Here is a 252,308-nt window from a genome sequence, read left to right as displayed (position 1 = left end):
ATCTCTCTCTCTCTCTTTCTTTCTCTCTCTCTCTCTCTGTTGCTATACCTTTCAAATAAATAAAAGTAAATAAATAAACTTTTAAAAAGAAAAAATATGTTCAAAAAAGAAGATATTTTAAAAATTAAAAATTTATCTATATAAACATGTTGTCTAAGAGAAGTATTAGAGAATTATAGAAAGAACTTTAATCAAAATAAAATTTTATTTAATAAAAATATTAAAATAAAATTTTAAATAAAAATAAATTTAATGAAAATAAAATTTTGTGCAACAATTCAAGGAGATGATAAATAAATAATAGAAATTTTCTATTAAGGAGGAGCTCATTTACATATTTTCTAAATTGATGATGTTAGATATCAAATTACTACAATACTTAGATTTCACCAGTTATATTTATTAGGTAAGATGTTTATTTTTAAATGTCAATATTAGCAATATACTACAAATTGTTTCCTCTGCAATATGTTTTATATCAAACTTAAAATGTGTAAGGAAGTAAGGATTTTATTAAAATTATTTTAGGAGATTTCAAAGCTAAAGTTTTTGAAAACCAGTGTCCTAAAGCTTCTAAAGTATTTCATTGTTTTATCATTGAGAATATATAATGAAGATAGGTGTCCTGAGGCTAGAGGGAAAATTGTTTGGAGTCACCCATCAAGAATAGGAATTTCACATCTCCACTCAAGGTCTCTTCCTCCCTCCATTCAGTACCTCCATATTTAGAAGGTGTATTTCCAAGGCCAAGGTTCTAGCATAGCAGGTAAAGGTGCAACCTGCAAAGCCAGCATCCCATATGGGCAGCGGTTCATGTCCTGGTCACCCCACTTCTGATCCAGTTCCCTGCTAATGGCCTGGGAAAAGCAGCGGAAGATGGCTCAAGTGTTTGGACTCCGGCACCCACGTGGGAGACCTGGATACAGTGCCTGGCTACTAGATCCTGGCTTTGGCCTGGGCCAACCATAACCCTCTGGAGAGGGCCATCTGGAGAGTGAACCAGCAGATGAAGTTTCTCTTCTCTCTCTCTCTCTTTCTCTCTCCCCTCTCTCTGTAACTCGAAATTTGAAATAAAAAAATAATAATTCTTAAGAAAAGAAAAGAAGCCGTATTTCCAATGATAAGTGGAATACAAAGCCTCTTCTGTGGAGAAATTGGAAACTTCATCAGGCACAATCCGAGCTTCTAGATCTCCCATCACCATTAGAAGCCCCAAAGACCTTTAATTTCATTCTCTGGATTTCAAGTTTATACATTTTCAAAGTTATCAAAATATTCTTTACCTGTCAATTTGTAGCAAGGACCATTAAAAACTAAAGGTAGAAAATGGATGCTCAAGGATAACGGAGAAAGGTGGGTGAATTTAGGAGAAGAAAATTCATACATTCATTAGTACTTGTACATACACAAACTTCAATAGGCATTACAGACTCCGATTGAATTGCATTCTGAAAGGGAAGGTTTGAGGGCCCAAATTGAACTTCACAACATGCACATTTTGCTAGGTGTTATTCTAGATATCATGTGAAAGTAAAAAAAAAAATCCTTTGGACAATTAAAGGAGATGGTTTTATTCTATTGCAATAGATATGAAGTACTTTACTAAGAAACATTTTAAAGAACAAAAAGGAGACCTGAGGTTTTGTAGAGATAGATAGGAGAGCCTTGAGGAAGGGTGGGTATTGAGTCTTATCTGAAGGGTAGAGGTTGTTAGCTCTCAAAACATACAAGGGAAGGAAACAAAACCATTGGGCAGAATTTTTGAGTTGATTTCCCAGAGCACAGGACTCAGACAAAATTTAACATGTCAATCCTCCTTCTGCTCAAGACAAATGAAAATAATTGTCACTAAACAATTCAGAGACGATCTTAAACTTCTTGAATCGGGTGAATCAGGGTATACAGTCTCTCAAAGACTTTTATTGGCAATATTCCTGAAAAACTGGTTGAATCATCTATTGAGAGGAAGTGGGAAAGATCAGTTGTTTTAAGATCCCGAAGTTCAGGCAGCTTAAAAAGAAGGATGACTAACATCCAATTCAATTTGCAGGTATGTACTAAAATTATTTTTCTAGGAGGAGAGGAAGAGTTGGGAAGAATTCATTACATCTCTACTAGACAAGACAGAATTCACATATCTCTGAATTACTCTCAACTTCAAAAATATATAAAATAGCTCAAAGACAAAGAAAAAGGGAAAGAATCTGAAACCCCCAGGAGGTGTGCTACAGATGATGCATAATGTTCTACTGAAACATAAAATTCCTCTCTATAGTCATCCTCCTCTTAATTTTTTAAAGATTTATTTATTTATTTGAACAGCAGAGCCACACAGAGAGGGAGAAAGGGACAGATAGAGATACTGTATCTGCTGGCCCACCGCCCAAATGACAGAAATGGCTGGAGCTGGGCCAATCTGAAGCCAGGAGCCAGGAGCCTCCTCCAGGTCCTCTACATGGAGTCAGGGGCCCAAACACCCAGACCATCCTCTGCTGCTTCCCCAGGCACATTAGCAGGGAACCGATTGGAAGTGGAGCAGCCAGGACCTGAATTGGTGCCCACATGGGATGCTGGCACCACAAGCAGTGGCTCCACCTGCCACAACACAGCGCTGGCCCAGTCATTCTCGTTTTGATCAAACATAACCTCAAAAATTATTCTTGAGGGGCCAGCACTGTGACACAGTGGATTTAGCCATGGCCTGCAAGCTGGCATCCCATATGGGTGCCAGTTCAAATCCCAGCTGCTCCACTTCCAATCCAGCTCCCTGGTAATGCACCTGGGAAAGCAGCAGAGGATAGCTCAAGTCCTTGGGCCCTTGCACCCATGTGGGAGACCTGGAAGAAGCTCCTGTCTTCTGGCTTGGCCTGGCCCAGCCCTGGTCATTGTGGCCATTTGGTGAGTGAACCAGCAGATGGAAAATCTCTTTCTCTCTCTCTCTCTCTCGCTCGCTCGCTTGCTTTTTAATTCTGCTTTAAACTAAATAAATAAAAATCTTTAAAAAAATTATTGCCCACAAAACAAAGCTGGTCTCTTTAAATTTGAGGCAAGTCTCAAATCTGTTTATTTGCCAGTTGATCTTGCACTAAAGCCCTTCTTTTCTCAAAAGTCAGTGCCATGATATTGTCTTCTGTGCACACCCAACAGAGAACCCTTGTTTGGTAACACATAGATATAGGAGGAATGCTAATTTATCAATAGAACTTTTTAAGGTTTTACTTTGCTAATAGTTTTATGAGACATCTGATTAGACCTTCTAAAATGGTTTTCTTTTGTTGTGTTAAGATATACATAACATAACATTTATCATTTTAAGCACACAAGTCATGGGAATTAAGTAAACTTACAACATTGTGCAACCATCACCCACCGTTATCCATTTCCATAATTTTTGTCATTCCAAACAGGAACCTTGTATCTGTTAAGCAGTAACTTCCAATTCCCTTCTCTCCCCAGCCCCTGGTAATCTCTATTTTACTTTTTGCCTCTAAGAATTTGCCTATGCTAGCCTTAGGAGATAGCAGTTAATCAGGCTCCCTTGCTGTCACAGCAACCAGGTAGGCCAAGTAGCTGACACATTTCCTGCTAATCAGTGACCCTGGGAAGATGATACATTTCTCTGTTAGGTAACTCCTTGGGCGGCTGTTGTCTGTAAGCATGTAAAAGAAACAGAGGGAAGAGCTGTTTGTCAGCTGCCACAAGCAAAGTGGATGTGTTTCATGTGTACTTTCACTGCTGCTATGAATACAAAGAGGTGTGAATCTCCAGAAGCATCCAAAGTTTTTCTTTGGCCTGTCTGAATCTGAAATTGTTCTTCCTGGAGCTGAGCTCTGGACTCATACTTGCCATAGCTGGCAGGATTTGACTCAGGCCAAAATGATGGGACCTTCTTCCCCCTTGGAGGGTGAGGTTCAGGGGTGGTTAGTCACAAGTATGTAGTCCTTGGTGGCTGCAGCCTTGTTGGCCGGGATATCCCCCCAGGAGTGGGCTGCAGTGGACAACTCACAAAACTAGTATAGAGAAGGCATTGCATGCACTTGCAGAGGTATGTAAGCAGGGAGATGCCCAGACAGCAGCAGGGGTCGTGAAGTGGGTCTTTCTAACGGCCTTGTAGGCAGCAGGTAATACAGATGGCAGACAGAGACCCAAGAACAGGGCCTTCAATGTATCTTAGAGGAGGCAAGAGAGGAATAAGAGGATGCCCAAATAATGGCTGGTGGCATGGGGTGGGTCCTTCTCACTGCCTGTGGGCAGGGGACCGTGTTAAATTGCAAACGGAGACTCAAGAACCAGGTTTGCAATGCACCTTAGAGGAAAAATGCAGAGAGAAGCCATGATGAACTCCAGCCCAAAGTCATGCCCCCTGCACAGAGCCTGGCCAGGCACCCCACTTCCCACTTCTACCCCTCTGAGAAAGGGGTGCTTCAGGAGGAGGAACAGCTCTGGAAGCTGCTGGGGCAGCATGTGGCCACAGTGCAGCATGGCTGGGGGCAGAAGTGACTGAACCAATAACAGGATCAGATGGAGAGTCTTTGCCAAGGGCTGCAGGAGGCCCAAGGACAGTTAAAGGACCTCCTCCAGGTGATAAAGCGGTCAGTGTTCCTCACGTATACTCAGACAGAACTGTAGGTCTCAGATCTAAGTTTAATGTGTACAGGTAGATGAGACTTTGCTTTTAGGGCTAAAAGTGAAACAATTGATGCTTCTGTCTGTGTGCCCCACCTTGTAGCAATAGCTGCAGACTGCCTGTCATATAGTAAAAGATGAATCCCTTGCAACCTGTGACTCTCTTGCAGGTTTTTTTTTTATTTGACAGGTAGAGTTATAGATAGTGAGAGAGAGAAAGAGACATAGAGAAAGGTCGTCCTTCCGTTGGTTCACTCCCCAAATGGCCGCTACGGCCGGAGCTGCGCCGATTTGAAGCCAGGAGCCAGGTGCCTCCTCCTGGTCTCCCATGCAGGTGCAGGGCCCAACCACTTGGGCCATCCTCCACTGCCCTCCCGGGCCACAGCAGAGAGCTGGACTGGAAGAGGAGCAACCAGGGCTAGAACCCAGTGCCCCATATGGGATGCCGGTGCCGCAGGCGGAGGATTAACCAAGTGAGCCACAGCGCCGGCCCCCTCTCTTGCAGATTTAAAAGCAGTTATACCCACTTTGCTGAGCCATTTAAAGTCATGTGGCTGAATGGTCCAAAATGCAGGCACCAAGATCCTCTGTCAAATTCTTGGGAGTTGTATGGTCAGGTAAATCAAAAGTCATCCCAAGGCTGTCATAGATAGAATACATGCCTTTCCCAGCCCCAAAACTATAAAGCACTTACAAGAGTTTGAAGGATTGTTGGGATATTGGCACGTGTTTATCCCATATCTGGCACAGTTTCTGAAGCTCTTTGCCATTTGGTGACAGGTGGGAATGGGATGAACAAGAATAAGGGGTTCACAGCAGCTAAGCAAAATGTACAAGCTGCTCAGGACCTTCACATGCTTTACCCAGCCCACAGTATGAGCTTGATGTGCACGTCACAGTGACATTACAAAGTAACACAGTCTATTGGGTTTTGGTGGGGCCTAACTGTCTGGATAGTGACATGGCAAGTGGAGAATTGTACGGTTGTACTCCAGCCCTAGTGAGGCCAATCCATGTGGCAAGACTTGTGGGAGATGGGACACCAGAAGAAAATCACTGGGTACCGTGTGACAGGTCACATGCCCCTTGCCCATCTGGAAAATGATGAGGCTGAGGTACGTTGATTGGAAAAGGCCCCAGAAAAAGATGTTGCTCAGGGGTTATATCGGTGGCTGCTGCACACAGGACAAAAGATTATATAGGCTACAATAAAAGACTGGAACTTCTTGTAATCTACCAGGAGGTTCCAGACAATTACAAAGGCTGTACTTACTCAAGAACATCCCTGCAGAGTGCCAATGGACATCAAAACTGTGATGTGGGGGCAGGTGCCCCTTAAAAGTTGGCAAATAAACTTTATCGGATCTTTGCCCCAATCAGATGGATGTACAGGTATGCTGTTACCTGTGCAGACCCTACTACATGACTGATTCTTGCCACTCCAATCAGGCAACCTGACCAGCCAGCAGTTCTTCATGCCTTGGAAAGACTATGTGCTATATATGGAAGACTGCAAGTTACCTGGAGTTACCTAGAGCTCCATTTTATGGGCTCTGAAGTGCAGAGTTGGGATGAGTGCCTAGGCATTAAATAAAAACTACACACACCATATCATCCCCAAGGGGCTGGAATGATTAAACAATATAATGTCCCATTGAAGGAAGGCCTCAAAAAGAAGCTGACTCAGGCATGCTGGTGCAATGGACCAAGAGACTATGTGCTATGTTACAATTGTTATAGAAATGGGCTCTGACAGGAGCACTGGCTCCTCTGGAGGCTTTGCTACATTATTCAGCAGTGGCTATTCAACTGCAAGTGCAAAACACTGACTCTGTTGAAACCAGATCTTTTTTGTTAAAGATTTATTTTATTTATTTGAAAGGCACAGTTACTGAGAGAGAGAGAGAGAGAATCTTCCAAGTGCTGGTTCACTCCCCCAGATGGCCAGATGAGAGCCAGAAGCTTCTTCTGGGTATCCTACATGGGTGCAGGAGTCCAAGGACTTGAGTCATCTTCCACTGCTTTCCCAGGTGCATCAGCAGGGAGCAGGATCAGAAGTGGAGCAGCAGGGACTTGAACCAGCGGCCATAAAGGATGTGGGCATTGCAGACAGTGGCTTTACCTGCCATGCCACAATGCTGGCCCCTGAAGCCAGATCTTAAATGAGAAAACAACGTGATCTTACCTGTTCCCACAATCCTTAAGCTGGGGAAATGTGTCACCTAACAGTGGCCATAAAATATGCAAAAAGGTAGCGAGTCATGGTCTGCCTTGCTGTCTCCATAGGGAGTAGAAATAGAACATGACCTAAGGGTGATACCACAGGTATCATTTGACCCCCTGTGCTCAAGGCACGTTGCCCATGAAAGGAAGGGGCAACTACCTTGCTCAATGGCACATTGGTCTTAGCTTTATGGTCAGTGCTAGCCTCTCCAGCATTCCTACATGTAGAGAAGTACCCAGTAAAAGCTATGCCCCCACTGAGTCTGGTGTAACAGGCTAGGGCAACACTTTTTGTGTAATCTCAAGATTAATCCCTTGCTTATATCTTACTCGATGGTTGGGATTTGCCATTATTGACGTCATTCATTTTGTTATATTATTGCCATTAGCCTGGTAGATGCTAACATCCTGGGGGACTGGGCACACTCTTTCACCACAGTAGCCAACTATTCAGCTTGTTGGGTGTGCACTGAGTTGCCTATCAGGTCTGCAAGTGTACTGCCTTAAAAGGTAGCCACAGACCAAAACTGGGCTTCTTTCAAAGGATGGAGTTCTTCTGACTTGTTATGGGATAACAACTGGGCCCATATGAAGATTTTAGTCTGGGAGCAGTATAATAAAACCCAGTGAGGGTTGGGTTATTCTGTGTGGGACATTTTGGGTTGATTTTCCATAGAGTTATCCCCATAAGTGCAAAAGTGTGTAGAATGAGCAGGGAATGTGTCCCAAGTGAAATGGAGTCCTGTACCTTTATGTGTAACTATATTAAAAATGACTAAAGACAACAAATGGGAGAGAAAAAAATCCCAAAATCATAGTGGCTGTCTATTCTGTACCAGTGGGTGCCTTATGGCCTCGTGAATTCTATGAATGGCCTTAATTTGCCTTATGGTTGGGTGGGACACTGTGGGGATGGCCCCATCTACCCAGGTGATGGACCTCTGAGCTTCCAGAGTTACCTTCCAATTGGGAAGCTTTTAAGACCCAACACAGTGTAAAAATGTAAGCATGTGTGTATGGTGGGATTATCCACTTGCTCTGTTCTCCCTGAATGAAATCACCATAATCAGTCAAACTGAATTTACTGTGTTGACCCTACATACTACCTGGGCCTTTAACACAAGTAACAATGCACTAAGCCTTTTAAATGAAGAATACTAAATGACAAAAGATGTTTTACAGAATTGCATGGCATTAGACATCCATCCTTACAGCAGCCCAAGGCAACCTGTATGCCTTGCTAAAAACTGAGTGCCCTGTATATATATACACCAGATGCCCATGATAACGTATCCCAACTCTTGCCACTTTAAACAAGAAACATCCAACATCAAGCAGCTGACTGGTGATCCCCTCTGAGACAGGCAGGTATCCCTAACAGATGGGTGGTGGACAGCCCTGCTCATTATATTTGGTTTTGCATGCTGCCTCATAGCTTACTGCTGTAGTATATATTGTTGTTGTGGAATTTGGATGCAATGTTCTACACTCCTCCCACAGGGGACCTTCTCAGAAGCTAATATACACATAGACTGTGAAGTGGTAAACCCTAAAGGAGTGGAGTGTTGGAAGAATGCAGTTAATGGGCTGCCCTCACTGTCATGGCAACTGGGCAGGCCTGGGAAACTGATACATTTTCTGCTATGTAACTCCTTGGCTGTCTGCCGCTGTTGTGTATAAGCATATATAAGAAACTGAGAGGTCTGGTGCCACGGCTCACTTGGTTAATCCTCCGCCTGCAGCGCCGGCACCCCGGGTTCTAGTCCCGGTCGGGGCGCCAGATTCTGTCCCAGTTGCTCCTCTTCCAGTCCAGCTCTCTGCTGTGGCCAGGGAGTGCAGTGGAGGATGGCCCAGTTCCTTGGGCCCTGCACCCGCGTGGGAGACCAGGAGGAAGCACCTCGCTCCTGGCTTTGGATCAGCGTAACACACCGGCCGCAACGTGCCGGCCATAGCGGCCACTTGGGGGGTGAACCAACGGAAAAAGGAAGACCTTTCTCTCTGTCTCTCTGTCTTTCTCTCACTGTCTAACTCTGCCTGTCAAAAAAAAAAAAAAAAAAAAAAAAAACTGAGAGAAGAGCTGGGCCGCCACAAACAAAACAGATATGTTTCCTGTGTACTTTTGCCACCACTTCAAATATAAAGAGTTATGAATCTGTAGAAGGCTCTGAAGTTTTTCATTGGCCTGTCCAAATCTGAACCTGTTCTTCCTAGAGCTCTGGACTCATACCTAGGTACCTCATATCTGACCTTTTGGATTTGACTTATTTCTTCCAACATGAAGTTTTCAAGATTCATACTGCTTGTTGCTTTTATCAGAATTTCATTCCTTTTTAAAATCTGAATAATATATATCTCACCAATTCATCTACCATAAGGAAGGGTGGACAGTGAATTTTATCTGAAGGGTGGAAGTAGTTCTAAGAATATACCTGCGCAAGGTGATCCTTTCTAGTCAGTTGTTCAGGACACAACAAGGTGGTGGAGTGTGGGGATTCTCAAGAGCCCTTGCTCTCTGGAATCACAGGGCTTGGATAAAGTTCAGCACTGTCACATGATACACCACCTTCCTCTGTTTTGGTGAGGATGGACAGGGAACTCAATCTCACGGTGCATTAAAAAAAAGAGACTCAGTAACAAACAACATGGATGCCCAGCAATGTCACAGAAAGAGATAAAGCTAGTTAACATTTTCAAAATGTGTTCTTAATATTTCTTTCTCCAGAAGCTTCCAGAATTACCTGGAATGAGTATAAATTCAATTAAAGATGAAACTCGACAGTTATTTACTCACTCTTGCCTCCTCATTTTCTAAGGAATCCACTATGAACTCTATATTCTCCAAGAAAGCATGTGAAATTCAACATTATGTTTCCCCTAATTAAACCTATTGAACTATGTTCCCTCAAGCAGCCAATACCTCATACAACCCTTAAAGAATGTGGCTTGTCCTGTAGAAAAGTGAAGACATTTTCACTTGGTAGTATATTGTCAATCACACTTCTCAGTTCTGTGCACATGTTCACGCTGTCTTCCTGCCAAATATTCTGCTAATTTGATCCCTTATATTGTCCAAATATCTGTAGGGTAATTAAGTTTGTTGAAACAGAATATAAAAACTTTAAACATTTTCTCCTGGCTGGAAGAATTCCCAGATCATATGACAGGAGAAAGTGGACATACAAGAAATTAAACAGATGCAATCATTACTCGGGCTCAAAATTCTTGACTTTTTTTTTTTTAAAGAACACTTTTATTTTCATCTCAGATTTGAAACATCATGAAAACAGATTCTGCATGAATGGAAAACATTTGCTCATATGGTTGCATGTTCTGAAATATTTTGTGGTTTTTACTAAGGACAAAACATTAGAGGAAAGGAGCAGAGTGCCTTCACAAAAAAAATACCATTCTTAAACAAAAGCCATATGTAGTGTTCAAGGCATATCAAACTCTAAGTTTATTAAAATTTATACCTTGTACAGTGGCTGGAACAACGTGTACACTGTTAATGTCCCTAATTTGTTTTCTTCCCGGCAGTGACATTACCTTCTACCAGGGTGACCTTTCCTAGACAAAGTAGTTTGTCACAGAATTCCAAAGGAGACTTGAACTTAGACTCGCAGGTCCAGAAATTCTAACTCAACTCTGGTTAATGCTTCTCTACTTTTATCAGCTCTTTGGTTAGTCAACTCACTTGCTTTAGAAACATGTGTGTGTGCATGTATGTGTGTGTACACATACACACATAAAGGTGTATCAAATAGTTTAAAGACAACAAATTAATAGTTTTTATTTCAGTGCAAAAAAAAATTTTGAAACCCATGCATACTGGGGGTCTTCAAAAAGTTAATGGAAATACATAATATGAAAAAATTACGTGTAGATTTCAAAAATTTTTGAACCAAAATGAATTCCCTTTAATTTCATTGTCCACAAACTGTTTGAAGTACCCTTGGGTATTCTGGAAGTGTATTTATTGACATATGCTCACTTGTTAAAAATTTTTGAAAAAGAGGTGTGTGTTAAATACTGGCTATTATTACACTCTGAATGACTGGCATCATATACCATAAAGGTATGGGTATCAGTATAAATAATATGATGTTTTGATTATAAAGTAAGTTGAAATCATGCTATTGCAAAAATTAAAGGAAAAAAGAATGGAAGGAAGAAATGGGATTTAGGGAGGGGGAGAAGAAGGGAGGGAAGTATGGTTTTCTTCTTAGAATTGTATCTGTGAAAGGCTGGCGCTGTGGCATAGCAGGTAAAGCCACCGCCTGCAGTGCTGGCATCCCATATGGGTGCCAGTTCAAGTCCCAGCTGCTCCTCTTCTGATCCAGCTCTCTGCTATGGCCTGGGAAAGCAGTAGAAGATGGCCCAAGTCCTTGGGCCCCTGCACCCATGTGGGAGACCTGGAAGAAGCTCTTGGCTCCTGGCTTTGGATCCACGCAGCTCCAGTCATTGCGGCCATCTGGGGAGTGAACCAGCAGATGGAAGACCTCTCTCTCTCTCTCTCTCTCTCTCTCTGTGTGTGTGTGTGTAACTCTGACTTTCAAGTAAATAAATCTTAAAAAAAAGAATTGTCTGTGAAATACATGAAATCTGTTCTCTGTATTAACAAAAAATAAAAATAATGTGATGTTGGATTTACTATTTCAGCTAAAGTATATTTAATGGTACTTTACAGGAAAGGTCATTATACCATTCAGTGAATGGGGAGAAGGGATTGTCTATCCAGTATGGATCCTGTTGGGGGGGCTCAGAAAATGATACCCTAGAATCAGCTCAGAAGGAAAGTTACTCTTGGATCTTCTCCTGCCCTCCTATCGTCTGCTCTCCTTTATCTCCCCAAGGCAAGACAAAAAAAATTAATTTTTCTTCCACAAGGTGGGATATAGAAACTCAAATCACTTTTCCCACAAGCAAGCCATAAAACCTGAAAACATTAATCTTCCAGACCTTTCTGTCTTGAAGCTGGCCATAAAGAAACCCTCTGACCTACTTTGTCTGATAGCAGATCATAAGATCCACATTTTAGAAGGGGCCCTGCCCCCTATCTAGAAGGGAAAATGCTGTGCATAAAAGTCAAGAGGAATCTGAAGACAGGCCTTGCTGAATTTCCCCACTCAGTCTTTTACTAGTAGTTTATACCCTTTAAATCCAATCGTATTTCCATGGGCTGTCCATGCTTTCTTCAAACTTAAGTGTAAAAACTGACAATTTGGCCGGCGGCCGCAGCTCACTAGGCTAATCCTCCGCCTTGCGGCGCCGGCACACCGGGTTCTAGTCCCGGTCAGGGCACTGGATTCTGTCCCGGTCACCCCTCTTCCAGGCCAGCTCTCTGCTGTGGCCCGGGAGTGCAGTGGAGGATGGCCCAAGTGCTTGGGCCCTGCACCCTATGGGATACCAGGAGAAGCACCTGGCTCCTGCCTTCAGATCAGCGCAATGCGCGGGCCGCAGGCGTGCCAGCCGTGGCGGCCATTGGAGGGTGAACCAACAGCAAAGGAAGACCTTTCTCTCTCTCTCTCTCTCTCTCTCTCTCTCTCACTATCCACTCTGCCTGTCAAAAAAAAAAAAAAAAAAAACTGACAATTTGCCCTGAGTCTTTTGTTCCTAATCTGAAGGTTCTCATATTCCATAAAAGCACAATCAAATAAATTTGATAAGTTTTTCTGTTGTTAACCTGCCTCTTGTTATAGGGGTATCACCATGATCTTTTATGATGGACAAGGACTACCCTTTTTCTGCCCCTAGAATCACTATCAGGAAGTGACACCTCCCACTCACAAAAGAAGAATAAATGGAATATAGAACAATCTCTTTTGACTCCAGACCTCTTCTATTTCCATTTCATTTTAACAGGAGAGATAAAACAACACTGTTTGAAAGAAACTTAGAATGGTAGGGGTACCCAGGTTAGACAGCTGTGAAACCAACGAAGACCAGAGCTATTTTCCTAGTTTAAAGAAAGAAAGATGGTAAGACAGAAAAGGAGCAAAGAAAGAAACAGAAGAAAGAAAAATATGGAAAGAAGGAAAAAAGAAAGAGGGGAGGGAGAAAAAGAAGGAAAAGGAGAGGGGGAGAGGGAATATCATTGTAGTCTTAGAACTGTGTCTATGAGCTACACTGAATCTGTTCTCTTTGTATTACTATCATATCAACATGAAGAAATAAAGAAAAGAAAGGACGTAACAGGATTTTGCAGAAGATATTGATGGGAAAGAATCTTATGGAAAACTACTAATTAAAAGATGTACTGGCCGGTGCCGCAGCTCACTAGGCTAATCCTCCGCCTGCGGCACCGGCACACCGGGTTCTAGTCCCGGTCAGGGCGCCGGATTCTGTCCCGGTTGCCCCTCTTCCAGGCCAGCTCTCTGCTGTGGCCCGGGAGTGCAGTGGAGGATGGCCCAAGTGCTTGGGTCCTGCACCCCATGGGAGACCAGGAGAAGCACCTGGCTCCTGCCTTCGGATTAGCGCGGTGTGCCGGCTGCGGCAGCCATTGGAGGGTGAACCAACGGCAAAGGAAGACCTTTCTCTGTCTCTCTCTCTCACTGTCCACTCTGCCTGTCAAAAAAAAAAAAAAAATGTACTGAAAAGGAACTCTGAAGAAGCACCTGATTCTGAGAATAAGCTATAAATGATCTGACCAATTCTAACACAAACCTGTAAGGAACCTGAAATTCGTGGACTTTTAAAAGAAGTTCAAAATGATCAGGATCAAAGTTTCCTGGCTGGTCCAAACTAGTATTTTTATCTCAATCAGAGGACTTAAATTCTCACCAGATCTCTAGTGAGAAAGAACCAGAAGCTTCAGTGTCTTCATAATAATTACAATTTTTAATCTTTAGTTGGAATAAATTGCTCAGTCAGTATTCTCACTTGAGAGAGTTTGTAAGAAATTCTTTGCATTATTTTGTGGTTTTCATAAAGTCCCAAAGAACTCCTTCACTCATTATTATATATAGGTACCTGGCACATATATAGTTGGCTCCAGCCTGATTATATAAGGGAAAGTTATAATATGCGAGCAGGGCAAAAACTGGTAAGTAGTCCCTGGTCAAACCCATCTCCATCATCCCTTCCAGGATACTTTCTTAAAAAGACTAATTTCTTACCTAGATGTCCTCTGGATTGTCCACGCTCTTCATATTACAATCATCCTCTTCATAAATTTTCCTTTCATGGGTCTGGTATTGTGCACAGTGGATTACGCTACCACCTGCAATGCCAAAATCCCATATGAGTGCTGGTTCATGTCCTGGTTGCTCCACTTCTGATCCAGCTCCCTGCAAATGGGCCTGGGAAAGCAACAGAAGATGGTCCAAGCACTTAGTCCCTTGCACTCATGTGAGAGAACTGGATGGAGTTCCAGGCTCCTGGCTTCACCCTGGCCCACCCCCAGATGTTGGGGCCATTTGGGGAATGAACCAAAAGATGGAAGATCTCTCTCTCTCTCGCCATCTCCCTTTTCTTTATCTGTTTGTCTCTGCCTTTGAAACAGAATAGATAAATCTTTAAAACAAATTTCCTTACACATCAGTTTTTGTGCTCCTACCCACTCAGAATCTGTTTTTGAAAAGCCGTGGTAGTACTCTGATAAGATAGGATACCTGTGACAAGTGAGGAGCACTGTCTTTCCAGGAATATTCTTTCTCCTTCACATCATCATCTGCATATTTAATATAGTGTTTTTTTCCTTCTGCTTTAAGTGTTCTGGTCAATTACTTCCTCCTCTGGCAATTCTGTGCCTGTTTTTCCATACTAATCCCTTGTAGCCACCTAGCATCGTGTTCGTCACAGCGTATGCGCTTCAAAACTAAGTTTCTTTCCCTTTTCCTTCTCTTTTCCACATTTTTCTCAGTTACTGCTTTAAGAAATCCTTTCCCTCTCTCGTCTTTCATCGTTTCATTTGTAGGTTTATAAGATCTAAATCAGATATTATAAGTGTAAGAGAATTATAAGTTATGCATAAAGAAAAACTACGCATTTTGAAATAAAAGTAGATGTTATAATTTATCCTAAGGCACTTAAATGTGACCAGAAAGACCTCTACAGAATTTCAGCCACAGGATCTCAGGCCTCATTCATGCTCCTCTAATTAAATCTGCTTTTCTTCAAACATCAAAGTTAAAATAATTTGCCTGTTGTGTGTGTGAGAGGAGGAGGTTCTTCTGTTTTATTTCATCTGTGCATTCTAAGATTTTGGGTTTATATTCTTTTCCACTGCAAACGCTTTTTTCAGGTACTTAATGTGTTAAATCCACCTGATGGGCTAATAGAGAAATCTCCCCATCATTTGCAGCACTGTTTCTATTAGAAAATAATTTCAAGACATGCTTGAAGCTATTTGAAAGTGAACTTTTTGAAAAATACAATGCATTAATAAATTCAACATGACATTCTGAGATTTATAATAATCAAGCATACAAATATTAAACACTTTTAGTTAAAAAATTTTGCAATTTAGAAATTATTCATTATTTTCCTTCAATCAGTTTTTCTTAATCAGGGGCATACATTTAAAACAGAAAACATAGGGTATTTCAGAAAGTTTGTGGAGATATGGAATTAAAAGGTAAGTTTATTTTGATGTAAACATTTTGGAGGTGTGGGCCTTTAATAGAGAAGTTAAGTTCCCACTTGGATGCCTGGATCCCATATTGGAGTACCTGGGTTTGGACCTCAGCTCAGCTCTACTCTCCATTTCAGTGTCCTGCTAATGTGCAACCATTGAGGCAGCAGGTGATGGCTCAACTACCGGGGTCCTTGCCACCAATGTGGGAGACCTAGATTGAGTTTCTGGCTCCTGGCTTCAGCCTGGTCTAGCCCTGACAGTTGAAAGCATTTGGAGAGTGAATCATCAGATGAGAGGTGTCTCTCTGTCTCTCTTTCTGTCTGCCTTTCTTTTTTTTAAAGATTTATTTTATTTATTTGAAAGACAGATTTACAGAGAGAGGTCTTCCATCCTCTGGTTCACTCCCCAGATGGCCGCAACGGCTGGAGCTGCGTGGATCCGAAGCCAGGAGCCAGGAGCCAGGAGCCAGGAGCTTCTTCCAGGTCTCCCACATAGGTGCAGGGGCCCAAGGACTTGGGCCATCTTCTACTGCTTTCCCAGGCCATAGCAGAGAGCTGGATTGGAAGAGGAGCAGCCGGATCTCGAACCGGCACCCATATGGGATGCCGGTGCCACAGGCCAGGGCTTTAACCCGCTGCACCACAGTGCTGACCCCTCTGCTTTTCAAATAAATAAAATAAAGAAATCCAGGCAAAGTTTTGCATAACAACAGATTTTCAAAAACTTTTTGAAATACTCATGAATAAGGAATGGGCAGTAGCAAACAAGTGAGATACAGTTCTCCAGGTGATTCTAATGTGTAAGTCCTCTCCTAAACACTGTTGTGAATATTTGTTTCCTGCTACACATTTATACTGCCTCTTAGAGTATGTGCAACCATGGTTCCCAAAAGCAGTTTCCTGGTAAATAACTCTACCTATAGCACACCTCAAGGCAAACAGGTGAATATACTCCCCATACTTGCTTAATAACACCTGTTGCTAGTTACTACTTAGGTCTACCCCACTCATAAACATTTCTCTGATTCTCACTCACTCTTCCTCAGTATCCTAGTCTCTTCTTAAAAGCAAGCATATTATTTATTTGTTTAAGAACCCCATACTCTAGACACCAACACAAACATGAAATCAGGAACTCATTATTCTTTATCATTATTATTATTATTCGAAAGGCAAAGTGAGAAAGAGAGAGACGGAGACAGAGACAGAGACAGAGACAGAGACAGAGAGAGAGAGAGAGAGAAATCTTCCACCTGCTGGTTCACTCTCCCAAATAGCTGCAATGGCCAGAGCTGGGCCAGATTGATGCCAGGAGCCAGGAGCTTCTTCTGGGTCTCCCATATGGATGCAGAGGCCCAAGAACTTGGACCATCCTCCATTGATTTCCCAGAAGAATTAGCAGGTAGCTGGATCAGAAGTGGAACAGCCAGGACTTGAACTGGCACCCATATGACTTAACCTGCTATGGCATAGCACCAGGCCCTCATTAATTTTTTATAGATTTATTCATTTATTTGAAAGGCAGAGTGACAGAAAGAGTGGTGGAAAGACAAAAAGAGATCATCCATCTGCTGGTTCACTCCCTAAATGGCCAAGACAGTCAGGGTTGGGTCAGGCCAAAGCCTGGAGCCAGGAACTTCACCCAGGTCTCTCATGTGACTGACAAGGGCCTATGCACTTGGTTCATCTTCTGCTGAATTCCCAGACACGTTAGCAGGATTGCAAGTGGAGCAGCCAGGACTCGAACTTCTGTTTATACAGGATGATGGCTTAACCTGTTGCATCACAACACTAGCCCCAGGAATTCGTTATTCTTGGAAGGAAAAAGGTTAGAATCTGAGGACAGAATTGAGAAACTCCGTGGATTAAAGGGGCCATAGAAAGTCAAGCACTCATTCAACATTAAGTACTCTGCTTGTGGAATGGACTCTCAAGGGTCCAAATGATCATTGAGGAAGTGAAAATTAGTTTGGACTTGAAAAACCTACAGGTGCCATTCAAAAAGTTAATAGGAAACAATATTTTTCCCAAAGACACATTGCAGCTGTGCAAAGTGTCGTAACAATCCCTTTTTTCTCTCAAAATCATAGACTATCAAGAAACATTGCTACTTGAAATGTTATCAGGAAGCATAAAATATCCCATGCTTGGAGGATCTAAGTCACTTTGACCCGGATACGCAACTTTGATTTCTAACCAAGGTACAAAGATTAAGATAAGGGATTTCTGAATATAACATTCCAGGTCTATATCACCTTTATTTCTCCAAGGAAACAAGGTCATAAGTTGACTTTGATGTCCAGACCAAATGTTAATCCCTTTACACACAGCTCTGTTTTGCTTATGAAAACAATTTTTTTATTTGAATCGCACCTAAACTCCATTGCCCCCTCAAATCCTACAATAATTCTATTTATTATTTTTTGTGGAAATGCCCCATGATGCTTCTGGTGTTTGAATATTGCTTATTGCGAAGGCTCAGTAAACCTGTATTTCAGGTGGTCTTAGGCTGATAGATCCAGAACATCATCCACTCAGCTATTTTCTCCATTACAGGCAAAAGAGTGTCCTTTCCCAACTTCTAAGAACACTAAATGAGTGATTTCATAGCTACAAAGTGGCACCTATTTCCCCCTGTGTTCTAAATTATTGAAGACCAAATTTAGCTTGGTCTCACTGTGGAACTGTGTTCACAGCAATCAAACTTGAGATGCTGATAAAATGTCAAAGATCAGCCCCAATCTAAACAATTTAATCAGAGTTCAATGGGTTGTATTTGACAGAAAAATTCAGCCCTTCAGAGACAAGGGTTTAGAAACAGAACAAGAGAAGACACAGTAAGAAATAATTGCTTTTCATCTTTAGAATTTTTGCCTTGATGAAGGTTGTCTGACCTTGGGAAATTTTCATGCCCCAAATTCCCCTCACTCACCTCACTAATACTGAAACTTCTCTCAAATCCCCTTTGACCTCTAGTCCCTAATCTTCCATGTTTCCTAAATCCAAATAATGTATTTAGAATGTTCCATAGTTTTTAAAGAATTATTTATTTATTTGAAAGGTGGAGTTACAAAAGCAAAGGCAGAAAGAGGAAGAGAGGTCTTCCATCCGCTGGTTCACTCTGTAAATGGCCACAATGGCTGGAGGTGGGCCAATCCAAAGGTAGGATCCTAGAGCTTCTTCCAGATCTCCCGACGTGGGTGCAGAGGCCCAAGGACTTGAACCATCTTCCACTGCTTTCCTAGGCACATTAGCAGGGAGCTGGATCAGAAATGGAGCAGCTGGGACTCGAACTGGTGTCCATATGAGTTGCCGGCACTGCAGGCTGTGGCTTTACCTGCTATGTCACAGTGCCAGCCATAGTTCCATAGTTTTTAAATCACAAATACAATGCAGTTATTTCAATTTATTTTAAAACTCTCTTTGAGCATATACTTTGTTCCTGGTACCATGCCTGGAAGTGTTGGGGGGAGGTAGGATATGAATAATCATAACAGCTTATATTTTTGACCATTTACTATTCATATGTATACATATATAGATGCCTCTCAAATAAATACTTTTGAAAGTCAAGGGTTTGATATTTCTGTTTAGATTATAGGAGTTTATAATGTAACTTCAAAACTCACACAAACACACATGGATTAAATAATATACAGGATGAGCCTGTATATAATTATGCACAAATTATGCATACTAATTATAGCCTTTGGATTCTTTTCAGACTGGGGGAAGTGAGTATGGCCTGAAAGAAGTAGCTGGGCTAATAAGGAACATTGAGAGAGTATGAAAGGAAGCTGAACCTGAGAAACATTTTTACTTAACGCTAAAACTTTTTTTCATTTTCACTTTATTTGAAAGTAGAGACAGACACACACACACACAAACACACACACACGCACACACACAGAGAGAGAGAGAGAGACAGAGACAGAGACAGAGAAACAGAGAGAGAGAGAGAGAGAGAGAGAGAGAGTGAGAAGAGAGATCTTCTACCTGCTGGTTCACTCCCCCAAATACCTGCAACAGCCAGGGATGGGTCAGGAGCTCTGAACACAATACAGGTCTCTCCCATGGGTTGCAGGGATCCAAATACTTGAGCCATCTGTTGCTGCTTCCCAGGCGCATTAATAGGAAACTGAGTCAGAAGCGGAGGAGCCACATTCAAACCAGACAGTCTGATATGTGATGTGGGCGTTCCAAGTGACATGTTAACCACGGCACCAAAATACCACCCATTGTTAAAGCTGGAAATTTCCTTAAAAGCCGTCTGCTCCTTTACCAAGAATCCACCAACAAAGGATGCAGCTCACACCAAAACCATGAAAGTAGCAACTTGGATCGTCATTGAGAAGTGTTACATGAGCCTGGGCACTTCCACAAGAAGAAACACACATGTGAGGAGATCACCATTATTTCCAGCAAGAAGCTAGACCAAACACAGCAGGCTATGTCACATAGCTGACAAAGCAAGTTTAGAAACGCTTCTTTAGAGGTAGCTCCATCAAACTGCAAGAGGAGAGAGAAAGGTGAGATTTTTATCTTCATGAAACCGCAGTTCTGGATCAGAAGATGAGTGAATCAGAGGTTGACACTAAGGAAATGCTGAAGCTTTTGGACTTTGGCAGTTTGTATAACCTGCAGGTCACTCGGCATTCATTTGGGATGAATTTCAAAACACCACCTGGAAGCATATGAATCTTTCTCCTATGCTGTAATGTTTTCAATACACCTGGGAAAACACAACAAAAAAGAAGCAGTCACAACTAGGGTTGAGATTTAATTTACCTATGGCTCCATTGCCCATGTTACTCTTACTGTTAACAATTTCAATCGAGCCATTAATATATTTTCATAAATTTCATTTCATGCAATTTAGTACTCAAAACATTGTGTAACATGTAACGATATCATTATCATGATCATTTCACAAATGGGGTGTCTTGGGCTCAAATAGGGCAAATGATTTTTTCCAAGAGCATGTGGTTAGGAAGTTTGGGAACTAAGATCTGAAGCTGAGTCATTTAACCATTTTCATTAGTCCACCAATTCAAGTCCTAGAATATTAAAATTCTACTTTTGGGCATGAGTATTTAGCCTGCTGTTGAAAATACCATCTGGGACACTGTTTCCCTGATTGGGTAGCCTGTGTTTTATTTCTGGCTTTGATTACCGACTTTCGTTTCCTGCTAATGTGGGCCCTGGGACGCAGCAGGGATGGCTCAAGTACTGCTCACAAGCAGTGCCTAGATTGAGTTCCCAGCTCCTGGTTTTGGTCTGGCCCACCACTGGCCTTTGTAAGTATTTGAGATGTAAACCAGTGGATGAAAGCTCTCTGTGTTTCTGCCCCTGTCTTTCTCTCAAAAGTCTCCTTTTGTCCTAAGAATGAACTTTTACTTATTCATTCTTCTATGAAATAGTATCTAAAACTTGAAAAGAAAGTAAGTGTGTGTAGGCCGTCTTTCCAGTGTCATACAGAGGCAAGGTCCATGCAAGTATTATTTCTAAGAATGGCCTGAGTTTCATTCACTATATCTTATGGATTGAAAGTCTCAGACTTAGTGACGTTACATGCTTCCTTATAGATTTTTGTTTAGTGGAGATTCAAATAATTTTTGCATTTTGGAGAAGTTAATCCCAGAGTTTAGTTTATGATCTTATAAAAGTTTTGTATCTAACCTAGAAATCAAAACATTTCTTTATTCAATTGCCTATATGTAATTGGTTTCTAGAATGAAGAGGTTTTAACACATTTCTGACTCCTTCATTAATTAATAAGTTGACTAAAACTCTTCACATGTGTTTGTATTATATTTATGTGAAAGCAGTAATTGTACGTTTCTGAAAATTATACTGTAACAGCTTATTACATAAGTAAACATATAAATATGCAAATATCTTTTGTAGAGATTTTAAAATTATTTTTAAATTTTTATTTATTTAATTGTTATATGAGCAACAATTATATATTTATGGTGTACAAAATGATGTTTTTATATATATGGAATGATTAAATAATTCTAATTAACATGTCCAACATCTTACACACTTATTGTTTACTAATATATTTATCATTTCTGACCTTTGTTTCCTGGAGTAGATCAAAATTTACATCTGAAATCCTTTTTCTTCTTCTCATAGAATTTGTCTTAACATTTCTTGTAATGCAAGTCTGCTGGTAGTGAATACTTTCAATCTTTGTTCTTCTGCCAATTTCATTTTACTTTCATTTCTAAAAGACATTTTCACTGGATATAGTACTCCAGGTTGATTTTTTTTTCTTTTGTAATTTTACCTTGCTTTGATCAGGGCATATTGTCTACATGTATTGAAATACCACAGTGAAATCCATAAATATATACAGTTTTTGTTAATAAAACATTTTAAAGTAGGTTCACCTGAAAAAATAAGACAAATAGAAATATTAGTATATTTTATCTTATTTTCTATATTGTTTCTAATCTCATGAAAGTCAACAATATATGAAATACTATAGAAATATTAGAGGCAAAATTAAAATGACTATTTTTAAAAAGATGTCAGTCTATTACCTTCTGGCTTGTGTAGCTTCTAATGGAAGACTTCTGTAATTTTTATTTTGTTCTCTTAATGCATGTTTTGTTCTGGCTGCTTTTAAGATTTTTGTCTTTATTGATGCTGTTTTCAATTTAGGTACTTTGGTGTGGATTTCTTATTGTTTCTTCTGCCAGCAGTTTGTTTAGCTTCTTGAATCTGTGGGTTTGTAGCTTGATTTAACTTTGGAAAAAAAAGGCCATTTTATTTATATATGTGTGTATAACAAGTATACGTACAATAATGTTCAGTACAACTTTATTCATCATAGCTGAAACAAGAAACAAACAATATATTCATCAGCAGTTAAGGTTAGCATACTTTATATATTTTCTACCATATATTAATTTTGCCAAATACCCAACTTATATTTGCTATGTTAACCAAAACTTTTTTTTTTAACACTCTTCAATTATGGGCAAGTGTTCATTTTCTGTCTTTGGCATCCAGTTAACAAGATAGGCTGTCATATAAACAAGTTATTCAAATGTATTCCCTGGAGCCCTAGAAGAGTATATTTCTTTTCCTTGCTTATTTAGTGATTGTTCTCAGAGAGGAATAAGAGAATTAAAATGCCTTCACTACACCCAACCAAACCCACAAAAAACATGGATATGAACTCAGCAGCAGAGTAGAAACAACCCAGCAGGATCATGTTTGCTGTAGTAGGATCCATCAGCAACCATTTATTACCTTTTACTTTCTTTATTTTCATCTTCTCCCTCTAATTACATTATGTTGAATAAACATCATATCTTTCCACTCCCAAGTGAATAAGATCATAGTCAAAGTTCAGATTATACACAGGTGGAAAAGGTAACTGCTTCCAATAAATTGAGGGACTTTGATATGAATTTTGTACAAAATTATTTCCCTTTCAATCTTTGACAAAAATGGAATTATTCCTTCCAGATTAATTCTTTTGACTATATATTCTCTATTATTGAATCCACTTGTTAAAGTACAATTCCCACTTATCTCTCCAGGGGTAACATGCTAAGCCATTGTCACCCACCAATACATTGTTGTGAGTCAATGCTTAAGGTTAGGGCCCATGTTGTGGTATAGTGGGTCAAGCCATTGCCTACAGTGCCGGCATCCTATGTGGGTGCCAGTACAAGTCCAGGCTTCTCTACTTCCAATCCTATTCACTGCCATTGTGCCTGAGAAAGCAGCAGAGAATGACCCTATACTTGGATCCCTGACACCCATGTAGGAGACCCAAATGGTGTGCCTGGCTCTTGGCTTTGGCCTGGCACAGCCCCAGCCATTGCAGCCATCTGGAGAATGAATCAGTGGATGGAAGATCTCTCTTTCTCCTATTCTCTCTATGTAACTCTGCCTTTCAGAGAAACAAATCTATTTTTAAAAATCCTTAATGGCCGGCGCCGCAGCTTGCTAGGCTAATCCTCCGCCTTGCAGCACCAGCACACCGGGTTCTACTCCCGGTCGGGGCACCGGATTCTGTCCTGGTTGCCCCTCTTCCAGTACAGCTCTCTGCTGTGGCCAGGGAGTGCAGTGGAGGATGGCCCAAGTGCTTGGGCCCTGCACCCCATGGGAGACCAGGAGAAGCACCTGGCTCCTGCCTTCGGATCAGCGCGGTGCGCCGGCCGCAGTGCACCGGCCACAGTGCGCCGGCCGCGGCGGCCATTGGAGGGTGAACCAATGGCAAAGGAAGACCTTTCTCTCTGTCTCTCTCTCTCACTGTCCACTCTGCCTGTCAAAAATAAAAATAAAATAAAATAAAAATCCTTAAGATTAATCAGTTGTTTGCTGGAATTGAGTAATGGGATAACATATGGGTAGACTTTGATGGAATGGTGGCAGGTTCAGATGAAGAAGCTATGGAAAGTCAGGTTGGGTGGATAATAGAGCCTTGGGTCCCTGAAAAAGAGGTGAAAGAGGACAGGCAATGTCATAGTATTTTCATGGATTGAGACTGGGAATAGCAACCCCTTCTATCTTTACCACTAGGTTCTGAATCAACTGATCTGGAGAAGGGCCCAGCCACCTGTAGTTCTTTACACTCTCCGGGCAATTCAAGTGTAGTCAGATTTGAGAATCATTGCTGTAATCTGCACAGCAGAGGTAAAACTCAGAGGATATTGAGACTACAAGCAAATCCTTCTCCTTTTTGGGGTTTTAGTGTATTAATGTGGAAATGGTCTGCAAAAAACTATTCAATATTGTTCAATCTGCAACTTTGTACAGGACACAGGGGTGTTATGCATTCTGTTCTCTTTTTATAAAATGTATTTATTTGAAAGTCAGAGTTACACAGAGAGAGAAGGAGAGGCAGAGAGAGAGAGAGAGAGAGAGAGAGAGAGAGAGAGAGAGAGTCTTCCATCCGCTGGCTCACTCCCCAATTGGCCACAACAGCCAGAGCTGCACCGATCCGAAGCCAGGAGCCAGGAGCTTCTTCTGGGTCCTCCCATGCGGGTGCAGGGGCCCAAGGACCTGGACCATCCTCCACTGCACTCCCGGGCCACAGCAGAGAGCTGGATCGGAAGTGAGCAGCCGGGTCAGGAACCGGCACCCATATGCGATGCCAGAACTGCAGATGGTGACTTTATCCACTACGCCACAGCGCCGGCCCCTGCATTCTGTTCTTATTTGCTGAGCTCTGTGTAGTGAACCAGTTTTAGGTCACTGATGGTTATCCAGATGTTCCAAAGTAGTGAGCACCTTTTATGCCAGTTAAAAATGATGATAAAGCCAGTGGAGATTTACCACTTATAAACTAGGAAGTTTTATTGTCCCCCAAACTACATTGACCTGCTAGAGTCCAACAGTGTTTAGCTTTCAAATTTTCTGGAGTCTGATAATCTAATTTTTTCTGTTCCTGTTTTAAAATGTGTGTACTCTATTTTTATTAAATACCCTTGAAATTTTATTATGTATACCTAAGTTAAAATGTCTAAAAATAACATCATAACCTGCTTCTCAAATCATAAATGGACCTTAAAACACTTTCACTCTGATTGCATGATTTCTAAATGATTTCTAAATGATTGGGGCTCATGTTGTGGCACAGCAGGTTTAGCTGCTGCTTGAAACACTGGATTCCCATATCAAGACATCAGCCCAGCCTGTTCGAGTCCCAGCTGCTCCAGTTCCAATTTAGTAACATGCTAATGCACCTGGAAAAGCAGCAGAAGATGGCCCAAGTATTTGGGACCCTGCCACCATATGAGAGACCAGATGGAGTTCCAGGTTCCTGGCTTTGGCCTGGCCCAACCTGACCATTGCAGCCATTTGGGGAGTGAACCAGCAGATAGAAGATTTTGCACTCGGTCTCTTCTCTCTCTGTAACTCTGCCTTTCAAATAAATAAATCATTTTTTAAAAAAGCCTGTTTACTTATATTTATCTAACTATTTTCCAATTTCCACGATGCTCATTCCCTCTTGTATCACTGACTTTCCTTCTGGAAATTACTTTATTTCCATCTGAGTGATAATATTTTTTAAAAAATTATTTATGTATTTATTTCAAAGGCAGAGAGAGAGGAGAGAGAGAGAGAGAGAGAGAGAGAAAGAGAGAGAGAGAGAATCTTCCTTCTGCTGGTTCACTCCCCAGATGGCTGGGGCTGGGCCAGGATGAAGCCAGGAGCCAGGAGCTTCCTCCAGGTCTCCCACACAGGTGCAGGGGCCCAAGGACTTGGGCCATCTTCTGGTTTCCCAGGGCATGAGCAGGAAACTGGATCACAAGTTGAGCAGCTGGGACTTGAACTGGCGCCCATATGGGATTCTGGTATCACAGGAGGTAGCTTAACCCAGTGCACTACAAGGCAAGCCATAACTATATTCTTCAGAGGGTTTCTTGTTTTTATGTAAAGGTCTTAGGGAAAATTATCCAGAGGTCTGTATTTCACACTTGCTCTTAAAAAATTTGTTGATTACATAATTTGACATTGGAATATATCTTCTCTCAGTATTTCCAATACTTAATTAACTTCTGTCTTCCACTGTTGCTTTAAAATGTTGGCTGCTAGTTTCTATTTGTTTTCCATTTGACACAAACCATTATTCCTCTAGCTTCTTTTAAAAGTTTCTCTTCGCTTTGAGTGTGTCACCAAATGGCTATCCATGCATTTCTTCTATGTCTCATGCTTTGTATATGTTTCACTTCCAGTGTCATAGATATATGAGTTTTATGAATTTGGGGAATTTCTTAGTCATTATTTTCCAAATATTACCTCTCTTCTATTCTCTCCATTCTTTTGTTCTGAGACATAAATTATACTCCTCATTTGCTCATTAATACCAATAAACTCCTTCATAATTTGCATTTTCCTTCTTCTATTAGATTATGTGTCATTTTCTCAGATTTATGTCATTTGCTAACATTTTTACTCCATCTAATCTGTTATTTTAGCATTTATATTTTTTCAGTGCTGTAACTTCCATTAGGTTTAATATGTAAATATGTACTTATAATTGTGTTTATTACTCATTTTTGGATTGATTTTTATATTTCATAAGACAGTTTATGCCTTGCTATTTCATAATGTGTATCTGATTATTCCAATATCTGAAAGAAGTCCATAGGAATTTAAATCCATTGTTTGAGAAAAAAAAGAATGTGACAGGCATCTTGTAGATTTTCACATGACAGCAAGAATATTTAAGGAAAAAAATAAAAGCCTTAACTGAAAAAAATCCATTGTTTGTTTTTATCTTTTGACATTCACTCATAATGTGTGTGTTTTGTAACATTTTATTGTGAGCTCATATTTTCTTCTCTTTTTCTGTGGGACTGCATTGGGGTTTAAACTTAAGAATTCTTCCCTGCACAGAATATTTGTTTTTTGCCTCTGTGTCTGTTAGGGTGTATTACTAACCTGGATTCATTCTCACTCCTTTATGGATGAATCTTGGCTTAGAGCTCACAGTCTCAACTTCAGTTTCCCCACTTGATGATGGCCCAAAGTTATTTTTCATATCCAGTTCTGTGATAATGACATTGGCCCTCATATCTAGACCACCTTTCTACTTACTTGCTGCTAGCTGCATTGTTTTCATCTTACCTCTTTTTGCCTAGCAGGGAGGGTACTTCAAATTTTTCTCTTACTTTATTAGCCCAGTAGTACATTAAACATGTCTTTTATTCAGGATATAGTTAAAGCATTGCAAGAGAGCCCCTAAATGTATCTAGCCCACTATACTGCTGGAAGTTCTTATCAAATATTACTTCATTTCATTAGAATCTGGCTTTCTGCTCTCACCTTTTATGTGAAATTACCATTGCCAGTATCATCTAAGACTAATAATAGCAAATTTAACAGATATTTCCATCCTTGTCACACTTGACTGTTCCATGATTTCCTTGGTAAGCTCTTCTTGTATCATCTGCCCCTTAAATACTTATGTTCCTTGGGAATCCTAATATTAACCCCTTCCTTTTAAATTCAGTCTTGTGGTTCCAGCTACACTCTATATATCGATGGCTCCCGACACCATGTCTCCATCTCAGGGAACACCTATCTCACTGCCAGGTCTACTTGACTGTTGCATAGTTTCTTTATATTCAACATGTCCAAAACTGAATTTCTCACCATGATGTCATACTCCCAGGTACTTACTTATTTCTCTTATATTCTTTATCTAATCTGCACAACCCAGAAACCAGGTTTTCATTCTTAATGCTTCCCTTTCTCAAAAGTTACACACGTTATAAACTACCAAATCTGACTGTTTTTATGTCTCTGAATGCATCTACTTTTCCTCAGCCTCAATGAAAGTGCTCTGGTACAGACAAGTGACTTTTGTCTCTTGTTTAGAGAATGGTGACAAGCTCGGAACTGGTTTCTCTCTGCCTGTCTTCTTGAATACCCTCCTCCCCTCCATACTGCAATGAGGAATCTTTCTAAAATCTTATGTCACTAGGATACTTACACAACAACTAGCCATTGTTTGCAGGATAAAGTTGGAATTCTTTACTCAAGGTCCTTTAGGTTCTGGCTTCTGCCTATCGTACGGCCTCATCTCCCTGTCACACCACATTCCCTTTCCCTGGCTGCCAGAGTACTCAAGGAATATTGGGTTACTTGCAGTTTCCCAAACATGCTCTCTTAACTCGAAGTCCCTTTGAACTTACTCCTCTCTCCACGTAAAACCTCGTTTTTTTTCTCCCTTTAGATTGGGGAGGTGCTCCCATAACATCCTCCATTTACCTTTACTTCTGTATATTATGACATTGTAAATATCTTCTTTCTCCATTAGGTTGTGAGGTCCTTGTGGATGGTCTACGTCCTATTTCAGCACCTGACCATACTACTACACATTCAGGAAATGTTTGCAGAAAGAAAATAGAATAAAGTTGACCTGAAATTTTACCTTTATTTGTAAAAATTTGTTGTATACTGTATTGAGAAAGAGGTAAAAGAATGTACAAGTAGTTCAGATCCTTCTGGCCAACTATCAGTTCTACTTCTAACTTGAATGCGTATACTAGTATACAGTTAATATTAGGCTCAGTACATTGCTGCTTTCTAATTAGCTACAGAGAGTTAAATTAACTTGGATTTCAAGTGCCAAAAATACCAAAGGTATGGTGATATGGACTTTATCAAGCTTTTATCAGTACTGGAGAGTAACAAAGTGTTGACAGCTGTTTAGTTAAGGGCTTCTGGCTCTCTTAGTTTCTCCTTTCATTTGTTTCTTCTGATCATAAAATGAAACAGGGTTATTAGTTTTGCATAAATATGAACATTTTTAGATTAACAATTAAGTTAATGTATTTTTAATAATGAATATTATTTTGTTGTGAAAATAAGGTGAAAGTTTGTACCTTAAGGAAGGAAGGAGTGGTCAAGGGCATGTAGCCCTCTTGTTCTTGCTTTTCAATCTATTTCTGCTGCTGCCATCTAGTGTTCCATCGGACCTGTTTGCATTTGCTTGCATCCCTCTATCTCTAAATGTCACTGCAAGAATACATGTGAATATATTGGTTTCTCTGTCCAATGTTCTTTCCAGTTTATCACATTTAGGATCAAATAGGACATAATCATAACAACTATACTATGCAATGGTCCTTGCAGTTTACAATGTAGATTCACACACTTGTTAACCAAGAAGATTATCACCTAAAAGGAGCATTTCAATGATCCAGTAACTACAAATTCTCTAAGCAAATAGTCATAGAATGTCAAAGCTAAAAAAGTTATTAAAGCACAGCTAGGTCTGTGGCATTCAAACCATGTTACTTTCTGTCCTGAAGAGTACTGGGAAAGTGACTTGTGGGTAGGGGTAACCGGAATTCCTTGATACCGACTACTCCCCCCCATCCCCATCTATCACCTGCTGATGCAGCATTTACACACACTTATCTCTTCTGCCTAGACATTGTTTTATTGCTTTTATATGTTTTTACCCTTTGGTGTTCTATGTGAGTTTTTTTCTGTATAATTTTTTGCTAGAGTAAGGATTCTGCTCCTTAAAAGTCTGTAATTTATTGGTTATTGTTTGTCATAGAATGAATTGTGTTCTCCTCTAAGTTTATAGTATATGTTGAAGCCCTAACCTTTAAGCATATTTGCGATTACAGCCCTTTAAGGAGTTAACTGAGCTTAAATGAAGTCACAAGAGTGGGTCCCTAATCCAATATAACTGGTGTCCTTATAAGAAGAAAAAGGAACACTAGGTATCTTTATCTCTCCCCGAATAGTGAAAAGGCCCTGTGAGAATACAGCAAGAAGGTGGTTATTTGCAAGGCAAGGAGAAGGGCTTCAGGACAAATTAACCCTGTCAATACCTTAATCTTGGATATCTAGCTTCAAGAACTATGAGCAAATGGACTTTTATGGTTTAAACCACTAAGTCTGTAATATGGTGCTATGGCAGTCCTATCAAACTAATACAATGTTGCTCATAATATTGCCCAATAATCAGTTATATTTCTGTAAGGTAGGTAACAACGTCTATTTACTTTCTGGATTTTAATTATTTGAGTCTCTTTCATTGATGAAACCAAAATTTTGTCAATTTTGTTGATCTTTTCATAGAGCCAATTTTTGTTTCATTAACATCTATGGCATTTATGTTCTTTATTTCTGCACTCCTCTTTATGTTCTCCCTTCTACTTGTTTTCTTTTTCCAATACCCTATGCTGGAAAGTCATATTATTGGTTTGATAATGTTTTTATATATATCGGTATTTTAGACTATAAATTTTACTCAGAACAGCTTTTTCTGTCCTATAACTCTTGGCATAATTTTACTTTATTAATCTCAATGTATTTTTTATTTTCCCTTATGATTTCTTCTTGGATCTATTGATTATTAAGAATTGTATTATTTAACTTCCATGTATTTGCAAATTTTCCAAGTTCCTCCTGATGTTGGTTTTGAATTTCATTCCACTGTGGTGGGAAAATATGCAATCCTTTTAAATATTATAAAAGCTTGCTTTATAGCCTTGCATATAGTATAATCCAGAGAATAAACCATGTGTGCTTGAGAATAATGTGTAGTCTGTTACTGGGTTAAGTGTTCTATATATGTTTATTAACACTAGTTGGATTAAGCCTCTTCTATCCTTACTGAGTCTATCCTTTATCCTGAGTCCCCAGAATTATTGCTGAACTCTATTTATCCCTTGCCATTTTTTACTGTATATTTCAAGAGCTCTGTTATTTGTGTGTGTTCATAATTGTTTTATATCACTGAGGGATTCGCCCTTTATAAAGCTCTCTGTAATTAATAACCATTCTTCAAGTATACTTTTGCTTATTTTACTATACCCTTTTCAACATTCTTACAGTTGCCATCTTTGTACTTTTCACCTTTTTGTATCTCTGAATCTAAATTTCTCTTGTAGATGTAATATATTTGGATTTTGTGTTTTTTAATTTTTATTTATTTAGAAGGGGAAGGGAGGGAGAGGGAGAAGCAGAGAGAGAGAATCTCATTCACTGCTTCACTCCCAAAATTCCCACAACAGCAAAGCTGGGCCAAGTTGATTCATGGAGTCAGGAACTCAAACCAGGTGTCCCACATGAGTGGCAGGAACTCAACTACTTGTAGCATCAGCACTACCTCCCTGGTGCATGGCAGGAAGCTGGAATCAGGAGCAGAGCCATGACTGGAACTCAGGCACTCTGATATATGATGCAGGCATCCAAAAAACATCATAACAACTGTACCAAATACCTGTCCTAAGATTTTTTAAAAATGTATTAAAATTTGCCTTTTGATTACTTAACCCATTCACATTTGATGTTATTTACAAGGTTTGATTTGCTTCTGTTATTTTTGCTTTTAATTTTCTGTATGTCATGTCCTGTCTCTTGGTGGAAACTGGGCCTTTAGGTAATATGTTGTAGTAACTCTGGGTACTGATACCTCCACCCATCCCCGGGCTTGACATTCTTTCCTTTTTTATGTGTTTAATAACCAGGTAGATTATTTTACTCAAGTCTACTTTTCCCTCCCTGCTGTTAAGAGTCTAATGGAAGGCCCAGCTTCCGAGTAGGGGTCTCTTTATCTGACCATTCTTAGCTATTAGAATCCATTAATTACAAGGTGATTTTTTTTTCAATTCTTTTCAACAATGTCTTGCAGCATAAATTGTGCTAATCTAATCAAATTATGGATCTTTTGAAACCAGTGTTTGATATTTATCTTAACCCCAGATCTCTCAACTGTCTTATTTCCTGGTCCTCTCCTGCCAACTAGCTTATCTACAGTTTAATTTGGCATCTTGACTTTTCTCACTTGCCTTTCCCCACAATCTCCACTATTCTTAACGGTATTCTTAGACTTATTTCAAGCAAAGTCAGTTCCTTGGGGGAACAGATTAGAAACTGCTTTATGACTTGCTTCACCTCCAGGCAAAATCTCTGACTCAGGGCTAAGTAATAAGGTAAAAGAGGAAACTTCTAAGCGACACCCCTCCTCTAGGAATTGAGCTTTTAGCAGGGACAAGATAGTAGCCCAAGATTTTCTGGCATGGAACCACCATCTCATCAGCTGGCACAAGGGTGACTGGGGCTTGTCTGAGCCTGTAGCTCCCAGGCAGAACCTCCATTCCATGAGAAGGGGCTGGCCAGAAGGGAGCTTCCACCTTTTTGTGAGCCTCAATCACTGGGTCACAGCCTCAGCAACACAAGCTGGAGACTGGATGAGGAAGACTGACGTCCTCTCCCACCAGTAAGAAAGTCCTTGGTATGGGCGTTGGGGTGAGGGGGAACCCTGTGCTCTTGGCTGCAGCGGTCTACAGTGGGATCTAGGATGGGATTGGGGAAAGATTGCGGACTTGGCTCAAATACCAGACTCTCGCTCTTCTTATTGAACTTTCATAGTTTTTGAATAAATGTTCCTTCTACTAGCTAATTGTCTTTCAGACTATTTCCAGAGGCTGTAAGTGGTTTTAAAAAGTAGTTTGAACCAGTATCATGGAGGAACAACTCCTCAGAACTATACATACTACCATATCAGAAGTCAATCGTTCCAATTACTGCTTTACACTTTGTAAACTGCATTTGATAAGACTTCCCTTATGAAAACTGAAACCTCCTAAAGCAATCCAGATGGGATATTTGCCTCTAAATCAATAACTTCAGCCAGTAGGAAACAGTTTGTGAAAAATCAAGAGTCTGTGAAAACCAAGCCTTCCACGGAAAGATGGTTTGGAGAGCAGGAAGACGAATAAATAAAGAAGCAGCAAGAAATTTGAAAGAACATAACAATCAGGACCTTAAAAATAATTTGGCTTTCAACTTCAGTCTTATACAGCTAAAGACAACCAAAACCAAGTAAAATGAGGGTCTTGGCCAAAGCCATTCTGTAAATCTGACAGAATTGGGACTAACAGTCCAGTGGGAAACGGTATGTGCTAGCTTTGGAAACAGATCCTAGTATAAATCCTGCCATTTATTAACAGTATAACGTTCAGAAAATTTAATTTCTATACCTCATTTTCTTCATCTGTAAAGTGGGGGTAAAATAATACCTCTCAAATAGAGTTGAGACCTCAAGAAATGTAGCTATCATAACTAATACAATACTCCTGACATAAAAATGTCACCATTGGTACCGGCGCTGTGGCGTAGTGAGTAAAGCTGCCACCTGCAGTGCCGGCATCCCGTTTGAGTGCCAGTTTGCATCCCAGCTACTCCACTTCTTATCCAGCTCCCTGCTAATGCACCTAGGAAAGCAGTGGAAGTCAATCTTTCCAATCTTTTGCACGTGGCACCCACATGGGAGTCCCAGAAGTAGCTCCAGGCTCCTGGCTTCGGATCGGCACAGCTCTGGCCCTTGCAGCCATGTGGGGAATGAACCAACGGATGGAAGATCTCTCTCTCCCTCTCTCTCTGCTGTTCTGTAACTCTGCCTTTTTCTAAAAAGTCACCACCACCACCACCAATTAGCCCTCTGCAAACCCTCCTCTCCATCTGTATACACACACACACACACACACAGTCTCAGATGAAGTTTTCTCGAAGCTTGTTTCAGGTGATCTGAGGCTGCTGTGCTTGAAAGCATTGATGTTCATTGGCCGGCGTTGCGGCGCCAGCACACCGGGTTCTAGTCCCAGTCGGGGCACCGGATTCTGTCCCGGTTGCCCCTCTTCCAGTACAGCTCTCTGCTGTGGCCAGGGAGTGCAGTGGAGGATGGCCCAAGTGCTTGGGCCCTGCACCCCATGGGAGACCAGGAGAAGAACCTGGCTCCTGGCTCCTGCCTTCAGATAGGCGCGGTGTGCCGGCCGCAGCGGCCATTGGAGGGTGAACCAACGGCAAAAGGAAGACCTTTCTCTCTCTGTCTCTCTCTCTCTCTCACTGTCCACTCTGCCTGTTAAAAAAAAAAAAAAAAACACACACACACATTGCTGTTCAAACCCAAAACACTAGATTTTCCTTGCTCATGAACTCTCCAAACCCATTCCCCTCTCTCCTGTAGTTAAGATGGATCTTAGAAAGATCTCAAAGGTTTCTTTAGCTTTTCTTTGTACCTTGATCCCTGACCAAAACTACTGTACCTGACTCCAGGTTAGGCTACTTCCATCTCAACACATTGTCAAGCATGTAAACTAGGCCACAGAATGATGTCTAACAGCACACAACTCTGACCTACATTTCTAGGTTATATTCTAACACAAGCAAATATTAGTATAGGAATAATCAGACAGCCAAACCTACTGTATCCTATCCAGCTAGAAAAATAAACCTCCTTATTCTGAGGTCTCAAATAAATCAGGACTCACTAAAAATGATGCAGTGAGTCCAGAGAAAATTAATACACCCTATTTTCTAGTCCCTGTTTAATTTTTACAGCAATCTTTGAGAGAATAGTCTATTGTCTAAAAACTAACACTCGGATGAAGATCAGAATGAGTAGGTGTTTAAAACAAGAAAAATGGTGGCAATGTGAAATGTAAATGAAACAAATGTGATCGCCATGAATCAAATGCAACTTGAGCAGGCCTCACAGCTTCTCAAAACGCATTACAAGTTCTCATTCCTTAAGAATAGAGAGCAAATTCATAAGTCCAGAGTTAAATTACTTAAAACATTATCCCCCAATAATCACACAATCTTTGACAAAATTGTTACAAGATTCACATAAGCACAAGGGTTCAAATTCATTTTACTGTTCTTTATAAGGTTACTCAAGCCCTCACCAAACACCATCTCTTCTCCGAAGTCTTAGGAAAAAAACCACAACCGAAGTTATTAAAATGATACCAGAAAGGGAATGATATATAAAAGTTGAGAGAGTAAACGCTTTCTTTTAGAAATATTCTTTTTTGCTTTGGACATTCTGGACTTGGCACATTTTAAAAAAAATAGAGTGAAAAGGAGAACTGACACATAATAAATAATGAGTAAAAATCAGACATAGTTCAAAGAAGGTAAGAACCAAAAACATCACAAAATAAAAAGCCTAATTTAAACATAGGAGTTAGGCCATGGACTCTTGATATATTCTCTTGAGAACTATAACTGAACACCATTTGAACACAAATGGGGAAAAGAAGTTTCGGATTTTGCCATGGCAAGGATGGATATAGTATGGACTGTAGCAGTAACCGATTGTGTACCTAAGCATAAATAATCCTAATAGCAAGATCAGAGTAAATTCTCCACATTTTTCTTGGGCATTTACTCCTGTGCAAGTTTGTTAAGATACATGCTTTAGCTGCATTCACCCCCTCTACTGCTAAACTTCAAATCTTATCTTTTAAAATTTGAGCCCCTAACCACCACCTCCACAAATTACTAAGATGCTTAAAGACCTACATCTTTATTGAATGATCTGAATCAGAAGCAAAAGGAAATATGATCTTGCAGATACATGTGTATGATTTAGTAGTCTCCAGTTCACAGCGACTGAGAAGAAAATGGAAGCAAACGTTATTCCCATAAGATAGAAAAGCTAAGACTAGAAACCTGGAAGCAGTATCCTGGATGAATTAGGGTTTTTCTATTTACCAGCCATAAGGTCTTACTTGAAATTGCTTGATTTCAATCAAACTCATTTTTCTGATCTAAGAAATCCAATTTACTGATGTGTCATTCTGGTGATTGAGAATCTGAGAGATGGATTTTGTAAACTGTTAAGCTCGTTATAAAATCACAGAGCCTAGAACACAGAAGTTAATCAGGAAATGGTGAATAAATTACAAATAAATGAACAAGTCTGGTAAGAAATAGTCTTAGCTTTCTTTAGCTGTTTCTTAATCATTAATATATAAAGCCTACAAATTACCACTGGTAAAAGAAAATGAAGATCATCACAAGAATCTAAAGAACCTAATTCATTATTTTAGATAGTTCTCTAACAACTTATGCTTGAAAATTATAAACAGCAATAAATGGTTTCCATTTCTAGCGTTTTGAAAACTTGTCATTTCATTCACGTCTTAAGTTTTTGAAGCAACTGGAAAGCAAGTGTATCTACCAAAGCTAACTATTGTTTTGCCTTAACTAGTTTTTCCTTTGTCAAAAGAATTACCAACCACATTTAGAATAAAATGAACATGTTCCTCCAGAACTGAATTACTTCGTAACTTAGTAACTATGAGAACATCAAAGGCGTGACATTTTCTGTTCCATAGGATCAGACCAGACAAAACTAACACTTAGGTTTGTATATACCAGATTGACTCTACTTCATAAAATTTAACATATGTAAACAATAGAGACCTACTAGGAATTCATTATTAAGATTTTAGATAAACAATAACCCAAGGGTAACAAAAGAACCCTCTAACAATTATTATATAATTTGGGATGCACATCTCCCTTACAATGATATTGTAGGATTTTTAAAAAGCCAAGGGAGGAGGGGACACCTTAAGACAGTTTTAGGTCTTAAATTACTTGACAGACTACACTGAATTGCTAACATAAATTAACATGTTGCTATACAAATTCTAATTAGAATTTCAACAAAAGTCAACCCAGGAGACGCCAATGAATAAACAAACTCCACCAATATTTGTTACCTCTACTAAGCAACTTGAAATGTTTACTTCTTCATATATTCATCCTACAAAACTTGTCTAATTTGAAAGAACCTTAAGGATGCTGAACAAGCTGAGGCAAGGATGGGGAACGGTTGATTAACAGGCACTAAGTTAAATCTGGATAAGGGTAGTTAAGTTCTGGTGTTCTACTGAACACAGGGTAACTACACATAATGTTAATGCACTATATACTGCTCTAGAAAAAAAAACCCTTAGAATATAGGATTTCAAATATTTTTACCATAAAGAAATGTTAATTGTTTGAGATAGATGTATTTACCCTGATTGGACTACTCAATGTGTACATGTACCAAAACATCACATGGTACTCCATAACTGTACAATATTATGTTTGTTAACTTTTTTTAGAGATGAAAAATTTACAAGTGAAATTATAAAGCCCCCAATATCAAATTAAAGGTGAATAACTTTGTTAAAATCATCTATTAGGTATTTAGAATTTTCAAGTGAGAAGAAACTTTATTAAGGCAATTGCCACAGCTGGCAAAGGAAAATCTACTGAAGTTACAAAGAAAGGAATGGAAAAGCATCCCCAAAACTCTGGGGGAAAAAATTGACAACATAAAGGCTTCATTTTATTTAAGGTTATATTTGGTCTACCAGCATAATGTAAATTTTTTTAAAAAAACATTCCTTAAGTATTTATGTAGAAGAATTGAGATAGCGACTGTAATTACATGGGCTTAACTATCCCACCAAAAACCCCATTAAAAGTCAACTTACATATTTGGTTTCAGTTTATTTTGTGCATTTTTGGAAAGTAGCTTAAAATTGTCAGAAGCACATAATTTAGAGAGAAGGAAAAGATCATTTTTCTCTTGAGCTCAATGAAAAATGCAAAATCTTCTGAATACTGCTATAATGCTTGTTTTTAAGAACTGTTTTTCTTATTTATAAAATCTAGCAGTTAAAAAAACCATAGTCTAGTACTAACAAAGAATTTTAAATATAATACTCTTACATCTCTAAAGAGGTCTAAGATTAACCAATTAAGTAACTAAACAAAAGTACCGAATAACTTATCTCTACCTCAGTCTTTGTCACTTTGAGAACCTGGGCTACTTTCATAGCTAATTTGGATACGATGTCAGATGATAAAGGTGGTGTTTTTCTAAATTCCCTATTTCTTGAATTAATAAAAGTAAATGCATGAAAAACCCAGTCCAGTCTTGAGCAAACATACTTATCTTGAACCTAGTGGAATTCTTGCCATTGGGAGAAAAATTCCAGGTTCAGAACTAGGATGAATGTTCCTGTTAAGGCATGCAGATCCTGGCTCAAAATTCACCTTGCCTCACTTCTCTCCTTCCTATGCTTATACTGAGTTAAAACACCATTTACAGTACAGTTAAGCTTCGTAGGCAATTCGGCTACAAATAAAAAATGTGAGGGATTCATAGCTCAGCTGTTAAAATTTATAAGCCACAAATACATTAGAAATCTATTCATTTCGAAAAGCTCTGCAAAACAAAGTGCTGACCAGCCTTTGCAGGTTATTTATCAAAACACATTTAACGTGTTAATATCATATCATTACCTGAAAGTGACCAAAGAATATTTGCAATGAGTAAGGCAAAAGATAAATCAAAGCAAAAATACTTTCGATAGGCAGAAACTAGTTTTCCAGATTAAAAAATAATCGTTAACACAATATCCTATGACAAATGAACAAAGACCCAATAGTCACTTATTACAATTATCCAAAGCTGGATAATAAAAAGGTTAACTCCATATTTCTTTCTTCTTGTTAATTTAACTCTGATACATGAGTTAAGGCATAAAGCAGCAAGAGTGCAACTGATTCCAAACAACTTGGAATTTTATTGTAAACATCCCATAAAGAATGGTAACAAATTAGTCCAGTTTTTGTCTTTGAAGATAATTGCTTATAATGACTGACAACTGTAAAATAAAACATATTTTATAAGCCAAGCCAGTTTAGTTTACCTTTTTACTGAATTTTAGTTTAACAGGCATATTGCCCATATACAACATCACATCAACTATTAACTGAATGATTTTCCATCTTAAAAATGTATGGATACTAAGAACAAACATAAGGTACAGTTTTGTTAATACTGTGTAAGGGATTACAAAAGACAAGGATGATAAGTTACAGGACAAAAAAATAAATTACTGATTGCCATCACCACAGTATTGTTTAAAGAATTAACATTTGTAGCACTGCCTAATATGTATCTGGTGACATATGTAAAAACACATTTCCCAACTGGATTTCTAAATATTTTTGTATGTAATTTTAAAAGTCAATTACCAATGGCAATTTCAATAAGTATCAATAGTTTTTTTTTTTTAGAAAATACTTATCATGCTTTTATATGTCAAAGTCTCATATTCTAGATTTAATTAAGATAGGTATAAGAATAACAAATGGGCATACATATAAAAAAAAAAAAACAAAACAAACACACCTTAACTCTAAACTGCCAGGCCTTTCTACTGTACTTATCCCATCAATGAATCAGAAATCTCTAGTCTTGTTGAAGTGTGCTAAGTTAGGAGTTAGGTGCTGTCTTCATTGCAGAAAGAGAGGTGAGGATAAAAGCAAGCAGGACAAGATGAAAAGGGAAATAATCAAGGATAAGGCTATGCAAGAAATAAATATCAAGAAACCTGAGTGCTATTCAACAAAATACAGCACCATGAGAAAATTAACTTTATATTGGAATTTAATAAAAACTTGGTAAAGAAACTTTACTAGGAGAAACACACACACACGCACACAATGAAATATTCTTATACTAATTTTTAAAACAAACTTTAAAAGTGACCTTATAATATTCTATTTTTAAGAAAACTTTCATAAAGCCTCATCTACCTCAAAAATGTTGGGGATAGGGTTAGGATTTAAGACAATGGACTTCAAACATCAAAAGCTCATTCCCTTCTTCCAGAGCTATTCACCTCAGAACTCAAAATGTTACTCTAATTGTTTAAAAGGCTGGACATCAAAATATCCTGAAAACTATACATGATGCAAGTCTTCTTTTGTGGATGTGAAAATTCCAACTTTGAAGAAAAATACCAATTGGTAAATGTGCATAAAATGATTCCAAAGATATATAACTGAGTAATAAGGTATTTAATTTCTCATTACCACAAACATACAAATTTTGAAAAATGCTCAAAAAGTTTTATCAAAAAGTTAGAAGTGGCATTCACATCTTTCTCTTGCAATCACTCTATTATTGTCTGATAACAATCTATGGGAATAAAACAAAAACAACAAAAGGTAAATCAAATTTACTTCAAAATATTGGAAGGGTGACTTAGATATCTGAGCACAAAGTTATGCAGAATGAGATTTATGAATTTTACAGTTTCATTGCCTCTAGATAAAATAAAATGCTGTGCAGAAGAATTCTAGGACAAGCCTGATCTCTGAGGAGGGAAACAGAAAAATAAACAAATAAAAGAAGGGCAAATTAAATTAAAAGACTGCAGGGGCACAGGTACATGACAAAACGTAGATTGGTCATCTAGAAGGCATAATGAAAAGAATTAAGCAGTAAATACACAAGCTAAGAGCTGCACAGAGGCAACGAACTGGTACAGTGTCCTCCATATAAAATATTCTTTTAAAATGTCTGAGATAAAGGTACACCAAGTTGGAGAAACATACATACATATAAGCGCACGCACACATATATAAAAACAAATTTAGTCTTTAGGCTAGTCAATGTTTTGGAGAGCATCCTATCGCTGGATGAGATACACACAGCAAGCCATAGAAGAAACATACAGTTCTGTTTTTATAAATATATACACATGCTAAGATCTTAAAGCTGGGAATTTAAACATTAGCATTTATGAGAAATATTACAGCTCACTGACTATTCATATCTAGTACACGAATAGGCTTATACATGTGTATGCTCTCATGGACCTAAATATAACAGTGGTTTTTCTAACTTTTCCTTTATGATTTAAACATTTCTTCAAAATTCTTAGCTCATTTCCTACTTGTTTTGCTATGGCTGATTTAGATCTAAAGGGCCTCTAAAATTAAAATAATAAAGTATTCAATGTGATACAAATCATGACATTCACAGGAGGTGGTGTTACAAAAAAAAAAAAAAAAAAGGAAAGTATAAATTGGGGGGAAAAGTCCAGATACAAAAGTAAAAATACTATCTCCCAAACTTTTATTTTCACACTTATTAAAATAATTTGCATGCAAACAGAAAATAATCTGTTTGTTTAATAATAAATGATAACTATGCTAATCTAACATACCCTGGTAACTAACTCTTTAAATCCTAATAACTGAAATTAACATCACAGCAAAATGCTGTTCACTAGTATTTTCACAGTATTTTACTATATATAAAATATGCTTAAAAATGTCTTCAGCCTTATTCTAATTATCTAAACCTAGAAAATCTTGACATTTGGGGAATAAATGTGGCATTTTTATTTTTCAAAATAAATTATAAATAAAGCTCCAGATAGCTAAAATCACACAAATGGCAATTCTTCTACATGTCAAGAGGTCAGCTCTTCATAGAAGAATGTCAACAAAAAATTTCACACTAAAATGATATACATGATACACATTTGGGAATATCCAGGAATTTAAGTAACTGTGTTACTCTGATTAGGGTAGGCCAACGTGTTATTGATTCCAGGACAACACAGGCACAATTTAGTTAAAATGCCCAGAGATGAGTAACTGAAATAGTATATTTTAGCAAAAATCAAATGGAGAATTACAAACAGGAACATTTTAAGTCTATAGTATGGTTAAAAGTGGCAGCTGAGTTATAACCAGAAATAGTAGTTTTGGTTTCGTGGAAAAAGGCTATCACCAAAAAAAAAAAAAATCAGCTTGGTCTACTGTATAGTAACAGAAGTTAGTGCCATTAACAATTCACAACAATACGTTCTTAAAGCCTGAACATCATTTCTACTGCAAGTGAAAACTGCTTAAAGATGTTAGTCCAAGAATAAGTCCCACCCCAACCCTACTAAAAAAGCAAAGTTATGTGTGTACTCCTTCCTCTGCACTTAAGGATTTTCAGATGCATGAAATGATTGAAAGCATGAAATAAATACGTTAGCTTAAGAAATATCCTGGGATAATTACACATACATTAAGAAGTCTGTTGGACCACACAAATCTGATCTAAGTGCAACAAATCTGCTGTCACAAAAAGAGATCAATATTATCCCTCTCACCTTAAAAAATTTCCGAGTGTAACAAATTAGCAAATCTGCAGTCTCAAATCTGAGGAGTAAAATTGATCTTGGAACTCAAGCTCACTTATGGAACCATGTGCACTCTACTGCTGTAAACAAGACCTTAAGGGTTTTAAAGAATTTTTTCATCTATAAAATGATTCAAAGTATCAGTATGCAGTGCAATGAGGTTCTTTTCTGAAAGACTAGACAGAAGAACCCTTTGGAATGATAAGAACAAAACCTATTAAACTTGATTCAAAATATAGCTAGGCAAAACATTCCAACTCAAACTAGGTGCTTCGCTAAATTTTAAGATTCAAATGAAAACCAGTAACTCACAGCTGTTAAATAGTAAGTGGTAGAACAGATATATAAGCAGTAGCCCAAGTCTACTTACACAAGTATGTTCTAAGAAAGCCTAAGGTAGACCATATAATACTTATGAAAGTTTGTTAATTACAACTATTAGTTTGAGAGCCAATACAATTATTAACCTCTCAGCTTATAACTTATGAATATTCATTCCTACCAAGCTTGTTCTATTTCTCTTTATTAATGAATAACAACAGTATCTATTTTCCTTAACATTTCCAGTAGTTGTAGTTAATAGAGGTAGCTGAGCTACTATTCAAAAGTTATTCTTTGTGGATGAGGATTTTTCAAATGTTTAAGTTATTCTTTAAGCTACACAAGTTCTACTAATGCAATAAAACATAAGAGGAAAAAGAAAATGGATGCAAGAAACTTTTGCATTTGGCACCTTGTCTAGATTGATACCTCAAGTATTCTTTTTTAATAAAGTTAATGCACACATCAGGACACACCACAAAGATTTGCTACATATTTACAAGGCACCAACCCTTTCTCACCTTTAACGTGAATTAAGCAAATCAATGAAAAGCATATCAAGATTCCCCCCACCCCCCAAAAAACTGTAGTATAAATATATACTTCAGTTCAGTACAATTCAAGAAAGTTTGGCCTGGGAAGAGTAAAATAATCCAGATCGTTCTTACAATATAGAAACTGTAAACATTTAATAGCTGCCTTTAGGATTGGTGTATTGTGCAAAAGTTATTATTACTGGGTATAGGAATCAAAATGGCAAAAACAAACTATATAAAACTCTGTAAGAAGGTGCTATACTTCTGTGATATAAAAGCAAAGAGAGGGATATTCCATTGAGATAAAAACATCATGCTACTCTTAAGAAGCAGAATGCTCCTTTAATGTAGTAAATCTGTAGTGTGTCTGTGGTGTGTGTGTGTGTGTGTATGTGTGTGTGTATGTGTGTGTGCATGCGCACACATGTGCACGTGCAGACACGGGCATGTGCATGTATGTGTACGTGGGAAGAATTTCCTTTAATTTAAGGCCTAATGAGTAAGGCTTGTTTGAACAAATGAAGTGTGGAGATTAAAAGTCTTGAAACAAATATATACTGGCATAATGGAAAAGCACCAATGTGAAAGGAAGCAGAAGTCCCCACACAACTTGCTTTGTAGATTTCCTGGTAGATTCCCTGCAGTAGAAGGCCATTGAATTTTTAAAATTATTCTAAATTTATTAACTGTTAATAATTCCATCCCATGAGATGGCTAACCCTGGCTTTTTCTGTCATTTTACGCACTCTGCCTGATCTGGATGTACCAAGATTCAGAGGATCCTCAGTGGACACAAAATTGTCATTATCAGAATCATCATTATATAAAACAGTTCTCCTGCCCTGGTTCCTTGTTTTAATTCGAGGCAGTCTACTGAAACGTCCTGAAAACATTGTATCAAATTCATCATCTGCAACACGTGCTCGTTTGGCTCTGGTGGCTCCTCTAGAAGCACCTCTTCCTCTTCTCCCTCTCCCTCGCCCCCTAGTGCCTCCTCCACCTCTTCCTCGACCCCCTCGTCCCCTGCCTCCTCTCCCTCTGCCTCCTCTACTCCATCTACCCCATCTTCCCCATCTGCCTCTTCCTCCAGTGCCTCTTGTTTTCCAGTTTCTTTTTCCATTGGCGTGCTGCTTTCTGAGTTTTCTTTTAGGTCTGGTTTGTATGAATTTGCTATAGTCATGGTCTCCATCTACATAATCTTGATCTGTTCTGGAAGTTGATTCGGAGTCAGAATCAGAACCACAGGTACTTTCGGAACTTAAACTGGATCCCAACTCTCCACTCTCTGAGGAGGACAAGTGTGATTTTTCTTTTGTTTCTTTTTTCTCTTTCTCTTCTCCTCCCGCACTTTCATCTTCTTCTGATGCACTGAGTAGTTTTCTCTTGATTCCTGTCCGGGGCTCTCTGCCATCACCGTTTGTAAGGGGTCCATCAAGGGAGTGATCTAAATCAAAATGAATGAATTTTTAAAAGTTAAGTCCTGACATCAATAAAATGATTAGTTATAAAAGTAAAATAAGCAGTGTATCAAAAAATTTTACTGTCCAAAGATAGATGGGCTAAATGCATGGAGAATGTCAGAGTAAGAACTTACACGAGACAAAGTTCTTGCTCTTAGAATTCGTATTTTAACGGGGACAGCTTGACAGATAAAGAACAGATTTTAAAGTATACTTTACTTTTATACATGCTATAAATAAAAATAAAAAAGAGAGAGTGTGTGTGTGTGTGTGTGTGTGTTAGGGGTATTTTACACATGAATATTCCTGTATAGAGGTAGTATTTGAATAAGAACTGAATGAAGTTGAGATCTGAGGAAAGAACACTGCAGTAGAGGGAACACAAAGCCAATATAACTAGAGTGAAACACAGAATCAGAGGAAATGATGGCGATGACTGCCAGCAGAGTTTTAAGCAAGAAAAAGAAAGGATCTGATATGAAATACATTTTAAAAGGCTTATTTATTTTGAAAGTCATAGTTACAGAGAGAGGGGGAAAGACAGAGAAGATCTTAAATCCATGGTTCACTCCATAGATGGCTGTAATAGCCAGTGCTGGGACAGGCCAACGCCAGGAGCTTCATCCAGGTCTCCCACATGGGTGGCAGGGACCCAAACACTTGGGCCATCTTGCACTGCTTTTCTCAGGCCATTAGCACGGAGCTGGATTAGAAGTAAAGTAGCTGACACATGGACTGGCACCCACATGGGATGCTGGCTTCACAGGTGGCAACTTTACCTGCTACACCACAATGCTGGTACCTAGATAAAGAGTACCATCGTTGGTACCTAGAGAACAGATTATACAGGGGGCAAGATTGAAAGCAGAGTCCATTGCCATAGCCTTGGCATGACATGATAAAAGATATACCAATAGAGGTGATGATAATTAATTAGATTTGGAGAAATTCCTTCTACAAGAGTCATGAGAATGAACCTTTAATTTTAGAGGTTGAACTAATGGGACTTGCTAACAGAATGACTGTCAAGTGTTAAACACAGAACGAAAGTAGACTCCTGGAAATCATGGCTTGAGCAATGGGTGAACGCTGAAGGAGAAACCAGTTTGGGAAGAGTATTGAAAAAAGTCAAGATTTTAGTTTACAATGTTCCAAGGAAATATATTTATTAAAAGAAGACAATTTAAAAAGCAGGTGGATATACCAGTCTGAATTTCAGAGGATGGAGCTGGAGACATCATTTTGGAAATTTTCAGTAAAGCGATGATATTTAGTATCTTGAGAACTAGGCAAGTTCACTGAGAGCAATTAAAGTGAGAGAAAGTGCCTGAGGTCAGAGATCTGGGATGTTCCAACACTGAAAGAAGAATCAGCAAAGATAATCGAGAAGGACTATCCAATGAGGTGGGAGAATAGACTAGAATGCTTAGAAGGAGGAAAGATAGTATTGGATCATGACTATCATAAGTGAGGTCATAGATACGTAGCCATAATCCAAATGTTCTCTCCTCACAGAGAAAAGAACAGTCAGAAAGTAGCCAAGTGCCAGGTGAAAAATCCCTTACATAATAAGCATTATGGCATGACACTGTGATCTTGGACTTAAGAGTGTCTAACTGTGAGGAAATAAATGCCCGTTGTTTAAACTGTTCACTCTGTGGTATCTTATCTTGGCGTCCTGAGCTGAATAATGTGCTAGGCTAGAGTCTAAGGTGATAGCAACAGAAAATGTAGACAAGAGAGTTATGGTATTAAAGAACTACAAAATTTGCACAACTGAAGGGATATGAGGAGTAAATGGAAAGTCAAAGAACACTGTAAGCTTTTAAGATAGGTGACTAGGAAGATGGTAGTACCATGAACTACAATAGAGAGCACAGAAAAAGGAAGCTAGCTTGAGTGCAAAGATGATAAGCACCCAAGGGAATTTTTTAGGAAGCAATTAGAAATCAGACTAGTAGAATATAAGATGCTTGGGCTTGGTATATGCATTTGGAGAGTCATCAGCATCAGGATGATTGATGTAGTCATCACATTATTCATAGAAGCCAAAAACAGAGAAAAACAGTGGAAAACCCTGCAAATGAAGAATAATGCCACAGAAAATAAAAAGGAAATACAGAAGCTGAAATATAGGAGAAACAGAGAGAATAGAAGAATCAATATAGAAGCCAGGAAAGAGAGTTCATACAGGAGGTAGTAAAAAAGCATGTAATGATAAAGACATCAAGGATATAGGGACTAAGGACACTGGTTGGCCACTGAAGACTACTGGTAATTCTTGGGAGAACAGCTCTTAGAGAATGGTAAGGGCAGAAGCCAGACTGCAAAGAATAAAGGAATATGTGGACGGAAAGAAAATAGAGGGAGGAATCACAGGCACTCTTTGTAAAAGCTTGGCAATAAAGGGGAGGGCAAAGTCAGAGAAGGCAGTGGTATGAGTATGCAATGTACAGCGGGATCAGAGGAGAGAGTGAAGATAAAAAATAATAGTACTAATCACTTAACCAGATATGTTTTGGTATTTCTCAAGTAACATAAAATTACTCTTTGGAAAGTCTATTCTTAAAAAAATATTTATTTATTGAAGGGAGGTGGGGAGGGAGCAAGAGAGGAGGAGGATGGAATGGTAGGAGGAGGAAGAGAGAGAGAGAGAGAGAAAGAAAAGAAAAGGAAAGACAGAAAGACACTCTCCCTAATATGGTGGTTCACTCCCAAAATGCCCATAATGGTGAGGTAGAGGGGGAACGGGGGCCTATACAAAGCCAGGTGCCTGGAACTCAGTCAAGGAGTCCCCTGTCATTGGTGGGAACTCAACAACTTTAGCCATCACCATGGCCTTTCAGGGTCTACTTTGGCGGGAAGCTGGAGTCACCAATACATAAAGTAAATCACCAAATCTTATTTTGGCAAATATACTACAGTTGCATTGAGATATAATAGATGTTAAAAATCATAGTCACAGAATTTTAAAACTAGGAGACTTTAAAATTCATGTAGTCAAACAACATCATGTGTTCTCATAACTTATCAAGAGCCACACAGCTAGGGAGCAGAGATGGAAATGAAACACAACTTTTCTAAATCTACATTCATTGCTCTTTGTACTACAAACCATGATGTATCTTCTACATGCTTAGTAGCAGTGTTAAACTGAGATGCCGAATCTCCAAAACAAAGGTGTTTTTACTGGGAGATGAGAAAGGAGAGCTATGCCAAACATAAGAGCCAGAGCTAGAGCTGGGAACCGAATCTAGGCACTACAATATGGAAAGCAGGCATACCATTTGGCAACTTAATGCTAGGCCAAATGCCCACATCTAGAAATTCTATTTTTAAGTAACTTGATTCTGATATAAAAATGGACATACTGATTAATATTTCATTAAACATGTGTATAAAATCTATATTCCAATACAAAATATTTGTAAAAGCCTATTAACCATTCTTCAAAAACTTCAAATAGCTGAACATACTAGAACTTTCTTTGAACATGTTCAGGGTCTATAATATAGAACTAAGTATAAGAAGAAAATATGAATAACAAAAGCCTTCAAATATTTGTCATAACTGATCACTGACATCTTGGTCCAAGACAAATGCAAATGATAATGAATTAAAACACTGAGTACTTTTAAGAACTTTTAAGAACTTCTTTTAAGAACTGAAAATTTTTCTTTAAATAAAGTTACATGGAAGCTAATTCTATGAAATAAAAAAAAACAATGCTCTCATTGAATGGGGAAAAGTCTTTTGAAAATTTCTGAAGCATTTTGTGAATCTCCCAGAAATAGGCAGCATACAATCTGAAAACCACTGACTTGATGATAGAGCAGGAGATGCCTAGGGAAGAGAATATGTGAATTATATAACTGGAAAAACATAGGGAAGTTATAGACATTGGGGACTGAATGAAAGCAAGGTTTTTTCCAGCCCAAATCCCATCCCAACCCCTTCCCTTCCTTCTCTCTTCCTTCCCTCTCTCCTTCTCTTCCTTCCTCCTTTCTCTCTCTCTCTCTCTAACTGCAGTAACCACAAAAATGAGACCTATTTAAAGAGGGTTTAGGAAATGCTTTCCTTTCTTAATACAGTTTACCATATGAGAAATGCTATATCCAACAATCTACTTCTTATGTGCCTGGGGAAAGAATTTTTCATTTAATTTTCTCTCCCTTCTTCATTTTATATTTTATATTAAATGGCTAAAATATGTGGGGCAGGTGTTGTGGCATGGTGGGTTAAGCCACCACTTGGGAAGCTTCTGGCCCAGGTCTGTGCTAATGCCTGGGAAGCACCAGATTATGGCTTAAGTATTTGAGCTCCTGAATGGATCCTGGCTTCAACTGGCCCAGTTCCAGCTGTTACAACAATCTGGGGGAGTGAATCAGCTGTTAGAAGACCTCTCTCTCTCTCTCTCCCTTTCAGATAAATAAATATTTTTAAAAACTAAAATATGTTTGAAAATAGCTATTGAAAATCTGCTAGTGGTCTGTTCCTAGCTGTGGATATAACAGACATGCTGTCCAACTCAAATTTGACAGCATTAAAATTTTCATTAACTATAAGGACATACTATTTCTACTACTTTAATACGTTAGCTATTAAATGATTCATCTTCCTTCATAAAGAAATTAAAAGATAAGTGCTTAACCCCGTATTTATTTCCTACCTTGTTTAACTGGCAAAACTCTATTTCGAAATGATTTGGCTTTCCCTTGGTCATGGCTATTTCCACTTCGGCTATGTCCACCAAAACTTGATGAAGAAAATGGCCCATCTGTTTCATCATCAATTAGATACAGTGAAAGCCCTTCAGCAGCATCTGAAACTTGCATTTTAAAAGACTGTTAACATAGGCAACATGTTTCAGGAAAATTAAACAGGCTGCTTTTAAAACTGCACTTCAGTTATTTTATTCTAACATCAAAATTGTGAGATGCTCTATGAAGTAAGTAAAAACATTTTGAGAACAAATGGTTTACCATCACTAAACATTTAAGGATAAAATATCAGAAAAACATGTCCAAGGAATGTACCAACATGTATAATGCATACTCAAATCTTTTACTTTAGCAAATAGATTGCAGATGAGTGCACTGAGATATAATAGATATTAAACATCATAGTCACAGAATTTTAAAACTAAGCGATTTAAAAATTCATATAGTCAAACAAAATCATGTGGCCTTATAACTTACCCAGGGCCACATAGTTAGACAGCAGAATTGGGATTAAAACACAACTTTTCTAAATGTAAATCCACTGCTCTTTGTACTATAAACCATGTTGCTTCTTTGATATAAATAACCCCAAAAACAAAAGGTATATTTACCAGGAGATGAGAAAGGAGAGCTATTCCTGGCATAAGACACTGAGGTATTCTGGTCATGTTTAGGCTGCAACTTCATTTGTTTCTGCTTCCCTTTTGGACTACAGGTAAAAATATATAACAATAAGGAATTTTTCCATTAGCAATACATCATTGTAGATGGTATACGCAATGCTTAAGCTGACCAAAGAGGAAATACTCTAAAATTCAACTAAAATGTTTCAAATTGATAATCTGAAAAGTTAAACTTCAATCACTATAATAAAAGTTTCCTGTATAGTAAAATCCACATGAGTACAAGGGTTCTGAAAAGAAATCTTGACTGTTGAGAAATTTTCAGATATGAGGCAAAACATACAAAATGCTTTGAAAACATAAGATGCTGCATCAATATATTATACCTAGGATCTCTGCTACTAGACAATGAACTGCTGCTGCTGCGTAGACGTTTTCTGTACCGTGGCCTTCTCCGCTTCTGACTCTGGATTGCTGACTTATATTCAGAGATGATATTTTTAATATGACTTTCAAATAAGGCAGATAATCGCAGTGTCATGCTATAGATCTGAAAAGGTAGAAATTATAGTCTTGTTTTAACAACTGCTTTAATTATAAAGAATTAAAAGGGACAAATATGCCAGGACCAATATCAGCATCGTAATCCCAGACAAATCAAATGCATTATGTAGTTACTTGAGAAATTCTTCTGGAAGAATTAAGATACTATTTCACCCCAAAATTAATAAATATTTATAAAAACATAATTTAATATTATAAAGGGTAAAGAAATGATTCTTATATGCTGTCAGAGGGAATTTTAAATGGAACAACATTATAAAGGACAATTTGCAATCTGTACCAAAAATCTTAAAGATATGCATATCCGTTAGCTAATATTTTACTTTTGGGAATTTGCCCCAAGGCAGTTATCAGAGAATTGCACAGACACAAAAATTATGATAAAGAATGTTAAAGATGCTTGCCACAGCACTATTTATTCATGTAAAATGAAAAACTGGAAAAAACCTAAATTTCTAGCAAGAGGACAATGGTCAACTCACATAAAATAATCAAATACTGTAAAACCTTGTTTGCAAAGAGTTATAATTATATGGGATAATTTTTATAATGCATAAGCAACAAAGATATGAAACTTACTATTTCAAGGAATAAACATATCCTAGAGGTATATACACTGATTATTAACTATAAATAAAAATAGGTGATGGGCTTTACAAGTGACTTTTGTTTTCTTTATACTTCTCTGTATTTCCCAAACTTTATGGAGAAAATAGATCTTTTATAACATTCAAGAACAAGGGTGGGGGAAGCAAATGGGAAAAATTATGACTACAGAAATTAGTAAAAATACATTTTCTAGGAGTTGAAGTAGGCAAGTATATAACTATTGTGCAACTGATTTCAAAGTTAAGCAGATTTGAGTGATTCTGATAGACAAAAATTATTATTGTAAATGCTAACAAAACAGAGAAAATATTAAATGTGAGTATGAATAATTACAATTTCCCAATAAGGGGAGCATAAATATTCAGGGATAATCAAAATATTTCATGTAAACTAATATTATCAACCATATTTTTATTCACCAAGTCATTTACTGGATATATTAAAAGATACTCAAATTACTACTTATCCTTTCCTTGTTTTCACTCTGGCAGATATAATATTATTAAAGAGCAAGGATAGGTAAGAGAAAGCAAGAAAAAGGTACTTATGCTGGATGTGTATTTAAATAAACCATATTTCAGAGAAGATACTGAGAACTGAACTTCAGTAACTATGTCAGAATTGTAATGCACACTAATTTAGCAATTTCAAAAGTGCTGAAAGAAAACTGCCTGATACAGATTACTAGCACTTAGATAATTAAACCGTCTAACATTATTTTTCATACCCTTGACTTTTTATTAGAGGTATAAGCTTTGGAGTTGCTGAATATTTGGCGAACATCCTTATAAAATTCCAGAGGACTACCATAGTTTCCTGCTTCCAAATTTTCTCTCACAGTGCTGAAATCCATAGGAGTATCAATAATATCTTGAAAATCCTGCAAAGAAGAATGTTATTAGATACTAAAGATTCATAACAATATTTATACTAAATAATACAATGGCACTGACAGTTGCATCCCTAAATACATATTGCTTTTCAATCTGCCAACTGCCTCTCCCCAACTTCAAGCGATCTTCTGGTGGTTCATGAAAAAAGCAGGAGTCTGTGGGAGAGACTTAGTCTTCATAGTGTAGTTAGTAGTCAACCATAAAAACTCTGAAAGGGAGGATTCCAAGACAGTGGAATAGGGAGGGAGTTTTACTGCTCTAGTCTAGAGGAAGAGAGTTAAATGGAGAGAGTGCAATCTCAGGGAAGAGTTAGGGAGAAAGTTGCAGAGGAAATTCCACACAAATTAGAGGGACACTGTGGATCTATGTGGAGGGTGTGGATGAGCACAACTCAGGACCCCAGCAATTGAGAGCCTCAGCACCAGCTTTGGGGAGTCAGGTGAGACTGGACTGCAGCAGTCCAAGCCACTGGCAATAAAGCTGCAAGAAAAGCCTGGCATGAGTCTGGCCAAGAGCCTTGTGGGGACAGTGTACCTGCCAACCTAGAGAAAAAAAGGGGGTCACGTTTCTCTCTCCCAGACCACCAAGCATTCTATAACTGGCCGAGAAGGGGTGGGCGCCATTTGGGACATATGTAACACTCATGCCAGCTGTGTCTGCATGCCCAGCAACCAGCTGAGAGGAGATGCATGAGTCTGGTGGGGAGAACTGACAAGGGGGTGAGTGCTTGTGACTACGGGAGCCTCGTGTGCTGGGACTGGGGAAACACTGTGGCTGCATGGTAGGGTGCAGGATGTGGCTGGGTCTTTGGGCAGTCACTGTGGGCAGCTCCACATGCTTGGGGCTCCCAGATTCCCTGGTGAGGGTCATTGCTGTGGGATCTGTGCTCACACCGAGGACTATACAGATCCTTTATGTGGTTCTTGTGGTAGTACAGATGAAAACTATACCCACTGGGGCTACTGACCAGGCACTGGTCTCCTTGGAGGAGAGGAGGTAAGCATGACACTATGCCAACAGAGCTGACTAAATCTCCCCTCTGATTAAAAAAAGAGATTTGCCACACCCAATTTGGATGTCACCTTGGATACTCCCTTCACCCCAGAGCACTGAACAGAGCTCCCTGGCCAGATTCAGCACATGCCTCTGGGTATTCACTGAAAGAGTAGACACTCCACTAAGCCACAGAAGCATAGCCCAAAGATAAAAGCCATCACAGGAGAAACCAACAACTATCTCTACAAATGTCTAAAAATAAATAGAGCAATGCAAGAAACATACATAAGGAAGAAAACATGATGCCCCCAAAGGAACAGAACAACACTTAAATACTAGAATGTAAAGATGAAAAGATTGAAGAGATGCTGGAAATGGGATTCAAAAATTGATCATAGGATTACTTAGATGTAATCAGAAGCAAATCCAAAAATTAAACAAATCCATACATAACATAAATGAAAATTTTCCCATGAAATTGAGATTCTAAACAGAAATCAAAATGAAATATTGGGAATGAAGAATTCAAATAAAAATGGAGTGGAAAGCCTTAACAACAGACTCGGTGAGGCAGAAGAAAGAAAAGAATTAATTAGAAAACTAATAAACGGTATTGGAGATTTGGGGAATACTATCAGCTCAACATATGGGTCTTAGGAGTACCTGGAGGTATGGAAAGAGAGAATGGATTAGGTGGCCTTTTTAGTGAAATAATTACAGAAAACTTCCACAATTTGGAGAAAGAAAGGCACGTCCAAGCATAGGAAGCACATAGACTCCTAATAGACATGACCAGAAAAGATCCTCATCATGACACATTGTAGTCAAACTCTCAATAGTAAAACATAAAGAAAAGATTCTAAAATGTGCACGAGAGAAACACCAAATTACTTTCAGGGGATCACCAATTAGATTCACAGCTGACTTCTCATCAGAAACCATAAAGGCTAGGAGAGAAAGTTGAGATATAGTCCAAGCCTTAAGAAAAGAAACTGTCAACCCAGAATACTATACCCTGCAAAACTATCATTTATGAATGAAGGTGAAATAAATACCTTCAATAACAGAAATTGAAAGTATTTGTCACTATTTGTCCAGTCTTACAAAAGATGCTTAAGGATATGCTACACACAAAAACATAGAAACATGTTAATCACTATGAAAGAAGGTTAAGGCAGAAAATCTCCCAGTAAAAGTACAGAGAAATTCCAAAGTAAACACTAAGAACATTGATGGGAAAATGGCAGGGCCAAGTTGTTATTTATCAATAGTCACCTTGAATGGCTTTAACTCTCCAGTTAAAAGATACAGACTGGCTGAATGGATTAAAAAACAAAACCCATCTATTTACTGCCTACAAGAAACACATCTCACCAACAAAGATGCATGCAGACTGAGAGTGAAAGGATGGAAAAAGATATTCCATGCTAACAAACCAAAAAAGAGCTGGTGTAGCCATCGTAATATCAGACAAAATAAACTTCAACACAAAAACTATTAAAAGAGACAAAAAAGAGCACTAGGTAATGATTAAGGGATCAATTCAACAGGAAGATGTGACTATAACAAACATATATGCACCCAATTACAGGGCTCCTGGCTATTTAAAAGAAATATTAATAGATCTAAAGGGAGACATAGATCCCATACAATAGTAACAGAGGACTTCAATACACCACTTTCAGAAAGGAATAGATTAACCTGATAGAAAAATCAGCAAGGAAATAAGAGTTAATTGACATTATAGATCAAATGGACCTAACAGATATCTACAGAACTTTTCATCCTACAGTTACAGAATACACATTCTTCTCACCAGAGCATGGAACTTTCTCTAGGATAGACCATGTGCTTGGTCATAAAGCAAGTCTCAACAAATTCAAAAGCAGCAAAATCATACCATGCATCTTTGACCACAATTGAATGAAGCTGAAAATCAACAACTTAAGAATCTCTAGATCATATGCAAATACATGGAGACTAAACAACATGCTCCTGAATGAATAGTGGGTCATTGAAGAAATCAAAAGAGAAATTAAAATATGTCTTGAAATGAATAAAGATGACAGTACAACATATCAAAGCTTATGGGGAGGTTAGCACTGTGGCATAGCAGGTAAAGCTGCCGCCTGCAGTGCCGGCATCCCATAAGGGCACCAGTTCGAGTCCTGGCTGCTCCACTTCTGATCTAGCTCTCTGCTATGGCCTGGGAAAGCAGTAGAAGATGACCCAAACCCTTGGGACCCTGCACCTGTGTGGGAGACCTGGAAGAAGCTCCTGGCTCCTGGTTTCAGATCAGCACAGCTCTGGCCATTGCAACCATTTGGGGAGTGAGCCAGCAGATGGAAGACCACCCCCACCCCGCCTCTGCTTCTCTGTAACTCTGCCTTTCAAATAAATAAATAAATCTTTAAAAAAGCTTATGGGATACAGCAAAAGCAATGTTAAAAGGAAAGTTTATAGAAATTGTTGCCTATATCAAGAAATTGGAAAAGGCACCAAATAAATGAGCTATCAGTGCACCTCAAGGCCCTAGAAAAACAGCAAACCAAATGCAAAATTAGAAGGAGAAAAGAAATAATTAAAATTAAAGAAAAATAGGGGGCCGGCACTGTGGCACAGTAGGTTAATCCTCCGCCTGCAGTGCTGGCATCCCATATGGGCACTGGTTCTAGTCCCAGCTGCTCCTTTTCCAATCTAGCTCTCTGCTATGGCCTGGGAAAGCAGTAGAAGATGGCCCAAGTCTTTGGGCCCCTGCACCCATGTGGGAGACCCGGAGGAAGCTCCTGGCTCCTGGCTTCGGATTGGCCCAACTCTGGCAGTTGCAGCCATTTAGCGAGTGAACCAGCAGACTCTCCCTTTCACTGTCTATAACTCTACCTCTCAAATAAAGAAACAAAAATCTTGAAAAAAAATTAAAGAAAAATAAACAAAATTGAAACCAAAAATAACATGGGAAAATATCAGTGAAACCAAGAGCTGGTTTTTCAGAAAAAATAAACGAAATTGACACACCATTGGCTCAACTAACCAAAAAAATGAGGGAGAATATCCAATCAATAAAATTAGAGATGTGAAATTAGAGAAAAAGGAGATATAACAACAGATACCACAGAAATAAAAAGAATCATCAGAAAGTACTACAAAGAGCTGTATGCCAACAAATCAGGAAACTTAGAAAAATGGATAGATTCCTGGACACACACAATCTACCAAAATTGAGCCATGAAGATATAGAAAGCCTAAACAGACCAATAACCAAGACAGAATCACTATGTTCTTAAATTGTATTTATGAAATGCATGAATTTTGTATACCTTAAATAAAAGGATTCTGGGGAAAATTAATTAATTTAAAAAAACCCGCTGAACGGACAGAACAGATAACCTATAGTCTCTGGTTTTATCTCTACAGAGTACATAATATGCAATTGCATTTCTTATTGAAAGCTCATGATACTTCTACATGCTGGCAGACTGTTTAATGATAGTAGAAAATGGGATTATTCACACATAATTACATAATTCTACTCTACAAATTAGCTATAGATAAGGGTACTTCAGAAAGTTCATGGAAATTTAATAAAGGTTTACCTTTGTGCAAAAAACACTGAAATCCATGAAGTTTTTTCATAATACATATTTTCCATGAAGTTTTCGAAGTCTCCTCATATTTTCAAGATTACCAACTCTGAGAATATTTTACTTAAAGTATCACTAGTTGAATGTCAATATAAAATTGGCCATGTTTGTTCATCTCTGCTTTTTATTTTTTTAATCAATGTGATAGTTTTGCTTCATCTAAGGACTTCTAATTCACAGGCTCAAAATTATTTTGATTTTGATTAAGGAAAAAGAAAGATTCCATTTTAATCTAAGGATTATCATATGGAATTACATCTAAAATTTGTATATATATATATGCAACAGCCCTCAAGAAATAAGTTTCAGAGTGAAAAATATAATCAGTGTTAGATCCTCTATCCTATTCAGAATCATTACAAAGTAAAATCACATTTCCCTCAAAAAGTAAACCAAAAAAGCCAGAAGAAGGGACTGAGATATTATAAAAGAGAAAATATTTTCAAAGCAGGAGAAAACACAATTGTTATAAATGTATCTTATTTTGTTAAAGCACAAAAAAATCAGAAATGCATCCCAACACAGTATGCCTTATGACACATTAAGTTTTTCATAGAAGAAAAACTGTTAGAACTTTTGTAATATGATGACAAAAACTTAAAAATGCAGACTGCCTGCTGAATGAAGTCCCAGTGGGAATAATCGGTTGCAATACACACAATTATATTATGTAACTGAGATTTTCTACTGTGCCACAGTAGCTTTAGATCTACATAAACAAGTAAACATTCACATGGATGCTACAAAGAATAATCTTGAGAACACATGTTAACTTTAAAAAACAAATAAACAATGACCAAAACAACTGAACAAAGGTAAAAGTGAGCAGAGTTAGAAGGTATTCTTAACAAATTATAAAAGGTTCATGTACAATATTGAGATGTTTAAAGTTAAAAACACAAAACCAACAAGTCTATGTCTTGTAAGAAACTACTAGGCATACCTCAGAAAGAGAGGGGTCTTGTCTTTCTGGAACAACTGATCCTGAGGATTCTCCCTCTTGCTCTTGATGGATCTTTTAAGGGTAAAGAGTAAACATTATGTTTCCAGACTACCTCAACAAAATGACCAAGAATTGCAATTCAATTATGGCTTAAGACTCAATGATCATTCAATAGTAATTATGCTTTTATTGACCATACTTTAAAGTGAAAAAATTCTACATGCACCACTCTCTTCAGCTATAAAATACAAGAATAATTTTTCTACCCAAAGCTCTATGAACAAGCAAAAGAAGCTTTTTTTTATTTGAATCTTGTTCTTTACTTGAATATTTTTCCGAAGACTTGTGTATACAGAAAACAACACTGATGTGTACTAAGCTCAGAAGACGGTCTGAGGTATTTCTGAAATACTGTTCTAATTTTTCTCTAAAAAAGTAAAAGAGATGGCTGGTGCTGTGGTATAATGGGTAAAGCTGCCAATTACAGCACTAGCATCCCATATGGGCACTGGTTTGAATCCTGGCTGCTCCACTTCCAATACAGCTCCCTGCTAGTGTGTCTAGGAAAGAAGCAGAAGATGGCCCAAGTACTTGGGCCTTTGCACCCATGTGGGAGACCTACAAGAGGCTCCTGGCTCCTGGGTTCAGATTGGCCTAGCTCTAGCAGTTGCAGCCATTTAAGGAGTGAACCAGAGGATGGAAGACTTCGGTCTCTCCCACTCTCTGTAACTCTGCTTTTCAAATAAATAAGTAAATCCTTTTTAAAAATGAGATTTGCTATCTATACTAAAAAAGAAGTCAATGTGTAGGTATACTCTTAGAAAAGAAATCCACCTGTAAGTAGTAGCTCAGCTCTGCCCACTGACCTCCTCTCAGGACCCTTATCCCACACCAAGCTATCTAAGACCCAGCCTGCTGGAGGGCTATGCTTTCTGCTACATGTTTGCTCTGCGAGCACAGCGGCAGTTAGCCACCTCTGTGAATTTATTTTCCCTTGAATAAATTTGTTTTGGCTATGAAAAAATAAAGAAATCCTACAATCTAAGTTTTCATGCTTATGTTATTGTTCAAAGAAAATTAATATATCAGTTACTCTAAATGACCATACTGATAACATGTTTAGTATAAATGAAACAGGACTGTCATGTCACCAAGAATCTAAAGTGTATATAAGTGCACTGGAGGTTAGTAAAATATATTAGACAAATACTTGAAATAAAACAGAAAGCAAAGGTTTGATTCAAATTTCATTTACAACCCACTAAGTGCAAGACAAGCATTTTAGAAGGTCATAACTAATCATACTACACCAAAGGAAGGAAGGAAAGGAGGGAAGGAGACTGAGGGAAAGAGGCAGGGAGAGAAGTCTGTTCTCCACTAGATTTTAGCATGGACATTTAAGGGAAATTATCGCATTGGCAGTTATTTAAATATTATATGCTTACTGGGTAAGAAGGAGGTTCAGCAGGCTGTCGAAATGGCTCTGAGTCTTCACGTTCATAAATGAGGCTCAACAGTTCTTTGCACTGTTTTTTCCAAGCATCAGGATTATACTTTAAAGACTGTCTTCTGCCTCGGCATTTGACCTATAGATTTTAATGGAATTACTATATATATATATATATATGCCCTTAAATTGTTCATTGTTTTTCTCATGCATCACTAATGTTAATATATTTGTATAAGATACAGCAGCTGCTATTTAAAAGTTTCTTAGTTTAAAACAGACATCAGGAGTAGGCATCTGGCATAACAGCTAAGTCACTGCTTAGAACGCTCACATCCCATTATCTTAGTGCCTGGGCTCAAGTCCCAGCTGTGCCTGATTCCAGCTTTCTGCTAATGCATACCCTGGAAGGCAGCAGGTAATGGCTCAAATAGTAGGGTCCCTATAACTCACACAGGAGACTTTAACTGAGTTCCTGGCTCCTGGTTTTGGCCTGGCCCAGCCTTAGTTATTGTGAGCATTTGAGGAGTAAACCAGCAGAGAGATCTCTCTTTGACTCCCTCTCTCTCTGCCTCCCTATCTTTCAAATAAAATAATAAACTTTCTATATGATCCAGCAATCCCACTACTGAGTATATACCCAAAAGACACGAACTCACTGTATCAAGGAGGTATCTATTCCACCATATTTATGAGAGTACTATTTGCAATAGCCAAAATATGGAATTAACCAAGGAGTCCATCATCAGCTGAATGGATAAAGGAAATGCCATGTGTATGTACACACACACACACAATGGAATATTATTCAGCTATAAAACAATGTGGTTCTATCATTTGCAGCAAAATGGCTGGAATTGGGAGGATATCATATTGAGTGAAAAATATCAAACACACAAAGACAAATGCTTCATGTTCTCCTTTACATATGGCAGCTAAAATTAAAAGAAGCCCCTGAGTGTACCAGTATTGCTGCAAATAAAGTGTTTGTCCAAGTTTGTTTTAATATTTGTCAAACAAATTGATAGGAATCACATATCACTAGTTTTAATTTACTTTATATGAATGAATTTGAGCATCTTTCCTTGATTACTGTGCTTAGTCACTGCCTCCTGCTGAACTATTGTCTTTTCATTTTTCATTTGTTGAATTCTTTATGTCAAGGAGCCAATAAGCCTTTGACTGTAATGTAAATTAAAATATTATCTCAAAAATAAAATATTTTTAAAATAAAATAAAAATTAGACATCATTATCCATGGGGAAATAAACAAAAATAGACATTACATTTACAGAAATGTTAAGAATTGTGATATTCTGAATTTTCATTTAAAAAAAAACCCTCCCATAAAGTACAGAGAAACAAATGTTTTTTTCCTCTACAAACTTAATAGATATATTACCTTAACATTTGCTGACAGCTAAGTATACTTGACAAGGGCACCATACTTTTCCTAAAACATTTAATTTTTTCTAGTAAATTCTTTGTGATGATTATCAAAAATTACAGCTTTACAACTTGATGACTTTTGTCATGATCACTTTCAATATTTCCAATGATACTCTTTCTTTTACGAAAACAACTACATATCTGCTTACCATAGAGGGGAAGTATGCAAAAAAAAAAAAGGTTAACACAGCTGGCCAGAGTCAGTTATCTTTATCGGGGCTTGCTTACAAGTTTGGATCTTGGTTGGAATTTGGGAACTTAGCATTTTAACTGTTTCCTAAATTGTAAAAGTGTTTTACTGTACTTAGCACAAACAATGTAATTTGTTTTGAATATCTGCTTTTCCTTCTGGAAGTCTGGAATCTTGGAATGTGCTAATCAGAAAGTGGCAATGCAACTTGCCCCTAGTAAATTCCTTGGGGACAGAGTTTCTACTAATATTTATGTTGCTCTATTTTCTTTGCTGGGGAAAGAGTGTGCTGTGTGACACTTTCTAGAAGAGAGAATATGAAGCAGCAAGCAGCATGTACATAGATTCCTCCAGATTTTGTGTTTCTTCCTATGATTCAGCTGTGTATCTTTACTGTATCACTGTAACAAATCTTAGCCATGAGTAACTCTATATATATTAGTTCCAACAGACCTTTGAGGAACTCTCCAGATTTGGGCTTATTCTTGGGGATCCCTGACAGAGGAAGCCTGGAAATATTTCTTCTCAGCAGTTCACTTATTTACTTACCCTTCTTCCAGACGAAGTCCCTGGGCCATCAGAATCTAAATCAACCAGTTCTGTATCCTAAATTAAAAGCAGGAGAATGGGAGAAGATGTTCAGTTACATTCAAAGTCTTACAAATTAGATGGATATTTACAAATATATGGAGAACATAATCACATTTATTTACAAATAAATGACAAAAATAACCACAATTAACTGTCACTGGAATAGAGCAAAAGCAGGAAGGAAATTTACTCCAAACTTTGCCAAGATGCTGTTTATTCAATGAACAATACACCGGGAGAAAAGCTGAACAAGTTTTCTTGTTAAATCAGAATAGGAAAATAAGGAACAAGTGTACTGACTGGTATCTGGTAAAATTTGTATCTAAGTGATAGTATGTTTTTAAAAAAATCTTATTATGTATGGCATGCCCATTTAATACAACTATGAAATATTCAAATATTCAAATCCTTTGCTACTTCAACAAATAGATCTCTTTTCTACAGGGAAAATATAAGTACCACAAACTAAGATTCAGTTCAGTATCTCTCTGAGAGATAGATTTATAATACAAAGATCCAAGGTCCAGGCACCACTGATGATGAAGAACCTAGGCAGTGCCTAGTGAGGGGGAAATTAGCTCTGGAGTTATTGAAACTCTTTTCTAATAAAATAAAGCTGTTGAATTACATTTTCCATTCTAACCCAGAGAGTTCTGCTTTGGGGAAAAATTCTTGTTACACTAAATTCTCAGTTAAAAATATATGTAAGGGGGCCAGCACTGTGGCATAGCAGGTAGGGCCACCACCTGTAGTACCGGTAACCCATATGGCTGCCAGTTCAGGTCCCAGCTGCTCCACATTCGAACAAGCTCTCTGCTATAGCCTGGAAAAGCAGAAGATGGCCCAAGTCCTTGGGTCCCTGCACCCATGTTGGAGACCTGGAGAAGGCTCCTAGCTCCTGGCTTCAGATCCGCACAGCTCCAGCCGTTGTGGCCACTTGGGGAGTGAACCAGCAGATGGAAGACCTCTCTCTCTCCCTGCCTCTCTGTAATGCTACCTCTCAAATACATAAATAAATACATAAAAATGCATTTAGGTCAGAAAAGCCAAAGAATATGTGAAGAGTCTTCAAAAATTTCGTGGAAATGCCTATTACGAAAAAGCTATACATGGGTTTCAAAATTTGTTTGCAACAGAATCTTTTAATTCCAATTTTTCACAACCTTTTTCAAGTAGTCTCATATAAAAATGTTAAGGAATACAAATGTTAAATTTTTCTTGGGCTTTCAGAGGTAAGAACTAATAGGCATATCATATATTAACAACACTGATGATACAAATTTGCAAAACATTACATGCCACTACAATAGAATCTAGCATATGTGAGTCACTCATACATGGGATGACTTATTTTCTAATAAATAGTTTTGAATTATCACATTCCACTATTGTCCCAGCCTTCTATCTTGTTTTTTCGTTTCTTACTACTGTAGTTTGGTATTGAATATGGCTTAATGTAAGTTAGTGACATGGATGGGTTGGGAGATCAAAAATGTGAAGGGCTGCTGAGTACTAATTCCATTTCATTCAGAAAAAACTGGTTTATGTTTTCAATTTTCCTTAAAGGAAATAAAGTGGTTATTTAATAAAATTATAAAAAATTCAGACTTTCAAACCTATACTTTAAAAGTATGTGTACAGAAAATAAAATCCCTACTGAAATTTCCACGATTCTTCTAAAATAATAAGTGCTTTGTTTTATCTTTAAGGGTCACAAAATAAAGTGTTGATTTTTCCTCATTGAAACCTACTGAGTCAAAAAGGCTGACTGGCCACCTGTCTCTGACTAAACTCTGAAGCACTGTTACATTTTTGGTATATGTCATCTGAGTACAAGTTAAGTTAAAGAGTTTAATATAAAAAGGTGCAGGTGTTCAGCCACTTTTCAAATATTTGCTTTACTGCTCACAGTCGGTTATAACATTTACACATTAATTCTTACTCTACTTCAAATAACAGAAAAGGAATTTATTCTTCCTGATCATCCTGTGATTCTTACCTCCTCTGCATCAGTACTATTTAGTTCTTCTGCTTTAACTTTATTATAAGTGTCCAGTATATCAGTACAGCTCTGATCCCTAAGAAACAAGGTAAGTCAAAATACATTTCAATATATTTTTTTAAAAAATCAGATGTTCACTTTTATGGAAGATGAAGCTGCTTCTTACCCAATAAATCGAAGTAAGACATCAGTCACAATTTTGGCTGCTTTAACTATAGGACTGTCTGGCTCATTGAAAGTCCTAGCATTGTGCTCAATATAGCGTACCTCCCACATTAATGCTGATATTCTCCTAGGAGAGAAAAAAAATACCCTTTGTTAGTCTTGATTGATAAATTTAAAGAATATTCTAGGAACATACAAAATAAACAACCAAGAACTAAATCATGATGTCAAGTGTTTGAATATATGAATTTGACTCAATATATATGTGGGACTGGTATGCACTAAAAAAAGGACAAATATAGTTGCAGTATTTGAAGCACAGGCAGGAAGTTTGAATCCCTTAACTTGAAATAGAACTGACCCAGGACATTACAAGTAAGAATGATTTGACAAAGAAACAAAAAGTGTATTCTTTTAGGGAGTCAAGAATACCAAGAAAAAAGATTGCAGAAAATGACAGACAGGGGCCAGCGCCCTGGTGTAGCAGGTAAAGCTGCCGCCTGCAGTGCCGGCATCCCATATGGGTACCAGTTTGAGTCCCAGCTGTTCCACTTCTGATCCAGCTCTCTGCTATGGCCTGGGAAAGCAGCAGAAGATGGCCTAAGCCCTTGGACCCCTGTACCTACGTAGGAGACCTGGAAGAAGCTCCTGGCTCCTGGCTTTGGATCAGCGCAGCTCCAGCCGTTTCGGCCAATTGGAGGGGTGAACCAGCGGATGGAAGACCTCTCTCTCTCTCTGCCTCTCTGTGTAACTTCGGCCAACTGGGGAGTGACCAGCGGATGGAAGACATCTCTCTCTCTCTCTCTCTCTGCCTCTCCTCTCTAGTTACTTTTTGAAAAGATTTAGTTATTGGGGCCAGCATCACTTAGCAGGTAAAGCTGCTACCTGTGACACCGGCATCTCATATGGGTGCAGGTGCTTGTCTAGGCTGCTTCACTTCTGATCCAGCTCCCTGCTAATGGCCTGGGAAAAGCAGTGCAAGATGGCCAAGTGTTTGGTCTAGCCCAGAGCTGACCATTTGGAGAGAGAAGCAGTGGATGGAAGATCTCTCTCTCTCTGTGTCTCTCCCTCTCTTTCTGTAACTTATTTATTTTTAAAGTCAGAGCTACAGAGAGAGAGAGAGAGAGAGAGAGAAAGAGATCTTCCACCTACTGCTTCACTCCCCTAATGCCTGCCACAGCCAGGGCTGGACCATGCTGAAGTTAGGAGCCATGAACTACATGAGTGTCAGGGATCCAAGCACTTGAGCCATCACCTGCTGCTTTCCCAGGCATATTAGCAGGAAACTGGATTGGAAGCAGGGCAGTCAGGACTGGAACTGGCACTCCGACACGGGATGCCACATCACAAGTGGTGGTGCAACTCATTGCACCACAATGCTGGCCCCTATCAAGTTACTTTTATGATGTATAGTATCAAATGAAATACATCCAATTTTCAAAAAAAGAAAAATGAACTAACTCTTGGAATACTGTGGTTAGGTGTAACAGACTTGGATGAGAGGGACCAGGATGCTCTATAGCCCTTCCATAATCATTCCCACTCGTAAACAAAACCAAGGAAAAAAGATAACTTTGTCTATATATTTGAGGGCTCATCAAAAATTTATGGACAACGTTTATTGTGAAAAACTTACATATGGTTTTCAAAAAAGTCTCACATCAAAATAAACTTATCTTTTAATTCCATTTTTTCCATCTTAGGGCACTGGTGTTCTGTTATCTGTGTATATTAAGGTATTAATCATTTCCTGGTCAATGTTTTTTCCTTTTGTTTATGTAGCCCAAATCTCTGCTCTGATAAGGAAAGACATGAGGGGAAGGCATCAACCATTTATGGGACTTTTTAAAAAAAGAACAGCCAGTAAAAATATAAATATTGGAGGCAAACAAATTTAGGCGTAGCCCCGGCTTCACCACTTTTTAGGTCTGTGCTGTGGGTTTAGTTATTAAACCTTAGTGAGCTTCAGTCACTTCATCTATAAAATGAAGAGGACATCATTTCATGTGTGTGAGTAAACAAACATACAAGGGTACATTGAAAGGTTTGTTGAAAAATGGAATTAAAAGACAAGTTAATTCTGGTACAAAAAAGTTTTTGAAATTATGCATACCTTTTTCATAATATGCATTTTCTATGAACATTTTGCAGACATCTATTTCAATTAAATCTAATTAAATGTTTCCTAATTGCCTGACAGAGAATTTCAACATATTCCATCCAAATCTCTGTAGCATCTTAATCATAATGAATCCACAAATCACTTAATCTGCCTTTAATAAACTAAAATTAACTATATTTTTGTTTTGTACATTTGTCATACCTATATTCTCTTCTTTCTTTCCTAACCCCCCCCCCCACCCCGGAAGAGTCTATTAAATAGAAAGAAATCATTGCTCTGAATTTTTAGAAGAAATTATGGACTAAATCTTTCAGATGATCATTTTATACTACGAAAACAGATTTCAAAAGGGAAAATGAAAGTCACATAGCCATGAATTCTCTAACAAATGAGAAAACTAAATAGACCTGTAAAAACGATTTTCAAGTCTTCGTCTGATGGTATTGAGGTCAGTTGGATAAGCAACTACAGTACAGTACAAGGGGTAGGCACTGAGATCCACTGGAACAGCAAAAGGGCTGGCAAAATCTACAAAACAACAAGTCCAAAAAAGGTAGCTATAAAGGGAAATAACAATTCATGTTAACAAACAAAAATTCACATATAAACAAGAAATAAAGGTGATATACTACATTTGTAAAACAATAAGTCAAATATAATGTTACTGTTTTTATCTGGACATACTATTTATGAATTGATCATGATACACTGGTTGAAATTAGGTAAAATCAAGAAACTTTAAAGAAACATTGTGTTTAACTTCAGATTTCTTCATCTTTCCCAGATGAATGCAAAAACTTCTCTAGTGATATGTTTTAGAAAATAATCCAGTGAGTAAAATATGTTAGTCGTCCACCATCTTTATCAAGGTATCCATCCAAAGTCAGGCTCAAGGAATAGCTAGAGAGCCAAAATGACTCAAGAAAGGAAAAATATTTATATGCTGGTACTCACTATTTGCTACCCAAGAGCTGAAAAAACTTATCATTATTTTGGTCAAGCATATAAAACTGGTAATATTAAAACGAGAACCTCTCTGCATCTTGAGTTAAAAGTAATATGTACAGTGAGAAACTATATTTACTTTTGTAAAAACTAAAACCTTGCTGGTTCTCATAACTTCTAATATTTTGCATTCACCATACCCAGGGAAAGAAGGTGGTTGATGCCCTGAATAACCCGTTCACATTCCTCATCTCTGGAGTGAGCCCCCCACTCTCCTTCCTGGGGTTTGTATAGCAAAGCAGTCAGTTCCTCCTGGGACACAGGAACACCAGCACCAACTTCATCTGGAAAGGCAGCTAGGCATAAGAGGAAAAATCAGAAATAATCAGTTTCCAATATCATGCTATTGCTGATTTACTTTAAAAGAATTATGACTCACTTAAAAAATATACTTACTTCCTTCTGGAATCGGCTCCATATCCCAGGGGCTCATCTTTTCTCTCTCATTATTGTCCCAGCTATTAAAAGATAACAAGATACAAATCAAATTCACACATACTTATTTCAAAGATACTAGCATAATTTGCATGACTGCTCGGGGGTGAAATTTGGAAAAGAGCAGTATAGTTTTCTTATAAATATAACTTTGCTTGCATAAAGATAATAATAAACATCTAGTAGAGAAAATATGGCCCACTAATACGAAACTTAGCATTAAGATGACTCTTAAGTTTACTTGCTTTTTACTTCAAAACAGCATATAGTCAATATTAAGTTGGGGAAAAGAACAAAAAGATCTCTTTGGAAAGAAATCTTTCAGGTTAAAAGAGTTATGTGACATTTTTTCCTGTGAAGTAATATACTTTATCCTTATAGCTTAAGTGTAATAGTACCTCCAAAATTTTATTATTCCCTTTTGATCTGCAACATGCAGACTAAAAGTCAATTTCTGTAGAATAAGCATTTCTTCTATCATTCTTGAGTTGCTTCATTTGTGAGGAATCTTAACAACTCTTGGATTTCAATTAAAGGAAATAACTAAACAAACAGTACCTACAAATATAAAGCAATCACCTCTGCCTAGAATTCTTACTATTAAATAAAAGGTTGGGTACTACTCCTCACTGCTTTATTCCAGCTTTACCAATTACGTTAAACAGTATTCTTGCATAAAATAGAACTGCTTAGGAGAAAATATAGAAAATGAAAGAAACAGCCACTGTCTTCATTCTTGTTTTGTTTTAGCAAGCATATTGGGCCAAAAGGTTTACCATCCAATTCCTTCCTTACAGCTACTATGATAGCTTCCTTACAGGTACAGGTATTGTGAAGACAAGATAAGTCAGATAAAAAGGTATTATTACTGGTAGAGTGTGTTAAAAGTCCATGAGACTACAGTTAATATATTAGACAGAAAAGACCATAACCATACTTACTGAACACTGTAACACTGGAAAGAACTATCAGGATACTCTGGTTGAAAAGGCTGCTGACTCTCCACAGTTCCAAACCACCAGGCGTCATCTATTATACTGCGGAATCTATCACCTATAATGTTTTTTATAAAGGTTTAAAAGGGTGCTCAAGAACATTATCTCTGTTTCCACTCTAAATTGCTGTTTTTGTTGAATATAGAAGCAGCATTACACCTAACATTATCAGAGGTTTCAATTTTAACTTTCCAGATAAGTGAATTTTATATTTTACCCTCTTCAACTATTATTTCTAACTGGGAAAAAAATACTTCTGAAATAAATCATAGTATGTCCATGTCTTCCTAAATAAATGCCACCAAATATAATTTGCTTTCTATAAGTTACTTGGTATCATCATTAAGCATGCCACTTATTGTACTATCAATAGGTTAATATAGTTGTCTCATCATCTCCTTTTTTTATATACCTTTGCCGTTTCACCTTTAAAATCTTTTCATGCAGACCGAGTATCCCTTATCCAAAATGCTTGCGATCAGAACTGTTTCCAATTGCAAAGTTTTTTTTTTAATTTGAAATACTTTAATTATTTTAAATACTGGCCCTCAAAATATTTTGGATTTTGACCCTTCTTACAATGATGTGAGATGATACGATGCCTACATAATGAGATGAAGTGAGGTGAATGATGCAGGCATTGTGATGAAGCATTAGGTACTACATATGATTTAACTGAGCATAAGCACTACAATACTAGGACAGTAGACTAAAGATAGCTAAGCAAATAACAGGGCTAAGTGACTAATGGGCATGTAGCACATACTGCATGGACATATTTGACTAAGGGACGATTCACGTCCCAGGTGGGTAGGATGGAGCTAGACAGGTGAGATTTCATCATATGTCTCAAATTAGCATGCAATCTGAACTGTATGAATTGCTTTATTTCTGCAACTTGCCATTTACTATTTTCAGACTGTAGTTGACAACAGGTTACTGATATCATGGAAAGCAAACCTGGAGATAAAGATGAACTCTATATATGCTACACACAATGTGCATATAAAGTTACATAAACATAATAGAAAAGGATATTTTAGTTTTTTCTAGTTTGGCTGACACTTTTTCCTGTTAAATGTTAAGCTAGTTTTTTCTGATCAATCAATTAAAAAAGAGTACTTGCTCTACTCAAGCTTAATAGTTATTAAAAGAGAATTCTATGCTTACCAATCTGCCAGTTCCTTTCTTTGGCTTCATTATAAAACTGATGCAATACTAGAAAATCAATGACATCAGGCATGTCATGATACCTGTACAGAAGGTAAAACATATGTGAATGCAGAGATATAATAATATGTGTAACTTACTAAAGATCCAAGGATAGATGTTTAATCTAGAGCTCAAGTAAAAATTTGCAAACCTCATGGTTCCTAGAAATGCCTTTAGTTATATTAAATCTCATCTCCTTTGATCTATCTGGGAGAGCCCTGCCTACTGTTGCATTACTTTAAATAATATAAAGATGCCAATAAACATTTTTACAGCTTAATATGAGGAATTTTATATTAAAGACACTTAAAGGAGACTATGAGCTGGTGTTCTTTGATCTCCTCATATTTTAAATTCAACTTCAAAAAATAACCAATTGACTTCTTATTCCTATTACTAATGAATAGAAATAAAGGCAACTACCGTGTGTCAAGCACACTTTTAGGCACTTATAAAAGTTTATCTGATTCCTCAGAAGAATGTTGAGGAAGACATTAACATTTTCATTTTACAAATGAAAGCATAAATTCAGAGAGCTTAAATGCCTTGCTCATGGAGAGATCGATCTACCATACATGTAGCCATTAAATGACCAAACAAACCAAGAATTAAACCCTGGTATTTTTAAGTCTAAATACTGTACTGGTAATTGTAGTGTTTCTTTTGTCACTGAGCCCTGCACTCTGCAGAATATATAATAGGTATGAAACACATACATCACACACCCCAGAGATACTCACTTAATAGAGAAAGATTCTCCAGTCATTTTGCCTGAAATGGGGTCCAGAAATGCAAGCTTCAAGCAGCATAGTGTAGGTGGTCCAACCTCATATTTGATTCCTACAATCTTAACAAACTCTTGCTCCTATTCATGAGAATATCCAGATATTATTACTACTTTCAATATAAATAACCACCTAACATTCACATAATATTTCATTATTACTTGAAAAATTTAAGAATGATCTGAATACCCACCAAATGCTGAGCACTACCCTGAGTATTACAGGTAATATGACAAGGCTCTTGGCCCTTAGTAGCAGATTGGAGTCTAGTGCAGGGCTCTAAGTCAAGGATAAACAATAGAATTTCCTGTGAAAACTTCAAAATCATGTTCCTGAATGCTACCCCTAGAGAATCCGATACTCTTAGTCTGGGGGACATTTAGTAATATACTTTGGAAAAATTCCTCAGGGGTCCTGGGTTTTTCCTGGTTAAAAATCATTCCCTAGGTCTGGTGGTGTGATGCAGCAGGTTTAAACAACCGCCTGCGATGCTGGCATCCCATATGATTGCTGGTTCAAGTCTCAGCTGCTCCACTTCCATTCCATTTCCCTACTAATGCACCTGGGAAAGCAGCAGAGGATGCCACCCTTGAGGGAGACGCAGATGAAGTTCCTGGATCCTGGCTTCTGCCTGGCCCAACTCAGGCTCAGCCATTGTGGTCATCTGGGGAATGAACCAGCAGATGGTCTCTCTCTCTCTCTCTCACTTTCTCTCCCTCTCTCTTTCTCTTTCTCTGCATAATGCTGTCTCTCTCTGTCTCTCTTTGCATAACACTGTCTTTCAAATAAAAAAATTTCTAAAAACTGATTCCCTAGTAAAAACACAGTAATGTAAGTAAGTACACATGTAAACAATTGTATGTATTTGTTTTAGAGTGGACTTATAGTTCTGAATGCCTACAATATTAATTTACAGCAACCTTTTTTTAAATTTTTTTTTATTTGACAGAGTTAGACAGTGAGAGAGAGAGAGAGACAGATAGAAAGGTCTTCCTTCCATTGGTTCACCCACTAAATGGCCGCTACGGCCGGAGCTACGCCAGTCTGAAGCCAGGAGCCAGGTGCCTCCTCCTGGTCTCCCATGCGGGTACAGGGCCCAAGCACTTGGGCCATCCTCCACTGCCCTCCCGGGCCACAGCAGAGAGCTGGACAGGAAGAGGAGCAACCGGGACCAGAACCCAGCGCCCATATGGGATGCCGGCGCTGCAGGCGGTGGATCAACCAAGTGAGCCACAGTGCTGGCCCCTACAGCAACCTTACACATGAATTTATTACTAGTCACATTTAACATATGGGAAAACTAATCCTCATAGGTAGAGTAACTTGTTTAAAGTTATATACCACTAGCATATTGCAGAACTAGGATTGAAGTCCAAGTATTTTTCCAAAGCACAGGCTCTTATAACACATACATGTGGCCTCTTTTAATTTCCTAGAACCACAGGGTCAGTATTAAAAATTACATATCATGAATTTTATTTAATCTCCTGATTCAAAGAAAAAACTCAACTTTTACCAAATTCAAAAAAGATGGTAGCCATCTCAATCTTTCAGGAGACGATTAAATATAACTCACTTGACAAGATACTTTTTAGCAATTTACAGAATTAATAATTTTTACAGATATCTTAACTAAATCTTTATTTTAATAAATATTCAGATTCTCTCTTAAATCCTTCCTGCTAAGCATCATCACACAACAACCCTTCATTTACCTGGAAAACCAATAGAGAACTTCCCTGTTAGTTATTTGTTCTCTATGTTGGAAAAACAAAAGAAAACAAAACACAAATGAACCTAAGTAGAAATGATGTTATATGTATACCTAAGTCAGTAAATCTGTATATATGTATGTACGAATGAATGAAAGGTTACTGACAGAAAATCCTTTTCCATAAAATACATAGATCTATTTTATTGAATGACATGTGTCTATGTATTCTATTGAGAAATATCTCATGCAGAACATATTTCTAAGCTTCCTATAATTTAAGATATCTAATATATCCTAAGCTAGAATGGCTGCAGTCTGCCCATTGAGTCAGTTTACTGAGTCTCTAGAATGTAGAAAGTTGCTGATAGGGAAAAATATCCATGCCAGGGAATTCCTACTTCACTATAATCATGGACTGTTGTAAACTAAAATATACGATGCTTGAAGGAAATAAGGCAAAATAATCAAGACAATAGCAGCATACAAAGTTCAGGAAATATAAAATGTGAGCCCTACTACTCAGTTCCACAAGAGTATTGTATTTCAGTTTCCTTCAGATATACTGTCAACAGTGGAAAATGCATAAAACTGAGAAAAAAGTCTATGGTAAAGAACTTAATTTCAGAGTTCCTCCAATTGCATAGATTATGAATTCAGCAAACTTACCCTGAGATCCATTTTGTTCCATGGCTGTTTTTGTAAATTAACGCTGTATATTTTTGATTTCCTTACAGCTCTCACATAAGCTTCATGTCCTTGCCTAAAATAAATAAGCTAAAACCAAAAACAAAGTATTAAATAGCAGCCAGCATCTTATTTAACAACTCTATACATCCCTATACCCATTTCTCCAAACTTCTTTGGTTTGAAAAAAAAAAAAAAAAACAAATAATTACATAATTTTGAAACATTTTATACAATAAAGGTATTTTCCCCATATAATGATAGTCACTCAGTACAAGTCTACATAAGCCTGTGCTAAGTACCTCATCATATAAACATTTTAGATATAGTCCTTTTCTTTTACCCATCAAGTAGCTCCCTAAAACTGCTGAGAAACACTTGTAACAAATATACACAAAATTGGACACTACTCAAAGTACTATATTTCAAATTCTAATTGATGTTCTAAATATCAAAATTATAACACACTTCAGAACTGGCACAGTATAGAAGGAAAATGAATTCAAATGCTTGGTAACACTGTTTAGCTTTTTTATAAAGGCTTAGCCAAGCCTTTTTCAAATATATATTTATTTTTATCTACTTAAGGCAGAGTGACAGCAAGAGCAAAAGCAAGAGAGAGAGAGAGAGAGAGAGAGAGAGAGAGAGAATAATCTTCAATCCTCTAGTTCACTCCCCAAATGCCCATAAGAGAATAACTCTGAAGTCAAGAGTTCAGAAACCAACTGGGTGTCTCCTGTGAGTGGCATTGGCCCAAGTACCTGAGCCATTATATGCTGCATTCGCAGGGAACTGGATTGGAAGTGAAGTAGAAGAGGCCAGCGCCGTGGCACAGTAGGTTAATCCTTCGCCTGCAGCTCCAGCATCCCATATGGGCGCCCATTCTATTCCCAGCTGCCCCTCTTCCAATCCAGCTCTCTGCTATGGCCTGCGAAAGCAGTAGAAGATGGCCCAAGTGCTTAGGCCCCTGCACCCGCATGGCAGACCGGGAAGAAGCACTTGGCTCCTGGCTTTGGATTGGCATAGCTCTGGCAGTTGCAGCCATCTGGGGAGTGAACCAACGGAAGGAAGACCTTTCTCTGTCTCTCTCTCTCTCTCTCACTGTCTGTAAGGAAGTGAAGTAGCCAGGATTCAAACCAGCACTTTGATATGGGATGCAGACATCCCAAGCAGCAGTTAAATCCACTGCACCACAATGCCCACCTTTTAGCTTTTTAAGACAGGACTTACTACCATATTCTATTTCATTCATTAAAAAAAAAAGTTTCTGAACACAGTGATTATTAGAGGCTAGGAAGGGTAGGAGGGATAGAAGAATTCTGGATTAAAAAAAAATGGGGAGTTAGGTGTGCTGCATTACTTGTGAAAAATATACTAATGTAAGATGTTAATTTAAAAATAAGAGGGGCCGGTACTGTAGTGTAGCAGGTAAAGCTGCTGCCTGCAGTGCTGGCAGCCCATATCAGTGCCAGTTTGAGTCCCAGCTGCTCCACTTCCAATCTAGCTCTCTGCTATGGCCTAGGAAAGCAACAGAAGATGGTCCAAGTCCTTGGGTCCTGCACCTGCATGGGAGACCCAGAAGAAGCTCCTGGCTCCTGGCTTCAGATCGGCACAGCTCCGGCCATTGCAGCCAATTGAGTAGTAAACCATTGGATGGAAAACTCTCTCTCTCTCTGCCTCTCCTTCTCTCTCTGTGTAACTCTGACTTTCAAATAAATAAAATAAATCTTAAAAAATAAAAAAAAAGAAGATAAAAAAATGTTTCTGGGGCAGACATTTGGTGTAGCTATTATACACCGTTTGAGATACTCATATCCCATGCTTATGTTCAAGTAAGAATTCTGATCCTGATTCCAGGTTCCTGCCAAATGTGCATCTTAGGTGGTAGCAGGTGATGACTCAAATTGTTGGTTGGGTTCCGGCCATCCTCTTGGGAGACCAGAATTGAGTTCTCAGCTCCCAGGAATTCAGAAAGTGAACCAGCAGATGAGATTTTCTCTCTCTCTTTCTTATTCACGTAAAATAAATTTTTTTAAGTTTTTTTCCCTCTAGAGTTTATAAGTAGTGATAGAGATAAGTATGAAGTAACATGAAAATGCTATATTAACTATCAGCATTGTCTAAATCAGAATTTTTAATAGTTAAAAATATAAGTAGAAAATGAAAAAGATTTAAATATTAGTAAATACTCATAAAATAATTAAAGTAGTTAAAAAGGAAATGATAAACATGCTATTAAGATATCCCTTATTATAAATTCATTCCTATGCTCAACACATATTGATGGAATCTATGCACAAGGTACTGAATGCTGTGATAAGGCATAAAATATAATCCATTCCCTTAAGGATACAAATACACATATAGATATTTAGCTATAACAAAAGGGAGAATATACCATACTTCAAAAGAATAAAATAATTTAGGAGGGGCAGGCAAATGGAAAACAAGGATAACATACAGAAGAAGTTGGCATTTGAGTTAGACCTTGAAGAATGAACATTTTGGGAGGCAATGATTTGTGTTTAGGGGTATTATAGGCAAAATAATAAAGGCTTACTGTTACCATGAAATAAAAAGCAAGCTTTCATCAAGAAATTGATTACATTAAAAGTTCATTCATTTAGGAGTTCCTTAAACATTTTCTCCAGAGGACATATTTCATAGTCTGATTAGATTATATATACATCTTCCTCATTACCTGAGGAACTGTCATCTAATATGTGAATCCTGAGGCAATAAGGATATAAGTTTAATAAAATATAGGGAAAATGATTCCATTAAAATTGAGTAAAGAGATCCTACAGAACAGGAAGAAGTCTTGTCAGATCTTAGTATATACAGATCCTCATTTTGTTCTATAATATCTTCTAATATTAACTCAACAGTATTCCTCTTGTGGCTCTATAAAATCAGGCAATCAATAAAAAATTGTGATTCTGGGTATGCTAAAAATTTTTTAAAGTTCTCTATGTATTAAAATACAGCATTTATCAGAATATACTTACTAATCATGTAAATAAGTATTACTGGAAAGCTCAGTATCTATACACTTATGAAAGAAACATCTTAATAATATCTAAAGATAATCAACAAGTAAGAGCTATTCATAAGGCCATTTGATAGTTATCTGTGATATCTGCAACAAAAAATTACAGAATATTTTGGTAATTTTTATATTGGTGCCAAGATTTTTTTTTTGACAGGCAGAGAGAGAGAGATGGAGAGAAAGGTCTTCCTTTGCCGTTGGTTCACCCTCCAATGGCTGCCACGGCCGGCCACTGCTGCCAAAAAGCAGGAGCCAGGTGCTTCTCCTGGTCTCCCATGGGGTGCAGGGCCCAAGCACTTGGGCCATCCTCCACTGCACTCCCGGGCCATAGCAGAGAGCTGTACTGGAAGAGGGGCAACCAGGACAGAATCCGGCGCCCCGACCAGGACTAGAACCCGGTGTGCCGGCGCTGCAAGGAGGAGGATTAGCCTATTGAGCCGCGGCGCCGGCCGGTGCCAAGATTTTTATAACTCATTTACAAGGTTTCGCCTCTTCTTTTACTGTGATGACAATATCATATCACATTCCTAAAATAAAGTAAGAAAACAAAAAAATTCTGAGCAAATATTTAGTCAATTAAAAATTAATGATTGGTCAATATCTAAGAGATTAGACTAGCCAAATAGTCTTCTAACAATCCATAATAAATACAATTTTCATAAGAAAATATTTTTTCACTTGGTAGAATTTTAATTAATCTGTGGCTGACCAATCATAAATATGGCATGTTACTTAACCACAGGCTCAGTAGTAGCCAACTCATTGAAAGGGGGAAATTATGCTGCATTATATTTTCTAACAGGTTGAATATTTTTAAAATAATATAAAAATCTGAATGAGGGTTCAAAATACGTCTCAATTCTATCAAATGACGATATAAACATTAAAAGAATTATTTTCATGACTTCATGAATCAATCACATTATCTCAATTTTCATTGAGCATCCACTATATTGAAGACACTATGCCAGACCCTACAAAGGATAAAGATTATTAGGATTCAGTCACTGTCCACAATATATATACAAGTGAGCAGAGCAGATAAGACAGTGTATCTATATATAACAGAAATAAGAATATAAAAATACAAATATCCTAAGAAAGATTAGCATTAGTGTTCTTGAGGATCCAAGAAAAAAAGGTTGTAACAGGTAAAATTTACCTCATCTCCCATCTGTGGAACAAATGGGGAACGTCGAGGTATGGTATCTAAGATCCACTGAGGGGCAAACCATTCTTCATTGGGCTCACCTGCCATAGAAACCAGTCCTCCTTTCTAAAATACAAATACATGAACAGTAGGTGTATAAAAATAGGTCAAAATATGTAAGTACATGAACAGTGCTACGAAAAATTGCAGGCATATAAATTTGTTATGAAAAGGCCTAAAATATACACATTTCAAACAGTTTCCTTTAACAATTAATTAAAGCAATTATTATACCGATAAAAAACCCAAGCGCTCACTATTTGCTGACTAGAGCATGATAGTATACATACATATACACTATCTAAACTCGCAACTTTTACCCTTCATGTCCCTAGAATGCTACACTAATTCAATGCTACTAACACAATAACTTTTTCCCAATAAAACATTAACAATTGGAGTGGGCATTTGGCCTAGTAATTAAGAATCCCACAGCATGTGCTGGAGTGCCTGGGATGCTTTGGCCCCCATTCCACCTTCTTGTGAATGCAGAACCTGAGAGACAGGAGGTGATGGCTCAAGTGGTTGGGTTGCTGCCACCCTTATGGGAGACCCAAACTTGGTTCTCAGCTCCTGGCTTCAACCCAGCCCAACTCTGGCTGTTGTGGCCATTTGAGGAGTGAACCAGCAGATAGGAGTTTGGTTGGTCTATCATTCTGCCTCTCAAAAAAATATGAAAAATTAAAAAACAGTGATAATCAAGAAAATAATTGTACAACCTAAAGCAATAGACTACGGAACATGTAGATAACAAAATTTCAAACTAAGATTAGTAAAGAACTATGTGGACTAATTCTTTATATCACCTACAAGAAATTAATACTGGGGAAAAAAATCATAGTTGGAATGAAGTCAAAACATAAAGGAATGAATGAAGAGCCCTAGATAATTTACTTTTTAAAATTATTATTATTTTTTTAATTTTAAGATTTAACAGCTTGGCTGGCGCCGCGGCTCAATAGGCTAATCCTCCACCTAGCGGCGCCGGCACACCGGGTTCTAGTCCCGGTGGCCGTGCCGGATTCTTTCCCGGTTGCCCCTCTTCCAGGCCAACTCTCTGCTGTGGCCCGGGAAGGCAGTGGAGGATGGTCCAAGTGCTTGGGCCCTGCACCCCATGGGAGACCAGGAGAAGCACCTGGCTCCTGCCTTCGGATCAGCACGGTGCGCTGGCCGCAGCGCGCCATCCGTGGCTGCCATTGGAGGGTGAACCAATGGCAAAGGAAAACCTTTCTCTCTGTCTCTCTCTCTCACTATCCACTCTGCCTGTCAAAAAAAAAAAAAAAAAAAAAAGATTTAACAGCTTGTAACATTTTGCTATATTTACATCATATACATTCTAAACATATACATATAATGTTTTTCTTGAAAAAACATTAATATCACAAAATATGGGATTCATGACAATAGTCATAAAATGGGGAATGAATAGTATCTTGTCATGTACATGGTATAATTTAGTGAAGCAATAACTATGTACCAAATCATATGATATCCACACCATTTTTAGACTATATATTTTAATTTTCACAAATAGCAGAAAACACGTTATATTTTATCCCTTTTACAAGTCAAAAATGTGTATAGAAATTTATGTTTGGCAACATAACAAGAACAATATTTTTCTTTATTTTATTTTTTTTTTGACAGGCAGAGTGGACAGTGAGAGAGAGAGAGACAGAGAGAAAGGTCTTCCTTTGCTGTTGGTTCACCCTCCAATGGCCACCACAGCCAGCCGCTGCTGCCGGCGCACCGTGCTGATCGAAAAGCAGGAGCCAGGTGCTTCTCCTGGTCTCCCATGGGGTGCAGGGCCCAAGCACTTGGGCCATCCTCCACTGCACTCCCTGGCCACAGCAGAGAGCTGTACTGGAAGAGGGGCAACCAGGACAGAATCCGGCGCCCTGACCGGGACTAGAACCTGGTGTGTTGGCACCGCAAGGCGGAGGATTAGCCTATTGAGCCGCGGCGCCGGCCAAGAACAATATTTTTCTATATGTAGTGGATTATTTTAGAATTGTGCTACATTTTAAGAAACAAATGTCAGTTCATCTTAATTCAATGACAAATTATAATGATGAAGATATTCTAGCCTCTACCCTTAAATAACAGAACATTTTTTGAAGAATTCTTCATATTTTAAAAGTCAATTTAACTACATACACTTAGTTTATCAAATGGAATTTTATTTTTAGAGAAAAGTGCCAAAAACTTTTAAAAAAACACAAAAACAAAACCACCTATATAGTTACAAACCTTTTTTCGAGTCTGTTTAGGTTTCTTCTGTCTTTCATCTACTGACTTCAAATTTTCTTCCTCAGAACTGCTGCAAAATTTCCGCGTTGCCTGTCTGGTTTGTCTTTTTGGAGGTTGCAAATTTATACCAGCATCTGCTGTCCAATCAGAATATTCACTTGATGAATCACTGTAAATAAATCAAAATTATGAATAACTATGTATATAAAAAGAATAGTTTCACTTCAAAATTAAAAGGTAATAACTTTATATCAACATAATAACTGACATGGTTTGATTTTATTCTAACTCAAGAGGAAAAAAATGTATCAATACAGAATTTTGACCATTATCTAAATTATTTTAATGAAATGTTTTTCTGGATAATATAAAATGCTTAGTTTTCCATAACAGGGTTTAAAATTTTTGTCTACATCACAAAAGATCCTTTAAAAGAAAGATTTACCTTACTCTTGGAAATAGTGAAATGAGTTTTTTTTTTTAACAAATAAATATATATAGTTGCTAAGATGTAGCATCTTGATTTAACAAAAAGACATTTCACAGATGAAGAAACTTAGAAAGTCCATAGTAACATCAAAAATCTATTGGAGGGACTGGCATTGTGACAAAGGGAGTTAAGCTACCAACCGCATCATCAGCATTCCATATGAGCACCAGTTGGAGTCCCAGCTGCTCCTCTTTCAATTTAGCTCCCTGCTAATGTGCTTGGGAACGCAGCAGAAGACTTCCCAAGTGATTGGGGCTCTGTCACTCATGTGGGAGACCAGGATGGAGTTCCTGGCTTCAGCCTGGCCCAGCCCTGGCTGTTGTGTCCATTTGAAGAGCAAACCAGCTGATGGAAGATCTCTGTTTTTTTTTTTTTTTTTTTTTGTAACTGCCCTTCAACTAAAATAAAGTAAATCTTTAATCTATTGGAAAAGTGAGTATAAAACAACACGTTTCTAGGCTTCTAGCCCAGTATTATTTCTATTATACATTATTATTTGAGAGAAAGAGAGACAGAGAGAAACGCACAAACACCCCCACACAGAGACTGACAGAGCTCTCATCTACTTTTCATTCCCCAAATGCCCACAAGGACCAGAACTGGGCCAGGATGAAGCCATAAAACTCAACCCAGGTCTCCAGAGTGGATGACAGGGATCTAACAATTTGATCTGCTACCTCTCAGAGGCTGCACTGACAGGAAGCTGGAACTGGGAGCCAGAGCTGGAAATCAAACTGAGGTACTCAATATAGAAAAGGGATGTCTTAAATACTAGGCAAAACATTCACTCCATAAAATATTTTTAAAACTAAAAATTCCAGTCAAGCCTAATTTTACATTATAACAGTTGAATAATTTTGAGCAAGTCAAAACCATTAAACCTACGTTGAAGAACTTTCACTTTGCCATTCATTAACAGGATCTTCAACAGAAGCATCACTAGAGCCAACAGTTTCATCTTCCTAAAACAAAGAATCAATAATTGAGATAACAGGTTTATTATTAGCTAGAATATTATTAATTGGCAAGCCAGTACCTATTTTACAATACTTTCTATTCCCCAACAAAAAGTTCTAGTGAAAATGTACCCAATTATTTTTTTACTTCTTTTTTTTTGGACAGGCAGAGTTATACAGTGAGAGAGAGAGACAGAGAGAAAGGTCTTCCTTTCCATTGGTTCACCCCCAAAATGGCCGCTGCGGCCGGCGCGCTGTGCCGATCCGAAGCCAGGAGCCAGGTGCTTCCTCCTGGTCTCCCATGTGGGTGCAGGGCCCAAGCACTTGGGCCATCCTCCACTGCCTTCCCGGGCTACAGAAGAGAGCTGGACTGGAAGAGGAGCAACCAAGACAGAACCGGCACCCCAACTGGGACTAGAACCCGGGGTGCCAGCGCTGCAGGCGGAGGATTAGCCTAGTGAGCTGCAGCGCCAGCTTCCCAATTATTTTTCAACATGTATTTATATTTCACAATTAAGACTACCAGTTATTTTTTTTGACAGGCAGAGTTAAACAGTGAGAGAGACAGAGAGAAATACTAGTTATATTTTTAAATTGCTGACATAATACTAACTTATCAACATGAGACATCTTTATTATTTCAAAGACTGAATAGGTTTCTCAAATCCAAAGATACAATAACCCTCCAAATGCTAACAACATTGTTTTTAAAATACTGCACAGAATTATTGTTTTAAGGTCAAGATTTCCATAAGAGAGAATAGTGGACATTTTTTGATAAGAAAATTTAAGAATTATGTATGGCAGATGAATGGGAATACCCTGCATTGTCCATGCATGATTAACCCCTCATCATATACTTAACAGAGTTGTTAAAGAAACAAAATGAAAGTATTGGAAAACAAAACAAGAAGAAAATAATTACTATATTCTATAGTCATTATCATAAAAAAGGTACATCTAAGGAAAATCAACACTTGGCAAACTCCAAACTCCATGACTGGTGACATGGACAACAGAAAATGTGTATATTATGCTGATTACACAGACAATAGGTTCTGGGTGTGTTTCATTTATTACCATTGTTTGTATTCCACTTCTTTTCATTTCCAGGCAGATTTACTCTTTCTTCTCTCACTATCAAAAGCCAAACTTTGCTGCCATGTTTGATATCCTCACCAAGGAATCTTATGTACATACTATTTAGAGAAGACATCTAAAGGAATTCAGTATGTTGCCCAAAATTGTCTATTAAATGCCATATTAATGAATAAACCTCTTACAAGATAATCATTAAAATAATTTTCTATTAAAGAAGTGAGTCTTGCAAGTAATCAAAATGTATGATACAAACCAGTAAACAAAATTTCACACTGAATAAATAACAGCGGATATCTAACCTCTGAGGAACTGTTTGAATCTTCCTGTACACCTGAATTTCGACATGATGCTTGTGAATTATGTTCCATGTTGGAACGTGTTTGATAAGTATGCTGACGCTTGCGCTGTGTCCTTCGTAAAGATCGTCCACAACTAGGCTGATAATCATTCTGTAAATGAGACAGAAAAGGAATTTTTTAAAAAGAAAAGCTCAGTGTACATGTAAAAATGGAAATATATAAAGCAAATCAATTACACGGAGGAAGAGAAGGATAGAAGGATAAGTTCTCAAAAAGAAAACCAATATATAACTATATTTGTATATATTTAACTATCTTCCACTAATATTAGTCACCTTCCCATTTTGAAAGCTTTGTGATCAAATTAAAGACAGCAATGAAAGTCTAAGCTACAAGAATGTTCCTACAGAGTTTATATTATTCATAAAGGATGAAGCAGGACATCACTTGAGTGCTTATGTACATGTAACTCTTGGGGTCGGCACTGTGGTGTAGCGGGTAGGGCCGCCACCTGCGGTGCTGGAGTCCCATATGGGCGATGGTTGGGGTCTTGGCTGCTCCACTTCCAATCTGGCTCTCTGCTTTGGCCTGGGAAGGCAGTGGAGGATGGCCCAAGTACTTGGGCCCCTGTGCCCGCATGGGAGACCCAGAGGAGGCTCCTGGCTCCTGGCTTCGGACTGGCCCAGCTCCGACTACTGCAGCCATTTGGGGAGTAAATCAGCAGATGGACGACCTTTTTCCTTCTGCTTCTGCCTCTCTGTAACTCTGCCTTTGCAAATAATTAAAAAAATAAATATATTTTTTAAAAAAGACTGATGATGGCCAGTGCCGCGGCTCACTAGGCCAATCCTCCGCCTGCAGCACCGGCACCCCGGGTTCTAGTCCCAGTTGGGGTGCCGGTTCTGTCTCGGTTGCTCCTCTTCCAGTCCAGCTCTCTTCTGTAGCCCGGGAAGGCAGTGGAGGATGGCCCAAGTGCTTGGGCCCTGCACCCACATGGGAGACCAGGAGGAAGCACCTGGCTCCTGACTTCGGATCAGCGCAGCACACTGGCCGTAGCAGCCTTTTGGGGGATGAACCAATGGAAAGGAAGACCTTTCTCTCTGTCTCTCTCTAACTCTGCCTGTCAAAAAAAAATGTACATGTAACTCTTAGTTTTTTAAAAACTAACAAAACTTGCTAAAGTGTTTAATACATAACTAGATTTAAGTATTTATACTTTTACTCACTGTAGACCAGCATTTATAAGAATCTAAAAAGCTGAGAAAGATCTTTAGAATTAATTCAGTCTAATTCTCCACACAGAAAAACATCATGAGATAGTGGTTAAAAATGAAGAAGTGAAATAATAGAATACATTTTAGATTACTTATACCAATAGCAGGGAAAACACTCAAAGTAATCCCTTTAAATGTTTTACAATTTCACTTTTGGAACATAGAAAGGTACACCAATATGCATATACAAACAAAAGCCATGTTCAATCTCTCACACACCATTGAGATTTAGTCCTACCATTTGGGAACAATGTAGGAGAAAAGAAATTGAGTCATCATGATTAATACCACGAGCTGACAGCATATTCATGTAGTAAACAGGTCAAAATAAACATTTTAGCAACTAAAATTTAAAGCAAAGACTATTTTATTCTCACTTTTATAAGTATAAAGCATTATTACTAAAATACCATATGGCAAGGCTGTAACCCTAATACGTAATAAGGAATAAACAGGTTTAAAAGTCTTATAAATTACTATCAAGGGCCAGGTTCTTGGGGCTGGCTTCGTGGCTGAGAGGGTTAAGCCGGTATCCTATCTGAGCACAAATGAATCCCCGATGCTCCACTTCCAATCCAGCTCCTGGCTAATGTGTTTGGAAAAACAGCAGAAGATGGCCCAAGTGGTTGGGCCCCCACCACCTATGTAGGAGACTCGGAGGGAGTTCGAGTTTCTGGCTTTGGCGTGGCCCCACCCTGATCATTGCAGCCACTTGGAGAATGAACCAGCGGATGGAAGATCTCTGTCTTCTCCATCAGTAACTCTGCCTTTCAAATAAATAAATCTTTTCCCAAAAGGTCAGATTCTTATATGTAATGTTTCTTTTTTTTTTAAAAAAATATTTATTTGAAAGCGGAAGTTAGAGAGAGAGAGACAGAGACAGAGAGAGGAGAGAGAGATAAAGAAAAGTCTTCCAACCACTGGTTCACTCCCCAAATGGCCACAATGACCAGGGCTGGGCCAGGCAGAAGCCAGGAACCAGGAGCTTCATCCAGGTCTCCCATGTGGTTGCAGGGGTGCAAGCACTTAGGCTACCTTTTGCTGCTTTCTCAGACACATTAGCCAGAAGCTGGATCAGAAGTGGAGCAGCCAGGACTCGAACCATATGGGATGCCGGCATTGCAGGCAGCAGCTTCACCTGCTATGCCACAGTGCAATGTTTCTTATTTTCAAAATAAAAATGTCTTCAAAATTCAGTATTTTATTAGTTGTAGACAAATCTGATGTTTGATAAATCAACTTAGCAGGGAAAAAGAACAAAAATCATGAACCTGAGCCATTCAAAATCTGTTTAAGAAGCAAAACAAAAACAAAAACAAAACAACATAAAAAAAAACAGGGGCTATCTCTGTGGTGTAGTGGGCTAAGCCACCACCTGCAGCATCAGCATACCATATGGGAGCCAGTTCATGTCCTGGCTGCTCCTTTTTCGATTCAGCTCTCTGCTTGTGGTCTGAGAAAGCAGTGAAGATGGCCCAGGTGCTTGGGTCCCTGCACCCACATGGAAGACCAAGAGGATGCTCCTGGCTCCTGGCTTCAGATCAGCCCAGCTCCGGCCATTGTGGCCATTGGGGGAATGAACCAGTAGATGGAAGACCTATCTGTCTCTCCCTCTGTAACTTTGTCTCTCAAATAAAAACAAACAAACCTCAAAAGGCCAGCCTTGTGGCTCAACATTTTAAGCTACCACCTATGACACCTGATTGCATACTGGAGCACTGGCTCTTCTGCTTCTGATCCAGCACCTAGGAAGGCAGCAGAAGATGGATCCCCAAACCCTACTTGAAGACCTGGATGAGTTCCTGGCTGCTGGCTTTGATCTGGCCCAACCCTAAGCATCATGGCCATTTGGGGAATCAACCAAAGGATGGAAGATCTCTTTCTCTCTATCTCTCTCTCTCTCTGTCACTCTGCCTTTCAAATAAATAAAATCCTTTTTTTAAAAATTCCAAAATAAACTTACTAGAGAAAATCAAATAAGCTAAAAAAAAAACAAACCAGAAATTAAGAAGCAGAATTCAAAATGATCTAAGAATATCTGAAGATATTCCTCTTGATAATAACCTAACCTTGAGGCCAGCATTGTGGCATAACTGGTTAAGCTATTACCTGTGATGGGCATCCCATATGGGTACCAGTTAGAGTCTGAGCTGCTCTACTTCTGATCCAGCTCCCTGCTAGCGTGCCTGGAAAAGCAGTAGAAGATGGCCCAAGTGCTTAGGCCCCTGCCACCCACATGGGAGACCCAGATGAAGCTCTTAGATTCAGCCTGGCCCAGCCCTAGCTGTTGTTACCATTTTGGGAGTGGGCCAGCAGATAGAAAATTGATATCTATCTCTCTCTCTCTGCCTTTCAAATAAATAAATTAATGTTTTAAAAAATAACCTAACCATGTGATTATCAATACTGATAAAACATTTGAAAGTCAGGGTATAGGGGCTGGCATTATAGCACAGTGAGCTAAGCTACTGCCTGCAATGACAGCATTCTGTATAGGAGCACTAGTTCAAGTCCCAGCTGCTTCGCTTCCAATCTACCCCCCTGTTAATGTGGCTAGGAAGTCAACAGAGGACGGCTTAAGTACTTGGCTCTCTGCCACCTATGTAGAAGACCAGGATGGAGCTCCAAGCTTGTGGCTTCAGCCTGGACCAGCCCCAGCTGCTATGGGCATTTGGGGAGTGAACCAGCAGATGGAATCTCACTCTCTCAACGCAACCCCTCCCCCCACCATCACTCTGTCATTAAATAAATACTTAAAATTAAAAAATAAAAGTAAAATACAATGGATAAATATCTAAAAAATGTGAAAATCATCCTAGACTGTAAATTCTACAGAATTTATGGTTAGATCTAGAAATAAAACTATACATTCCTTTGCTGCTAGTATGGTGAACATAATAGCACTAATAAGAAGCTAACACTACGTATTTAATGGAGTACGGAAATCCTACTCACTGCTTAGCAGTTTCTACTGGGAATATGAATCCAGCACTTTCCAATGTATAGATCAGTTTGCTCCTATATGATTAAGTAGGACAGGAATGGGTCTATGGCAGAGGTAGCAATGTTCTGTAAATGCTGAGTATAAATAATTTTGGCTCTGCAGTTCATCCAATCTCTGCTGCAACTACTGAACTTTCTGTATAACATGAAAGCAGCCACAGATAAGATAAAAATGAATAAGTGTGACCAGGTTCTAATAAATCTTAATTAACAGAAACAGGATATAGGCTGGATTTAGTCCCTGGGCCATAACTTTCAACCTCAGGCCTATAGTATCTGATCACTTGTTTTTTATTGTGATTACTGATCAAGTGATATTTTTAAGGCTCTACTTTAACCATATGGAAATAGCATTTCTTTTCTTTTTTTTTTTTTTTACAGGCAGAGTGGACAGTGAGAGAGACAGAGACAGAGAGAAAGGTCTTCTTTTAGCCGTTGGTTCACCCTCCAATGGCCGCCGCGGCCGGCGCACTGCGCTGATCCAAAAGCAGGAGCCAGGTGCTTATCCTGGTCTCCCATGCGGGTGCAGGGCCCAAGGACTTGGGCCATCCTCCACTGCACTCCTGGGCCACAGCAGAGAGCTGGCCTGGAAGAGGGACAACCGGGACAGAATCCGGCACCCCGACCGGGACTAGAACCCGGTGTGCCGGCGCCGCTAGGTGGAGGATTAGCCTAGTGAGCCGCAGCGCTGGCCCTGGAAATAGCATTTCAATACAAGAGTCTATACATACAATGACCACATGTCCTAGATTTGGGGGATGGAAAGATAATAGTGAGTTTGTATAACATTATTCACCATTTCAATTTGGGTCCAAAAGACTAGGTTCCCTATATTGAGATACCTATTAAAACTGTCTCTGAATGTATAACTGCTGCCTTTCAAAAATCTGGTATCTGAAAATACTTTCAAGTGGTATATTCTAAAGTACTGTAAAAGTAAACTTACCCTTTGAGTAGTATAAGATGGCTTTTTCTTCTTTTCTACTGTATACAGACTAACTTCTATGTCACCTTTTGTAGTTCGACATTCTTCTTGTACCCTAATAACAAAACAAAAGTCAAAGTAACAGAAAGTTATTAGAAAGCAAACCAACCTTTTAAGAGTCAAATAACATAAATATTTTAAATGAAAACTTTGCCATTTTAACTACCTTACTTCAACATTCAAAATGTTGGAAACCAATCATTACCACTATCTATATTCAAAACTTTTTAACCACTTCTACAATAAACTCAGTAACCAATAAGCAGTAGCTCCCCATTTTCCCCTTCTTCAGCCCATGACAACTTCTGATATACTTCATGTTTCCGTTAATTTACATAGTCTAGATATTTCATGTAAATAGAATCATACAACATTTGTATTTTTATCTGGCTTTTCACTTAGCATGTTTACCATGTTTATACATGTTGTGGCAGGTAACAGATTTTCATTCTTTTTTATGGGTGGATAAAATTACACTATACAGATATACCACATATTTTTATCCATTCATCTGCTAATGGACATCTGAGTTATTTCCACCCTTTTCTTATTATGAACAATGCTGAAATAAACACTGATGTACCAGCATCCATTTACGAAGTTTGGAATTACTCTACCTCCAGAATTTAGCATTCAATAAATAAATTAGTGGGGCCAGCGCTGTGGTGTAGCAGGTAAAGCCACTACCTGCAGTGCCAGCATCCCATATGGGCGCTGGTTCAAGTCCTGGCTGCTCCACTTCTGATCCAGCTCCCTGTTATGGCCTGGAAAGCAGTGGAAGATGATCCAAGTCCTTGGGCCCCTGCACCCATATGGGAGACCTGGAAAAAGCTCCTGGCTCCTGGCTTCAGATCAGCCCAGCTCCGGCCATTGTAGCCATTTGGGGAGTGAACAAATGGATGGAAGACCTCTCTCTCTCTCTCTCTCTCTCTCTCCCTCTGACTCTCTATAACTCTGCCTTTCCAATAAATAAATAAATCTTTAAAAATAAATAAATTAGTTATATATTCATTTTTCTTATTGCTGCCACCTAATTATAAGAGGAAGCAAAAAGAGAAAAAGTGGATTCAAATTGATTGTGTTACTCTGGTTCATTTGGTAAAAGCTTTCATTAGGGAGATATATGATTAAAATGAAACATGTTCTCTGTCAGTATAGTTTTTGTCTTTTCTAAATCTATAAGGGTATTTCAAAAAAATCATGGAAAAAATATAACTAAGAATTTTATTTTTGGTGTAAAAATTTTTGAAAATCATACATAGATTTTTCATAATATGTATTTTCACTAACTTTTTGAAGACCTCTTGTATTTCCAGTTGCTATAAGGATAGTGACTGCATGTGTGAAGTTCATCCTAATGAAATCCTTTCATCAATGTATTCTACCTAAATGACATTTCTAAACATACTCTAAGTACTAGAGTCCAGGAGGTATCTACACTGGTCTCCTCAGTTGCTATAATATTCAGCTGATGACCTTCTCCTCGGGACCACCATTGAATTTAAGATCACATATACTTAATCACATATGACTTCTATGATTTCTAACTTACTATTTGTATTATGAACTCATAGAATGATCATGCTTTGCATTTTCAGTATTCCCCAAAGCATTTATCACAAAGCTTTAAAACAAATTAAAGATACTTATCAAAATATTTGCTATGGACTAGTTAACTAAGTGGGATAATACAGAAAAAATACATAACTAGATTAAAAAATACCTCCGTCACTAGACTAAGAAAGTACACTTCATTTACTTAAAAAATGCTTTAAAGTTTCTTCAGAATGTTATGCTCATGACTCACCTACTAATCCCATTATTTAATTCATTGACCACCACTCTCCTGCTCCATGCCATGAGATCTCTTTCAGTGGCCATCTGGCTCCGAGGAGCATTATTATGCATTTGCCGGACACCTTCAATTTGACCACTACGTCGGAGCCCAATATTTGAGGAAGAAGATATGTCTATATTTGGACTTCTCAGAGCTAAAACAAAAACAAGTAAAGTATTGCTTTTTGAAGAAAAGATACCATACTTTTTAAGTCAATAATATAAATAAAATAGGAAATTCAGAGATAGTACTGCTAGAAGTTTTGTTACCCCTTTGTTTATATTGTTTATACTGTTATGAATAAAGTAGGCACTGAAAAAGTGTTTAGAATTTGTATACATCTTATGGTTTGTTTCAAAGAAGTTTCATACCTAGTATCTAACTAAGTATTCATTAAATACAAATACATATTCAATGTGACTCGGGAGAGCTAAAAATATTATGAGTTCTAGTCCAGGAATCAGGTTTTTAATATAAATTCTAATTTTTTTACTTCATTAAAATATTTCTGAATAATAGTTCAACAAAGCTTTCAAAAATAGGCACCAGCATTGTGGTGTAGTAGGTATAGCTGATGCACATGATGCCAGGATCCCATACGGGCACTGGTACGAGTCCTGGCTGCTCCACTTCTGATCCAACTCCCTGCTAATGGCCTGGGAAAGCAGTGGAAGATGGCCCAAGTGTTTGGGCCCCTGCCACCCATGTGGGAGACCTGGATGAAGCTCCTGGCTCCTGGCCATTGGGGCCATCTGGAGTGAACCAGTGAATTGAAAATCTCTATCCCTGTCTCTCTGTAACTGACTTTCAAATAAATAAATAACTATTTTTAAAAACCTTTTAAAATTAATAATATAAACTATGTAAATGAAGAAAATCAACATTAATTTCATTTGTGGGGCCAGTGCTATGGTGTAGCCACTATCTGCAGTGCCAGCATTCCATAATAGGTGCCGATTCGAGTCCCAGTTGCTCTACTTCTGATCTAGCTCCCCGCTAACGTGCCTGAGAGTGCAGCAGAGGATGGTCCAAGTCCTTGGGCCATTGCACCCACATGGGAGACCCAGATGAAGTTCCTGGCTCCTGGCTTAAGCCAGCCCAGCCCCAGCCATTGCAGCCATCTGGGGAGTAAACCAGTAGATGGAAGACCTCTCTCTCTCTCTCTTTGTCTCCCCCTCTCTCCATCTCTCTGTCGCTCTCTCTCTCTCTAACTCTACCTTTCAAATAAATAAAATAAATCTTTAAAAAATGTTTTCATTTGCAAGACTGATGAGCAATGACAGAATTAAAAAAGTTAAAAATTCTTCCATCAGGGTTTCTGCTATTTTTTCTTTTATACTTGCAAAGAAAACACAAATGGAAACTGAAATACTCAACTGTGAAAATAAACACCAGAAAAAAATTAAATGACCACTGCAAATTGAAGTGTGGGACCCCTTTGACTAATGGCATTTCAAATCTATTCACAGAAACCTAGATTTAAGGAAGAGCTGAATATTGATTTTATTAATGGATGTCTACATTAGGGACCTAAGAAACTTTTATGTCTTAGAAACAAAAGACCTGGATATGTAAGACTATCAGCCCACTTATCATGTTCCAAGTTCAGTAAAATTCATCTCAGTTAGGTCTTCCAAGTGACCCAAATGAAGAAATGTATTTATTTTGATTTTATGGGAGGCTGAAAAAACTCCATAAAGCAGTATAATACTCTGTGAACCATCTCAAATTTAAATCATGTTATTAATTTATGTGGAACCCAAATTTCCATCTTGCCCAAATAAATTATCCCATTTAAATATAAAGAGCCAAATCTGCATAAATTCCCATAAAATGACTGCATTTTGAAGTAAGACTAGTGGCTCTTGATAAGGGTAAAACTAACACAAGTTTTACATAAAAGACATAGGCACATTTCATAAAGCAAAGGAAAAGATATAATAGGAATATTCATTTTAAGATAAGTAAATGTGCAGTAACTTCTTATAGTATTTAAGATCAAACTGTTGTAAAAGTTATTTCAGAAGTTATATCTGTATTCTTTAAGAGTGCTTCCTGTCTTAAGGTGTATTTTTATAAATTCAGGAGAAGAGAGTGGTAAGCTGTTTTTCTCTCAATAAAAGAGGATCAGGTTTTGGGGTAGTAATCTCTAAACTTAAGGTGATTTTAATTTTGAAAACTTTACAGGTCAGTCCCCATAAAAACTCACTGCAGTACCTCACTTCTTAAAACAAAAATGAAGAGGCCGGCGCTGTGGCATAGTGGGTAAAGCCACTGCCTGCAGTGCCAGCATCCCATATGGGTGCTGGTTCGAGTCCCGGCTGCTCCACTTCCAATCAGCTCCCTGATGTGGCCTGGGAAAACAGTCTAAGATGGTCCAATTCCTTGGGCCCCTGCACCCACGTGGGAGACTGGAGGAAGCTCCTGGCTCCTGGCTTTGGCTCGGCACAGCTCCGGCTGTTGCGGCCTACTGCGGAGTGAACCAGCAGATGGAAGACTTCTCTCTCTCTGCCTCTCTGTCTCTCTCTCTGTGTAACTCTGACTTTCACATAAATAAATAAATCTTTAAAAAAAAAACAGTGGAAACGAATTGACAAAAAACAACAGTTAAAAAAATTGAATAGTGCAAATAAATCACTGAGAGAAAGAAAACAATATATTAAAACACACCAGCTATATTTCTCGGAAGACAATAAGTCATTTTTCATCACAAATGATAATGAAATTTTGGCAATTTCGTATACACAATATCACAAGTGTAAATTAAGAATAATGCTATTTTATTTCTAAACACATTTTTCACATGTAATTATCTGGTACAAGGAAAATACTTAAAATGTATGCAAGATACCTTTTATAAATATATAAATACTTACCACCATTAACAGGGTATGATCTATTAACTGGAAAATGTGGAACATCTCCTTCATTAATTAGTCTCAGATCTTGTTCTCTCTGTAGCTCCCTTATTATTCCATCAAGAATGCTTTCATCTTGGTCAGTAGTTTGCTGTCCAATTACCTGTTCTACAACCTCACCATCACCTTAATGAGACCAAAGATATAAAGTCACAAAATTACTTACATTTTAGCATCACAAACTTAATCTACAAATTTTTATGCAATTAAAATAGGATAAACATGAAAATAATGTATCAAATAAAACATTTACTAAATTGTTGATATGACAGCTTATATGTTTCATTTTACCAAATGTTTTCAAATTAGTATTATGAGGACCTTATCACCTTAAAAACAATTATTAAAGTTAAATCATTCATTTTAAAATATATTTCTGCATAGTATATTCCAAGCCAGCTGGGAATAAAAATTAAAGTAAGGTTTCAACAAGTTCAACCACAAATAACTAAAATGTGAATGTTTTCTTTCTCAAAGAAGCCAAAATTAGTCTTTCAAATATTGCCTTCTGTAAGCATCTCAGAGCCTTGATAAGTAGAAAAATTAATTTATTATACAAAATTGCTTTTGAATGAAAACCTTAAATCTTTTCCTTTCTTAAATACATCATAGCCCTGTTTTTCCAGTTGCATAACAAGTGATTAGATCCCTATGGCATGTGATAAATTACTGATTATTTTGTTCAAATATTTTCAGTTTTATCTCCCATTTAATATTTAATTTTTTCTTCTTTTTGGTTAATAAATTTAACACCATGAGAGTAACTACTGGCAGATCTGCAATATCATTTCATTGTTCTACAAACCTTTATGACAAAGGGCATAAAAAAGGCATGTAGTATTTCACTATAAAAGTCAATTCAAGCCTTAATTCCCCAGGAAGAAAATAAAATTCCATTTGCAAATCAATAACTCACTACCTTAGAACTGAAAAAAAGAAAACAACTAAAAGTACCCAATTGAGATAGGAAAGTATTCTACAGGGTAGAGAGGCAGGAGGGGTTGGGGGTTGGAAATGGCAATATGAATAGTGGAAATATGCCAATGAAAAAAGAACAAATTGTTTTGCTAGAGAATAGCTTACTCCAATGTTTTATTCTATTGTCCATCTCCAATCAAGCACCATTCCAATAAATTTGCATTTCAAACATGAAAATAGGTAAATAGGTACTTTCTAGCTTATGGTTTTTGAAGTTTGCTCTACTTCAGTTCATTAAGTATGGACTCGCAACTAAAATATCAGCACAATGGAATACAATTTCACCATTTGTAAACATTCGATGCATTACGTTAGTGCACTTAGTCATTACTAGAAGTCAATACCACATATATTATGTTTTTAACTGGATCTGGCTCCTCAATCTCATGCAGATGTTTAAACTTCGATGTCCCATGTTAATAGTTACTGGACAAATGGTTTATGTATTAATAATGGGACTTAATCCAATTTTGGTATCTAAAGATGGGGCCTTAGAAAGTGATTGGATTGGATTAGGTAGATAGGGTAGAGCCCCATGAGAGTATCATGATGATGGCATTACAAGGAGAGACCACACAGAGTGTACTGCCAGTGTCTCCCTGTTTCCTGGCTTGCCCATATGATACTCCCTCCACCATCTTCCAGCCTTACCAGATACCTAAGCCAATGGGGCCACCTGCTTTTGCACTGTGAACCTCCAAAACTGTAAGCCAAAAATAAATAAACTTCCTTCTTTCTTAAGTAGATCCTCTGATGTATTTTAGTTAATGTAACACAGAGGCCAGTGCTGTGGTACAGTAAGCTAGGCCTTTGCCTGCAGAGCCGGCATCTCATAGGGGCGCCGGTTTGTGTCCCGGCTGCTCCATTTCTGATCCAGTTCTCTGCTGTGGCTGGGAAAGCAGTGGAAGATCGCCCAGGTATTTAGCCCCCTGCACCCACATGGAAGACCCAGAAGAAGCTCCTGGCTCCTGGCTTTGGATCGGCCCAGCTCTGGCTGTTGTGGCCATTTGAGGAGTGACCTGGCAGATGGGAGACCTTTCTCTCTGTCTCTGTCTCTGTCTCTGTCTCTGTCTCTCTCTCTCTGTAACTCTACCTCTCAAATAAATAAAATCTTAAAAAATAAAGTAACAAAAAGCTGACATAACATGGAACAACAGGGTCATATATATTTAGGGTTTCTAAGGAGGTAGGTCAATGTATTCTCTGCTTGAGCATCTTCTTGTATTTGTCCGAACCTACTTATCTGTGTTCAGGTAAGATAAAGAAAAAGTACTCTGATAAGGTAAAAAGTATAATGCAACTGAAAATTAATAGAAGTAGTAGATGAAACATTATAATCTACTCCAGAGTATAGCGGTGTGTACATTATCACAAAGGTAACAACAGCAAATATATAATTTTGCATGTTTTAAAATTAAATGTTAAATTTAAATATATTTTAAATGTTTTAAATGGACTTTTGGAAATAACATACCATTAGCCACATATCCCAGCTGTGGTATAAGTTGCTCATCTTTACAATTTTCTCGTCCCGGTACTAGCCGTTGAAATTTTGTAGGATGAGGATTTCCATCAACATCCACCAGGAATGGGGGAGGCATAAGGTGAGGAGCTTGTTGGGTCTGTTCATCCAATACATAGTTATTGGCATCACGGATAAGAGGTCGATAATCCGTGTGGAAGAACATCTGATCTGGAATCTTCAAGAGATTTTTAGTATTACACACCAAGAATTTATAGACAAGCACTTACTTTCATTCCTAGAGCAAATGCATTTTTCACATCAGACAATTCTTACATTCTCTGGTAGCCTTTGTGCCATAAAAGCACATTACCTGGATGGTAATTCACTAATTTCTTCCTTAAATTCTAAAATCTGCATTACTTTTTGGCCCTAGATTATATTTTTCAAACCATAATAGGAAGAAATATACCAGTAAATAGTTATTTTTATCAAAGTTGCAAAAATCATGTCCTTGCTTATTTTTATTCAAATGAAGACAGATGAAATATACACAGTGAGATAGGAGAATATCAATCAAATTAAAAACACACTCAAAAGCAATAAAAGTACTAAACCAATTTCAATGTTTCTGAGTTTTCTTCCAACTCTAAAATCAGATAATCTATCCTAAATTCACAACTAACAAAATAAAATGAACCAATTAAATGAGCCTCTAACCTATTTTAACAATATCAACAATAGGTAAAATAGCCAACCAAGAAAATTAACATAATTAGTCACTTGCTGTTTATTCCCAATTCCCAATTTACATGTAGAGGGTACAATCTGCTAGAATTACTCTGCCATTACACTTATAAAGCAGTAGAAAATATGTTCTAATCAAAAGGATTTCCTAATGAATTTTTATATACACATTACCCTGTATCTCAGAAGCCATTTACACTGCCACATCTGATGTTCTGGCAATGATGAGAAGCTTTACCAAGAAAAACAACTTTCCTATTTTAGATCTACTGACACACAACAATCCATATGAACTGGAAGACTTTGAATAAAACTTGTAAATGATAGATTCTCAAATTTTAGTCAATAACAAAAATTAAATATACTAACCTTTTCATAATATTTACTGCATCCAAAACCAAAAAGCAGCAAATGCCCATGAGAATCTGTGCAGGCAAAATGGTTTCCATCTGGTGAAAATTTACAATCAAACACTGCACCATGACCTTGGCCTTCAATCTGAAATTCAGAGGAGTCACAATAAGAGTAATTTTCACACAAGATAGATAACCATTCTAAAATTAAAGCACAGAGTTCAATTTTAGCAACAACAAATAGAGAGTATTATTAATGCTCTGGATTGTATAGTCTATAAAAATGAGTTTCAGGCCAAACAACAATATAGAAATGTTTAATTAGAACTGTACTTGAGAAGAGAATATTAAATATGGAGGATATGAGTAATCATATCACCAAAGAAAGGTGTTCTAGTGGGAGAAGAGACAGCTTACCATACTTTTCCATGATTTGTAAGGAATATATCTTAACAGCATCCATATACCCAAATCTGTTTGCCAAATCACTTTCTGAGTAGAAACTAAGCGATATAGGTTTTACCAGAGGCAAATATAAGTATTACAATAATTATCGTAATTCACAAATTAAGATTATATTTTAAATATTAATCTTCTTGTGGTTTTGGATAGGTGTTAACGCAAAAGTTTAATGCATCTGAGGGGCCGGCGCTGTGGCATAGTAGGCTCAGCCTCAGCCTCAGTGCAGCATATGGACTCTAGTTCGTGTCCTAGCTGCTCTTCTTCCAATCCAGCTCTCTGCCTATGGCCTGGGAAAGCAGTCAAAGATAGCCAAAAGCTTTGGGCCCCTGCACCTACGTGGAAGACCCAGAAGCTCCTGGTCCTGGATTAGGTCTGGCCCAGCCCCAGCCTTTGTGGCCATTTGGGGAGTAAGCCAGTGGATGGAAAACCGTCCTCTCTGTCTCTATGTTTGTCTGTAGCTCTACCTCTCAAATAAATAAATAAGATCTTTAAAAAAAACACATCAGAGTTTCTAGAGTTCTGAGCTAGGGACCAGAATTTGGAAAACGCTAACACCAGGATTACACAGTTATTCTGAAAGGCCTAATTTTCAATTGGCCTTACTCTCAGGTCTTGAGTCATTCTCTAAATTATTAGAGAGCTAAAAATAGATAACAAGAGGCTCTTTTGTACTGACTGGGTATGCTTTAACTACCAAGTTATCATATAAGAGAAGTCAGTTATAATATGAACTTGGATTTTCCTTACCATGTTAAAATAATTCCGAATTTTGGTCCCTCTGTCAAGGTCCCAAATAAAAATGTTCCCATCATGACCTGCTGAAAGTATGATCCTTTGATCAAATGGATGTGCTTCCAAAACAAATACTTCATCATCATGTCCCTATGATAAAAATCAATATTAAAAATGAAAGGCAATACTGAGGATACTGTTTATTTGGCCAAAAGTTCTTGGCAGCACTATCAATATGATATACATAAATTAATAGACACAAATTCAATAGCATTTACTACATGGACACTAGAAGAATAATATAATTCAGCTAGAGTTCTATAATATATAATTTCTGATTTAATAAAGTATTTAATAAGAGAACAAGAAAGATGTTAAAATAAAGATAGTCCAAAATTTATAGCTCATTAACCAGGTCCCAGAAGTGGAATGTGGCTATCTAGGACTCTACTATTTAAAAGACCAGAGAAAATGTGACAAACAGTATCGTTCATTAACACCCTATCCTGACACAGTGATAAGAGACAAACCTGCATTGTTCTTCAGCCAGCACTATCTCTGATATTCAAATTGTATTTTGAGAGGAGGCCCAATGATTAAAAGTACAAAACATAATGGCTCTGCTCTATACCTACTTTATACTTGGGGATTCCATTAAAATGTTATCTGACAAACAGATTGACTACTAAACAGTTTGAAAATCAATGTTCTGTGTTGTTTCCCTTTCAGTAAAATAATCAGCATATAGAGATCTTAGATTAGGAGGAGTAGTCAAAAGTCAAGAATCTCTAGAACATATGCAAATGCATTGAGACTGAACAACATGCTCCTGAGTGAACAATGGGTCATAGAATAAACCAAAAGAAAAATCATAAAATTTCTGGAAATGAATAAAGACAATACAACTTATCAAAACTTATGGGAGGGGCTGGCACTGCCCGCATCCCATTTGGGTGCCAGTTCGAGTCCTAGCTGCTCCACTTCCCATCCAGCTCTCTGCTACGGCCTGGAAAGACAGTAGAAGATGGTCCAAGTCTTATGGCCCCTTCACCAGCATGGGAGACCTCGAAGAAGCTCCTGGCTCCTGGCTTTGGATTGGCACAGTTCTGGCCATTTTGCGGCTATCTGAGGAGGGAACCAGCAGATGGAAGACCTCGCTCTCTCTCGCGCGCACTCTCTCTCTCTCTGTGACTCTCTGTAACTCTGCCTTTCAAATAAATAAATTTTAAGAAAAAATTTATGGGATACAGCAAAAGTAGTGTTAAGAGGAAAGTTTATAGCAGTTGGTGCCTACATCAAGAAATTGCAAAGACACCAAATAAATGAGCTATCAATGCATCTCCTAGACCTAGAAAAATAATAGCAAACCAAACTCAAAACTAGTAGGAGAAAAGAAATAATGAAAATTAGAAGAAATAAACAAAATTAACCCCCCCAAAATACAAAAGATCAATGAAACAAAGAACCATTTTATTGAAAAAATAAACGAAATTGATATATCATTGGCCCAACAAACCAAAAAACAGGGAGAGAAGTCCCAAATCAACAAAACTAGAGATAAAAAGGAAATACAACAATAGACACCACAGAAATAAAAAGAATCAATAGAAATTATTACAAAGAGTTGTATGCCAAGAAATTGGAAAACCTACAAGAAATGGATAGATTCCTATAAACCTATCTAAATTGAGCCATGAAGACATAGAAAACCTAAACAGACCAACAACCAAGATGGAAATTGAATCAGTAATAAATACCCTCCCAACAAAGAAAAGCCCAGGACCAGATGGCTTCATTGCTGAATTCTACCAGACATTTAAAGAACTAACTCTAATTCTTCTCAAGCTATTCAAAATAACTGAAAGGGAGGGAATCTTCCCAAATTCTTCCTATGAAGCCAGCATCATCTTAATTCCTAAGCATGAAAAAGATGCAGCAGAGAAAGAGAATTACAGACCAATTTCTCTGATGAACATAGATGTAAAAATCCTCAACAAAATACTAGTCAATAGAATCCAACAACACATCAGAAAGATCATCCACCCAAACCAAGTGGGATTTATCCCTGGTATGCAGGGATAGTTAAACATGTGTAAATCAATCAATGTGATATATCACATTAACATGCTGAAGAACAAAAACCATATGATTATCTCAATAGATGAAGAGAAAGCATTTAATCAAATACAACATCACTTCATGATGAAAACCTTAAGCAAATTGGTTATAGAAGGAACATTCTTCAACACAATCAAGGCAAGTTATGACAAACCACAGCCAGCATCTTACTGAATGGGGAAAAGTTGAAAGCATTTCCACTAACATCCAGAACCAGACAAGAAGGCCCACTCTTACCTTTGCTATTCAATATAGTCCTGGAAGTTTTAACCAGAGCTGTTACGCAAGAAAAAAAATCAAAGGGAAACAAATTGGGAAGGAGGAAGTTAAACTATCCCTCTTTGCAGATGACATGATTCTATATATAGCAGATACAAAAGTTCTAAGAGACTACTGGAACTCATAAAAGAGTTTGGAAAAGAGGCAGGATATACAATTAACACACAGAAATCAATAGCCTTTGTATACACGGACAATATCATGGTTGAGAAAGAACTTCAAGATCAGTACCATTCACACTAGCACACTAGCTACAAAAAAAATTAAATATCTTGGAAAAAATTAGTTAATGACATCAAAGATCTCTACAATGAAAATTACAAAACATTAAAGAAAGAAGACACAAAAAAATGGACAAATCTTCCATGTTCATGAATTAGAAGAATCCATATCATCAAAACGTCTGTAATACCAAAAGCACTAATATATTTCCCAGATGGGTTTGCACACACAGCCTATAAGCTAAGAATGGCTTTTAAATTTTTATGGTTGTAAAAAAAAAAACTCACAAAACACAAAAGAAAATAAAACAGAGCAAAGAACATGCAACAGAGACTATATGTTTAAAGTCTAAAATATTTACAATCTGGCCTTGCAAAGAAGTTTGCCAACACCTGATTAAGATCACTGTTGATTTTTTTTTTGGCTTAACAGCTGGCTAAAGACTGTATGATTAACAACAGGCTCCAAGTCTTAGAAAAGCATAGAGAACAACGTGAATCTACATTTCACTTACAGACATTACCAGAACATTATACATCAGGAGCTTCTAGAAATGAAGATCATTCTGTGAACCTCAAAATTGCTTTTTATCTCAAATCACGCTGGAAAAAAGTGTCCTAATATATTACCATTATGAAAAAAAATAAATTTTATCAAAAAATAAATGCAGGGCCAACATTGTGGCATAGCAGGTAAAGCTGCTGCCAGAGATGTAGGCATCCCATAAGGGTGCTGGTTCGAGTCCTGGCTGATCCACTTCCAATCCACCTCCCTGCTAATGTGCCTGGGAAAGCAACGAAGGATGGCCAAAGTGCTTGGGCCCCTGCACCCACATGGGAGACCCAGAAGAACCTCCTCGATTCTGGCTTCAGCCTGGCCCAGCTCTAGCCATTGTGGCTATTTGGGAAGAGAACGAACAGATGGAAGATCTCTCACTCTTTCTGTCTCACTCTCTTGCTCTCTTTCTCTAACTCTGCCTTCAAATAAATAAATAAATCTTTTTAAAAATGTAGTGTTGGGGCTGGTTCTGTGGCATATTGGGTAAAGCAGCCACCTGTAGTGCTGGCATCCCACATGGGTACCAGTTCAAGTCCTGGCTGCTTCATTTCTGATCCAGCTCCCTGCTATGGCATGGGAAAGCAGTGGAAGACGGTCCAAGTGCTTGGGCCCCTTCACCTACGTGGGAGACCCAGAAGATACTTCTGGCTCCTGGTTTCAGATCAGCCTAGCTCCAGCCATTGTGGTCGTTTGGGGAGTGAACCAGTGGATGGAAGACTTTTCTCTCTGCATCTGCCTCTCTATAACTGCATTTTTCAAATAAATAAATCTTAAAAAAAAAGTGTAGAGTGTTAGATGAATAGACTTAATTCCATTACAATACCATCACTGCTGAAAATTTACCCAAGCTCTTCCCACTAACTACTGAGGAGGTTCCTTCCTTTCTATAACAAAATTCCATGCTCTACAATCACTCTGACATATCAAATATTATCTCATGTCCCTAATCAGTTAATAATAAAGGTGCTTTATTAAACTCAAATGATAATGAGACAACTATTTCAGTACATTGTGGGAAAGAGTCTTTTAAACAGAAATGTTGTTTTTGGTCATATGACTTAGGGCATAGGCATTGGATCATGGGCTATAACACCTGGTCCAAATCAGTAATGTTTTAAGATTTATCATCTGCCAAATTTGTCTTTATTGATCACAGTTCTATTTCCAACGCCCCACAAAAGCCTAAATTATCATCATGCCTCATTCTGGCTACTAGTATCATCTGGCTGACTGTAGACTCCTACAATCTATCTGCACTCCTACAATCACTCTTATCCCATACCAATCTATTTGTTCTACAGCAGTCAGAATTACAAGGTATTTTTCAAAAGCAAAACTCATGCCATTCCATAAAATCCTTCAATCGTTTCCTATTGATCTTAGAATAGATCCTACACCACCTTGAATATTCTTGTCCCTGTTAACTTCTTCACACTTATCTGGACAGACTGTTTTCTTCTCTCTGTGCTCTACCTCAGGACATTTGTACATGCAGTTCCAGATTTCTAGAAGGAATTCCAAACCTCCTTACCTAAAAGTATTTACTGATCTCCTACCATGTAGGGACAACAAATAAACTTAACAAGAAAATATCAGGTAGTGATAAACACTGATAAAAAATAAAGCAAGGTGATCTAACAAGACAAAGACTGGAAGATAAGTTGAAATATTTGATGAGGGAAGGCCTAATCCAAGGAGTGACATTCAAACTGAAATCTAGGTAATTCCTACTTATCTTTGAAATCATAAGCAAAACTTTACTTTCTTGGGAAGCTTTCTCTGATCCTCCTCCAGATTTCGTCACCTTGGTAGAAGCTGGCATAGCATCTTGTACTTTCCTTTCCTAACATTATTTGATTAAAAGTTCTTCTCACTTAATAGACTGTTAACCCCAGAAGGAAAAGAACTCTGTTTAATTTACCATTTATTCCTAACATCTAATCCAGTGCCTTGTACAGAGTGGATGGTCAAAAAGCATTTGCTGAATAGAACTTTAAGCCCCACCGAGACCCTAATGTGAAAACTGCTGTAACTGAAAAATTAAGTACTGTATCAAAATTAAGTAGACTTGACTGTTACAAGGATGTGTATTCTAAAATTCCTTCAGTAAAATTCACTGAAAACAGATGTTAAGACCATGGAAACAGAGCCACAAAACAAGACTCTAAATTAAGGTACTTATTAAGACAGAATTTTACATGAACCTATAAAACCAATGACTACAGCAAAGCTTTTGAAATTCTGATTTTAGAGATACAGGCTTGAACTGTTTAATACTGTAGCTGCTAGCCACATATGGCTATTAAGTATTTGAAATGCAGCTAGTCCAAACTGAGATATTCTTTAAGTTGAAACACACACTAAATTTCAAAGGTTTAGCATGGAAAAAAATATATAATAACATTTCAGTTATAATTTCTATATTAATTGCATGTTAGAATGCTACTATTTGGAAAATATTTTTAAATTGTTTTTACCTGCTATAGTTTACTTTTTTAATTGTAGTTACCAGAAAAATTAATAATGCATATATGGTCTATATTATATTCCCACTGGAGCAAACAATACAAGCTTTTCTAGACACACCAATAGATAAATGTATCAGGGAATAGAGAAAGCCAAAATGAATTAAGCATTGACTCAAAGATAAAAGGAAAAACTAAAACTCAATAACAAAGTACCAACTTTTTAATTAGGAAAAATGATTGGGAAGTATATGAAGATAAACTCCAACTCCTCCCACAATCAAACAAATCTTTAGAACCTCAGAGGCCTTGGGCTGATTATCTTACACATGAGTCAAATAAGGATCATGTATGGTACACAACAAAAGGTGAGTTGAGTTGTTAGTCTAAACCCTGTTACTTATCACTGTATAAACTATATGGCAATCGTTAGGCCTTCTCTCATTAAAACACTTAAAAATTGATCACTGAAGCAGATGTGAAACAAGGCTTTTAAATGGAATTTGAATTCAATCACACAAAACTGTCAAACATCAACTGCACCCATGTTCTTTCTCCTATTACTTCTATCAGCTTTTCCTATCACAAACACCTGTATTGCAGCATTTTACTATGAAAACTGTATTTTTAAAAAGAAAAATGAACATGTAACCCTTTTCTGCTATTTCTTTCTTTAACCTATACTTCTTGAATAAACTATTCATATAACATAGAATAAACAGGATACCTCTAAAATAGTAACAATGAAAAACCTCAGACCCTCCTAAAAATACTTACAGATAATGTATGAAGAAGCTGCCCTGTAAAAGAATTCCATACTTTCAAAAGGAAATTGTTCACTGCAGTAATAACTGTGGTGTCATAGCGATCCCAGGCCACCATAGTCACCTTAAGTTTAGTGACCTTGTCTTCTGCAGATGGCATATTATTCCTAAACAACAGAAATTAGCAATATTCATAATTTGTTTTTAACAAAGGTGTATGCGAAATAGCAAATTATGACATTATTTCTCCAACAGCATGAACCTGTTTCAATGAAAAGATCCTTACTATACTTTTAAGTGCCTACAAAAGAAAAAAATACATGGACCTGACCAAACATTGCCCATAAACTTATTTCAGGGGGAAAAAAGACTCAACACTGACCAAAAAGTTACTTGAGAACAAAACAAAAAAGAAACTAGAGGGGCCAGCACTGTGGCGCAGTAGGTAATCCTCCACCTGTGGCACTGGCATCCCATGTGGGCACCAGTTCTAATTCTGGCTGTTCCTCTTCTGATCCAGCCCTCTGCTGTGGCCTGGGAAAGCAGCAGAAAAGGGCCCAAGCACTTGGGCCCCCACACCTGCATGGGAGACCAGGAAGAAGCTCCTGGCTCCTGGCTTCAGATTGGCCCAGCTATTTGGGGAGTGAATCAGTGGATGGAAGACCTTTCTCTTTGTCTCTCCCTATGTCTATAACTCTGCCTCTCAAATAAATAACATTTTTTAAAAAAAGAAACTAGAAAAAAAATCTACAATTACCCTAAAAATAACAAAGTTATAAGTGGCTACCACAAAGTATGAAAACATATAGTGGCCATTTTATTCCTTTAAATATTATTTTCTTAAAAACTAAAGGACTTGTAAAGAAGCAATAGGAGATTAACTTTTTTGTTTGTCTATGAGCACAGTCAGTTCTATTTTTTTATTAATGGGGAATTAATTAATTTCAGAATCACACCGTAATGAAATTATAGTGTCCCAATGAAGTAATTATTTATCTTCCAACAAACCATGAAGAAAATAAAACAGAAAGCTAAGTGTACATACAACATTGGTTAGAAATGGGAATGCTAACAGTAAGAAATACTATAAAAATATCCTCAGTAAATTAGAAAAATGGCAAATGTATCATATTTAATAGAGACAATCTCCAAAATAGAAAGTAATACAGGCAAGGGCAGGCAACTGGCTTATCAGTAAACACACTGCTTGGGATGCCTGCATCCCATATTGGAAAACCTGCTTTTGAAGCTCAGTTCCATTCCCAATTCTAGCTTCCTTCTAATACACACCATGGTAGGCAGCAGGTGCAGCTCAAGTAGTTGGGCCCCTACCACAAATATGGAAGACCTGATTTGAGTTATGGCTCCTGGCTTTAGCCTCAGCCCAGACCCAGTCATTATGAGCATTTAAGGAGTGAACCAATGGATGGGAGCTTTTGCTCTTTCTCTGTCTCTCAAATTAAATACACACACACACACACACACACACAGGCTTATAGAACATTAAGGCAGAGAATGATTCTGTGGGCATCAGTATAGCACAATACACCAGAATTCTGAACTAGTCACCAATGCTCCAATCTATCAACAGCAAGAGGCAATTAGAGACATGCAAGTTTCATGTCTACCAATTAACTTCAAACTCTTTGCTATTGTAAAAAGATATTCATGTTCATTATAACATATGTAATGTAAAATAATGTATAACAGATAATATGTAATAAAAAATATACCACATATAACCAGTGAAATATCTAATATCCATTCTTACCCAGTCATTTTAGTAGCCATATCTAGCACTATACTCTTCCATTCTTGCTGTTGATATTGCCAAATTCTTGCTGTTCCATCTCTACTTCCACTAACAAATCTTAAACTAGAAAGAAAGAGTTAAAATAACTTTGTTACTTTTCTCCAAAATGGACATCACTTTTTTTCTTTGTATAAAGGTATTATGTTCAAACACATACACTACCAGGAGAAATGTAAAATGCTGCAAACCACTTTGAGAAAATAGTTTGGCAGTTCCTCAGAATGCTAAACATAAGAATTACCACTGACCCACTCCCAGGTATATATCTAAGAGAAATGAAAACATAAGTCCACACAAAAATGTATATACTAATATTCATGGCAGCCTTAGTTAGAATATGCCAAATGTCTATCAGCAAATAAATGGATAAAGAAAATATGGTATGTTTATGCAATGGGCTATTATTCAGCAATAAAGAGGAATGAAATAATGACAGGTGCTGCAACATGGATGAATCTTGAAGGGGCAAAGGTATAAAGACAAAGAGTAGCTTAATAGCAGCCCAGAGCTATGATGGAGAGAGAGGATTAGGAGTTTGCAAGTAAAAGGATTGGGCTTTCCTGATGGGGAGATAAAAATGTTCTAAAATTGACTGTGGTGACAATTGCACAAACTTATAAACATATTAAAAACCATTCCATTTTGTGTTATCCGAATTATGTACAATGAAGATGTTATTTTAAAATAATAAATTCATTGACCTACAACTTTGTCACTATTAACGTTAGTTTCTGTTTCTTTCAGACACTGTAAAATACATGTGTATATACTTATACATTTTCCCCTATAGGAAATAGAATAGCACTACATATAACTTTTTTTCTAGCTTAACTGTATTTTGTCTATCTATTTCTATGTTTACAAGTATAAAGCTATCTTCAGTTTTATTAAATGTTTAAGTATGAATGCACTAAAATGCCTTAATGGTCAATATTTACATTGTTTTCCGTCTCCACTATTATAATGTTGTGATGAACATCTCTATACATATTTGTACAACCTTATACATATCTTTGTTGAGTCAAAGAGTAGGTACATTTTTAAAGCTTTTGATGTATATAGCCAAATTGCTTCCCTGAAAATCTCTCCCAAAAAACAATTTATAATCTAATCAAAAGTTGTAGGAGCGAGTCTGCTTTCTCAAAACCTTTGGATATATTGGGCATTATCATTTTTCTTTATCTTGTCATTCTGAAAGAAAAAAATGTTACTGTTATTTTAATTTTAACTTATATGTCCTTAGTTATTATTAAAATTGTCTATTTTTGATGTGTTTATTGCCCAATAAGATAATGTATTTAATTCTTAAAGGAAAAAGGCAACAAATTAAAAATTCAGATTATTCTAGTATGAAAGAATAGTAGCTATTCAAATTTTCTAGTATGTAACTCACTATAGTGCAAATAAGTCAACCTGAAAATTGGAGATTTTGTCATTCCTAATAGACACTACTCTTTGTGGTCTATTATTATTTATTTCCACATATAACAAAGTGAACAAATTCATCATTATAATCAGCCACTGACCCACAAATATTTAAAAATATTTTAAAATATTTAAAAATAAAATATTTTAAAATTTTGAAAAATTATAAACACCCACATAAAGTCCCTACAGACATACATGGATACAAATTTATGCTAACTAGTTATAGCTGTAAATCCATTCTAGGTCAATTTTTAGAACAGGGCAGATTATCATCTTGGGAAGAGACATTTTACAGGGTACACAGATATCTATATACGATTTCTGAGTTAACACACATAGGGGATATGTATCATATGACTAGTAGAGATAATAAGAAGATGTTCAGAAGAAGTCAAGATAGCTAAAAGCTAGAACACTCAGGAAACATTTCAGTTAGGGCATGAACCTTAAAAAGAAGTTAAGAATTAGATAAGAATAGAAAAGAGAAAGGGAGAGAGAAGAAAGGAAAATGGAGGGAAAATGAGAGGGGGGATGTAGGAAGAAAAGAAAAAAGAGATTAGGAGAAGGTAGGGAATGGCATTTCCAGTTAGAAATGATATGAGGAAAAGTATAAGAAAAGGAATGATGAGATAATATATACAAGATGACAGGAACAAAATAGTAAATGAATTAGGCCAGGTCTAAGGATTTATAAGGGAAATAACAGAGAAGAAAAGAATGTAGTTCAAAGTCAAGTTGTAGGGAACCCTGAATGCTAGGCTGCCAAAAGAAAATTCTGAATTCTATTCCATAGAGAGAGCAGGAAAACTGAAGATTTCTGAACAGAACAATATTGATCTGGTAGAGACTGACAGGTCAAATAACAGAAACCTTGACTAAGGTGGGTAGTAACAGAAATGGAATGGAAAGAGCAAAATAAACCAAAAAGGAAAGCATTCAGAAAGAACTGAAAGACAATGGCTACTACTTAGATTGAGTTGGAAAGGTAAGGATATCATCCAAGACAGACAACAGCTTTCAACCTATGTGACTCGATAGAGTAAGATGTCCACAGTAGAGGTAGCTACTTCTGAGAAATTAGTAATAAAACATATCAAACATCTGTTTACCCACATATGTACTAAATAATTACCTGTCTCCATTGTTACAGAACTGAACAGCAACAACTTTATCCTAAGATATAAAACAATAGATTTTTAGTTAAAATGAACTTATTTATAAAATGGATAAAGTGTTCTTCCCCTGAAATTCACATATACAAGCATCATGGAACAAATTTTTAATGTAATTTTAAGAAAGAAACGGTTGGACGGAGACAAAGTGAAGGAGGGAGGGAATATTATATTCTCAGAACTGTATCTATGAAATATATTGAACCTGTTAAAAACTGAAAAAAATTTAAAAGAAATAAAAATAAAATTAAGAAGGAATAAAACCACTTTAATTTCCAAAAAAAATAATGAAGCTTGAAAACAATGTATTAGCTAGGGAGGAATACTTACTGGAAGTAATTTGAAATAAACCAGACATAAACAGTCCTGACTTATACACCATATCTCAAAAGAAACATAATTCTAGGGATCAGCACTGTGGTACAGAAGGTAAAGCCACTGCTTGCAGTGCTGGCATCCCATATGGGTGCTGGTTTGAATACCAGCTGCTCCACATCTGATACAGCTCTCTGCTAATGTGCTTGGGAAAGCAGAAGATGGCCCAAGTGCTTGGGCCCCTGCACCCATGTGGGAGACCTGGAAGAAGCTTCCTAGCTCCTGGCTTTGCCTGGCCCAGCTCTGACCACTGTAGCCATTTGGGGAGTAAACCAGCAGATGGAAGATCTCTGTCTCTTCCTCTCTCTCTTTCTCTTTCTCTCCCTCTCCCCCTCCCTCTGCCTTTCAAATAAATCAATAAATCTTTTAAAAAATATAATTCTAAAGAGGTATTAGCCTGTTTTGTCCCTCATAATAAGACAGCATAGTAATCTATGGCACTACCTTAAAATACTGCTTTGTAACAGTTGAATTAAATTTCCCACTTTTCTGAAATTCAGAAAACAAATCAATCATATCCCATTTCCTATGTGGTTTATTTATCTTATAATGGATTCAGGTAATAGTCTAAAGGTATTACATTTTAGACACCACTGTTTAATCTTTATATAATATTATGGCAAGGTTAAAGTATTTGTCAAAGTTTTCAACTTCCTTCAGTTTATTCCTTGTTAATAAAGCTAAAGTCCACCCATTCAAATGTTGGACATGATTTCTCAAACTCACTTACTAAATTGAACATGAAATTCACTTTTAATGAGTAGCTAAAACTAAATATTTTTATATTCAATTATTTTGTAAACTGTTTTCATATATTCAGAGGTATCTTCAATTCTTACTATTTAATGATTTCACTGTGATATTTATCTGAGAGATTCTGGATTCTGCCAGTTGCAGTAACTGATTTTATATGTTTTAAAAGAACATCTTATTTTTAGTCACTGACCGCCACCACTGATTAAAACAGGAAATTTTATTTTTCAGACTTTTTCTTCTTAAATGTGTCCCTGCAAATAAAGCTCTACTAAACCAAGTTCTCTTCGTTTTTTCACACCTCAATTATTTCCCATTCAAGTGTTCCCTCTTTCTCAAAAAACCTGACTACACGTGTATATACACCCTACTTGGGCGGCAACTGTAAAGTTATCTCCTTGGCGTGCTCTAGCAAAAATGGGAGTTCCTCCACATAATGTCTCAGACTTAAATTTTTAAATGCATTTTTCCTAAGTTTTTTTTTTTCTTTCACAATCTAAACAACACTCCAGGATTTTAGTATCTAGGAATTAAATAACAGCATGGCGAAAGCTTCAATGGTTCAGTAAGCTTTCAAAAGGAGACCCTTCAATTATATTTGCATACTAGGACAAAAAGGAAGAGACTGTTTCCAAAAGTTCCAGGAGATTTCTAACAGGAGTCTGTTTGCTTTACCACAAACGTCAGGAACACAACTGATTTGGTAACTTGCAAAATATATTTTAAAAAATGATCTTTCAGGGAAATTTTATGTTATTGATGCATAGCAATACTATTCCAAGTTAAGTATCAATAATAATAATAACAGTAACATTAAGACTTGCAAAGCTCAGTGTTTTAAATTACTGACTATATAGCTTTACAATGAGGCACATAAAAGATATACAGTGAACAGAAACAGAATACTTCCATATCCCACAGTAAATAATTATTAAATGACAAAAGAAAGGAAGAAAACATCCATGAAAGGTACAAAGGGATATAACCAAACAACAGTGCTCTCATCTTCCTGAAAAAGCCACAGGATACTAGGGACAGACCAAAAGGACAAGTGTCAGCCAACAATGGCTTTCACCCCAGACATAAACCTATTCCCTGTATATAAGATTGTTATCAATAACTAGGAGGAAATAGACTTTACAAGGCTTCACTGAATCAAACAATCATAATAAGTTCAATAAGTTATATTCAGTAAAAGAAACTTTGGGGGCCAGCAACGTAGCATAGTGGGTTAAGTAACCACCTGCAAAGCCATAAAGGCGCTGGTTCTTGTCCCAACTGCTCGACTTTCATCCACCTCTCTGCTAATGTGCCTGGGAAAAGCTGCAGAAGATGGCTCAAGTGCTTGGGCCCCTGTCACTCACATGAGAGACCTTAAGAAGCTCCTGGCCTTGCTCTGGCCCAGCCCTGGCTGTTGTGGATACTTGGGGAGCAAACCAGTGGATAGAAGCGCTCTCTCTCTCTCTCTCTCTCGCTCTCTCTCTCTGTAATGCTGTCTTTCAAATAAATAAATCTTTAAAAGAAAAAAAACTAAGACACTTCTTCTCCAAGACATACTCAATATCTTTTTTAAACTGTATAGATTTTAAGTGATGCGCAGTTCATATAACTAATAAAATACAGCAGGCTAAACACAGGACTTTCAAAAACTATTACTACAATGCATGTCTACAGATATATAAAACATTTATGTGTATATATACATATTCATTTTCCAATAATCAAAAGAATACATCTTAAAGATTTTAAATGCAGTAAATCCAGGATTTCACACTATTTTCATTACTAAAAAGACATCTTGCCATAAAATTTTAGGACTAATCTGTATTAAAGTAGGGTACAGAAAAACATAAATAAAACCAACTTTCCAAGGGTATTAACATATTTAGGTTTCTCAGTTTGTTCTTACCGTATGTGATTCTAGTTCAGCAATTTTCTCAGGGATGTCAGAACCCAAATAATATATTCTAATCACATGGTCAGTGCTACCTGTTGTAATGAACATACCACCTGGAAGATTAAAACAAACAAGCATAGTACCATAGAACTTTAAAAAACCTGATTGCTTCATTAGTCATGCTAACCAATGAGTAAAAAGGCTTCAAAAACCACAAAGTTTTCTTCTCTTAAATATACACCAACATTTCAGAGAAAAAGAAGCGAAATTTAAGTAAAGAGAATATTTCGGATAGATATTATCTTTTACCTAACAAAATCCACCAAATATATGGTAAATACAGGCTTATGGACCATAAATATTAAAGGTCACAACCTTGAGAGATTCATTCTTCATATTTTGTGTACAAAACAAAATTTCAAAATTATTTATCAGTTGATTTTTTCTCCTTACTACCATGGTGGTCAAAGAGTAAAAACTCAATGACTTCCGGGATGATAAAAAAGTTTAGAAACAAAGGGTGATGATGTATACAAACCAATGTAAATATTATGCCACAGAACTGGATCCTTAAATATGGTTGAAATGGATAATATTTACGCTATATATATTTTACCACAATAAAAAATAAGAAAAGAAAGGTTACCTAGTATAGGATTCTTAGCAGTAGAAAAGTCTATGTAAACACACATTGTAAAAGTGTCTTCTATATGCAACCAAAGCATATGTTTTCTGTAAAATCAAGACAGGACTTTTTGTTGAATTGGGGAAGGGAGTGCTGTACATTTTTATTAGTGGGTCTCTGGGGTCAAGGAGATTTGTTTTTTACCAGGTAAAATCTACATTATATAAAAAATTAATTAGTGAGTAAAAAAATTCAACTGCTTTTACATGTGAATTAGAGCCCAAAAAGGTTCATCTATTATAACATGTGGTTCACATTTTGGGTACACTCCCATTCACACTCAGATATATGTCTTTCCTCATAAAAACTGGATCACTTAATATTTTGGGAACTCAAAACATTCAATTTTTACACATACCAGAGCTGAAAGATGAACAAGATATCTGAACTCCAGGTCTGGATCTCTCAGTAAATTTTACTGGGCGATCTCTAAAGAGAAAGGATGTTTTTATTTTCCATCATGCTCATGTAATAGACAAGAATCTTAGTACATTTCAGGATACTGGTTGGTTTATCATAAATACTATAGAGAAAACTAAAATAAAGTGGCCAGTAAGTACTATAGTCATAATTCAGATTAAAAAATCCTTTATTCCTTGAAATATAATTTATGCTATCAGTTTTATTGCTACAGCTTTATAAGCATATTACTGTTACTACTACTTATATAATCAAAGTCTTAACAAAATAAGATATGAAACTCCTTATAAAATTTTGTATAAATTAGATAATCTTTTCCATATTGATTTCATAATAATTTTATTCTAAAATCTCTAACAACCAATTAAAATAGGTATAGAGACTATATTATACTTAAATATATGGCCTAATAAAGAATCAAGGTAATAAAATGCTTGATTTTTTTCAAAATTTCAAAACCACTTCTAAACTTACCTAAATTTCATTGTTTTTACATGCCACTGCCAGAAACAAATTGTTCCATCAGCACCAGTAGAAGTGAGGTATCTGGTTGTGCCTTTAGTTGATGGACAAAACTTAAACAAAAAAAATCTGATTCAAATACAAAGTTTTCATTTTCAAACTAACTTCAAACACAGCATGTTTTCAGTACATATAATTGAAATAAATTCACTTAAGAATTTTAATTTCAATGGATTAAATTTCCTAGATAAATATCCTATAAAAATTTAAGATATAAAAAACCTGAAGAAAAATAGTATTTAAATCTGGAATAAAATATTTCAGTCCTGTGGCCAGTATTGTGGCATAGAGGATAAAGGCTCCAGCAGCAACTCCTGTATCCCATTTGGGCACCAGTTTGTGTCCTGGCTGATCCACTTCTGATCCAGCAAAAGATGGCCCAAGTATCTGGGCCCATGCTACCCATGTGGGAGACCTGGAAGAAGCTCCTGTCTTCGGCCAGGCCCAGCCCTGGACATTGCAGCCACCTAGGGAGTGAACCAGCAGATGCAAGATCTCTCTCTGTCTTTCTGTCTCTCTCTCTCTTTGTAACTGCCTTTCAACTAATTAACTAAATATTTTCCAAATAAATTCATTCCTACATAATTATTTTTAACTTATTTAACATTACTTAACATTTAAAATTAATGTTTTTAATCATGTTAATGGAGAATAAACTTACAAACTCATTACCAACAACACCAATACAAATTTGTTAAATATACATTTATATAGCAACAATTGTATAGTTCACAGGCATAAGTATATCTGAGAAGAAATGATTAGGAAATAAAGTATTTGGTCTCTCATATTTTACTTTAAAGTTCAACTTTAATTAAGTGTGATATCAATGTTTTCCTTTTAAAGTGTAAGACAATTTCATTTGTCTTCATGGATAATGTAAAATAGGTCAAATCTTTGTTGATGTAATTTTGGAAGAAAAAGCATATACTTAAGTTGCTCATGTAAATGCCCACCATTGCAGATAACATCATGGCCCTTTATCATGTAGGCTTTCCAGGCTCTGACTTTTAGCATTTTTAGTATTTTAAATGTCCTCAGGAAGCAATAACAGAGAATCTAAGAGCTCCTGAGCTCCTGATGCCTGGACACAGGAAAAAGTTGAAAATCAAATGAGAATCCCTAGCATGCCCATGAGTTTTTAAAATGCCAAGTGGAGATAATAAACAATTTCATTGAGATAATGATTAAGGATCAAAATATATAGGATTGGAGCATACTTTGAACTCCAACACAAGATGATCATATAAGTATTAGAGCTTATTCACTTCATTTTTTTGTTTGGATACACAGAACCTCAAAAGACTATAGAATTGAATTCAAATAAAAGTTATCAATTAACATTATAAATTAATAACTTAATATACAGTAAATAAATCTAGATTCAGCATGCCTATACTTTTTTTCTTCTGAAATAGAAAAGCTCACATTAGAAAGCTTAATCACCAATCTATAGCAAAGTCCACAAATTTTGGCCTACACATCAAATCCAGCTTTCCATCTGTTTTTATAAATGAAAATTTATTAGTACAGTCATTTTATACTATGATTGTTTCTGTACTACAAGACCATAATTGAGGAGTTGTGACAGATTATATGGCTGGCAAAGAATAAGGTATTTTCTATTTGGCCTGTAAACTTGCCCATATCTTACCTATAATAATGAGAAAATTAACCATGAAATTGTGTATTTTATTAAGTTCTATGAAGCACTGAAACCTTTATTATCCCTATTACATTAGATTTCATTCATCAATCATAAAAATCATGTTAGAGATTGTTTTTTAAAAATGTGTATTTCTAATATACAATTAATACATATCTGCTATGAAAAATTCAGGCAGTATAGAAAACCAGAATAAAAGCAACTTATACCACTCAGAAATAACCAATATTAAGTTATAATTTTATTTCAAATTTGTTAAAAATGAGAAAAAGAAACTAGAAGGATAATACACCACAATATTAGTAGAAACAGTCAGTGAATAAATAATAAGCAAAGCATCTAAAATGCCAAATAATGACCACTACTATGGACAAAAATGAAACTGAAAAGGAGAGATACAGAGCACTAGGGATAATTTATAATTTTAAATAGAGTGGTAAGGTTGTCACAAAAGGTCTCCCTGTGAAGGTGGTATTTGTACAAACCATTTAGAAAATGAGAGAGTAAATCATGGGAATATTCAGGGAAGATCATTCCAGAAACAATAAACAGTAAGACCAAAGGTAGCAGTATACCTAGAGTGTTCAAAAAAAAAAAAAAGCAGAAACCAATAGCTAAAGCAAAATAAGAAAGAGAAACAAGAATGAACAGATGTTGTCAAAGAGGCTGAGCATACAGTCTTATGAGTACTTTAAATATTGGAGGTTTAACTCGTTTAACTCTATGATTGGAAGCTATTCAGAGTTCTGAGCACCAGTTAGTTATGTGACTTAACTTTCATTTTAAAACCACTCTGGTTGCTATGCAGAGACTAGACTAAGGCAGGGGTTAGGGAAAGGAAGAAGCAGAAGATCAATTAGAAGTCTGTTTCAATAATGTAGGCCACAGATGATGGTGGCTTAAAAGAGGACAGTAATAATGAAGTCATGGTAATTTGTCAGATTCTGAATACATTTTGAAGGCAGAACCAAAATGATTGGATGGAAGGTTAGACATGGAGTATAAAAGACAAAAGCTAGGGATGACTACCCTGAGCAACAGGAGTCATGAAATTATAATTTGTTTAGCTGGGGAAAGCTTTGAAAGGAGATCTTAGGAAGCAAGATGAGTTCAATTTTGAGTATGTTAAGTTTGAGATGCCTAGGACACATCCTTACATTCTTATGATGATGCAAAGTAGGCAGCTGAATAAACAAGTATAGAGATAAAAAGAGAGGTCCAAGACGTGTAAATAAGTTTGAGAATTATCATTCTATAGATGATATTCAAAACACACAGCTTAATGAGATCATTAAAGGAAAGAGTGTAATAGAGAAGAGGTTCATAGATCTCTAGGGCATCTAAAAATATAAACGAAAGAAAAAACCTGTAAGTAAAACTATGAAAAGAACCAAACAATATCATAAACATTTTTCAGTACAATATTGTTATTATTTTGTTATTTGACAGTATCTTCAAATTCCAGAAATAATTAGTAAGATACAGTAGGAACGCAAGTTATAATTGCACAAAAACAAATCCATGAAATAATTTCAACTGATCAAAGTCTTGACATGAACTTCCTTAAATAAAATATACATTAAACTCAATTATTAGTAGATCCCCATAGACAAGTGATATATTATTAAAATAACACCCCCAGAATTGACTGACATATTAGTAAATACAAGAAACAAAGAGAAGTAAGTGAGGGTAATTTACTCCTCCAATAGCTGTCTCCCCGACCACAGTATGCAGGTTTCAGGATTCCTGTTTTGTTCTCACAAATAAGAGGACAAAAGTTCAGCTTAGTTTTTTAAAATAAAAGGTCTTTGGGGGTATCCAGGATTTTCACTACCAATATCTGATAAAAATATTTGAATAAAAATTTAAAAGATATACAAATGTTTTATGTCAAATATCAAATTGAAAAATCACTAAAGCTAAGAATAGGAATTTCCTTAATGCTAAACCACACACAAAGACACACACATACTAAATTTGATTGAAACCTCTTGCATTAAATATTAACAGAAAGTATGCCAATATTCAAGTCAGAACCTGTTTCTATCCTGATTAACAGGTACTAGGGTGCTCTAAAGGCATTTACAAGCTTTCTCCCTTCTTCACAAACACAAATGAATCTCTCACACTGAACCTGAAGAAATGTTTAAATCATCTTTTTTTACTTATTTCTAAAGAGAATATATTTCAATGAAAATAGAGTTAAAAAAAAAAAAAACTTGTTTGCAGGATAGGAGCAAAGCTCCTAAGACAGCATGTTTCTGTAGCCATTCTTTGTGATATTATCCACACAATGAAACAAAAAAAGGGGATAATCCTCACCTTTGTTCTACACATTAATGATATGTTATCATTTTTCTTACCTGTATGGAAGTAATAGAAGCTGAATGTCCCTGAAGGACTGCAACTGGTGCACAAGTTCGGAGACACCATACTCTTACAACCTTATCACAGCTGCCTGCAGCAATGAGAGTGTTTTCATAGTTAACAGCCATGTCAGAAATTTCAGCGGAGTGCCCTCGAAGTGTAGCAAGAAGGCGTCCATCATCTGTAGCCCAAATTTTCACCAAACAGTCATCTGAACCCTATAATAACACAAAAGAACAAAAAGACTTATAATGAAGAAAAAATTCACCAACTCTGCCACTCCCCCTAAAGCCAAGAAGACAAAGGAAATATTTTTACTAATAATCTAAGCCTTCCCCTTTTAATAATCTCTTTATATACAATAAGGATTCAGTAGCAAATACAAATGATGTCCAAAAGATAGCACTGATAAAGCACTGTTCCAAACTGGTGATGGTACTCGTAAAGAACTCCTTAAAAACACTACTAATCCTGAGAACTCAAAATATATTAAACTCAGCTTCAAGTGATTTGCTAATAAGCAATTATGCTATTTAGGCCTAACAGCCTCTTTTTTTCTTAATTGCTTCAATATTTTTTCTACAAATACTTAAAAATTTAACCTAAAGTCTACCTACATTTCTTTCTCAATAAAGATGAGGCTATTAACAATCTTTAGTGAAAATATTAATTGAACTTCCTACTGAGAATTTCAAAAGAGTTTTAAAAACAGTAAATATCATTCCACTTTAATGTGGTAAGTTATTTAATAATTACTTGTTTATTAAAAGACTGCATTCATTATCATCATAATCATCAACACCAAATACTTGGTGATTCATTTAGAGGCATGGAGTCATCAATGGAAGTCTGTAATGAACTCTAAGGAGTCATAACATCTCAAACTACAACCACTTATTCTGTTGACACATGTAAACATAAAAAGGGAATCATGCAATTACACATACTTCTAATGTAATTTAGTACTAAAACAATGAAATATTTTTTAGAAATGTAAGTATGCTGTAATTTTGTTCTCCAAAGCACATGATCTGGTTAATAAAAAATCAATTTCAAAAACAACCAGTACTAAAATCAAAGAAAGATACAGAAAATAACTATAATCTTTATTATTACCTGTGCAGTAAAAACATCTAATCATAACAATGATATAATCATTAATTAAGCAAAACTGGCAGCAATTATGCTAAGTGACACATGGAAAATACATTTTAATAAATGTTTTCTAAAAACAGAAAGAAAAAACATTGAGTATACTTGTTTCACATAAATTAACCACCTTTATAATATAAGGCCATCTGAAGACTTAATTTTTCAAATTAAATTTCTCAAAAGAAATTAGGAATTACATTTAATCCATTTACTTATTTAAATGAGAAAAAATTTTCAATTTCCACTTAACTTTCCTTACATTCTTATGTCCAGAATGAATGAATTGCTTATAAAACATAATGCAAAACCATGAAATCTAGCTTTAATTGTAAATCTATAATGTGTTATCATAAATTTTAAACTCACTGTAAAAATTCTTCTCCCACTTCGGTCAAATGCTACACAGTATACAGATGACAAGTGCCCCAGAATTCTCTTATGCATCTTAATGTGCTGGTAAGCAGATGAAGGAAAAATATGGCTGAAGCGACTACATCCGGTTAATTGCCTGGCAGAGGTGATATTCACTGGAAAAAAATGAGAGATTGATTTTTTAAACCTACAAATAAAACCTAATTCAAGAAACTAAATCAGGAATATTAAGATGGGACTAAACAGAGTACACACAACACAGCAATTCTACCCAGTGAGAAACCTAAATTTCCTTACAAAATGCATGATTTTATGAACTCACATCGACTATAACACTATGAATACCCTTCTGTTAAATCCCAAATGCCTGATATTCTGCTTTGGCATATTGCGATTTCTCAAGCACGTTACCAATTAGCCTTTATTGGTACATTATAGTCAAAGACACTGCCTCTTTAAATATAGGTGAATATTTCTACAACATGAAGAAATTTTAGAGTAAAATTATATGTGGTTAATTAAAAACATCTTGAAAATTATACAGGGAATTTTACGAACTGCTGTCCTATCTGCTTGTACCTATCCATCCCATGTATAACTTCCTTTAAAATTTTAAGAGCAATACAAGAGACCCATGCAGTTAAAAGAGAAAGAACACTATGACTCGACCCAAGTCTTAAGTAGCAAACAATCCTTTCTAGGTTTGTTAATGGGTTCTATTTTGTTTGGCTTCTGAATCTGGAGGTTCTTTCTCTAGTTACCAATAAATTTTTGAGGCTTCATCTCTTATTAAATTATTTTAATATTGTCTTTTTCCTTTGTTTTGCGGCTTTCTTAGTTTCCTTAAAAACAGTCAGAATAAAGCATAAGTCTGCACAGTTCTCTTCCAAATACCATCTGGATTCTAATGGAGATCTTGATTCCCATGAACAGATTTATACCTCTACCCACTTGCCCTATGAAATTCTCCCTTGTACACTGAAATAGTTCACATTAAATCAAAGCAGAATCTCTGTAAGTTCAACGTCACCTTGCTTCAAGGTGACATTTCACTACACTACATTAATACACTACAAGTGATAATAGTTTTATGTTTAAGCAAAGCAAGATTAAGGCAAGAACTGAAATTTAGCTAAATTAGTATAATTAGAACCATGCTCCCCCCCAAAATGAAAGTTTTCAACATTTTGCAGGTAAAGGCTGATCTACTGGCCATTTTAAAATATGAAAATAGCAAAGGATGAATGATGAATAGCAAAATCAGAGAACTTTTGAATGTAAATCATAAGATCACATAAGAGAACTGGATATTTATATAATACTATAAGATGCAGTACTCCAAAAATAATTATAGAAAATGCATAAGCAGGCCGGCGCCGTGGCTCAATAGGCTAATCCTCCGCCTTGCGGCACCGGCACACCGGGTTCTAGTCCCGGTCGGGGCGCCGGATTCTGTCCCGGTTGCCCCTCTTCCAGGCCAGCTCTCTGCTATGGCCAGGGAGTGCAGTGGAGGATGGCCCGAGTACTTGGGCCCTGCACCCCATGGGAGACCAGGAGAAGCACCTGGCTCCTGGCTTCGGATCAGCGCGATGTGCCGGCCGCGGCAGCCATTGGAGGGTGAACCAATGGCAAAAAGGAAGACCTTTCTCTCTGTCTCTCTCTCTCACTATCCACTCTGGCTGTCAAAAATAAAAAAAAAAAAAAAGAAAATGCATAAGCATCAGTATCATGTAAGATTATTTCTTTTTGACAGCAGTTTCATAACCCAAGCACTAAAATGTCCACAAACTTAAGATGGAAAGACTAGTCCCGCCAGCTGTGGGACTTTGGTAATTTTCCTTCTCTTGCCAAACATTTCTTATTACTCTGAGTTCCTTGAAACAATCAACCACTGCTTCTGCTTTGCTTTGCTTCATCTGTACCGTACAGTTAGATGGAGGAAAAGGTATGCTACTTTAAGGTAGAGTTTCTTAACCTAAACTACTGATACCTGGGATTGATGATTCTTAATCATGGGGGACTCTCTGTCCACTGTAGGGTATTAAGCAACATCCGGGGCCTCTACCCTCTAGATGAGAGTAGCACCCCCAGAAATAAGTAGTAATAAGAAAAAAAAGCACCTCAGGCACTGCCAAATACTCCTAGGAAAAAACTGCCCCTGGTTGAAAAATCACTGCTTGAATATGTAAAAAATTTATCAATAACAGGAAGAAAACAAACAGAAAAGCAACTTTGAGAAAGGAACCAGAGGAGATAGAGTCAATTGATGAAGCTGGAAAATCTTTCCATTTATTTTAGTCTTCAATTCCTTTCATCAATGTTTTATAGTTATCTGTGTTAAGATCTTTTACCTCCTTGGTTAAATCTACCCCAAAGTATTCTATCTTTTGATGTTACTGCAAATGGTATAATTTCTTAATTTATTTTTTGGATGATTTGTTGTTATAGTATCAGTTCTAACAGTTTTTAGAGGAGTTTTTGGGTTTTCTATATATAAGAACATGCCATCAGCAAACAGACACTTTCACTTCTTTTCTATATAGAATTCTCTTGCTCAATTTCTCTTACTATGACTTCTAGTGCTATTTTATAGAGTGGTGAGATTTGTCTTGTTTCTTATCTTAAAGGAAACACTTTCACATTTTCAACATTGAGTATGATATTAGCTATGGGCTTGTCATATATGTGTAGGGGAACTTTCCTTCTATACTCATTTTGTTGAATGCTTGTTTACCATAAATGGTAGATGCTTTTTCTGTATCTATTGAGATGTTTATGTCATTTTTCCCTTTCATTTTGTTAATATGTTGTATCACATTGCTTGATTCATGTATGCTGAATCATCCTTATTTCCCTGGAATAAATCCTACTTGATTATGATGAATGTGCTGTCAAATTCACTTTGCCAGTATTCTGTGGAGGATTTATGCATCTGTGTACATCAGGGGCATTGGCATGTAGTTTTCTTTTAGTTTCTTTGTCTGGCTCTTACTATCAGGATAATGCTGGCCTGATAGAGAGCTTGAAAAAAATTACCTCTTCTTGAGTATTTGTAAGAATTTGAGAACAACTGGTATTAGTTCTTTAACTGGCAGGTATCAGCAGTGAAGCCATTAGGTTATGAGTTTTTTGGGAGATTTTTATTACTGATTCAATCTTCTTGTTATTGATGTGCTTGTATTATCTATTTCTTCCTCTTTCAGTCTTGGTAGGCTGCTTATTTCCAGGAATTCATCCATTTCTTCTAGGTTATCCAATTTGTGTGCATATGGTTGCTCACAACACTACCTTATGGTCTTCTGTATCTCATCAATTGTGATATCTCCTTTTCATCTCTAATTTTGTTCCAAGTTTTCTCTCTTCTTCTTTGGTAGTCTAGTTAAAAACTTTGTCAATTTTGTTTAATTTTCCAAAAACCCAGCTTTTAGATCCACTCCATTGTAATTCTACTCTATATTTTGTTTCTTCTGTGATCTTCATTATTTTCTTCCTTCTGCTAACATTGGGCTTACTTTGTCCTAGAGATGGCTTAACTTCCTTCTGAGGGAAGAATCTGACGTATCTCCCAAGGTTTTTTTATGTTTTCATTCTCATTTGTGTTATGATATGCACAGGATCAAAACTGTTTTGAATGTCAGTTGTGTTCAGATTTTGGAATACTTGCATATGCATAATGAGACATCCTGGGGATGGAGCCAAAGTATAAAGACAACATTTATGTCTGATATACACCTTATAAACTTGAGAGTCCAGTGTTGTGGTGCAGCAGGTTAAGCTGCCACCTGTGACACTGGCATCCCATATGAGCACTGGTTTGAGTCCTGGCTGTTCCACTTCCAATCCAGCTTCCTGCTAATGTACCTGGGAAAGCAGCAGAAAATGGCCCAATGTGCTTGGGCCCCTATCACCTATGTGGGAAACTTGGATGGAGTCCCATGATCCTGGCTTCATTCAGTATGGCCCAGTCTCAGCTATTGCAGCCATTGGGAAGTAAACCTGTAAATGGAAGATCTGTCTCTCCCTCTCTCTGTAACTACGCCTTTCAAATAAATCTTTTTAAACAAACATAACTTGAATATAATTTCATATAATATTTTAATGTACATGTTTTTTGACTATAAATCATCACATAAGGTCAAATGTGGAATTTTCCACTTGAGACATGTTGCAACTCAGAAATTTTATATTTTTGATTTTATATTTTTGGACAAAGGACACTCAACTTGTATTAAGTTCCACATTCATGTCATCATGGTTGATAAAAATATTCAATATGATTTCAATCTTTTAAAATTTGTTGGAGCCGGCGCTGTGGTGCAGCGGGTTAAAGCCCTATCCTGAAGCACCGGCATCCCATATGGGTGCCGGTTCTAGTCCCAGCTGTTCCTCTTCCCATCCAGCTCTCTGCTATAGCCTGGGATAGCAGTAGAAGATGGCCCAAGTCCTTGGGCCCCTGCACCCACGTGGGAGACCCAGAAGAAGCTCCTGGTTCCTGGCTTCGGATCAGAGCAGTTCCGGCCATTGCAGTCATCTGGAGAGTGAACCAGTGAATGGAAGACCCCTTTCTCTGTCTCTACCTCTCTCTGTAAGTCTGTCTTTCAAATAAATAAAATAAATCTTTAAAAAAATTTGTTAAGACTTGTTTTGTGGCCTAACAATGATCAATCCTGAAAAATTTTCCATGCACACTTGAAAAGAGCATATATTCTGCTGTTGTTCAAGAGAATGTTCTGTAATATCTGTTAAGTCCAACTGTTCTAAAGTGTGGTTCAAATCTGTTTCCTTATTTATTTTCAATCTAGGTTATTTGTCCAGTGTTGAAAAGGGGATATTGAAGGCTCCTGCTATTACTGTATTATAGCCTCTCTCCTCTCAAATGCAATATTTGCTTTCTATATTTAGGTGCTCTAAAGTTTAAGTTGTTACAGTTTAAGTAGTTACAGCTGTCATATTTTCTTGATGAATTTCTTGATGAATGTATCATTATATGATGACTATTTTTACAGTTCTTCACTTCCAGTCTATTTTGTCCAATATAAGTAACTGACCCTGATCTCTTGGTTTCCATTTGCATTGAATATCTTTTTCTATTCCTTCAGTTTCAGTCTATGTACATCCTTGAAGATGAAGTGAATCACATTTAGGCAATATATAGTTGGGTCATTTTTGTAATCTATTCAGCCAATTTATAAAATGTCAATACTATCCAAAGCAATCTACAGATTCAATGCAATCCATAACAGAATTCCAATGACTCTTTCACAGAAAGAGGAAAAAAATCTCAAAATTCATACAAACCACAAAATACCATGAATATACAAAGCAATCTTGAGCAAAAAGAACAAATCTGGAGGTAACACAGTCCTTTATTTCAAAATGTATTATTAAAGCTAATTCAATCAAAACAGCATAGTAGGAGCCAGCGCTGTGGTGTAGTGGGTAAAGCCACCGCCTGTGGCGCTAGCATCCCATGTGTGTGCTGATTTAAGCCCCAGCTGCTCCTCTTCTGATCCAGCTCTCTGTTATTGCCTGGGAAAGCAGGCCATTTGGGGAGTGAATCCACAGGTGAAAGATCTCTCTGTCTCTCCCTCTCTCTAACTATACCTCTAAAATAAAGATCTTTTTAAAAAAAATGTTAAAATATATGTGAAACTGACTCACTATAAGAATCCCATCAAGAACCAATAGATGAGTGGATAAAGAAAATGAACAGAGGTCAGCACCGTGGCATAGCAGGTAAAGCTGCCATCTGTGACATGAGTATCCCATATAGGTGCCAGTTTGAGTCCTGGGTGCTCCACTTCTGATCTAGCTCCCTGCTAATGCATCTGGGAAAGCAGTGGAAGACAGCCCAAGTACTTTGGCTCCTGCACCCAAATGGGAGACCCAGAAGAAGCTCCTGGCTCCTGACTTCAGATCTACCCAGCTCTGGCCATTGCAGCCATTTGGGGAGTGAACCAGAGGATGGAGATCGATCTTTCTGTCTCTGCCTCTCAAAATATTTTTTAAAAAAGAAAATGAACACTTAAGTCACAGTATAAATATAAACAACAGGGACTGGCTTGGGCAGAGTGGTTAAGATGACACTTGGGATGCTCTATATCCCATATCAGAGTGTCTGGGTTTAAGTCTCCACTCTGCTTCTGTTCCAGTTTCCTGACAATGTACACCCTAGGAGGCAACAGGTGATGGCTCAAGTAGTTAGATCCCTGCCACCCACGTGGCAGACCCAAACTGAACTCCCAGCTCTTGGCTCCAGCCTGATCCAACCCCAGTTGTTGTGGCCATTTGAAGAATGAACAACCAGAGGATGGAAGATCTGATTCTGTCTCTATGTATCTGTCGGTCTTTCTCTATGTCCCTCTGCCTTAAATAAAGCCATAAATATATAAATATTTTAAAATATAAATAATAAATATAATAAATAATAACCTAAGTCACAGCAAATGTTCAATGTTTTTGATGGGTATCAAAGGAATTCAAATGAAAATAATGAGCAGTAATTTTACTAATTCTGAAATCTAACATTAGCAATTACTATTTGAAATTACTGTGCTCCAGAATTTATAGAAGTGCTATAAAATGACATAATCCATTTGGAAAAAAATTGGAAATATATTTCAAGTCATGAAAATATGCATTATTCAACCCCTGTGAATCTATTATAGACATAACTGATTAGCAAAAAGACCTGTATGTACAAAAATATTTAGTAGAGTGTTATGTAGAATTCCAGTGAATTAAAAATAACCTGTATCTTCAAAGAGGGAGGTGCCTTTCTCTGAAGGGAGGAGAGAACCTCCACTTTGACTATGACCTTGTCTAAACAAGATAAGAGTCGGAGAACTCAAGGGGCTTCCATAGCCTTGGAAACTCATGACTGGTGCATAGGGAGATTACTGATGCCATAAACAGGAGTGTCAATTTGTAAAGTCAACAACAGGAGTCACTGTGCACTTACTCCTCATGTAGGATCTCTGTCCTTAATGTGCTGTACACTGAGGCTTAATGCTATAACGAGTACTCAAACAGTATATTTCACTTTGTGTTTCTATGGGGGTGCAAACTGTTGAAATCTTTACTTAATGTACACTAAACTGATCTTCTGTTAAAAAAAAAAAAAAAAAAAAAAAAGAAACTATCAATTCCCAACTTGACTCTCACTGGGATTAAACATGACAATAGGTCTGATCTGATTTCATCATCATTTAAAAAAAATCATCTATTATTTTTCACTTTATGTTTCTGTGTGGGAACAAACTGTTGAAATCCTTACTTAAGGTATAATAAGCTGATCTTCTGTATACTAAGATAATCGAAAATGAATCTTGATGTGAATGGAAGGGGTGAGGGAGTGGGAAATGGGAGGGTGGTGGGTGGGAGGGACGGTATGGGGGGGAAAGCCATTGTAACCCATGAGACGTACTTTGGAAATTTATATTCATTAAATAAAAGATAAAAAAAAAAAAAAAAAAACCTGTAAGTCTAGAGTCAGAGGAATGGTTAATTTAATTATAGAATACCAATGAATTGTCATATAGGAATAGTAAATAAAACATGAAAACATCAATGTGAAAAATAATTAGGACCAAGGCAAAAACTAAAATTATAGGTGCATTATAATCTAAATTATACAAAAGTATGCATATATATGGATAAAGACAAGAAAAAAGAAATAAAACTAAGTACTTTCTATTAAAGACATAGGCAGATTTTTCAAATTTCACTTAATGTTCTTAACAATACAGTTCTATTTTAATATAAGTTTTCCATTATATTCTTCCTAGTAATCACTTAACAATCATTTTAAAAAACTATTATAAGGTATATTATACATCATTAAATGCACCTTTTCCTAACTTAGGCACTTTTTTTTGTCTGTTCAACCAACACCTGAGACAACAATGTCTACCCAATTTGCTCAGTAATTTGGTCAAATAAACAGGCCTTTAATTCTACACATTAATAAAGAATTCTGTCAACACACTTCCTTTGCATATATTCTGCATTTAGGCATTATCTTTCAGCATTGATAATTTTTGCTTTACTTATATCTACAGAGTAGTAGCAGTATTTTCCCAAAATATTAATGGCTAATAACTGACTACAAATATATAATTCAAAAGTGCCCACTTCTCACCAACACTTGAACATGTTAGGAAGAAGTAGATCGTGTTCTTCTAATATGAATATTATATAGGTCCTTTGGTAGGGGAAGCATTCAAAAATGTTTTTCCTTCTCTCAAAATTAACAGAACCCACACATACACACATAAAATCATTGTGTTGTATCTGAATGTTCCTATCAAATGTACTATTTGAGTGAATTCTTTCTTCTTGTTTGTATTATAAGCATAATACAGTTTTAGGCATGAGCAATTCTATTTCCACTGTAACAAAACAGAATGAAGTATTAATATGAAAACAACTATAAATATATTACAAAAACTGCATACCCCTCTGCCTGATATATTCACTATAATGACATTGCGTTCCCACTGTTAGGCCTTTAAAATCTATAGTATTTCAAAGTTATGTAATAAGTTTTAGTATATTTGATTATTTCAAAACCACCATAAAGTTAAGTAATATTATCTCAGCCTCTAATTAACAGGAGACTTTGCCCTACTATGTCACAGATTTAAAATGTAATATAGCTCTAAAAACTTGTTTGTAAGAGAGCAAGTAGAGTCAATGTTGTGGTGCAGTAGGTTAAGCTACTGTTTCCAATGCTGGCATCCCATATTGGAATGCCAGTTTGAATCCCAGCAGCTCCACTTCTGATACAGCTCGCTGTTATTGTGCCTCATAAGGCAATGGATGATGGTCCAAGTACTTGGGCCCCTGCCACCAATATGGGAGGCACAGATGGAGTTCCAGGCTCCTGGCTTGGGACTGGTCCAGCCCCAGCAATTACAACCATTTGAGAAGTTGTGGCCAATTGGGGAGTGAACCATCGAATGGAAGACCTCTCTCTCTCCCTGCCTCTCCTCTCTTGATGTAACTCTGACTTTGAAATAAAATAAATAAATTTTTTAAAAGCCATAAACCATGCTAGCTATTAAAAAAATCTTTAGTTCTCTCCCCTCTTAAAAAATATTTAAAAAAGAGAGAGAAAGCAACCAACCAAGATAATTTAAGTCAGAAAAAAGAATGTCTGCTTCTCTACTCACTATTGTTAAGGATTTGGGAACCTTTGAACAACAGGGCACTATTGTTTTAATTAGTTATAACTCCTTTCTATTTGGGCAGCTAAGGTAGTTATGGACAGGCTTCAATCATCCTATAGAGCATTTTCTCTTGAACAGTGATATGAACATGCCAACTTAGTGTTAAAATATTTAAATAACTTACTTTCCTTTTGAAAGGAACATTCCTTATATTTATCAATGTTGAAAAATTCAACTAGTAGTTAAATCAGTCAAATTTAGATATGTACACAATGTATTTACATAAATAATGTTCCACTTAGAATCCATTATGTCTCATAAATATTTTTATTTAAAATTTTATAGGGTAAGCTTCTAAATTATTCTGTAATAAAAGACAGAATAAAACAGACACATACACCAATGCAACAGAATTGACCTCAGAAATTAATCCACATATCTACCCAACTGTTCTTCAACAAAAGCATCAAAAAGATGAAATGGAGAAAGGACAGTCTCTTCAATAATGGTGCTGGGGAAAACTAGATAAGCACATGCCTAAGATTACAGAGTGATTCCTATTTCTCATCCCATACAAAAATCAACTCAAAATAAATCAAATATCTGAATGTAAAACCCAAAATTAGGAGAAACTACTAAACAAAAACATAGGAGGAACACTAGAAATAAGTATGGATAACAACTTTTTGGATAACACTCCAAAAGAACGGACAAAAAAAGCACAACCATTTGGCGCAATGCTGTCACTTGAGACACCTACATCCCAGATCAGCGTGCCTGGTTCAAGGCCCCACTATTGCAATTCTGATCCAGCTTCCCGCTAATGCACACCTTGGGAAGGCAGCAGATGATGGCTCAAATACCTGAGTCTCTCCCACACATGTGAAGGACCCAGACTGAGTTCCTGGTCCCTGGCTTTGGCATTTGGAGAGTGAACCAGTAGATGGAATCTCTCTCTCTCTCTGTTTCTCTCTATCCCTATTTCTCTTTCCCATCCTCCTTTCCTTTAAAATAAAATGAAAATAATTTTTTAAACTCAAAAACTGACAAATGGGATTAGACCAAACTAGAAATTTTCTGCACAACAAAGGAAATAATCAACATAGTGAAGAGACAAGAACAGGAGATAACATTTGCAAACCATTCTTCTCACAAAAGACTAATATCTGAACATACAAGGAACTCAAAAAATTCAACAAAACAATCCACTTAAGAAATGAGCAATGATGGGGGCGACTTGGTGGCATAAGGGTTAAGCCGCCCCCTGCAATGCAGGCATCCCATATGGACAGCTGTTTCACTTCTTTTTAATATTTTATTTAAGTTATACAAGTTTCATGTATTTCATATATACAGATTTATATATTTATTTATTAAACATTTATTTATTTGAAAGGCAGAGTTACAGAGAGGCAGAGGCTGAGAGAGAGAGAAGTATTCTATCAGCTGGTTCACTCCCCAAATGGCCGTACAGCCAGAATTGTGCTGATTCGAAACCAGGAGCCAGGAGCTTCTTCCAAGTCTTCCACGCAGATGCAGAGATCCAAAGACTTGGGCCATCTTCTACTGCTTTCCCAGGCCATAGCAGAGAGTGGGATCGGAAGTGGAGCAGCCAGGACTTGAACCTGCGCTCATATGGGATGCTGGCACTGAAGGCAGCGGCTTTATCCACTAAGCCCCAACTGTTCCACTTCTGATACAGAAGATGGCCCAAGTCCTTGGGTCCCTGCACTCTCGTGGAAGACCTAGAAGAAGCTCCCGGCTTTCGCCTGGGCCAGCCAGGCCCAGGACTTACTCATTCTTCTCAAGAAAATGACAGTCTGATAAATCAAGACTAAGCTACATAAAATCTGGGGAGTGAACCAGCAGATAGAAGATCTCTCTGTCTCTCCCTCTCCCAATGACTCTTTCAAATAAACAAATAAATCTTAAAAAAAAAAAAAAAAGAAGAAGAAGAGGCAATGGATGTGAATATAAATTTCTTGAAAGAAATGCAAATAGCCAAAAACTACATGATAAAAGGCTCAACATCACCATCCTTCAGAAAAACTCAGAACAAAACAATGAGGTATCCCTCCCACCTGGCCTTTTTATCTTTCCACTCTATCACATAAGTGGCTACTTTCTTGTCCTGCCTATCCTGAAGGGCATCCCAAAGTCTCACTCAGAAGAAATAAACACAAGGGGAGAGCCCTGTGGCAAAGTAGGTTAAGCCTCTGCCTGCGGTGCCGGCATCTTATACGGCATCTTATACGGGCCCAGGGTAGGCTGCTCCACTTCTGATACAGCTCCCCCTGCTAATGGCCTGGAAAAGCAGTGAAGATGGCCCAAGCGCTTAGGCTCCTGCACCCATGTGGGAGACTCTGGAAGAAGCTCTTGGCATGTGGCCATTTGGGGAGTGAAACAGTGGATGGAAGACCTCACTTTCTGTCTCTCCCTCTCTCTGTCTGTAACTCTGCCTCTCAAATAAATCTTTTAAATAAAAGAAAAAGAAATAAATACAGAATCTCCGAGTTAAAAGTTGATCCTGTCACTAACATGAAGGCAAGCATTGATTTCATATGAATGTCGTAGAGGTGGTAACTGAAGAAAACAGTTCCCTGGATTGTTAACTGAAGATACTGACACAACTGAAATCAATAAAGCAATGTATATAACATTGCTTTTCTTTTACAGTAAGATTTGTTGCACTCTGATTGTGTAAAACAAAATTTATTTGTACCAATTGATATATTAAATGCCTATAAAACTAAAAACATTTTTAATTTAAAAAAGAATGGCTCATATCAAAAACAAAAAATAACAAATGCTGGCAAAGTTGTAGTGAAAAGGGAACTCTGATACACTGTTGGTGAAAATGCAAATTAGTACAGTCATTATGGAGAACAGTATAGAGGTTCCTTAAAAAACTAAAAACAGATCCACCATATGCCCCAGTTATCATACTTCTGGATATATACCCAAAGGAAATGAGGTCAGCATGTGAAAGAGATACCTATACTCCCATGTTCATTGAAGCATTATACACAATAGCAAAGATAAGGAATCAACTTATATGTTCACAGATGATGGACTTTTCCATTAGGGAAGAATGAATAAAGAAAATATAAATAAATATATTTAAACAGATATAAATAGATATAGATACACAAAAGCAGCAAAATACTATTTAGCTATAAAAAAGAATGAAATTCTGACATCTGCCGTAAAACAGATGGAACTGGAGATCATTGTGTTAAGTGAAATAAGCTAGATGCCAAAAAACAAATTACTGCACATTCTTTCTCTTATGGGGAAGTTAAAGAATATAGTCCATCTGAACTTTGAATAGTGATTACTAGCAGCTGGGGTGGGGGATAAAGGAAGGTTGGCTAATGGTTATCAAGACACAGTTAGAAGTAACAAGTTCTAATGTTCCATATCACAGTGAAGTGACTATAATTCACAAGATTGAATTATAAATACCATACAAAGGGCTGCAAAAGGGAACTGATAGGCTCCAAACAGAAAGAAAATGAAATAGGCTAGTTTCCTGGTTTGATCATTTTATGTTTTCTATATATGTTGAAATACTGTATTGTACTGTAGTCCATAAAAATGTACAAGTATTAGAAGTTAATAAAAAATTTTAAAACTTTAAACAAAACACAAAATTAAACAAATCAGTGACATATCCTATCACTGAACAGAAATAATAGATGTGTTAAATATATATTTTATTAATTTATAAAGTCATAGAAATTAATAAACAACTGTCAATGGACTTGTCGCATTCTTTCTTAAACATAATCACTGTAAGTTAATGCACTTTGACAGACCCTGGAGAAACAATTTATAAACAAGTCAAACAAGATCCCTGTCCTTACAGAATAGACTTTCTACTGTGCAAGCTATATCATTTACCCAATTTCAGGACTGAATAAAATACTTCAGTAGGGGGAAAGTGATCTAGAAAATTACATATGGTTTTTAAAATGTGTTTTTAAAATAAACTCTGCAGGTGATGCCAATATTCTGCCGGCTTTGGGAACCACAAATTATATCCAAACTCCCTTTCCTAAAATTACCCTTTCTATAACATATCTGATGATTGGCCACTCAGCTTCTGTCTAAACGCTTCTAGTAAAAAGAATACTATTTCTCAGGAATGGCCACCTAATTTTCGAGCTAATCTAAGCTTTGACTCTACCTTTTGAGCCCAATTCTTCTCCCTCTAACTTCCACAGCTTCCTCCAGGTTCTACCCCAGGGAACAATACTAAAAAAGAAAAAATTCATATCTCTTTGTTACATGGCAACCCATGAAGTACTTAAAGGTAGCTATCATTGAAACTGAGTTTCCTCTTAACACTTGAGGTCTATTCTACATTACCATAATTAGTCGTGAGTTATAGATATTCCTCTTTCCTATCATCCCCTAAGGAAAAACATTCATTCCTTAACCATAAATACTGTGTTTTTGTGGTTACTTTCTTCTCCAAGTTCTCATCAATGTCTGGCCCTCTTAAAATAAAGAATTGAACAAAATACTCCAGTGGTCTGATCAGCCCAACAGATTATTTCCCTTAATTGGGAATCTACATCTCTATGCATACAGCTCAAAACTGCAAAGATTTCGTTTGGTTTCTAAAAATGGCTGCCTTATAGTATCTAGTGACAAAAAAGGAAATACAGGGGCCGGCACTGTGGTGCAATAGGTTAATCCTCCACTTAGAGCGCCAGCATCCCATATGGGCGCCGATTCCAGTTCTGGCTGCACCTCTTCCAATACAGCTCTCTGCTGTGGCCTGGGAAAGCAGTAGAAGATGGCTGAAGTCCTTGGGCCCCTGCACCAACATGGGAGACCGGGAAAAAGCTCCTGGCTCCTGGCTTCAGATAGGCACAGCTCTGACCGTTGTGGCCATTGGGGAGTGAACCAACGGAAGGAAGACTTTCCTCACTGTTTCTCCCTCTCACTGTCTGTAACTCTACCTCTCAAATAAATAAGTAAAATCTTTTAAAACAAAAAAGGAAATGCATTCAGTTATAACTCTTCCTTAGAAAACATATATATGTTCCTAATGATCACCTCTTTCACCTCTTTTTCTCAAAGTACACAAATTACCTGTGAAATAGTCCTTTCTGTCATTTTGTCTGAGGTTAAAGCTAACTTCACCAACCTACAGTTTCTGGAATCTAGCCTTTATTCGTTTTTATATACTTCAGCATTGAACACTAAGTCATTCTCAATTCTCCTGCCTACCTAATTTTTTAAGTTATTAATTTATTTGAAAGGCAGACTTACAGAGAGAAGGAGAGACACAGAGAAAAAGAGAACTTCCATCCGCTGGTTTACTCCCTAAATGGCCACAGCAACCAGGGCTGTGCCAGGCAGAAGCCAGGGGCCTGGAGCTTCATCTGGATCTCCCACATGGGTACAGGAGCTGAAGCACTTGGGCCATCTTCTGCTGTTTTACCAGGCACATTAGCAGGGAGCGGGATAGGAAGTGGAGCAGCTGGGTCTCGAACCAGTGCCCATATGGGTTGTCAGTGTTGCAGGCAGCAGCTTTACTCACTACATCACAACACCAGCCCTATCTCCCATCTACTTTATTATTTTTTTAAGATTTATTTATTTGAAAGTGTTATGAGGGGGAGGAATGAGAGAGAGAGAGACAGAGAGACAGAGACAGAGACAGAGACAGAGACAGAGACAGAGACAGAAACAGAGTCTTCTGTTCATTGGTTCACTCCCCAGGTGGCCGCAACTGCCAAGACTGAGCCATGCTGAGTTAGGCTGAAGCCAGGAGCCAGGAGGTTTATCTGGGTCTCCCACGGGGGTGCAGGGGCCCAAGCATTTGGGCCATCTCCTGCTGCTCTTCCCAGGCCAATAGCAGAGAGCTGCTTTGGAAAAGGAGCAGCCGGAATGAACCAGCGCCCATATAGGATTCCAGTGTCACAGGAAGCAGCTTCACCTGCTATACCACAGTGCTGATCCCTCTCCTATCTAGTTTAATTTTACAAAGAATATATGCCAATGGGAACAACTGTAGCATATCAGTCTTTAAATCACTTGAGCCTCTTAAAACAGCTAGATATTCATGTATCTTGGGTTCTGTTTTCTTTATTCATGCTTGCTGAACCCATTCCCATGTACAGATCATCTCCTTTGATATAGAAAACTAAAGCAAAATATGATTATCTCCAACTCTTACATTTCTTTAAATTTTATTTAAGATAAAAATTTTACCTAAGAGTATTATGCCATCTATTTCCATATAGTAACTCTATGGAATCTTTTCCCATCTGCTGATAAGAACTTCAAATGTCCTTCTATCAGATTTTAAAAATCTTTTGCCTTACAAAGGTCCTTCTGTGTATTCCCACGAGTGGAACCATACGGAATTGCTGATATTCAACCATTTTCCACACACAAAAACATTAATTTTATATGATTCAACATAATAAATTATAATTGGAATTTGAAAGGAGGAAGGTGTCAAGCATTAGCTTGACCAGGCCATCCTTTTGTCTTCTACATTAGAGTCATCCATACTGCCCAGTGTATAGTATAATTCCATAGATTTTTTTTTATTCTTTTTATCCCTTACCCACTGTTTTTCATAGGATAGGATAGGATAAAAATTTTAAAATGGTGATGAAAGACCTCAATAAATGGAAAGACACACTGTGTTGATGGATTAGAAGGCTTAACTTAGTAAATACATTAATCCTCTGAAATCGATTTATAGGTTTAATACAATTTCTTTCAAAAGGCTCTAGTAGATATCAGGATGCTTATTCTAAAATTTGTATGCAAAGGCACCAGCCCTAGAATATAAAGCACAAATTTGACAAAGAAGAGCTAAGTAGGTTGGATTACTCTTCTCAATGTTAAAGATTTCCATACAGTTACAGTAATCAGAACAGTGTGGCACTGGTTAGTTCCAAAGGGAAGAATGCTTCTACCCAGAGGCACAACAATGATTCCATTGAATTGGGAGTTAAGACTGTTGCCCAGTCACTTTGGGCTCTCAATGCTAGATCTATATCAACAGGCACTGAAGGGAGTTATTTATTGACTGAGGTGACTGATTCTGATAGCTGAGATTTAATTTGATTGTTATTCCACAATATAGGTAAGGAAGACTGTGTATGGAGTATAGGAGCTCTCTCTTAGGGCATCTCTCCTTATTACTGGTGCAGCATCCCTCATCTGAATAATTTTTGAGTGGCAACATGACACCACAAGTGGAAAATACCACATCTGATCTACTGTGATATGTCACAGGCACACAAAAATACTGTACAAAATCATCTTCAGGTGATGTGCATAAAGCATATATGAAACATAAATGAGTTTCATATGTATACTTGAGCCCCATCCCCAAGATATTTTATATATGCAAATATTCTAAAATTCTAAAAAAAAATCTGAAAACCAAAACACTTCTGAGTCAAACCCTTTTAGATAAAGGATACTCAACTTGTACCATGCTCTGTAACTAAGGCCAATGGAAAAGCTACAACAACCCAATTCAGGTAGGACTAATGGTGCAGATGTTTCAGAAATGAAGATTTAGGTCATTTTACCTTCTTTTACCATTCTGAGTAGTGAAAGATGGCAGTTATAAAGACCAGCTACAATCAAAACAGAGTGGAAGAAGATAATTTTGTTTTGAATCTGTGTAGATATGGATATAAGTTACACTGACTTATAAACATATTGACTTTATCATAAGATATATTGATTTATAATATTTAACATTAATTATATAGCAATATGTAGTAATATTAACAATATTAATTCACGTTAATTTTATATCACCATTATCTCAATTACAAGATATGAAGAATAAACATCACTCAAGAATTTATTTCCTCATCTGGAAAAGAAGTTAGTATATTTCAGTTATATGGAAGATAAGTTGCATTATGTTAGGCGAGACTGCCCTCCTCAATCAATGAAGTGAGCAGGAAAGGCAACTGCAGAATTCACATGCTCTGCCTGATTACTTTCAAACTGGAATATTTGTCTTTTGCACATGGACAGGGATTTAACTATCAGCTCTCTTGGTTCTCAGGCCTTTGGACTCAGACTGGATCTTATATAATCAGTTCTTCCAGGTATTTAGCTTCCATATAGCACATTATGGGACTTCTAAGGCCCTAAAATCACATTAGAGGGGCTCGCACTGTGGCGTAGTAGGTTAAGCCTCTGCCTGTAGCACCAGCATCGCATATGGGCGCCAGTTCCTGTCCTGGCTACTCCTCTTCCAATCCAGCTCTGTGCTAATGGGCTGGGAAGGCAGTGGAAAATGGCCCAAGTGCTTGGACCCCTGCACCCATATGGGAGACCTGGAAAAAGCTCCTAGTTCCTGGCTTCTAATAGGCCCAGCTCTGGCCGTTGCGGCCATTTGGGGAGTGAACTAACAGATGGAAGACCTCTCTCTCTGTTTCTCCCTCTCTGTCTTGGGGAGTGAACTAACAGATGGAAGACCTCTCTCTGTTTCTCCCTCTGTCTGTAACTCTGCCTCTTAAATAAATAAATAAATCTTTAAAAAAATAAAATCACATTACAAGGGTATTTCAAAACATTTGTGGAAAAAATAAATTTATTTTCATGCAAAACATTTTTGAAATCTATGTACAGTTTTTCCATGATCCTTTTGAAGACTCCTGTATATATTACTTATTTTGTTTCTCTGGAGAACCCTAATACAGTAACTATCAGGGAAATACAAATTAAATGCACAATGAGATTTAACACTGCATACCAAGGAGAATAGCTAAAATAAAAGTCTTGACAACACAAAATGCTGACAAGGATGTAGACAAATTGGATCACTCATACTTTGCTTATGGGAACATAAAATGCCACAGCCATACTATAAAAAGTTTTTCAATTTCTTCATTAAACATTCAGTTACCATATGATCTTCAATTGTACCAGAAAAAATAAGTTTATGTTTACAAAAATCACATTGCAAGGTGTCTGGCGCATAACAAATCTTCCCAGGCAGATGAATCAATTAATTCACAGGCTTTTATTGGGATTCCGCTCCCGGGTGAGGTTCCCCCGGTCCCAACAGAGCAACAGAACAGGGGCCGGGGAAGTCGCCCGTCAGAGGTTGGGAGGGCTCCTTTTATAGATTCAGGGCATGGGGGTTAAAGGTTGAGGCGGGTCTGATCCTCATTGGTTGACCTTTAGGCACACGCAGGGACCTTGACAAGGACTTTTCTTCCCCTGAAGTACAGGTAGGGACTCTATTCTCGGAAGTATAGGCCTTCCCTCCTTGAGGATCCCAAAGCTACTTCTTTGTAATAGCCCAAAACTGGAATCAGCCCAGGTATCCTTCAACTGGTAAATGATCAAACTGTGATACATTCATACTATGGAATATCATTCAACAATAAAAAGGAATGAGCACTGACACATGCAACAACTTGTATAATATCTAGGAAATTATGCTGAGTATATTATACTATATTATACTATACACACTATATTATTATATATAATATATAATATTTAATACATATAATATATTATATGTGTGATATAATATGTATAATATATAATATATATGCACACTATATTATCATATATATACACACTATGTTATTCTATTTGTAGAAATTCTTAAAAAGACAAAACTAGAAAAAGAGGAAAGAAAAAAATGCCAGAACTATAGAAATGGAGTATAGTTGGCTTTCCCATAAATTCTACATCTATGGATTCAACAAGCCACAGGACAGAAAATATTTGGGGAAAAATTTTAATGACACTTTTTCCTGTCATTATTCTCTAAACAATAGAGTATAACAAATACTTAAATGGCATTTACATTTTATTAAGTATTATAATCTAGAGATAAGTTTAAAGTACATAGGAGGATATGTGTATATATGCAAATAGTATGCCATTGTATAAAAGAGACTTCAGCATCCACAGATTTTGACATCTGAGAGGTTCCTGGAACCAATCTCCCCATGGATACCGAGGAATGACTATACATTTTTTTTTGACAGGCAGAGTGGACAGTGAGAGAGAGACAGAGAGAAAGGTCTTCCTTGGCCATTGGTTCACCCTCCAATGGCCGCCGCGACTGGCGCGCTGCAGCCGGCGCACCGCGCTGATCCGAATGCAGGAGCCAGGTACTTCTCCTGGTCTCCCATGGGGTGCAGGACCCAAGCACTTGGGGCATCCTCCACTGCACTCCCTGGCCACAGCAGAGAGCTGACCTGGAAGAGGGGCAACCGGGACAGAATCCGGCACCCCGACCGGGACTAGAACCTGGTGTGCCGACGCCGCAAGGCGGAGGATTAGCCTAGTGAGCCGCGGCGCCGGCCGGAATGACTATACATTTAGTGGTTGACAAGACTAGGGAGGTGGGTTTAGGCAGGAGGGTGGATGTGGTTATGAAAGGGCATGGCAGATCCTATTCTGGCAATAAAACTCTTCTTTATCTTGACTATGACAGTGAATACACAAGTGATAAATTTGCATAGAATTTGGTATATGCACACACACAGAGATATGCACCTACACACACAAATGAGTACAAGTAAAACTAAAGATATCTCCTGAGTCTTAAACCAAATTTCTCCCACTTTACTACCTGACTTCTCTTACTTCTGCTATTCCTTTAGCAGTATGCCCACCTCTGCCATTTAAATCTGTCAATGTCCTGATTATCCATACAGGTATGATCTAAAACCACCTCCTTTTTCATAAAATCTTTCTCAGTCACTTCAGTCAATTGAACTCTCCAGTTTCAGTTCTGGATCTTCTTACAGTCTATTTTGCTTTATTTTTTTTTAATTTATTTGACAGGTAGATATATAGACAGTGAGAGAGAGAGAGAAAAAGGTCTTCCTTCCTTTGGTTCACTCCCCAAATGGCCACCACGGCTGGCGTTGCACCAATCTGAAGCCAGGAGCCAGGTACTTCCTCCTGGTCTCTCATGCTGGTGCAGGGGCCCAAGCACTTGGGCCATCCTCCACTGCCCTCCCGGGCCACAGCAGAGAGCTGGACTGGAAGAGGAGCAACCGGGACTAGAACCCGGCGCTCATATGGAATGAGCCCCAGCACTGGCCTCTACTTTGTTTTAGTTATTTGTACCCATCTCTGATCTATTGTAAGCAGTTTCAGGGTAGGGATTAATGTTTTAATGCACTGACCTAGCTCAGTAACTTAGAAGCAAAAGGCACTCAAGTATTTGTTTAAACTGGTCCCACCCTTCCCAAAACATCCAACCATAGCTCCTGCTCCTCCAGGGCATAAATTCTCCACTTGAAATCTAACATCCTGCTCAGTCTTATGCAGATATCCCTTAAACCTGTAAAGTTCTACCTTTCAAATTACAATTAACTCTACAATGTTAATCTCAAAGATCACATATTCATTAAGGTTTCCCCCAGTTTCTCTTCATCAGTCTCATCCCTACCTTCTATAATGCCCATTAGACTTTTAATTTCCCTTAAATGACTTAGTTTATATCCTGTGCTATAATTACTTTCTGGTATTGGTCTAAACTTCCCCATAAAGTAAATTCCTCAACAGCAAGGACTGCCCAGAGCACTGTGAGAACTACTTGAGAACTACTTTGTTTTCTATTTCTTCAAATATTTTTTTTAAAGATTTATTTTATTTATTGGAAAGAGATGGTGCAGAGGCCCAAGGACTTGGGCCATCTTCTACTGCTTTCCCAGGCCATAACAGAGAGCTGGATCAGAAGAGCAGCCAGGACTAGAACCAGCACCCATATGGGATGCCAGCGCTTCAGGCCAGGGCTTTAACCTGCTGCGCCACAGTGCCAGCCCCTCTTCAAGTTTTTTTTAAAGATTTTTTTTATTTATTTGAGAGGCAGAGTTACAGACAGACAGAGGGACAGAGAGAGGTCCTCCATCTGCTGGTTCACTCCTTAAATGGCCACAATGGCTGGAGCTGGGCTGCTCTGAAGCCAGGAGCCAGGAACTTGTTCTGGGTTTCCCATGTGGGTGCAGGGGCCCAAGCACTTGGACCATCTTCCTCTGCTTTCCCAGGCCATTATCAGGGAGCTGGATTAAAGTGGAGCATCCCAGACTCAAACCGGTGCCCATATGTAGGCAGAGACTAAACCTACTCTGCCACAGCGCTGGCCCTGAGAACTATTTTGTATACATTTGAGGTTCAAAGTATTTGCTGAATTGAACAGAACAGAACCTATTTCTAGAAAGTTAAGTAATTTGATTGTTATTCAAGCTTCCGATACCATTGAGAATATAAATCTCATAGAGTTAGTTTGAGGGGAAATGTTAATCAAATTTGCAATTCTCTTCCTAGAAGGCGCCATTCCTCATTTTCCTCTGCCTTTCTGTCTCTTATTATCTTTCCTACTATGACATGTCCTTTTTGAAGTCCTAGTGTTTGCTTCAAATTCTATCCAGGTCTCTTCTACATCCACATGTTGTCCCTGAATGATTTTTACCAATCAACGTACTACTTTCAAATCTTTATCTCTAAACTTTATCTTTCACTTTAGCACCAGTACCATATTTTCAAATACCTAATGGGCAGACAACCAAGCCCTTCTACCTGGATGTATCACAGACTGTAGTTTTCTGTACTAGTTCCCTTATCCTTCCATCACAAGTTTGCTAGGTTCCCCTCTACTCAACTTTGTCATTTACAGGATTTATTTTTTTTTACTTTTCTTTTTTATGCCACATACCTAACCAAACCACATTAATAATCCCACCTCCAAAATCTTGCGTAGATCAATCCAGTAATCTCCACTTCTACTGCTACCATCTCCATATTCATTATTTCCTGTCTATTTCTATAATAGTGACCCCTCTGATCTCCCTGTCTGCCTCCTCCTCCAATTTATACTTGAGTATACTTTATTGTGGCATAGCAGGTAAAGCCACTGCCTGCAACACCAACATCCCATGTGGGTGCTGGTTCAAGTCTTGGCTGCTCCTCTTTCAATCTAGCTCCTTACAAATGTGCCTTGAAAAGCAGTAGAAGATTGCCCATGTCCCTGGGCCCCTGAACTCACATCGGAGACCTGGATGAAGCTCCTGGCTCCTGGCTTTGGCCTGGCACAGCCATGGCATTGTGGCCATTGGGGAGTGAACCAGCAAATGGAAGATATCTTTCTCTCACTGTAACTCTGCCTTTCAAGTGAAATAAATTTTTTAAAAAGAGAAAATTCTGATCATATAATTTCCTATTCAGAAACATACAATGGTTCCTCAGTACCTACAGGATAAAAATCTAAATTAATTACATGGCATAGAGCAGGGCTTGACAAACTAAGGTCCACAGGTCAAATGCAGCCCACCATTTCTTTGTGTAAAGTTTTATTGGAAAACAGTCATACTCATTTATTTATTTACATACCATATAAAGCTGCTTTCAGACTACAACAGAGTTGAGCAACTGGAACAGGGACCAAAAGTCCTAGAAGGTCAAAAATATTTACTATCCAGGGGCCAGTAGTAGGTTAAAGCCCTGGCCTGCAGTACTAGCATCCTATATGGGTGCCAGTTCAAGTTTGGTTCTGATCCAATTCCCTGTTAATGCATCTGGGAAAGCAGTGGAGGATGGCCCAAGTCCTTGGGCTCCTACACCCAAGTGGGAGAACAAGGAAGAAGCTCCTGGCTCCTGGCTTCAGATTGGCCCAACTATAGTCATTTTTTGTAGCCATTTGGGGAGTGAACCAGCAGATGGAAGACCTCTCTCTCTCTGTCCCTACCTCTCTATGTAACTCTTCCAATAAATAAAATAAATATTTAAAAAATAAATAAAAATATTTACTATCTTGTCCTGTAGCAGGATTCCTGCACCGAGACAAGACACCAAGGCCTCTCAACAAGAAGTAGTTTTTTATTATGCCTGCACAAGGCCCAGGTGGAATTTCTTATCCAAAATCCTTAGCCCTGAACAAAGAAGAGTTTCCCTTATATATGGTTTTAGCCTCTTTGTCTCCCTTATAGGGTTACTTGCATACATTTGATTGGACATTCTAATATTGCATGGTGGCCACAGGATTGATACAATACTGTGAATGTGAATGTAGATACTGAAGATGGCTTTTTTCTTGCACACATATTGAGCCATAAGTTTTCTGACAAGGGTTAACATCACTGCTCTGTACTAACAAGCAGAACCTGATATGTTTACATATAAGCAGATAGGGACTACAGTTGAAGCATTCATAGGCAAGCAGATAGCAGCCAAATTTCATTCCCAGGACAGATGCCACCCTTTTTCTTCTTCTAACTTTGTGAAGGCCTCTACCACAACTTTAATCATGTCAGTTAGAAACAAGCTTAATTAAAAGACATAGGCCTCTGCCACAATCCTTTACAGAAAAAATTCAGATCCCTGGAATGAAGGGTATAGAAAAGTTGGGCTCCAGACTCCCTTTCTAGTCTTAATTCCCAAAATAAACACTAGGTTCCAATCATATCAAAGAGGCCATTCTCTTCTTAATAAAGTCACTACTCATTTTATAAGGGGCTATCCTTGATAGAATGGGGATACAAAGTATACTGAATAAAACGATACCATTTACCAGTTCCCACCATATTCTCTCATGTCTTATATAAAATGCATATGACAAAGTGAAAACTCTGATTCTAAACATAAATCAGAGACTGGAAATCACTTGGAAAAATGACAAAAATACTCATATGTATTATATATAGCTGGATAAAAATGGCTGATATGAGGTTCTAATATAGTAACTAAAAATACTTTTTTATATGAGACGCAGGCATTCTAAGCAACATCTTTTTATTTATTTATTTAGATTTATTTTATTTGTTTGAAAGACAGAATTAGAGAGAGAGATAGAGACAGAAACAGAGACAGAGAGAGGTCTTCTATCTCCTGGTTCATTCCTCAAATGGCTGGCCAGAGCTGAGCCAATCCTAAGCCAGGAGCCAGAAGCCTCTTCCAGGTCTCCAACATGGATGCGGAGGCCCAAGAACTTGGGCAATCTTTCACTGCTTTCCCAGGCACATTATCAGGGAGCTGGATTGAAAATGGAGCAGCTGGGACTTAAACCGGAACCCATATGGGATGCTGGTGCTGTAGGCTGGAGCTTTAACCCGCTGTACCAAAGCGCTGGCCCCAAGAAATACTTCTTATAGTTGAGCATCGGTAAGCCTAAACTTGAGTGTCACATGTCAGTTCAAAAATTTTCAGACTTTATAGCATTTCATATATTTGATTTTCATATTAGGACTGCTCAACCAGGTAAAGCCTATGCAAATGCATTCTAAAACCTGAAAAACACTAGAATATGTGACTTTTCTGGGTTCAGGCATTTCAAGTAAGGGTTATTCAACCTGTATTTAGCTTACCTAGGTAATTTTATGGAGCACCAGAATTTGGATATAATGAACCTAGGTCTGACACTTAACTTTGGACATTAAAGTACAGCCTCACTGTAGCTGCATAGTTTTTTTATGAAGATAACTCAAATACTAATTTTTTAACCTGAGACATAATTATCATCACCATCTATGATATCATATAATTACAAATTAAATTTGCATAACATTTAAAAATGTATAAAGTAATCCCATAATCATCTATCTATATATGTACATATATATACTTTAAAGATTTATTTTTATTTATTTGAAAGTCAGAGTTATAGAGAAAGAGGGAGAGATGGATAAAGATCTTCCATCTGCTGGTTCACCCCCCAAATGGTTGCAGTGGCCAGGGCTGTGCTAGGCCAAAACCGGGAGCCTGGAGCTTCTTCTGGGTCTCCCACGTGGGTGCATGGGCCCAAGCACTTGTGTTACCCTCAGCCCCTTTCCCAGGTGCATTAGCAGGGAGCTGGATCAGAAGATGAACATCTGGGACACGATTCAGCACCCGTATGGAATGACAGCATCACAGGCGATGTCTTTACCCACTACGCCACAACAGGGATCCCTTTCATAGACATCTTATTTGAGTTCATAGTAATAATATGAGACTTGGCAACTATTTACTTTGTTAATGAGGAAATATAGGCCCAAAGAAATTGTCTTGCCTAGCTTCACAATCAATAAATGACAGTAGGCTTGATCCAGGTCTTCTGATTCTAATTCAGTAGTCTTATCACTTTTCAATGCTATGTTTAATAACATTACAGTAAATATAATCTGCTATGATTCTGAAATAGGAAATAACTTTAACAGCAAAAATTTTGCATAATATCCCTCAATCTTACCTCTACTTGCAAGACACTTAATACAATCAGCAGACTGGCTTCTAGTAAATTGGGCTTTACCACAAACCTCACCAAGATACAAAAAGTATTCAGATGGCCACATCAGAGTTTAAGACCAATAGTCCATTTGTTCTCTATTTATAGTAGAAAAATGTTTACATTAAAACATTTCACAAAGGCATGGAACTTGGGTGTCAGAAAAATGTGTCTAGGCCAAAATAAAGGATTTTCAATTCCAAAGGCTAAGAACATACAGAACAGTCTTAAAATTAATAACAGTGTTATAGGCTGAACATGTGCTTATAAAAGATTTATGAGGCTATATGTTGAAAGAGAAAAAAAAAATCACCCAGGACTGAAACAGTGAATAGTGAATATCACTTAAGATAGAAAAAAAGACAAAATCAAAAAGCCCTGCATGTAGTCAGGCTTGGGAGGACAGAAAGAAAACCATCTGCAAAGTTAACAGGAAATACCGTTTTTCCAAAGATCATTCAGCAGTTATAAATTACAAGGATCCCTTCTTGAGTAATTATTGTTGTCTTACCAATGATGCACTAAGACGTACTTTGCTATTTTCATTCATTCTGGGAGGGAAGTATCCAATTTTTTTTAAATATCAAATATTTTTATGTATGTTACAGTACTTATTTCTTCCTTATGAGCTGTTACATTTCTTGTTTAATTGTATCATGTAGAAACTTCATAACAGTGTAGAAGAAAGCAAAACTAAAGAGTCTCTCACTATTCTAAAGAGAATGACTTTGATATTTCACCAGTAAAAATGACAATTACAGTAGTTATATGGAGAGACCACTGGCTAGTAAACGAAGTTCTCTTCTTGCTTCATGATAGCAGCTAATCCCTCGTTAAGCCTTGCTTTTCCCAATCCAATTTCAAAAGTGTCACCAACCCAGAAAGGAGCTTGGCTTCCTTTATACTGTTCTTAAATTTGTTTAGTATAAGCCAAATCTTACAAAGGATACACTTCTCTTATCCTCTTATTCAGAGGCCTTCCATGATTCCTGGGGCGTTTACTCCCTCATTGTGAATCAATACATCTGGCTTTGTCAGGCTACAGACTAATTTTTTGTGGTCTTTGGTTATGCTTTAACAAGGAATTTCTCTACATATACATATTATTTTGAATTAGCTGACATATTCAGCAGTTCAATACTAACAAAAGCCCCTTTCTACCCCCACTCAAAAAAATCTTCTGAAGCTAAACCAGAAAATCACTAATAGCAAGACTTTTACTGCCAAGAAAGACGAGTAACTCACTGAATACAGCTTATACCACAGGAAATAGTCTGATCAGTAGTGCCAAGATACAGGACTTAACCAAAGCCAGGAACTACTATATGTTAAGAAAGACTTCATCATTAACTCGGCACAAGTTCCAGACAAAACCAGAAGTGTACAAATTGGTGATATTATTTGATATTTTAACACAAATGACTCACATAACTGCTGAGCAATTTTATCAGTCACTTATAACATAATAGATTATACATAGTGTTCATAAAATTCTTGTCTAATTTTAAAAGCTTTAATTTTAAACTTTAAAACAAATTATATAAAAGCTGAATTTTCCAATTTTTTTAAATGGTCCTGAGAAACAAACTGAATTAATTGTTTTAGCCATAAACAAAGCTAACTTTATAAACAAAGTTGTCACACTGCATTTACTACATAGTAAAAAATAAGACTCTACTTTTTTTTTATTTATTTAGTTTTTTTGACAGGCAGAGTGGACAATGAGAGAGACAGAGAGAAAGGTCTTCCTCTGCCGTTGGTTCACCCTCCAATGGCCGCCGCGGCCGGCGCACCACACTGATCTGATGGCAGGAGCCAGGTACTTATCCTGGTCTCCCATGGGGTGCAGGGCCCAAGGACTTGGGCCATCCTCCACTGCACTCCCTGGCCACAGCAGAGAGCTGGCCTGGAAGAGGGGCAACCGGGACAGAATCCAGCGCCCCGACCGGGACTAGAACCCAGTGTGCCGGCGCCGCAAGGCGGAGGATTAGCCTAGCGAGCCGCAGCGCCGGCAACTCTACTATATTTTAAAATGTAAGCAAGTTATAAAGTACCTTGTGTCTACTAATAAGGCTTTGGAAAATAACAAATCCATCTATTTTAAAGAATAATCTCAAACCTGCTGGGCAGGCCAGTCTATGAAGGGACTAAAGGACAAATGATATTACCAAAATAATGACCTAATATCTAGTAAGAAATTTTCTTTAAATATTTATTTGAAAGGTAGAGTTACAAAGAGGGAGAGGCAGAGGCAGAGAGAGAGAAGTCTTCCATCTACTGGTTCACTCCCCAAATGGCTGCATCAGCCAGGGCTGGGCCAGACCAAAGCCAGGAGCAAGGAGCTTCTTCCAGGTCTCCCACGTGGGTGCTGGGGCCCAAACATCTGAGCCATCTCCTACTGCTTTCCTAGGTTTATTAGCAGGGAGCTGGATGGGAAATGGAGCAGCTGGGACTTGAACCAGCGCCCAGATGGGATGCTGGCACTGCAAGTGGTGGCTTAATCAGCTAAGCCACAGCGCTGTGCCCAAGAAATATTTTTAAATCTTTTAAACCAACTTCAAAGCAATAAAGCAAAGTTTTTTTATGTCTAATAAATAGTAGCTACACATCTACCTCAAATACAAGTCAGAAATGTAAGGGTGTACTGAAGTATGAAGCAGTGAGCATCGTGTTTTCAGCAAAAGCTAAGAGTGAATCCAAAATAGCACCAGGCTCAGCCAATAACTGCTGACCAAATAACAGTCTAAAGTCTTTATACACACAAGGCAGAAAGCACTATTGTTTGGCCTGCTGTTCCACTTCCAATCCACCTCTCTGCTATGGCCCGGGAAGGCAGCAGAAGATGGGCCAAGCCCTTGGGCCCCTGCACTCACATGGGAGACCCGAAGAAGCTCCTGGCTCCTGGCTTCAGATTGGCTCAACTCTGGCCGTTGCGGCCATTTGGGGAGTGAATCAGCAGATGAAGACCCCTCTTTCTCTTTCTACCTCTTCCTCTGTAACTCTGCCTCTCAAATAAATAATTTAAAAAAAAAAGACTAAAAAAAGAGAGAGAAAAAGAAACAAAATAAAGAAAAAAACAAAAAAAGACAATTGTTCACAAATTGGGCTTCTTGCACCACACCATCACTATCAAAATCATCATCTTCATATACAAAGTGTTTTTTTTTTTTTTTCCAGAAAACAAGTGACACTTTAGCAAGGCTAAAATAATCTTGGATCAGTATTTTCATAAACACATCACTTGGGCAACACCAAAAATTTTATTTGTTGTAAGTTCAATCAGAAAATACAATGTATATATGCAAACTTCTGACTGGTTAAAACATAGGAAACTGGGGCCAGCATTGTGGCATAACATGACATAATATGCAGTGCAGGCATCCCATATGGGTACAGGTTTGTGTCCCTGCTGTTCCACTATTGATCCAGCTCCCCGTTAATGTGCCTCAGAGAAGCATTGGAAGATGGCCAAAGTGCTTAGGACCACGCACCTATGTAAGAGACCTAGATGATGCTTCTGACTCCTGGCTTCCCAGCCCTAGCCATTGCAGCCATATGGGGAATGAACCAGCAGATAGAAACATGCTCTCTCTGCCTCTCTCTGCCTCTCTCATTCTCTCTCTCTCTCTGATTTACAAACAAATCAATAAATCTTCAAAAAAAATATAAAAAGCTTATGTAAAGAGGACAATAATAGACTAAAAACCACTTAACAGGACTGGCGCTATGGTGTAGTGGATAAAGCCACTGCCTGCAGTGCAGGCATACCATATGGGTGCTGCTCCACTTCCAATCCAGCTCTCTGCTATGGCCTGGGAAGGCAGTAGAAGATGGCCCAAGTCCTTGGGTCCCTGCACCCATATGGGAGACCTGGAGGAAGCTCCTGGCTCCTGGGTCCTGGCTTTGATCAGCACAGCTCAGGCCTTTCCTTCTCTCTCTGTGTAACTCTGACTCTCAAATAAATAAATAAATTAAAAAAAAAAAAAAAAACACACCTCAAAAGCGACTCATGGTTTCCCAGCTCTGGCCATTGCAGCCATATGAGGAATGAACCAGCAGATGGAAACACACGCTCTCTGCCTCACTCTCTCTCTGACTTACAAACAAATCAATAAATCTTCAAAAAATATAACAAGCTTATGTAGAGAAGATAAAAATAGACCAAAAAAAACACTCAAAAGTGACTCATGAAATTCAGTGTCAATTCTAAAATTCCCATGCCTAGTAGGGTTTTCTGCGAGAAACTAGTTAAGAATCTCTAAGAAGTTCTAACAACTAAATAAATTACTATAAATAATTCTTGAAAGAAGCCAAAAATGGAAGAAAACTGAATTTCAGTAAAATCTGAACTCTAGTCAAAGTACAAAACTATAGAATTTTTTTCATGGATTTAATGTTGTTATGGATAAAATCATCTCTCTAAAACCTTAACTATTCATACTAAAAGCTTTACAGTCTTTAAGGCTGATGACAATCCCATCCCCTAACATTTATCCACAGTGCTTAATTCTAGTAAATACTATCCAGGCTACCAATAACTCAAGTTCATTGAATGCCCTATTGCTTGGAAAATATTAAGTGAAGTATGGTGAATAAACATTACTTCCAAGTCCATTCAGATTTTCACAAAGCTCATTTAATATGTATACTAAAATTTGAAATGAAAAACATCCCAAATCTTATTGCATATCCTCTTCTAAATCATTTAACCTGATGTGGTTGTTAGAAGTGCAGACTATTTTTTCCTCCAACTAAACAAACCTGGCACTGCTTTACAGCTTTGCTTTGCTAACCATCTATACTTGTAAGGTACTGAGTTAAATGTATAGAATGAATATCAAGCCATCCTTTCAGAATACTTTGGTGTACATGGAAAGTAAAGGCTAAACGAGTGATAAGGAATAATGAGAAAAGGGGAAATGTTCACAGTAGCATTAAAAAGAAATTTTTTCATTAGATTTTATATGATGTAGATAAACCTCTATATGAAAACGTTTTCTTTTAAAGCTACTTAAAATTGTTACTCCTAATATTACTACAATATTAACTCCAGAAATGTACGTGAAATCACATAAATACATTTAACAGGGATGCTTCAATTTCCATGTAGCAGCAATTACAGCACTTCCATCCATTTAATATATAGTGATCACTCACAATGCAGCACATACAAAAGATTCTGAGTTTACATTCCAGTTGTAATTACTTGCAGGTGTGACAAGCATCCCTTGCTCCTCTCCAAATACATAACACATAAAAGTAATGACTTTAGAAGGAACCTGCTTCATGCTCAATTACATGAGTACCCAAAGATGTTAAATAGAGGTAGAAAAGCAACAAAATGCAATGCCTGACAAAAGTGTAGTTCATGGGCAAGATAGGAAGAACTACCTAAAATTAGAGAGGGAGGATGCCAAATACTCCTAGCAAAACCCCAGTCATCTCACCCAGATAAAAAGTTTAAATTAGACTACTTTCTTTCATTTTTACATTTATATATTAACAAGAGACAGATATCCCACCTCAAAGTTAATTCTGGAATTAAGTATAACTTATAGCCATACAATGGCCAGTAAGTCAAGAGTCAATCAATGCTAAATGGAAGCTTATAGCAACACGTAAATATTAATTTGGCTTTAGAATTAATACAAGCCTCCCAAGCTGTATACAGTGTAAATTATAGGCCTTCGACATAAATTATAGGACATTGCTATATGCCAATTGTATGAAAGATAAAAGGAAAAAAAAGTTTAAAAACAGTCCTATTGAATCATGCCCTTGACTCAGTTTAGTATATCAGCCTCAGACTAAGTAAAAAATCCATCCTATTGTTATTTACACGAATAATTTTATGAAAATGATTTAGAATATATTAATTAGGGGGCTGGCATTATGGCATAGCAAGTAAAACCGCTGCCTCACAATGCCAGCATCCATACGAGTGCCAGTTCATGTCTCAGATGCTCTACTTCATATCCAGCTCCCTGCTAATGGCCTGGGAAAAGCCATGGAGGATGGCCCAAGTACCTGGGCCCCTGCTACCCACATGGGAGACCTAGGAGAAGCTTCTGGCTTCAGCTTGGCACAGCCCTGGCTGTTGCGGCCACTTGGGGAGTAAACCAGCAAATGGAAGATCTCTCTCTCTCTCTCTCTCTGTCTCTGTCTCTGTCTCTCCTCTCTCTAACTCTGCCTTTCAAATAAATACATATTTTAATAAAGAAAAAAGAATACACTAGGAAAATCTCTGAAAGTTTTACCACAATAGCTCATAACTGAATTCCTCAAACAGATATAAAACAAACTTTTAAAATTTCTTCTGTACTAACAAACTATCTTAGCACAACACGTATTTGAGTTTGTGTAAAGTTTATATTCAAATTATAACTACTAAAAAGTTCCCAAATGTTAAGTATATATTAATATAATTAATATATTAATAATATATGTTATATAATCTACTATATAAGTGTGTATATATTATATATAATATATGTATGCCCTGGACGTTGTGGCCTTCTGGGGAGTGATCCAGCCAAATGAAGATCTCTATTTGTGTCTGTGACTCTAAGTTTCAAATAAGTAAACAAATTAAAAAAAAAAAAAAAACTAAGCAAAAAGTGCCAGTGCCATGGCACAGCAGATTAAACAGCTTCAGGGATGCTCACATCCCATATTGGAGTGCAGGTTCAAATCCTGGCTACTCTGCTTTGAATGCAGCCCCCTGCTAATATGCCTGGGAAGTAGTAGATGATGACTCAAGTACTTGATCCCCTTCCACCCACGTGGGAGACTCAGATATAGTTCCAGACTTCTGGTTTGGCCTGGTCCAGCCCCAGCTGTTACAGACATATGAGGAGTGAACTAATAGAGGGCAGATACTCCTCCCTCCCTCTTCCTCCCTCCCTCACTCCCCCATCCTCTCCCTCTCTCACTCTGTTTTATAAAATATATATTTTTTAAAAAATTTAAAAATGGGCAAAAAACAGATACTTCACTAAACATATACAGGTTTGTAAATATGCACATGAAAAAATATTAATTGACAGAACCCAAACCTGATAAGAATGTGGAAACACAGGGCCAGCTTTGTGGCATAACGGGTAAAGCCATCACAGGCATCCCATATTGGTGCTGGTTCAAGACCCAGCAGCTCCACTTCGGATCAAGCTCCCTGCTTATGTGTCTGGGAAAGCAGTGGAAGATGGTCCAAGTCCTTGGGCCCCTGTACACAAGTGGGAGAGTCAGAAAAAGTTCCTGGCTTTGGTCTAGCACAACCTTAGCTGTTGTAGGCACTAGGGGACTGAACCAACAGATGGACGATCACTCTCTGTCTCTCTCTCCCTTTCTCTAAGTGTGCCTTTCAAATAAATAAAATAAATCTTAAAAAAATAAAGAATGATGCTCTGCAAGTGTACATCTGTTATACCAAAGAAGTATGATGCTAAGAACATAGGCTTTTTGGAATACAAAGCAATGTAACTTAGGCCAATCACGCAACTTCTCTGGGCTTTAGGTTCTTTTGCTATAGACAGAGAGGTTTTATCTCTATGTTGCCAAGAAATGAGGGCTTCCAAACTCAAATTACTTGGAAAATATTCCCCATAAGGTGATTCTCAATGCATTTTAGAACATGAAAGGCTTTAAGAAGTACTATTTCCATTCAATTCTCCTCAGTTTATTTTTTTGAAAGGCAAAGACAGAGAGAAAGAGAAATCTTCTATCACGGGTTCACTCAACCAACTAACCACAAGAGCCAGGGCTGGGCCAAGCTGAAGCCAGGAGCCAGGAAACCATTTGGATCTCCCACATGGGTGACAGGGATCCAAGTACTTGGGCCATCATTGACTGCCTTCGCAAGTGCATTACTAGGACATTGGATTAGAAGCAGAGCAACCAGCTGCTCCCCAACACTAGCCCCAATATTTTCCCATTCACTAAAAAAAACTCATTGTTTCCCACATTTACTTGACCATGGGAGCCTTTTTCCCATGGAAATACTGTTAGTAAAGATCTTTCTAGTTCTAAGGTTCTTTGACAACACTTTTAAGATTGACCTTCATGATTACATTGGTTTAATTGACAAACTGTGGAACTGATTGATTTAAAGTAGCTGTGGAGAGCTGTGCCCCAAAAGAAAATTGCCTCAAATTAAAACTTAAAAGATTTTCATATTCATCTTGCTTACTTTCTTACTTAAATCCTCTGAGATTTTATCTGTCTATGAATTCTAATTATCAAAAACAAAGTACCACGGCTAGTAGGCACTACATGAAAATAAATCACGACTGAATTATTTCTATTCTAAGAGTTCCTCTCCAAATAATATGGCAGATTTAAAAAGAATTTCAGAAACAGATATTTGGCACAGAAGTTAAGTTGTAGCTGGGGACTCCCTCATCCCATGAGCATGCCTACTACAAGCTCCAGCTACTTTATTTCTGGTTCAAGCTTTTCACTAATCACACCCTGAGAAGCAGCAGGTGATGGCTCAAGTATTTTGGTCCCTGCCACCTATATAAGACACCTGGATTGAGCTCCAGTCCTCCCAGCTTCAGAGTGAAGTGGATGAAAACTGTCTGTCTCTTTCTCCCTCCCCATCTTGCCACCTTTGAAATAAAATAAATATATATACATATTTTAAAATTTGAGAGCATCAATAAAAGTGATATTACATTTCTTAAAAACCACTGAAAATAAGATTCAAAGCATTGTAAAGAGTATACTCTATAAAACCAGCAGAAGTCTGAGAGTATATGCTTCATTAATAGAAGGGGTGCTGTGGCATGGTGGGTAAAGCCACTGCCTGTGCTGGCATCCCATATGGATGCCAGTTCAAGTCCCTGCTCTTCCACTGCCCATCCACCTCCCTGCTAATGCACCTGGGAAAGCAGCAGAGGATGGCCCAAGTGCTTGGGCCCTGGCCCCCAACATGGGAGACAGAAAGAAGTTCCTGGATCCTGGCTTCAGATTGGCCCAGCTCTAGCCATGTGGCCATTTGGGGAGTAAACCAGAGGAAAGAAGATCTCTCTCTCTCTCTCTCTCTGTTTCTCTCTGTAACTGCCTTTCAAATAAATAAATAAATCTTTAAAAAAAACTAAAAGAAGGAGAAAAGGGGGGTAAAGGAAGAAAGAATAAAGAAAATCTGAAAATAATACTCTAAAGACTTCTCTTTAGCATTTCACATGTGAAGACTGAAGGAAGTATAAAGCACTACAAAATAATGTTGATAGCATGGCTGAAAATATTGTATCTGTGCATATAAATAAATGTAAAAGTAACAAGATAGCTCAATTCAATAAATTATGAAAAAGCTTTTAGGTAAAATGAACATTGGATAATTTGGGTGAGTTAACAAAATACCCTTAAAAGTAAAAAAAAAAAAAAGAAGTTAACAATAGCATGTTCAATTAGATCCAACTCAGTAGCCTACTCATCCAAGCAATATCCAGGCTACAGAAGAGTACCGTTGGCAATATATCCTAGTATATCCAATTTCCCCTTAATAAGCCTTATGAATTTTTTTAAAAGATTTATTTATTTATTTGAAAAGCAGAGTTACAAAGAGATAGAAAAGGAGGGAGAGACCAATAATGAAAGAGAATCTTCCATCCACTTGTTACTCCCCAAATAGCTGCAACAGCCAGGGCTGGACCAGGCCAAAGCCAGGAACCAGGAGCCAGGAGCTTCAGCCAGTCTCACATGGGTGGCAGGGGCCCAAGCACTTGAGCCATCGTCCACTGCTTTGCCAGGTGCACTAGCAGGCAGCTGGATCAGAAATGCAACAGGTGGGCCAGAAACCCTTGCTCAGGTGCTAATACAGACACTAGTGTTGCAGGCAGTGGCTTAACTAGCTGCACCACAATGCTAGCCTCAAGCCTTACAAATTTTGAATCAATGCCTTTGTCTCAATAAAATTTCCAGGGACAGGTTTTTGGTGTGGTGGTTAAGACATCATGTGGGATATCCACATCCAATATTGGTGTGCCTGATTCTAGTCCCAGCTACTCTGCTTGTGATTCAGCCTCCTGCCAATGCACACCTTGAAAGGTAGCAGATGAGACTCAAACAGTTGGGTCCCTGCTACTCACATGGGAGACCTGGATGGTGTTTCTGGGTCCTGGCCTTGTTCTGGCCATGCCCTAGCTGTTGCAGGCATTTGGGAAGTGAACAAGTAGAATGAAAATCTCTGCAACTGTCTGTTTCTCTGCCTTTCAACTAAAATGAAAATAAATAAAAATTCAAAAAAATTCTTTGTAGTGTCAATGTATTTATTTAACATCTGGGGGTAAATAAGTTTTATAAACATAGTGTCTAAAACAATATTAAAAACATTCTTATTTTTCAATTTAAAATTCATCCATTTCATATTTATGGCATATTCTGTAAGTACTAGACACTATATAAAATTACAAATGTTCTTCAGGAGAGTGAGAACATAGGGAAGCAGAGTAGCAGTTATTCAGCCAGGACCCTCATCTTGCAAATACTTTGTGAGAACTAACTTTAATACAAATAGTTTTGTTCACAGGATCTCCTTGGGACACACTACTAATTTCTCTTGAAAATGGTGTGGCCCGAGATGTCTCAAGAATAATATGAAAGCAACATGTGAGTGTCAGTAAACTAGAAACAGGAAGGGTGACTTTTTGTCTTAATAAACACACATAAAAATATATAATATCACTACAAGTCTGACAAACAGATAAAAGCAGAATGTACTTTTGTTTCCTTCTGAAAGCTATCTTTATAAATTTCCCTATAAAATCTTTGGGAAATTCAGCACATAGACATGTAAATACACAACCATATGGCTAAAAACACCTGTACTACATAAAAAAAGAAATGCTTTTACTAAGAAAAAAAGGAACAAAATAACTAAAAAGCAGTCACCTTTTTACAAAATCATGATTATATCTGCTTAATTAAATAAAATACATGAAAAATTTGGACCAACAATGAAACTTCTCAAGAATGTAAGCACTCGTTTACACTTCAAATTTAATTCTGATACCTGTTCTTGGCTTTCTAATTACATTCAGGAAGGAATGAATCAAGAATATGTTTCTCACTCACCCACATTTGGAGGTTTCACATAATTTACAGGTAGTTCTGGAGGTCTGCCTCTATGTAGAGCTGCAAAAGCAGACCCATTCCATAGTGTACTCTTACAGTCTATAAAAAGAATGAAAGTTAGTCAAAGAATAGAACAATGTTTTTATAAATTTGCCTTAGAGGTAAATTCTGATTTCACTTTCATTTTTGGTATATATTTTTAATTATTAAAACCACAGTAAAAATAATAGACATATATTTAAACATGCTATAAACTAAATTATGACTGGTAAACACCAACACTTAACATATCAGCAGGGTGCTTGGTGTCTGAATCTTATAAAACATGTCATATACTAGTCAATTTTTAAGTTTACATTCTTAATCTTTAGGCTTAGTCATGTCTATTCATATAAAACTGTATAAGCCAAGATATGACAATAGGACAAATATGAAATGGAAAATTCAGATACATTTATACTTGGGACATGCCCATGTTATAGAACATTTGCCAGTTGTGCCCATAGCAAGTAACAACAACATATATCAGATGATAAAAGACTATAAATAGTTGATGCTTTGTCTGACTTTTATGTTTACCTTTAAAAAAATTTAAGCAAATATTAGTCTTAATTATTTTGCTTTAAAACAAAAGTATTCTACTACTCTCCTGAAAGTTTCTAAGTTAACTCAATTGAAGAATTTGCTTACATTATAAAATGAGATGTTTAAAACTAGTATGTTAATAACACAAAACATAAGAAACAAAATGGTTGCTAGACCTTAAGTATTTATTACTCCAAGAGATAGTTTTTTTTCATGTTCATAAAATAGCACTTTAAATGTTTTACATATTGGGGTTCCATGTAAAACTTTGGGGAAAATCTGTAAAAAACTAAAATATAACACAGTAGAGAAAATGTTATTGAATAATCACTGATGGGCCAATATTTCTATTTAAATATTTTCTAATATAAAATGTATAAATCTAATTTTATTTATGTGTTATGAAGTATACAATATGACTTGGTTCATATTATCATGATTAATAAGGAATAAGAACATTAAAACATAATGAAAGTGTTTAAAGCATTTATACTATATTTACCAGAGCAACAATCTTTGAAATCTCTATTTCATGATTACAAAGGGGTTTTATATTTTTTTAAAAGATTTATTTATTTATTTGAAAGGCAGAGTTACAGAGAGGCAGAGGCAGAGAGACAGAGAAAGAGAAGTCTCCCGTCTGCTGGTTCACGCCCCACATGGCCACAACAACCAGAGCTGGGCCAACCTGAAGCAGGGAGCTTCTTCCAGGTCTCCCATGTGGATGCAAGGGCCCAAGCACTTAGGCCATCTTCTACTGCTTTCACAGGCCATAGCAGAAAGCTGGATTGGAAGTGGAGCAGAGGGGACTTATACCAGCACCCATATGGGATGCTGGCACCGCAGGCAGTGGCTTTACCTGCTACGCCACAGCGCTGGCCCCAGGGGTTTTATATTCTTTACCTTTGTGATAGTCACTGTTTTACACAGAAGAGCTCCTACTGATACCCCTAAATTTTGCTTACATGCTAAGAAAATAAAAACAACACTGGCAAGATAAGAAAAATGAGTATTTAGAAAAGCATGGAGAAGCAGGTATTTAGTTCAGCAGTTAAGACACCTGAATCCCACATCGGAGTTCCTGGGTTCAATTCTCAACTCCAGCTTCCTGCCAATGCAGACCCCAGGAGGCAGCAGGTGATGGCTCAAGTAATGGTATTCCAGTCACCCACATGGGAGACTTAGATTGTGTTTCTAACTTGTGGCTCCAGCCCCAGGCATTGCAGGCATTGGAAGAATGAACCAGCAGATGGGAATCCTTATACATGCATACTTTCTCTCCCTCTCCCTCCCTTTCTTCCTTCCTCTCTCTCTCTCTTAAATAAATCAATGAATAAATAAGCAAATAAATAGCTTTTTAAAAAAAGCACAGGAACATATACTCAGCCAAAAATTTAACATGTTTTCCTCTTTCCTCTGATAACATAGTTCTAAAATCTGAAAATCTTACCTTTGGCATCCCGTAACAGAGACTGCCGACCGACACCTAGTAAGGTCTGTACCCCAGGGACACTCTGAGGGATCTCCTTATCTAGTAAGGGACCAATCCGCTCGCAAATTTTAAGGAGGTAGTCTGGAGGAATGTGTGCATTGGCTGCCACCTAAAAAGCGTAAAGACAACAAAGAAAGAACTATTGTTTAAAACGATCAACCAATTTCATTAACAAACTGCTCTATCATGAAACAAACTAGAATCTTTATAATATGGAACCAAAAAATAAAATTTTAAATATTTAATACTTGAACCAAACTTAAGAAAAAATCATAGAAAATAAACATGATATAAAAACACCGAAACACCATGGCACTTACTTTTACGTGTTTTGATTAAATCATCTGCTTAGCATGAAATGAGTGTTACAAAGCAGCAAAACTAAATATGCCAAAGATCGAAACAGCACAAAGGTGATGTGTAAACTATTACTTGCTGTATTCAGTAGTGATGTTGAACTGATCAAGAATAACAGAAGATCTAGGTTCTATACAAATGACAACACCAACGAAAGGTACTGCTTGCACCAGACTCTCACCCAAATCAGCACAGAGCTAATAGTACATATTTATATAATAAAGTATAATGGTTTTTTTATAAAAGGTAGCTTATTTACAAGAATATGTCAAATTTATGACTTTAGAAATATCATGCTATACATAACAGAAATATGTATCAAAAATTCACTGTAACACAAACTTGTTTTTAAAAAGACAAATGGATGGGGCTAGTACTGTGCTATAGCAGGTAAAGCCACCACCTAAAGTGCCGGCATAGCTCTTTGCTATGGCTGGGAAAGCAGTGGGGGATGGCCCAAGTCCTCGGGCCCCTGCACCCGCTACAGAGACTTGAAAGAAGCTCCTGGCTTCGGATCAGCGCATCTCCGGCCATTGCAGCTATCTGAGGAGTGAACCACTAGATGGAAGACCTCCCTCTCTCTCTCTCTCTCTCTCTCTCTGCACCTCTGCCTCTGCCTCTCTAACTCTGCCTTTCAAATAAATAAATAAATCTTTTAAACAGAAGACAAATGGGGTGGGCATTTGGCACAGCAATTAGAACGCCACTCTGGGACACCCACATCCTATATAGGAGTACTTGAGTTCAATTTCTGGCTCTACTTCTGATTCCAGTTTCCTGCTGGTGCACACCCTGGGAGGCAATGAATAGTGACTTGAGTGCTTGGGTGCCTGTCACCAATACAGGAGATTGACTTTAGCCTGGCCCAGTCTCAGATGGTGTGGGCATCTGGGCAGTAAACCAGCAGATAAAAGATCTCTGTCAGAGGCTCTTGCTCATTTGCTCTCCCCCTTACCCGACTCTACCTTTCAAATAATAAAAAATATTTTTTAAATGCAAGTAAATTGCTGGATATGAGCCAACATATACAGATATGAATGGGACAATAAAACAACGAAACCTGTATACCATTTTTTAAAAATCCAAGCTGGCATGCACCTTGGTGCAGGTTAAGTCACAGCTTGCAATATCTGCATCACACATCAGGGTGCCAGTATGAATCCCAACTACTCTGCTTCCAGTCCAACTCCCTGAAAATGTGCTTGCAAAGCAGAGGATATTGGTACAACTACGTAAGCTCCTGACACCAATGTGGGAGACCTGGAAGGAGTTCCTGGCTCCTAGCTTTGGCATGAACCAGACCTGGATGCTGCGGCCATTTGGGGAGTCAACCAGCAGATAAAAAGTTTTATTTGAAACACAGAGTGACAGAGAGAAAGATCCTCCATCCGCAGGTTTACTCCCCAAATAGCTGCAACCGTCAGGGCTGGGCCAGGCCGAAGCCAGGATCCAGGAGCTTCATGAGTTTCCCACTTGGGCCCATGCACTTGTCTGCTGCTTCCCCAGGTATGTTAGCAGGGAGCCAGATCAGAAGTGGAGCAGCCGGGACTCGAACCAGTGCCCATATGGGATGCTGGCATTGTAAGTGGTGTTTAACCTGTTACACCACAACACCATCTCCAAAATAATCTTTAAAAAGAATAAAACTTTAAAAATCCAAGCTAATGTTCAAATCCCTGATATATTCCATAAACACCTAATTATTAAAACAGTAAATAGAGAAAATTAGGATACTAAAATATTTATATTAAAAACATCTATAATCTCTCCTTGATGTAGGTTCTTAAATCTACTTCTAGTTATAATGTCAATTTTTATAAGTGCTAGAAATAATGTCTTGACTGTTAAAGAAGAGTGTTTTTTTTCCCTCCATACTATTTGTTGAACTCTTAGTGTAGGGTTAATCTTATGAGTACAAAGTAAACTGAAAATAGATCTTTGTAAAAATTAACACTGGGAATAAGAGAGGGAGAGGGAGGAAGAAGGGTGGGAGTGCGAGAGGGGGAGAGTAGGATGGGAAGTATCACTATCTTCCTAAATTTATATATATGAAATGCATGGTTTGTATACCTTAAATAAAATTTTTAAAATGTATATTTTTGTAGCAGTTCATGGCTTCCAGCTTATCCCAGTCCTGGTCATTGCAAGTATTAATTCGGAGACTGAACCAGCAGATGGGACCTCTCTCTATATCTCTCTCTCCCTCTCTCTCAAACAAATAAAACAGTTCTTATCATCTATAGAAACTGATACCCTGATATCCTAGCTAATAATTCATACTTTCCATGTTAGGGTATTTCCCAAATATATCTAAAATATAATTAATATCCTTAAAATAAATATAGTATCTGAGTGAAAAATCAACAGTATTGCCATTAAAGTCAAGAAAAATAATACCACACAAAAGAACACTTTAATAACCCATCCCTGGTGTTCACCATGAGAGAAGAAAAGTTGTGTGTAAAAAAGTACCTGCCATAAAGCAGGACTAGGTAAATATTTGTTCAATAAATCAATGAATTAATGAATAAAAGTCAAAGTAAAGTCTAACTACAACTCAGGGTATCATAAGAATTCCTAGATTCTCAGGTTCTCCTATCAGGTACATTTGCTTTCCTTAGGAAACCCAGGTCAAAGAATTATAATCCAATATATATTCAGAATTCTGGGAGTATAAGAGATTCTAGTGTGATTATTTTATTTCCTGCCAATTATCTTTTGAAAGCGCCTGCAAAAAAAATTTCTGCAAAGAAATTTTTAATCTCCCCAAAATAACTGGAACCTAGGAAATGGTCATGAATAGCAAAGAAGAATAGCAGTAGATTATTCTAGATTCGGGTCTAGAAAGTTTAGCTTCTGGATTGGAACAAGGGATCAAGCAAACTCAACCATTTCCTCCATCTTAAGTTTTATTTTCCAAGCAAACTATATCTATAAATACAGTTCAGTAAAATACACAGGTAATATTCAAGTCAAAGCAGATGATGATCAACCTACAAAACAAGGGCAGGCACTTAGCCTAGTGGTTAAGATACCAGTTGAGATGCTCACATCCACATCAGAGAACTTGGGTTTCAGAGTTGGCTTCAGCTCCTGACTCCTGTCTCCTGCTAATGAATACAGTGGAAGGAAGCAGTGATGGGCCAAGTAATTGAGTTCCTGTCACTCACTGGGAGATCTAGATTGAGTTCCCAGCCCTAGGCCTCAGATCATCCCAGTCCTGGATATTGCAAGTATTTGGGGACTGAACCAGCAGATGGGAACCACCCGCCAGCCTCTCAAATAATTAAATAAATAAAACATTTCTTACTATCTATAAAAACTGATATCCTGAAATCTTAGTTTATAATTAATACTTTATATATTAAGGTATTTCCTAAAAATACCTACATAGAGATATAATTAGTACCCTTAAAAATATAGTATCTCAATGAAAAAAATATTTCATATTAAGTACAAAAGCTATACCTTTTTGTCCCAATACTGTCTTAGACAAGGAGGTCTTCTGATATTAGGAATTACTTTTCATCAAATAAATGCTGTTATCAGGCACTTTACATATGTAGAGTTGTAGGTGATATTTTTACTTGCAATCTTCTTTTCACTCCCTGACCAACTTAAGAATTATTCATTTGTTATATAGTCTTCACTAAATACTATTGAAACGCAATATATATGGCAATATGTATTCCAGAAAATGGGAGTTCTCTAATTAGAACTTTTAGAATTAACTTTTTAGAGAAAACGTGTCAGAATTATAGTTAAAACACACTCAGGGCAGGCATTTGGCACAGTGGGGAAAATGCCTGGCTCTGCTTCCAATTCCAGCTTTCTGCCAGTGAGTACCCTGGGATGCAGCAGGTGATGTCCAGCCTTGGCTGTTGCAAGCATTTGGGAATAAATAAGTAGAGAGAAGCTTTCTCTCTCTCCCTCTCACTCTGGCTCTGGCTCTTTAAAAGTTTTAAACTCACATCTTAAGTCCCCTGCCTACTTCATTTTTATAAAACAATGAAGTTAGATTTTCAGCTAATTATATAACATTTTAAAATTAATTCCTCAGGGGCGGGCCAGTGTGGTACAGCAGACTGAGTCTCACTTGAGACAGTAGCATTCCCTATTGGAATGCCAGTTCCAGTTCAGAACATTCTACTTCTGGTCTAGCTCCCTGTTAGTGTACCTAGGAAAGCATCAAACAGCCCAAGTGTTTGTGCCCCTGGGACACCAGATGGAGTTGTGGACTCCAAGCTTCAGTATTATGAAACAAAGAATGGAAGATATCTGTCTCTGTCTCTTCCTTTATCTTTCTTTCTCCCCCTACCTCCTCATTCCCTATCCCCCTTCCACCTCTGTCACTGCCTTTCAAATAAATAAGTGAAGCTTTTTAATAATCAATTTCTCCTTAAAAATTCAAAAACACATGACTAACAGTTATGAATAAGTATGTACACTCAGCAACTAAAACAAGGTTTAATTTATTTTAAATTTTTCCCTTGAAGATCTGCATGATAAACTGGTAAATAAATTTCACAAGTTTGATTTTCACCCTATATAGTAGAAAATTACTGAATTTATAAGCAGTCCATTTTATCAATTTCCTCTAAAATGAATAAAAATTTGACTATGACTAGAGAAACATATATCGGACCAAAATAACAGCAATTAAAATCTTTTGAGCTTAAACATGTTAACTTATCCTTTAAACATTAACAGGCTTCCAGATTATGGTCTATCAGTGATGTAATTCTTACAATAAAATTTCTTCTAAAAGAATCTTTAGGTTTTATACGTGGTATTAGTGTTTACTTGAGTCCATTTGCTTTTGATTAAACCTGGAATTTTGGGAGGCTGGCATTGTGGTACAGTAGGTTAAGCTGCCACCTGCAATGGGGGCATCCCATATGAGCACCAGTTCATATACTGGTTGCTCTACTTCTGATCCAGCTCCCTTGTAATGTGCCTGGCAAAGCAGAAGATGGCCCAAATACTTGGGCCCCTGCCACCCATATGGAGACCCAGACGGAGTTCCAGGCTCCTAGCTTTGGCTTGGCCCGGCTACAGCCGTTGAGGCCATCAGAAGCATGAACCAGTGGAAAGATCTCTTTCTGCCTCTGTCATTCTGCTTTTCAAATCAATAAAAAAAATTTTAAAAATAAACAATGACAACAACAAATCTTAACAATAATAAATCACTAACAGTTTTACTGTTCCTGCTTTTGAAAGAAAAATGCTGGAATTTTTTAAAGGTGATCTTTCAAGGCACAAGAACCCTCATCTATGCTGAGTTGTTATGTTTAAGTTTTAAAAATATTTTACATTAAAACTATGTATAAAAACTGGGACTGGCGTTGTGGCGTAGCAAGTAAATCTACTGCCTATAGTGCCAGCATCCCATATGGCGCTGGTTCAAGTCCCTGCTGCTCTACTTCTAATCCAGCTCTCTGCTATGGCCTGGGAAAGCAGTAGAAGATGGCCCAAGTCCTTGGGCCCCTGCACCCACGTGGGAGACCCAGAGGAAGCTCCTGGCTCCTGGCTCCTGGCTACAGATTGGCACAGCTCTGGCCATTGCAGCCAGTCAGGGAGTGAACCAGCAGATGAAAGACTTCTTTCTCTGCCTCTCCTTCTCTCTGTGTAACTCTGACTTTCAAATAAATGAATAATCTTTAAAAAAGTATGTACAAATATAATATACAATAAAAGCCATTGAAAAATTATAATTAACACAACAGCTATAAAGCAATGAAAACCATAAATAAATCTAAATAATTTGAAAGAAATTAAATGAACCTTAGATTACAAACCTGCTTGATAGGAAGATTGACCTAAAGAGCAAATCACAACTTAATTACCACACTTCCGATTATTATGACAACTGAGAAGACTAAAGAACTAACTGAGATGATCCTACTCATCATAATTAGTTAAAAGGAATCCAGCCAGACACTGAATACAATGCAAAAACTGGATAATCTCAGGAGGTCAGGCTTGTACCAAGAGCTAGATTTTTTTAAAAACTGATTTTCAGACAGCAATGAAAATGTTTTTACCCTGGCTTTTAGAAATAATATGGCTGGACAAGTAACTTTAAAAAATATATACACAAGAAGGAATTTTGTGTGTGTGTGTTTGTGTGTGTGTGTGTAATTGCTTTCTAAATAAAGCCAGGTTCTAGAGTTAAAATACATAATCAAACTAGGATCATATGCTGAAGTGAAAACATTTTGTCTGGGATTTTTAATTTTGGGGGGAGGAGAATGGAAGAGGCTCTTACAAAAGTCTGTCACATAATCTTTTGATCTTTGTGAACAGAAAACAAAATAGATTTTGAAAAATACAAGGCTTTAACTATATCAATATAAATGCAGCACAGAGATAAGCATGGGACTTTGAAGTCTGAGAGCATGGATTATTCCAGCTCTAAAATTTACTAGCTGTTACTCTTTTCTGGCAATGTGATACAGCACAAAGATTTAGATTTGAATCTTTCCAGCATTGCTAGCTCCTATTTACGCGACCTTGGACAAAGTTACTTAGCCTCTCTGAGCCTGAGCGTCCCCATTTGGGAATAACGGTAACTATCAAATAATTTGGTTAAAGCAAAACCAAAGTCATTCACACATATATTCATTCATTCAGACGTTTAAAGTAGGGGGATGCAATGGAAGGAAGATTAAATTGCTACCCCTAGGGGAACCCACAATCCCAGTGGAAGACACAAACTAGTAAACAGAAACAAATCACAGCCGCCAACTGCCTGGAGGTTAGTACGGTGAGCTAAGGAAGCAAAGAAGTACAGTACCTACTTTTGCCTGCAGGTAAAGGTTCATGTCCAGTTTCACACTTGAAGGATAAATGAAAGTTCACAAGACAAAAGGGACTGAGAGTATACCGGACAAAGAGAAAGGCACCCCCACCCAGAAAAACACTTCCCACAGTGATTAGTATCTTCTCAATGTTTAAGTGTTCTCCCTGAAAGATGTTAAAAAGAAAAAAATTAAAACTATCTATAGTCTCATGCAATTTTGAAAGGAAAAACCACAAATGCTTGTACAAAAAAAGACTGGAATAAAATACCAAAAAAAATTAACAGTACTTTCCTTTTGATGCTTTTCAGTAAAATATAAGTGTCTACAATAGTTTGGCACTGTAACTTTTAAGTGCTGAGTTTTAAAGTTTCCTTAAAGGAGAGGGGTAAAGGAAACTGACCAGGCAGGCCTTTGTCTAGTCATATCACTGGTTACCAGGGGCGCTACAAAGCCTCAGGACTTCCTATCACTTTCCTTTGAAAATGTTAATCATTATTCATAGCACTTCTTTTTCTTCATATTAGCTCTAAGATTTCTCAGGAAAGAGACAGCCACAGCAAACCCTCCCAAAGCTCAAGTATTCTCTAGGTCACACAACTTCAAGAAAGCACTAAATGTACGATAACCCTCAGGGCAGATTAAATCAATACAAGGACAGAGGACCCACCCACATTCTAAAAGTTGCTCAGTAGGGAAAAATTCACTAAAAAAAACTCAGCTAAGCCTTAAAAACATGTGTCACAAAATGCTTCCAACAAAAGTTAAGAAAATTAAATAATTGAGGGCCATCACGATAGATATTGAAGGGAATAAGAAAATTTAAGGTAACCTATTTAAATATAAGAAAACAATTTTCAATAACATATAGAAAATAAAATTCAGGATAAGATCAATCAGAAAAGTTAAGAATTCCTGCAGGGGCCGGTGCTGTGGCACAGCAGATTAAAGCCCTGGCCTGAAGCGCCGGCATTCCATATGGGCGCCAGTTCTAGTCTCGGTCTAGTCTCGGCTGCTCCTCTTCTGATGCAGCTCTCTGATGCAGCTCTCTGATGTGGCCTGGGAAGGCAGTAGAAGATGGCCCAAGTCCTTGGGCCCCTGCACCCGCGCGGGAGACCCGGAGGAAGCTCCTGGCTCCTGCCTTTGGATCAGCGCAGCTCTGCGGCCATCTGGGGAGTGAACCAGGGGATGGAAGATCTCTCTCTTTCTGCCTGTTAACTCTTTCAAATAAATAAAATAAATCTTTAAAAAAAAAGAATTCCTGCAATATGACATCAGACAGACTCAACAGTATAACTCCCACCTATAAAAGAGTGAATACTCTATCAATGTCATACTGAATCATTTTTCTGGTATTTATAAAAATGCAAATAACAGTATCTTGTGGCATATGTTCATTTTTTTGTCTGAGTTAATATAGACATACTTCAAAACTTCATCTGGGGCTCAATTCTGAAGTTCATATTTCAAATAACTCCTTTTTATAGTATTGTTCAATATGCCCCTTGCCTTATAAAAATATTAATAAAATAGGGAGCCAATAATTACCTAGCTAAGAAAATAGCAATTCTGGGATCATAGTTCTCCAGATTACCCTGCTAGCCATTCAGCCTTTTTGTCTTAATTTTAAAATGTAGTAACCAATTTATTAGCACAGCATTTTAAAATTCACAAAATTCATTATTTCACACTTAACTTTCGGTATACACAATAACCTTGTAAAACAGGTGGGAATTTTCATTTTTTAAATGAGGAAATTGGAATCTCTAAGAGATTAAGTAACTTGCCCAGGGGTCACTTCAGCAAGTAAAGGTTGTCTTTTACAATAAATTTTAAGGTCTTTTCTACAGCCCACAAATTCCCACATGACAAATGTCAAACAAGGTCATCTATAAAATATGACGCAAACATTAAATCCCCTTTAGATTACTATTTTGTTCCTTACCAGTTAGTCAACATCAGAGGTAAACAAAAACACACAAACTAATCTTCAAATGTGACAAAGTTGATTTCAGGACAAAATTTTGTAAGGCAAATACACAGAATCCAAATCTTTAACTTCTCTAACAGCATCTCTCTTCGTGTTCATAACATTTTATTTGCACTATTTTTCCTGGGATTAATGATAAATCTCCAAAAGGCTTTTAATCATTGAAAGTATGTTTCTACAGCCCAAATGTGAAAACAGACAGGGATTAAACCCAGACAGCTAAAGACAGTTTGTTTCAGAGAGCAGGAGTATACCTGTGGATCAGGTAAAGCAGTAGTCAGGAATACTGGTTTCCAGATATTGACTGCTGTCTGCCATACCTATCAATTAGCATTATACGCACACTGCACAGCACTGGGGCTGAGCAGCATATGCATTTTGGTTTCCCATGATGCTTTCTGTTCTTCCTAGCTATGGCTGTGTGTCCACATGGCAGTTAATAAATCACACATGCTTAAACTGCTTTCACACTTAAAGATACAATAACTATAGCACCAGCACTCCAGGATAATTCTGCTATTCTAACAAACAATTTAAGGTATTACTAGTAATTGGAGAACAACAGCTAAATAAGGTTAAAAAAAAATACAGGTTAGTCCAGAATTCAAATATAGTAAAGTAGTTGGTGAAGATCAAAACAGAAAATGTTACACAGTGTTTAACTTGAATGTGTTATATGCAGATGCAAGTTCTTATATTAACATGTGATCGTAGATGCATATATTATTTGCAAAAACAGTAATGAAAATATAATCTTAATTTTTTTAAATTCCTTCAAGTTTTGGGTATATAAAATGAAGGTAACACAATCTACGTCATTCCAAATGTTAAGCATTAACAGGTGTTTTCAATTATATGGATGAAAAATGCTGAATAAAGGTAAAAATATATGCCACTCCTAAAGATAATTATGCCTTTGGTTCACTCTTAATCTTAAAATGACTCAAAATTCTTAAAACACGACTTTAAAAAGGTTTCTAAATCACTATTCAATATGTAAGTTTCTGATGTTAACAAAAACTGCTCAATTAAACACACACACAACACAACACCCTTAAATCACTGTCTGTCCTTCTCAATAAAGCTCCCAGGAGGAAGCAATACAACAGCCTCAATTCGAGAGGGTCCTCACAAAATAACATCAATAATTATTTAAAGAATTTACCTTAGGGTGAATTATAAAACCACATCTAATTCTATTACATTCTCAATAACCATCAACAAGGAAACAGAAAATAAAGAGAAATGCCAAGATCAAACTTCAGAAACAATTACCACAACTTCGAACTATTTTTCTCTATCATTTCTTAAAATTAATTTGGAATATTTTATTTTGAATATATTTAAAATCCTTAAAGTTCAACATAGACTGACAAACATTTCATGTTCAGACCTGGGTATGTCAACAGTCGCCTGCTAGCAGTGTTAACAACAAAAAAAGCACCTTCCCTGGGACTGATGCTATGGTGCAGTGGGTTAAACTGCAGCCTGGGACACTGGCATCCCATATGGGTGTCAGTTTAAGTCCTGCTACTCCACTTCCTGTCCAGCTCCCTGCTAATGCACCTGGGAAAGCAGCAGAAAACGCAACTCACATGAAGACTCAGCTGGAGTTCCAGGCTCCTGGCTTTTGGCCATTTGGGAAGTGAACCAGTGGATAGACGGTATCTCTATTTCTCTCTCTCTCTGCCTTTCAAATAAATAAATCTTACAAAAAAGCACCTTCCTTGTGTTCCAAAATATATTAAATCACATGTTCATGTTAAGAAAAAAGGAGGAGCTTCTAGAATATAAAATAACAGTGGTAATGAAGTGTTGAAAATATCCAACTTATCGTTACCTTAATATTCTGGATACATCAGGTTAAGCAGTACAGACAGTCAATTCAAATGAAAATTTGCTGACGAATGGAAAGGCAGGATTTTTGTTTCAAATATGCAGTATATATGGCTATGCAACACCAATTCACTATGTAGATATCTTGGTTCACAATCTTTTTATCTCTTCATTATGAATCTGTACTTTTCCTTTTCATATGCAGTAGGTCTTAAGTTTGCAGTATTACCATATAATTTAATATACCAGATACGTCAAAATTCTATTAGTTATTAATACTTTACCCTAAATTTCAGTCCCAAACATGTAGCTAAATCAAAGAACTCACTTTACATATAAATCCAGTTTTAAAAACAATCCCAAGAAAAAAATATTTCATCTCTCCTACAATGAAACCACTCAAAATGAGAGGTCAGATGTTAAAAGATTTTAATCAACAATACAACCGACAACTTTAGCACTCAGCTGAAAACTGCACACTCATTTCTCAGGCACTCCATTTCTTTTCCTTCTGTTCAAATTTTCATTCAACTTTGCCCCATCTTTCCTTACAAAGAAAGCCACAGGTAGAGAACAGACCTCTGACTTAAAAGAAGACCATGATATCAAAAGTAGTATCTCTTAAAAATCTGGATCTGAGTATGGAAAAATAAAGACCTGAGAACACATTATAAAAATTAAATGAAAAATAAGGATATACTACTTATCTAAACAACAGATAATCGTCAATAAAAGAAAATTCTCTGTGTACGTAAAATTAGGAATATGTAAGGAAATGTACCTATAAAAACAGAAAACAATAAAATGATAAAAGGTTTAAACTGAGTATATGTAAGGATATTCAAATAAATTAACAACTTAAAAAATAAAAGTGAAAAAGGGTAGTCAGCTCAACTAGAGGCTCTCCTCAACTATTAAAACCACCAAAAGATTAAAAGCAATTTAATATGTAAAAGTACTAGGAAAACATAAATAAAACAAAAGTCTAGTAAACTACATGTGTAGTGAGACTTAGCATTTTTAATTACTTCAAGATTATCACTGTCAAGTTTATTTTTTAAAAAAATATTTATTTTTGTATTTGAAAAGCAGAGTTACAGAGGCAGAGAGAAAGAGGTCTTCCATCTGCTGGTTCACTCCCCAGATGGCTGACATGGCTGGAGCTGCGCTGATCCGAAGCCGGGAGCTAGGAGCTTCTTCCGGGCCTCCCACGCAGGGGCAGAGGCCCAAGGATTTGAGCCATCTTCTACTGCTTTCCCAGGACATAGCAAAGCTGGGTCAGAAGTGGAGCAGCCGGGACTCCAACTGGCGCCCATACAAGATATCCATATGGGTGCAGGCACTGCAGGCGGCTACCCTACCCACTATGCCACAGAGCCAGACCCTGTCGAGTTACTTTAAAAAACTTCTGGGGATGGTATTGTGTGGCTCCAGCATCCCCCCCGGGCACAGGTGTGCCTCTGCCGGCTCCTCCACTTCTGATCCAGCTCTCAGCTAATGTGCCTGGGAAAGCAGCAGAAGATAGCCCAAGGACAAGGGGCCCCTGCACCCACGTGGGAGACCCGGAAGAAGCTCCTAGCTTCAGACCCACCCAGCTCCAGCCCTAGCGGCCATTTGGGGGGGTGGTGAGCCAGTGAATAGAGAATAGCTCTCTCTCTCTCTCTCTGTAACTCTGCTTTTCAAATAAATAAATCTCTAAAAAAAAAAAAAAAAAAAAAGAGCAAGCTACCAGGCATTCAGAAGTCTGTTGTAGGAAAGGGAACTATTTCTTTAAAAAACAACTTTTACCACTTGCTTAAAAATAGTCCACTTACAGACACACAATTGGTGTGAGAGGGACAAACATAAACAAAAACATGTCAATATACCTTAGTATTAAAACTCTACCTTCAATATCTTATAAGTCATTAACTGTTGAACTATATACTCATATGGGTAGCCACTATTGTTTTTTGCTTTTTGAGAAGGGATGGTACTTCGAGTCCAACAAAAAGTCCAACTGAAAATTAAATAATCTGGTAATTCGTGCAGTTTTTCAAAAACAACTTTTATCCACGTGAGAAAGTTACCATTAATAGTATAAATGGCCAAATGTACCCTTATCACAATCCTAATACCACTTTTTGTGATTTGAAAGACATAAGAAAAAAATTTAGCTGGCAGATTCCATAATAATTAACATGGCCTCACTGTTCTAATATGAGAAATACCAAAATGAACACCAGAGCAATTTAAATAGTCTTATTGCAAGGAAATCTGTAATCATCTTATATATCTTTAGAATACAGTATGCCCCTCCAACTTTCTTTAACTTTGTCCACTTTTCCTTCATTTGAAACTTATTTGAAGAAAAGATAGCTGAATTTAGATTTTTCTAACATCACCTCTTTCTCCTTTCATTACCCTCCAATTTGCTGCACCAGTGGCTAACACACGGGAACCTCCTCTCGCCAAAATAAAAAGGATCACCTTTTTTGTGTGTTAACGTTGAACAGAAGGTTCATTTATACTATGAATTATATTCGCAGCAGAACAGTGTAACCAATGCCTTTGGTTCTTTAAAAAAGTATATTTTAAAATACGTCCATTGTCTCCTGGTAAATCTAAAATCATGTTTCACCAGTTCTTCAAAAGGTCGTTATCTATAGTTTTTATTTGGCGAAAATGCATCTGTACAAATACGATTTGCCGGTGATTTAATGAGCTATTTTCTAAGATCTGAGATATACAACGAATATGCTTTTATTCAGTAGTGCAGTATCTAAGAGGCAAATTTTGGAATTCACTCGATGCGCCTTATTATTTTTAATTGTGTCGTTTTTTCCCAGTCCCGAGTCCGTCAACTCCCCTTCTGAGCCCCTGAGCACCCCCCCCCCAAAAAAAAGACCAAGCCTGGCCTCAGTTCCCGTATTTCAAGCCAGGACCAACCAGAAACCAGTTTTCTTCCACTAATCCGGAACTCCGGGCTGTTAGCAACGCTGTCATTGGCCAGCGTCAGTCCTTGGTACGTGCCCCAAGATAACCCCCTGGTTTCTCTCCCTTTCCCCCTACAATGGGCCTTCCCCGATGTTTGTAGCATATTCATAATCCAAAACACGGCACCTCTCAAAACCAACTCACATTCTTCAAAGTTTTCGGGTAGAAAGAAGGCAGGCCAAGAGGGGCAAGGTACCCTTTCTCCGACTCGCGGGGAGGGGGGGAAGGGGCAGTCGTTCTTCGGCTCAGCACGGAGCTCTAGAGCCTTGTTGGCTGAGGGGTCGGAGGTGGGTAGGGGTACAAGGTGGAGAGGGAGGGGAGAAAGAGTTCGATTAAGTTGAAATGAAAACTTTACTCACCAGATCCTCGAAGCTTCTTCGGTGCTCTTTCCCCTCCCAATCTAAGCGGCGCGGAATCAGCTGGGGGCCGGAGGAAAAGAAAGGGGGAGGGGGGCAAACGATGAAGGCGAAGCCACCGCTCCCCATCAAACCGATCCAGCTCGGGTCCCTGTCCTCGAGCCTTTGGCTTCTTTATTTCTTTTGGTCCAATAGCTACTGCCTCGGAGCTAGACGAGTGTGTGTTGGGGGGGAGGGGGAGGCCGAAGGGGAGGAAATCCTGAAAAACCGCCTCCCACAGGCATAAAGAGGGGGCGAGTTAAGCCCCCAGCGTCGTCCGCCCCTTTGGAAGGAAAAAGCCGGTTCACCCCGGTGACAACAGCTATGGGTGCCCAGTTCGAAGCCTCCCTCCTGGCCCGTGCCCTCCGCCCCGGACTTGCCCTCCCCTTCCTCCAGTCTCACCCAACCCTCCCCACCCCTTCCCGAAGGGGCTCAGTACCTGATGCTCCTCGAGCTCCTGCACTAGCACCTGAGCAAAAGGGAAACACGAATGAGGAGCAGCTCGGGCCATCAACCCATTCCTCCCTCCCCACTTCGAACCCAGACGCTGAGGGTAGGACTAGTCAAGGCCGGCCTTTCCCTCACCCTCAGCGGAACCGCTCACCCCGCTGCCTCGATTTCCCCTTCTGGGACCATTCCCCACTACTCCCAGAACGCCTTCTCCCCCTCACCTGAGCAGATTTGTTGCAGGGTCCGGACTGCAAGAACCTAGCGATCAGGTAATACAGCTCTGAGGAAGAGGGGGGGAAAAGAGGTTGAGAGGGAGGCAAAGAAGAGAAATAGAAGCTTTTTCAAAAGAAACTGACAGCCGTCGAGCTAAGCCCCCATCCCCTCAACCCTCAGACACAGCTACCCACCGGCTTCTATCTGAGTAGGTGCCGCCGCCATCCTTTTCCCGAGGGGATTTGGGGGCTTCGCTCCGGAGGGGCTGGCGGGGGTGGTTGGGGGCGCTGCCTCTATTGTAGTGGAGCCCCCATGCCCGGGAGTCCCGCCGCTTCCGCCGCACTCCTCGTCCCAGTTTCGGTCTCTCTCGGATTCATCGCATCACGTTTCGACCCATAGATATTCTAGCCCAAGAGCTGAGGAGGCGGAGGAGGAAGGAGAGCGAGAGAGAAGAGGAGGGAGGAGCCGAAGTGGCGGAGAGGTGGGCGGGGGCAAAGGAGGTGGAGAGAGGGGAGGGCAAAACCGGTGAGGAGCGCGCAGAGCCCGCTGTTCGCCGCTAGAGGCACTATACCAACCACCTGGCCTAGGCTCTCCAGAGGGCCTATGGTTGCTTAGCTACCGCTCCCGGAAGGAGGGGAGGTGCTAGCTGACGGCCGACGCTCTGGCAACCGCCGTAGAACTCTGTGGTGGCGTTCGCGTCGGTGTTTGCGAGCTCCGGAGTCACTTGCCCTTCCTGTGAGGGCAGTCGGGCCCTTTCCGGTCGAGGACCCTTCCCCCTAGGGGTAATCTTGAGGAATTTGTTAGGGATTGACTTTACCCGGCTGCTTTCCTGAGGGCACAGAGCGGTTTCGTTTGATTTTGTTTTTCTCTCACGCACGGAAAACAGGCCAGCCTCTGAATGATTTTACGATTGAGGAAGGAAAAGGCGCTCCAGTTGGTCGTCGCTTTTCTTTAAAATGATTTTTGTACCAAGTGAAAATGCTGTACTTACCAATCCAGAGTTTGAGGTTTATAGTATTACAGAAGAAAATCACTCAAAATGGCCCTCGATTCTGATAAATATTGCGTGAGAAATTTGTATTCAGCCATGAAGCACGTTTTCCCCTTTCTGAAAGTTTGACACATGCCCTATCTGTGCCATCCCACTAGGATAATTTTTCTATTGTGCTTTAATACTGTCAAAGTATTTTCCTTTAACCAAGGGCATATGCGAGTATATTATTGCATATCTCTATGCAATTAGTTTTCTACAGGTTCAAAAATCTATTTGTTTAATATATAACCCCAACTCTTAGCACAAAACACTGGCGTTCAGTATTTGGTTACTAAAATCTTCACTGATCAAAGGGTTTGTATAATAATTGACATGAATACAGTAACTGGATCTCTTTCCTTCCCTACTACCTTCCCTTAGCATCCTGTTCCCACCTGCATGCCTTGACCAAAAGAATTAAGCTGATACACTTAGATTAGAAATCCTATTTAAGTTGCAATGTATTATATACCTTGAAATATTCAAATCTGAAGATTCATCTTCTAAATTTAGTGCTGTATTGCTAGAAATTTGATTTCTTCACTCCACCATTGACCACAGTGGATCTACAATTCTGTTAAGCACCCATAAACTTAGCCTGGGATGATTAGTTCTCACTCTGGCCACTTTTCCTCCTCAGAAAGCAATAAACCATAGGAGATAATTGTGAGATGAAAGTTTTATTTTTTGTTGTCATGCTATGGTGTCTGACAATAAATACCATTAACTGAAAAAAATTAAATATTGAAAATATTTATGACCTGGACAACTCATTGCAAGCAGTTTAGGCAAGTACAAGACTGAGTAATAGTCCATGTAACTGTTAACATTTTTAGGCATTGCTATGCACTAAACGCTTTACCTGCTTTACCTCATTTATGCCTTTACAATGAGCCTAGGAGGAGGTTAGACGTTATCTCCATTTTACATATTATAAAAATGACAAATGAGGCTGGCACTTTTGATGCAGGCACCCCACATAGGCACACTGGCTCAAGTCCTGGCTGCTCCACTTCCAATCCACCTCCTTGCTAATGCACTTCAGAAAGCAACAGAAAATTGTCCAAGTACTTGTTCCCCTGCCACATTTGTGGAAGGCCCAGATGGCATTTACAGGCTCTTGGCTTTGGACTGGTCCGAGTTTCAACCATTTCGGGAGTGGACCACTGAATGGAAGTGCTCTCTCTCTCTCTCACTTTCAAATAAATAAATCTTTAAAAAATAATATGATTTCAAAACACACTCTGTGACCCTTATTCCTCACCCATAAAATGTGAATAATAAATAATACTGTACTGAGTTCACATCAATTGTTGTGAAAGTCATATGAGAATATATCCATATCCTATTTCAAAATTTATGCGGCACTGATCTATTATTTAAAAAACAAAAATCAAGGCCAGCGCTGTGGTGCAGCAGGCTAAGCCTCTGCCTGCAGCACCATCCCATATGGACGTCAGTTCAAGTCCCTGCTGCTCCACTTCCAATCCAGCTTTCAGCTGATGGCCTGGGAAAAGCAGCAAAGATGGCCAAAGTGCTTGGGTCCCTCCACCCACATGGGAGACCGGAAAAAAGCTCCTGGCTCCTGGCTTCTGGCTCCTGGCTCCTGGCTTCAGATCAGCCCAGCCCCAACCATTGCGGGCATTTGAGGAGTGAGCCAGCAAATGGAAGACCTCTCTCTCTCTCTCTCTCTCTCTCTCTCCCTCTCTCCCTCTCTCCCTCTCTCCCTCTCTCTCTCTGTAACTTTACCTCTCAAATGAATAAATAAAATCTTTTTTAAAAAAATCAAAGATCAGCTGGGGTGTTTAGATTTATTTATTTATTTTTAAAGACGTTTATTTTTTGAAAGGCAGATGAGAGAGAGAGATATCTTCCATCTGCTGGTTCACTCCCCAAATGGCTGTAGCAGCCAGGTCTGAGCCAAGGCAAAATCGGGAGCCAAGAACTCTGTTGTGGTCTCCCCACATGGGTGACAGGGGTTCAAGTACTTGGACCATCTTCTGCCTTCCCAGGCAAAATAGCAGGAAGCTGATTCAGAGGTGGAGTAACTGGGTCTCAAACTAGCACTCCAATACGGGATGCCAGCATTGCAAGCAGCAGTCTAATCCACTGGACAACATTTAGGGTAAAAATTATTAATAATAAGATGAAATTGCCTCTGTATATAAAGATAATTGAAAATGAATCTTGATGAAGAATGGGATGGGAGAGGGAGTGGGAGATGGGATGGTTGTGGGTGGGAGAGAGGTTATGGGGGGAAAGCCACTAATCCAAAAGTTGTACTTTCGAAATTTATATTTATTAAAGAAAACTTTAAAAAAGATGGAGTAGAGAAAACTCTAAAGAATGTAGGAATAGCGTATCTAGTATCTAATATTAGATATGATAGTCGTTATCTTTAGAACTGAGAGAACATCCTCTATCCATACTTCCCACCCAGTGTAAAGATCCAGACTGAGGACAGAGCCAGCAGAGACTTATGCAATAGCAAGAAAAATGCTGTGATGCCTTGCAGGCAGAACTTGCTGAAATGCCAGACTTGGGAAATTACTAGAACTCTGCCCTATGGAGCTTAGTAGACACCCACCCCTTGGAATCTGCCCTCTAGGATTGCGTGAGAAAGATGTTCACAGTGAGATATCTCACCAGAGGCACCCCACCACAAAACCACCAGAGGGAGGGTGCCAGGGGAAGCAGCCTAGGACTTCAGAGACTGTGCTTGGAGAGAACTACAATCGCAGGAGCAGCCTACCTAGTAAGCATGGCAGAAGAAGGAAGCAAAAACCTTTCTTCCCACACTGTCTTTCTAGTGCCTGCTGATGACAAAGCTTCTGAGTGCCAGCTAACAAAAGAAAAAATATGTAAATAGCCCAGATCCATTTTCACAATGCAGTCCATAAGGGTCAATTTGAAAATGATAACCACTTCCCTGCTGCTTCCTTGACTAGTGTAGATAAGAGGGAAGTTATTGAAATGTGTATGAGGGTACTTAGAAACTTTATGGAGGGGCCTGAGCTTTGGGATAGCAGGTAAAGCAATCGCCTGCAGTGCCCGCATTCCACGTGGGTGCCGGTTGGAGTCCCGGCTGCTCCACTTCCGATTCAGCTCTCTGCTGTGGCCTGGGAAAGCAGTAGAAGATGGCCCAAGAAACTGGGCCCCTGTACTCCCGGGGGAGATGCTCCTGGCTTCAGATTCGCACAGCTCCAGCCATTGCAGCCATCTGGGGAGTGAGCCGGTGGATGGAAGACCTCTCTCTGCCTCTGCCTTTCTGTAACTCTGCCTTTCAAGTACATAAATAAATATTTAAAAAAAAAAAAGCACTATATCACCCCTAACAATCATCTGCATATTTTAAAGAAAAGAAACTTTATGGAAATGCACATTATCTTTTAATTCCATTTTCCATGATTTTTTGACATTCCCTCTTTTTAAAAATATTTATTTATTTTTATTTTGAAGGGCAGAGTTAGAGGGAGAGACAGAGAGATCTTCCATGAGCTGGCTCACTCCTCAAATGGCAGCAAGGACCAGTCAGGCCAGTCCAAAACCAGGAACTAGGAGCCTGCCCCTGGCCCTCAACATGGGTGCAGGGGTCCAAGCACCTAGGCCATCCTCCACTGCTTTCCCATGCACACCAGCAGGGAGCTGTCTTGGAAGAGAGACTGCCAGTATCCAGCACCACAGGTGGTAACTTTACCTGCTACTCCACAGTACTGGCCTCAGCATCCCCTCTTGTGTTCACATAAATAAAATGTGTTTATTTGTTGTTGCTAATTAAGCAGGGCTGATGTTTTACAGTATTTTATAACAGAATCATCAGTCTTTTTTATTTTTTATTTTTTTTTGACAGGCAGATTTGATAGAGAGAGACAGAGAGAAAGGTCTTCCTTCCATTGGTTCACCCCCCAAATGGCCGCTACGGCCAGTGCGCTGCGCCGATCCAATCCGAAGCCAGGAGCCAGGTGCTTCCTCCTGGTCTCCCATGCAGTTGCAGGGCCCAAGGACTTGGGCCATCCTCCACTGCCTTCCTGGGCCACAGCAGAGAGCTGGACTGGAAGAGGAGCAACCGGGACAGAATCCCGTGCCCCGACTGGGACTAGAACCCAGGGTGCCGGCGTCGCAGGTGGAGGATTAGCCTAGTGAGCAGCGGCACCGGCCATCATCAGTCTTTTTTAAAAAAATATATTTATTTTTTAATTATTTGCAAAGGCAGAGTTACAGAGAGGAGAGACAGAGCAAGAGAGAGAGCACTTCTATCCCTGGTTCACTCCCCAAGTGGTTACAATAGCCAGGGCTGGGCCAAGCCAAAGTCAGGAACCAGGAGCTTAGCTTCTTCTGGGTCTCTTACATATGTGCAGGGGCCCAAGGATCTGGGCCATCTTCCACTGCTTTCTTAGGTGCATTACCTGCTATGCCAAGACACCAGCACCAGAATCACCAGTCATAACTGTGATGGCCAAAGTCTTAAATTAGGAAGACAGGGTAGATTTCCTAAAGAAAAAAATGAATTTGCATAGGAAAAAAACTGGAATGTTTATTCTGCAGATGTATTAGTTCCTGGGGCTGCCATAACAAATTATCATAAATTGCATATTCTAAACCAACAGAAATGTGTTCCTTCTTTCAGTTTGGAGAACAGAAATCCAAAATCAAGGTATTGCCAGAATAATGCACTCTCCAAAAGTTCTTTTTTTAAAAAGATTTATTTATTTTTATTTGAAAGAGTTACACAGAGAAAGGAGAGGCAGAGAGAGAGATAGAGGGAGAGAGAGAGGTTTTCCATCCGATAGTTCACTCCCCAATTGGCCGCCAAAGCCAGAGAAGCCAGGAGCTTCCTCCAGGTCTCCCACATGGGTGCAGGGTCCCAAGGACTTGGGCCATCTACTGCTTTCCCAGGCCATAGCAGAGAGCTGGATCAGAAGTGGAGCAGCCTTGTCTCCAACAGGCACCCATATGGGACGCCAGCGCTTCAGGCCAGGGCATTAACCCACTGCGCCAACCAGATTTCCAAAAGTGCCTTCTGGTACTCTTTGGTTTGTAGCAGCATACTCCTATGTCTGACTTCATCTTCACATGACTATCTACATTGTGTGTTCTGGATTAAGTGTTTCACTCCCTTTTCTTATAAGGACACCAATCATCTGACTTCAGGCCCACCCTAAATCAAGGAATAATCTGTCCTCCAGAATCTTAATTACATCTTCAAAGGCTATCTCCAATTAAAGTCATATTCGAAAGTACTGGGGTTTGAACATGGACATATTTTTGCGGGGTATACAATTCATTCCTCTAATTCATCCATTTATTTTATTCCAGTCTTTACAAATCACATTTTAATGGAATAATGGAATATCAATGTTGAAAATATAAATCTCCCTAGGAAGGCAAAAGAAAAGAATGCAGGAAATCTTGATATGAAATGACTAAGTGGTAAACAAGAAATAAGATTAATATAACAAACTATAAATAGTTTCTCTCTTTTCTCACCTCAGCTTCTTTAAGAAAACAAAATTATAGAAACTAATGATTAAAATAGTCTTGGGTTTAAAACATTGCATATATTATAATATGTTAACATATTTTAGCATATTGCATTGAGATAGTATGCATAATAATAATAGGCCAAAAAGAGGAAGGATGCAATAGGTACAATATACATAATAATAATAAAACCAAAAGGGAAGAGGAAATAGAGCTACACAGGAGTAATATTTTTTATATCTCAAAGGAAAAAAGTTAATAAAAGTGAAGCATATTCTGATAAGCCAAGATGTATATCATAGGGGCTGGCGCTGTGGCATAGCAGGTAAAGCCATCGCCTATAGTGCCAGCATCCCATATGGGCGCCGGTTCAAGACCTGGCTGCTCCACTTCCAATCCAACTCTCTGCTACGGCCTGGGAAAGCAGTAGAAGATAGCCCAAATCCTTGGGCCCCTGAACACACATGGGAGACCTGGAAGAAGCTCCTGGCTCCTGGCCCCTGGCTCCAGATAGGCCTAGTTCTAGCCATGGCCATTTGGGGAGTGAACCAGCAGAAGGAAGATAGATCTCTCTCTGCCTCTACCTCTGCTTCTCTGTAACTCTGCCTTTCAAATAAATCTTTAAAAAAAATTTTAAAAAGATGTATTTAGTAAGCTCTAGAGCAACCACTATGAAAATTTAACAATTCAGTAAAAATCCATTAAAAATTTCAGTAGCAAATATTTACCTAATATAAAAGAAAGCAAGAAAAGAGGAAAAGGAAAAAAAAGACAAAAAGTAAAATTAAAATAACAGATGTAAGTCCAACTACATTAACAATAAAATTGCATGTGGATGGAGACATAGCACTTCTGGCATGACAGCATTAGAAGTTTCTGGAGGCAACTCCCCAGTGAAACTAATGACAATTATAAAATATAAACAATAATCGAAAGTCTCTGGAAATAGTACTAATGGCATAAAACAAACGAAAAAAATTCAGAGAAATCTACTAACACTCTAAAAACAGTGAAAGTCTAAGGTATTTGAACCGAGACCATGTTCTCTCACCTAACCGCTAAGGGGCTGGTGTTGTGGTGCAATAGGTTAAGCTGGTGCCTGCAGTGTTTTGGCATCCCATATGAGCCTCTCTTCTAGTTCTGGCGGCTCCAATTCAGACCCGGGTCCCTGGGAAAGCAGCGGAAGATGGCCCAAGTGCTTGGGCCCCTGTACCCACTTGGGAGAAGCAGGCTCCTGGCTTTTGTATCACCCACTGTAGCCATTAGAGGAGTGAACCAGTGGATGGAATCTCTGATTCTCTGGAGCTCGCTCTATCTCTGACTCTACCTCTCTCTCTGTAACTCTGCCTTTCAAATAAATAAATAAAATCTTCTAAAAAATATCTGCCAAACCCAGTGTAGAGGGAAACTCCACTCCAGACTGAAACAGCTAAGAACACAGGATTCTCTTTCCCCACCCCCTCCCCACCAGTGCCCAGTTAGAGGGTTATCCCACCTGGGAGAGGTGGAACATCATCATATTTCTGATGCTTCCCCAAGTTACCTGGTGCTGAAGCTATGTTCTAGTCTAGTGCACCCAAGAAATAGGGACTTCCTTCTTCTATCCTGCCCTCATTGATGGGACAAAGCTAGATCTAAACTTATAAAACCATTAGAAGAAGAAAAAAGACATAAGAATTTTCATGATCTTAGATTTGACAATATTTTCCTAGATGTTGGGTTTGGCAATGGTTTCTTAGAAATGACAACAAAAGGGGCCAGTGCTGTGGCGTTGTGGGCTAAGCTTCTGCAGTGCCGGCATCCCATATGGGTGCTGTTTCGTGTCCTGGCTGCTCCACTTCCAATCTAGCTCTCTGCTATGGCCTGGGAAAGCAGTAAAAGATAGCCCGAGTCCTTGGGCCCCTGCACCTGCGTGGGAGATCCGGAGGAAGCTCCTGGCTCCTGGTTTCAGATCAGCTTAGCTCCGGCCATTGCGGCCATTTGGGGAGTGAACCAGCAGATGGAAGACCTTTCTCTCTGTCTCTCCCTTTTTCTGTCTGTAACTGTACTTCTCAGATAAATAAATCTTTTTTTAAAAAAGAAATGGCAACAAAAGGAAAAAAAATATGTAAGTTTGACTTTATCAAAATTAAAGGGGATGGCATTGTGGTGCAGCAGGTAAACCCACTGCCTGCAATGCCAGCATCCCATATGGGTACTGGTTGGTGTCCTAGCTGCTCCACTTCCAATCCAATTCTCTGCTAATGGCCTAGGAAAAGCAGTGAAAGATGGCCCAAGTGTTTGGGCCCCTGCCACCCATGTGGGATACCTGCATGAAGCTCCTGACTCCTGACATAGAAAGGCCTAGCTCAGACCTGATCATTGCAACCATCTGAGGAGTGAACCAGTGGATTCTCTCTCTCTCTCTCTCTCTCTCCCCCTTTCTCTCCCTCTTTATAGTTCTTTCAAATAAATAAGTAAATAAACTTTTTAAAAAATTAAAAACTTTTGTGCATTAAAGTGGAAAGAAAATAAAGTGGAAAGAAAATCTACATATTGGGAAAATATATCTGATAAAAGGAGCTCGTATCTGTAAAGAACATTAAGAACTGAAAAATAGGGGCCGACACCATGGCGCACTCGGTTAATCCTCCACCTGTGGCACCGGCATCCCATATGGGTGCCGGTTCTAGTCTTGTTTGCTCCTCTTCCAGTCCAGCTCTCTGCTGTAGCCTGGGAAAGCAGTGGAGGATGGCCCAGGTGCTTGGGCCCCTGCACCCGTGAAGGAGACCAGGGAGAAGCACCCGGCTCCTGGCTTCGGATCAGCACAGCTCCATCCGTTGCGGCCATTTGGGGAGTGAACCAATGGAAGGAAGACCTTTCTGTCTCTCTCACTGTCTGTAATTCTACCTGTCAAATAAATAAATAAATAAATAAAATCTTTTTTAAAAAAACCTTCTCTCAGTTGAGAGAAAATGTCTCTTTAAAAAAAAAAGAACTGAAAAATAAAAAGGGGAGTTACTCAATTAGAAAGTAAACAAAGTGTCTGAAAAAATCCTCAGCATCTGTAGTCAAAGGACTAAAGCCACTTCATAAACACTAGATAAGCCACTTCATAAACAGTAAGATGAATGCCATCAAATAGATGATAACGAGTGCTTTTGAGGATGTGGGTTAACTTAGAACTCTCAGAAACTGCTGATGGGAAAGTAAAATGATGCAACTGCTTCAGAGAACTCTGTGATAGTTCTTCAATAATTTAAATAAAGAATTAGCCAGTAATTCTACTCTTAGATATATACTCAAAAGAACTAAAAAACATATGTCCACCCAAGAAAATTCTATGTGAATATTCATAGCAACATTATTACAAATAGCCCAAAGTGAAAACAAGCCAAATGTCCATCAACTGATGAATGGATAAACAAAATGTAGTGTGTTCATACAATAACATATTTCTCCACAATTAAAAGCAGAGAAGTAGGGCCAGCATCATGGCAGAATAAGTTAAACCTTTGTGGGTTCACGTCCCATTTGCTTCACCCAGCTGGAATTCCGTGCTCCTGTCTTCGGCCCCATCCATTTTAGTCATTTGGGAAGTGAAGCAGCGATGGAAGAGCTTTCCCTTTCTCTCACCCTCTTTCTCTGTAACTCTGCCTTTCAAATATATAAATCTTTATAAAAATAAATAAAAGGGGAGAAGTACTGATACATACCACAAACACGGAAGAACCTTGGAAACATGACACTAAGTACAATAATCCATTCACAAAATGCCACATATTGTATGATTCTATATATATAACCAGTGTAGTTCATTTATTGAGGCAGAAAATAGTTTATTATTTGCCCAGGACTGGGAGACTTGGGGATAAATGAGGAGTAACTCTTGGGATATATGGTGTGGAGTCTTTGGGGTGGGTAATGAAATATTCTAAATTGATTATAATTATGGTTGCATAATTCTACGAATGCACTACAAATAATTGAATTGTATATTTTAAATAGGTGGAACATATATATTGAATTGTATCTCAATAAAACTTAAAATGAACAAATATCTAAATATGTGTATAAGAATATATTTGCTAAAGTATATTGGAGAAAGTGACTAGTAAGGGCAACAGGATGTGGCAAAGCATTTGGAATAGAATGATACTTTCATTAGTTTTAACACTCTAAATAATGACTGACTTGGGAAACTAATGATATGTCCTTTAAAGTAATGGTGAAATTAATAATTAAGAGGTATTACTTCTCTGTCTCTCCCTCTCTCTGTCTATAACTCTGACTCTCAATTAAATAAATAAGTCTGATTTTTAAAAAACAGGAGTTACTATCACTCTGCTATTCCCTGTTCTCTAGAGAACATTTTCTAGTTGTTTTCTAGGTTGGTCCAACAGTATAAACATATTTGCCCAGACATTCATCATCATACAAAATATGATGCAAAGACTATAATTGTTTTTTTTTAAAGATTTATTTATTTATTTGAAAGGCAGAGTTACACAGAGAGGACGAAGAGGCAGAGAGCGAGAGAGGTCTTCCATTCGCTGGTTCACTCTGACAACTGCTGGAGCTGTGCCGATCTGAAGCCAGGAGCTGGGAGCTTCTTCTGAGTCTCCCACGCGGGTTCAGGGGCCTAAGGATTTGGGCCATCTCCTACTGCTTTCCCAGGCCATAGCAGAGAGCTGGATTGGAAGTGGGGCAGCCAGGACTCAAATCGGTGCCATATGGGATGCTGGCACTGCAGGCGGCGGCTTTACCCACTACGCCACAGCACTGGCCCCGACTATAATTCTTTTTTTAAATTTATTTGTTTATTTGAAAGGCAAAATTACAGACAGGCAGAGGCAGAAAGAAAAAGAGAGAGGGAGAGAGGGAGAGAGAGCGAGGTATCTTTCATCCGCTGGTTCACTCCCCAAAAGGCCACAATAGCTGAAACTGCAAATCTGAAAGGAGCCAGGAGCTTCTTCTGGGTCTCCACGCAGGTGCAGGGACTCAAGGACTTGGACCATCCATCCTCCACTACTTTTTCAGGCCATAGCAGAAAGCTGGATGGGAAGTGGGGCAGCTGGGTCTCGAACCCGCGCCCATATGGGATGCTGGTACATCAGGCGGCAGCTCTACCTACTACAACACAGCGCCACCCCAAGACTGTGTAATTCTTATAATTTTGTTTTTCCCAACAGAAACAGTTTTGTTTGGGGGCATTTTTTTAAATTGGCCCTACTGAATAAAAATTGTTCAGTCTCTTGTTGCTATAATGATTTATAAGGGAGTATGGCAAGTTGAAATTTTTTTAAATAACATTTTAACTATTTTCTGTCATATATCCCTTTTTTCTCTAGACACACTGGATTTTGTTGCCCTCTAACATTTTACTACTTACAGTTCTATTTTTAAAACTTAATGGTAAATGAAGCTGAACGCCTTAAAATCAATCAACTGCTTCATGGACATTAACGTTACTATCACCCTATCTAACAAATCAAAAGATTGAAGACTCAAATGCCAGATGGGCACAGAGTAGCACTAGTGTAAAGAGATTATGTTCCCAAAATGGCTCTGCTCCTACGCATAAGCCTCCAGGGTGTTTCTGGAGACGAAACAAAGCACAGATTACTCACAAACTCATTCTCTTTTCTTTTTCTTAGGCCATTCCAAGCCTTTATGCTTTGGAAGTTAGGGACCCCATCCTATTCATATTTATAATAGAGGGATTTAAGGCAAACCTAATAGGAACTTTTCCTCTCCTTGCCCTCTCAGAAGTAAGCTACAGGGCATTTCTTTCTTTTTTTTAAGATTTATTTATTTATTTGAAAGGCAGAGTAATAGAGAAACAGGGACAGAGGCAGAGAGAGAGAGAGGCCTTCCATCTACTGGTTCACTCCCCAGATGGCCGCAACGGCTGGAGCTAAGCTGATCCAAGGCCAGGAGCTTCTTCTGGGTCTCCTATGCAGTTGCCAGGGCCCAAGAACTTGGGCCATCCTCTACTGCTTTCCCAGGCCATAGCAGAGAGCTGGATTGGAAGTGGAGCAGCCAGGACTCAAACTGCCACCCATATGAGATGCTGGCACTGCAGGCAGTGGCTTTACCCCTTATGCCACAGCGCTGGTGCTCATTTCTTTTTTCTTTCAAGGCATATTTTATTTATTTGAAAAGCAGAGTGACAGTGAGGATCTGGAGGAGAGACCTTTCATCCTCTTCTTTACTCCCCAAAATGGCTGCAATGACTGTGGCTGGGACAGGCTGAAGCCAGGATCTAGGAGTCTGGAACTCCATCCAGATTGTCTACCTGAGTGGCAGGGGCCCAAGTACTTGAGCCATCTTCCTCTGCTTTCCCAAGCACATTAAGAGGGAGCTGAGTCAGAAGTGAAGCAGCTGGAATTCGAACTAGTGCTTACATGAGATGTCAGGGTCACAGGCGGTAGCTTAACCCACAGCCCCCATAGTGAATTTCTTAAAACTAATCCTCCAAATAATCACCCTTTAGTGATATACTTTGAATTAGTTTCACTCAGAGATTATTCTCAACCCCTTTGGCTTTGTCAGATTTACCTTTTAACTTAATTCCTTTTCTACACTATGATACTGTTGTACTAAAAGCCTGTATTTACCTAATTCACTTTACAATACTGAGAACAAGTCAGAATATTGAGTGAAGTATGCTATCATGTTTGCCTTCTCCAAACATGGACGTTTTAGAGAATTAAAGTAATGCTGTTTGTGCCACTTGCCTTCACCCTTCCACTAGAAGATATTGGAGTTGGAAGGATATATATAATTGTTGTATTTTTTTACATCAACCTGTGCTCTTTGCCTCCATTCTCTCTTATATACCTTTCATTGTTGCTTCAAAAGATAATAGCATGGAATGGCATTTTGGCACAGTGGGTTAAGCCACTGCCTGCAGGGCCAGCATCTTATATGAGCACCTGTTTAAGTCCTGCCTGCTCCACTTCTGATCTAACCCTTTGCTAATTACCTGGGAAAACAACAGAAGATGGTCCAAGTGCTTAGGTGCCTGCCACACATGTGGAAGACCCTGATGGAGTTCCTAGCTCCTGGCTTCAGCCTGGCCCAGCTCTGGCTTTTGCAGCCATTTAGAGAGTGAACTGGTGGATGAAATACCTCTCTTTCTTTTTATCTCTTCCTCTCACTGTAATTCTACCTTTCAAGTAGATAAATAAATCTTTTTTAAAAAAGGTAACAGCATATCAGCAAACAATGTAAAGCTTGGTTTTGGAAATCTTTTTTTTTTTTTTTAGCAGCCACACTGTGTCCTAGAATGCTAGTTCCTTGAGGAGGACAGTGGACTTTTTCCTAGCTCTATAGACTTCACTAAGTACCTTGTATGTTCTTCCTTGCAAGAACATACAAGTGTTCATACTAGTGGCTCCCCAACTACTACTAAAAGTTACTGGGGCCTAGAAATGTTTAATAATCACCTGTGTGTAGTTGTTTAAAAAGATTTATTTATTTATTTATTTGGAAGTCAGAGTTACACAGAAAGAGAAGGAGAGGCAGAGAGAGAGAGAGAGGTCTTCCATCCACTGGTTCACTTTCCAATTGGCTGCAATGGCCGGAGCTGCGCTGGTCCGAAGCCAGGAGCCAGGAGCTTCTTCTGGGTCTTCCACATAGGTGCGGGGGCCCGAGGACTTGTGCCATCTTCCACTGCTTTCCCAGGCCACAACAGAGGGCTGCATTGGAAGTAGAGCAGCTGGGATACGAATCGGCACCCAATGGGATGCCGGCACTGCAGGTGGTGGCTTTACCTGCTAAGCCACAGCGCTGGCCACCTGTGTGTAGTTTTTAATGCTAGCAGTCCAGTAGAGGGAGGACTGCTGAGGCAAGAAACAGACAAAAATCCTAAGTAACCCCATTTCACTGGAAGATCTGGGTATTTTCACAATTGTAAAGAGGGAAACAAAGAATTTTAAAGAGGCAAAAAGGAACCAAAGAAGGGAGTGAAAAGCAAAGCCCCCTGAAGAGGTCTCCCCAGCTACTATTTAACCCTTTTAAAGTAGTCCGTTATTTAAGAGTCACACACATGCATCTGTACCTTACCTCCCCTTTTCCTATGTATCTCCTCAGAGCATTGGACAATGTCAACTACTTCCCATTTCACTCCCAGAATATTGGCCAATGTCATGTATCAAGTCAAAGCAATGAGTAAACCCTTCTTTATGCAAGAGATCGTACTTAAAAATGGCAAACTGACCATGGCATTGCTCATTTTACCTTACTATCAACTACCTGAATCCTGCAAAATATATTGAAAGTCGTGAGTAGTCGTTGCATTATTTCATAATCCCAATAGTTATTAACAGCTTTTATAGGTAATTCTGTCCAAATTGACAGCTTTGAGACCACAAAATCCCTAATTTAAAGCTACAAAATTTTTATCAATTTCTATGGTAATATGTGTTTTCTCCCTGGTGCTGGTTCCTTAATAAATCTATAAAGATATTGTCTAAGGCTTTCTGAAGTTACAGTAAATTTGAGGAATAAATTGCAAATTACAGGAATTCAGTATATGAACAACAGAAAAATGTTGTAAGTTTTGGTAGGGAATGATGTAAAGGGAAATAACCTGAATAAGAACCTATATTATATTTATTAGCTGATTTATTGAATAGACTGATGTTTATTTAATATATGATACCACTCCCTTTTTGTGGGCACTGAGATCTACTGAGCTTCAGAAATATGTAAGCTATCGTACAAAACCTAAAGATAAAATTTTTTTCAAGGTCATATGCTGATTTTATTTGGTCACAGTTATGCTATTTCTAATTTTTAACCTATTGGTTGCATTTCAGGGTACCTAAAGCAATCTCTTAAATGCATACACATAATTGTAAAATGTACAAGTTTTATTGGGATTTCTTTTTTCAATATTTATTTTATTTGAAAGGCAGAATTACAGAGAAAGGGAAGACAGAGAGCGAGAGCAAGAGAGAGAGAGAGAGATCTTCCAACCTCTGGTTCATTCCCCAAACGGCCACAATGGTGAGGCCGAAGTCAAGAACCAGTAGCCTCATCCGCTTCTCCCACAGGTAGAGAGCATCCCAAGAGCTTGAACCATTTTCCACTGATTTTCCCAGGCCATTAGCAGGGAGGTGGATCGGAAGTGGAGCAGCTGGGATACAAACCAGTGTCCATATGGGATGCCAGCATCACAGATGGTGGTTTAACAGGCTATGCCAACCATGGCAGCCCTTTTGGGATTTCTTTACTCCCACTCCCTTTCTCTCATCACTATAGCACACAGTTAATTATAGTCTATCAACAGCTTTAAAAAAAATTGAAGCAGGGATGGCATTGTGGCACAGTGGGTTAAGCTTCCCTTGTGACGCTGGCATTCCATATCAGAGTGCTCAATTCAATTCCTGGCTGTTCTGCTTCCAATCCAGCTCCCTGCTTACGCACCTGGGAAAGCAGCAGAAGATGGCTTAATTAACTGAGCCCCTGTCATACACATGGGAGACCCAGATGGAGTTCCTGGCTCCTGGCTTCATCCTGACCCAGCCCTGGCCATTGCAACCAGTTGGGGAGTGAACCACCAGATGAAATAACTTTCTCTCCGTCACTCTGACTTTCAAATAAATCTTCAAAAAAAAAAAAAAAACCATATCTTACATTATAGCCGACTAACTGCTGTACTTCATACACACAGCATAAACTAAGTTCAGAGGAATCATTTTCTTTTAAAAAAAATTTATTTATTCATTTGAAAGTCAGATTTACACAGAGAGAGGAGAGGCAGAGAGAGAGAGAGAGGTCTCCCATTCGATGGTTCACTCCCCATTTGGCCACAATGGCCGGAGCTGTGCCGATCCAAAGTCAGGAGCCAGGAGCTTCTTCTGGGTCTCCCACGTGGGTGCAGGGGCCCAAGGACTCGGGCTATCTTCTACTGCTTTCCCAGGCCATAGCAGAGAGCTGGATCAGAAGTGGAGCAGCACAGTCTCGAACTGGCGTTCATATGGGATGCCGGCGCTTTAGGCCAGGGTGTTAACCTGCTGCGCCATAGCGCTGTCCCCAGAGTGATCATTTTCAAAACAAATTAAAGAAACTTTAAATCAATTAAAGTTACTTTGCTTTGCCTTTTACTACTTTATCGTCTTACAAAGACTAGGTTTTTTTTTTAAGATTTATTTATTTAATTGAAAGACAGAGTTAGAGAGAGAGAGAGAGTCTTCCATCTGCTGGTTCACTCCCTAGATGGCTGCAATGGCTGGATCTGCGCCAATCCAAAGCCAGGAGCCTGGAGCTTCTTCCATGTCTCCCACTTGGGAGCAGGGCCCCAAGGACTTGAACTATCCTCCACTGCTTTCTCAGGCCATAACAGAGAGCCAAATAGGAAGTGGAGCAGCCAGACTTGAACCTGTGCCCATATGGGATGCCGGCCTTGCAGGTGGTGGCTTTTACCTGCTACACCACAGTGCCAGCCCCAAGGATAGATTTTTTAATAGCAAATTACATTTTGAAAACTAATATTGTTAGTTGCTGCATTCCATGTTCTTACCTTACTCACCAACACTTAACATTACTTGTAACAGAAAGGTGGAATTATTTTAAAACATACTTTTTGATGTTTTTGCTTTCATATTGTTTCTCAACACAAAAAAAACCCTTATTTTTATTTTTAATAATTATTTTTGGGGCCGGCACTGTGGTGCAGCGGGTTAATGCCCTGGCCTGAAGCACCGGCATCCCTTATGGGTGCTGGTTCAAGTCCCGGCTGCTCCACTTCCCATCCAGCTCTCTGCTATGGCCTGGGAATACAGCGGAAGATGGCCCAAGTCCTTGGGCCCCTGCGCCCACATGGGAGACCCAGAAGAAGCTCCTGGCTCTTGGCTTTGGATCGGCGCAGCTCAGGCCATTGCGGTCATCTGGGTAGTGGGCCATTGGATGGAAGATCTCTCTCTCTCTGCCTCTCCTCTCTCTCTGTAACTCTGACTTTCGAATAAATAAATTAATCTTTTAAAAAATAATTATTTTGTCTTCACATAGGATATTTAATAAATATTGTGCCATGTGTTTCTATATAATTTTCCATAGGATGAAAAGGTATGGGGCTGATATTGTGGTGTAGTCGGTTAAGCCACTGCCTGCAACACCCACATCCCATATGGGCGCCAGTTAGAATCACCACCACTCCACTTCTGATCCAGCTCCCTGCTAATGCTCCAGGGAAAGCAGCATAAAGACACCTGCACCCACGTGGGAGACCCGGAAGAAGCTCCTGGCTTTGGCCTGGCCCACCCAGGGCCTTTGCAGCTATTTGGGGAGTGAACCAGCAAATGGAAGATATCTCTCTCTCTCTCTCTGTCTCTCTCTGTCTCTCTGCATTTCAAATAAACAAAATTAATATTTTAAAAAATATGAGAAGATGCAATCAAACTAAACAAGTGGATATTTAAGGGAAGAAAATGTTTACATTCTTAGTTAAATGAACAAGTACCTTTGTTTGAAACCCTGTAGCTAATTTGGAGATATGAACATTGCTAGTTTATACTCCTAAAAATTAAAAAAAGTTAACTGATACCATTGTGTCTGTTCCCGAAACAAGTTGGAGAATAATTTATGAATGAATGACTATGTAATTCATGCTTTAGAATTAATCAAAATATATTAAAATGTAATACAAGAGTACTTCAAAATTTCATGAAAAACTGAATTAAATGAAAAATTTATTTTGCTGCACAAATTTTTGAAATTGATGCATAGTTTTTTCATAATATTCATTTTCCACAAATTTTTGTATACCCTTTTATGCATGGATTTTAAAGTCTATTTCACCAAGTAAATAGATTTGTTAAGGCAGAAAGAGAGATCCCATCTACTGGTTCACTTCCCAAATGCCTGCAACAGCTAGGGCTGGACCAGAGCTAAAGCCAGGAGCTGGAAGCTTAACCCAGGTCTCTCACATGGGTAGCAGGAACTTAATTATTTGAGCTATCACCACTGTCTCCCAAGTCTGCATCAACAGGGAGCTGGAGCTAGGTATCAAATCCAAATGATCCGGTGTAGGACATGAATGTCTTAACTGCCGTTTTAACCACTGAGCTAAACACCCCTCCCTAAACTTCTATTTTGATTCCATTTTATATGAAATTTTTGAAGTCCTTCTATATTAAACATACTTTAAAAATACTTCATCTTTCTAGATTTTTAAATTACAAATATTTACTAGTCATGTAAAAATGTTACACATTTATCGTGTACTGTATGATGTGTTGATACATGGACATATTGTGCAATATTGTGTAATATCCAATCAGAACAAATATGTCTATTCAGACATTTCACATTTCTTTATGTGAAAACATACCAAATTCTACATTTTAGGTTTTTTAATAGAGAAATATACAGCCCATGAACATTATCTATTTTCACCCTAGTGTGCAATAGAACTCCGGAACTTTTTATTCCTGTCTAGCTAAAACTAAGTACCCCTCAATCAGCCTTCCCCTTCCCACCCTCTCTCCTTCGCAGCCTTTGGTAGCCACCATTATACTTTTTTTTAGTGACAATTCTTTTTTGAATTACCATTATACTTTTTAAAATGTTTATTTATTTGAAAGGCAGAGTTAGATCTAGATCTACATCTAGATGTATATAGATTTTCCATTGCTAGTTGACTGCTCAAATGGCAACAAAAGCTGGGGCTAGGCCAAGCTGAATTCAGGAGCCTGGAACTCCATCCGGGTCTCCCACATGGGTGGCAGGGGCTCAAGTACTTGCTTTCCCAGGAACATTAGCTCGTAGCTGGATCAGAAGTGGAACAGCTAGGACTCAAACTCGTGCTTACGTGGGATGTCAGCATCTCAAGTAGCACCTTAACCACCTGTGCCCCAGCACCAGCCCCTATATATTTTTTTTAAAGATTTTATTCATTTATTTGAAAGGTAGAGTTACAGACAGAGGGAGGGACAGAGAGAAAGGTCTTCCATCTGCTGGTCCACTCCCCAAATGGCTGCATGGGCTGGAGCTGGGCTGATCTGAAGCCAGGAGCTAATAACTTCCTCCAGGTCTCCTATGCAGGTGCAGTGGCCCAAATACTTGGACCGTCTTCCACTGCTTTCCTAGGCCATAGCAGAGAGCTGGATCTGAAGAGTAGCAGGCAGAACACGAACCAGCACCCATAAGGGATGCCAGTGCCACAGGTAGAGGCTTAGCCTACTATGTCACAGTGCCAGCCCCGGCACCAGGCCCTAGACTCCACGTGCGAGTGAGATCAAGTGAACTTGTCTTTCTGTGCTTGGCTTATTTTACTTAACATGATGGCCCCCAGTTTTATCCATGTTGTTGCAAATTACAAAATTTTGGGTGAGTAGTATTCCATTTTATATATGTACCACATTTTCTTTTTTCATTCATCAGAGGAAGGGCAGTTAGATTGGCTATTGTGAATGGTACTATAATAAATGCAGAAATGCAGATGTCTCTTAAACTGATTTCATTTTCCTTGAGTTTATGATCTTTTGGATAATATTGTATTTCCATTTTTAGTTCTTGGAGGAAATTCCATACTGTTTTGTGCAGTGACTGTCCTAATTTACGTTCCTACAACCAGAGTGCAAGGGTTCCCTTTTTTCTACATCCTTGCCAACACTTATATCTTTGGTATTTTTTTAAAAAAATATTTTATTTATTTATTTGAGAGGTAGAGTTATAGACACAGGGAGAGACAGAGAGAAAGGTCTTCCATCTGCTGGTTCACTCCCCAAATGGCTGCAAGAGCTGGAGATGGGCCGATCTGAAGCTGGGTCTCCCACGTAGGTGCAGGGGCCCAAGCACTTGAACCAACTTCTGCTTTCCCAGGCCATAGCAGAGAGCTGAATCAGAAGAGGAGCAGCCAGGACACGAATCAATGCCCATATGGGATGCCAGTGCCACAGGCAGAGGCTTAGCCTACTATGCCACAGCACTGTCCCCATCTTTGGTCTTTTTAATAGTAGCCAATATAGATCGGGGAGGGAAGAGACGTGGAGGCCAAGATGGGAGGGTGACGTGGCCTGCATGTCTGCACCCCCCTCCCTCCCACCCCGGTTCCACATTACAGCCCTGACCCCACAGTGCTGGTCTTAGGGGTGGGCAAGGCGCTTAGGTCTTGGGGTTGAGCCCTGGTGCATGGGGAGAGCTGGCTTGGTCCTTCCACCGCCAGGGGCACAGCCGGAGGGCCGGCTCTGTGAGTCAGCAAGGGGCCCACAAAGACACAGAAGGTGCCAGCACCCTGTGGGGGGGCCTGCAGAGTGGGGAGTAGTCCGCCGGGTCCAGGGTGTCTGGGTCCCGGCTAACTGACCAGCAGCAGGCTGCGAGGGGAGGCAGACACAGTGGCCCTGAAGGCTGGAATCACAGTGCACGGCATGTTTCTTAGCCCGGTCTTAACCAAGAAGGTTTGGAAGACACCGCCCTAACACGCAGGGGTCACGGAGTGCCCAGGGCCTGTCCCAGGTGACTGAGCGGGCACGGCTCCCGACCCACAGGTGAGCTCTGCCCCGAGGCGGCCCCCCCACCCCGTGCATCCAGGCAAGATGCCCGGAGCCCGAGGCCGGGTTCGCCAGGAGCAAGCTCTCACTGCAAGTTCAGGGCTGTGTGGGCACAGAGACCCCTGGACCCTGACGCCCTGTGCAAGACGGATACAAACAGTCACCTCATTGCTGGCTGCAGCCCACTAAACTGGCTTTACGACCCAGAACCCTAAAATCTGGGGACTCTTCCTGGTGGTCCGCTCTGGTCGCAGGGGCCCGGCTTCCTGCTCGCCGTTGCTGGCAGGAGTCAGCATGGTGCCATCTCTCGGGAGTCTGGGTGCTGCTGGCTCACGCGGGGCCGGGTGCAGAGGAAGAAACTGGGAGTTTGCAAAAATCCAATTCCTGAGGACCCTGACCCCGCTGAGGAGCACAAGACTGGCTTTTGGGGTCTTTTGTCCTGGCCGTGGCCCGGCATCCTGCGGACTCTTGGGGCTGGGTGGTCACAGAGACTTGGGGGTGGGGGGGAGGGCGGCAGTGCACCTGAGTGGGAGCTGGGAGAAAGGAAGCATCGGCTCCAGTGCCTCTGCCAGCCACCTGCTGCCCGGGCTCTGGCTTCATGCTGAGCCCACCGCCGGCCGCCCCGGTTTACAGCACCAGCAGTGTTGCCGCTCACGGCCTCGCTCTGTGCGCGCAGCAACGTGGACCTGTGGCGTCTGCAGTGTGTGACAGTGGCCTTTGCGGCACGACTTTGGAAACCGCGTCCTGCTGGTATTGGACCCTTTCTGTGTTTGCGAAATGGCGATTTTGTATTAACTCAGCCTTTGATACACATTTGTATTGAGAAGAATAATCCTGTGAACACCAGTTTCTAAGAGTAGCAAAAACCTAAATAAAGGAAAACTCAACATGAAAAAAAAAATAGTAGCCAATATAACTGGAGTGAGGTGATATCTCATTGTAGTTTTAATTTCCATTTGTCTGACTAGTGATGTTGAGCATTTGCACATGTCCCTGTGGGCCATTGAAAAATATCTGTTTAAAGCCACTGCCCATTTTTAAACATTTTTATTTTCAACTGGTTGGCTCCCAATATGCCTGCAACAGCCTGCAATAGGCCAGCATGGATTCAAGAGATTATAATTCAATCCAAGTCTCACATTTGAGTTAAAAGAATCTAAGTACTAAAGGCATCACTTCCTGCCTTCCAAACTCTGCATTAACAAAAATGAGAATCAGACTTGGTGCCAAGATCCAAACTCAAACACTCCAGTATGGGATGTGCCCATCCCAAGTGGTGTCTTAATCACATCAAATGTCTGGACCTTTAATTGGGTTATTTGTCATTGTTGTTGTTTTCCTATTACATTGTTTGAGTTTCTTACGTATTCTAAATATCAACCACTTGTCAGAGGTGTCGCTTGCAAATATTTTCTCCCATTCTATAGTTTGTCTCTTCACTATGTTGATTGCTTCTGTTGCTATTCAGAAGATCTTTAGTTTGGTGAGTTCCCATTTGTCTATTGTTGCTTTTGAAGTCTCCAAAAGTCCTTGCCTATTCCAGTGTCTTTGAAAATAGTTTATTGATAGATATTTCAGACTTGAAAAACAGTGGTTATTAAAATGGAAATTTAAACTTTGGAAGTAATATTAAATTTGGTGTGACTGGGCAATTTGTGAAACAATTTTAAATTGAAGACCTCAATTTAGGAGTTAATTGGGGAAATTAATTAACGTAGAGCAGGGCAGGCACAGACTAACTTAAATTCCTTTAAAACCAACAAAATAGCAAAATCAATTCTACTCTTTATGCTCCTCTATATTGTCCATGAAAGATATCTGTCAGAAGTCTACACTAGTATGGAGACCCCAAGATTCAGAAAAGCAAAGTTGGAATGTAATATAGAAATTCCTTGTATTGAGTTTTGTAATTAAGAATCACAGTTGGCCAGTTAAGTATATACATGCTTTAATTGACAACAAACTGCACTCAACATTTATTCTCTTTCACGTAGGTTCTTCCTTGCCATTGGTTTTTTGGGTTCCAAATGAATCAAGGAATAAAGCTAGAAGAAGCAAATAGAATGGATAAGTAACAAAAATCTACATAATTTGAATTATTTTTAGAAGTTTTATTTTTATTTATTTGAAAGAGTTAGAGATAAACTTTCATACATTGTTCACTCCCCAAATGGCTGCAACCTGGGCCAGGTCAAAGCCAGGAACTAGGAGCTGCTTCTGGGCCTCCCAAGTAGATGCAGGGGCCCAAGCACTTGGGCCATCCTCTGCTGTTTTCCCAGGCACATCAGCAGGGAGCTGGATCAGAAGTGGAGAATCCAGGCCTTGATCTGGAGCCCATATGTGTTGCTGGTATCACAAGCAGTGGCTTAAACTGTTACACCACAACGCCAGCCCCCCAATTTTTTTTAAAACATCTTTTAATGCACCAAGGTTCTATATTCATGGAAAAGCAGACTTAAATGGTGGCTGTCTTTTGATTCATGAAATCAAACAAATATAAAGCTAGAAATGTCATCAGAAATCATCTAATCCACTTACATTTTATAGATGAAGAAATTGAGGCCAAATTTTTTTTTTAATTTTTTTTTTGACAGGCAGAGTGGACAGTGAGAGAGAGAGATAGAGAGAGAGGTCTTCCTTTACCGTTGGTTCACCCTCCAATGGCCACTATGGCCGGCGCACCGCGCTGATCCGAAGGCAGGAGCCAGGTGCTTCTCCTGGTCTCCCATGCAGGTGGAGGGCCCAAGCACTTGCGCCATCCTCCACTGCACTCCCGGGCCAGAGCAGAGAGCTGGACTGGAAGAGGGGCAGCTGGGACAGGACCGGTGCCCCAACCGGGACTAGAACCTGGTGTGCTGGCGCCGCAGGTGGAGGATTAGCCTATTGAGCCGCAGCGCTGACTTTTTAATTTTTAAATGAGGCTCGTGCTGTGGTGTAGTGCATAAAGCCGCCACCTGCAGTGACAGCATCCCATCTGGGCACCGGTTCGAGAAACGGCTGCTCCACTTCCAATCCAGCTCCCTACTATGGTCTGGGAAAGAAGTAGAAGATGGCCCAAGTGCTTGGGCCCTTGTACCAGAGTGGGAGACCAAGAGGAAGCTCCTGGCTCCTGGCTTTGATCAGTGCAACTCAGGCTGTTGTGGCCATTTGGGGAATGAACCAGTAGATGGAAGACTTCTCTCTCTGCCTCTCTGTAACTCTTCCTTTCAAATAAATAAAATAAATATTTTAAAAAAATTTAATGACACATAGAATCGTACATTTTCATGGGGTACCATATGAAGTTTTGATAAATGCATGCAATATATAATGGTCAAATCAGGATAAGCTATCTATATCTTCAAACATATATTATTACTTTGTGGTGAATACATTCAAAATCCCTTTTAACTGTTTTGAAATATACAGTGCACTACCATTATCTAAATTTGCCCTTTTGTGCGATAGAACACCAGAACCTATCTCTCTTATTTTTACTATGACCTAGTACCCACTGACCAATATTTGCTCATCCTTCCCTCTCCCATACTCTCTGCAGCCTCTGGTAATCACCATTTTACTCTGATCTCTGAAACTGACTTTTTTGGAGCCCACATGTGAGTGAGATTTGTCTTTTTGTGCCTGGTTTTTATCATTTAACATAATGACTTCAAGTGCCATCCATGTTATTGCAAAAGGATAGGATTCCTTCCTTTTTATGGCTGAGTAATATTCCATTGTTTATACATACCACATTTTCCTTATCTATTCATCAGTAGATGGATACTTCAGTTGTTTTCATTTCCTGGGCACTGAGAAATGGGAGTACAGATGTCTCTTCAACAGATGGATTTCATTTCTGTTGGATATATACCCAGAAGTGGGATTACTGGAGCATATGTTAGTTTATTTTTAGCTTTTTGAGGAACTTCCTTGCTGTTTTCCCCAATGGCTGTACTAGTTCAAATTTCCACCAACAGTGTACAAGTGTTCCTTTTTCTCCACACGCTCTCCAACACATTATCTTTTGTCTTTTTGATAATAACCAATTCAACTGGAGTGAGGTAATATCTTATTGTGGTTTTGATTTTCATTTCCTTGATGATTAGTGGTGTTGAGCATTTTTCATATACCCGATGGCCATTTGCATGTCTTCTTTTAAAGAATGTCTATTTAGGTTCCACTGCCCATTTTTAAATCATAACATTTCTTTTTTCTCCTTTTAATTTATTTCAGTCCCTCATATATTCTAGATGTTAACCCCTTGTCAGATGCATAGTTTGAAAATATTTATTCCCATTCTATGAGAAGCTAAAATGTTTAGGGGCTTAAAATACTAAGCAGCTCAAAATCAAAATATAATTATGAATAGTGGAAGAACCTGTAGAAATTAGATCTCTTGACTATTAAAAGTTAATTCAATACATACATTTTCCCTTTTATAAAAGCTGGTTTTGTAGGTTTTACTCTCAAACAGATTAAGTGCTTTACTCTGAAGCAATACAAAATATAGATTGTAAACTCCTGAACAATGATGAGCAATGCTAATCTGTTCTATATGGTAACAATCTAGAATAGTTTATGTATTTACCAAAATATTTCATGGTATTGAGTTTGCAAGTTTCCTTGAAAATACAGGTAAATATACATTTATTGTCAAAATAAATTTATGGTTATTTTACCCTCAATTTTAGGGACACAGTTTTGCATGATAATTCTTGTTTAATTTTCATTGTTATAAGATAATATATACTGTTTCTGAATGTATTTAAAATGGTTGGAAGGGAACAGGCATTGTAGCACAGAGGGTTGAGTCACTGCTTGGAGTGCTCACATCCCCTATAAGAGTATCTGGTTCAAGTCCCGACTACCCTCCTCATTCTCAATCCAGCTTTATGCCAATGCACCTGAGAGGTGGTAGATGATGGCCCAAATACTTTGGTCCCTGTAACTCACATGGGAAACTCAAACAGAGTTCCTGCCTCTTGATTTCCACCTGGCTTAGCCTTGGCTGTTGCAGACATTTGGGGGAGTGAACTATCAGATGGAAAATCTGTGTGTGTGTGTCCAAATTTCTATTCCCTCTATCATTCTACATTTCAAGTGAAATAAAGTAGTTAAAAAATTTTTTGCAGGGGGGACCAGCATTGTGGTGCTGCAGGTTAAATCGTGGCTTGGGGCACTAGCATCCCATATGGACTTGCTGGTTTGAGTCCCCACTGCTCCACCTCCAATTTATTTTCCTGTTAATGCACCTGGAAGGCAGAAGACGGCCCAAATATTTGGGCCCCTGCCACCCAAGTGGGAAACCTAATGGAGTTCTAGGCTTCTGACTTCAGTTGCAGCTATTTGGGAAGTGAATCACCAGATGGATGATTCCCCCCTCCCACACACAAACCTGGTAATTCTCTGCCTTTCAAATAAATAAACCTTTTTGAAAAAATATTTATTTTATTTATTTTAAAGACAGAGTTACAGAGAGAAAGAGACACACAGAGAGAGGTCTTCAATCTGCTGGTTCACTCCCCAACTGGCTGCAACGGCCAGAGCTGAGCCGATCTGAAGCCAGGAGCCAGGAGCTTCTTCTAGGTCTGCCACATGGGTACAGGGGCCCAAGGACTTGGGCCATCCTCTGCTGCTTTCCCAGGCTCATTAGCAGGGAGCTAGATTGTAAGTGGAGCAGCTGGGACTTAAACTGGCATCCATATGGAATGCTGACGCTATAGGTCAGGGCTTTAACCCACTGCACCACATTGCTGGCCCCTCAAATATTTTTTTTAATTTAAATACATTTTTAAAATACTTATTTTTTAAAAAACATTGGCTGGGCCAATCCGAAGCCAGGAGCCAGGAGCTTCTTCCAGGTCTCCCACATGGGAGCAGGGGCCCAAGCACTTGGGCCATCTTCCACTGCTTTCCCAGGCCATTAGCAGGGAGCTGAATCAAACTAGAGCAGCTGATTCTCAAACCGGTGCCCATATGAGATGCTTGTGCCACTGGCAGAGGCTTAAACTTCTACACCATGGTGCCAGCCCCAAGATTTATTTATTTTATTTCTGGGTCTCCCATGTGGGTGGAAGGGGTCCAAGCACTTGGGTCATCTGTTGTTTTCCCAGGCACATTTGCAGGGTGCCAGATCAAAAGTGGAGCAGCCAGGACTCAGAACCAGTGATCTGATGTGGGATACCAGCATCACAGGCAGCGGCTTAACCCTTTGCACCACAACACTGGCCCCAATAAATAAATCCTTAAAAAATATTTAGGGGCCTGAGTTGTGGTGCAACATGTTGGGCAGCTGCCTGTATTATTGGCATTCCATAAGGGTGCCTGTTCAAGTCCTGGTTACTCCACTTCTGATCCAGCTCCCAGCTAGTGTGCCTGGGAAAGCAGCAGAGGATGGCCCAAGTACTTTAGCTCCTGCACCCGTGTGGGAGACCTAGAAGAAGCTCCAGGCTTCTGGCCCAGCCCTGGCCTCAGCATCCATTTGGGAGGTGAGCCAGTGGATGGAGGATCCCTCTATCTGTCGTTCCCTGACTCTGCCTTTCAGGTAAATCAGATAAATGTAAAAAAAAAAAAAAAAACCAAAAACAAAAAAACAAGACAGAGACAAAGAAAGCGACTGGCATTGTGGTGCAGCAGGTTAAGCCACCACCTGCGACACCAGCATCCCATATGGGCACCACTTTGAGTTCTGGCTGCTCCACTTCTGATCCAGCTCCCTGCTAGTGTGCCTGGGAAGGCAGCAGTGGATGGCTCAAGTGCTTGGGCCCCTGCCACCCGCATTGGAGATCCGGATGGAGTTCCAGGCTTTTGCCTTTGGCCTGACCCAGCCCTGATTGTTGCAGGAGTTTAGGAAGTGAATCAGTGGATGGAAGATTGATCTCTCTCTACCTCCCTTCCTCCCTCTCTCTCTGTAACTTTGCCTTTCAAATCAATAAGTAAATCTTAAAAATGTTTTTTTACAAATATTTAAAAATAAAATTATTGGAAAGACATGAAGGACACAAAGGAAGTCTTACAGTAAAAACATTCTAAGAAGTAGTAGGGGGTTGGATTTGGCATTGTGGTACAGTTGATTAGACAGTGGCCTGCAATGCTGGCATCTTATATGAGCACTAGTTCAAGTCACACTGCTCCATGTCACATTGCTTCTGGTGTTTGGGGAGTGAATCAATGGATGGAATATCTATCTTTCCCTCTCTCTGTTATACTTCCTTTCAAATAAAATAAACCTTGAAGAAAAACAAAGATGCATAAAACTAGAATTACTGGGTAAAAGAATATGAACATTTGTAAAGTATCTTCAACAATAATGTTAACTTACTTTTCATAAATATATACTAATTTATACTCTCATTAATTTTAATATACTTTCTAGCCATATGTGATAGTGCTTGTATCACCATTCATGTATATATTACTAATTGGTTAGTTTAAATTATTATTTATTTTTAGTTGAAATTCTTTGATATAGTGAAATTAAACATTTTTACTTGTATGCTTACCATTTTACTTTCCTCTTCTGTGAACTGTTTGAATTGTCTATGTCCTTTATCTATTTATCTATTGACACCTATGTTTTTTAAGATTTATTTTATTTATTTGAAAGGCAGAGTTTCAGAGAGAGATCGATCTTCTTTCTGCTGATTCATTCCTCAAATGGCCACAGCAGCTGGGACTGGGCCAGGCAGAAGCCACGAGCCAGGAGCTTCATCTAGATCTCCCATGTAGGTGTCAGGGGCCCAAACACTTGGTACATCTTCTGCTGCTTTTCCCAGGTGATTAGCAGGGAACTGGATTATAAGTGGAGTAGCCAAGACACGAACAGGAGCCCAGAGGGGATGCTGGTGTTGTAGGCAGAGGCTTGATTCGCTAAGTGACAACACTGGCCCCAGGCACTTTTGTATTTTTATTATCAATTGTTATAAAATATTTATATATTAATACCATAACTATCTTTCTATGTTATTTATTGTATTTTTTCTAATTTTGTTCCTGTTTTCTTAAAATTTGATTTATATTGTTCTTAATGGTAGATAGTTTATAAGAAATCATTCATTTTTCTTTTATATTTCCCAGTGTTACTAAGCATAGAAAGTAATCACTTATCCTGAGATTTATTGCATAATCAACTTTTCTTTTCCATCTGTTTTAGTTTTTGTCATTTCATATTTTTCATCTAACATTTTTTGCAACTGAAATTTCTTTTAAGATTTTTTTTTATTTATTTGAGAAGCAGAGTTAGAGACAGAGAGAGGGAGAGACCGAGAGAGAGGTCTCCTATCCCCTGGTTCAGTTCTCAGATGGCTGCAATGGCTGGAACTGTGCTGATCTGAAGCCAGGAGCCAGGAGCTTCTTGGGGTCTCCCACGCAGGTGCAGGGGCCCAAGCACTTGGGCCATTTTCCACTGCTTTCTCAGGCCATAGCAGAGAGCTGGATCAGAAGTGGAGTGGCCAGATTTCAAACTGGCGCCCATGTGGGATGCCGGCAGCTTTACCTGCTATGCCACAGCGCCGGCCCCAATCCCACTGTTTTTTTGTTTGTCTGTTTGTTTGCTTGCTTGTTTGTTTTTAGTTTATTTTCATCTACTTGAAAGGTAGAGTGACAACGAGACAGACAGACAGACAGATATCTTACATTTCCTGGTTCATTCCCTAAATGCCTACAACAGACAGGCTTGGAGGCCAAAACCAGAAGGCACAAACTCTATCTGGGTCTCCCATGTAGGTGTATCACCTGCTGCCTCCTAGCATACATTAGAAGCAAGCTGAATCAGATGTGCAATATTCAGGATTCAAACTGGCAACTTTTTTAAAGATGTATTTATTTGTTTTGAAAGGCAGAGTTACAGAGAGGTAAAGGCATATATATATATATATGGAGAGAGAGAGAGAGAGAGAGAGAGAAAGAATCTTGCATCCACTGGTTCACTTCCCATATGGCTGCAATGGCTGGGGCTGGGCCAGGCTGAAGACAGGGAGCTTCTTCTGGGTCTCCTACGTGGGTGCAGGGGTCCAAGGACTTGGGCCATCCTTTGCTGCTTTCTGAGGTGCAAAGAGCAGAGAGTAACAGGCAGAAGATCCAGAGAAAGATAAGGACATTGTGAGCACCAAGAAAATGAGAACCAGAAGGCATTGTGACGATGTTTAGCAATGAAACTGAAGCAAGGAAAATATAAAGTTAGTTTAGTGAAAATTTTAGTATAACTTTTGCTATCTATGTAAAATGAATTCTGTAAGTAATGCTATTGATCTGTTTAAGAGAAATAAGGGTGTAATTTTCCAGTTCAATGATCTTCAAAAGATCATGAAGGGGATTGCTGGGTCTCCTAGAGTGATAAACATTTAAGAAGTGCAGGGTGGGAAGTGGGGTTGGGGCCACGATGTGGCCTCTGTATTACGAAATAAAGCCCTGGATATCCTCAAAGAAAAAAGAAAAAAAAAAAAAAAAGAGAGCTGGATTGGAACTGGAGCAGTTGGGATGGGACTTGAACTGGTGCCTACATGGGATGCCAGCATTGCAGATGGCAGCTTAACCCACTATGCCACAGCACCAGCCCCCTATTTTCTATGCAATTTTAATTCCTCTGGAATCCAGATAGATAGGTTTTTTATGTACCTATTACGTGCTAAGCACTGGGCTAGACCTTTATATATATATGTATTATCTGTAGTCTTCACAAGCACTCTTCATGGTAAACATTTATTATCCTTAGTGTTATCCTTAGTTTAGAGATAAGAAAATGAAGACTCCAAGGGATTAAGTGGTTTGCGCAAGGCCACAACACCAGTATCAGGGCTCCTTTGATAAAGTATTTCATTTTCTTATTGTGAAAGAGATCTTCTACTGCCACTTTAACAAGTTTTAATTGGTAGTTTTTGGGCACTAGGAAATCTACTTAAATTACATTCATCTTTCATTTGACCACTTATCTGTCTATATTTAAAATTTTTAAAATTTCTTTTCACTTTATTTGAAAGACAGAAAGAGAGACAGACAGACAGACAGAGACAGAGAGACAGAGAAAATCTTGCATGTACTGGTTCACCCCTCAAATGGCTACAACAGCCAGGTCCCCATCTTGGTCTCGTATGTGGGTGGCAGGGGCGCAAGTACTTGGGCCATCTTCTGCTGCCTTCTCAGGCACGTTATCAGGAAGCTTGATGAGAAGCAGAGTAGCTGGGACTCGAACGGGCACTCTGATATGGGATGTTGGCATTGCAAGTAGAATCTTAACCTGCTGCACCAACGATGGCTAACTTTTTAATATTTATTGCTTCTTTGGGAGTATATCTAGTATGTCTAGTATTCAGCATAATATCGACCAATTGTTTAAGATTGCACTTTGCTAGGATAAAAAAACTTATTTCTAGTTTTCTGAGTTTTTTCTTTTCTTTTTAATTAGCAATTACTTAAAAAAATACCATTTTAGTACCAATTAAGATGACTGTGTTCTGCAGGTGCTGTGGCGTAGCGGGTAAAGCTGCCGCCTGCAAGTGCTGCCATCCCATATGGGCGCTGGTTCATGTCTGGCTTCTCCTCTTCCAATCCAGCTCTCTGCTGTGGCCTGGGAAAACAGTAGAAGATGCCTCAAGTGCTTGGGGTCCTGCACCCACGTGGGAGACCCGGAAGAAGCTCCTGGCTCCCAGCTTCAGATCGGTGCAGCTCTGGCTGTTATGGTCATTTGGGGAGTGAACCAGTGGATGGAAGACCTCTCTCTTTATCTACCTCTCCTTCTCTCTCTATGTAACTCTGACTTTCAAATAAATAAATAATTCTTTAAAAAAAAAAAAAGGATGACTATGTTGGTATCCTTTTATATTCCTTGCTTTTTTAACCTACTCTTTAGGTATCGTATTAGCTTTATTATATGTACTCCTTTAAGACACATTAAAATTGTTCTGGAATGAGATACCATGTGAATTATATAGATAGGATATTAATAGACTTTCCAATGGAAAGCAATATTTCCATTCTCAGATTAATCCCTAACTGTAGATGGCATGTTATTCACATACTATTGAATTAGGACTGTGTTATTAGGTGAGGTTGGTTTTTTGCAAGGGTTGTAAAGTTTAAAAGTTGTAAACTTAAAAGATCATGTAAAGCGTGGAGGCTTCTAACTACAAAGAAAGTAATAAGGACTATGAAAAACTATTTAAGAGTTCATACTCTACTTAAAGGCACCAACCACAGCTCTGCACCAGCTGATTGTAGTAAAATGGAAATGTAGACATACTGTGGCTAGATTTGACTTTTTGAGAATAGATAAATCCAGAATTTTATGAGAAATGCTTCAAGTTTTAAATGTTGGCATCTATGGTTTTAAAATTTTGTATGAGTGACCACCACTATGGCGTAGCAGATTTAACTGCTGCCTGCATACCATATAGACAAAAGTTCAAGTCCTGGCTGCTCTAGTTCCTATCCAGTTCCCTGATACTATGCCTGGGAAAGCAGCGGAAAATGGTCCAAGTTCTTAAGCCCCTGCACCCACGTGGGAGACCTGGAAGAAGCTCCAGGCTCCAGGCTTTGGCCTGGCCCATCCCTAGCCATTGTGGCCATTTAGGGAGTGAAACAGCTTATGAAAGATCTCTCTGTCTCTGTCTCTCTCTCTCTCTCTCTGTAACTCTGTCTTTCAAATAAATAAAATAAATCTTTAAAAAATCTGTATGAGCAAAGCAAGATAAAGCAAAACAAACAGCCCTACTACCTACCACATCTGAGGGCTAGAACTGAATTGTAAATACCAATTTTCCACCTCTGGAATAGAGATTTTTGATTTTGACTTTTGACTGTTTTTTTATATGGGGACAAAATATATAGCATTATTCAAAAACTTAATAATCATAATTTAGGGATTTCTTCCTTAATGTTAAATTTAAAAATTGTCCCCTTACATACCTAATTAATTGCCTACAAATACAAATAGACCCCGACCTGGTAGAATCTCACTGATATGCAATTAGCTGACAACCCTGATTTTAATTAATTATGTTCCATTTTACTTTTAGCAGAAAAATTAAAAGAGTTTTTTTTTTTATTTTAGAGGAAACTCTAGGGTCAATTCACATATAGTTCAATCTCTGTACATGCAGTGAATCAACAAAATGAAATCCCACTTAAACATAGTGATCATCCTAAGAGTGTCTGTAGAAATTTTATTCTTCAAAGAAATATTACTGATTCCAGCATTCTGTATTTCATATTCTTGTATGAAAAAATTTTCCACAGTAGGTTTTAGCAAATGCTTATTAATCTTGTAATATATGTCATTCCCCCAGCTCTCTGATTAAAATAAAGATTTTACTGTAATTTGTTTTTTTTTTAAGATTTTATTTATTTATTTGAGAGGTAGAGTCACAGACAGTGAGAGAGAGAGACAGAGAGAAAGGTCCTCCCTCGGCTGGTTCACTCCCCAGATGGCTGCAACTGCCAGAGCTGCGCCGATCCAAAGCCAGGAGCCAGGTGCTTCTTCCTGGTCTCCCGGCACTTGGGCCATCCTCCACTGCTCCCCCAGGCCACAGCAGAGAGCTGGACTGGAAGAGGGGCAGCTGGGACCAGAACCGGTGTCCACATGGGATGCTGGCGCCGCAGGCGGAGAATTAACCCACTGCGCCACGGTGCCGGGCCCTGTAATTAGGTTTTAAATGTGTCAAAGTTCATATTACTCTTTCAGTTCATTGTTTCATATTTTAGTGTAACTGAAGTTAAATCACCTAGTCCTAAAATATCTACTTTTTCTTCAAAGTGACTCACAAACTAAAATCTCCCTACAAGAGTGTCTGATGTGAATTTCTTAGCCTGAGTAACTTGCTTTCCACCACATCAAGCCACATCAAAGGACACTTTAAAGGTGTCCTTTGAAACTCTGATGAGCTTATTAGTTTTATTTCCCTTAAAATAGCTCTTTCCAGCACGATGCGGTAGAAGGAGTACTAAAGTGAGAGTCAGAAAATTCTGTCCTATTCCTGATTCCTTTATTAACCATGTTGACCCTAAGTCATATAACATATTTAGGCTCTTTAAAGTTAACATAATCATTCTTCTTTCCACCCTATCCCCCCAATAGCATAGCGGTGATAAACTGTTCTCAGCTAACTTTGTCTCATCTTTAAAAACATATTTATTTATTTAAAGGTAGTGTGACAGAAAGAGTGAGCAAGACACACACACACACACACACACACAGGGAGATCTTCCATCCACTGTTTAACTCCACACATGGCCTCAGCAGCCAGGTCTGGGCCAGACCAAAGCCAGAAGCCAGAAACTCCATCTGGGTCTTTCACATGGGTGGCAGGAAACAAAGTATCTGCTACTTCCAAGGCACATTATCAGGGGGCCGCATCAGAAGCAGAGGTGAGACTTGATTTCAGGCACTCTGAAATGGCTTGCAGGCATCCCAGGCAGTGTCTTAACTGGCTGCACTACAATGCCTGCCCTGAGTTTGCTTCTAGCTCTAAATTTCTTTGACTTTGATCTTTATTTCCATGTCATTATTACCTCCATTTCAATTTTCAATAACCATTCAATGAAGATTCAAGGTTTTCATTTCTGTTACTTCCTACAAGATACACATACTCATCCAACACATTCTTATTCTATTTTGTTCACCGTTCTCCTACAGTTTCTCATTTTCTCCATTGTGGGGTGGTTTGTGAAGTTCCTGATTCTTTGCAGGCAAATTCCACTTCATTCTGAAATGTTTATCCACTCCATCAGCATCTGGCTCTCAGACGAGAACATCAGTTTCTCTGAAATCTTCCTCACTGGTAGTTTCACCTACTGTCTCCTGCCATGCATGTGGCTTCCCAATTGCTCAACTTCTGCTGTAACTTCTCCAGTGCACCTGTAGTACAAGTGAACTCCCACGTGCCTTGCTCCTGCAGCATAGTGAGGCTTCTCCGGTGTTCACCTCCCACAGTTTCCTTTGGCATCCGTTTCTCTGTCGTCCTTATTTTAGCAGAGCGCCCTCAAGTAGGACACAACTGCATGATTAGCCTTCCTAGGCACCCAAGAGGATGATTTTCAATAAACCCTGGAAAATAAGTTTCCAGAAAGTTCTACCAGCATGACAACACAGTAACTTCTTTTCTGGTAATGTTCACTACAATAAGGTCTAGATCTTAGCCCTGGGCTGGATTGGGAATGGAGTGGAGGTGTTCTTTGAGTACTCTATCTAAGCACTAGCTGAAGATAGTAGCTGTTCTTTATTTCTGCTGTTACTCTATTCTTTGTTTTTGTGTTTTTTAGATATTTGTTTTATTTTATTTGAAAGGCAGTGTGGCGGGGTGGAGGGAGAGGCCAAGACAGAGAAAGAGATCTTCCATCCCCTGATGGGGAGTGAACCAGCAGATGGAAGACCTTTCTCTCTCTCTGCTTCTGCCTCTCTGTAACTCTGTCTTTCAAATAAATAAATTAAAAAAAAGAAAGAAACTCTTACTGGGGCCGGTGCTGTGATGTAGGAGTAAGCCACTGCCTGCAGTGCTGGCATCGAGTACAAGCAGCTCCACTTTCTATCCAGCTCCCTGATAAAGGGCCTGGGAAAGCAGCAGAAGATAGCCCAAGTGCTTGGGCCCCTGTCACCCATGTGGCTCCTGGCTCAGCTCTGGCCATTGCGGCCATCTGGGAAGTGAACCAGCAAATGGAAGATCTCGCTCTTTCTCCTTCTCTCTATCTCTGCCTTTCATATAAATAAATAATTCTTAAAAGGGTTAACGGGGGGAGATTCTTGTTAATACACTTGTGTTGAATATCAGAGTACCTGGATTCTATGCCTGTCTCCAGCTCCTGCCTCCATCTTCCTCCTAATGTGGACCTTGGGAGGTAGTGGTGATGGCTCAAGTAATTCAGTTCCTGCCACACTCATGGGAGATCTGGATATGTTTCCAGCTCTCTGCTTGACCCTCTAGTTGTTGCAGGTATTCTGGGAATGAATCAATGAATAGGAGTTATAAATAAATAAAAATTTTTAAAAAGATTAGTAATGATTGTGATAGTAGCATTAAAGGATATGATTTCTATAGAGGCACAAGAAAGCAAAGGGTTATAAATTGGGAAGACGAAGTTTTAAGGAAGAGTAAGATTTGTTGGAATGTGTTTCTTCCTCACTTCTCAATAGTTTGAGGTTCACAGAACATCAAAAAAGAAATGTCTGAAAAGTAGACAATTTGAAGAACTGGCTGCTGCTTAACTCCCCTTAAAACTTATGATAGAACTATTTGAAGTTCTCCCACAAACACCAGGTTCTCTCTAACACCTGGGCTTTTGCATATGCTATTCCCTCTGGCTAGAACTGTCTTTCCAACTTAACACTCCCATCCAACTCTCCTTCATCTGGTTAACACCTACATATCCTTCAGGTCTCAGCTTAATATCACATCTTCTGGGAAGTCCTCCCTGACTTCTTGTAAGATTTGGTTAGGAATCCTTTGATGTTTCCTTAATACTGTCTACAAGTGCAGTACATGTCACACTGTATAGTAATATTCTGCTTACTTTCCAATACTCACTACAAGTCAATGTGTTTGCTATGTGTAGGAAATGTGCCTGCTTGTTCACCTTTGTATTTCCAGTATCTGTCACATTCCCTTGTGCGTAGTAATCACCCAGTAAATATTTGTTGGATAAACAAATTAGTTATATAGAACTGAGGTTAAGAGAGGTGATGGAACTACAAAAATAGGTTGGAAATCATTAGATCAGAGATGATAGCTAAAGCCAAGAGAATATGAACTATCTAGAGGAAAGGAAACAAGCAGAAAGTAGCCAAGAGCTAAATATCCAGATATTGGTAGTGACAGTTAAGTGGTGTGAGGAAAAAGAAAAGTTTAAAAAACAGTGGGTACAGTTGGGAATTCAGGAAGACAAGTGGAATAGTATGGTTTCGTGAAAACTTAAGTAGAAGTTTCAAGAAGCTTCTGTCCCAAGGAACAAAAACACAGGATGGGAAAGGTGGTGGACTTTCACGATTTTTAAGTTGCAGCAGGAATGCCAACCTAATTTCAAGTAATTAAGGAGTGAATAAGCTGCAAAGAAATAGAGACACCTGTATCAGTTTGGGCCCAATTAGGAAAGAGAAACCACACAGCAATTGGAGTAAGGAAAGTTTAAGATAAAGAATGGTACCTATTACAGCATATGGGATTATGTTATCTATAAAGAGGGATTGGCTAGTAAAAAGTAAGGAGACCTTGAATGGGCACTTAGCGTTTGTTCTCTCCCTCTCCCTCTGAACTGGTGCCCATATGGGATGTCAGCACTGCAGGCAATGGCTTTACCTACTATGCCACAGTGCTGGCCCCAACACACTTTCACTACTATAGTTATGTTATACTAATATTTCCCTTCTCACAATCCTGTCATTAGTAATTTATTTCACTTGATCATATACTGTTGTATCTTATTCACTAATTCTTTTACTCATAGATTAAAATATTTAATACTTTCTATTTCCAGATGCCACACTGAACACAAGAGATACAGAAGTGCACAAGATGTTATGCAGAATTTCTTAAATGCATGTGCTATCTTTCCAGTCGAATTGCCAACTCTTTGAGATCTAAGGTTTTATAGTACATCTGTTTCAATTTAGGATAATCAGAAATGAAATTCAAGATGAACAGTAGAAAGGCTTAAGTCAATAAAGTTCTGAAAAATATCCCTTGGCAGCGGTGGACACATTTTTCTAGAACATGAGATATTTTTCTAATGCATAATAATCTATTCTGACTTTTAAGACTTCACAGATAAACACATACATTTTCAAGACCTTATCACAGGAAACACTTTATACATTTATCAATTAAGCATTAATTTTTGATAAGCTATAACTTTGGTATGTTAATCCAGGGTTTCTCACTACTGACACTCTGAGCCACATCATTCTTTGGGTGTGTGCATGTTGGGTGGGGGCCGTTCTTTGCAGTGGAGGATATCCGTAGCACATCTCTATCCAAGTTGGGACAACCAAAAATGTCTCCATACATTGCCAAATGATCCTCGGTGACAAAATCACTCTTGTTGAGCGCCACTGAAACTCTTTTTCTGAGATTCATGGTACACAATTGTATGTTAAAGGTAACCTCAATGACTTCTATTCCGGTGTTAAAGTGAGATCCCAACAATTGTACTTTAATAGAGATCTGAGGATTCAACACAAAAGTCATTCATAGTCACTTTTTCTGAAAGAAATACTATACTCAAGAAATAATGGGTCGTGGCCGGCACCGTGGCTCAACAGGCTAATCCTCTGCCTAGTGGCGCCGGCACACCAGATTCTAGTCCCGGTTGGGGCACTGGATTCTGTCCCGGTTGCCCCTCTTCCAGGACAGCTCTCTGCTATGGCCTGGGAGTGCAGTGGAGGATGGCCCAAGTACTTGGGCCCTCCACCTGCATGGGAGACCAGGAGAAGCACCTGGCTCCTGCCTTCGGATCAGCGCGGTGCGCTGGCCGTGGTGGCCATTGGAGGGTGAACCAACGGCAAAGGAAGACCTTTCTCTCTGTCTCTCTCTCTCTCACTGTCCACTCTGCCTGTCAAAAATAAATAAATAAACAAATAATAATAAAAAAAGAAATAATGGGTCGTGAGCGTTTTATCAAGTGGTTAAGATGCCCACATCCCGTATTGGTGTGCCTGGATTGTTACCCAGCTCCTCTCCTGGCTCTAGCTTTTTGCTAATACAGACCCTCAGAAGTACTGGTGCTCGCTCAAGCAACTGGGTTCCTGCTACCCACATGGGAGTTCTGGATTTAGTTCTCAGCTTCCAACTTTGGCCTGGCCCAGTCCCTGCTGTTGTGCACATTTGGGGAGTGAATCAGTGGAAAGGAGCTCTTCCTGCCCCCCATTCCTGCCTCTTCTTTTTATTTCTTTCTCTGCCTCTCAAAATAAATTAGCAATAATTAACTATATTTTCATATGTTTAGAAATTGATGTGGAATACATTCTTTAGTGGTGTTATTGCTGTTTGAATTAAAAAAGTATCATTTACTAGCCATCCACAGTACTATGTGTTCTGCATGAATTTTCTAACTTTAATTCCTAACTTACCCTGAAGAAGTGCTATTATATGTGTCTAATGAAGAAACTGAGTGTTATGACACTTAATAATTTGTTTAGTTTTATGCAGTTTGTGGAGGGAATGGATTTATTTTTTATTTTTTATTTTTTTAACTTTTATTTAATGAATATAAATTTCCAACGTACAGCTTATGGATTACAATGGCTTCCCCCCCATAGCGTCCCTCCCACCCACAACCCTCCCCTTTCCCACTCCCTCTCCCCTTCCATTCACATCAAGATTCATTTTCGATTCTCTTTATATACAGAAGATCAGTTTAGCATACATTAAGTAAAGATTTCAACAGTTTGCTCCCACACAGAAACATAAAGTGAAAAATACTGTATGAGTACTAGTTATAGCATTAAATCTCAATGTACAGCACACACAGTTTGTGGAGGGAATGGGTTTCAAATCCAGGTCTCTGACAAGAAAACCAGGGACTGTCTCTCAATCACAATGACTGACCTTTCTTTCATCTCAGTAATTATCCAGTAGCAATGACTTACAAGAGTAAGTTTTATTCCCAGCAGAGGGTAGTAGATGGAAAAGTTCTCACTCTTAATTTGGGAAAAGTTATTAACTCCATTTCATGCCCCACCCATCTCAGTTTTTTTTTGTTTCTGTTGTTGTTTAGTGACATAACCTACCCAAAACTTATCAGTTACCAAACTGAAATAGGTTTCTAAACTGGAAGGGAAAAAGAGATTGATTTCTATTATACACAAATAAATCAATGTTGATAGAGGATATATAAATGGGGATCTTCAAAATGCTAGTGTAAGATGCTTATTATGGAAAAAGCTAAATAGATTAGATTTTTTTTCATGAAAATATGTTTTAATCCCACATTCCACAAGCTAAAAACAATTAAGTCTTTACAGTTTATCTTCATTTTTTATTTGATAGGCAGAGAGATACAGAGGTAGACTGACAGGCAAAGAATTTCTATCCCCTGGTCCACTCCCCAAAAACCTGTATCAGCCAGGGCTTGCTGGGCCAGGCCAAAGCCAGGAGCCAGAAACTTAATCTGGGTCCTTCGTATTGGTGGCAGGGACCCTATGGATGTGGCTTAGCAGAAAGCTGGAATTGGAAGTGGTGCTAGGACTCAAACCCAGACACTCCAGTGTGGAATGCAGGTGTCTCAAGTGGCATCTTTAGTGCCAAACGCTCTGCCCAAAAACTGTTTTTTTTTTTTTAAATCTTAAATGATTTTGACTTATTTGAAAGGCACAGAGAGAGAGAGAGACATACAGATAGACAGAGATGTTCCCTCCACTGGTTCACTCCTCAAACACCTGAAACAGCCAAGGCTGGGCTAGGCCGAAGCCAGGAACTGAGAACTTAATGTAAGTCTATCAGGTTGGTGACAGGAATTCCACTATTTTGAGCCATCAGCTGCTGTAGCCCAGGGTGCACGTGAGCAGGAAGCTGTATGGGAAGCAGAGGCAGGATTTGAACCTGATTACTCAGATATACAATGTGGATGTCCAAAGCAGGGTCTTAACTGCTGTGCCAAATGCCCACCCCTTCATCAATTTTTTGAAGTACTCTCATATTGTCATAATATAGCAGATATTTCAGTAATATTGCAGAAGTGTCAGTGGTCTTGCTGATCTTTTGTCTAGTAAAAAGTAATCTCTAATTACCTAATACAGTTTTCAAATGGTATACTAGATGAGAGAAGACTTGTCTGGACATCAGAAGATTCCACAAATTTTAGACCTGCTTCTATCATTAATGGCACTAAGATTTTTTTTTTAAGATTTATCTATTTATTTGCAAGGCAAAATTACAGAGACAGAGGAGAGACAGAGAGAAATCTTCTATCTACTGGTTCGCTCCTCAAGTGGCTGCATTGGCCAGGGCTAGGCCAGGCCTAAGAGGAGCCAAGTTTCATTGTGTCTACCACGTGGGTGGCAGGGGCTCAAGCACTTGGGCCCTCTTCCACTGCTTTCTCAGGCACATCAGCAGGGAGCTGGATCAGAAGTGGAGCAGCCAGGACTTGAACCGGAGCCCATATGGGATGCTGGTGTCACAAGTGGCAGCTTAAACCACTATGCCACAATGCCAGCCCTACAATTTTTCTATTCTAGGTCTCATGTTCCTCACCTCTAAAAGAAAGGAACTGGTCCACATGATTTCTAAGATCCTAAAATATAAATGCTGTTGTGTTTTATTCTTTATAAAGATTTATTTATTTATTTGAAAGGCAGAGTTGAGGGGGGAGAGGGAGAGAGGGAGAGAGAGAGAGAGAATCTTGATCTTCTGGATCACTCTCCAGATGGCTGCAACAGCCAGGGTTGGGCTAGGCTGAAGCCAGGAGCCAGGAACTTCTTTCTGGTCTTTCACATGCGTGCAGAGACCCAAGCACTTGGGCTTTCTCAGGCCATTAGGAAGGAGCTGGATTGGAAGTGAAGCACTGGAACTCGAACTGGTGTCCGTATGGGATGCCGGCATCCCAGGCGGTGGCTTTATCCACTATGCCACAACACTGGCCTCTGCTGTCATATTTTAAAATGATCTGTGTTGTAGAAAACTCAGAGGCCGACGCTGTGGCTCACTAGGCTAATCCTCCGCCTGCGGCACCGACATTCCGGGTTCTACTCCCGGTTGGGGTGCCGGATTCTGTCCCGGTTGCCCCTCTTCCAGGCCAGCTCTCTGCTGTGTCCTGTGAGTGCAGTGGAGGATGGCCCAAGTGCTTGGGCCCTGCACCTGGCTCCTGGCTTCAGATCGGCACAGCTCACCGGCTGTAGCAGCCATCTGGGGGGTGAACCAATGGAAGGAAGACTTTTGTCTCTGTCTCTCTCTCTCTCACTGTCTAACTCTGCCTGTCAAAAAAAAAAGAAAAAAGAAAAGAAAACTCAGAAAGAAATGGAAGTGATAAATAAAACAATATATATGACATTATTAAGTTGCTATTTATTTATTTTTATTTTATTTAAAAGGCAGTGTGACAGCAAGAGGAGAGAGCTGGGCCAGGGTGAAGCCAGGAGCCAGGAACTCCATTTCTGTTGTTTCCCACATGGGTGGCAGGAACTCAAGTACTTGAAGAATCATCTGCTGCCCCCCAGTGTGCACATTAACAGCAAGCTAGATGGGATTCCATCCTAGGCATTCTGATATGGGATGTGAGCATCACGATCAGCAGCTTAATCCAATGCACCACAGAACTCATCTTGACTTTCTTTTTTAAGTAAAAATAATTGATGTTTCGGTAACGGCTGAACTTCTAAAATTTTGTATAATTCTTGTTTATTTATTTGAAAGAGTTACAGAGAGAGGTAGAAAAAGAGAGAAGTCTTCTATCCGCTGGCTCACTCCCCAGATGGCTGCAGTGGCCGGAGGTGAGCCAATCTGAAGCCTGGAGCTTCTGGGTCTCCCATGCGGGTGCAGGGGCCCAAGGACTGGGACAATTCTCTGCCGCTCTCCCAGGCATAGCAGAGAGCTGCATGGGAAGTGGAGCAGCCGGGACTCAAAGCAGCACCCATATGGATGCCGGCACTGCAGGCAGCGGCTTCACCTGCCACAGTGTCAGTCCTTCTTACAGTTTTAAAATTTTTTTTCATTTGATTTTTATTTCACTCAATTATTACTTAAGGACTTTTTCTCACATTTCCTCTAGATGGTGCTCCATAACTAAAGATCACTTTCTATTCTAGCAGCTATCAAAAAATATTCTTAGTAAAAAAAAGACACTTGCATTTATCTCCAAATTCTGTATTATATTTTATCTGTGTCACAATTTATAGGATACTTGCACTGCAAAATATAAATATATTTTCCTAAGTTTTATAAATTTATTTACTATACTACAAAGCACCATCTGTATGTAATAATACCATATGTTGCCTAGCGGTGCTGGCACACCGGGTTCTAGTCCCGGTCAGGGCGCCGGATTCTGTCCCGGTTGCCCCTCTTCCAGGCCAGCTCTCTGCTGTGGCCAGGGAGTGCGGTGGAGGATGGCCCAAGTGCTTGGGTCCTGCACCCCATGGGAGACCAGGAGAAGCACCTGGCTCCTGCCTTCGGATCAGTGCTGTGCGCTGGCTGCAGCGCGCCAGCGGTGGCGGCCATTGTAGGGTGAACCAACGGCAAAAGGAAGACCTTTCTCTGTCTCTCTCTCTCTCACTGTCCACTCTGACTGTCAAAAAAAAAAAAAAAAGAATAATACCATATATTATGCCATGCACCGATACCATTTATATCTGTATGAGAGCAGCCAGTCATTCATTGGTGTTAGATGTTCAGTATCCTGTTGCTATGCTAGATGGTATGTGTGTCATTTATAAAATGAAGATTTTAAAAGCATAGGACACCTAGAGTTAAATTTTCTTTATACATATTCAACAGATGTATCATGAATATTTTAAAGACAAAACATTTTACTTACATATTATACATTTCATTGCTATAATTTTTGTTTCAAAGAAATATTAAAACTTTAATTCATGCATAGAAAATCTCCTAGACCTAAAAAGATGTTTGATTTATATTTATTTATTATGAGCAAATCCCATTTTATTTTAATGCCATGTCATTTTCTTTTTTTTAAAGATTTATTTATTTATCTGAAAATCAGAGTTACACAGAGAGAGGAGAGGCAGAGAGAGAGAAAGAGGTCTTCCATCTGCTGGTTTGCTCCCCAGTTGGCCGCAACGACTGGAGCTACGCTGATCCGAAGCCAGGTGCCAGGAGCCAGGAGCTTCTTCCAAGTCTCCCACGTGGGTGCAGGGGTGTTGCAGTTGATTTCTCAACAATGTTGCAGTGGATTCGTTTCTGAGAGGAGGAGCGTGGTGGGGGCAAGAGGCCCGGAGTCACCACACAGACCCCGGGAGTCGGGTGAAAGCGGGCTTGAGGCAAGCAGCCTGTAGACTCGTTTATTTCAGTTAGTACAACAACTTATATAGTCAAGACCAGCCAATCTGGTCAAGGGGCAGTCTATGCCCCAACCAATCACAGCCTATTGCCAGGCAGTTTCCAAAGCCATCCAATCACAGCCTGTTGCCAGTCAGTTTCTGTTGTCAGCGGCCATCTTGGCATGACCTTTTCACCTCATTCCACCACACAGGGGCCCAAGGACTTGGGCCATCTTCTACTGCTTTCCCAGGCCATAGCAGAGAGCTGGATTGGAAGTGGAGCAGCCAGGTCTCGAACCGGCTCCCATATGGGATGCTGGTGCTTCAGGCCAGGGCGTTAACTTGCTGCACCACAGCACTGGTCCTATGCCATGTCATTTTCAATGTGTTTAAGAAACCTCATAAGTTAGTGGGTGCCCTAGTTCCCTGGGATAGCAAGTCAGAGGTCCTGAAATGTGTTACCCTTCTCCAAAATCTCCCAGCAATTCATCCAATCCAAGTCCAAAACTTCAGAAAGCCAGGAATTGTCTTTTCTGTCTGCTCCTCTGGTTTCTGGTTTTTCTTTCAAGGGAAGAAGGTCAACATATTTCACACAAGGAACAAAACCACAAGTGAATGTCCAGCTTAGGTGTGTGTGAGATGGAGTGGGGAAAGACCCTGCTGACTCCACAGGAAAGGACAAGGTTGAGTTGGATTACTTCTGTACAGCCTTGTGAAAATAGAAGAGAAGAAGAAAAAAGAGGCCCTGCAGAACCCAAATGACTAAAAACATTTACAAATGAGCATCAATTTGATCAATGAGAATTTCTTCATCAATGGAGGCTCTGGTCCCTAAAAATGGAAGGGGCCTGACCAGACAGCCTGGATCTGAGGAGGAATCGCCATATGAAAATAAAAATGTGAAGAACAGCTCCTCTTACTTTTGACGCCTGATAAAATAGTAGGGGAGAGTGGGAAAAGTGAACAAAGCTCCAAACAGATGAGCAAATACTGCCAACGGAGTGGCATAAGAAATTTCAGCGAGTTTATAATGGTGGTGGCTGATTTAGCCTCATTCTTGTTCTGTTGTAGGGCCACAGACCTTGACCAAGCAGAGAATTGTAGCAAAGACTAGAAAGAGGTTTGAGGACGGTGGATTTGGACTCCTGATTTTATTGTCCAGTTTCTTTTTCCTATTTAAAGTAGTCTTCCATAACAGGGAAGGCTGGCCTGCAGAGACCAGAGTCAGTTAGAGTCGGCAGTTGCTGGAAGGGACTGGGGTGGGACAGGGAGACCCTGCTTATCCTGGATGGAGAAGACGAATCACACTTTGTAGAGCCCAGGGCGTAATGGGAGGGGATAAAGCAGGAGGGGCAAGTTGCAGATAAGGGACCCACCTCAGTCCCCAGCTTCCTTTTATTTGACTTCTATTGTTTTTTAAAGATTTATTTATTTATTTGAAAGTCAGAGTTACACAGAGAGAGAAGGAGAAGCACAGAGAGAGAGAGGTCTTCCATCCACTGGTTCACTTCCCAATTGCCTGAAATGGCCGGAGATGCACGGATTCAAAGCCAGGAGCCAGGAGCTTCTTCCGGGTCTCCCACACGGGTGCAGGGGCCCAAGGACTTGGGCCATATTCTACTGCTTTCCCAGGCCATAGCAGAGGGCTGGATCAGAAGAGGAGCTGCCAGGATTCGAACCAGCGCCCATATGGGATGCCAGCGCTTCAGGTTGGGGCTTTACCTGATATGCCACAGCGCTGACCCCAACTTCTATTTTTTTAAAAAGATTTATTTATTTGAAAGGCAGAGTTACAGAGAGGCAAGGGCACTGCAGGTGGCAGCTTTACCTACTACGTCACAGCGTCAGCCCCTTTGACTTGTATTTTTTTTTTTAAGATTTTATTTAATCATTTGAGAGGTAGAGTTACAGACAGTGAGAGGGAGACACAGAGAGAAAGGTCTTCCTTCCCTTGGTTCACTCCCCAAATGGTCGCAATGGCCAGAGCTATGCCAATCTGAAGCCAGGAGCCAGGTGCTTCTTCCCCGTCTCCCATGTGGGTGCAGGGGCACAAGCACTTGGGCCATCTTCTACTGCTTTCCCAGGCCATAGCAGAGAGCTGGATTGGAAGAGGGGCATCCGGGACTAGAACCGGAGCCCATATGGGATGCCGATGCAGAGGATTAACCTACTGCACCACAGCGCCAGCCTCTTGACTTGTATCTTAAAATGACCATAAATTTAACTCGATTTTTAAAAATTTATGAATGAAGAGAATAAAAGCAACCCATTTGGTTGAAGGTTCAAGACCTGGCTGCTCTACTTCTGATCCAGCTCTCTTTATGGTTTGGGAAAGCGGTAGAAGATGGTCCAAGTCCTTGGGCCCCTGCACCCACATGGGAGACCTGGAAGAAGCTCCTGGCTCCTGGCTTCAGATCGGCCCAGCTCCGGCCATTGTGGCCAACTGGGGAGTGAACCATCGGATGGAAGGCCCCTCTCCCCCCCTGCTTTTCGATTAAATAATAAATTAATACATAAATAAGTCTCTAATAATAATAATAATAATAATAATAAAAAAGAAGTAGAACAGCAGGCCGGAAATGGAACTGGCACCCATATAGGATGCAGGCATTGCAGGCAACAATGCTAGCACTCTGCCATTTTTTAAGGACTTACTCATCCAGCAAACGTTTAAACATAACCTGCTCTACCATGTTTATAGCAGAACTGTTCACAAGATCCAAAATATGGAATTAGTCAAGGTGTCCATCACTAGATGGATGAAGAAAATGTGATGTGTGTTTGTGTGTATGTGTGTATATATAATGGAATATTATTCAGCAATAAAAAGAATAAATGCTATCATTTGCAGCAAAATGGTTGGAACTGCAGGATATCATGTTGAGTGTAATAAACCTGTCACAGAAAGACAAACATAGCATATTCTCCCTTATATATGAAAACTAAAAAATTGAAAACATCAGTTTTGCTGCAAATACAGTGTTTTGTCAAACTTTGTTTTAAATATTTTTCATGAAAATTGATAGGAATTAGATACTACTATAGTTTTAATGACTGTGTGACTATTTAAATTTTTTTTTTTGACAGGCAGAGTGGACAGTGAGAGAGAGAGAGACAGAAAGGTCTTCCTTTACTGTTGGTTCACCCTCCAATGGCTGCCATGGCTGGCGCACCGCGCTGATCTGATGGCAGGAGCCAGGTGCTTATCCTGGTCTCCCATGGGGTGCAGGGCCCAAGTACTTGGGCCATCCTCCACTGCACTCCTTGGCCACAGCAGAGAGCTGGCCTGGAAGGGGGCAACCGGGAAAGAATCCGGCGCCCTGACCGGGACTAGAATCCGGTGTGCCGGTGCTGCAAGGCGGAGGATTAGCCTATTGAGCCACGGCGCTGGCTATTTTAAAATTTATATTAGTGAAGTTGGGCATCTTTTCCTTTGATTATTGTGTATAGCCTGTGCCTGTTTTTCTGCTGGACTATGGTATTTTTATATTTTAGTTGTTGAACTCTATTTAGTTGATCCAATAAGCTTTTAACTACAATGTAGATTAAAAATACATAACTTAAAAAGTATTTTTTAAAATGTAACCAACATCGTGTATTTTATTTTTATTAGTATTGAAAATTTTCGGTGTAATTAATTTTTTAAGTCAGTTTATTTTCATCTACTTGAAAGGAAGAAGGAGAAAGAGAGAGAGAGAGAGAGAGAGAGAGAGAGAGAGAAGAGGAGAGGAGAGGAGAGGAGAAAAATTTCCATCTGTTAGTTCACTGATTCACTACCCAAATGCCCACAGAGCCAGCAATTCCATCTGGATTTCCCACGTGAGTGGCAGGGGCCCAAGCACTTGGGCCATCTTCTGCTGCCTCCTAGTATGCATTAGCAGGAAGCTGGATCAGAAGTGGAGTAACTGGGACTCGAACCAGCACTTGGATATGGCTTGCAGGCATCACAAGAAGCAGCTTAACTCACTACACCACAAAGCCCACTACTGAATTTTCTGTTAAATGAAGACTACAGCATAAAGATATAGCTGTTCAAAAATAGTCAACAATAATTTTGTATTAGCAGTTTGGTTGGTGGACTTATTATCCCTTCCCAAAAAATAATGTCATTTTTAAAATAGAAAAAACTTCACAATAATTAAAGGTCACTGGGTTAGGGATCTAGACATAAGTTCTGGATTTGACTTGGGTCTACAAGTTATGCCCGAACATTGGCAAAATATAAAACACCAAACAAATACAAGGAGTCAGTATTATAGGAAAATGTTTACTGTGATTATCCCCTCATAAATACAAAGCATGCAACAATGCATCCATCGTAACTGCCATGGGCAGAAACATTCGTTCTTTTTGTAATATACTCAATGAGATTCCCTGCTCCAGCTGGGCTTTTGCCCAACTGGAGTCAGCAATCTCTCAGCAGGAGTTGGTGCCTCTCCAAGTTATCCTGGCACTTACCACATCAGGCACTGAAAGACGACAGATGCACACGAAGGAGACTACCTGAGCACAGATGCTTCTAGCCTTCCAGCTCCACAAAAGAGCAGGATAGCTCCATTTTCATTCATAGTGTGCATGCACCATTGTCTGATCGCTCATAAGCACAGAGCAGGAGAGGGAGAAGAGGATGAAGGAAAGAAAAAAAATGATGAAAAATAATGATGTTCCTAGACTCATAGAATTTCAACAATAGAAGCGACCTTAAAGGCCATCTTCTGTAATCAACCATTCTTCTTCTTCATTCTACCCCAGCGTCCCTGCAGACCTGATGAAATTTCTATTTTTAATAAATTGCAGAGAGCCCAGAAAAGAAAAAAGTGTGTATGACTCAGTGAAAATGGTACTAAGCATGGACTTTCTAAGATGCGCACCTATATCAGAAATCAATGCCAGAAACCTAAGATAGAAATATAATTAAATGTTTCTATTATACATATTATAAAATAAGTGAGTTAAGTATGGAAATGAGTGAAAAAGTGAAATAAAATATGGACTTGAAAGAATCACTGCAATTGATATATACTGACTTTAGTAATTCTATTAGTTATCCGAAATTACCTGAAAACTTAGAGACTTGAGCCACAAATGTTTACCTTATGCTTTCTGAGGGTCTAGAATGTGAGCAAAGCTTAGATGGGTGCTTCAGGCTCAGGGGTTTTCACAAGGCTGCATTCGAAATGTTGTCTGAGGCTGCCTTCATCTCAAGGCTCAACTAGGGAGGACTTGCCACCAATCCAACTCACATGGTTCTTGGCAGGCCTCAGATTCTCACTGGCTGTTGGCTACACATGACAGTTATAACAGTTTTTTGTCATGTGAGCTTCTCCTTAGGACTGCTGCAATATGAGAGTTGGCTTCCCTCACTGCGAGTGAGCCATATTGAAGAGAGGATGTTCAAGACAGAAGTCACAGTTTCTTTTTTTCCCGAGATTTGTTTTATTTATCTCAGAGGCAGGGTTACTGACAGAGAGAGAGAGAGAGAGAGAGAGAGAGAGAATCTTCCATCTGCTGGTTCACTCCTCAAATGGCTGCAACCGTGGGAGCTGAGCCGATCCAAAATCAGGAACTTCCTCCGGGTTTTCCCATGTGGGTGCAGGGGCCCAAGCACCTGGTCCATCTTCCACTGCTGTCCCAGGCCATAATAGAGAGCTGGATTGGAAGAGGAGCAGCCGGGACTCGAACTGGTGCCCATATGGGAGGCTTAGCCCACTACACCACAGAGCCGGCCCCAAGAAATCAGTTTCTTTGTAATCTCTTTCCAGAAGTGATACCCCATTACTTTGCTGTATCTTGTTTGTTGGAAGCAAGTCATTAAGTTCAGCCTGCACTTGAGGAGAGGAGATTACACACGAGGACAAGTATACTAGGAATTGAGGATCACTAGAGGGCCACCATTGAAGCCCTATGATGGTATCTTTTGTGAATTCTATCATTTTAAAGGAAGAAGACAAGCAATTTGAAAATACTTAACTATCACAAATTCAACATAGTAAATTCTAGTATATCCAGGGTAGTTGGAAGTAAGCATATTCTGATTAATCAGAAAAATAGTTTTCCTTCTGCATTCCCATGTACTTCGTCTAGATTATTAAAATTAAATACTGACATTTCCAGTTCTGGCCAAGGTAAAGTAGTCCTCCTCCTTAATAGATCTTATCTTACCACTAAAAATCCCTGGACACCATACAACAAACAAGTATTAAAAGTGAGAGAAGAAGGAAGATTGGCTAGGGTCCTTGGAACTTAAGGAATGACTGACAGTGAGTTAATTGGTTCTTTTGTGTTTTAGGAGTAATATGTGAACAATAGACTTCATTATAGGCTATAGAATTTTGGGATGTGGGGCCAGCATTATGGTATAGTGTGGGTAAAGCTTCTGCTTGCAATGCTGGCATCCTGTATCTGCGAAGGTTCATGCCCCAGCTGCTCTCCTTTCAATCCAGCTCCCTGCTAACGTGCCTGGAAAAGCAGCAGAGGATGGCTTAAGTGTTTGGGCCCTTGCCATCCACATGGGAGACCCAGATGACATTCCTGGCTCCTGGCTTCGGCTTGGCACAGCCCTGGCCATTGCAACCATCTGGAGCTCCCTCTCCTCCCTCTCTCTCTCTTTCTCTCTCTCTCTCTGTAACTCTTTCAAATAAATAAATAAATCTTAACAAAGAAGAAATTTGGAAAGTGTCACTCTATTGGTCCAAATGACATTTCTTGGAGAACAAAGTTTTTTGAAAAGCGCAACTGTGTGTGTGTGTGTGGGGGATGTTTGGTGCAGTAGTTAAACTTCCATTTGGGATGCCTGCATTTCATATCAGAGTTCTTGGGTTCAAGTCACACACACACACACACACACACACAAACACACACTGTATTTTCTTCATCCATTGATCAATTGATGGACAGTTATTTGTTTTCATTTCATGACTATTGTGACTGGTGTTGCAATAAGCATGAGAGTGCCGATGTCATTTTGACAGACAGCTTACATTTCCCTTGGTTATATACACCCAGTAGTGGGATTGCTGGACCCACATGGTAGTTTCGTGTTTAATTTTTTGAGGAACCTCCATACTGCTTCCCACAATGAATGTGTTAATTTGCATATCCACCAATTGAATGCAAGCATTCCCTTTTTTCCACAATCTTGACATTACTGGTTATTTTTTGTGTTTTAGATAATAGCCAATCTAACTGGTATGAGATGATATCTCATTGTGGTTTTGATTTACATTTCAACGTTCATTAGGGATGTTGAGCATTTGTTCATGTATTTGTTGGCCATTTGTATGCCTTCCTTTGAGAAATGTCTGTTTAAATCTGCCCGTTTTTTAAATTGCATTATTTATTTTTTTGCTACTGAGTTTTTTGTTCCTTATATATTCTGATTATTAACCCCTTGTCAGGTATAGAGCTTGCAAATATTTTTTCCATTCTGTAGCTTATATCTTATATATTTTTTTAAATTTATTTATTTATTTGCAGGTCAAAGTTACACACAGAGAGAAGGAGAGGCAGAGAGAGAGGTCTTCCATCCGCTGGTTCACTCCCCAATTGGCCACAACACCCGGAGCTGTGTCAATCTGAAACCAGGAGCCAGGAGCTTCTTTTGGGTCTCCCATGTGGGATTAGGGGCTCAAGGACTTGGGCCATCTTCTACTGCTTTCCCAGGCCACAGCAGAGAGCTGGATCAGAAGTGGAGCAGCCGGGACTTGAACTGGTGCCCATAAGGGATGCCGTCACTGCAGGCGGTGGCTTTACTCACTATGCCACAGTGCCGGCCCCAGCTGTAGCTTATAGCTTAACTCTGTTTCCTTTGCTTGAACAGAAGTTCCTTTACTGTGATGAAATTCCATTTGTCTAATTTTGCTTTATTTTCTGTACTTTGTGGATCTGATCTAAACATCCTTGCCCATTCCAAGTGTCTCTCCCTCTGTTTCCTTCTGGTAGTCTTGAAGCTTCAGGTATTGCATTTATGTCTATACTCCATTTTGAATTGATATTTATACATCGTGCAAAATATAGATTTGCATGTGGAAATTCAGTTGCCCTAGCACCATTTATTAAAAAGACTGACCTTTTTCCAATGCATGTTATTAGTACCTTTGTGAAAGGTCAATTGGCTGTAGATGTGTGGCTTTAATTCTAGGATCTCTAATCTATTCTATTGGTTTATGGTTTCAGTTTTTATGCCAGTACCATGCTATTTCAGTTACTGAACTTTGTAATATAACTTAAAGTCAGATAGCGTAATGCTTCCTGGTTTTCTCTTTTTGGTCTATTAAAATACCTCAATTCGAGGTATTTTGTGGTTCCCCACAAATTTTTTTTTTTTTACAGGCAGAGTGGATAGTAAGAGAGAGAGTCAGAGAGAAAGGTCTTCCTTTTTGCCGTTAGTTCACCCTCCAATGGCTGCCGCGGCCAGCGTGCTGTGGCCGGCGCATCGCACTGATCCGAAGCTGGGAGCCAGGTGCTTCTCCTGGTCTCCCATGTGGGTGCAGGGCCCAAGGACTTGGGCCATCCTCCACTGCACTCCCGGGACATAGCAGAGAGCTAGCCTGGAAGAGGGGCAACCGGGAGAGAATCCGGCGCCCCGACCAGGACTAGAACCTGGTGTGCCGGTGCCGCAAGGCGGAGGATTAGCCTATTGAGCTGTGGCGCCGGCCCCCCACAAATTTTAGTACTACTTTTTCTAGTTCTGTGTAAAATGTCATCAGTGTTTTGATAAGGATTACATTTAGTCTGCAAATTTCTTTGGATAACACTAACTTTTTTTAAAGAAAACTTTTATTTAATAAATATAAATTTTGAAAGTGCAACTTTTGAATTATAGTGGTTTTTCCCCCCATAACCACCCTCCCACCTGCAAACCATCCCATTTCCTACCCCCTCTCTCATCACATTCTTCATTAAGATTCGTTTTTAATTATCTTTATATACAAAAGATCAACTTAGTATATAGTAAGTAAAGATTTCAACAGATTGCACCCACATAGACACACAAAGTATAAAGTACTGTTTGAATAGTAGTTTACCGTTAATTCACATAGTACAACACATTAAGGACAGAGATCCTACATGATGAGTAAGTGCACAGTGACTCCTGGTGGTAATTTAATAATTAACACTCTTATTTATGATGTTAGTAATCACCCGAGGCTCTTGCCATGAGCTGCCAAGGCTATGGAAGCATCTTGAGTTCACAAACTCCAACCTCATTTAGACAAGGTCATAGTCAAAGTGGAAGTTCTCTCCTCCCTTCAGAGAAAGGTACCTCCTTCTTGGATGGCCCATTCTTTCCACTGGGATCTCACTCACAGGGATCTTTCATTTAGGTCATTTTTTGCCACAGTGTCTCGGCTTTCCATGCCTGAGAAATTCTCATGGGCTTTTTAGCCGGATCCATATGCCTTAAGGGCTGATTCTGAGGCAAGAGTGCTGTTTAGGGCATTTGCTATTCTATGAGTCTGCTGTGAATCCCACTTCCCATGTTGGGTCGTTCTCTCCTTTTTAATTCTATCAGTTATTATTATCAGACACTGGTCTTATTTATGTGATTCCTTTGACACTCAATCCTATCTTTATGATCAATTATGAACTTAAACTGATCGCTTTAACTAGTAAGATAGTATTGGTACATGCCAACTTAATGGGATTTGGAGTCCCTTGGCACGTTTCTAGCTCTACCATTAGGGGTAAATCCGAGTGAGTGTGTGCTGAACTGTACATCTCCTCCCTCTCTTATTCCCACTTTTATTTTTAACAGGTATCACTTTTCAGTTAACTTTAAACACCTAAGAATAATTGTGTGTTAATTAAATAGTTCAACCAATGGTATTAAATAGAAAAAGAAAATACTAAAAAAATAAAATAATAAGCTGTTCCTTGACAGTCAGGACAAGGGCTGATCAAATCATTGTTTCTCATAGTGTCAGCTTTACTTCTACAGGTTTCCTTTTAGGTACTCAGTTAGTTGTCATCGATCAAGGAGAACATATGATATTCGTCCCTTTGGGACTGGCTTATTTCACTCAGCATGATGTTTTCCAGATTCCTCCATTTTGTTGCAAATGACCGGATTTCAATTTTTAAAATGCTGCGTAGTATTCTATAGAGTACATATCCTATAATTTCTTTATCCAGTCTTCTGTTGATGGGCATTTAGGTTGATTCCATGTCAGCTATTGTGAATTGAGGTGCAATAAACATTGAGGTGCAGACAGCTCTTTTATTTGCCAATTTAATTTCCCTTGGGTAAATTCCAAGGAGTGGGATGGCTGGGTCGTGTGGTAGGGCTATATTCAGGTTTCTGAGGGACCTCCAAACTGTCTTCCATAGTGGCTTTACCAGTTTGCAGATAATGACATTTTAAGAATATTGAATCTTCTGGGGCTAGTGTTGTGGCATAGCGAGTTAACCTGCCATCTATGGTGCAAGCATCCCATATGGGTGTGGGTTCAAGTCCCTGCTGCTCCATTTCCCATCCAGCTCTTTGGTAATGTACCTGGGGAGGCAGTGGAGGATGGCCCAAATCCTTGGGCCCTATGTGGGAGACCTGGATGAAGCTCCTGGCTTCTGGCTTCGGCCTGGTACATCCTTGGCTGTTGCAGCCATTTGGGGAATGTTCCAGCAGATGGAAGACCTCTCTCTCTGCCTCTACCTCTCTCTCTCTCTGTAACTCTGACCTTCAAATAAACAAATAAATCTTTTAAAAAATCTTTTAATCTTTGATCATGAAAATATCTTTTCATTTCTTTGTGTGCTCTTCAATTTTTTTATTAGTGTTTGCAGTTTTTATTATAGAGATTTTTCACCTACTTGGTTAAATTTATTCCCAGATGACTTTTTAAATAGATTTATTTATTTATTTGAAAGACAGAGTTAAAGAGAGGCAGAGGCAGAGGCAGAGAGGGAGAGGGAGGTCTTCCATCCACTGGTTCACTCTCCAATTGGCTGCTGTTGTGGCCATTTGGGGGGTGAACCAGCAGATTGGAAAGCTTTCTCTCTTACACACATTTTCAAATTAATTAATCAAAATACAAAAAGCTCCTTTTTTATTATAACAAGATATTTTTAAATGACAGGAACCTGACATTGAGTGTAAACAAACAATAAGACTGATGAGAAATACAAATAAAGAATTCTACATCCCACATTTTGAATTTCTGTTGTCTCTTAACATATTAATGTCATTATTGTTTTTAATTGCTTGTTTTTTATTCTTCATATTAAAGATGTGAATGATTTACTGTTAATATTCAGTATATTAGAACATTCTGATTTTTTTTTGTATCATTACTTGTACCAGTGTTGCTGGCTAAGATGTAAGTCCAATCAACTTGGGCCACAGGATTCTACTTGGCACTGAGGCAGGTACAGAGGCTCTATCTATCTGTACCAGTCTGAGGACAGGGATCATTAGGATCTGCCCAATGTTTTGTTTTGCCATTCCAGCTGGCACTGAATCCCATTACAGAGTCCCATGCTTCCTGGTTGTCTGCCCAAGATTGGGAGAGGGGATAATAAAGGCAGCCCCTTGGCTTCCTAGGCTGGCACTAAGCTAGGCTACAACTGGATCTCACAGTCATCAGGCCCTTTGCAATCTTGGGTGTGTACATTAGGGCCATGTGAGACTGATGGTGATACATGCTGAAACTAGTCTGGAGCACTGACCTGGGCATAGAGGCCTTTGAGCTTTTTAAGGTGCTGGATTTTACAGTGGCAGTCCACTTCTGAGCTCTAACTCAAGGTCATAAGTTCCCTTTCCTGTCCTATTCCTCAGAGGCTGGAGTCTGTTGTTCGCTGGAGGCTGAGAAGTATAGGTTAGGCAGTCCCCTTAGCCATGTGGCTAAGTAGAGTTCAAAATCTCAGTATGCAGGTATGAACCCTTGGGGCAGGGGCAATGGAGCCCTATCTGGCACTACTTTTTATCATGGTGGGACTGGTACTGAATTTCAAATCTAAAGTCTGGACTTAATTCTCTCTCCTACTCCCAAGCAGGAGATGAGATGTGTTTCTCCATGCTGCATTACTTGGATCTGAGAGATTGCTGATGTGGGCAACTCTTTCTTTCCTGCTTGCTTCAATGTGTATTTTCTTATTGCTATAGTAAAACCAGGCAGTGTGGTCTCTCACTTGGCTTCTCTAGTTCTTGTAAAGGTTGCTTTGTGCATGAACAGCTGAAAAAATAATCACCCAACTGTATTAGCTGCCATCTTGTTCTTCTATACTCTGGGCTATTTCTACAATAGGTATTTGACAAACTGCTTGTGCTTTGGCTATGAAGTGGTTAGGGGACTGTTTGCTTATTTGTTCATTTAATTGCTCAATTTTTCACTGACTACACCTTGTAAAACTTTCCTGTTATTCATGCTTGTTCTTCAGCAGGTTTTTTTCTCTTATTGTAGAATTAAATGCCTAAAGTTTGTAGAAAAATTTCTCTCCAAGTACATTTATTCTTTATTGAGTCATAAAAGAACAAGATACTGTGGCACATCCAAAATTGGAATAAGAGCTGAAAAAACTCATTTAAAAATCTGGATATTCCTAAACATGTAGAAATTTGACATTGTTTGGCCAAACATTGAGGTTTGAGTTTTTCAGCTTCCAACCAGATGCCTGGAAATATGCCAATGTAGCCTGATGCTGATCAGGTTTAGAATTTTTAGTGTCCTCTGAGCTCCTTCAATTTCAGATTGAAAAGTCTGAATGAGAATAATTCAGAAGATTGTCCTTTCTGTTTAATTATCTGCTGGATTTTGTTCATTTTCTTCTAAATTAAAAGGAAAATCATTATCAGTCCAGTCCTGTTTGTTCTATTAAAATTTCCTGTAGACATAACATGCCTATTCTATGAAGAACTGCTTTTTTTCAGCAGCTATAATATATTATTTTATTAAAGGAAGAGAGAGAAAGATAGAGATATCTTCCATCCTCTGGTTAACTCCCCAAATGACGTCAAGACCCAGGGCTGGGCCAGGCTGAAGCCAAGAGCCAGAAACTCCATCCTGGTCTCCTACATGGATGGCAGGGACTCAAGTGCTTTGGGCATTGTCTGCTGTCTTCCTAGGTACATTAGCAGGAAGCTGGATCAGAAGTAGAGCAGTTGGGACTCAAACAGGCACATACATATGGGATGAGGATGTCTCACATAGTGGATTAAGCTGCTGTGGCACAATGTTGGCCCCATTTAATCAGTTTTGATACAGCTTAATTAGTAAGAAACTATATTTCAGAAATTAGCATTGATTTTATAATTGCTAAAGAAAAATAGAAATATAATTTTGTGTACTCTAACAACATTGCATCTACTTGTATATTTTAAAATTGTGTGGGGCCAGTGCTGTGGTGCAATGGGTTAACATCCTGACCTGAAGCACCAGCATCCCATGTAGGCGCTGGTTTGAGACCTGGCTGCTCCACTTCTGATCCAGCTCTCTGCTATGGCCTGGGAAGGCAGTTGAAGATGGCCCAAGTTCTTGGGCCCCTGCTCCCACGTGGGAGACTCGGAAGAAGCTCCTGGCTCCTGGCTTCAGATAAGTGCAGCTCCTGCCGTTGTGGCCAATTGGGGAGTGAACCATTGGATGGAGGACCTCTCTCTCTCTGCCTCTCCTCTCTCTGTGTAACTCTGACTTTCAAATAAATAAATAAATCTTTAAAAAAATTGTTACAATAATATTATGACATAAAAATATAGCATTCATATAAATGAAAATCAGAACTGTTGGTATCACTACAAAACTTGAATACTTGTAAATAGAAAGGATATGGTACAATTGATTTGTTATATAAATTAAATAAATATAAATTAATCTCTGAAGAAAGATTTTGTTCAAGTATACTATCAATATTATGGGGGAATATGTGCAATAAAGTGATGTAGCCAATAGTTTTGTTTTTGTTTTTTTTTTTTTTTTGATAGGCAGAGTTAGACACAGAGAGAGAGAGAAAGAGAGAAATGTGTTCCTTCCATTGGTTCACTCCCCAAATGGCCGCTACGGCTGGCACTGCGCTGATCCGAATCCAGGAGCCAGGTGCTTCCTCCTGGTCTCCCATGCAGGTGCAGGGCCCAAGCACTTGGGCCATCCTCCACTTCCCTCCTGGGCCACAGCAGAGAGCTGGACTGGAAGAGGAGCAACCGGGACAGAATCCGAAGCCCCAACTGGCACTAGAACCCAGTGTGCCGGTGCTGCCGCAGGTGGAGGATTAGCCTAGTAAGCCGCGGCGCCGGCCACTAGCCAATAGTTTTTAAAAATTATTTATTTTTTAAGGAACACAAATTTCATAAGTACAACTTTAGGAATATAGTGATTCTTCCTACCATACCCGCCCTCCCACCCACACTCCCACACCACCTCCTCCTCCCTCTTCCCTTCCCAATCCCATTTTCCATTAAGATTTATTTTTAATTAACTTTATACACAGAAGACCAACTCTATACTAAGTAAAGATTCCAACAATTTGTACACACATGCACACACAAAATATACAAAACTGAGAACAAGTTTTACAGTTAATTCTCATAATACAACTCACTGAGGACAGAGGTCTTGCATGGAGAGTTAGTGCACAGTGACTCCTGGTGGTAATTTAACAACTAACACTCTTATGTGTGACATCAATGACAACATGAGATGCCTAGGCTATGGAAACCATTTGAATCACAAAATCTGTCAGTATTTAGGCCATAAGCAAAGCGGAAGTTCTCTCCTCCCTTCAGAGAAAAGTATATCCTTCTTTGATGGCCACTTCTTTCCGTTAAGCCAATATTAGTTAATACATTCTTAATGAATTCAAATACTTAACTTCATAAAATATTATAAAATATCTCCTCTCTTTAGCAGTAAAAAGAAAACTTAGTGGCTGCTTAATCTGAAGAGAGTTTATTTTTTAAAAGATTTTTATTTATTTATTTGAGAGGTAGAGTTACAGTGAGAGGTAGAGAGAGAGAGGTCTTCCCTCCATTGGTTCACTCCCCAGATGGCCGCAAAGGCCAGGGCTGCGCTGATTCGAAGCCAGGAGCCAGGAGCTTCCTCTGGTCTCCCACACAGGTGCGGGAGCCCAAGGACTTGGACTATCTTCCACTGCTTTCCCAGGCCATAGCAGAGAGCTGGATTGGAAGAGGGGCAGCCAGGACTAGAACCGGCGCCTATATGGGATGCCGGTGCTGCAGGCAGAGAATTAACCTACTGCGCCATGGAACCAGCCCCTGAAGATAGTTTAATCAGTAAGTTAATGTCACAGTCGTTTGCAGCATCAACTTCAATTATTTCTTCATAACCATGGCAGTCAGTACAGTACTTTATTTTTATTAATTTATGCCACTTATTGCATACACAACACACATAAACAGACACACACAATTAATGTATACTGTAGTCAATATAAAGGGAACGCCAGTAAAGGGGAAGCAAAATTTCAAGGTAAGAGCAAAAAAAAGGCTGTGTTCTGAGATAAAATCTAACCAAATAAAAATCAGAATAAAAAGTAACAAAGCCATCTGAAAAAATACTTCATATTGAAATATGCTATGTAAAGATATTTCTGTGGAGGCTTGGGAAATACTTCAGTCCAATCATAGAACATTCTTGAAACTGTGGTATAATTTAAAGTTATTTTTTAACCAAACTATTTAAAGCAAAGATGTCTTAAAGAAGAATGGTGGTTTTCATAGATTCTAGGAAATGGGAGCCTTTGCCTAGAAGACGAATGTAGGAAGGTAGGTGCTCTGAGTAGCTGATAATGTGTGTTAAGACTAGACATAGGTGGGGCCGGTGCTGTGGCTTAGCGGGTAAAGCTGCCACCTGCTGTGCTGGCATTCCCATATGGGTGCCAGTTTGAGTCCCGGCTGTTCCATTTCTGATCCAGCTCTCTGCTATGGCCTGGAAAACCAGTAGAAGATGGTCCAAGTCCTTGGGCCCCTGCACCGGCATGGGAGACCTGGAAGAAGCTCCTGACTCCTGGCTTCGTGTTGGCACAACTCTGACCGTTACGGGCCAATTGGGGAGTGAACTGGTGGATGGAAGACCCCCCCCCCTCCCGCCTCTCTTTCTCTCTCTGTGTAACTCTGACTTTCAAATAAATAAATAAATCTTTTTTTTTTGTTTTTAAAGAATAGACATAGGTGAGGGGATGGCGCTGCGGCATAGGAGGCTAAATTTCCGCCTGTGGCACCAGCATCCAATATAGGCGTCAGTTCACGTCTCAGCTGCTCCTCTTCTGATTCAGCTCTCTGCTTATGGGCTGGAAAAACAATAGAAGATGGCCCAAGTACTTGGGTCCCTGAACCCGCATGGGAGAACCGGAGGAAGCTCCTGCTTCCTGGTTTTCGATCAGCCCAGCTCTGGCCCTTGAGGCTATTTGGGGAGTGAACCAGCAGATGGAAGACCTTTCTCTCTGTCTGTTTCTCCCTCTCCCTGTCTGTAACTGTGACTCTTTAATAAATAAATAAAAACTTTTTAAAAACAAGACTAGACATAAGTGAATCAGGCCATTAAAACTGAATGGCATTAGCTGTTGGCATTCTTTATTCCTTACCCTGAATGTAGTCACCATGCAAATTTTTGAGAGTAATGTAGTTTTTAATGAAGTCTTACCCAAAATTAGATTAAATTATCTTGGATTTTTCTGAAGGTGTTTTCTTATTATAAATTGACAAATGAACATTCAGATTTATCAAGCAATCTCTTGTGAGTTGCTTAACGTGTATCACATGCCCTAACTCTGATTGTGTCGAAAGATTAAACCACGTCATTGAACCTGCAAAGAATTCTGTTAGCTTTCTAGATTTTTGCTCTTGGCAGCTTTACTACAGAGTAAGTTTCAACTACCTTGGCATGCCATACAAAGTCCTTCAGACTTTGATTCTAACCTATATTTTTAACCTCATAGCCTGCTATTACTTAGAACCCCCAACTCCACCTAAGTGGAATTGTTCATTATTTTCCAAATCAGACTTACACTGCCACATTTATGTTGCTTAAAATATCCCATTCTTGTTTGCCACATTAAGTACTCTGAAATCTCTTCATCTGTTTTTTTAAACAATTAAAGCAGAGTTACAGGCAGGCGCTGCGGCTCATGAGGCTAATCCTCCACCTGCGGCTCCGGCACCTCAGTTCTAGTCCCGGTCGGGGCGCCAGATTCTGTCCCGGTTGCCCCTCTTCCTGTCCAGCTCTCTGCTGTGGCCCTGGAAGGCAGTGGAGGATGGCCCAAGTGCTTGGGCCCTGCACCCGCATGGGAGACCAGGAAGAAGCACCTGGCTCCTGGCTTCGGATCGGCGCAGAGCTGGCTGTGGTGGCCACTTGGGGGGTGAATCAACGGAAAAAGGAAGACTTTTCTCTCTGTCTCTCTCTCTGTCTCTCTCTCTCTCTCACTGTCTAACTCTGCCTGTCAAAAAAAAAAAGCAGAGTTAAAGAGAGAGAAAGAGGAAGAGACACAGAGAGAGGGAGAGAGGGGGAGAGAGAGACAGAGAGACAGAGAGAGAGAGGTCTTCCATCCACTGGTTCACTTCCCCAAATTACACGACGGCTGGAGCTGGGCCAATCCGAAGCCAGGAGCCAGGAACCTCTTCCCGGTCTCCCACATGGGTGCAGGGCCCCAGGTACTAGGGCTATCTTCTGCTGCTCTCCCAGGTACATTAGCAGATATCTGGTTTGGAAGTGGTCAAACCAGTGCCCATATAGGATGTTGACACTGCAGTAGGTGGCTTAACCCTCCACGCCTCAACACTGACCCTGTAGGCACATCCTGATAGTATACACCTTTACTCATACCATATTCTTCTCATTTTCCAACCCAGCTTTACAAGTGTGAAATAGTCATGAGGACGTGCTTGGTACTCCTAGATATGTGGTCTAGAAGTACGGGTGGGCTAGTATTCACGGGATCATCTTTGAACAACGGGAAAGAGAAACCAATAGATAAGTGCTTCTTCCTTTTGTCTCCTACATGGAATTTCTAAAAGATGCATTTCATAAGTCTTTTCAGATGTCCTATAGTATCAAGCATTCAGTTACAGAAAGTAATAGCCAATAAATCCTTTTATTAGCTCATTTTCCTTCCCTGTTTCATCTCCCTATCCTCAATTCCACTTCTAGATTACTTCCCAAATAAACTAAGCAAATAAAAGCTGGTGCTTCAGACTTTGTTTTTGCGGGAATCAGGCTAAGGCACGTTGTTTTTCAGTTTCTGTTTCTCCTCTTTGCACTGTCTTCTGTTTTCTCACTTTTCTGCCTAGCAAACTCCTATTCATACTTTGACTTACACAGATTTCCCCTCCTCTCTGAGAATTTTTCAGAATTTTCTAAGATTTAGGCACTCTTTTCTCCTCTTTGACATAGAGTTTTCTTAAAATATTTATTATAAGACCTCAAATTACATTGGAATTATTTATCTCTCATCCCCACTAAATTGTGATATCCTTGAAAACAGGGAAATATCGTCTTCATCATTTACTCATTATTTCCTCAATTATAAGGGCCACGTATTTACCAGACACTGTGCTAGTCACTAGTAGTGTAATTAAAAATATAATAGTCTCTGACCTTGTCATGTAGCAGATGTTTAACTAGCATTTAGCTTTGCTGTGGCATCTTTTAAGCCCTTCCCTCCCAGAAACATGGCACAATATTAACCATATATAAAGATACTTGATTGAAATAATCAGCAAAAATGGTCATATTACCAACACATGTAGGGGAAGCTCTAACTTATTATTTTAAATGTTTTAATATACTGAAGAAATTTATTAAAAATTTCTTGAAACAAATGAAAATGAAGGTATAACATATCAAAATCTGATATACAATAAAAGCAATGTTAAGAGGGAAATTCAAGGGCCGGCACCGTAGCACAGCAGGTTAGTCCTCCTATGGATGCCAGTTCTAGTCCTGGCTGCCCCTCTTCCAATCCAGCTCCCTGCTGTGGCCTGGGAAAGCAGTGGAAGATGGCCCAAGTCCTTGGGCCCCTACACCTGCATGGGAGACCTGGAAGAAGCTCTTGGCTCCTGGCTTCGGATCGGCGCAGCTCCGGCCGTTGCAGCCATCTGGGGAGTGAACCAACAGAAGGAAGACCTTTCTGTCTCTCCCTCTGTCTGTAACTCTACCTCTCAAATACATAAGTAAAATTTTTAAAAATAATTTAAAAAAGAGGGAAGTTCATAGCAATGTGCATACATTAAAAAATGAAAAGATTTCAAGTAAAAAAAAAATCCAATGTTACATCTCAAGGACTTAGAAAAGCAAGAACAAAGCAAACCCCAAATTAGCTGTCTGCAAGAAATAGCAAGTGGACTGGCATTGTGACACAGTGTTAAACAGCAGCTTGCAATGCCAGCATCCCATATTGGAGTACTGGATCAAGTACTGGCTTCTCCATTTCTGATCCAGCTCCCCACTAATGTGTCTGGGAAGGCAGTGAATTATGGCCCAAGTGTTTGGGCCACTGCCATCCATATGAGACCTGGATGGAATTCCTGGTTCTCTCCTTTGGCCTGGCACAGCTCTGCTTATTGCAGCCATTTGGGGAGGGAACCAACAGATGGACTCTCTCTCTCTCTCCTCTTCTCTGCCATTCAAATAAATACTTAAATAAATCTTTAAGAAATAATAAGAATCAGAACAGAAGAGGGGCCGGTGCTATGGCATAGTAGGCTAAACCTCTACCTTAAGCACCGGCATCCCACATGGGCGCCAGTTCTAGTCCAGGCTGCTCCATTTCCTATCCAGCTCTCTGCTATGGCCTGGGAAAGCAGTGGATGATAACCCAAGTACTTGGGCCCCTGAACCCATATGGGAGACCCAGAAGAAGCTCCCAGCTCCTGGCTTCAGATTGGCCCAGTTCCAGTCATTGCAGCCATTTGAGGAGTGAACCAGCAGATGGAAGACCTCTCTCTCTATCTCTACCTTTCTCCGTAACTCTTTCAAACAAATAAAATAAATCTTAAAAAAGAACAGAAATAAATGAAACTGAAACTAAAAAAAAAACACAAAAGATAAAATGGAAACTTGTTTTTTTGTGAAGATCAGCAAAATAGACAAACCTTTAGCCAGCCTTAGAAAGAAAAAAGAGAAAATAAATAAATAAAATTACAGATGAAAAAGGAGACATTACAACTTATACTAGAAAAATACGACAGATCATAATAAACCACTATAAACAATTACACACTAACAAATTGGAAAGTCTCAAAGAAATCAATAAATTCTTTTTTCCTGTTTTAAAAAATGGATAAATTCTAAGATGCAAATATAAAAAATCTAAACAATCCAATAATAAGGAAACCTAAACAAAGCAGCAATTAAGAAGCAGCAATTAAAGTCTCATACTAAAGGAAAATCCAGAACCTGAAGCTTTTACAACTGAATTCCATGAAACATTTAAAAAGGAATAGTTCCAATATTTCTCAAGGTATTCCAAAATATTGAAAAGAATGGCACTCTGCCAAACTCATCCAGAATTACCCTTATCTTGAAACCAAAGTATGGGGGCCAAAGTATGCCGCTGTGGCATAGTGAGTAAAGCTGCCGCCTGAGGTGCTGGCATCCCATGTAAGTGTCGGTTCTAGTCCCGGCTGCTCCACTTCTGATACAGCTCTCTGCTATGGCCTTAGAAAGCAGTAGAAGATGGCCCAAGTCCTTGGGCCTTTGCACCCACGTGAGAGACCCAGAAGAAGCTCCTGGCTCTCGGCTTCCAATTGGCGCAGCACCAGCCATTGTGGCCATCTGGGGAGTAAAACAGCAGATGGAAGACTTCTCTCTCTCTCTGCCTTTGCCTCTCTGTATCTGCCTTTCAAATAAACAAATAAATTTTTTTTTAAAAAAGAAACCAAAATATGACACAAAATGAAAACTACAGATCAATATCCTTGATATACATAGATGCAAAAATTCTCAATAATGTATTAGCAAACCAAATTCAATAGTACACCGAAAAGATCATAGAGTATGATTAAATGGAATTTAACCCAGGCATGCAGAAATTATTCAATATTGGCAAATCAATTAACATAATCAGTCACAACAGAACAAAGAACAGAAACCATATAATCATCTCAATTGATGCAGAAAAGGCATTCAATAATATTCAACGTCCCTTCATCGTGAAAACTCTACAAACACTTGATTTCAAAGCATATGACAAAGTTATGTACATACAAAGACTACTATATAACAATAAAAAATAAAGACATCTTGTCATTTGCAGCAAAATGGGAGAAACTGGGGGATATCCCATTAGGTGAAGTAATCCAGACACATAAAGGCAAATATGTTTTCACTTATGTGGAAGCTAAAAAAGTGTCAATCTGAAGACAGAAAGGTTATTACTAGTCTGTGAGGGTTAGGGGAGAATAGAGGGAGTTTGGATAATGGTTACTAAATCATAGTTGGATGAAGGAATATATTACTAGTGTTACACAGCTCAGTGGTGACACTATAATTCACAACAACCCAGCATATTTTGTATGAACAAAGTGAAGAAAGAAGCTCCAAGCCTCCAAAATAAAGTCATAGAAAGAAATTATTGATTACACTTTTTTTTTTTGACAGGCAGAGTGGACAGTGAAAGAGAGAGACAGAGAGAAAGGTCTTCCTTTGCCGTTGGTTCACCCTCCAATGGCCGCCGCGGCCGGCGCGCTGCAGCCGGCGCACCGCGCTGATCCGATGGCAGGAGCCAGGTACTTATCCTGGTCTCTCATGGGGTGCAGGGCCCAAGTACTTGGGCCATCCTCCACTGCACTCCCTGGCCACAGCAGAGAGCTGGCCTGGAAGAGGGGCAACCGGGACAGAATCCGGCTCCACGACCGGGACTAGAACTTGGTGTGCTGGCGCCGCTAGGCGGAGGATTAGCCTAGTGAGCCGCGGCGCCGGCCGATTACACTGTTTTGATCAGAACACATTGTATAATACATGTATTGAAATATTACACTATATCCCATAACTATATACAATTACTATTAATAAAATTAAATATATATGTAAAAATCAAGCATTATTGTGTAGTGACTACAGGAAAGTGAGACAGAAATGGTGTCCCAAAACTTGGAAAGATGCTGCAACTACTTTTCACAAAAATAGACATTATACAGCTCATACCCCACTCTACAAAACAGGAAATGAAGATGTTTCCATCTTAAAAATAAAAACCATTATTACAAAATGTTTACCTATTCATAAAGTATAGGAAGGAAATACAGCATTTTAAAAATAATGTAAACTTTTTATTAGTATCTATAGAATGTATATTTTAGTGAAAATAAAGGAAGATGAAGTGGAGAATGCGCACTGTGGGCCAAAAGCTTTTATGTATTTCTAGACATCTTATGTTGTTAACAGAAAACTAAATGAGAAACTTACCAATAATCCCATAACAAAATTTAACCAGGCATCAGCATTATTAAGATTCTTTGAGTATGTTAAAGTTTGTTTCTCTAGTTATCTACCACAAAGAGAACACTTTCACAGCTTAAACACATGCTATATTATCAGAAAGCTATTGTGGGTACAAAAAGCTACGATTAAAGTATTTTTAAAACTTTCATAAAATATATCTGTAATAAACATAATTTACCATCTTTATAATTTTTGAGTAAACATTTCAGCGGTATTAAGTACATTCACATTGTTGAGCAAACATTACCACAATCCATCTACAGAACATATTTCATCATATACAACTAAAACTCTGTACCTGGTATACCTTAATTAACTATTGTCATCTTCTCTAGCCCCTGGAAATCAACATTTCTGTCTCTATGAATTTGACTAACTTTGTTACCTCATATAAGTGAAATCATACAGAATTTATATATATATATAATGTTTACTAATATAAAGAGAACAAATTTTATGTGTTTTCTAGGTACAGTTCCAAGAAGACAACCATACCTCCCTTTCTCCTCTTCTCTCTCCCTTAATCTATCTTTCTTTCTTTCTTTCTTTCTTTCTTTCTTTCTTTCTTTCTTTCTTTCTTTCTTTTGCATAGTTATAATTTCAATCCACCCTGTAATCACAGGTGTAATCCACCACTAATCATTAATGCCATCAAAATGTTCATACTACTCAAAACAATTTACAGATTCGATGTGATTCCAATCAAAATACAAATGACATTCTTCTCAGCTCTAGAAAAACTGATGCTAAAATTCATATAGAAACACAAGAGACCCAGGATATCAAAAGCAACCTTAAACAGCAAAAACAAAGCTGGACACATCACAACACCAGATTTCAAGACATGCTACAGGACAGTTGATAATCAAAACAGCCTGATACTGTCACAAAAATAGGCATGTAGACCATTGGAACAGAATGGAAATCCTAGAAATTAATCCACGCACCCACACCAACTAATTTTTGACAAATGAGCTGAAATCAATCCCTGGAGAAGGGACAGTCTCTTCAACAAATAATGTTGGGAAAATTGGATCTATGCATGCATAAGTTTGAAACAAGACCCATACCTTACATCTTATACAAAATCAATTCACAATGGATAAGGATCTAAATATACAACATGACACATCAAATTACTAGAGGAAAACATCGGGGAAATTCTGCAAGAAATTGGCATATGCAGATTTCTTGGAAAAGACCCCAGAAGCACAGGCAATGAAAGCAAAAATAGACAAATAGAATTACATCAAGCTAAGAAGTTTCTACACTTTGCAGGAAACATTCAACAAAATGAAGAAGCAAACGACGTAACGGGGTGATTTATATTTTTATAGCTGGTTTATTTCATTTAGAAGAATGCCTTCGAGATTCATCCATGTTTTAGCACATGTCAGAATTTCCTTTCTTTGTAAGGTTGAATAATATTCCATTGCATACCACATTTTGTTAATCTACTCATCTGTTGATGAACTTAGATTGCCTTCAGTTTTGGCTTTTGTGAGTAATTTCAACGTATCATGTTAAGACATACCGATAACAAGCCAATTCTACATATTCTTCTGCAATGTTTATTTGTTGAATCTGCAAGATGTTATGTTTACTCAAATTTTCCTATTTGTTAAAATTTAGCCTATTAAGAGAGTCTTGATATAATGCATTCCCTAATATTTTAATGTTGCAGTTTTATATAATGTATATTTCAGAAGTAATATTATAATTCATAATTTTCTTTTCCTTAGCCCAAATATTTCTTTAAGGTTGCTCAAGGACCACACATTAATAAATAAGTATTATCTACAGGACAAACTTCATTAAAATATAAACATTCTGGAATGCTTTGAAAATCAGAAAAATTTTATTAATGTAAACTACTTAACAGATATGCAATGAATAATTTTTTATTAGAAATACTTTTCTTAATTTCATAGCCAAAAATAATATAAATGTAATTTCTTATTAGTAATGTCTTTTTAAAACTTGCAATTTTTTTCACAGAAGATATTTGAATCTGTTCTTAAATATAATTTTAAAAAGGCATCTGAAACAGTCTTTAATTTCAAGATATTTTCATAATTTTAAGGCACTTATTATATAGAGAAAATGACAGAATACTGACCATTCAAATAAGAACCAATATAACATTTCAGGATGGGAGCATGTTGCTATGGTAACAAAATAATTTACTTTTAAAATGAGCCTTGTATCTCAAAGCCAGGAAAACTGCCACAGAGTTCTACTATTATGATAAACACAAGGCATCTAATAGTTTTCACTTATTTACTAGAATGACACTTCTAGTCTCACAATCAAAGCTAAATTATAATAACCTAAAGAATTTTAATACAAATTTTACCATTTTATTGAATTCTTAATGTTTTCCCCTTCTTTCTTGTGATAAATACCATATAGCATAAAATTTACCATGTTAACCACTTTAAGTGTTAAGTGTGAGGATGATAAACATACTCACATTGCTGTGAAACAAGTCTTCAGAACTTTTACATCTTGAAAATCTGAAGCTCTGTACAAATTGAACAACTTTCCCCTCTCCAACTTTGATAACCATCATTCTTCTTATTGTTTCTATGAATTTTACATTTAGATTTCTCATAGAAGTGGAATCATATTTAACAGTCTATTATCCTCAAGGTTCATCCATGGTGTAGCATGTGATAGAGTTTCTTTCCTTTGAAAGAATGAGTAATATCCCACTATTCATCTTTCAATGGACATTTGTATTGCTTCCACCTTTGCCTATTGTGAATAGTGCTGCTATGAATATGGGAGTACAAATATTTCCTTGAGACCCTGATTGTAATTTTTTGGAATATATACCTGCAAGTGGGATTGCTGAATCATATGGTAGCACTATTTTTAATTTTTTTTTCAAAAGGGCTCACATATTTATTACTGAACCAGCCCACTGGTCACAGCCCTAATCAAACATGTCCAGCTGTCCAGATGATGGTGACATCTTCAGCTTGATGTGGTGATAGTGACATTGTGACATTGAGACAGAAGAAATGAGCACGCCATTCAAGTGCAATTCCTTATAGACCCAGCTTGGTTCTTCTCCAATGTCTCCTCTTGGAGTTATACCTGATTTTATTACCAGTTTTCATCCGAATCCATTGCGGAATGGGGCGGTTTTGTTTTTGTTTTTTTGGCCAGGAACCTCTTGATTCTGAAGGTCTTGTGAGAAGACATGGCGAGGAAGAATCAGGGACACCCACCACGATGGCGGAGGAAAGGAGAAAGGCTATTTTTAATTTTTTTTGAGAAACCTTCAGAGTGATTTCCATAGCAGTTGCATAATTTCACATTCCTACCAAAAGTACACAAGAGTTCCAAATTCTCCACATCCTCACCACCAAACACTTGTTTTCTGTTTATTTTTTAATTAACAGAGATCTCAATATGTATGAAGTGATACTTCAAGTGATGTTGATTTCCATTTCTCAGATGATCAGCAATGTTGAACATCTTTTTCTATGTATGTTGGCCACTTATATTTCATCTTTGGAGAAATGTCTACTCAAGTCCACTGCCCATTTTCAAATCATATTTTTTGTTTTGTTATCTAGTTATAGGAACTCTTTATGTGTTTTTTAAAAGATTTATTTATTTATTTGAAAGGCAGAGTTACAGAGGCAGAGGCAGAAAGAGAGAGAGAGGTCTTCTACCTCTGGTTCACTCCTCAAATGGCTGGAGCTGCACCAATCTGAAGCCAGGATCCAGGAACCAGGGGCTTCTTCCAGGTCTCCCATATGGGTGCAGGGGCCCAAGCACTTGGGCTGTCTTCTACTGCTTTCCCAGGCCATAGCAGAGAGCTGGATCAGAAGTGGAGCAGCCAGGACTCGAACTGGCACCCCTATGGGATGCCGGTGCTGCAGGTGGCGGCTTTACCTACCATACCACAATGCTGGCACCATGTGTTATTATTATTATTTTAAATATTTATTTATATGAGAGAGGGAGAGAGGGAGAGAGAGAGAGAATCTTCCATCCTCTGGTTCACTCATTCCTCTAAATGACTACAGTGACTGGAGATGAGCTAAAAGAGCAGGAGCCCAAACATTTAGATTATCATCCACTGCTTTCCCAAGTGTATTAGTAGGGAGCTGATTGGAAGCAGAACATCTGGGACTCAAAAAGGTGCTCTGATATGGGATGTGGGCATTCCAAGTGATGGAGTAACCCACTGTGCCACAACACCAGCCCTTCTTTATGTATTCTCAGTGTTAATCTTTTATCAGGTATACAGTTCGCAAATATTTTCTCTCATTTTGTAGATTTCCTTTCCATCCTGTTGATTGTGTCCTTGATGTACAAAAGTTTTTAAGTTTGATGTAGTTCTATTTTTCTATTTTGGATTCTGTTGTTTGTATTTCTGGTGTAATATCAATAAATCATTGTCAAGTTTTATTTCTAGGGGTTTTATGATTTTAGTTCTGATGTTTAAGATTTTAGTCTATTTATGGATTTAGTATATTTTAGTCATAATTTTAGATATGGTGTTAGATAAGACCATGGATTCATTTGTTTTGCACATAAATATACAGTTTTCCTAACACGTTTGTTAAAGAGACTGTCCTTTCCAAATAGTGTTCTTAAAACCCTTCTGGAATATCATTTCATCATACACGTGAGAGTTTGTTTCTGGCCTCTTTCTTCTATTCCCATTACTTTATCTGTCTTTCTTTTTTATGCCAGTGCCTATCCTCTTTGGATTACCATAGCTTTGTAACATATTTAAATCAGGAAATGTGAGTGCTGCAACTTTTTTCTACTTTAAAGCAATTGTTTTGGTTAATGAGGGGTCCCTTGAGATATCATATAAATTTTATAATGGACTTTTTATTTCTGAAAAAAAGCATTGTTGGAATTTTGATAGGGGTTGTGTTGAATCTATAGATTTGTTTCAGTAGTATGGACATCTTAAATATATTGCCTTCCATTCCATGAATTTGTGATATTTTTCTATTTATTCATGTAGTTTTTAATTTCTATCAGCAATGTTTTATAGTTTTCTATGTACAAGTATTTCACCTTCTTGGTTAGGTTTATTCCTGAATATATATTTTTATTTTTGATGCTATTATAATTCAATTGAATTGCTTTCTTAATTTCTTTTTTTGAATTGTTCATTTTTAGTACATAAAAGCACAAGAGAAATTTTTAAAGATTCATTTTTATTTATTTGAAAGGCAGAGTTACAGAAAGAGGGATATACATGTGTGTGTGTGTGTGTGTGTATGTATGTATGTGTGTGTATATATATATATATATATATAGAGAGAGAGAGAGAGAGAGAGAGATCTTCCACCCACTGGTTCACTCTCCAAATGGCCACAATGACCGGAGAAGAGCCAATCCGAAACCAGAAGGCAGGAGCTTCCTCCAGGCCTCCCACGTGGGTGCAGGGACCCAAGGACTTAGGCCATCCTCCACTGCCTTCCCAGGCACATTAACAGGGAGCTGGATTGGAAGTGGTGCATCTGGAACTTGAACTGGTGCCCATATAGTATGCCAGCTTTGCAGGCAGCAGCTTAACCCTCTGTGCCATAACGCCATCCCCAGAAACACAACTGATTTTTTCTTGACTTTTTCTCTTGCTGCTTTGCTGAATTCTTTAGTTCTTACAAATTCTTGTGGAATCTTTAAGGTCTTCTATATATGTCAAAAACACAGATAACTTCTTCATTTTCACTTTTGATGCCCAATTGCTCTAGTTAGGACTTCCAGTACTATGTTGAATCGAAGTAGTTAGAGTGACCATCCTTGTCTTGTTTCTGATCGTGGTAGAAATTCTTTTACTCTTTGATCCTTGAGTACACTGTTAGCTATGGGCTTTTCATAATTGGCTTTCATTAGTCAGAGGTGCCATCCTGTATTCCTACTTTGTTGGGTGGTGGTTTTTTTTTTAATATTGAATGTTTAGGTTTTTAAATTTTCACATACTTGAAAGGGAAAGAAAGAGAGATTGATTTTTTTTATCCACTGGTTCACTCCTCAAATGCCTGCAACAGCCAGGCTGGCCCAGGCCAAAGCCAGAAGCCTGGAACTACATTCAAATCTCCCATGTGGGTGGCAAGGACCCATGTGCTTGAGCCATCATTTGCTCCCTCCCAAGGTGCATTAACAAGAAGCTGGATCAGAACTGGAGGAGACAGGACTTGAACCACCACTCCAAAATGGGATGCAGGTGTCTCAAGCAGCAGTTTAATCTGCTACACAATACCCAAACCAAATAGTGTTTTTTCTTTGTTTTTCGCATGAAATGATTTTGAAACTTCTCATACGCTTTTTCTACATCACTTATCATGTGGATTTTCTCCTTTATGCTACTAACATGGTGAACATGGTATATTATATTTGTTGAGTTTCATAATTTTTGTATATGGAACTATCCTTGCATTCTAGGAGGAAATTCCACTTGGCCATGGTGAATAATCCTTTTGATATGCAGTTGAACTTGATTTATTTGTATCTTATTGGGGATTTATACATCAATATTCAAAAGTGATATTTTTCTTTTATTGTACTGTCATTGTGTAGTTTTGATATCTGTGTAGTTTTGGTTTCATAAAATGAGCTCAGAAGAGTTCTCTTCAAATTTCTGAAATAGTTTCAGGAGGACTGTCGGTAATTCTTTAAATATTTCATATACTTCTCCAGAGAAGCCATTTGGTTCTAGGTTTTTCTTCGTTGGGAGGTTTTTGAATACTCATGTAATTTTCTTACTCATTATATTCAGATTGCTTTATTTATCACGATTCAGTGCTGGTACCTAGCCTACTTATAGGAATTTATCCATCTCTTCTAGGTTATATAATTTTTGGCAAACAATTATTTATGGTGTTCTCCAAGGATGTTTTCGGTTTCTGTGATATCAGTTGTAATTTCCTCTTTCATTTCTGATTGTAGTTGAGTCTTTTTTCTTATTTCATCTGGTTAAGGGTTTTCAATGTTGTTGTTCCTTTAGAAAAATCCAACAATTTTCTATTGTTTTCTATATTTTAATGTCCTACATTCTGCTAAGTTTGGGTTTAATTTGTTGTGTTTCTTTTTTAGTTTCTGGAGATGCAAAGTTGAGTTATTTGAGATTTTTATTCTTTTTAATGTGTGCATTTCCAGCTACAAATTTCTCTCTTTGTACAGCTTTCACTACATCCAATAAATTTCGTTTTATTATCTTTTTGTTTTCATATACCTCAAAGTGTTTTCTAATTTCTCTTGTGATTTTTTTCTATGACCATTTGGTTGTATAATAATGTATTGTTCAAATTCCACACATGTGTTCCATATATTCTGATTTTCTTTGTTTTATTTATTTCTAGTTTTACGTTATTATGATCAGAAAAAATACTTAGCATAATTTCAATCTTCTTGGACTTTTTATGATTTGCTCTGCAACCTAACATCTGGTCTATCCTGGAGAGTTACTTGTGTGTACTTGATAAGGATGTACATTCTGCCGTTTTGGTGATAGAGTGCTTTATGTATGTATGTTCAGTCCAAGAGTGTTATTCAAGTTCTATTTTTTATTCACCTCCTGTCTAGTTCTTTTATCCATTATTGATACTGGGATACAGAGATTTTCCACTATTAGCATGTTACTGTCCATTTTCCTCTTCATTTCTGTCAACTTTTTAAAAATATATAATTAGAACCTCTGAGGTTTGGTACATAAATATTTAGAATTATTTTATTTATACAGATTTATAGTCTTGATGTATTGACTTATTGTTGCTAAATGACTTTCTTTTGTTTTGAAACAGTTTTTGACTTAAAATCTATTTTGACTAATATTAATATTGCCATTCTTACTGTGTTAGTTACTATTTTTATGATATATTTTCCATCCTTTCACTTTTAGATTATGTACGCCCTTAGATTTAATGCGCATCTTTCACAGAAAACATGTAGTTGTTGAAAATCATTTAATTTATTTGAAAGAGACAGAGGGAGAGAGAGAAGCAGACTTCCTCGCTTGAAACTGCCACAATTGTCTGAAACTGCCACAATCGTGCATGGCCGATGCCTTGAGTTGAGAACTCAATTGGGGACCCTCCCGTGGGACCCAACTTGAGCTACCACCTGCTGCTTTCTATGCTTTGTATTAGCATGAAACTGAAATCAAGAGCAGAGCCAGGACTTGAGCCCAGGCACTCTGATACAAAGTTCAGGCATCTGAATTAGCATTATAACTCATGCACCAAAGGTTGGTTCCAGCTTTTTAAATTTATTCAATCAATTATTGATTAGGGAGTTTAATCCATTTATATTCAAAGTAATTATTGATATAAAAGATTCATTATTACCATTTTGTTATTTGTTTTCTATATATTTTGAATTTTATTTTCTCTCCTTTCCTCTCTTACTGCCTTATTTTGTGATTCATAATTTTTTCTGTTTATATGCTTTGATACCCTTATTTTGTGTATATTCCATCCACATTTTGTTTGTGGTTACCCTTGCAATTACATAAAATTTTTTAGGAAGAGCTGGAGCAAGTAGGTGGCTGAGTACTATTTAAAGTTATAACATTCATGGGGGCTGGCGCTGTGGCTCACTTGGTTAATCCTCCACCTGCGGCGCTGGCATCCCATATGGGCACCAGGTTCTAGTCCCGTTTGCTCCTCTTCCAGTCCAGCTCTCTGCTGTGGCCCAGGAGTGCAGTGGAGGATGGCCCAAGTGCCTGGGCCCCTGCACCCACATGGGAGACCAGGAGGAAGCTCCTGGCTCCTGGCTTTGGATCGGCGCAGCACCGGCTGTAGCGGTCATTTAGGGGGAGTGAACCAACGGAAGGAAGAACTTTCTCTCTGTCTCTCTCTCTCTCTCTGTCTATAACTACCTGTCAAATAAAAAAAAAAGTTATTACATTCTATTTTAGAATGTTAAAGACTTTTCTTTATTCATATATAAAATTATTATTGCCTAATAACTCCAACCCACTTCCATTATTGATGTCACAAATTACATCTTTTTTATTAAAGATTTATTCATTTGAAAGGCAGAGTTACAGAGAGGCAGAGGCAAAGAGAGAGAGAGAGAGACAGAGAGAGAGGTCTTCCATCCACTGGTTCACTCCCCAAATGGCTGCAATGGTCAGAGCTGCGCCGATCCAAAGCCAGGAGCCAGAAGCTTCTTCTGGGTCTCCCATGCATGTGCAGGGGTCCAAGGACTTGGACCATCTTCTACTGCTTTCCCAGGCCATAGCAGGGAGCTGGATTGGAAGCAGAGCAGCCCAGACGCGAACTGGAGCCCAAATGGGATGCCAACACTGCAGGCAGCGGCTTTACCCACTATGCCACTGCACTGGCCCCACAAACTACATCTTCATATATTGAATACTCATTAACACTGATCTATAGCTTTAAATTGTCATATTCATTCTTTTCATCAACATTATAATAGTACAGGTTACTGTATTTGTCCATACATTTACCTTTATTGAAGAAACATTTTCATACAGTTTCATGTTGTTGTCTACTTATTATCCATTCATCTTCAATTTGAAGGATTATCCATACCATTTCTTACAGTGCAGTCCTAGATGGAATCAGCTCCCTCTACTTCTGTTTGTCTTTAAAACTCTTAAATTCTCCTTTGCTTTTGAGGTAGAGTTTTTCTGGATGCACTTTACTTGGATGGCAGCCTTTTTTCTGTCCGTGTTTTGAATACATCATTTCAGTCTTTTCAGGCCTGCAAAGTATTTGTGAGAAATCTGGTAATCTCATGGATGGTTCCTTGTATTTTTTTAAAGATTTATTTATTTGCTTGAAAAACATGGTTACAGAGACAGGGAAACACACACACACACACACACAGGGAGGGAGAGAGAGAGAGAGAGAGAAATCTTCCATACATTCATTCACTCCCCAAATGACTGAAATGGCTGGGGCTGGGCCAGGGTGAAGCCATGAGATCAGAACTCCATGTGAGTCTCCTGTGTGGGTGGCAGGGGCCTAGGCACTTGGGCCATCCTCCACTGCTTTCCTAGGTGCGTTAGCAGGGTGTTGGACTGGAAGCACAGCAGCTGGGACTCGAACCAGTGCTCATGTGGGATGCTAGCATCACAGGCAGCAGCTTAACCTGCTTGTGCCACAGTGGCAGCCCCAGGTTTTCCAACTTCATGGCATGTAATTGTTCATAACAATTCCTAATGATTTTTTGCAATTCTGTAGTATTGATTGTAATATCCTTTTTATCTCTGATTTCATTTATTTGAGTCTTTTTTCTTTGTTAATATGGCTAATAGTTTATCAATTTTGTTTATCATTTAAAAAGCTTTTTTATTTAATTAATATTTTATGCATTTAAATTTCCATTTTGTTTATTCCTTCTCCAATTTTTATTATTTCTTTCCTTCTTCTAAATTTGGATTTGGTTCCATTTTTTCCCACTTATGTCTTCTTTTAGTGAGCATTTTGATGATTACATTTCATTTCCTCTCTTGGATTATTAGATGTGACTCTTTGTTTTGTCTTTTTAGTGGTTATTTAAAGTTTGTTGTATTCATCATTACCTACCACAGTGTACCTTCTAGTGATAGTTAAAATTTTGGATAGACAGGAAGAAGAGTTTCAAGAGATCTGTTGTGTGTCATGCTGACTATAGTTAATAGCAGTATATTGTATATAGGAAAATTGCTAAAAGTGTAGATTTTAAGTGTTCTCACCACAATGCCCCCTCCATGTATTTTTCAGAGATCTATATAACCCTGACACAAAACCATAATGCATAGAAGAAAAAGAAATTGCAGATCTATAGTCCTAAATAATCCAGGTGAAAACATCTTTAAGTAAATATTTAGTAAGTCAAATCAGAAAAAAGCAAAAATAAAATATGAATCATTAGATTTTTCTCTTCTTTCATGTATATGCTCTACCTTTGAGATTTACACTTTCATGAGTTTTTTCTGATGGCACTTATTGTTTCACTTCCAATGTAGAAGCATTTCTTCTACAGTTATGATTTCACTTCGAAAAAGCATTTCTTGTAGGGCTGGCCTGGTGGAGATAAATTCTTTCCATTTTTGCTTATGGAAAGTCTTTATTTTTCCTTATTTTCTGAAGGACAGCTTTGCTAAGTATACTATTCTTGCTGGGAGTTTATTTCTTTCTTTCAGGACTTGATTATTTAATTTCATTCTTTTTTGGACTATAAAGTTTCAGCTGAGAAGTCCACCATTAATCTAATTGTGATTCCTTTATAAGTAACTTGATGCTTTTCTCTTGCTAGTTTCCAAGTAAATTTAAATGATGAGGAAATTAAATACACTTTGGTGGGGCATAGTAGGCTAGGCCTCCACCTGCAGCACCAGCATCCCATATGGGCACCAGTTCATGTCTGGATGCTCCTCTTCCAATCCAGCTCTCTACTGTGGCCTGGGAAAGCAGTAGAAGATGGCCCAAGTGTTTGGGCCCCTGCACCTGTGTGGGAGACCCCATGGAAGCTCCTGGCTCCTGGTTTTGGATTGGCCCAGCTCTGGACATTGAGGCCATCTGGGGAGTGAGTCAGCATATGGAAGACCTTTCTGTCTCTCCCTCTCTCTGTCTGTAACTCTACCTCTTACACAAGTAAATAAAATATAGGTTGCAGGTGTGTTTCTGACATTGCTTCTTCCATGTAAGCAATCATTAAGGGAGAAAACAAGCTAAATTTTGTTAATTTATAAAATATAAATATATATTTGGTTTGAATGATTTATGGCTTACATTTGGTCTCTTTTCTTTGTAACCCACCCATTTTGCATTTTACTTCATATATAAAAGGAGATATTTGCCTCAGGTGTTAAATAAATTGTATGCTCTCCTCAAGCAGCTTCTAGTGCTGTCCATTTCACTATCCTTCCCAGACCTTCCACAAAGGGTTGATTCCCTCTAGCCACGTTCCTGGTATATGACAACATCACTCACTACAGATTGGATTTCTGTATTTCTGTATAGGGAAACAGATGCCAAACTTCTTTTTATTGCAAATGTTTTGTAATTCCCTTTCACTAAGTTGAAATGAAATGCATGAATAGTAAAGAAATAATGCAAAAAACGTATAATTAAAATGACCTAACTATAACATAAAGAGATTCATTTATAATAAAAATGTTTTAAATCTGGAAATGATTGCCCATTATTATGCCTGAAGACATAACAAAATAGATTCTTTTTCCATATGCAGAATTACTTTAAATTTGACAGCTTTGAGTGTAGATTGTTAAGGGTTTGTTATATTGGCAACTCAAGCATCAGCATCACAAACTGTGTTGCCATTAGTGATACAACTTTCCAAAATGGTTAACAAGTCTTGGTCAACTTTTAATACACAAAATAAATTTTCCCTCAGTTTATGCAGTAGTTGAATGTCTGCACAATTCATTATGTACTGAAAATGTTCAGAAAATACTTTACTTTATATGTGAAACAGATGTAGATTTGACCATCTTTAACAAGCTATTTTCAACTTTAATGAACATTTGGTAAGACATTTGAAATTCAAAGGGACATGAGACAATTTTTAATTTTGTGAAACTATTCACTGCATTATATGACCCACGTAATACCCAAGGGGTCCACCCACTCAATAACAGTAATATTCCAGTCATCATGACAAGCCATACAACCCTTCTAACTTTCTAAAACAACTTCTGTGGGCTACACTGCCCACCACTCCCACCTCCCGCCTACTGAGACAAATGCTGATTCACCTTCTGGGACTCTGTACATTGCCACCTGAATAAAAGTGCGGTATTGTTAGCAAAAAGGGATATGGCTATCAGCGAGGCAACTGACATATCTGAAACAAAGTAGATATTGAGCATATACTCCTTTCTTCACATCATCTAAATTTTCTCTGCCACTTGCCAGGTAAATCAGACCTATTACTAAACGCATCATTTTCAACGTGTGATTTTAATACCTGACAAAAGAAAATCTATTCATTTAAATCTTTAACTGAGCTCATTGACTGTTGGTTGTTTGATGAGTAATATTTATTATGTAAATCCACATCCCATTTGATTTCTCCCATCAAAGAAACAATAACCCTAATATACTTAGAAATATTTGGTATAAGTAAATCTGATTGTCTGGAAAAAAAACTGGAACAAACAATCAGATATGAGCCTAATTAGGCTGATGCTAATTTAATTTATTAAACCTGTTTTACCATTCATTTGTCTATTCCTCTTTCCCCAAGTAAGATCTTTGAGCTCAGGATCCTCTCCTTATTTGATCTTTGAAGGTTGGAAATTATTATCTTAGTTTCGTTCATGAAAGTTATTTTATTCTTTGGGCCCTAATTTGCTTGATAAGATGATGCGCTTAATGTTGCAACGTGAATTCAAGCACAGGCACAGTTTTTCTTCTTCACAAACAAGCTGTTTTTTCTCTCTATATGTAATTTTACACATGAAAATTCTTTCAGTTAAACCATTACTCAGATTTCATATAATTCCTTGATTAAGTGAATACCTAATCATATATTTAACAAGAAATAATACAAGGTGAGTTTTAAGATTACAGAATATTAAAACTAGAGTGTAACTTAAAGGTAATCTAGTCCATTCTCCTCATTTCCATATGAAGAAGCTTAAATACAAGAAAGATGAAGTAATTTGCTTTAAGACTCTAGACCATGACTAGAATGTAGACTTTTTGTTTTGAAAGCTAGTGCCTATTGCATGGCATCATACTGTTATTGTGCTAATGACATTTGCATCATTTTTGCCTATGAATACTGTGTGTGTGAACATGCTTACACACACACACACACACACACACAATACACTGCTACAGATAATGGCTATTTAAAAAATTAGCTAAAATTGTAACCTGTTTATTTTGAACACTTTAAAAAAAGATTTAATTTATTTATTTGAGAGGCAGAGTTACAGAGAGAGGGAGAGACAGAGAGAGACAGAGAGACAGAGAGAGAGACAAAGAGAGAGAGAGAGAGGTCATCCATCTGCTGATTCATTCCTCAAATGGGCTAAAACAGCCAGAGCTGGGTTGATCTGAAGCCAAGAGCCAGGAGCTGCTTCTAGGTCTCCCACATGGACACAGGGGTCTATGCACTTGGGCCATCCTCTGCTGCTTTCTCAGGCCATAGCAGAGAGCTGGATCAGAAGAGGAGCAGCTGGGACACGAACTGGTGCCCATATGGGATGCCGGTGCTGCAGGCAGAGGCTTAGCCTACTATACCTCAGCGCTGGCCCATATTTTGAATACTTTTAAACAAATACTAACTGATGCATAAAAATTATGCATGTTTATAGTTACTAAGTGATGTTTTGATACAAATATACATTGCATAATATCAAATTAGGGTAAACATATCTACTCTAACATTTGCCATTGCTTTATAGGAAGAACATTCAAAGTCCTTTCTTCTGGCTTTAAAATATATATACATGCAGTACATTAGCATTATCTAGAGTCTCTGCATTATGCAACAGAACACTACAACTTTCTCCTACCTATAACTTGATACTCTTTGATCAGTCTTTTCCCATCCCTCCCTCCCGCCATACTCCTCACCTATAGTAATCAACTATTCAACTCTCAAATTCTATGAGATCAACTTCTTTAGATTCCACATGAGTGAGATTATGCACTACTTAACTTTCTGTGCTTGACTGATTTCACTTAATATAATGATATCCAGTTTCATCCATGTTGTTGCAAATGACAAGATATATTAAAATATTTGTCAAATAATTAAGATATTTTAATTAAAGATTTTGTATTCATTTTCATTTCCCATTCTGCCATAATAATGCTCACACCATAATAGAGAAGATTCAAAATCTTACTGCATTCAGATTTGATACCCTTATGGGTTCCTGTGGGAGATTGCCTGAAGCCAGGAACACAGTGGAAGCTGGAATTGTTTGGGCTGGAAGAACTACCCAACTTGCTGAGTTGGCTCTGAAAAAGGCACAGTTTATTTAAGGTACTCAAAAGAAACAGGAATGTTTACAGGGTATTATGTAACCCACTCTCTCCCAGAAGGCTGGTCTTCTGTGCAGAGTATAGTACTGACTAATTCCTAGTAATAATTTTAAGTCAGTTGCCTATTGAGGGTGCAGTTGGCATTGAAAGACTAGTCTGCACACAGCAGGCTTCCTTGATATGAGTCTTGATGCTTGGAGTTGGGGAGAGAAGAAAGAAAAATGTGTTGGAAGTAATATCCAGACAGGATCTAGACATGATGCCAACATTTTCAACGCACTACTCCTACAAAAAGAGAATAGTGAGCTGCACAGGATAATCAGACAAAAAATGTAGAGGAAGACATCAGGTACATCCCAGCCCAATGCCTTATTTAAACAGAGGAAGAAGAACACTTCAGCTCATGCACAGACCTTGCCTTATCTTGATCTGATTTTTTTTATTTACTCATTTCAGCTCCATTTTTACCTAGATTTTCAGATTTGAAGACGCTGCTGAGAAATCCAGTCTGTTGTACCATCCTGGCAACACTACCCTTAATAACACTTTT

General features: G+C 38.7%; 2 protein-coding genes and 1 pseudogene across 4 annotated transcripts; 1 reads left to right on the top strand and 2 right to left on the bottom strand.

Annotated features, from left to right (window-relative positions):
• Positions 1-19,631: 19,631 nt before the first annotated feature.
• LOC127484816 (small ribosomal subunit protein eS17-like) lies at positions 19,632-20,121 on the top strand (annotated as a pseudogene).
• Positions 20,122-38,286: 18,165 nt separating this feature from the next.
• On the bottom strand, positions 38,287-170,977 carry BRWD3 (bromodomain and WD repeat domain containing 3). Of its 3 annotated transcripts, none has more exons than XM_051827378.2 (41): positions 170,723-170,977; positions 170,537-170,595; positions 170,305-170,334; positions 169,830-169,889; positions 155,470-155,620; positions 153,435-153,533; positions 116,949-117,109; positions 115,427-115,648; positions 111,347-111,447; positions 110,811-110,881; positions 109,780-109,880; positions 106,703-106,743; positions 104,101-104,205; positions 102,343-102,496; positions 95,939-96,073; positions 94,746-94,874; positions 93,642-93,867; positions 91,148-91,315; positions 88,242-88,425; positions 86,396-86,489; positions 81,173-81,322; positions 79,702-79,778; positions 78,327-78,495; positions 76,029-76,142; positions 71,800-71,907; positions 69,375-69,499; positions 68,593-68,675; positions 67,369-67,480; positions 66,389-66,450; positions 66,133-66,288; positions 65,395-65,515; positions 62,867-62,992; positions 62,698-62,776; positions 60,657-60,713; positions 58,467-58,607; positions 57,022-57,093; positions 51,276-51,428; positions 49,762-49,925; positions 49,364-49,461; positions 48,701-48,859; positions 38,287-44,015 (listed from the first exon to the last, which is right to left on the bottom strand). In XM_051827378.2, exons 1-41 carry the CDS (start codon positions 170,751-170,753, stop codon positions 43,261-43,263), a joined length of 5,403 nt encoding a protein of 1,800 aa, XP_051683338.1. In that variant the 5' UTR covers positions 170,754-170,977; the 3' UTR covers positions 38,287-43,260. The 3 variants fall into 3 exon arrangements, with proteins under 3 accessions (XP_051683338.1, XP_051683339.1, XP_069922669.1); XM_051827379.2 differs by having other exon boundaries at positions 48,701-48,853; XM_070066568.1 differs by lacking the exon at positions 170,537-170,595 and having other exon boundaries at positions 170,723-170,939.
• Positions 170,978-239,805: 68,828 nt separating this feature from the next.
• On the bottom strand, positions 239,806-240,026 carry LOC108178711 (large ribosomal subunit protein eL39). Its single transcript, XM_017349695.3, is given in 2 exon segments — positions 239,806-239,968; positions 239,970-240,026. Coding segments are annotated over 2 exon segments (156 nt in total). The 5' UTR covers positions 240,012-240,026; the 3' UTR covers positions 239,806-239,854.
• Positions 240,027-252,308: the final 12,282 nt, after the last annotated feature.

The sequence above is a fragment of the Oryctolagus cuniculus genome, chromosome X, assembly GCF_964237555.1.
Source record: "Oryctolagus cuniculus chromosome X, mOryCun1.1, whole genome shotgun sequence".
Classification (NCBI taxonomy): Eukaryota; Metazoa; Chordata; class Mammalia; order Lagomorpha; family Leporidae; genus Oryctolagus; species Oryctolagus cuniculus.
This window is presented reverse-complemented; position numbering and strand designations above follow the sequence as displayed.

What these genes read in the sequence shown, in the direction of transcription:
- BRWD3 (XM_051827378.2), bottom strand. Translation starts at nt 170,753, where the DNA reads ATGGCGGCGGCACCTACTCAGATAGAAGCCG. An exon ending in GGAACAAAATGGATCTCAGG is followed by an intron (nt 69,500 to 71,799) that starts GTAAGTTTGCTG and finishes TCTCATGAATAG; the next exon opens with GAGCAAGAGTTTGTTAAGAT. An exon ending in AAGACCCCTCTCTTTCTGAG is followed by an intron (nt 51,429 to 57,021) that starts GTATGCCTAGTA and finishes TCTTCTTTGCAG; the next exon opens with GATTTTCAAGATATTATTGA.